This window comes from Anas platyrhynchos, chromosome 5 (genome assembly GCF_047663525.1).
Source record: "Anas platyrhynchos isolate ZD024472 breed Pekin duck chromosome 5, IASCAAS_PekinDuck_T2T, whole genome shotgun sequence".
NCBI classification, from domain to species: Eukaryota; Metazoa; Chordata; class Aves; order Anseriformes; family Anatidae; genus Anas; species Anas platyrhynchos.
Genome location: NC_092591.1, coordinates 18,447,124 through 18,666,932, shown reverse-complemented (window position 1 = coordinate 18,666,932; position 219,809 = coordinate 18,447,124). Strand labels below are relative to the sequence as shown.

Sequence of the window (219,809 nt, the reverse complement as noted above, 5' to 3'; positions counted from 1 at the left end):
TACCCTGATAATGACATTTATGAAACTGTCCCTTTTCTGAAAATGCCGTTCTAAAGCACCATAAAATCTTACAGAGAACGGAAGAGAAAGAGAGGCAGAGACAAGAGAGTAGATAGAATAGCTTTGTAAGTAGGTTTCTGATTGCTTATACTATGATTTGAAGTTGATCAGGATAAAATAAATAGACCACCATCCCACCAAAATGTTTCCCCAAATTTTAGAGAAAAAGAAAATCGTGGTTTATCAGCCCAGTCCACAAGGTCTAGATCAATTTGTACTAGAAAAAATGAGCCTAAAACTGCATTGGAACATTTGCCTGAACAAATTTGAATTTTTGCAAAGCTGTTATCCAGATACAAATCCTGCCTTTTCCTTATAATAGTTACTACATGACTCCAGGATCTGGAAAACTGCTAAATGGGAGGCTGAAGGCTGCTATGTTTGGCTTACATCTCACAATAGGCACTATAAACTTTCCTCTTTAAGCACCCAGTTCTCACAAGGAAAAAGAGAGTGTGGGTGAAACATATTTGGGAAACTAAAATATTCTCTTACACGCCACATATCACCTGCTTGTGATTTGCTCTCAACTTGCTCAGCCAAGAAAAGCACATCCTAATTGTCTCAAAGGGGCACTTGCTAGAGAAATGCCCCCTTTCCCCTAAAGCAGTGTAGGTATTAGTGGCAAGATTTGGCTGAGACATGACCTGTCTGCAGATATGACGGAGCACAAACTGATGCCTACCTGCATGGAGTGGCAGGCACCACCACTGAATCTGTGTGCAAGAACTGGTTGCATGGGCTGCATGAAGGCACATGCACGTGTTCGCATAGCGCCTTTTTTCAGTCAGTTCCTGAGTACTCACCAGCACTGTGGACAAGACCTGCCCTTAGATTGGGTGGTCCTGTGCAGGAGTTGGACTCGATGATCCTTGTGGATCTTTTCAAACTCAGAATACTCTGTGCTTCTAGACTGACCTATTCAACCCAGCATGATCCAGCTCCCAGAGTATGTGCTGGCTTCATCAGGACAACCCCAAATTACCTTTTGCAAACTGCTTCTTTAGAGTGTTTGATTTCATCAGTGTGAGTCAACATGGTCTAACATCATTATGTACTTGAGTTGTGCTGGCAGGCAGGAACAATTGTGCTTCAAATCAGCAATGGTATTAACAAGACTAACTGCTACTGGTAGGGAACAAGATGGGGACCTTGGGAAAAATTAGGCAACCTACAGGAACTTCCAAATCTGCATTTCTGTGATGATATATTTCAGGCAACTAGTTTCATACATTAATCTACAAGCTTCTATTTGAGTTCCACAGATTTGTGTTGATTTGCATTTGTGTTTTCATTGATATTTTATTGCCTAGGGAACCATTTCTGAAGCTGGGCTTATTTGTATTTAGTATTGACATAACGCCATCTCGGTAAGTGCAAATAACACTTCAATGCCCAAACAGCAAATCTTTACCTTAAAAAGCTTAAAAATAAGAAGCTAGCTCCTCTTTACTGCACTGACTTTGATGGGAGCAGATTTTGGTCTTAGATTAAAGAAAGCATAGTTCAAAACGAACAGAGGTATGGAAAGGACTGAAGCAGTTCCCAGTCACCCTTTACATTTGTATCTATCTGTTTAGCAGAAGACTTCTTGTTCCAGTTTAATATACAACATTACATAAAGCTTGGTCTTTGCCTGTTATTTATTTTTAGTGGATGATGGGAAAAGTGAGACTAGCAGACATCATGCTACCTGACAACACAAGTAAGCCCCTGAGAAAACCAAAGCTGGCAAACAAACAAACAGCCCATGTACAGCATAAACACGCATTCTTCAGGAAAATACAGGTTTCTTAAGGACAGGATTTTTAACACCCTGAACTCACAGACATAGTTTTGTTTATCGTGGATTACAGAGAATTTTGCAGAAAGTCTCTGGCATCGCCCATTAATGGCTTTGGAAGAAGCAGACTTCTACTAGAGACATCATAAAGCCAGACAGCAAAAGCTCAGATGGTTTATAATTTCACAGCAACAACAAAAATCAGATTTTGTTAATATAAATCACTGCTTTTTTATTTACTATTATTTCTAATAAGGTGTTTATTAGAAATAATGTTCCCTGTAAAAAAAAAGACAAAGAAATTCACAGACTGCCACATGGATGAAGTTACAAACCTTTTCAAAACCACTCATGCAAAATCTGCACAAGTTCAGTGATCGTTAATGGTTCAGGAGGATCCCCAAAGGAGCGTGCCAGAAGTCTCCTGCACAAGACAGAAGAGAGTGGGATTGCAGAGCTGAAAGCTGTAGGAAAACAGACAGCTGAGTCTTCCTCTATGTGTGAGGGCTGCGGCTACAGAAAATCCATGTTTCCTTTGTTCTTTCAGGTCCCAATTCCCATGTCAAGTCATGTTGTGCTCAGTGCGGGATCTGAGAGTTAAAGTCAGTAAGTCGCCATTTTGTCTGACTATTTTTAGGCTGCTGTGAAAGGTTGTAATTAAGTGCAAGGAGATTTGGATATACTTCAGACTATCTTTTGCCAAAAGTTGCAATAATGGTTGAACAGCCTTACTAGAAATAGCATCACAATTATTTTTTTTTCTAAGTAATCTAAATTCCAAAAGGTGAGAATTTTAACCACCAAAACACTTCATGGTTGAACTGAGATCCTCTCCCAAACTGCTACATAGAAGTAAAACCCAGAGATGGCCTTTGCCGGGGAGAAGCAATGTAGGACAATAAAATGTCATTTTAGTTTTCAGACATCACTGGCTGCCACCCTACACAATACACCCTTTGCACTTCCCACATTGTAATACAAATTGATGTGTATTGAGGAATTTAACAGGCAATCATACGGGAGAAAGTATTTACTCCACTAGCAGACTGGCAGCTTTCTCAGCAAGATTCACAGACACACAAATGAGGGTGAAGGGGGGCAGAATGAAAAAAAAAATTTTTTGCTTTCATGTCATCCAATGCTCTGTTCTGTATCTCACTGGGAGTTTATTCAGCATCACCCTTTGGCCCTAAAACAATCATATCCCAAACCAGAAGCGGGTGAAGACACAGCTTGGTAAAATGTCAGCCATGGACTCCTGCATGGGATGGGCAGGCAGAAACCAAAGCTGGCCACAGATGCCATCAGCTAGATGCAGACAGAACTCAGAAAATTTAGAGATGAAAAATATGCCAGGACTGCATTGTCCTTCTATCACATCACAGCAAGCAGTTCTGAATTTGGCCACCAAATATTACTTCCTCAGCAATTTTGTCCATGCTGATGTGTTTTCCATGACTTGCCCACTAACTCCTTGCTCTCACAGACAAGGCCTACAAGACAATGAGTCCAGCTTTCCCTGCAGAAATGTACTGGCTATGACTAAGCCTTATTTTTCACAGAGAGGTAACATATCTGTCTGTGCATCTATGCAGGACTTTTCCATTACAGGCAAGCATTTCTTGCGACGACAAGTCAGTTGAAGAGCAAATAAAACTGCATGTGTGATGTTGTTTTTGGCATTTGGTAACCATGGAGAATTGTTAGCACAATCTGCATGTACTGCAGGCTTTCAGGCTCAGGTGACTTGCTTTTGTGTGCCTGATCCTTAATACAAGCAAAGTGCAGTACGGTGTAACCAGGCAGTACTTTAATTCATGGGACCTGAATCACATGTCTGAGCACTTCTGAACCTTGTCTGCAATTCAAATGCATACTCGAATTGTAGCTTTTGCTCCTAACTTTCTACTAGTCTACAGTAAAGCCCCAGATCTAAACAACAGAAAGCCTCACTATATCCAAGTGTACTTTATCCACCCTGAGTCTACTGAATGAGCACAAAAGGCTTCACTGAATTTCCAAGACTTCAGAGGACTTGCTCATGTGTGGCACTGGAGGCCCTACTTCATCCCATGCCTGCCCAAAACCAGGACTGTCAGGAGGGCTTGAGGATTCCTACGTTGAACAGACCTGCTTCTCCCTGGCCTCTGCCTGCAGCCTGAGCAGGATGGGTCTGAGGCTGGCTGCAAGCTGCTGTCCATGTCATGGTGTGGCCCCAAAGCAAGGGCAGCTATGGAATCAGCAGGAACCTTCCCTGGGATGAGGCTCACTGTCCTGCCTCCAGTACACCAAAGCCAGCAGACAGCCCTGTGCCTTTAGAGATTCATTGGTGACCTAAGCAGAATGCAATTTCTGTAGGACCTTATTGAGTTAAAGTAATCCCAAATGACCTGAAATTTTTCAAACATTGTTTTTTCATCCTTAATTTTCAAATAGATAAAGGAATTAGAAAGATGATGTGATATTTCAAGTGAAGTGAATCAGCAGACAGAACATACGAAGAACTTTTCCTCTTTTGGACTAGTGATATTTGGCTTGCTCCTGCAAATGGTGCAGAGTCAATTAGATATGCAAATATGGATACTCAAAATTTGCATTTTCATTGCCATGTTTCTATTCATAGCCTTGGCAATCATATTCTGGTGACCAGTTAGATTTTGAATTGGTTCATTGTGCATGAAATCTAAGAAGCTATCACAGAAAATGGAGCATGCATTTCTGTGTATGCAGATATGGACATGCAATTCCAGAAGTCTGTGCCCATATCGTCTGTACGTTTGACTAGCTTATGGGACTCGGTATGTCTCTGCCATCTACATCCATGCTTACTTTACCTATATGCCTACAGCTTGAATTGCAAGACTATTTAAGAGTTGGAGAAGGCGCAGGGGAGGCATTGCTGGTGCAATCATGTATTTCATTTCTGGCATGCAAAATCTTCTATCTGCAATGGCAAACAGTAGCCTGCAGGCTGAGACTACCAAAACTAAGTGTTTTTCATAATTCCTATTAAATATTTTGCAGCCTTTTCTTTGAATATTTACTATGAAGTCTAGGGACATTTGTGTGTCTTATATCTATATGCGTCCAGACACCACAAATAATTTTTTAAAAATACCTACAATTTGGTTACACTTCACTTTAACCTGGAAATGCAGAGAGCTCGTGTTTAGATTTAACAAGAAAAGAGATAGCAAATGCCAAAAAAAGATAATACCTGAAAAGGAAATTAAAACAAATAATTCCAAATACTTGTTTAAAAAGTTACAAAATATGACAGCATTAATGGCACTTAAAGCTATAAGCACTTAAAAGATTACCACCATATTTTTCTCAACTTCTTTTCCTAAATTTCTTTTTTTCTCTCTCTCCTTTTTTTTTCTTTTTTTTTTTTTTTTTTAATTTGAGATTATGACTGCAGCTCTTGTCTAAACCCAAACCCAGCAAAAGGGGCATAGAGCCCTGAGATTCTATGGTTGCCCTGGCCCTCATTTGAATAATGTATATGCTCTTATTTCTATTTTTAAAAATTCAAATTCAGCTACAGAGAACAGCAGTATGCTGACATGCAAAAGCTATAAGCTTTCCTTCTGCCTTCATAGTCTTACAGCATTAAAATTGAAAGGTTTTTCAGTGGTAGAAAGTGTGAATGAGAAATTCTTTTAAAAAACAGTTGGCCCACTGTTTTATACACCTAGTCAAATATCATTAAATTAACGTTTCTCTTCTTTTAAACAACATAGCAGTAGATGTTGCATTTTCTTCATAAGCGCTTTCTTGCTGTGAGTTTACATTGAATGTTTCCTACAAGAGAATAAAATCCATTTGTTTCTTTTCTTTTTTCTTTTTTTTCTTTTTTCATTTTTTTTTTCACTGGTTAAGATAAATACCCACAGAGTTTTTTTCTTTTTTTTTTTTTTTTAATGAAAAGAGCAATCCGACCCTTAAATATGTCTCTGTTGATTTTTCAAACCAGCATCCAGCTGGTGGCTGTGTCCATTGACATTCGTTTGGAGTTTAGAAAGATAATGCATCTGGTTCAAAAATGGAAAAAAAAAAAAATCCAGCTTGGATCACGTGCCAAAACATAAACTAAGCCTTACTGAAAGTTTCTAGTTCACTCCAATAATTTCTCCTCTTTTTAATCACCAGGGGAAGGCTTAATGAATACATACTCCATTACAAAGATATACTCCTTTTTATCGCTTTCAAAGGCTCCTCTTACATAGCTGCCTTTTGTCTAATGTTATGCCATGGTCATATCACTCTGCTGGTATCGCTGTGGTTCAGCCTCTTCCTTTGCGTCTTGCCCTGGTAATCTTATACAGGCTGAAATTTCCATGTGCGTAGTTTTCTGTTGCCATTCTGCAGTGCTGTGTTCCTGACTTGTTTTGGCAGAGCAAGCTTGAGTCTTTATGGCACAGTGAAATATTCTTCGATGCTATATAATTCAGACTGAATAAGGAGTCTGTATAAGGCACGTGTCTCAATATATATATGTATATAAAACACTAACATTGTTAATTCAAGTCAAGCATCTTTTACATTTAATTTCTGTCTTCAAGTAATGCTTTGTTTTCATGTTCCCTTTCTTTGGTTTCAGTGGGGATCACTCCATTCTCCAGGTCCGAGTGCTGCTGGATGCAGTTGGTCAGGACTGCAGTGCTAGAAGAGTTCTCAGAATTACACATCTTCTCTGTCTCCTCTTCCTTTTTTTCTTCATCCAAGGAGTAGTTTCGGAAGGTCTCATAAATTTTACGCACATCCTCAGGGATGGTCTTTTTGAGGTCTTTGTTTTTCCTTTTGGTCATCTTAGCAGAAGATCCAAACTTGTTAATGATGTTGTCCTCAGACGCCCCTTGCCCGTGCTTGTTGAGCTGATCCGGCCCTTTAAGGCGCAGGTTGTTAGGCCTGTTGTTGATGCTTTCCTGAGATGAAGCCTTGAAGCGTCCCGTTTCCAAGGCCGTAAAGACAGACCGCTTCTCTGGAGACAGCATGTCTAAGGAGTGGGCTCTCTGGTCCAGGCCCAGGCGCCTACGCTCCATGCTCCGGATGGTGGCAGCCCTCTGAAGTTTGTCATGGATCTCCACGCTGAGCCGCCGCCGTGTCTCTCTGAACTCAGCTGTCACATTGGCTTTCCACTCAGCTGCATGGGCTTTTATTTCTCCAACCTTTACAACAAGAAAAATAAATTAATAAAAATAAATAAAGAAAGAACACACTCACACAAAATGAAGTGACATTCATTCCTACGAATTGTTCCCAGTAGCATAACCACCTTTTTGTCTGGCATAGATTCAGAGACCAGTCCCAGGTCCAAAGCATACATCCGGGCCAAACTTCAGCAGCAAAGTGTTTATACTCAGGAAGGGTCTAAAGATACCAACACGTGACTAGTAAATAACTTATGTGGCATATCACTGGGCTACCAGTTTCACTTCTTGCCACTCCACAGATTTTATAAGTTATGTTCCATGGCAGGAGGTCTCCATGCTAATCCCTCCACGATTAAGAACAAAATTAATGACTTAAAATATCAGCTGTAGACAGCCAGGAGTGGGCAAAATTATTTACATATATTTATACTAATATGCCTCAGAACAGCACAGCAACCAGTGTGTAGCAATACAGCAATGTATTTTTCTGTATTGCTCATGGGCAGAGCTGTTCACTCCCATTGAACATTCTGCTCAGTGCCACAAAGCAATTAATGTTGGGAATACCTATTAGGTAACTTCAAATACTCCAAAAATCTGCTGATGCATCCAGTCTAGTGTTCCTTCTCCAGGACAGCTCTAGCTGTCTTTAATGGAGGTGCCCATTGCATAACTATCCAAATAACACCCCCTCAAGCCAGCAATCAGCAAGCTGCTTCCTGAAGGAGGAGCTTTCAAAACACATCAACATTCTGTGTGGGCACCACAAGGATGTCCTTAAATGTCTCACTGTTCTGTTCTCTTTTACTCCTTTGCACCTGAGAGAACAATAACAACTAAGAATAAAGCACTGAAATGGCTGCTGAACAAATACTTCTTCTTGAGAGACACACAAGAAAAGACATGGCCAAGCAATATCTCAGTCAACACAGGCCTTTTCTAAAGCTCATTTAAAGGAGAACAGATTCAGGAGTACAATGTTTGCAGCAGCTCACCAAGGTCAATGGTTTCCTTGGGCTGCTGGGGCCAGAACTCCATTTCTGCATCCAGTGGTCCAGGTGAACAGATGTCCTCTTAGAACTGGACTATCTGTGGTAGCAGGTATCTCACATCCACCATGAGAGCTCAAATTCTCACCTCTGGGTGCTACAGCCAAGCACTGTCTTGCTACTGAGCAGCCTGATAGCTGATATTCTCCCCTTTCATTTGTGGAGCTGCACTGGGCCTCAGGTGGGTCAGCTGCCTTCATAAATGATAAACAGCTCTGCCTCTGTCAAATTTTGGTTATTCCTGCTCTTTAGTTGACCCTGCCAGGTTAGCTTTGCTAGGAATGCAGGAGGAGATTGCATTAAAAATTGAAATTATATTAACCTCCCCCACAGCAGGCTTCAGCTTCAGAGCTACAGCAATTACCTTTCATTTTCCACTCTTATTCTGAGCACTAGCAATATTGTCTTTGAACCATGGAGGGCATGTTCTGAGTGTATTTAATCATGTTTTCCCTGATGCCACCTACTCAATTTCTTCAAGTTTTAAAAACACGGGGGCCTGAATCTAAACCCTTACTCAGAACCATATTCTTTGACACAGGGAAAAGTGGGAAAACTCAGTGTTGAAGCCTGGTTTAAAGGCAGATTATTGTTTAATAAGGAACAGAGCCAACTAATGTCTTAAAAATCCATGCACTTCTCATTTTGAAGAAAGAGCACTTGAAATTTTTATGACAGTTTGAAAACTTGCTTCATAGTGAAGGCCAGTCTTGCTTATTTCATAATTGCAATCCTACTGGTGTGTTCTGTGTATTCAATAGTACTGATAGAGGTGTAACAACATAGGTTTGCTTCAGTTGCTTTTTTCCACCCTTTGTGAAAAAGGTAAAGATCAGAGCTAACAGGATAGCAAAGACAGTCAGTGGAGTAAACCATAGGCAATACTGTACATTGGTCAAGCAGAGGAGCATCCTTCATTAGACAAGCAGAAATCAGGCACTTAAAGCTCTCTTATAAAATGAAAAAACAATGAGATATTATGTCATACCTCTTCTTTTGTCTTCTTGGACAGGACTCTTAACCAGTCTCCAATCATACTCAGGACAGCAGCAAAATAGGCAAGGCCAACAAGGATCCAGAACCACACTAAGGGTTTATACCACTCCCGGTAATGGATGTCAGCATTTCCTCCTGCAATAAGCATATAATTATGCTTAGGAAGCATGAGATGCCAAAATTGATGACAAAATATCTGAAATTCTGAGAAATTCCTTGAAATATTTTTGACTCTTGCCAACACCATTGTAGTTCTAATAAAAGATGAGAGGCTTGTCAGATGGGAGGAACAGTCTGTTCTTGATTTACGATTCTTCAGAATTGCATATTGTTCTGCTGCTATATGACCTGCCAGAGCACCTGGTAAACTTTTTTCTTCAAATTGCTGGTAGTCTGAAGCAATTCTGAAGTTCCTGCTTCAATAGTACTTGCAACAGCATGAACACATTTTCAAGAAAAAAAAAATAATACAGCTAGTCTCCCTCATCCTGAACTGTTGGCAGCCTGGTAATTTGGATACTTCACAGTTCAACCCCCTCAGGTGATAGTGTTTCCAGATTCTTTGTTTTTAAATACAGGATTCAGAGACCTCTGTGTATAAGACAGAAAAATAACTTTGCCTTCCCCTCCAAATCAGAGTATCTGACAGAAAGCCAATGCTGTACAAATTCTGATAATAAGAATATACTGTCTGCTTGGATATCAGTTATAGGATGCATTCTCTGGCCAATGACTTTAGAGGAGATATGGATCAAATGAAGCAACAAATATCACAGAATGGTGACTCAGGCTGGAAGAGACCTCTGGTGGTCATCTGGTCCAATCACCCTGCTCAAGCAGGGTCACCCAGAGCAGGTTCCCCAGGCTTTTGAATATCTCCAAGGAGGGAGACTCCACAACCTCTCCAAGCAACCTGTACCAGTGCTCAGACAAGCAGGAATCTAAGATGCTTTTCATGCAAGTCTCAGGAAGATCTAGTAAAACAAATATGTGAGCATTTGGCAACTCCGGTGAAGGGCCTAAAACAAATACAGTAGCACCTAGGCTGCTACCTACCACAGAACAAGATAAACCTTTGTAAAAGAAAGCAGCTACAACCTCACTTTTGAAACTTCTAGACCTATCACAGTGCTACATGCACTGCAAGAAAGACTAAGTCCCCTGCCTGGGACATAGGAATGCATATTTCCTAATCTTGGTTGTTTGAGAGCTGGACACCAACCTGTACCTCCTTATCACAACAGAGAGCTTTTAGGATTTTCCTACATTAAATTCCCCAGATGACATGGCTCAGTGTCTCCTCCTGAGAATTTTGCAATCTGAGATATTTTATAACTCTTTAATTTTACCCAGACTGAGCATGAGTGTGCATACAGTCACTGAACATCCCCATGAAAGCTCAGACATTTGAGCACTGGCAGGAACCCAAATACTGTTTTTGATATTAATCTCTCCCCATACACTGCATGAATCACTCTCTTTTTCCAGTCTTCAAGAGTGCAAAACAATGGTAGGTGGGGACAGCTGTTGCTATGGTACAATGAGGCTGTTCTGATCACACGCATCCCTGCATAAGCTAGCTATGAAGCAGATTGTCTAGGTCTGTCTTAAGTAGAAATCAGGCGATTGACTTCTGAAAAAGTATGAAAACATTTATTTTTTTCAGCCTATCAAATATTCGGTGATTGTTTGTTTGTTTGTTTTTCCAGAATACATCCTTAATTGTATTTCCAACAGTACTACAAAAACTCTCCCAATTTGGCAGGAGTTGGGACGCATTCTAGGTGGAATAAATCAACATAGCTCCACTGATGCTGCTTTATGACATGGCATTTTCTCTTTGATGTTGAAGGGATAGAGATACAGAGAGAATAAAGTGACAGGAAATAAAAGTGACAGACAATCTTTCTCAAAACCAGCAATAAAATCAAAATCTCCTGGTGATCACTTGCCTTAAGCTCTTAATCATGAGACCATCTTTGAAGTTTTCTTATTCAGGGTCCCCATTTGATTTTTGAAAAATCTTGGCCACTAGTAGCAACCCAGCTGTGTATTACATTCTCCCAATCATGTTGAATATAGAACAACAATTTATTTTTTTAAAACTATATTATTAAAGAAAACATTACCAAAGTGCCACATGCTTAAGAAGAATATTGTTAATTATTTTTACTTCATACTGTGATACCACAAAGCCAGAATAGCAGTGAGCTTCTTACTTCACACTTAAGTGGTTAAAGTGGATTTTTTCCTCAATGTTTCACTTCTTCTATACCACTATGTCAGAAAAAAAAGGAGGATGAGAGTCTTGTCTACGAAAGACTTGTCTACAGCTCTTCAGCAAAGAAAACTTTACATATCTCTGTAGTTTCATTTGATGTTTTTAACTCATTCAAATTCCACTGATGTTATAGGAAATAACAAAACAGTAGCATAATATGGCTCTTTGTAACATAGGCATCTTAATGCCTTTAACTAGGACCACTAACAGGAATGAGGAGTAGAGGTCATGCACAAATGGGAAAAGAAATTCCACTTATTTTAACCAGCTTTTCCTTAGCAAAGCAGTAGAATGAAAAGACTGAAAAAATTCTCTCATCTCGCTAGCCAACAATCCTGATTTCTTCTTTGGTAATTCATAAGGATGGATATTTATAGCTCCAGCTAGTACTGTATTCATCACAGAGAGCAGCCTTCTAGCACTGAGATGCATACATACCCTATTAGTCTTTCCTTTCCTTTCCTTTCCTTTCCTTTCCTTTCCTTTCCTTTCCTTTCCTTTCCTTTCCTTTCCTTTCCTTTCCTTTCCTTTCCTTTCCTTTCCTTTCCTTTCCTTTCCTTTCCTTTCCTTTCCTTTCCTTTCCTTTCCTTTCCTTTCCTTTCCTTTCCTTTCCTTTCCTTTCCTTTCCTTTCCTTTCCTTTCCTTTCCTTTCCTTTCCTTTCCTTTCCTTTCCTTTCCTTTCCTTTCCTTTCCTTTCCTTTCCTTTCCTTTCCTTTCCTTTCCTTTCCTTTCCTTTCCTTTCCTTTCCTTTCCTTTCCTTTCCTTTCCTTTCCTTTCCTTTCCTTTCCTTTCCTTTCCTACAAGAGTTCTTCTTAACAGGGTAGCTGCAATGTAGAAATTGTTGCCAAGGCTGGAGAACAAGATCCAGCCTCTGAAATGCTGCAGTTTCTGCAACAGTTTTTAGCAGCCTAGTACTGCATCAAACCAGACATTTCTCCAGCCTTATAGATCAACCCTAACTTGTAAGACTTTTGTCCGTTCATCATTTTGGCTACTTGCTTCAGCAATCAGCCTCATATTGAGACCTAATGGACTAATACAAATCCTGAATTCAATAGGAAAGTCATTTGACTTGTGCATAATTCATTGCACGATAAGGGATAATCAGGACTTCCCAGACTCCTGCTATCTACCCTGCTGAAAGCTTGCACTCTGCAGATGGAAAGGTACCTGGGTATTAAATCAGCCTGGAGTCCTGCATGTTATTGCACATTAACCTCAACTGAAACACCTAGTTTAATTTAATTGGATATAATATATTGTGAAATGTCCCTTCTCCACACCAGAAAACAAATTCTAAGAGCCAAGGACCTCATGCATAGCACCTAGGCTCAATGCTGCTCACCTGCTACAAAGTCACCAAAGCCAACTGTAGTCAGAGTGACAACCACAAAGTAGATGGACTCCAAGGCTGTCCATCCTTCGATGTGTTTGAAGATAACTGCAGGAATGGTCACAAAGACAATGCAGCCAGCCAGGATGAAGAGTATGGTAGAGATCACACGGATCTTTGTTTGGCTCACCTGTTTTTTCTAGAAAATGGAAATAACAAAAGAAAAGAAAAAATGATTATCTTACTGGGACTGTATACCTTATGAGTGGCAGACAAATCATGCTGGTGTAATCTGGTATTTCTGTTCCATCCATTTGTGAGCTTATTAGGTAGAACACAACTCTCCCTCTCACTAAGTGAGAATCCTCCCTGGGAAATAGTGAACTTCTATGTCTGGTCACAGAAAAATGGTGATTCCCATTTTCCATTCACTAGACAGTTACTAACCTACAAGAAATACATCCTGGAAAACCAGTATTGAGCTTCAGAAAGGCTCGGTACACTCCAGTTTGGGTTCAATATATAAGAAAAGGTGTATGTTCACAGCGCCATACATATATGTAATATGTAGTATAGGTATATAAAGGTGTATGTTCACGCTGCCTTACATGTATGTAAGGCCATATTGCCTCACCAGCCCAAGCATCATTCAACAGGAAGACTGAGACTAAAACAAAAATAAACCTTTCCTTAAAAAAAAAAAAAAAAAAAAAAAAAAAAAGAGAAAGAGAGAGAGATTTTATTTACTAATAACCCATGTTCGGGGGTTTTCTAGACTTTCCTTTGACCCAGGATTTCCAGCTTTCATTCACAAATATGAAGGTTAAATCTTCTTTTCAGAAATTGATAGCTATACTATCAGTTCACTCCAGAAATACAGGTTTTATGTCAAATACCACATAACCTGAGATAAAATTACATATGTAAATACATGCTGAAAAGCTCTTGAACAAATAGTACATTCATTACTGGCTGCTATAAACCAAATACAAATATAAGCAGTGTAATTGCAACATTTTACACTCCTAGATCATATAAACTCTCTATTTAGTATAAACTTGGATTTTGTTTCCAGTAATACTGATACAAGCCTGGATATGCACAACTGACTGACAGATTTATTTTAGATTTCTATGCTGTACTCAGATGAACTTGCAATTCAACAGTTTCACAAGAAGCCTGGAAACTACTGGAAATGTTACTGTGCATTAATTGCAGTGACAGTGTAAATTCTGTATTTATCCTTGGAAACGAATGTGGAGGTCACTGTAAGTCACATATTACCAAATTAATTTTCCAAATCAAGCATCTTCCTTAACTCAGAAATGAGATTTCATTCCAGATTAGGACACTGCCTAGATAGGAAATAAGAGGCTTCAGAAGTGATCTTTATAATATATAGAAGGGATATTGTCTGAACTAGTTAATATCCAATAATTGTGTGAGCAGTATTGTTTCCACTAAAGCATTTCTTTTAGAGGTACAATGTCAGATTACAGATCTGTCAGATTATTAGGCACTCAGCTGGCTTTGGATGTCCTGTGCTTAGAATCCAGGTAGTAGCATAAATATATGGTATTTCAGAAAGTTTTAGTTTTGGAACTGTTTGAGATTGCCTCTACTCTTAATTTTTTATTTTCTGTATATGTGCATTGTTTTCTGTGTCTGGCTGCATGGAAATAGTTAAATAGGATTAGTAATGCAATGTTATATATAAGATTAATTAAATACAAGGCACAGAAAAAATTGTGTTGAAGTACCAAGGAGTTAAACAACCCAAGAACATACAAACAGACTTGATTTCTTATTTCCTCTTTTCCTGGGGAGTCATTTTGAGCAGTTTTCTAAAATGCAATGAATTATCCAGCTTTTTTTAGAGTTATGGATGCACATAAACACTGGTAGGATTTCAGGCTTACTGTATATGTAGAGAAAGGAAAGTAACTGATTATAAAGATGTTATGGACATGTAACTGATTATAAAGATGGAGGACAAGGATTTAATGAGGTTGTTTATTTACTTGTTTGGCCACAGTGACTTGTTCACTGCTAACTGCTTCAGTTTCCCAATACGTAAAAATGAAATGGCCGACACCTAGCTACAATGTAGGTAGGTACATGCAGTGCTGCACAGTACTGGAAATCCTTCAATAAAAAGCACTTCAGACCTGCCAAACACTACTAATAAAGCAAATTATACATATTAACCCTTCCTCTAATCCCTATATAGCAACAATAAAGCGCATTTGAACATATGTCAAGATTGTCTTGTCTCAAGATAGAAAAAAGAGTGGAAGGAATGATGTACAAATCAGTACCAAAGGTTCAGGATATCTGCTTGTTCATGAGTGATGAATGCAGCCAAAGGTGTTTTTTTGAATGTTATTTAATTTTTTTTTTTTTTTTTAGTTTTGGGGGGAAAGGGGAGGGTTTTTTTGGTTTTGTTTTAAGTAAAAATGGTAACACTGTTAAATAGAGAATCTGCAGAAGGCCTGAGTCATTGTTATTGTGCACCTCAGCCACACACACAAAAGCAGAGCAGCTGAGGATCTTTTATTTTCTTATTCTTCCACTGGTAGAAATGAATTGAGAAAGCAATGGTGAAGAAGGAATAGCATTTTTAGAGCTAATGAAAAGAGCACAAACGTAAGACTCAGAAGCAGAATTACTTGCTGGACAATAACGTGATATTCAGAGTATAGATGTGTGTTCTGGAGACATTCTGAGTATAAATGGTATAGATCCAAAAAATGCTAAAGCACAAATGTTATTATTCATGGAATATGTACATTGTAGTAACCACATATAAAAAAGGGTTGGTTTGCATGTTTCTCCTGTGTATGGAACTGACCTAGCTATTTCCCCACAAAGAACATTGTGCTGTGCTGCACGTTTACTCAAAAATAAGGAAACACAGCTTTTCCATTCCATAGATAGCTATATCAATTTAGACAAGATTAGTCTAAGCCACTGCAGTATTACACTGTACCAACTCATTATTAAAAGAAATATATATATTATATATAAAGCCACTAAAGGGTGAGAAATCAGAAGAGGTTCATACCTCAGACCTTTGAATTACTGAGTCTAAAAAATTAGGCTGGTACATTCACTAGAAGAGAAGAAAAAAAAAGTTCAAAATAAGATCAGTTCTGCTAAAGAAGCTTTTTTTTTTTTTTTTTTTTTTTCCTTCAGGGCAGTATATTTCATAGGTACAACCATCTTACACCTTTTTGATACATTTGTTGTTTTTCCAGTCTGATGCTTTAATCACCATGGTATAGAACCATTTTCCCACTTGCTTGGTGTTCTCATGAACTCACAACTGTATTGACTAAATAGTGATCCAACCTTAACATACGGGAAAAGAACAGTTTGGCTCAGTATGGCCTAAAATGTACTAAAACAGGGCACTCTACAGAAATGGCATTCCTGCTTTCTTATGGCTGACCTGAGCCCGGGTCCCTCATGTTCTCTAAGCACCGAGCTGTTAAACAAAAGATGGCAATCATCTGGCTAGGATGGATTAAACCTTCCCCACAGCAGCCCATACATTGCTGTGCTCTGCACACGTACCTAGAATAGCCCTGAAATCACATCGGTGTTTTGTTTGTTGCTGAGCAGTGCTGGCACAGCATCAAGATCCCACCCCAAACCTCCAAAGCCAGTAGGCTGCTGGTGGGCAAGAAGTGGGAAGGGGACATCACCAGGGCAGCTGACCTAAACTGAGTAAAGGGATATTCCACGCCATATGGCGTCGCACTCAGCAATAGAAGGTGGGAAAGGGAAAGAGAAAAGGGGGCTATCATTATGAAAATGTCTGTCCTCCTGAACAACAGCTACACGTATTGAGGCCCTGCTTCCCAAGGTATGGCCAAACACTGCTCATTAAGGGGAAGTAGAGAATAATTGTTTTCTATGTTTCTTTGCTCCCAAATAGCACTTCCTTATTTTTTTTTATTTTTTTTTCCCCTTTAATTAGATTACCCTTATCTCAACCCATGAGCCTTTTTCTTTCTCACCATACTTCCCCCCTCTCTCCCTTTGAGTAGGGGAAGTGAGAGAGCAGTTGTGGAGCAGGGTGAAACCACCACACACCTGCAGATCAGGGTCAAACAACATGCTTATCTTGCACAGTCTAAGTGGGGAAAAAAAATGTTCAGTCACTTAATCCTAGTTTCTTAAATCCAGTTTCTCAGCAGCATCTGCCTCAAGCACCAATACAGATAGTTACTTCCAGGTACAGGATTGCATGTCGTACACACCCAAACTTCTGAAAGGGATGTTTTCTATTTTTTTGTTGCTGTTTTATCAACCAGGTTCTCTCTACATTTATGAAACAGATGATTTGTGACCCATTCATCAACTATAAACAAACTAGCGCTTGCTTATGAGAGAATCTTCAATTTAAATCTAACTAGAGCAAATCTGAAAAAAAAATGCCTAAGAAAGAAATCTAAAAAAAGAATGAAGAGTTTTCTATGATATAACAACCTATGAGGAGTCATCTCCATTTACTGATGAAGGTGCTGATTTTAATCTTGAGGTGATTAAGTGCTAAACAGGCAGCATCACAGAATCATAGGATATCCCAAGCTGGAAGGGACCCACAAGGATCATGAGTCCAACTCCAGGCTCCACACAGGACCACCCCTAAATCAGACTGTATGTCTCAGAGCGTTGTCAAAATGCTTAACTCCAGCAGGCTCAGTGTGCAGTGCCCACTTCACTGGAAAGCCTGACCCTGTGCCCAACTGGGTGCAGAACTTTTCCCTACACCCAGCCGGACCCTCCCCTGTCCCAGCTCCATGCCATGCCCTTGGGTCTTGTCACTGTCCCCAGAGAGCAGAGCTCAGCGCCTGCCCCTCCGCTCCCCTTGTGAGGGAGCTGCAGGCTGCCGTGAGGCCTCGCCTCAGTTTCCAGTTCCCTAAGCTGCACAAACCCGGTGATCTCAGACACATTTCATAGGACTCCAGACCCTTCATTATCTTTGTTGCCCTCCTTTGGACACACCCTAATACTTCTATGTCCTTCTTACACTGTGGCACCCAAAACTGCACACAGTGCTTGAGGTGAGACCACACCAGTGGAGAGTAGCGTGGGATAATCACCGCGCAGGACATCATATTGTTCATATTAATTCAAAAAACTACTGTCAGCCTGCTTTAATGTCAAGAGGGGTGAGGACGGATATTCTCATACATAGATGCTTATTAGTTCTTCAGCATTTTTTCCATCAACAATTGTTATCTCGTCTTTTCCTTGTTTTCTTTTACATACACTGGGGTCTTACCAATCTTGGTCTTATCCAATAACTTCAGAAGTTTAGAGAAAAGAGAATTAGGTTCTTAAGTTCCCAAGCTGAGGCCGCTGAGATGACACAAATTCCTTCAAAAAGGAGTTGATTTTTTTCCAAGTAGAAGACATTAAGCATGGGATCAAAAGATACTACAGTCAGTTTTCAGACCAGACTAAATGCTAAATATATGGAACATTACACCATATTTCCAACATGTTTGTTCCAAGATTTTGTAGTGTCGCCTCTCATTTTATAGAAACTAGACCAATATACAGCATTACTCAAGCAAAAATATCGCTGGAACATTTGCTGCCTCACAGGGAGTTCATATGGTTCCTCTGTCTTCCAAAGATTTTATTTTCTGAATTCCTGACAAATATCCCCAGGACTTCAAGCAAGTTGTTTACCTTTTTGGCTAGTTGACCAGTGTCATATTTTTAGTGCTAATACACTGTGCCTTCACGGAACATGCTGTCCTCATCTCTCCACAAGGCTCTGCATTTTGGAGCACTACTCCAAAGAAAACACATTTCTTTAACATGTCTTTTGTCCTCTTTGCCTACTCCTAACTTTATGCCCTCTCCCATGATGCCAGCTATTCTTGGAACAGATTCTCTCTTCCTGTGCTCAAATTAAGCAGCTCATCTTCTAAATCACTTCCTCCAGATCAAAATATTTTAACAAAAGGGAAACGAGTCTTTGTACTCAAAGCATAAAACAGAATATCAGATATATCAACCTTATTTTTTCCTCTGCCACAAACAGAGGAATACCTAAGTATGTCCATAGTAAAAACATTTTTGGTAGGCTAGCATAGACAGCACCTATAGTTCACACTGTTTGCTTTTCAGATCAGTAAAATGTAAGCCAGCCTGGGTCCAGAGCCTGGTACAAACCTCAGTAAGGTGAGTAGCCCATCTCAGCAGGATATTCTGAAAGACTGGAACAATACTGGACTCACAGAGCTCCTCTGTGGTGAGCAGTAAGCCTTATCAACATCACTGCTGCCTATACCTGTTGTGTATTTCTCTCTAACTTGTACTAGCTCCTTCACATGACTTAATTTTGTGGCGAAGTTACTCTTGCAGTGCGTGACAACATTGGATCATAGAATCATAGAACGGTTTGTGTTGAAAGTGACCTTAAAGGTCATCCAGTTCCAACACCTTATTCGTCCATCGTTCCTCCCCCCCACATCATGGGCAGGGACACCCTACACTAGACCAGGTTGCTCAAAGTCCCATCCAACCTGGCCTTGAAAGAATACTTTTCTCTGTCAACCTGTTCTAGCACCTCACCACCCTTATAGTAAAGAATTTGTTCTAAATACCTAATCTAAATCTACCATCTTTTAGCTTAAAGACATTACTCCTTGGCCTATCACTGCACCCCCCAATAAAGAAACCCTCTCCAGATTTCTTGTAGGCCCCCTTTAAGTGCTGCAAGGCCACAATGAGTTCTCTCTGGAGCCTTCTCTTCTCCAGGCTGAACAACTCCAACTCTCTCAGCGTTTATGAAGATAGGAGAGGTGTTCCAGCCCTCTGATCACCCTCACAGCCTCAACTTAGTAATTATTTACGTTATTTGGCAATAAATTAACTTAAATTTCTCAAGTTGAGTACGTTTTGCCTGTGACAACACATGGTAAGTTATTTGTCTGTCTTTATTTTAATTCATTTTTTTCCCTCTTGTTTTGCCTGTTTTCTCTGGGGGGTGGGGAGGGTGGGGTGGGGAGCAAGGGAGCGAGCAGCTGTGCAAGCAGCCAGGGCCAACTCACCACATCAAAGAAGGCAACACCCTCTGAAAGCCTAGAAGCAGAATTCCAGTAAGATATCTGAAATATATATATGACATTTCAGACACCTCCATGTGCTAAGAACAGTGGTTTGAGCCATTCCAATAGAGACAGGCTTCCCTCACTCTGCCAAAGCAGCTCTCTTGGTGTCTCTGTGCTATTTTAATTCTTGTTTTTTACAAAGAACACTGCTATTGCTGCAAAATAAGATGCAAAATCCATCCCCTGTTTCTTAAGTGTAGTAAGTAGCATGGGGCAGATGGATATAAAAAGCTGTAAGCACTCCCATTTGTTACTAAGCTTGGTAGAGACAATCCTGAATACGTGCAGGGCACAGGGCAGGGAAAAGAAGGATTTATTTTTTACATATCTGTTTTTCTCCATAAGACCACACTTGTGCAGGGTGTTTGCCTGGACCCAGATGGAATATGCAACAAGCTTCTCACAAGGCAACAGCTTTCTCAAATGTTATTTTTATAAACTGCTAGGCATGGTTCCTACTGTAATCATAATGTGAGTACTGATACTGTGTTAAGAAAATAACAAAACACTGGTATGGAAATTTTCAAGGCTTGATATATCCCTTTTCAATCTTTAAGCACAGATAGGACTTCCTGATATGAACCAACTAATTTCATCAAGTTGCTCATTATGCTCCTGAAGAAACAAAAATAAAAATATTAAGCCCAAACTTCTGTTCTGGCTGAGCTGTATTCAGGCCAAAAAATAAAATAAAATAAAATAAAATAAAATAAAATAAAATAAAATAAAATAAAATAAAATAAAATAAAATAAAATAAAATAAAATAAAATAAAATAAAATAAAATAAAATAAAATAAAATAAAATAAAATAAAATAAAATAAAATAAATGGAAAAAGAGGGATCCACTCTCTACACTCTCTATATACTTTTCCCAGACACTGGAGCAGACAGAGTACAACAGAGACTCATGGCATAGACTTAAGCAAATTCAAAGGATGCATTCAGAGGTCAAATTTGGAATATTTTGCTCCTTTCCTCCTTCATTCCTTAAACTCTCTTCTGAGTCATACCTATATTCTCCTCTTCCAGGGAGGAAGAATGGTTAATAATGGTTGCTGTGCATCACTTCCCTTTACCTGAAAGGATTCTACCTTACCAGTCCTGGTAACCCTTCATTTTGATCATTGCTGAGTCAACACTTACGTCTTATTCATCATTTCCATTCAGAGGAAAAAATTAATGATGAAGCAAAGAAAAGTGCCACATAACAGCAAAGATACATTTATTAGTATATGCCGAGTCTAATCCAGAAATGCTCTGAGACAAACAATTACTGTAGCTAGATCAATGAGAGATCTAGTTATCTATAGCATGATGTGGCCAAATGCAAAGACTGAGCAAGAAACTGGATATTGATGTCAGAATTATCTCTTCTCTGCAGGATGAAGACGTTCAATATTTTCTTTTGCTAGCTCTGCTTGGACTTTCACTTTTTGCTGTGTCATGTTTTGGTATTATTTTCTTCCCCTCTAGTGGAACAAAACATCCAGATTCCTTCATACTGTTGAGTATTCAGAACGTTGTCCCACAACTCTCTCCCTGTCCCTCCCAGCTGCAACTGCTCCTGCTTAGAGTTCATATTCAAAGGTAAAAGGAGGATAGAGAGCACTGTTGAAAGGAAAGGGTTGGCACAGGGAGAAGAATGCATCAAATACTTTGTCCCATGGCTCAAAACATTTCCTATTGCCACAGGGACATATGCATATGCCAGAGGAATATATGGGCAAGTAAATTACATTAGAGCAGTTAATATGATTGCCTGACAGTCCTGAAAGACGAAGACAGAATACATAAAGCAACATCACACTACGTTTGCCATCTTCATCCAGCCTGTATGCTCCTTGAAGAAGCATCTCAAGTGAGAAAGTAGCACAGCCCTCATGCCTTAGATGAGTTACTATGTACAGGTACCCACACAAAATAAATCCTACCAATTGCTCTTCAAGAGCCATCACCACTCTCACATTCAGTCTTTGATACTTCCCCCAGGGTTACCCATTGGAGTTTTGGAGGATATTCTGAAGAATACTAACTAGAATGCTCTTCTATGTATATGTCAGTGTGGGATCAACAATCACTGTATTATCAGTGATTTTGAGCTTGCATTTCTATCTTTCTTTTCCTTTACTCCCTATCCTGCAGACTTATTCTTAAAAGATCTTGAGTAAGAAGAGGATTTTCCTTTAGACATAAGTCAGATTTTCAGAGATGTCGAAACCAGCATCAAAACCCTAGAACGTAGGATTTGGCACTTTTGCACTGCACTGTTAACACAGAGAAGTTTCCCCCAGCAATATGACCAAAACTTGAAGCAAACAACAAAGGGAGGATATTCACCAGTAGTGCTTAGGAAACACTTTAACTTTCAAGTCATTGTTTGAAAAGTTCACATTTATTTGGCATTAATCAGCAGCTTCTATTGCAGTATCTCATTTTTTTAAGCTTAACACAGATTATTCAAGAAACCTCAGCTGCTCAGTATACTCTTAATCATTCTTTCAGCTCCTGTTTGTCTTGCGTTTCATGAAGGCAAATTGTTTGAGACTAATGGGGTTTATTTAAAGTGCTCTTCACTGGAATTAAAAGTTATGTGACTAATACTAATTTTAGCAGGAGGCAGGCATGTGTAATTTTTACCCTTTAGAATAGTGGTTCCTAGGTATTTCAAACCATAAAGGATTATTTAACTCGCTTCCTAAAGAAGAAATCAGTGATTCAGGCTCTGTATGGAAATGCATCTCCTTGCTACTGTTTATCCTTAGGTCACTCTGAATACTGACCTGGTTTCAAACCAAATGAGAGTTGGCAAGCACGAGGCTTTGATACAGAGGAAGTAATTGTGCTAATCTTTTTTTCGCTGAAAAACAAAAACAATACAAACAAACAAGTAAAAGAAGTATACAGAGGGAACAATAGGTGGCAGAAAGATAGACATCATATTCTGCGGAAAATCTTTGATGTATGTGATAATTAGCCTGAGTACATAAAAATTATCGGTGGGGAAAAAAAAAAAATCTGAAAACTTAACTTTGACAATACTCTACCATGTTTATGCTCTTCTTTAAGGATGATAAAACATCATCCATATGTTTGGAAACCTTTCTACTCAGGCACAATAGCATCAATTGCTAAATAACTCTCTTATCTTGCACTTACGTCAGTTTTATAGCCATTAATTGCCAACTATACTTGTCTTTGGTTTATTAATGTATTCTCTGTAAACATTCAAAAATGTGCTAAAACACAAGGCTCCACAAAAAGGTAAAATAAAGAAAGGATCTTCAGTTCATTTAGGGCCACAAAGATGATACGGGGCCTGGAGCATCTTCCCTATGAAGAAAGGCTGAGAGACCTGGGTCTGTTCAGCCTGGAGAAGAAAAGACTGAGAGGGGATCTCCTCAATGTATATAAATATCTGAGTGGTGGGGGACAGAAGGATGTAGCCAACCTCTTCTCAGTGGTTTGTGGGGATAGGACAAGGGGCAATGGCTGCAAGTTAGAGCACAGGAGGTTACGCACTGACATGCGAAAGAACTTCACAGTGAGGGTGACGGAGCATTAGAACAGGCTGTCTAGGGAGGTTGTGGAGTCTCCTTCTCTGGAGATATTCAAGGCCTGTCTGGATGCCTACCTGGGCAGCCTGCTCTGAGGAACCTGGAGGGTTGGACCCGATGATCTTTCGAGGTCCCTTCCAACCCCTACAGTTCTGTGATTCAGTGATTCATTTACTACGGTAGTTGCAGTCTATCCACAACCAGAAACCAATGTAATGAAAATTGCTTCCCAAATGAAAAATGTGTTATTAAAATTTATTGTAATACAGACAAATACGCAACAGCAACAAATAAAAGCTTTGTATTAATCATGGATTCCTCATTTGTTTTTGTAGAAGATATTGTTTTAAGAGATATAAAATATTAGGGGCATTGCAATTTGGTGACAAAAGCATGTCTTCAGTAAGAAGAAATATTGAAAGTTTGAACCTCTAATCATTTTAAATAATAAAGAAAAATGAAAAAGATATGTGAAATGAAAAGATATTAAAAGGCCTCAAGTAAGCAGGCAAAGCAGTACAAGATCTCTGGAGTGCTCTGTATTCACTGATCTGTATCTCTAAAGATACATGGCTCTGTGTTTAGCACTTAGAGAAAGAAGTGTTACAGTAATACCAGTGATAACTACTTTGGGGAATAAACTTCAATGCATATTGGGTTTCAGTTTTGGTGCATTGAGCTGGGTTGAGATTCCCAGATAACACTATACTCCAGATTTAAGCTAGTTATAAAGCCTTATTTTAGAATAGTCTTTCCTCCATTTATACTATCACCTATTCAGAGAGACTGATTTGACTCAAAAATCAGAACATTTAATATATCTTCCTGAGAGATAATAAACATAATAAACAATAAATAACATGTTCTTCCTTCTTAGAGCTTCTGCCTCTCTCTCTAGAAACCCAGATATGTCCTTTCAACTACCACCAGGTTCAGCACCTCCTGGGGCTCTCCTCAGAGGTAGATTTACTTCAAGACCTTCATGATCCTCTCTTTGAAGTTACCTCAGGCTGATGTATTTTTCTCAAGCCCTATAGGCCTAGCAGACCAAAACGTAGTCAAATAGGTTTAAAAGGACTTCCAGAGATGTCAAGATCTATACCTAACTGTTCAGTTTTATATTAACCCTTAAACTGGATTAATTTTGCAAGAGGTTATTGACTTGCAGGATTAAATTAAGATGTGCTCCATGATCAGCCCCAGTAAGCTTTAGGCTCTAAACTTGGCAAAGAAATGATCTGGATAAGAACAAACCAGCAAAAGGTTTGCTTCACTTATTTTATTTTCCCTGAAGCAGATTAGCTATAAGCATCACTAACTGAATTAAATACCCAATTCGAGGAGATAAAATATCAAAAGCTGGTACTCCAAGTCTTGGATCCACAGATTTTGTCATGAATTTTTGTTTCCTAGCATACTTTATCAGCACTGTGCAGAAAAGATACACATAGCAGAGTGGGAAAGTGAACTAAAGAGTAAAAACAACATATTAAAGGTTATACCACAAGTCAATGACTGAACCTAAAATAGAATCCAGAGACAAATTTGGCTCTGGCGAATGAAGAGTCATTGAATGAAGAAGTCACAGCCTGCACCATTTCACCCATAGTATTATTGTTTGGCAATATCTCGTATTAAATGTACAGTCCTTGTATCAGGGACTACTAAAGCAGGTAATTTTCAAAAGCAAAATTAAAACTTCCTGCTATCTTTCTATACCCATAATTAAAGCACCGGTTGGAAACATAAAAGATGTGGCCTGCACGTTCTCAAGGGGAAAAGTATTTCAGAGACAGACATTGTAAATTTACCACTCCTGTCTTTCATCCTTTCATCCCCCAGTTCAACATTGTAAGAGTCAACAGTCACACTTCTGCCATTGCTGGGCATACTACAGTGAAGTGTCCAGATGGCCCTGGGTCTGGACTGCTTCACAAACTAATTAGAAGAACAACTCTTTTTAAGAAGGGCATTGAAGGAATCCAGGCAGGAAGGAGCATAAAGAGAAATACATTTGTCGAGTACAGAGAGACTAACAGTCTTCTTTATAACAAGTTACTGATGAACTAGAAGTTAATGTACCCAGAGTGTGTTCCAAACTAGAGCACTCATCTTGACAATGAAGTCCTGGATTTCAGAAGAGCTCATGCATTTTAACTGAAACAGTCATCAGACTATTTACTAAAAGAAGGCTTGAAACATGCCTCCTCAACATGTTCTATTGTTTTCTGCACAGTGAAACTCCTTTGCAAGAGAAAGGAGTGAAGAGTACATCCATAAAAGTGGTTCACAATCCACTGCAGTGTGGTGGAAGATAGACTGTTTGAATTTTCATAGGCTGAAAAAGTCATTGTGCTGAGGTCTCATTTCCCTGAGGACAGCATATAAGACATAAGTTGTTACAGACAAAAGAGTCCAAAGAGTAACTTCTCTTCCTTAAAGTTTTTGTTACCAAGTTCATATGAAACGTTATTCTTGCCAGTGAAAGGGAATTAAAATGGAAGCCTACCACGCACTCCCTACATTGCTGGACTAAACACATGGTTTGAGGTAGTCGCTTTCAGAGCACTCATTTGCTGAGGATGGCTGCAAAGTCAGTCTCAACATATGGCAAGATAAAAGAGCAAGAGCCTGTCCATCTTGTATATCAGCATCCAGCAAGGTCACCATATTATAGGAGTCCATAACAGGGACTCTTGCTTTAAAGTGGTGAAGAAACTAAAGTAGCCTCAGCCCTCATTTTATCCTATTACCTTGATGGTCGCAGGACTATGCTGAGGAAGGAGTCTCTTATGAGGAAATGGTGCTTCCTTCCTACTCTCTGCCCATCCCAAGGTAAAAACTGCAGGGAAGAGCCTAACAGCAGTGCCAGGCTAGGAGGAGCAGAAAGATTAATAAAGCAGAAATAGCTGGATAGTCAAAGTACACCTGGAATTATGAGGGAAACTTTCCTCTGTCATGTAGCAATTGGTTGTTTGCTTCTACTGCCCCATTCTTCTAGCAGTATCTTCACATCAGCTTTGCTGAATTCCTATCATCCCTAAACACTTCTTCAAACTCCTCAGCCTCACTTCTTTTTTAATTGCCACCTAGCTTCTTCCCTCTACAACTTTCCATCTCACAGCCAACCTGCCATTTGCTATCACATTTTCTCTGCCTATATATTTTCCTGTCCATTTAAAAACATCGTTTATAATTCACTGTTACCTCAGAGTCTTTGTACAGAGGCCCTGTTCTTGGCAGGCTTCTATGGTATCAAAGTAGTAATAACCAATAATAGAATGCAATTAGATCTACTGTATTTATTGTAACAATGATAAATTCTAACTAAATTATGAAAACATAGAATCTGGTGACTGATTTTTGAATTCAGACATTTTGGTTTGGGGGAAATGACCCAGGAAACTTTTAGATTTAACTCTGAACACCAGAATTTCTGCTTATACATCTTGTGCCATCTTGGAATAAGATTGCGTATGTGCACCACTAGGCTGACCTTCATGTCCCCTCCCAACAGTTCTGTCCAGATACAGAATACCAGCAGATGGCAGATTGATCATTGCTCTGGCCGTTTCCCTTGTGGAAGTTCTTGAGTGTGATAAGAACAAAATAAAATAAAAAGTAGACTTTTTCCTTACAGAAAATAACAGTAAATAGCACTATATTAAAAACAAAAAGATAAAAAGATGTTAATATCCCTGGTGGGTTTTTAGCAGCTGTAGTAAAAACACACTGATGGTGTCTAGTAAGGAAATGAAATAAAAGAGATTATGTTGATTTCCAGTATAATATCATCAGATATCAGGAAGTAGAGATGAAACTTTTCCATCATTTTTCTATTAACTTAGTCTGCTCTGAAATGCAGGTGTCAGGTTTTAGGGATCAAGTCAGAGTGCAGGCCATTCAGCATAATGTATTCATAACTATGAACAGGCTCTTACTAGCGAACATATCACCAAGTTTACAACACATGTAGCTATTAACTGTGTGCCAAATTTTGAATTCAGTGACAACAATCACAAATCCAGAGTGATTTCCCCTTTTTCCTGGGGGAAGCTGTGATCTGGATTTGAATTTCTGGCTTTGAGAACAGTACCATCTGAAAGTTTGACAAAAATGCTGAAATGCTGAAAAATGATAAGAACTACCACTGGTCTGGGGCTGCAAGACACAGAGCACAGGGTGGTTGCTGCCTCACAGGGAGCACACAGGGGCTCTGGACTACAGCATTATGCTAGTGGAGAAGTTAAGGTGGTACTTCAAGGAAATCTCTTAGATTCATTGGACCAGCAAGCTTTACTGAGACCTCACTCACCAGTCCCACATTGGTATTAGGTATAACATTACAGGTTTAATGTGAGTCAAGGGAAAGAACGGGAGGGAAGAGAGGGGAGTGAAACAAGCAAGGGTACAGATAATAGAGAAAATGGATGGGCAGAGAATCACAGAATCACAGAATTTCTAGGTTGGAAGAGACCTCAAGATCATCGAGTCCAACCTCTGGCCTAACACTAACAAGTCCTCCACTAAACCATATCACTAAGCTCTACATCTAAACGTCTTTTAAAGACCTCCAGGGATGGTGACTCAACCACTTCCCTGGGCAGCCCATTCCAATGCCTAACAACCCTTTTGGTAAAGTTTGAGACAAAATAAAAAAGAATATTTGTAAATTTTCCTCCTCTGCACAGTTACTATCCTGTGCAAAGTTTCTTTCCCTAGACATGTTTTGCATTCATTCTCAGATGAGGAATTTGTAAAAAAAATAATCCTGTCACTGTCACAGTAACAAAAGAGATCACAGCAGCCAAAAATCTCTAAAAAGAATTTGAACCTCTAAAGGAAAGAGTAGCTAGGATCTATCCAAAAAGGCAAACAAAGTTTTGGGTTTTGAAAAGATAAGAGCTTTAGAAGTTGCTAAAAGGCAGCTTTCCACCAGCTCAGTAGGACTTCTCTTATTCGTGTCCTGCTTCCAGCCCATCTTCTAACTATTTTTTCCTATTGTTCTTTCAAGGTTAAGATAATGCCTATTGCTATCTTTCAAGAAAAAATAAAATATCATTTTCATAAGACTTACAGGTGTCTTAAATCTAGAGCACACCGTTTGTCAGGAGGTAAACAGACAAGCAGGTTCTCTAAGCTGAAAACTGGAAAGACAGGTGACAGATGTATGACAATTCTTATCCAGTGAAACATGATTTGTTTACAGGGGAATTGCATTTCTGAATGAAGTAGTGTATTTTCTCAATATACAAGCTTCATTGGTGAAGCCTTGCCACCATCCATGTTCTGGCTGCTTGCTCACATCCCTGTATTCCAATCCATGCCCTACAAGCTGCGTTGCCAGACCTACTCTCAGCATCATTGCAGAAAGCCACAGCAGTGAAAGGAGTGATCAAGTCTAAGAACTGCTCACAGTGGTTTCACCTCAGAAGCCAGAAAATCCTGGAGTGCTCTCAGAAGCATGATGTGCCCACACTCAAAGTCTGCATCTGTACCAAATTGCAAGATGGGGGAAGATGTGTCTGGTTATGCTCATCTCATCTACTTACATCTAGAATCTAAATACTCATTACAGGGCTTGAATAAAGAGTATCTGAATAGCCTATATTTAACTCATGATAATGACAGGTGCTACATTCTGTAACTGTGCACTCTGCCTATGGAGTGCTTTCCTTTCTATCTTTAGATGCTTGCAGCCTCTGTGTGTACAGGTCAAGCCAAAGCAATGGAGTTTGTTCTGCTGTTTATTATAGAAACAGTCTCAGGTCATTCATAAGCAAGATAATAGTACTGCTTTTATGGTTTTATGCCACCTTGAAATGTATATTTCATTTCTGTAGTGTCTGGAAAGCTTTGCCAGCTGAAAATTGCTACAAAAATTATCAGGTTTTTAATACATTTTGAGTTTTTACTTTATTTTGTCAGATGAGAGAACTGATTCATCACTGAACCCAAACATTGAAAGACCAGTGCACATACAGTGAGTCTGGTGACCGTGTACATACCCATTTTTTGGAGAATCGTATTTGTATGTATGTGAAAACAGATTAGTGGTTAGTTTCTGCCCCCGATTACTGAAGATAGGATGTATAGGAATAATCAGTAGCTGAGCAGGTAGGGCTTTTATGGAGGACACTTTAACTTGTGCCTCTGACCCGGTTGATTTGCTTGTATGAAACAAGATAATTCCAATAGGAAAGACAGCATAAATTAGCCAGTATGTGACGTTTGGGATATCTCCTTGTAGCCCAGGCAGTGTCACTCTGCCAGTGCCTCCATTTCCCAAACAGGTACATGAAGTATTTTGCAATAAAATACTTCCAGCCCTGCTAGTCACAGAGAAGAGAAAAATTGTTTTTCTGGTTATCTACACACTGAAATAGTGGCAACATTGTTTTGATCATCAACAAGATGAGCAGTGGCATGTATCCAGCTCCGGTGCTGAAATACTCTGTCAATACTGTGGAGGTAGTGTGTATTTGATAAAAGCAGACCTCTTCCCCCCTTTATGAAGTTCAAACCATTCTTAAAATTCACACAGAATATGTGGGCTGATCACTGCAATAGCTAAATGTGGCATTCTTAGCCTCTAATTTGTGCTGCTAATTAACGTAGGTTTGGAGGGCTCCAGACAGGTCACGTCAGATGCAGCAGACGTGTGCCAGTACAACTCCTCTGAGAGAAATCCTCCCTTTGTCTGTCTGTCTAGGCAGGGGCACGCTGTCCCTTGCACTGCATGGGCTCCATGCTCACAGTTATACTATGGCATGGAGCAAGAGACCTGCTAAAGAAATGCGTTGGGTAAAAAGGCTGCTGTGCTGACACAGAAACCTTCCACTCCTTCACAGCTGCCTGTGTATCTATACTGCCCCTATTTAGCTTTAAAAAATATCCTAACCATAGTGCAAGACCAAGTTTTACTTTAAATGCCATCCATCTCTACAGATGATGACAAAGTTGCAAGGATTTCAGAAACTCTTGGCTGTCCCAACATCAGCCGTGTAGCATCTGTGTGGGTGTGTGGGATAAACTGAGGTGACTGAAGATCGGCAGAAGCAACGTGTTGAGGCAATGCACATGGAAACTTGATAAAGTACCCAGGACACATGCAGTTCCTTCCCATTTCCTTCAACAAGGGCACAAGCAGGATTGTCCCAAATCACCCATAAGGGACCCACTAGAGAGGTGAGGAACCACTTTAAAGCAAGTTATATGGGTAGCTAGTGACTTCCAACTTAGAGACTCAGCTATAGGGCCTGTGGGTGCAGACACTAGTGCTGTTTTTCATTTCTCTCAATTGCTTTTTGAACTGGGATGATTAGAACTGAGTGTGATGCTCATGGTGCAAGTGCACCATGGATTTGTGTAGTGGCAGAACTGTCTTTTCCATTTGGTTCTGAATCCCTTTGCTGACATTCGTCCCCTTTTTAACTGCAGGTAAATTTTGCAGTGTTATCTTCAAAGGGACATCCATAGTAATCCCAGGTCCCTTTTGGAGTAGTGAAATGAGATGCCATCCCTGTCTGAATATATTAGGATTTCTTTCCTCAAACTGAAGAAATATACATTATTTTGTATTTCCAACACTGGATTTCATTTATCATCTTATCATCCTTTTGCAGCTTTCATTTTAGCTATTTTGAAATATCTAGAGATGTAATTTGCACACAGTGTCACCTGCATATTCATCCTCTTGTCTGAATCACTTCAGACCATTTCTGTCAAAACAATAAGATTCCAACAAGGACTCCAGCTGAATCACTCCAATAATGCTAACATCTACTCCTAATCTCCATTTCTCCTTCAGAGACTTACTGATGTATGAGACCTCCTCTCTTACCTCATCACAGCTTGCTTTTGTTATAGGTTTTGATGAGAAAACTTCTCAAAAGCTTTCAGAAATTTAATACATTAAATCACTAGATAGTTATTGATACACAGTCAGTGACCCTTCAGCTAACTCCAAAATATTTATGAGGCACACCACCCAACATTTTCTTAGCTCTAATGTCTCCTTGGCCTACATTTATTTCTCTTAGTCTCAGATTCCAACTATTCTGCTAATTTTATGTCCTCTCTTTAAGGGTTTTTGAAGGTTGCTTTACACCCACAAATATCTTGAACTTGAGTTCCACAGAGACAAGGTAAGAAACAAGATTTGCACGTTGAACTAATGAGACACAAAAGTTACACATAGATCTAAATTTTGTTCACTGCCCAGGATTAAATCAAGAACTGTTACTCCACTTCTGGATTCTCTGATTAGATTCAAACATATTTGGTGTCTGACAATGTAAGCACAATGTAATAATTTACATTAATACTAAATTTATAATGGTTATAATTTACATTAGCTAACAATATATATATACATTGTGTATAATATATTAATGCTAATACATAATGACAGGTGTTATGTCATTATGTAATCATATAAAGTTAAACCACTGATAAAAATACTAGCTATTAAGATGCACACAAACTGTAAACTACATCAAGACTATTTCAAATAGCTGAACCCTATTACCAGGAATATTGAAGGAAATGATATATAACCCTGTACATCAAATCACTAAAGAACTGAGTGAATATATCTTAGCTAAACAAGGGGACCACAGATCCCCAAATTGCTTTGGAAGCTGACAGACTACCAAGGAAGAAAAGGAATAGTTAGAATGGTTATATAAAGCAAGCAACTGCATTAACTCAAGAAAAGGAAGGAATACTTCAAGTACCAAAAGAACTCATACTATGTGCCAAAGGACTATATTCTGTATGAAATATTAATATCAGCATTCATTTGTGAATCTTAAAATGCTTCAAACAGAGCACGTATTATTTTTCTTTGTAAACTACCATGCTGATAGTTTATTTTTTTTTTGTCCAAATCATCAAGAAAGCCAATAGTACAGCTGAGAATTAATAAAAGATTTTCTGACTCTCAGTTCGTATCATAACTAAGAGGCCTGTAGTCTGCTTCTTGCACAGAAGCAGGCTGCAAGCTTCAAAGATTCCTTTGAGGTGAAATAGGTATAATAAAAAGCTAGTTTATACCAAAATTAGTGATCTTGGATTCTCCTGTTTTCACAGGCCCAGCCTGAGCCACCTTTCAATAACCTTATTTTTCAGATCGTGAAAAGTGTTCTCCAGTCAGGCATGTGAAAGCTTACTCACCCCTAATCACCAGTCATCTTTTCCACATGTAGTCTGAGAGACACTCCTTATGGCTAGCCTGGGACACTTCACAGTAACCTAATCAAAAGGGAAATTGCTCATACTCCAGTTTAATACTCGATTATTTCCTTTAAAAAAACAGTTACAAGTCATTTGCCCTCATCTGTGGGAATGTTTTAAAAATAGGTGCCTATTAAACTAACCAGTTTGGACAGCTTTTCATCCACTCCATCCCTGGAAAGACTTACCTCCAGTTACGCTGCCTCCAAGGGAACCATCACACAGGTCACTTCTAGAAGTTCTGCTTCAAAGAGAGAATCCCTGAAGTGAACCATCGGCAAATTAGCAAAGTAGCATTTGCCAGGTCTGCGGCAGTGCTTACGAAAGAATTGCTTATGGTGATACAGATCCAAAAATAGATGGTACCAGCTTCACAAAGGGAAATTACATGAGCTCCTCAACTCTAGAAAATCAATATAGAAATCTAGTGCAGGATATTCCCATTGTACAAAGGCTGGGTAAACACCTTGAAGATAATGCCAGACATTGGTATTATGCCAGTTCTTGCAGTTGCAGATATACGCCAATGCATCTGTCCCCCTGCAGTGGAAGTAACTCACTACTCAACCACCTCTCTTCCCAAGTTCATATTTACTCCAGGTGACCCTGCTTTCCAAGTCTTTTATGGTTTAGTAATACAGTCAGAACCTGCTCTGCATCTCTGTTCCACCAGAAGTTGTACTACCTTCTTATTTTCGGTGAAGAAATGTACTTGTGGTAACCTGTGGTGTTTGTTTTTAAGACTGTTCTAAACCAGTCCTTGTAAGGAAACTAGCTTAGTAGATACCTTCCTCAGAGATAGCCTACAATCAATGAAAAATGTTGGGTCCTCAAAAAGGAAATTCAGAGCCTAATCTATAACCCCTGCATCACCACCTAGACAAGTCTATTTCTCTCCACTGACTACAAAGGCTCTTAAGCATCATCTCAGTTTGGTATGTAAATACTTCAGGGTGCCTAACATGTAAAAAGGACTGCGGATAACAGCAACAGAATTAAAAGCAAGTTATGCAATGCAAGCAAAAAAAATGACAGAGCTTACTCTGAACACTTTTTCCACCCTTGCAATACCCTTCCCGAAGATGGTTCCAAGTTGGTCTCCAATCCCAGCCAGCAAGAAGCCAAAGAGTGGAATTCCAAAGATGGCATACAAGATGCAGAAAATCTTGCCTCCAACTGTACTTGGGGCAATGTTTCCATACCCTGTAGAGAAAAAAAATTATCAGAAACTCAGAACTTATACACACCTTTTTAGAAAAACGAATGCGCTGTTCCTGCAGAGATGCCTTTGTTCCAAATCTAATTCCTACTTACCGTTTTCCCATGGCATGATGTCACTTCCCAGACAAGCTACCCACTGAGATTTCATTCTTTGTTTGTAGCCTCAGTTACCCATATTTTCTATAGATTCAGGTCCTACCTAAAGTTGTTTTTTGATTAATTAATCTAGTTTGACTTATCGTGGCACAAAAATCACTCACTGCTGGCCTGGTGCCTGCACTCTGCTGCTCCTCTGGGGCTCTGCCAATTATGTCCTGACAAGAGTGTGATTTACCTGACAACACTCATTTTCAGTGGTTAGTTCATAATTTCCTCACCCATTCTCACCCGGATTAGTGTAAAGCAAACGTGCTTGTACTGCCTCTTAAAGCCACAGGAAAGCATTTGTCAGAAAGACTGTGCAACATATACGAAGAGAGGAGAATGCACTTAAGAACAGGAATACGGGGAATACATAGTATAGTCCTGTTTAACTTCAGGCCAGAGATGGTTTGATTTGAAGGTGATCCAGAGACAACATGATTGTAATAACCAGCTCCGTAACACTGACACTGTATACATCCCTCTATCATGGGATGGAGAAAAGGCTACACTGACACCTTCCCTCCACCCACAGTGCCTTTCATGGCAGCATCTGTGATCCCAGATTTCATCTAAAAGTCCAGGAAAATACAGGCACCACCAGCCAGTGGACTGAGGTTGACCAAGTAGTCTGCTGAGTGTCTGCACAAGAACTCTAACAGGGCTCTGGTGGATAAAATAAAATTATTTTCATGCCCAGACACAATATGTAGTCTTTATGCAGCCTATAAAAATCTCATTCATTGAGAACTTAAAGCAAATATGGGCAAAGATCCAAGCTCTTTTCAATAAGTTATTTAAATAACAGATGTCAATGAATATGCCTACATAAACTATGCCTACACAGTGGCATTTATTTTAATAAGTAATTTTAAAGCTTGTCACTTGGGTCTATTGAGTAAACAAATATTTAGGGAAGGTTTCTTAAACATTTGATTCAGAAATGTTTCCTTTATCTCCACCCCCTGGTTTTATGATACCATTAAAAATACATGGTAATGTAGCTTAGCATATCGAAGAACACACAAAGGAGTACAGTCTGTATGATCATTCTTTCACCCTCATTCTGACAACAAAGTAAAGGCACAAGACTCCACTGTTTGAGCTGACCATCACAGCAAGTCTTGCAACAGCAACAGGATATTTTGTTGTATTAGCTGTGTAAAGAACTTGAAGAATTCAGTTAGATTCTCACAATTTAATGGAGGGTTATGTCAGATAATTTGTCCATACTGTCACTAGTGTGTGCATCACAGTCAAAATACAGAAAAGCACTTTATCCTATATTTAAATCAGAAGAATACTCAAAAGCAATACAAATAAAAATCAAAAATTAGCTCATGATTTCTGAATAATGAGATCTCTTGACCTTTAACCAAGACAGCACTGAAATACTGAAATCCAGCTTAAAATTATCAAACTACTATAAAATTATCAGGAGGTTAACCTTATCATCAATGTTATCAGTTTATCTTTCTTTTTTTTTTTTTTCCTTCAGACCATCTTCTGAAATCCAAGCTCCTAAATAACCTTCAGGAGAGGAACTGCTACACAGAGGACAGGACAGAAGCCGTAGCACATCTAAACTGAGCATTCAGAGATCAAGAGGCTAAGTACATTGGACACAACGTATAGGGGACACAGATGACAAGGGCCTGAATAATGAATTTACTAAAATGAGTGGCTCAAGAAAAGTAAATGGAGTTTGTCAGAACACCTTTCATGTAATAGAGACGAATGTAAAAATATTTCAAGGCCAGAAATTCTAGAATGGCAAAAAAAAAAAGTTTCTACAATTCATGGAATTCTTTCCATTAAGGTATTATTAGTATGAAAGCTAGGTAGGATTTTAAAATAGGATGTGATACTTCTGTGATTACAGTTTCACTTACAATAAGTAAGGTATAAGAAGAATTGCTTATAATAAACCAGAGCATAAGCATAATTGATTTACTTAGGAAGAAGGTTACTCCTATGGGTAAATTATAATATTAGACGTCAAATTCCCAACAAGCATATACCAGTTATTTCATCTAGTGCTAATTCTTGATCTTTTCAGTGAAAATTAAGACCATCTGCATTAGCATTAAGAAAAGGGTTATAAAACCTTAGCTACATCAGTGCTACTTGTGTTCAGTTCAGCATTGCTATTCTATCCTAATTATGGAAACAGCTTCTAATATATACCCAGAGGCTCAATGCCTCTAATACACACCAGAGGCACACCTTCTGAGAACTGAGAGAAATATAGATTTAGTACAGAAATAAAGAAATCACTTTGTTTCTTTGTGATCTTCCTCCAATTTATTTCACCATAAATCTCTCAGTGTGACCATGTATTTTAAAAGACAAACATAAACATACCTATTGTTGTGATGACCGTTCCAGCAAAGAAAAAGGCACTTCCGAGGTCCCAGTGACTGCTGTTGTTAGAAGAATTTCCTATGGGACTGACTCCCGCATTATCTGCATCAATAGCATGCTGCAAAGAAAAAACAACAAATCAGCCTTATACATGCCTTACCATATCCTATGCAAGTCAGTATAGGCTCCAAAAATAAAGTTATAGGACCACAGAAACAGCTTAGATTTACTTTTTAATACGTGCTTGGAGTAATAGTAGCATCCTCTGTATGCAACATCTGAATATATGACTGAACTAAATAGATACTAAGGTGGAAGAAAAACACAATTTGTTAGATAAATCACAAAAAGATACAAAGCAGTTGAGAAGCAGAGATCCAAAACCACAAAGAGATACATAAATACTGTTCTTGCAGCAGTAACTGCAAAAGGAAAAAAATTCCCCGTTTGAAGCAGAAAGAAGGGTGGCAAATACAAATAATGTTCATGAAGTCAACTGAAGCTAGTCAGCCAAGGATTTTAATCCCCAGATAATTAATAATTGATGAAGTTATTTATATTTTATGCTAACTAAAGTAATATATATATATATATATATAGGCCATTTAAAATGAACAAATAGGATAGCTATGAAAACATCATGTGATTAGGGATTGTGGGGTGGAGAATGGAGATGAAGGGAATAGGGGACTTTTGCCAGTATCCTATGGCTGATAAGAAGGGGTCACTCATGCCCCTTCTAGCAGTGAATTAATGTGAATTTCAAAGTCAGCTTAAACCAACATGAATCTACACCATGAAGACACAACTACACCAGCTGAAAAATACTATTTCCTTGGGCTAGTATCAGCTAATCTGCTTCGCAGTTTATTCATCGCATTGCCCCACAAACACTAGTGCCATCATAGGGAAAGGAGTTGGAGAAGAGAAGAGGCACATGAACAAGAACAGAGGCTAGGTGTATGTAAGGAGATCAGTACAGGATAGCCCTTTTCCACAGTCATGCTGCTACATGTCAGGCTAAGCTGATTGTGAAAATACAGCAGGAGCAAAATCCAAACTGGACTGGTTACATTTCATGTGGGCAGGAAGCCAGGGCTCCTCAGTGCCTATCCATACTTCTAAGAAATATGGATATAGGGAAAGGAAGTGTTTAGGACTAAACCCTTTGAAAGGTTTTCTGTATTAGTTGCTGACATACTGCAAGCGCTGTGAAAGCAAAGATCACTTATTTGTTTACCCAGAAGAGCGTAAATCAGCATAACAGACAGGTTGCCTGTTTAAATAGGCCATGACACGCTGTCAGCTACCCTGTCACCTTACTTCTGCCAAGGAATGCTGGTTGCCTTCCCCTTTGAGTGTGTGAATGTCATCGAGCTAATTACAACACTTTAAGCACATTTGAGTTTACACAGTTTAGCAAGTCTTTTAGGGCCAAGCACTAACTGTTCAAGTTAAGGAGTGTCCTATTGCCTTAGGTAGCTTTGAGCTTCTCAGGCTCCCTTCGTCGTCCAGAACAAAACAATTTTTTTCTTTAAAGCTTGACATCATTCATTTATAAATATCTAACTAAGCTAGGCACTGGCACAGGCTCCCCAGGGCAGTGGTCACAGCACTGAGCCTGCCGGGGTTCAAGAAGCTTTTGGCCAATGTCCTCAGACATACGGTCTGATTTTGGGGTGGTCCTGTGTGGAGCCAGGAGTGGAAGTCGATGATCCTTCTGGGTGACTTCCAACTTGGGATATTCTACTCCGATGCATCTGTTAAATGCGTGGTATTTTGTATATAGTGCAGGATATACTAGGAGGACAAGAAATAGGCAATAATACCAGACTAGCCCTGCAGTCACCAGCCCTTAAATATGCAATTTGGGGTCATGTGATGATTAAAGACTGCCTTACCACCACCACCACCACAAGTTCACCTACACAGATGTATCCTGCTAGATGAAGAGTCACACAAAACTCAAAGACTCTCCCACTTCATATAGACCATGACATTTTACAAGTTTCCCATCTGTGGAAATTCAGACTGGTTTTGCAGCATAACCTGAAGAGCCACCTTATCCTGGAGTAGGGGAAGAACCAATTTCCAGAGTACTAACAGCTCTGTTAGCAAGCTCTCCACATTCAAGACATTTCAAACTACTTGTTTCAGATATTTTTATAGTTTCACTATAAACTCTTCACTACAAAGAGTTTCACTCTTACTCCTTTTCTGATCCTTTCTTCCTTCTCCAGTGGAGTTGCATACACATTGCACAACATTTAAAATACTTTTTATGAATCCTTCTTTAATGAACATTTATTAATCATTGGTAACTTTTCTTATGAAATGCCTAGGGAATCTAGGGAAGGCATTGACATGAAATATCTTAAAGGGATGAAATTGTCTTTCTTGCTCCTTGAGTAATGGATGTGTTCTAAACCCAATTCACAGATATGAGTGAGGGAAATGACAAAATTTCCAAACAAAATCCAAGTGTTCAATTTTATTTAAAATAAAAAAACAAATAAATATGACTTAAAAAAAAAAAAAAAAAAAAAAACAGAGTTTAGTTCCCTATCATTGTACAGATGTGTATTTTACTCTTGGCCCCTTAGGCATCAGCACACTGCAGTCCCTCAGTCTGTAGTCCCTCAGTAACTGAAAAAGCCTGGTCTGATGAATTTACATGGGACTGAAGGCAGACCCCACAGCAAAAGCCCAGCATAGGTGGTGATACTGAGATGACCAAGTCCTATATAACTAAAGAGAGTTCAGTCCAGACTCCATCTCCATCTGGAACAATCAGTTCCACCTGTCAATTCAGGCAGTAATGTTTAAAGGATATGAGGCATGGGCCCACACTAGGCTGTCTAGTTCTTAATATACAGGACTCCAAGTCCAGTGAAGTTCATAGTGAACACTGACTTTCCTCATCAATTGTCCTGAGTTCCTCCTCTGAACAGAAGATTGAAACAGTATTTTTTGTATATGGATAAATTCAAGAATACTCTCCTCATATTAACAGAAACTGCCAGGGTTTCACTGTGTCAGTCCTTGCCCTAGCAATGCTATATGAGTGCTGGGTTCCAGCCCCCCGTGGACAGGTCTGTGCCCTGCCCTGTCACAGGCTCCTCTGAGCTGGGGCTTGATCCACAGGCTGATGTGACCGCCTGGCCTGGCCTCAACCACCCCCATCCCCTGGGAGCTGGGTGCTATTCCTGGCCACCCCCAGCCTGCTGCGCCTCTGGCTGGCAGTGGTGGGGTCCACGTCTACTGCCTCCTAGGGTGCAGGTGGCCCTCACTGTGCCACAATTCCCTCAGCCTCTTTGGCACGAGTGAATGCCAGCCTTAGCCTTCATTAAAGTATTAGATACTTTGATCAGTAATTAAGACAATTAACTCAAGAAAAAATCTAGAGTCATGCCCATAGGCAACAAGATAGCTGGGAGCTACTGCAGTTGATGAGGAGACAGGAATCATGCAGGCTGTTTCTGGCTTCTCTGGGAAGAAACACTTTTATCTGGTTCATTTGTTCATGTTTCTTTAATTTCTCCAGTACACACCAAGCATGAAGAAGACAAATCTTTTCCAAATATGAGCATAATACTATTATATTATTCTTGAGTGCTGAGCTACTCAAAAGATGCACCCCAAGTGTATCCAAGGGTAGGAACTGGGTAAGAACAGAAAAGAAAATTTGTCATCTTTTTTTTCTAGTGACATTAATTTGTCTCCACAGAGATCAGGCTAATCCAATAATGATTATATCCCTCCACAATTCTTTTCCAAGCAGATTCCTATCATGCATACAAAAGGTTGTTCCAATTGCCTTTCATGCTCAGATGTTCCTCTATTATGATTATAAAGATGCTTCTCATTACTAAGCAGCTTTTCAAGACTAATTCCTTAATAACTTTTCTTTATACTCCCTACATCTCTCAGTCATCTTTCTCACTAGACCTTATACAGTGATTAAGGGATCCTCATTATAAACTCCCACACTTTTCCACAACAGAATTGTCCAAGGACTAAGGCCAGCAAATTTTTTAAGGTATAATAAAAAGTAATAGGTTTTAAGAGTCCATCCCTTACAGCCATTTCTGCCTATACTATAAAGGTCTTTAGGTAACAATCAGCCAGATAGTGATCTACATACATTTATAAAATGATTTGATTGTCATGCATGCACTGTTCCAGAACAGTGCCAAGGATCAGTCTGAATAGCAGACCTACAGCATTCAACAAGGGACATGCACAGAGACCTAAGTTCAGAGGACTTAGCTCCCTGCAAATGCCTTAGCTAATTTCGGGAAGCAATGTAGCTACATAACAGCTACAGTGTTCTGCAGCATCCTAGGCTCAGTCTGTCTCCTATACAAGCACTACAATCTCTGGACTGAAGTCACAAACTAAGATGCCTGCACCTACTTAGACATGATGCAAGAGATCTGGATTATTTCTTTACATCACTTTAGGGTGAATGATGTATAACAAAGATTAGGGTCAGAAGGGAAGTTGGGACATAGAGAAGACAGCCTCCAGAGGCAGAGGAAGAAGGTTCAATAATTCAATAATCAGATATTTACCATTGTTTTTCTTCACAGCACAGTCTTTTCCTGTCTTCAGCAATACGCAAATCTTCCCCACAGTTATCTCAAAACACTTTTTTTTTCTGCTCCATCTAGAGCTTTCTTCTAGCACATGAAATGCATTCAAATTTTCTTCATTTTACAATGCAGCAGACATTGAAGACTGAGAAGACAAGCAGGTTTATAACTCTAGTGAACCTGCTGAGCAGCTGAAAACTGCAATATCTTCGCAGGATGTTTTCTCTCTTGCTTACCTTCAGGGGAAAAGTAGTTCAGAACACTAATCAAAAGTGCCTGCCCAAGATACAAACTCTTACTAATATAATTAGCCAGTAAAGTCTGACTCACTTATTTCCAACTCCACTTCCTTTTCAGCTTACAGACTAACTCATTAGAGTTGCTGTAGTCATTAGTGGACATGGATAATGTGACTTAGTTCCCAGGTGGGTTATTTAGAAAAAAAAAAATTAACTACAATCACTCATACTCCTAAATGAAACCCTTGAAGGAAGAAGAAAACAGGCCACCAATAAACTAAGTAACTTCTTACAGTAGCAAGTCACCCTCTCGTACATCAAGGTGAAGGGCTCATAATGAAAGTATGGCTCATTACAAAAGCTTTTACCCATACACAGTGCACAGGCTACACAGAAAAAGAATGTGAATACCCTTGTCAGGTCCATAGGAATTACTTTGCCAAAACATGTTAGTAGTCTTCCTGCATGCCTCTCCTAGTTAGAGATGACATATTATCTTACTGAGAACACATCAAACCTCCAAGTGGGCGTTATTACAAAGGCAAGGTGACTTTTTTGACCCCAGCTTGTCATAAGCATATGCCACGCCATGAGAACAAAAAAGTTTCATGGTATCATGTTAGCACCTGTAATAGTAATGTTTGTTTGTTTCTTCCAACTATATGACCAGTTACTTGAGTCTTGCTGCCTTCTGTTATTTTTCCATACGGGTACAATACAGATACAGCTAAATTCAGTTGATGCAACTGAAGTTTCATTCTCTTTTAGCATGTCCTAGATCTCCCTTCTCTCTCACTCTTCAGAAAACTCATCTTCAAAAGTACTGAGATAAAGCACCTAATTTTATCATTTGCTTATTCTGGCATTCACCATTGTACTAAATAGTAGATCACATAAGGCATTAAATAATTAATTTTTTCCACCACAACAAAGGTCTTCAGGAGCAGAAATTAGGTTTAAAAGTGCACAGTGTAAGAACTTCCACTTCAAGTGGCTTGAGACAATGTAGACTGCACTTTATAGGCAGAGAAAAAATCTGTCATTGTGTTAGCATTAGAGAGAGACCTGGACTAAGCCCAAGAGATAAATACAAATTTAAAATACCTTTGATATAGATTTGCATCTTCCTTGGCATTTACACTGCTTTTATCACCATATTACTTATTAAGTCTATGAATGAACTTCATTCAGACATTCATATGTCTGGACATAGCATTATCGTTAGGGCTATTCACATTTGTGCAATCTGTGCCAGTATTTGCAATTGGCTATTGGAGATCAGTTTAGAAAGCAAGTCTTATCCACAATGAATTTTTCACAGCTTCATCATACAGTGCCATACATCTTCCTTACAGGTTTTCCAAAGGAAAATACTTTGAAAGATTTAAATTTGGGCAAAGGGGTAAATTTTTCCTTTACTAGCCTTGCAAAGACAGTCCTTTCCTCTTCTCCTTAAAAGATTCTTCCAGTCACATCCATAATAAAGGATATAAAACAATTATAAACTCTCCTTTTTTGCAATTTTTCCTTGTTCTCCAAAGCAGAGCGCTCACTGAGCATAGTCATTCTTCTGAGTGCTATCTGTGTTCATCTAAAGGCTGTCAGGTAGTCAGATGACATTAATAACAAATAGCTCTCAGTCAGATAATGAGTACACACAGCACAGCAGCCAGGACCCATAGAGGTTGCCACATCTGTCTGAAATCACAGCTGTAAAGGCAGATGTCACATTTGGTGCAATGAAGTAATCTATTCTGCCAGCTAGGGAGATGTCACTTTTGAGATCTTTGACATGAAGGCATGAAAGCACAATGTTAACACCCTGACATTACCTTTGAAGGGTGGTTCACTCTTCTTCTGTGCAAATCAGTAACAATCAGAGTGTTCTGTACCAGCAAACCCAAATACATCCCTAGAGCCAGGTTCACCCTAGACCCACAGAAAAAATCCAAAGGAAGTTGTTCTTTATTGACAAATGAAGACAAAATCACATCACTTGGCCTTAAGACATTCACATGTTAAGCCGCTGAACACATTTAATTTACCTTTGCAAAAGATTTCCAGTTACCCAGTGTAATGCCTGAGGACATAGTGAAATCTCAAGAGATGATAAGATTTGTTCAGAATACCTGCCTTCTAAAGACACAGCATGCCTGTTTATTATTTTAATATCATCACTTCTGAGGTGAAAGAAAGAAAATATATTGTGTAAAATAAAAACTAAAAAGTGCAAACTGGTACATAGCCTAGCTTAGAGAAGAGGGGCTATTTAGAAGTCTTTGTACTGCTGTCTGTTTTCAGGAGTCTATCCTCATGTTGAAGTGCTTTGCTTGTCATACCTAATGTGCATTCTGCTTTCTGCTATAAAAAGGAAGCATATTGCATATCTTTGAATAGTGACGTTTCCATCAAGGAAATACAAACTTCTTCCTTTCCATATTAACAAACAACCTGTAATCAGCCAGCATACATCATACCTAAGGAGGTGAGGGAAATGCTGATCTCTGCAGAACTGCCATGAGAAATGCATGTGAGCCAATACCCCTGACCAGAAGAATTCACACTGCAAACCAAGCATGTTCACCTGTCTTTTGCAGACAGATGAAGGATGTGATCCAAGCCAGCCCTGATTCAAAAGCTGTATAGGCACATCAGTACAATACCACTTCCTGTTGAAGCAGGTTTGGCTCAAGTACCAGACTGAACATACACAGCTTCTGCCTCAGAACTGACCTGACTTCTGTGAACACAGAGCACAGGCAGGGAGAACCCACATTTATCTGCAAAGAAACAGAAAGATTTTGTTTTGCTTAGGAGAAGCAGAAAGGTATTATTGTCTGCACACAAGGGCAAGGGAGAGGAATCAATTAAGCAACAGGGGGTTGGCTGTGGAAGACCAACTACAATGAAACAGAATTAGTATAGGCTGAAAACTAGGAGAATGTTTTTGCCATCACAGCAATGAGATACTGGAACAGGTTTCTAACAGAAATACTATGCTTATAACACCTTTTAAAATGAAGTTCAATTCACATCTAGAAAGTGTTATATAGTATGGCTGGGTGGACAGACACAACACTCCAGGGGACAGCTCTGTGTTCTTCAAAACAGAAGCTGAAATCACAATGGAGCCCTGGTACAACACCCCAAACCAAAAACAGACTGTACTGTTGGAACCCTTGGATACAAATTCAGGTCTGAAATATGAGGCTGAAGTTCAGCTTTGGTGTTGGAAACTGTTGGAATACATTGGTTCAGTATCTCACATTTCTTATCCAATCTCCATTTTCTCCAGGCTAACTGATAGGTTTCCATATGGGAACCTAGAGGATACTATACTGGATCTCATGAGTGAGATCCATATTTTCCTTGTCTAGAGTTTTAATCAACGAAAGGTAACTTTATCTTTGGCAGACCTGTCTTGCATGATATTCTATCCTTCATTATCCCAACATATTGGGTATTTACTTCCTACAAGATTTATTTAAAACTTTTCATATTAAGCCAGATCTAAAAATCTGTAGTTCTTACTTGCAGATTGTTTTCTATTTTTAATTGTATGCATTCATAATCATTACCTAAAATTTTTAATAGAAAACCTGTAAATTAATGTTCTAGAAATTCCAAAATTCTTGGCTGAATATTTATTTCAAAAGTCTCAACTACCATTTTCTGTTGCCTCTCCTGGTTGCTGTGTTTCATCTTGGAGGAAGAATTGGACTTGATATTGTTTGGAAATGTATGGAGATAGGCAAATGTTTTGAAAATGTGTCATGTCTCACAAAAATATATTCCAGATATTAAGTTCTGATTTTCTTTGCACATGTTTTTCATTATTCTAGTGAAGACATTTAATTTCTATTTACAATATTCTGGAGACAACATTTCTGTTTCCAGGGCTTTAAAACGACTGAGAAAGGGACTGATCTTCACTGTGCCCATTATGTGTTTTTTTCCCCACTGCACTAGGCAAGGCCTGTGAACGATGTCATTTCCCACCGACTCAGCTGCTCAACAATCTCCCCAGATGTTCACCCTAATGTCCAAGAAATACTGCCATCTCCACATCCCTACCTGGATCAGTGTCTCCAGCTCTAGCTGGGTTACACAGACGTGTTCCCGAAGAAAGTCAGCCTTCTCCAGCGCGATGGTATTCTTCTGCCTGCTCTCGAAGGGCTGCTCCAGGGCACGGAAAACGAGTCCTCCAGCCACCAAGTAAACTACAACCACGACAAAAATTGCCACCACCGTTTTCCACTTCATGACCGTCTGCAGGCCCTGTGAAGGCGCTTCCATGGTAGCGACAACCGTTGCTCGGGAGGAAACAGAGAGCCGCGGGGCTGCGTAGTGCCCGTTTGGTTTGGGCTCGGGCTCACAAGCTGGCACTGGCGAGGGAACAGTCACTGAAACACAAAGCGAAAGCCTTTACTCAGAACCAAATCCCTAAGGGCATGGATTTGATCTCCATACACAATTTTCCTAAATACCATTTTCAAGTTGCATCAACCATGATATTTGCATAGATAAGACTGTTCTCACCTGAAAGGCTCCACATGCATTTTGCCCATTCATACACAAGTAACTTCATGGGGTTTTCCACCCATGGTTACCTCTAGAATGGCCAGCTGCATAAGCAAAAGCTTCAGAAAGATGCAGAAAATGATCCAACAAGAATATGAAAATTTTTCTAGTTAGGATATACGTTACACAAGGTAATGTTTGCTGGGAGACCCTGGCAAGTATTTGTGTTCCTAAATCATTCTAATAACAGTACTGATGGGCTAGGAAACAAGCCTTGATGACAGGTGATCTCTGCCTAACCTGGTACTGAGAGAAACAGAAAATGCTTTGCAAATCAAAAAGCTGTTTGACACACTAGAAAAAGCAGGCCTGTATTATGCACAAGGATCCACAAAAACACTACTTCTAAAAATCTCCTTAAAGCCTGGAAGCTTCACAAATGTTAGCATAAATCATTCTTCAGCCAAAACATACAGCCACCTGCATGTCAAAGCCACTCACATGCCAAGCATGAAGCCTTGAATTAGGTCTCTTTTAAATTTAAGAACATAGCAGGATATGCCCAAGCTGGTATGGCCTCTCAGTGCAAAACAGAGAATGGTGTACAGTGAAACAAGCACAGCAAGATGGATGGTGGAGCCACCAGCTCGGGACTTGGACACTATGTCCATGTGACCCTAGCACTATATCGGAGCTAATGAGCCCCAACCTTCAGCCACACTTATTAGCTTGACCACTGTGTCAAGCTATCAAGGCATCCAAATCAAAGCTGTCTTGCCTCCAAATAATGCAGGGGTCTCAGCATCACACTTCCATATTCTCTGTTGCTCTGTTAGCAAAGGCAGGATAAGGCCCAGTTCCCAAGCATCCACTGGTATAACGGTACCAAACACAGGCTTTAAAGATCATAGAATCATAGAATATCCTGAGTTGGAAGGGACCCTCTTAAGGATCATCAAGTCCAACTCTTGACACCGCACAGGTCTACCCAAAAGTTCAGACCATGTGACTAAGTGCACAGTCCAATCTCTTCTTAAATTCATTTTAAACCCAATCCTTGCTATAACCTTACCACAGTGCTGATGTCACTGGCCTGTAATTTATTTGAAACCATGTATTTGATTTATTTCATTTCAGACCTAAATCAGATTACAGTTAAAATATAGTCACCATAGCTGCATTCTCTGGACTTGTTCCCAGAATGTCTTTGCTGTTTTGCTCAGAAATTAAAGCAGAAGGGTTTAGAGCATCTGAGCAGATTCTATATAATTTGAACGTACAATGTGATTACACCTTGAGTTTGCAGCAAGCTACAACTCCTTCCCAGTAGAAATCATTTTATGGCACTTAATAATTTAAAGAACTCAGCTATTTACTACAGTCACATTTTCCTAGAACTGATACATCTCTTAAGAATCACATTGAGGACAGAGCTTCCAGCTGAGCTGCTAACCAATAAACTGCATAAATCTATAGTTAATTTACACGTACAGCGAATATTTCTCTTCATATGTAACTTGGAGGCTTCAGATACTAAGCGGATTAAAAAAGACCCAGGATCACAAGAAATCCTCTGTGGTTGATCCACATTCTGTGTTACCTCAGTTTCGCAACACCTAGAATCATAGAATCATTAAGGCTGGAAAAGATCTCCAAGATCATCTGGTCCAACCATCCCCCAAGCATCTGTTGCCACAGCTGCTCAGTTTGACCATCATGAGATTAATGGTTCCCAACATGTATCAGCCAGGATGGAGTGACATCAAACTTAAAAGGATACTTTCTCTTAGATCCACATATATCTCACATAAATTCTACAGATTTGAAGTTACAGTGAGAATGACAGTATTAGAAAGATCACATTTTTTTGGTAAAAGAGATCAAATATTTCATTCTAGACCTCATGAAAGGAAAGGATAATTTTAATTGCTGCAATGAGCTTCCGCAGGAAATATCAGAAAATAATTCAGAAGAAAGGTAAAATGGAGAGGTTGCGTGAAGAAGAGCAGGAAATCTCCCTTTTCTATAGACAAATACCTTCAATCTGAGTTACGACATCTCCTTATGGAACTAAGATAAATTTGAATATTCCCAGAAGTGGCTTAGCTGATGTAAATCAGTGTAACACAACTTCCACTAATTCAATGGAATTAAATCAATTTACATTAGTTAAAGCTTACTACTAGTGTGTGTTATTGTGACTTAACACAAAATGCCCAGATCTGAGGACTGACTTTGCACACTTGAGATTACATGGCAAAATAGTTTCAGGAACCAAGGCTTATGTGGTAAAATGAGGAAAGAATTCATATGACAGAAACAGCATGCTACGATTTTTTGACACAGCTACCTACCTTACCATGACTGGGATAGTCTGGTGTAGGCTGGGGGCCCCTCCAGTGTGGAGAGAGGCCTGACTTTGATATCCCACAAATACTTTGTCTTTACTCATATGAAGTCAAAAGATTTTCCTTTACTTGGGAAGTCAAGAGAGTTGAAACTGCTTTTGTGAGGTTTTTTTGTTTGTTTTGTTTTGTTTTTCTCTCTGCTAATATAAATGCTGTTTCTGATTCAAGTCATAATTCTGGCAAACTGTTAATAACAGCTTTACAGTAAAATCATGGCTTGTTTGATTCTCTCTTTAAAGGAAAATATATTGTACTTATTTAAGAAAAAGATAGGAAGTTCAGGGTAGGGAACATAAAATGTTCTTATAAATATTGTTGCATTTAAACAGCTCAACGGATTGCTGCGCTTGGCTTGCTTACCTCTAAAATAAAAGTTAACTCTTTTCAGAAGAACTGTATTAAAGCCTTTCATTTTCTGCTATTAGTAATAGCTACCCTAAGTGTATGTAGAAATATTGATCCTAAAATATGTTATCTTACATAAATTAAAACACAGGAAGACTCTATCAAAGCAGCTAGTTGAGCAACTGATGTGCAATAAAGATGGTGTTTTCACTATGCTGACACAAAGCACAACTGCAGTCAGCACCCCAGAGATGTTTCAGGATAGATTTAAAGCAGCAGTTACTACTTTAAAGGAAAACCAGTGTAGATACTCTATCTAGCAGTTATCTCACTCTCTACAACAAGAGAGTGAGGTTAGCAACTTGAGCTTATGGAAAGTCAGTTCTGAGCATCCCAAAAAGCCACAGACAGGAAAACCGCACTTAAAAGTTCAGAGTGACAGAGTACCATAAAATCACATCCTGCTAGAAATATAGTGTCATAACAAAAGGGTCAGAAATGCTTAACAGAGCTCCTCTATCTGTAATAGGTTTGGTTCACTGCTTGGAAGTAAACAAATTCATTTCCTGCATTTTGCAAGTTTCTCTAGCATTATGTGATTTGATTACCGGACAAACCAAGAGCACGAGAGAAGAGGATATGTTTATAATTAATGCAGAGCAATGTCTGTTTTACTAATCCATGTTTTTTCAGAATAAGTTGTTGTCAGACAGGCTTTTCCCAGAACAGAGTCTTTTCCACGTCCATATGTTAAAATATATCAAAGGAGACTTAATCTGCCCCATTAAAACCAATGATGAATCTCCGTGCATATGCACTCCCTACATTGGTAGACAGGTAGCCTCAAAGAACAGGTACCCTCACAGTAGCACACCACTGTTTTGACACAGGCCTTAACCCTGCAAGAGAAACTTTTGGGTTAGCTTCAAAATAAACCAACTGAAGATACCGTCATTACATGTCAAAAAAAAAAAAAAAAAAAGAGAGAGAGAGAGAGAAAAGGAGAAAAGAGAGAGAGAAAAAGGTTAGAATCTTTACAGTTGTTCGCCTCTAAGAAGACAACACTACCTGCATTTTGTATGTGTTCTGAACAGCACAACCAGGCTTCCCATTGGTAATATGAGGAGCTTAAATGACTAAGATTTCTGCTAATACTGACAAGAATTAAGGAATCAAAGCTCTCACTCACTGACCATCAAGAAAACTGTGGAAAAATAAAATTCTGTAGTGTAAAACATTGTTGCTATTAAAACAATACTCCATAAGACATTATTACAAGTTAGAAATTGCCCTTTGTTACTGCATGTACATTTCACTTTAGTCATTTCTATGTGGCTGAGAATTAAACTTTTAAGAACCTGACTGCATGAATTAGTAGATTTTCTTATTGCACAAACAGAAACATGATACCACCAGGACACGTCATGTCTAGAAAAGAAAAAAAAATATTACTCCCTAGGGTATATTCTGCATATTTTACAGAGATAAATCCTGTTCTAGCCTATTAGGAAATGACTCATTGATCAAGAAAGGTTTTTCTATTTCCTGAGCTGTCAATTTGCACAATTTATCAGAGGACAGTGCTAATCTGACGTTTTTTTCAAACCACAACCTTGGCAAGGAAATGCCACGTAAATTGCAGCTTTCTTAGCACAGTTGAGGAGAAATACTTGTAAGTAATAATCAGAAGCTGGATGGAGGAAAAGGACTCAAGATATATTTCTTTATAACTTACAGTGTGAATTTAAGAACTTTCCTCACGATATCTGAACAATTGTATTTGTGATTTATAGTAATTTCTAATGTAACCAACATTCAAATGTTGCTCATACTGATGCAAGAGAGTTTGAGGTTGGGCATTGCCAAGGAAGTCTCTAAACAATGGTTTTAAAGCTCTGGAATACATTAAATAAGGGGACTGATATTTCTAAGAAAAGGTTAGACAAACATCTGTCAGAAATAGTTAGAAGTAGCTGGCCCTGCTATGCAGAGTGAGATAGATAACCTGCTATGAGTCCACAAAAATAGTTCTAATTTAAAGGGAACATCTCCAGACAGAGAGAGTCAAAGTACAGCTGCCTCAAAAGGACATCTTCAAATAGAAACCAAGCTGCTGAGAGGATGTCCAGCTGGCTTCTGAGCATGAAAACGTACGTGTGGCTTTGCCACACTGACCAATATACATGTATATACAGGCAACTCTATCCAATATACCAAGAATATACTAGATACTGATAAAACCTGGTTGTAAAGCTTTCTCAAGTGCTTTAAACAAAACATAATTTTTTATAACATACAAACCCGCTTCTGTGGTGTTCTTGTCACAATTTGTATCTATGAAAAAATGCAAGTCAGGTTTAATGGAGTGTCTTACTTAGTGCTTTTGTTTTCTTCCATGTTCCTGTGTTGCATGAGCACACAGGAATGCATGTATACTTTTATGATAGCATAATGGAGTATTTTTGACACATCTGATGCAAATGTTGCCTTCATAGGATTCAGAACAGAATTAGATTGAGGCCATATGTACTTAGGCATTCATAAACCCAGCAGCTGGCTTTGAGTTTCCTACATGACTTGATCCAAACTGAAATGAGTAGAAAGCCTGCACGTTTCCAGCAGACCAGGAGGTGCACTCAGTGAACTAAAAGCAGACCCATAGCTCACAATACTTCTCTGCAGGCGGCTAACATTTCTGAGATGTACCACTGGACATTTCATTTCCCTTTTTAGTGGGTCCATCCAAGGGAGAAGAGAACAACATACTTTCAGCTCAAGTAAAAACATTTTTGATGTGCATCTTAAGGTTTCTTCAAACAACATTTACATAGTCAAGCAAATAAAATTTCCCATTAAGTCTTCCTTATCTTTGTCTTAAAACTAGAAGTTTAGTCAATTACAAAGGAATCTAATAATGCAGCCTGGTTTCAGAGAAAATTCATGAGCAAATCATCCTCCCAACAAATTTCATAAGATCCTACACCAGGTTATCAACATGTGTACATCCTTCCTTTAGCACTACTTAGTAAGCTAGCATTCCCTCCTGAAGTAATATAGAAATATGATATTTTGCTAAGTGTATGAAGTTGCAGAACAGAGACCTTGAGCACCAAGGCTCGGAAACGTCTGTGAGGTGCTAGCCAAGGGCAGTTCTGTTCCTGTGAATCAGTCACTAAAAATAGGAGGAGCTACCTTTTCTAAAATGGATTGTAAAGGACTGGGGGATGAAGGGACTCTGCTGGACATATTTATTGCAGTGTCTTAGCAGGAGCCTCATTTATTTCATTTGCAGTGGCCAGAGTATTCTGGCTGTTTGGGTTCTCACTCCTCTTCTGAAATGGCCACAGGCTGAAGTTAACATCAAAAACTTCCTGATGAACCTGTGTGGAGAGGCAAGAAAAAGCACAGACCACCAGTGGGTGTCATATGATCTTGTTCTCTAAGGCTCTGGCTCACCTCCAGACAGAAGTTCCTGGGGGAAAGGGGTGTCTAAGCATCAGCTTCCAATCTCACAACATCCCCACAGTCTCCCCAAAGTGATTTCAGCTACTGTCTGATTGGGTTAAGATAACAGGGCTGTGCTTGGAAGCAAGAGCAAGAATAAGAGGTGTGCTAGAGGAAGAGCTGAGGCAATCAATGTATTAAGCTATCATCCATACGCACTTCTCATGAATGTGTTGCAAACAGAAAATGCAGGAGGGTCTACGGATAATGGGAATTTGTGTGTCAGACGGGAAATGGGTGGTTGTTATATGCATGAATAGCATAAGTAATGAAATGTACAAGTTTCTGGCCATGTATAAGAAAAAAATCATTAAGCCATTACAATTTTGCATTATGAGGACAAGGCTAATCATTTCCAGGCCACCTGCTTTGCTTGCTGTTTCAGCCCCTCGTCTGCCCTCCATTTCTGTCTGTTGTGTTTTTTAACTTTTTTTTTTAAAGTAGAGAGCATCCATTCAACCAACACATGTGTAGATTTTTACACACCAGCAACTAGAAAATATGACTCTAGTTTAGAAAATCTGGCTTTTAGAGCAAAAATCCCAGTAGACAATGATCGTGTCTGCCTTTGTATCTGTGCGGCATCTTTGCATGATGTGGGCTAATTAACAGGTGACATTCCAGCTGTGATCAAGGAATGGGAGACAAAATCCTGCCTGCAGGCTACGATTACATTTGGGGCAGAACATTAGTATCCCTGTGGCTGTTGTTCTGGACTGGGGCATAGTAATAAGCACTGCTGTCTGGGGACCACTGCATCCATACGGTCACAAGAAAACTGCTCTCTGTTAACATATTTGAAGCCAGTTTGGCCCTAGTTCCTTTGCACATCCCCAAGGATCTCAACCACAAGGCCTGAGCAGTAAAAGAGTCATGTTGAGCCTGCCACACGGGGAATTTCACCCTCCTGTTTGTACAGCATTTTGCTGAATGCTGCCATTGAAGTGAGAATTACTATTACATTTTACTGCTCATGAAAGCAAAGCTTGACATATTGTTTGCTTAGAAAATGCACAGAGTGCCTCCAAGCACATAGCTTTTCACTGCGGTGGTACCCCACTGGTTAAATCTAACATTGTTTTCCCTGAAGTGGGCTCTCTAATGCAGTATTAGTGCTGCTGACTTCAGCAACATCTCAGCAGTGTGCTGCAAATGCAGTCATCAGTGGCAAGGCATTCAACTAAGTATGGAAAGAGAGACAGGTAAAGGCAGAAAGGGCAACTGACATTAAACCAGAGAGATTGAATGTGCTGTTAGAAATAAAGTAGCACTCATTGCTCCCGATTGCTCTTGTCCTGGAGTGGGGTAGGGAGAAGGCAGGAGGAGTACAATAGGTGATAAAACTATGTAAGTCATAAAGTTGGTGTTTCCTTCCTGATACAGTATAATACTACTAAAATATAGGGAAAGTTCTTATATTGAGTTCTCTCTGCTGATGGGGGGAGAGATGTCAGTAATATGTACCAGAGGGAATCATGTCTAACCACTGCTTTGCCACCCCTGGCAGCAGCTTTGGGAAAATGTTATATAAAAAGGCTTCTGCAATTTTTGTGTCATTTGTCATATAATGCCAGCCAGTGCTTGATTCTCAGTAGGTTTCCAAAAATAAAAAATAAAAAAAATCTACATAATTCTGCTATATCAGTTATAACTGAGACATGCTAATTAATAGCTGTTGGAATAGCCCAACTGCTTAATTGATTTGGAATGCAATTTTTACGAGAAACAATCACTGCTGCTTTATAATGTGGCTTGTGCTGTTCTTCTTTAGAAAACTACAGATCAGACAAAAATAAAAAAGTATTAAACAGCCAAAATTGTAACATGGTTGAAACTTAGTGTCTGAGTTAAGGTGTCTCTGTAGGAACAGCTTCCCAACAACCAAAGGAGTCCTCACAGAGTAGTGATGCTGCTGCACAGGATTTTAAGTGTCTTCTCTACTCCTGAGGAGTTTCTTTAGTGGCAGATGTGAAACTTAGTTATGCAGCAAGTCATCAAAATGAATCTATCACTAAAAGATGCTGTCACACCTATCTGACAGCAGTTTTATCTTGAAGAGGAGGTGGAGTGAGAGAGCAGCTGGGTGGGTGTCTGGCAGCCAGCCGAGGTCAGCCCACCATGACAGCTTGCACAAGTGCCAAGAGAGCGGAGGACAACATTCAGTCTGTATCACTCAGCAGTTTTCTCTCTACGTCCCCCCAGTCATGATGTGCATATGGGATATGGTGAAAAAGTCACCAGTCCATTACCATCATGCTCTAAGAATATCAATGCATAGATCAAAACTTAAACTACAGTGATGAGCAGGAGATAGTTACAGAGAGAGCAAGCGGCCTTCCAACAGCAATGCCTTTATGTCATTAACTACTGGAGCTGGGTCAATACAGAACAAAAACATTCATTTGTCTTATTGACTGGATTTGATTTTTTCACTTCTTATCACCTTTCATTCTCATTTTTCCTTCCCCCACATAGGCATTATATTTTACTCATTTTCTATACACATGTAAGGAAATGGCTGTTAGCAGCACACATTTTCACATAAAGCTAAATGTCAAATTCATTAAATATTTCATGTTGGCAGGAGTTGTGTACACTCCTAACTAATCTAGGAAAAGTAGCAATACAATGTGAGATCTCAGACAATTAAAAAAAAAAAATCACTATCTTTGCAGATATTAAATGACTAGAAAATGGGTGCTATGTAAACTTGACCAGCTGCAGTGTTTATTAGTCTGGCTGTGATTAGTTTAACAAGTGTGTAAAAGATTAAAGAATCTATTCAATTACTATTCCCCTGAGCTCTGCCATGTCCCTTTTTGTTGATTTCAACAGATTTTGTGAGGGTGTTGGAAGACTTTCTGGTATTCTATCATTTCACTTTAGCTATTCCAAACCCAGCCTTTCTAAAGAGATAGAAAAGAAGAATGTAAAAGCTAATTTAATTTTAGTCAAGAAAGTACAGTGTGAGAGAGAAGGGTCTGAATATCATTTTTATGCCTATTGTATTTCTGAAAGGTGCTCCTACTTCTAATTGTAATTTCTTTAAAGCACAGAAGAATGGCAGTTCAAGCACCCAGCTCACATGGACCTTTCAAAGCAGGGAAAAAAAAAACTCACAATGGTTGCTTAGGAAAAGAAAAAGTCTGTAGGATGAAGATCTCAGTGCCCTTAATATTTTATTTAAAAAAAAAAAAAAAAAGAAAAGAACGTCACTAAGTCAACAAATCCAATACCAAATCATTTTTGTATAGGTCCTGATTAATAATTACGACGTATTATAATTATTTATTTCATAGAGAATAAACTCCTCAAAGCAGGGGTCCTAACAACAGCAGTATTTAAAACCGGAATGCCATTGTGTTGAATCTGTTCCAAATAGTAACAAGTATTACCACATACCTCTGTCTTTCAGCTCATTCTGGAAAAATCATGATGCTAGACAACAGTCATTTTCCTTGATCTTACATGTGAGGAGTTCAGAAGTATTTCTAGCCTCCTTCTTGTGGAGTGATTCAACTTTCATTAAGATTTGCACAGAAAACAGGATTAAGCCCAGAAAAGTCAGGTAGCTTTTTAAGCATAGCACTCTGCTTCTGTTTATATGCCTATCAAGATAAAAAAGTCTACTTAAGACCTAAAAAAAAAAAAAAAAAAAAAAAAAGGAAAACATTTGTGCTTGAATTCTTTAGTTTCATGTCCTTACACTCACAGAATCACAGAATATCCCAAGTTGGAAGGGGCCCACAAGGATAATCAAGTCCAACTCCTGGCTCCACATAGGTCTACCCAAAATTCAGACCATGTGACTAAGAACACAGTCCAAATACTTCTTAAACTCTGACAGGCTTGGTGCCATGACTACATCCCTAGGGAGCCTCTTCTTTTTTTGTCTTCAACATAAACTTTCACAATCACGTATAATTAGCAACCAATGAAGTTGAAGATATGCTTTTCTTTCTTCAGAAAAGGGGACCACACTTTGAACGGCAGAGAAAGGGCTTCTGTAGTCAGCATCTTTCTCTACTCTACTTATCACCAAAATATTGAACAGTGACTAAATATCGGCATGCTTCATTGTAATTGAGTGTTAAGAGTACTGGAAAATAAACGGAAAGAATGAGTTTGCAAAGTACAGGAGGTAAACACCTCTCTATGTTTTAAGGATGGAAGAAGTATCAGTGTCTTCCTTCAACCAGTATTGATTAATCTTGTATCTTGGTTTGAACAACAGTAAATCGAACTCCACTGCATATTCAAATATCATTTTTCCATGCAAAATGATAATCAGGCATTTTTTTCAACATCCCACTTAGATTTTCATTGCAATATTCCAAAGTATCATAGAATCATAGAATGGCCTGGGTTGAAACTGACCTTAAAGATCGTAGTTTCAACCCCCCTGCTCTGGGCAGGGTTGCCAACCACTAGAGCAGACTGCCCAGAGCCACATTCAGCCTGGCCTTGAATTCCTCCAGGGATGGGGCATCCACAACCTCTCTGGGCAACCTGTTCCAGTGCCTCACCACCCTCTGAGTGAAAAACTTTCTCCTAATTTCTAAACTAAATCTCCCCTGTCCTAGTTTAAAACCATTCCCCCTTGTCCTATCACTATCAACACATGTAAACAGGCTTTCCCCTCCTATTTATATGCTCCTTTCAAGTACTGAAATGCAGCAATGAGGTCTCCCCGGATCATCTTAATCATCCCCTGGATCATCTTAATGTAAATGAAAATGCTTGGTTGAGACTAAGTGCAAAAATGTGAACTGTAGTTCACAAACAAAAATAAGACATTAACCCAACAAAAACAGTGATAAATTCTTACCTAGATCCTTTAAGAATAAGGCAACAAATAACTGATTAATCTGTTTCAATTAAGTAGGGGATTGTATACTAGGGTTGTATACTAGATGCCCATCTACAAGGATAACTAAGCATGGGAACACCTACTGAAATACCAAAATCTCCTTCACTGGGAAGTTTCTAACTTAACATTCAATCATCTGCCAAAAGTCATTTAGGTGTCTGAACGTGCCCTGCATGCCCGTAGGGACTAAGAAGAAAAGCAACCAGTGAAGGGTAAATAAGAAAAACAGCCTAATGCTGTAGGCTGTATTCATCATCCAGGACATGTAAACAAACCAGTAAAATGTTAACAATATTAAAATAAATAAATAAATAAATACATACATAAATAAATACATAAAATAAAAATAATTCATCTCAGTATTCTAGTCCTGACTCACACCAGGAAAAATGCTGTTGAAATTCTTTCTCTCCCCTTCTGTGTAAGATAGTCAAATGCATCTCAGATAAGATAGTCAAAATGCATCTTTTTTGTACCAGTCCTGCCAAAAGTCTCTAATAATCTTTCACAATTATATAAATATCTCAAAGCACTTTACAAATAATAGACAAATCCCTGTGACACTGGGGAAAACTGATACTGTATATATTCACAGTTTGTCTTATGTAAACACTGATGCAGCTTTTAGCAAATGAATTAAATGATTTAAAGATTAATTTCAGATGTTGATTAAAACAAGGTCTTTGTTTTATATGCATCAAGCAGGTACAATTATTTCTCATCCATGTATTAGCAGGTCTTCAAGTTCTTTTAGGGGACATGTTCTTTTCCACTACACATGACACGACGATGGTCTGTCTGTTACAAGATTAATAAATTAATAATAAACAAATGAAACTCCCTTCTTTTGTTGGTCATTAAAAAAAAATAATAATACAATAGCCATAAGTAAGCTGCTCTTGTTGATTATTTACAAGAACTTCCAGGTGGATTCTAAGCCAGCCTGTCTACCATCAGAACTGCAGTCAGAGCCTGCCCATGAACCTAAAATGGAATGTCCAAGACTTACTCTATTGCAAACACAGCCCTAGCGCTTCTGCGTACTGAGGCTATGCAAATTGCATGGAAATAACAGGAAGCCCAAGCATGGCTTGCACGAGTATCAGCCAGAACCTATGCACTGATATTAAAAAAAATCTCAGCAAAGTCACAGTCATGGGATGCTGGGATACCTTCCCCTCCCTCACCCCTCTCCCAGGCACTGCACTTTTCTGAGGCATAGGTGACAGCTCACTGTTCAGAAGGGTGGGTGTACAGTGCAGGGCGTGAACTCCAGGAACAGCTGAAAGCGTCTTCTGTTTTTTCTTTCTGGCTTGACTTCAGGACAACAATCCTCAGGGGGTTCCTAGCTAACACTTATTGGCATTACCGTGAAGATGCACTGCTACTGACACCATTTGTAGCACTACTTACAGAGCTGCCAAGTCCAGACGAATACGTGAGGGAGATTTGCCTTGTGCTGGAGTGAGATTGCACACTGCTGGAGAGCAGTTCGAATTTTGTTTCCCCTGCTTTGCTTTCTCTCTGTCCTGACCTCCTTTCCACCCTGCCCTCCTCCAAATCCACCCATCTGCTCTTGTCCCTCACTACTCTCCAGTCGTGCTGGCAGCGTGGGAGGCAGCATACCTGCATCTTGCTGCTCAGCTCCTCTTCTCGGCGCCCTGTACTCATCTGCACTCTCCATTGCCTCTGACACTTGAGCCCAGAGCAAGGGGCCAAGCACATGCCCACATGTGACGGGACTCATCAATGAACTCCCTGGCAAGGTACTACAGGTATTGGAAAACAGAGTAGAAGAGCATTACAGGAGATTTAGGAAGAGCGGAGGGAAGGCTGGAAGTGATTGGCAGGGGCAAGTCCCAAATAGGGAGCCCCTCCTGCTTCAAGAGCGGTGTTTGTTCCAGCACGCTCACTGGCAGCAGTGCTATCAGCAGGTTTATGAAGCTATTTATAGAGAAACTGAATACAGAGAAACCCATGAAAAATTCTCACCATCCCCTTTCTGAAATAAGATTAAAACTAATAGATCACTGCCAAAACCTCTTTCCCTAGCATTAGATCAGTATTTCTTGGGAGCTAGTTGATGCAGATCTCTGCTCTGTCAAGAGCCAAATCGGAAGCACGTGCTTTCGGCTCAAGATCTTTGGGTATAGTGATGACTTTGTGGAAACGAGTTCCTCTCAGAAGAGATGAGCACACCATTGTTTTTCCTTATTAGGCAGTATTTAGAAAATGTGCTTTCTTTTCAGGATGTCACAAGCCTCAAGTACAAACACCAAGGAAGAAGCAGCTGCTCGCTGGTTCTTGGCAGGCTTCATCTTCAGAGGAACAAGGCTGGTTGAAGCTGCTTATCCACGGTCTTCTCTTTAAAGACTAATCTTAAAAAATGACATTGAACTACGACATGCGATTGGTTGAAATGGGTCAACTGCATTTTCAGGGTGACAGAGCACTGGAACAGACTGCCCAGGGAGGTTGTGGAGTCTCTTTCTCTGGAGGCACTCCTCCGGACGCCTACCTCGGCAGCGTGCTCTAGGGAACCTGCTTTGGCTGGGGGATTAGACCCGATGATCTCTGGAGGTCCCAACCAACCCCTACAATTCTGTGCTTTTCCTCTCCAGAATTCCGGTAATACTTAGGAGGATTCAGGATGTCCCACCACAAGATTTCAAGGTTTTCTCTTTCAAAGTGCTTAGGATAATGCAGGGCCAGGGTTTTAGCTGGTGTCCTGCTGCTGGAGCAGCCAGACTGGGATCTTTCAAATATCCTGTCTCAAGGATTCACCAAAGAAATTCAGCTAATGGTCTTAAGGCCAGACCAACCAGTGAACCTAGTCTTGCAACAGTTTAACATAAGAAAGCCTGTGTGCAAAGGGAAGAACGTTCTTAGAAACCTCTGGCAAGAGAAGCAAGTGGGGGAGACAAACAACAAAACAAAGATTCAAGCTGTCCTTCCTAGGAAACTATCTAATCTGCATTTGAAATGTGATTGATGGCAGTTGTCTGCCAGGGGTACAGCATCACAGCAGCGTGAAGGAATCTCTTGATCACCTCATGGTCATGTGAAGGGGAACTTCAGTGGCAACACATATACCCTATAAACTGGAACTGTAAGATAAGATGCCAATACATCACCCAGCCAGGGCAGTACAACATTTGCTGTAGAACTCCCTTAGGTTAATGGAAAGGGAACAGACCTTAGACCTTTCGCGTATAAATGAGGCTAGAAAAATACATGCACAAAAAGAACAGTGTGAGCACCTTGAGATTTCTTGGTGCATCCTTAGGGGTGTATCAGCACATTACTGACCACACCTAAGGAGCTCACACTGATGCTCCTCTGTAAAAACAAGTAAAAATTTCTGCATTTCTGCTGGTGTTTTCCTCACTCTAGCAAATTATTTGAATTTACAGAAAAAATACTGTGAATTCATGTAAAACTTAGTAATGATCTGCTACTTCAATTAAGTGAGGTTTTCTCAATTTTTCTGGGCAACAGCAATAAAAGTGAATATTTCAGCATGTGGTAATGGTCAGAAATCTTGTAAGAAGCACATCAGTTGGGCTATTTTTTAACTCACCGGAGATACACTTTTTACATATACTGAGGATCCATTCTGTTTAGACAGTCTTAAGTTCCTGACACAGTAACAGAGTCTTAGCTGAAATGAATGAAGCCTTTACTGTGCTTTGAAAACCTATTATGGAACAGGAAAAGAATGCATATAAGCTAGCTATTACAGAATGGCTCTGTGCAGAAAAGACTTTTTGTAAGTGAGAGGAAGTTGCTGTTTGAAATGCACTTGTTCAGTATAGCCATTTTTATAGCCATTTTTCTCTATCATTCTTTATAACACACACATTTTTCTTTTCCGCTTTTGGTGTGTAAGATGCTCCAGTGAAGATGCCGCAGTCAGAATGATTTACCTGTCCCGCCTTCATGCAGGACAATTATTAGAAAGTGAGAGTCAGAGAGCTCAGGTAAGCAAAAGGAAGTAGGTCAAAGAGACACCAGACTCATTATGCTGAGCACGGCAGTAAATCACTAACAGAACAGATGAGCAGTGTCACCAGTCGGGCACACAGAGCCCCAGGTCAATGCCAGCCCCACTCTGGCTGCACAAAGCTGGCTTCAAAGTTGCTATATATTCTACACTTCAGGGTATCTTTAGGTATATTTAGGTATATTGATAAGGAGACCAGTAAAACAAATAAATTATGCAATACTTTTCTTGTCTTACACTCAATTTCTGTTCAGACAATAGCATAGAAACACAGTTGCAGTTTGAACTATGATAAAACTCCACAGCCACACAAGAATGGCATCTGCTGATATGGTGCGGCAAGTGTCTAGCATCTCATAGCACTTCACAGTGTTGCCGTACTGCACCACTGACACACAGCTACATGCATTCAGAGATCAAACTTAAAAGAGACAGCTGTGGCACCCTAGTCACCTTTGCCCACAATGAAGCTTCATCTAGGCAAAAGTATGCCTGCAAAGTGTATGGCAGGTGCATACGAACTCATTCTGCACTCGGAGCTGGTAAAAACAAATGAAATCACTACTGATAATGCCAAGCTCAGAGTAGCAACTTACAGCTTTTGGCAGAGCAGCAGTAAAGTTGACTGTGTAACTCCTTGCAACCCCAAAGCCCTGACAAATTGAGAATGAATCCACCAGGAAAGAGTGGTGTCCTCTAAACCCTACCAGTAAGGAGGTACCCAAGGCCATTTGGTCTAAAGTTCAAAACATTAGCACGACTAACTTGCCAACTTTTTCACTTGCTGTGACTGAGAATACATCCCATTAGAGTCAATATGTTCAAACTAAGTCACACCCAGGTGGTATAATTCAGTTGCCCATACATATATACAATCTAGTACCAAGTGAGAGGTCCTAGGGTATTCTACTTAGCCTTAATCTGCTGCTCCAGAAGGACAGAGGTCTCCCTTAGGTCAATAAGCATATGTAGCTGTCCTATATAAACATCTCAGCTTCCTTACTGCCACTTTAATGGAAGCCAATGCCCATTTTTAGAAAACCAAATCAACAAATAACATCCACTGGTGATGAGAAATCCAAGTCTCAAGTCTACATATCAGTATATCATTGCAACAAAGTAATGACCTCTGTTTCCTCAAGAAGGCAAATCAGTATGGTGGTTCTATCATCATAAAGAGGTGGCTCTGGTGTTGTTTTTTTGGCTGTCGTGATTGCTGCTACCCAAGGTCTCTCTGCATGACCCTTTATTGTGCAATCCAAACTCAGCAGCCTTAATCACTAAGAAATCAGTGATGGATCTGAGTTAACCTAAAGGAATGTCTTTGAGATGTGTTAACTGCTTCTTTCATCTCAGCTAGGAGTTTCCGCAGTACCATTTCTTTTATCATTCTGTCATCATTGAGTTATTCACCTTAGTAGCTAGCGATTTCCTTTTTTCTTTAAAATGAAACACTGATATTTGAAAGTCTAAAAAACCTGGGCAAGCTGTCAGTATGTATTTGCTGTTTACAAATCATGCTGGTTCTTTATATTACAGCATTGGATAAGAGAAGAATAATCCAAGCACCTTTTAACAACATACTGCATCTTAAGAATCTCAGTGGTACAAGTTTACATTGCCAAAATCCCAAATACTTATCTATTAAACTCAGTAACTTGTTTCTCTCTCCTAGGGAAGAAAAGATGAGTCAGTCCTGCTGAGATGTGAACATATGGCTGTAACAAATCTAGGTACTCATAGCCTGATGCTTTAAACACTGATGATCCTGTAGGATAGTGGTACCAAAATAACTTGCATTGCTTTATAAGATGTTTTTTAGGATAGGATATTAACTTTTGTTAACTCCTAGTAGTTAAACTGTCTGTTATTTGTACATATTTTGACAACAGATTCAGTCTTTCATTTAAAGACAGATTCTGGCTTTCAGTTTCACCTCTAAGATTTATCCAAACTGAAATTTGCACCATAAGCTCAAAATCTTCCAGTGAACTCCTATGCTTTTATTTTGGGACATCTGAATAACACATAGTAATACAGGTATGTGGGACAGTGCTTGCAACATTTGTCAACAATATCTTGCATAATAACATGGGAATATGTTATTAGCAGTTAAAGATGAAATCTGAATTCTTGGTCTCAGCATTCACAGGCCAAGGAAATATCCCCTAAACTCTGTGATTCATTAACACTTTAAAAAAAATCATATAACTCTTTTGAAATATCATTTTGTTTAAATGATCCAAACTGATGTTTGATTTTAACTGTGAAAAGCAGCCCAGAAAATATGATGGGGGAATAACAGTGGACCATGGAACAAAAAGAGTTTGGTATATGATGTGTTCCGTTCTCACCTGTTGCTTTATTCCCCTGGGTTAACTAGTTAAAGCTGCATGGCAGGTTATTTGTGAAAGTCAGTGGGTTCATCTTAGAGCACATTTTCCATTATAGTTAAAGTGTTTTTTATATACAAGCTGCATAGACAAATCAATGTCTCAGGAACTTGAATATGAGCAGCCGAGCAGCCTCTGAGAAAGACCAGGTTCCAGGATGTTTTCAATTTCTTACAGAAAACAAAAACCAGATGCACTCCAACAAAGTGGTCTCCAAAAGGTAGTATTTAGTATTTTCTTGAATGTCACTTTTTTTCCATACAAATGCTAAAACAAACAAACCAACCAACCAAACAAACAAACAAAAAACTTCTCAGAAATTATGTTGTTTAACTTTTTTTTTTTCCTATTATACTGAAATTATTACAAAAGAAAGGTTAGGCATACTGATCACACTGAACTCTATAATATTCTGTAATATTACCCCTTTCTTTTCTTGACTTCCTCATTTCCTTCTTGTTTCACCCCACACACTTACCTAATGTCTAGGGCCCTTGTTCACCCAGTGATTCCAAGTAGTCTTTTACTTTTAACTCATAGGTACAACACAATTCTAGTACATTTAAAATGAAGAACTTCATGTTGCATGCACTGAAGTGAGTAAAATTCCTAGCTCTGGGTCAAATCAAGAGAGTAAGATTTAAATTGTATCACTATATACAGTATATACACTGCTCTGTCTGAAGCTGATATAGTCTGCACTAGATAGATATGAATGTCATATGAATGCTAAAAGTTAAACCAAAAAACTACTCAATTGCAACTGATATCCTTTATCTTTGTCCCAAAATCAAACTCTAATTCTTCAGGTAACATCAGTTTTCAAGAGCTGCCCAAGAGACTTTTCAGTCCAAATGCCTATTAATGGGTTACTGCTGTACATATGTGGTAAAAACAGCATAGGTGAAACTGGCTCCTGAAATTGACTCTATCTTAACTTCTCCAACTTCTCACAACTCCACTGCTCTCCCTGCCTGAGACTCAGAGCATTATGCTGCCTTTGGTTCTTTTAATTCCCTTTTTCTCACAGTGTAGACGGTATCTTAATAACACCCTACCATTCGTCTCTCTTACCTTGACTAGAGTTGAACTTTTCCTTACTGTTACTACTATAGGAAAGTTGCTGTCCAATCTTTTACTTTGCTCCCTTTTTATTACTAATTTGACTGTTTCTACATCCTCATTTTTTCTATTTCCAGGACAACCTAGAGACAAAATTGATGAAACTAATAGTTCTCTGCTTTCATCCTCTCCTGCTAGTTTAGTCAAATCTTCCAACTACTGAGCAGGTTCAAAGTCCACAGTATTCATCTGCCTTTACCTGCAAACTCTGCATAGGCTTTAGCAAAGTACAGATTTCTTCATTCTCTTATATGCCTCCCAAACTCTTTGTTTTTTTGTTGTTTTTTTTTTTTTTTTTTTCTCCTACCTTACTGTATTTTGCACTGTTGCACTGTGCAATACCAGGAGTGTCCTCCTGTTTGTCCAATTTCTATCCTCCTCCAAATCTCTCTTTAAAATCAACTACTTAAAGGTGTTCTGCAACCCATGCTTACACTAGGCACAGTAGAGTACTGATCATCAGAGGGAACAGTAGCAAATATGATTTTGTGATGCAAATAACACATGGTCATTACCCTGCCTTCATTTGCTAGGATCAGAGCTACCTTTTTTACACATCATAGCTTTCCAAAGCAAAGTCTTCTTACACTAAACTAAAAAGAAATGACTTATCAGTGCAGAATGAAATTAAGTAGCCTAGCCCACAGCTGCACTTCATGGTATAAACCACACCTCTTTATATAACTTGAAAAGAAAGGACAGAAATGAACACCCTCATTCTACTCATCTGTGTCTTTATAATGAAGTTTGCCTTTTGCATTGGTCTCTTTGACATTAAATGACAGATAAAGCAGAAACTGCAGTAGTTTGTAACACTCTGTAGCCAGCATCAGTTTAACTTAAACTGAGTCGTCAAAGCTGAAGATTTCTTCCAATGGCAATCAAAAGATGATCCAATCCTGCCATCTGCACAAAGACATTTGAGACTTGGCTCAGTTGCCTCACACATAGGTGCCCAGTGCCTCTTGAGGTGTCTCAGGTGAGGTAAGAAATCCCATGGAAGTTGACACAAAAACCATGGAAGATTTGTGCCCCTCCAGAGTGGCAACTGGGGAGTATCAAATGGCTCTAGATACCTCTAATGGGAAATTCAATTGAGTCTTCAGCGTCTGTAAAGATGTGTAAGTATAACTAGTTTCCTCTAGTTGCAAAGTGAAGAGATAACCTTACTTCTTAAATGATGTGATCTGTGTATAAATACAGGCTGGTTTGCTCCCTCCCAGTGTCTTTAACATTTGATTGCAATGCATATATCATTCTTTTAATAGCGGATATTTGATAGCTCTAAACAAGTTAATTATATTTCTCAACAACTTTATGCGTTAGACCAGTATTAATATTCCTATTTTGCATTTAGGGGAAAAGGGAGAGAAGGGTAAGTAACTTATGGAAGGTTAAACGGTACGTCATTGGCAGGACCTGAAGAACTCCAGACTCTCAACCACAGCTTGAATTCCTCACAGACCACTAACTCCCACACAAAATGTAAGGATGATAATAAATGTATGATTTTAGGGTTCCAAACTGTAGAGAGACACTCTATACAAAACCTGTTTGTGAAAGGACACAGCAACTTATATCAAAATTTCCAAGTTCCAAAAGGTCAGCACAGATATAAACATCTACCTGGAAATTCAAACAGCTTTGGTAATCCATATTACTGCAATGATGGCAAAAAGCTGTAGGCACAAAGGATGGATCAAGATAGAACACCATTTTCTGCTTACTAAGAGTGTCACCAAGACAGACATCCTTCCCTTGGAAAGGACATAAACCATCACCCAGCAATACACTCATGCTTAGGGATAATTTCTGAGCATATTGGAAATGGTCTCATCTTCCTTCTTCTCTTCTACAAAGAAGTAGCAATTTTAGGCAGATGAATAATAGAAAAAATATCATTGCTGTAATACCCAGATGTTTCAGTCAGGATGAGGGATGTACTTTGTATTAGGTACTGCATAAAAATACATGTCCAAAGAGTTTATAAACTAATTTAAGCACAGAAAACAGTAAGAGGAGTGTTGGAAAGATGAAGGACAAGAGGAATTATAAGAACTAGAGCCTTCATATGCTGCTATAAACGCAATGTTACATTCTGAAATGTCTAGATGGGAAATTTGTGAGACATATGAAACCAGAAACATGATCTTTCACTAATTTCAGAGAGGATTGCATTGCTTGAATTGCACCAAATGGAAGAAGCAAAAAATCAGTGATACGTAGAACAAATGTTTGATGATTGTCTAAATCCAGTTTGATTCCACCAGTAATACATATGGCAGACGTTTTTTTTTTTCTTCTTAGTATGAGATCAGATATTGTGAGATGCTGTACCCCTACTCAGTGTGTCCAACTCTCCTTAAAATGCATATATTCTTCAGGTGCCTGCTTGGGATTTTAATCTTCTGTTACCCAATTCACTCACTGTGTATGAATACTGTGTAAATTCTGTTATGAGATTCTAGGACAGCTTTCACATTGGAATGTTAGGGACAATTCCTAATGACTTTTGGGATGAAGTTTGATCTGCTTATGAATGTAATTATATAGTCTGATTGTCTGGAATAGAAAAGAACTTGACTAGGGGAACCTGTACCATATATGCTTCCAGGTTTATTAAATATTTGGTTTATCTAGAAAACACACTTACTGGAACTGCAGAAATACACCTGAGATGAGGGAAGATCATAGAATCATAGAAACATGAGGTTGGAAATGACTTACAAGATCATCTAGTCCAACCATCTTCCTATCACCAATACTGCCCACTAAGCTACTAAATCAAAGATACTATACAACAGGATAAAAGCACAGTCCAGTTGCCTCCATTCCATATTCATTCCAGTCTAACAACTGAGAAATCAGTCCCCAGTTAGTTGTCTATAAGATACAATCCCTCATGTCAAGTCTATTCCTTTAAACCTACTCTTTCCACATAGTCTTTCTATGGGATATTGATCTTCCTTGATGTGAATTCAGAATACCAGGTTTAAGCCAGATGAAATCTACCAGCAGACTCTGTTCGTCTATCTAAATCTTTTAGTACAGTCATCATTATGGAGTCTGACCATTAATTCGTTTCAATGACTATTATTCTGACCTGGGTTCAAACCAGCAACATAACCAGTCCCAAGCCAGCCATATTGCCACAACAAGGGCCTTGGCCTTTAGAAATATTGATAGGGAAAAAAAATGTTTCTAGAAAATATTGCTTGGATTAATCTGATTTAAGCAAGCTTAGAGATACCACAGCTCTCGCACACATCTTCAGACTGCTAGCCTGCTTGCCAGGAACATCGGTTGATATATTTCAAGCAGCTAACTGGTAGCACAAGTTAGCACAATTCATGCTAGACAGAACTGTGGAAACTGCTTGTTCTCAGTCTGACCAGAACAGAGCATTATAATACAATGCACTCTGAAATAAGCTGGGTACTTGAGTGTGAAGGTTAACTGTTCTGCTTTTAATAGTCAGGACTCTTTGTATCCGTTCACTGCAAGATTTCTCTACCTTGATCTTTGTATCTAAGAAAACAGTAATTAAAACGTAGCATCATTCTTCACATGTACATGCAGAGAACAGGCTACATAGGTAACATTGGACTATCCTGCGCTGATTAAAGGATTGGACCTTAGACAACTTTTCCTTAGCAATTTGTTTTTGTTTTTCCATTCCACTGATTTTTATCTATTTCCTGAGTCCCTTGGAGAATTAGAAATTAACATTTTTTGCTTCCTTCCTGAGTATACATTAGCATCCTTGCTGCCTGGTTAATGAAGTCAATACACTGAAGGGAAATAACAGGTAGCATTCTGCAGCCCTTACCAGGGATTCAGCTTGGCAGAGAGGAAACCTGCTGGCTCTGAGGTCTTCAACCTGTCACAATACTAGTAGTTCTGGGCACATTAGTAGGTTGTGACCAACCACCTGTTGGATCCATATGCTTTAAAACTGATTGCCAAGCAAGGGGGCTGTATGCAGAATGCCAGCAGCACAGCTTCCTCTGTGCCTTGTCAGGGGAGAGGAGGGAAGAGCTCTTCACAGTAAAAGGCATTTTGCAATGCATAAAATGACATAAAATGAAACAACAGCAAACACAGATTCAGAAATGAACCTGGGAAGAGCAAGTTTTCACCGCAGGATAAGGAATAGACTGTCACTAAAATAACCAGATCTCTGTTAGCATTACTGCCCATGTGTTCCTTGTGAAGCTGAGGGCGGAGGATGCTGATGAGTTCATTCCAGCCTTCACCTTATTAAAGATGTAGTAAGGCTTAAACTAAAGCTTAATTGTATAAAGTGTATACTATTCAAACAGCACATCAGATCTTCTCAGCAGAAAGATGTCTGTTCTGCTGTATTCTTCTACACCAGGAGAAACTGTTTCTAACGTTTCATTTTGTAGACATGAGGGCACAGAGGATGACAGGCAAATTGACCACTAAAACCAAACCTGTGGAATAAAGATGAATAGCCAACACCCATGCTATCACTTCAGACTTCCAGCAAGCACTGCTGTACAGCGCCTGGCTGCCAGCAGTTCTGCTGCAAACCTAAGCATATGGCTTCAAGTTGCTTTGCTCCTGTACCAATGCACAGAAATATGACACACCAGTATACACATCGCCAGTAGCTTTTTTACAGTCACTTCTTCTGTAGGATGCATATAAGCCTCCTCCCATGTCAGGAAGGGAGAGCATTTCATTACAGTTTATTTTAAAACACAACTTAGATCATTTTATTGAAAACCACTGCACTGGCGTAAATCTCCTGCCACCATCACACAAACACACTGGCCAAGACAGAGTCCAAACCTAACTATAGAGTTAATCAAACTATCCACTTGGGCTGATCAATTGTTAACATAACAGTGTAAAAAGTCAAGGGGTCCCTTTGGGCTCCACTATTTAATGTTTTTTTATACTGTCCACACTATGGGTTACACTGCAGCAGCATTTTGCTCCAGTTGCTTGCCAACAAACATTTACCATCAAGGAGCTCTGAGCAAGCTGCCACATCTGTGTCCACTCCTGTACCACCCATTTAGCAGAGACAATGATCACTACAAACAACAAAGGAGCCACAGATAAAACAAACAATGCTCTGAGCCAGGGATCACAGCCATCCCAGGCAAGTTTGCCAGGGAAATACTCAAGAAAAAGGGAGGGAAGGAAAGGGTGACATCAAATATAGAACTGCAAAACTTACACCGAAAAGAGGCTTTACCCACGTACCCACCCAACCCCACATCTGAGGAGTGTTCCCCAGCACAGTGCTAAGACTGAGCAAGAAAGCCTGTGCAGTGCACATGGGAAGCAGACGAGCATCCAGCATCTCCTCCCATCTGGAGTCAAATAGCCCCCTACGAGTCACTCGACAGAAGGAGTAACAATAATAATTGTTATTATTGTAGTAACGGTAGTAAGAGAGATTCACCAACCTTGAGGATCCCAGTTCACCTGTTTTCTTGGAGTCTCGATTGGAAATTTCATCGCTTCCTTTTTGCACAGGGAGGAAAAAGAATTAAATAAATTCCCAACCTTCCTGTCTCGATGCTGCAGTCAAACAAATTAATTTCAAATTATAGGGAGCCTGCGCCGTTTGACTGAGGGGAACTGGTGGTTGCCAAGGCAAGAAATACACAAATAAATCAAAGGAGGTGGGGAAGGGCGGGGAGGGGAGGGCAGTGCTGGGGTTTGCACCGGCGAGGTGAGGAGGGGTGCGGGCACCCCGGCACAGGGAGGGGACCTGGGAGAGGGAGAGGAGCGGGATAGGGTGGGCAGGGGGTCGGGGTGCCGCTGCCTCCCGGGGATGCTGCCGGCAGCCCCCTGCAGGGGTCGGGGTGGCGGGGTCCCCGCTGCAGCCCGGCCCCTTTGCTGCGCCCACCTGAGGGGGGCACGGCGCTGGGGAGCCCAGCCCAGCCCTGGGGACACCTCCCTGAGGCAGACACCCACGAAACCCGGTCGAAGCCACCCCAAAACCGAGCCCACCTCGGCTCAGCCCCGGGCAGGGTACCCACAACCAGCCAGCGGGGCGAGCCGCAGCCGCATGGCCGGGGGAGGCTGGGCACCCCCGGCTGGGTGCAGGAGGAGGAGGAGGAGGAGGAAGGAGCCACCCTATAGCTTTGGAGGGAATTCACCGAGCCCCTCCGTGCACTGGCTTAGGGAGGGGGTGGGCAGAGGCTGCCGGTCCCTTTGTAAGAGGCGGCGGGGGATGGAGGGGGGCTCCCGGGTGGGGATGCTCCCGCTGGTACTTACGGGGTCCCCTTCCCCGGAGGAGGATGCAGGCTTGTTTGGCGGAGTTTGCAGCCGGAGCCACGCTCGGCTAGCTACTAGCAGCAGCAGCAGCACATGGCAGGAGTACGGCAGCAGCCAGAGGCTCCTCCGCAGCGCCGGGGGAGGGGAAGGGCAGGGATGCTCGCAGCCCGCTCACACCCTGATGGGGCGGCCAGGCCCCGCCAGCCCCGCACCGTGGGGGTTCCTTTCCCCCGGCCCACCCCGCACTCTGGGCACGGACAGGCGGCTGGAAGAGCGGGGAGATGCGGCCAGGCTGCGGGGAAGGGGTGGGAGGGATGGGAGGCAGGCACAGGGGGGGCTCCGGGCCCTCCCAGGCTCTCAGGGGGCTTTGGCAAAATGGAGGATGCTTGGGTGTACCTCGTGCAATGACCAGGCGCTCGCCACTTGGCCAAGCTGCATTTTTCCACCTCTCCCCCTACTCCAGGCTTAACCTCAAACCCAAAAGAAGCTGTGAACTGTCCACACCAGGAAGGTCTCTGGTTCGAGTTACAATATATGCCTCGGCTTCCCTCCCTCAGCCAGGAAAACAAAACCCCAGCCCCTCTGGGGACCTGAAGGAAGAGTGTGCAGGGTTAACCCTGTCCTGCCTCCTCTGCTTCACTGCAAAGATGAACTCATCGAGAGAAGGGGATCACTCATGGGTGATGGTTGGGGGAGAAATCTACCTATTCACATGGGTCAGAGACCCGTATCAGAATCAGTGGTGATGTCCATAGCTAGGATCTTCTGAATTTTCAGGACACAAGGCTGTAATCTAAACTTGGTGCCTAGGACACATGCTTTTTGCCCCATAATTCGTTTTACCCAGTTGACCTCTCTGTCTTGCTTTCTTATCTCTTGCTTAGATGTTAGTTTACCTTGTAAGATGGAAAAGAGAAATCTGCCTGAGTGAAAAATAAGACAGTCTGAAGCATGTGGCTCTCTTCAGGAAACTCTTATTGTGGAGGTTAGCACACTCTTTTCACTTCCACATTCAGAAGCTAAATAGATAGCACACATCCCTGTCTGTCCCCAGTCTTTGTTCAACCTTAACCAGGAAGGGAAAATCAGTATTTGTGAATCCACAACCAAATGAAGGTGTGCAAGGTCCTGTGAAGCAGTAGGTAGTTTGAAGGAACTAGATGCAGTAGTGAAAGTTTTCCTGGGGGGAGGTGCTGGAAGTCTGTTCTTTCTTAATCCAAGCACCCCTGTGGCTCTTGTTTTGTGTTGTACAGGAGGAGGCGGGAGAGGCTGCTCTAAGGGAGGACATGGTGAGAATTATAATGAGTCTGCGCTCAGTCAGACTTGAATTTGAGATGATTGCAATGATGACACCAGGAAAACAAGGTATTTCCTTTGCAAGCACACCACAATGCATTCTGAAGAGGCTTTGGGAATCCTGTTGACGTTACCTCTGCAAACTGAATGGGAAAAAAAAATGAGAATAGGCTTTGTTAATTGTGCATTATGATTGCTTGAGTCATGAGTGGGTAATATTTTCATTATTCTAGTAACCAAGAAAGACTTCAAACAAGACTTCTGAGCCCCTAGTTCTGACGAACTACTAATGTGTAGTTCTTTATAATATCTATACGTACACATACACATATATATATGCATGTATATAACTTCTCTTCAGCATTCAGAACAGTTACTATTTTACTGGTATCTTGTACATTACTGAGAAAAATTGATGTTTGGACATACCTTACTCAGTTGTCATTAGGAGCTCTGTCACCCTAACCCAAGCAATACTTTGTCTTTGTGCCATAACTACTAGAAGTTAACTGATGAGGTGGGTATTGTCCTGCAGACATTTGTCCACTGAGAACTCAACAGGCTCCTGCAAGGCCAACAACATTTAATACCTGCTAACATAAGCAGGAAATAAACCTATAGCCTGAAGGGGAAATCTTCAGGCAGTTTCATTACCAAAAACTTTTTTAAAAAAAAAAAAAAAAAAAAAAAAAAACAAACAAAAACAGATCCTGATTATTACTGTCTAAAGAAGAATTTTCATATGGCCACAAGAATCTTTTAGTATTAAACTAAAACGATATCTCATTTGTTTGACTTACAGTATCATGAAAACACCAAGTTCCTAATAATGACAAAATACCATATTCCTGTCTCTTGTATCTTCTTAATGTTCCCATATTCCCCAAAAGTATCTGTAAGCTCTACACAAACATCTGCCTGGTTCCAGCTATATGGTTTAAAAATCTTGTGGCAAACAAATTGTGATCTGTCAAGTACAGAAATACACAATGTCATATAATTGCTTTGCAATTTTTTGCCGTGTTATGATCATGGAAATCTTGTTCAACTATTTCAATACCTCAGACCTGCAGTTTTATCTATTGGGCCAATTTATTCCCAAAGTAACTCATTGAAAATCAATGGGGTTACTCCAGAGATGGATTTGGCACAATAAGCGCATCTTTCACTGACAGCACAGCTGTTGCATAGAAACGTAACTATTATCTTATGCAAATAAAAGGCCTTTCACCCCTCAGTGATGTTGAATTCTCATGATAGGGAGAACTGGTGCCTTGAAGCTATAGTGTTTCAAGCTGTTACTCTGTCAACTTTTATAAGCTAAGTGGATTCAGTAATGTTTAATATTTAAATGGAAAACCACTAGGAAAAAAAAAAAAAAAAAAACAACAACTAAATATAGTACAATCAATCTACTTTAGTACTTGCATAAAAATTTTCAGAACTTGACTTTTTATCAGTAATTTATCAAATTGGTCTGCTTAAATTCTTCTTTTTCTTTTAGGGCTCATTGTTCAGACCTTATGGCCTCAGAGTTAGCTGAGTGTCTTAGAGGAGTAGGCCTGTGACCATCACAACACAACAGACAAGAGACTTTCTATTACAAGCAATCCCACTGGCAGAAGAATAAAATGCTAAATGCTGTTTTACTGGTCATTAGTAATATGCCATGAGTGATTTAGAAGCTGTTCTGATGCAACTGAAAGAAACCCACAGCAGAACTGATGAGTAAGTAGATCTTATACCTACTTAAATCCAGTGAACGAGAACTGAAAAATGCATTTATAGTAGATAGAAATCACCTGTAACTTGTATGTTTCCTTTCTTGGATGCACTGAAGGGATAAGACATGGTTAGATTGAAGTCTATGGCAGTCTTTCTGTCATCACTTTGCAGTATGCACATTAGTGCATCTAACTATTCAGTTTCTGGTTAACTATATGGTTGTTTGAAATCTGGTATTTCTGACTGTGAAGATTATTCTTTGTTTGGTTTATTGTCTGAAGACTGTTCATATTTACACTCAGACCAAGAAAGCCAGAGAATAACCCAAGTGAAGTGCATTCCGTTCTTTAAGTTCTATTGACCCGTCCTTCCATACTATGAATTTGGACAGGATCCAGTGCAGGATTCTTTTATAGTTCTTTATTGTCTAGGAAGCCTTCTGTCTAGGAAGACCTTTAAAAGCCTTCTCTATAGGATGACCTTAAGACCTTTCTTCAGAAGGTTTTTAGAAGCTTTAGTGTAGGTAGGAATCACAAAGGTAACTAATTATCAGGACTACTACAAACTGTGCAAGGAAAACCAACCTGCTATTGTCTTCTACTTCATGCAGTTTCTTAGAAAGCGTTAAGTCTTAGCATGCAGTGCTGTGCCTTCATTCCGGAACGAACCCTTAGAACTGTACATTTACTTCTTATTGGCAGAAATGGTTTCAATGAAATCAGTGAGTCTACACGACAGTAATAGCCTTTGCCAGAATAGGATCTGTTCAGGTCTGAGCTGTTTGAGTTACCACAGCTTGTATGCAAGTTCCTTTGGCCAGTGACACTAAACAGAATACTCTATGGATCCCACCTCTCATATCCTAACACATAATTCATATTTCCAGCCTCACTGTAAGCATCTTACCCCTGAAATGCCTGAACTGGAGAGGGGGTATCTGGTTTGAAGTTTGTCATTATCTTCTTCATCCTCGGTTCTTTCCTGGTAACCATTTTTCATTAGCCAGACTCAAGGTTTCAGGCAACTGTTATATCAATCCCTTTGTATTGCCAGCAGGAACTCAAGTGGAATAGAATAAAAATGTGAGGTAGCTATCTGAAAAAGTGCACTACGTGCACATTTTTAGTATAATAATATAATGTAGCAATTTGTGCAGGAAAAGTTCTGCCATGTAGAAAAGCATTAACTCAAGCTGCATAGTACTGGGTCTCTGTCTGAACCCACTTACATCTGTTTCACATTAGTTTAATTTGACTTCAGTACAATTACTCCTGAATCATAGTCATGGGAGAATTACAATCTGGCCTTTAGTTTTTCCATGATGTCTCCAAAGAATCCTCATAAGATCAAAGTCTGATATGTGACAAAAATAGAAAGCTTGATTAATAAAAACAAGCCACCAAATTCATTTTAGAGCAGTACTGTTCTCTCTTGTCATTTTTCTTTAAGATTTCTTACTAGATAGCTACATGAAGCTTTACCTTAGCAGGTTGATAACTTTCCTCTATATTAAACAGGAAATTTGGGGTTAGCCTTCAGAGATACCTATGTTCCTTTGCCATTCATACCAGTAGCAGAGTCACAAAGGGGAGGGTGGGTGCTGAAGACCATCAAACCTGGCGGTGGCTTTCAGCACCCTGGACAGTTGAAGCTCCCCAGCAGCTCCTGGCCAAGGGATGGAGGCAAGAGGGAGCTGAGCGGCTCCCAGCTCCCTGCTGCATGAGCTGCCTGGCCCTGGGCGCTGATTTTCATGTCCCAGGTGACAGTCTGGCCTGCCAAGACAATGCAGTGCCAATGCAGAGGCAATGCAGATTTTCTAAAGCAATACAGGCACAGGGGAAGAGTTGCACACAATATCTGGACAGGGAAAGTGGGGACAATGGATGAAGGGAAGTGCATATCAGAAAAATACTAACAGGATTTGGCATAAGTAGAAAGAGAATGGAAAAATCCAAAAGCTTGTCATGTGATTGAAGGACTGGAGAATAAGTGACATGAAAATGGCAAGGAATAGTGGGTAGGACACAGACTCCTCAGCTTTAAAGGAGAATGGTGGATAAGTGAGAGGATGTGTTTAATGTGCCACTGAAATATATTAAATCACATCTGTGCACATAGGAGTCATTCAAGGGATAGTCTACAATTACACTACAATTGGAGTGGATCAAGGAAAATAAAACCAAATAACATGATTTTGCATATATGCTTGTTCCTCTAATATTTATTTGTTTAATGCCTACAGATGTAAGAAATACACTTATAAAGCTTTGTACTTAGATCTTGTGGGTATCTTGGGCAAGGCTTCATAATAGTCCTTACTGCTGTATAGCCTGACTATTTCCTCCCTAACCTGCAGGACTAGTAGAACTAATCCAGCCACTTGCATATACTTTGATCCACCTTCCAGTAGATATGACAGCAACCTTATCAACCAGTAGGGCAGGGGCCATACACACCAAAGAAGTTAATGCCGGTCAGAAGCATTGGCTTACCACTCATTTTAACAAAAATTTTCACCATTTCTTAGAATCAAGCATGCCAGTAACCACAGCTGTTCCTTTCAGTGTTTTTCAATGAAGTGCATCATCCTACCAGCCTATTAAATGTGGGGATTAACACAGCTACAGAACAGTTAAAATAGGGAGGAACAGTCTGCACAGACACCATTCACTGTGACCAGTCCTCCTACAGCTTTTGGTTGTGCCTATTTCTTTTCTACTCTGAACAGCAGGGAAAAAAAGAACCTATACTGAGCATTTAAAGAGCTGACTACAACTCTTGCATTAATTATCATCACTTTTACAGTACTCAGAAGAGCTTTACTACTTTCTAAATTAAGTAACATATTTTTCACATGGCTCATGTAGTAAGAAGCTGTTCCCAAAATATGCAAGTGATGGTATTTAGCATGGAACTGTGGAAAAGGGGATGAAATCAGGCTTTGTTTTCTGTTTCATTCCCAGAACTCTCCCCTACGTTCCCCCAACTTCGTAGCTGAGCACATGTGTCATAGCCAAGCCACACCACATAGATGTAGAACTTTTGCAGTCAGTAGTTTAGCCATTGTATGAAGGGTAACACTCTGAATTCCCCAGGGCTCTCTCTCTGCACACCACTGGCACCTTTAGTGCTGGGTCTCTTGGGGAAAAAAAGACTTTGAAATAGGATGATATTTCAAGCAAAATCAAATCAATAAGTTACTATTCTGTTGTAGGAAGAGTGGGGGCTATGTTCTGAGTGCAAATTAGAAATTATTAATATTTATTACAGAAACAGTATGCCAGGCACTGTAATAATAAAGAGAAAAAATGTTTCATGATGGAATATCTTAATATACTAGCAAGGAAAAAGATCTATTCCCACATTTCTGAAGATGCATCACCTAGCAGTAATTTGAGTTTTGAGGCATCCCCATTTGAGTGTCTACACAAATCATACACATGCACATATATATAGCCATGAATAAGAAGTACAAACAAACTCATGAGTGGAATCTAGTGAACTTGGTAAAAAAAAAAAAAGAAAGTAATGAAATGACAAGATTCATCCGAGTATATAATGTCATTATTTACAACTACCCTGATGATCATATTCGCCATTTCATTAACTCTTTAATAGTATATTGTGAGATACGATATAGTGGGATTACAACAGTTTAGATGTAACATGGCAAGAGACTGCAGTGCTATTCACACATGGCATACTCTCACCAAAGTGAGAAGCTCGCTGTGAATCAACCCATAGGCAGTGGCTTCTCACAGTTAGCAGATCTGCTACAGCCCACAGACCAACAGGTGACATGCATTTCATTTTGCTACCCATGAAAAGAAATGTGTCACCCTATATAATTACAGTAAGCTTCTGGACTATGTGTGTAGTCTGGGGATATAAAGGTATGATGAGGTTATGCAAATTGGGAATTGTACTGAGGTAACATGTCTATGCTAAAGAATAGAAAAATGCATAAACTTCCAAAACTAACAATTGCAGGTTTGCTACAAGCAGCCTCCTTTGTACATTGAGATTTTGAATGCATATATTATTTACACCTTTCATGGAGTAATTCAGGAATGCATTGCTATGGCTCTAAAGCAGGTGCAGTAACTTCTGTATGTAAAATATAGAAAAAAATCTTTGGATCTTCTTTTTAAAAGGAGACATAAACCATTACTTTTTTTTTTTTTCATCTTTACATTGTATTTGTCCCATTTAGTAGTTCTAATTTGCTTCATTGCTATACAAACAACACAATGTGGGTAAGCTCTAGCTCAGAGATTTAACATGGTTGTTGAACAGACAGATCAAAATTACTTGTACTAAAAAATGCATGTACAACTCAGATAAGCACTCTTTTTCTTTTATTGTCACAAAGAAATAGTTTCACAAGGCTGTCTATTAAAGGAAAGATCTCCCCCTCATTTAGAACACTTCTTTGAAATACTAAAGAGTATTGGGGATTGGTGACTGCTTTATTACAGCAGCTGTCAACCAAAGCTTTCAAAAGTGACAGGTGATTTTCTATCCCCTGATGCAGATACCTTAAAAAAAAAAAAAAAAAAGTTTTCAGAATGTGCTGAGTACTTATTCTGAGACAAAGATGCCCCTTTAAATCATCTCCAGTTGACCTCAAACTCAGGAATCCAAAACAATTATTCCTGATCCATACTTATAAATTACTAGAGCCCAGGTTGCCAGAGTTACTTAAGCAACCAACTCCAAGAGTCAATGGCAGTTGGGCACCTGAATATCCTGTGAATCTCATTTTATCTTGTGAATCTCATTTTAAGCACATAACACCTAATCCCTCAGTACTGTAAACATGCTAATGGAACTATGTTGGCAAGCATTTTGAGTAAAGAAAGAAGATGGAGCAAATGTAGACTCTGTCATCATCTTAATTAGTTATCTACAAAGACAGTGGTAAAAATTGACCCCATTGTAGAGTTCAAAAGTAGTGTAAAACTGTACATTTATGATGCAAGCTTTCTGAAAGCCAAGCTGGAACTCAGTGCAGCTATGATAATATAAATGTTGACAGAAATTTGATGCTACTAATATTAGATGCTGCTAAATATATAAACAGGCATGGAAGTTTGCCATTGCAGATCCCTGCTAGGTAGATCAATAACTCGCCTTTGCCAATGCCTGTACTTGATTCTTCAAGGAGAAACATAATACAGCTAATTCTGTTTTCTTTAGCATCTTCACACTGGTTATCTGAAAACACACCTCTAGCAAAAGTGAATCATGGAAACCTTTTAGAATAAACCTTATTGTGACCATTTACAGATGAAGATATTGGTATATAGAATGTTCTAGCATCTCATTTAATTTCATTAGAATCTTGAAAAGAGTGAAAAATTAAAATGAAATTTTCCAAAGCCCAAACACTTAGTCAGAAAAAGAAAGTAAATTTATGATGTAAGAACCCCAACTGGTATATTGAAAACTACTGTTAAAAACATAATATATGAATCAAGACATACACGTATACGTTACTAGATTTTGTTTGGTAAAATACACACCCCTTCCAGCAGTTCATCCCTTGCAAAATACGCTATGCATAAAACTACCTTCTCTCTCAATTACTACAAATATCAATAAATTATGCACGCTGGCTACTTGAGCTATAAATCAGAACTCTATATTATTTTCTGGCAACATAGCATCATCCTTTAATTATAATTAGTATCTTATTCTTGATTTTGTAACAGTCTAAAAAGAACAAATCATAAAAGTTCTTTAATTTTTCATATTATGTAATCACAGAAATTTATACCTGTCAATTTATCCTTGTATGTCAACTTCATTTTTCTCACTCCCATAGTTCTCTGTCTTTTCGATCTTTATTTCACCATCTTGAAGAGCTGTAGCCAAAACTGAAACACAGACATGCTCATTAAAAATCTACTACAACTTTTATTGCTTTCCCTTGCTTTTTCACACAGTAACATATTTGTTTCTCTCCTAACTGGTTAAAGACATGTATTCAACGCAAACTACAGAAAATCTGGGATCTTGTTGCCTACCCATTACTTACAGGAAACTCACTGAAGCAGTGAAATAAGTATTCAAGCACTGACAAACCCTGAAATAAAAGAAACGGTATTTGACTCCTGAACATCTTTTTTTCTGCTTCAGAGGTGTGACATCTTTATGGAAGATAGGATTTGGTTTGGCTCTGTTGCACTCTGATTTTGGGTAGGTATTTAAACAAGTTTGTCTTTTCTTAAAAAATAAAAAAAATAATAATAAATTACAAAACTACAAGCTTTAAGATGCAGCAAATATGTGCCTTCATGAAATTTTCAAAAATGAATAATATTTAAGGTTTGGCTTGAGCAATCATGTTGCTAAAGCACAGATCTATTTTTGGGCTATTTTATCCTCTACCATCACATTCATTATTCATTAATCAGGGGTTAGTAATAAAAGGCAGTCAACTTGTTTTTGTTAGCAGTTGTTTCTGATTCACACATAGCAGTAGGAGGAAATCCAGCTGTTGCAAAAAATCGGATACACAACAGTCTGACAGCCCATAGCGTCTTCAGAGCTGCAGAGGCTGCCATGGGAACTGACTCACTTTTTCTGACAAAAGTAAACTGATATAGTTATATGTTTCATTATTTTGGAGAATCAAGTTTTCAGATCAGTATCACTGCAGCAGCCACAACACAAAAACACAAAAAACATGAACTCTTTATCAGTAGAGTGATCCACACAAACTTACTGAAATCTGAAAGAAATGGCCACTGAGATCTGCAAATTAAAATTACAGAAAAATAAATAAACAAAACACTCTAGTTCTATTTTCAGCAAATGAAATGGCAATCATTTTCTTTTTACACACACCCCCAAAAAAATATGAAAGGGCTGAATTATTCTCAACCCCACTTCTGATTTTTTAAATCAAAGATTTTGCTATTGCCTCAAAATTACTGAAAGGACTATTGTTTCTTCAGACAATTCCAGAGCAACAAGGAAAACATCTCCACACTTGCTAGTCTAAAGACAACAGTCTTACACAGTCTTGTGTTCACATCCATTTTGTTTTCAGGAGGAGTGCTTTACTTTATGTGTGTCATCTTCTTTTCTCAGGTATTTTATTCCACCTTAAAAATTGCTGATGTTGTTAAGGCAAGGAACAACTAAGGCTAAATAAAACTTGCATTAAATTTTAATAAATCAAATAACTAGTGCCTTAAACTGCTACCTCCTCAATCCCTAGACTTAGAAGAGTGATTAACAATACCACACCTCCGGTAAATTCAATAGAAATTTCCTCCTTGTAACTTCTGCCAGAGTGAAAATAACCTGCTAATATTTTCCAGCTTGTGTGATTTATTCATGTTAGACTTACTGGGTACTTACTGAAGAGTGTGTTGTTCTGTGTATCAGTGCAGGTGTATCAGATCTTTACAGATGAAGGACATTGGTCCTTGTCAATGAGACAGAAAGAGCTTAGTCCACAGCAGTTTCTCCAGAAATCCTTCCAGAGTTCCAAGAAAACTGAAAGATAGAAAAGAGAATTGCATGGGGAAGAGGAATATGACCAAGCTCAAGGTGAAACCAAACAACCAGAAAACTGTTAACATAGAAAAGAGGAAAACAATCCAAGTAGTGACAGGTCTGTTAGTTTGACCTCAAAGTTATTCAGGGATATACTTTAAAGAAAACAGAAACCCAGGACATGTGGAAGTAATTAGTAAGTGAAATACAACCCAACTGCGTTTTATTAATAGTTGATCATGTCACACTACTTCAACACCTTGAAACAAATTTAATACAGTGGGCCTAATCTACCTATGTTTCAACATTATAGAGTATTATGGGAAATTGTTGCTTAAGGTGTAGAACATGAGAATGAATACAAGTACTGACAGGTTTTATTAATAGGTAAATTACAGGGATTAGAGAGAGGTTACTGGTGCTGGTCCTTGAAGACCAGCCTGGGAACATTTCTGGTATTTGCACAGTACGTTTTTTAAAAGCTAACTGTGCATATTTATAATGTATAGAATATGGGAATGACAGAAGTTGGAAAGTATTGCCAATGTTGAGAAAGAACAGATCACAATTTAGAAGGTACTCATTAGTACTGCAAACTTGTGTGGTACAAATTAGCATAAAATGTATTAGTAGCACCAACTGGAAAGGCATACATTGGAGGACAAGTAAGGATCGTTATTATGAACAGTAGATGACAAAGGAGGAAGAGATATGGGAATATTAACTGAACATGGGAAGTCTTGGAAAAGAAAATTCAGATGAATCAGATAAAGGTTTCTAGAACAGACCTTACTAGAACAGATTAGGAAAACAACATGAATTGGGGGAAGGGGAAGTCTAACTCTAGCCACTTCTCAGTGAATAGAAGAACATGAAAAATTATTTAGCATTGAGACTAATACTGGTACAAAATTAACATGCACACATAATGGATTTAAATATTTCTAGTCATCTAAGAAATTAAATATTTGAGCAAACTTTTAAATACGGCTGCAAGACTAAAAGCATAAAACTGTTCAGGCAGAGCTTGAGCAGTTTATGGAAGAGATTTATATGATGTTATTGCCTGTCATTACAGAAACCATCATAGCACATAAGACCTCTCCCTACCCTAGTCATATTTTCCTTTATTTCTATATTCTGCAACTGGTTTGCTTACTGAGAGTAATTTCAACCCCTTCTAGTCTTGTGTGGAATTGCTATACTCCATTATGATATCATTTTAACAGCCACTGATATTCACATTTAATATTAAAAGTCATCCTTTCCTAACTGGTTTCCGTGACAGTACCTTAAAAATATGTTTAATTCTATGTTTAGCACTCATCCATATCATGTAATCTGCAGTTTTGATATTTGTTACTCAAAGGATAAGTGTCATTTCTGTTTCTATTGATAAAAAAGCACAGTGCAAAAAGACTCATCCCAAATATGCAGACAAGTGGGCTAACTCTTAAGCATCTCCATATTTACTACAAACTATGAATCACTTTAAGGTGACTTAGACTGCAGCCTACTCAGGCACCCGAATCAGTGTGTACACAAGGTCACACAAGTCACTGACAGGCTGTAAACAGGCTCTGAGCATCCTGACTCTTGGGTCTGTGAAACATCCATCAAACTGAACTCCCCTTTTCTTTTTGATGCACATAACATGTTTATGGGGTGGGGACGTGTTCTTATACCAAATTCAGGTTCTGTCTCAATTGGAACATGGATGTTCCTGAAGTCTCATGATGTCAGTATCAACTCACAAATTTAGTAAATAGCAGATTTAGTAAATTTAGTAAATAGCAGATTTTTTCCTTGGAACATAAATTTTAATTGAAGGAAAGTCGTAGGCATAGACAATGTAACAGAACATACGTACTGTACTTCTTCCTAAGTTGTTTTGTTTTACTGTTAATGAAATGATTCTACAAAAAAAAAATTACTCTTAGACGATTTCATTGCAAGAGTTAAACTTCATACTGTGAGGAATGTTTTAACAATTCCAATTCGTGTCCATAAATTCGTGTCCATAAATTCATGTGCATAAAGAATAATTCTGTTTGAATCCTGTCTGCCTCTGGGCCCTGCACTGGCAGTTTAATTCTTGAACCACAGATGCAGTGTGCCCCAGTCTCCCCCTCATTCCAGTCAATTTATCACGACTTCAGAAAACACTCCTTAAATTTATGAACCTGTTTGCTTTTGTTATTCCTGACTTCTAGTTCTAACAGTTACAGCCTTTTTTCCTGTCTTCTTCGAGATTAATTTAACACTGCTATAGATGTGTCTGTGAATGGCTGGGGAAGAATGTTTTAATTACTCGTGAAGCGTCAAATAAGAAAGCTGTTTGTGTTTGATGTCTGGGAGTTTCAGAACAACTGATAACAACTAGTGACTGTTACGGGATACTATGAGGATCCTTGGTATCTGGCCAGGGGGGCCAAGAGATTAAGAGGAAGAAAAAAGAAGCTGAAGGACGGTTGGGAGACAAGACCTGTGGAGAGTGTACAGAGAGTGTTCCATAAACTTGGAATAGTGCCAAGTAAGTACAAAGGGTGAGAGGAAGACTACGAGCCTTCAGCATGAAAGACCCCTAGAGACCCCCAGAGGAGACTGATGCGCATGCTCCAGTAGGAGGAACTGGACCCCGGAAGCTAATTTTAATAATCTCTTTTTTTAGAAGTAGTAATGAATATGTATTAGTCTAGGTGCATAAAAATCAGCTGCTTGATGTAACTGGTGTGCGTCCTGGTGGAGCAGAGACTCCCGGTGCACCCAGCGCTGTTTGCTTACCTCTATTCCTTTATATTCTTTTAATAAATCCTATTTTTTTATTTAATCCTAATTTGAATCCTGAGCCATTTATAACAATTTGGGGGCTCGTCCGGGAGGGCTATAGTTCCTGAATTCTGATTTAATCTAGGAGAGGCGCCCCACCATTTGGTGGCTCCTGTTTGAGTCAGATCGGGACTAATGCCATCCTGAACCTGAATAAAGGTAAGCAAAGAATTTAATTTTTTTTTGAGCTCCCGTGTTGCCGGCTGTTTTTTGCCCGTAATTCTGCGCGCGAAGATCCGGACGAAGACGACAGGGTCGTTTGGATACCGTTCGGTTGGATTCCGGTGTCCGGAATCGAACCGGATGAAGACGACAGTCGTTTGGATACCGTCTGGTTCGATCCCAGACGAAGACAGCAGAGACGCTGGTGGATACCGTCCGATTGGAGTCTGGACGAAGACGACTGATTCGTAAGATACCGTCCGGTTGGGTAAGGGTACGGTTGCCAGTTTTTGTGTGTGTGAGTGTAACTGAGACTTCTAAAGTCAGCGTGGAGGTCTTTTTGTTTTCTCACTGGTTCTAATCTCCTGTCGGGGGGGCTAGACTGGTGAGAAGAGGGATACGTGGGTGGGTGATAGGTCCTAAACCCCCTGCAAGACACTCTCACTGGGCAGCCAAGGGCTGTGGGAATTGCCACTAGTAAAATTCCTGGATGGGTCAGATAAAATCGAAGACCAAGGACCAGAAAGGGAGCAAATTACCAAAAAGTCCATTATGAATAATGATTAGAAATTGGAACAATAGGGGCCCCAGGAAATTAAAGAGTAAATTGAAAATGATCCAGTATTATATGATAGAATGACCAAAAGAACCCTTAAGACCCCCTGTATTTTGATCCACGGAGGACGGGGTCTGTCAGGCTTTGAACATTAATACTAGAATACCCGTGGATCCAGAAAAGAGCAAGCTGAAATATTGGAATTAGAAATTAGAGAGCAATTGATTAAGAATGAATATGTGCTACATTTGTGCCTGTGCTGCACTTATACCACCAGATAACAGGAGCCTCTCAGGCCCCGAGAACCAGATTAAAAACCTCATGGTTCAGAGTTTAACCAAGGTGTCTAAGATAAGGAGGAGTGTTCACAAAGGGACAGGTTATGTATATGTATAGGAATGTTTATGTATATGTAACTCTTTACTAAAGCAATTTGTCACGTTAGGCCTGCACGACTTTGGTGGGACTACCCGCCCCGTGCTGCACGGAACTGAGTAAACATACCTACTTTACAATCCTACTGATTGTGGAGTCAGCTTTCTGAGAGTCATTTTGGTGAGCCAGGCAGGAGACACTCTGCTCGGCTGCGGGATCGGCTGCAGCGTGGACGCCCCTAGGTGCACCCTGAGTGTTTTTGCTCGGAGGGGACTCCACTCTCAGCTGCTCACCGCAGGAGCAAAGATCTCCTGAAACTGCAGACAAACGGTATGTTTTCAGCTGCTGGAGGGATACTAACTGGAGTGTTAATAATTGTATGTGTTTTTATGTATGTATTTTGTGTTGAAAGTATTTGTGTAAATGTAAGGGTTTGAAACAAAGTGTTACAAGTCACTTCACGAAGAACACAGTCAGAGACAATACTTGTTTGGTTGGTTATCATTCTAAATTATATTCCTGTGGTATGAATGAGATGTGTTGGAGGCCTCCGTGTGCGAGTGTGCTGTGTGAGTGAGACGCAGCGTTGCTGCAAAGCAAGTGCAGAGTTCCGATCCGTTGTTCCGTACTCTCCGCAAAGGGAGTGGGCAGAGACAAACGAAGTGCTTGACAGACTGAAAAGAAGTGCTGTTTTATCCAAGTTTTGAGTGGTGGTGCCTAATATATGGGCCCGGTGTATCTTGTGTATCTTGTGTATCCTATTTTTGCTCTTAAATGTTTTGACTGTGACAAGAAAAAGGCAGGAGCATGACATGACATGCTTCCTGCAACGTATGAGGCCCGCACAGGCCGAGACCTGGACTCACTGAGACCCAGACTCGCTGAGACCTGAACAGGCCGAGAGACCGGAGCGGCCCCGAGAGCCTGGAGCGGCGCTGGGAGGCCCGAGACACTACGGAGGGACTACCGCTGGACGGAGAGAGCCCTGAGAGATGCTGCAGAGCCACAGACGGCTCTGAGAGACATAGAGAAACCTGACAGAAGCTGCAAAACGCGGGGAAATTGAAGTAATTGCGGAACATCCGAGATCGAGTTGCTACGGGAGACCAGAGGCGTCAGTGGACACCGGTAGCTGACCCTCAGCGTGTGGCGAGTCCGCACGTAGCAGAGGGGCGGACATCAGGACCCTGCAGCCTGTCTGACATAACCATGGAGGCAGCGGCAACAGCGGCTGTGCTGCTTCACTCTGGCATTCTTTTTATAAAAGGTTTATCTTGCAATGCAAAAAAAGACTATTCGTCCCCAGATCGGTGTTATAACTATTACTAATGACGACTTAGCTCTATTGCAGGGCAGGAGTGCAGAGACGCAGATTACACTGCCAAATGACCACCGGCAGGCTCTTTCACAAACCTAAGGTTGCAGCTGGCACTGCCTGCAGCCGTATAGCAGACGTTACACTCTCTTTCCTAATTAGTAATCATGTGTCTCATCCATTTGTGGTGAATGGCCAGTGACAAAAAGAAAAGGGGGGAGACAAAGACAGAAACGGTACAAGGAGGATGCCACTGACACTAACAGCATGGGTAATAGGAGTAGTATAAGTGACACAGGTGACGGTGCAGGGCGCTCTGCCTGCTGCTCGCCCTCACCTGCCTGTGCACTGCTGCCGACAGTGCTAGAGCAAAATGTGAAGACTGCTCAGACGGCAGTGATGAGAGTGCTTGTGTGAAGAAGACGTGTGCTGAATCTGACTTTGTGTGCAACAGTGGTCAGTGTGTGCCAAACAGATGGCAGTGTGATGGGGATCCGGACTGTGAAGATGGGTCTGACAAGAGTGCTGAGCTGTGTCATATGAGAACATGCCGGGTAAATGAAATCAGCTGTGGTCCTCAGTCGACCCAGTGTATCCCAGTGTCGTGGAAATGTGATGGTGAAAGAGACTGTGACAGTGGAGAAGATGAAGAGAATTGTGGCAATGTGACTTGTAGTGCAGCAGAGTCCACATGCAGTAGTGGGCAATGTATTTCCAAAAGCTTTGTCTGCAATGGTCAAGGTGACTGCTCCGACCACTCGGATGAATCTTTGGAGCAGTGTGGCCGTCAGCCTGCACCTCTGGTGAAGTGTTATGTGAGTGAGGTGCAGTGCGGCTCAGGTGAAAAAGACTGTGACAGAGATCCTGATTGCAAGGATGGAAGTGATGAAATTAACTGCCCTTCTCAGACTTGCAGGCCAGACCAGTTCAGATGTGAAGATGGGAACTGTGTCCATGGGAGTAGGCAGTGCAGTGGTGTGAGAGACTGTCTGGATGGCACTGATGAAGCAAACTGTAACGATGTTATTCAGTGCTCAGGACCTGGCAAATTCAAGTGCAAAAGTGGAGAATGCATAGGTACCAATAAAGTGTGTAACCAGCAGAGAGACTGCAAGGACTGGGGTGATGAGCCCCTGAAGGAATGCAACATACATGAATGTGACTGTCCAGCTGGGTTTGAGTTTGTAGACAAGAGAAACTGTGGAGATATTGATGAATGTCAAAACCCTGGTATCTGTAGTCAAATCTGTATCAACCTGAAAGGTGGCTACAAATGTGAACGTAGCCGTGGCTATCAGGTGAATCCTGCTACAGGAACTGGGAAAGGGCCATACTGGTACAAAAACACAAATAACACCTGTGATTACAATGATGCTGCTAAGCAGGGTTTAGGGGTTTGTAGCATGGAGACAAGGGGTAACAACTACAGTGTTTGGAACAATTGTACAGCTTTGGCCTTACCTCCTGATGTGCTTCTGATTTGTGGGGATGGGGCCTGGCAAGGTATCCCTGCAAATGCTATCAGATGTCCATGTTACTTAGATAAACTCATTGTATTTGCTCCTAGCTTATTACAGTTGCGTGAGATCACCAGACATAAATGGGCATTGCTTGCATCGGATTGCAATGATAATGTTGAATTGTGTGGGGTTGCAGCTAGAGCGGCATTAGCAATTTCAGTGCCTGGAGTGGCATCTGCGGCCGCACGTAACAACTTCGAAAAATTGGTATGCTGGGCCAAGAAGCAAGCCTATGCCATGACAGAGATACTTGAGGAGATGTTACCAGATCAAAATAGTCTGCGACATGCGCTCTTACAGGATCAAGCTGCTATTGACTTTTTGCTTTTGGCTCAAGGGCATTGGTGTGAGGGACTGTACCTTGTTTTACTGACTACTGAAACAGCTGTGAGAACCGCAGAAAGGGACCCATGCATCCAGAATAAAAGGACCAGTAACTACTGAAACTTGGAGGGCTGAGTCCACTCCTGGGAAACTGAAACTCAAGCTAAGGAAGAACTAATATTCTGGCAATGAGGCTCTGCATGAATTAAGGATGCCAAATAAAGGGGACAAGCCTGAAGGGAGGAAAGGGAGAAGGCAAGACCAGGGCAGGACCCTCCTCTGCGGTGTGTATGGTCTACCGAGGGAAGCAACCCCTATGGGTATTGACTGCCGAGTGAGAGGGCCTCGACTGGACTTCTCCCACACTAAGGTCAGGTTGTCCTGAGAAAATAACATAAGAACCTTTTTTTTAACCTATATAAAATTGTGATTCGTTTTCCAGGAGCTGGATCACCCTGACAGGCTGAATGGTAACACAAGCCTGAATCAACCCTGAAGGTGTTTGCCTATTATGATCCAGATACGTGGGCAGAAGACAGATCCTGGGACTATAGGACCCCAGTATATATACTTAATAGAATAATTAGGTTATTAGCTGTAATAGAAATAGTTATAAATGATGAGAACTGCTTTGTATCAAAATAGCCTAGCTTTGGATTATTTACTAGCACAAGAAGGAGAAGTCTGTGGAAAATTTAGCTTTAGTAATTGCTGTTTAAAAATTGATAAAAAGGGTGTTTCTTCCTAGTAGCTAATAGAATGTTATGTTCTGGTTTAGGATGAGAAGAATGTTAATAATATGCTGATGTTTTAATTGTTTTTAATTGTTACAGAGCAGTGCTTACATCAAGCCAAGGACCAAGCCAAATTCAGCTTCTCACTGTCCTGCCAGCAGGCAGGCTGGGAGGAGGGCCGGACTGCTCGGGGTTAGGTTGGGCATCGGACAGCAGGTGGTGAGCAATTGCATTGTGCATCACTTGTTTCGTACACATTATTACTAGTAGTACTATTATAATCATTATTGTTATTATTATTATTGTTATTATCTTCTTGTTTTTATCTCAACTCACAGGCTTCACTTTCCCATTTCTCTCTCCCATCCCAGAGAAGGAGAGGGGGGAGGTGAGCGAGCAAACACAAACCTGAAAGGATATGGAATGGGATTTATTTTCATTTATTTTCATTTATTTTTATTTTCATGGCTGCCTAGTGGACCATGGGTTAAAAGAGTGTTATTTTTATTGTTATGTGGTGTAAAGATGTTATTGTCTATACCTTGTATGATACCTTGTCTTACATTATTAATACACCGGGTGATAAATAGTACATTGGTAATAACTTCATTTAAAAAAAAAAAAAAGAAGAGAATATGTCAATTATGATGCTTAAGAATTGGACCCTCCAAGAACAAACTGATGAAATCCAATTATTAATAACAGAAGAGACACGAATTGGGGATATTAAAAAGAAGATAAGGGATTGTGAGGAATGTTTTAACAATTCCAATTCGTGTCCATAAATTCGTGTCCATAAATTCATGTGCATAAAGAATAATTCTGTTTGAATCCTGTCTGCCTCTGGGCCCTGCACTGGCAGTTTAATTCTTGAACCACAGATGCAGTGTGCCCCAGTCTCCCCCTCATTCCAGTCAATTTATCACGACTTCAGAAAACACTCCTTAAATTTATGAACCTGTTTGCTTTTGTTATTCCTGACTTCTAGTTCTAACAGTTACAGCCTTTTTTCCTGTCTTCTTCGAGATTAATTTAACACTGCTATAGATGTGTCTGTGAATGGCTGGGGAAGAATGTTTTAATTACTCGTGAAGCGTCAAATAAGAAAGCTGTTTGTGTTTGATGTCTGGGAGTTTCAGAACAACTGATAACAACTAGTGACTGTTATGGGATACTATGAGGATCCTTGGTATCTGGCCAGGGGGGCCAAGAGATTAAGAGGAAGAAAAAAGAAGCTGAAGGACGGTTGGGAGACAAGACCTGTGGAGAGTGTACAGAGAGTGTTCCATAAACTTGGAATAGTGCCAAGTAAGTACAAAGGGTGAGAGGAAGACTACGAGCCTTCAGCATGAAAGACCCCTAGAGACCCCCAGAGGAGACTGATGCGCATGCTCCAGTAGGAGGAACTGGACCCCGGAAGCTAATTTTAATAATCTCTTTTTTTAGAAGTAGTAATGAATATGTATTAGTCTAGGTGCATAAAAATCAGCTGCTTGATGTAACTGGTGTGCGTCCTGGTGGAGCAGAGACTCCCGGTGCACCCAGCGCTGTTTGCTTACCTCTATTCCTTTATATTCTTTTAATAAATCCTATTTTTTTATTTAATCCTAATTTGAATCCTGAGCCATTTATAACAATACCCTCAATTTTGATTCTTGCCATTTCCTTGCCCATTGCTTTCTTTCACACATGGTTACAAGCGGTTAAGGTGACAGAAACTGCTATTACTTATGAAACATGGCATGCAAGATATTTTCTCAGTCTGTCATTTTCATCTTCCAGTATGCGTAAACACACAGGCAATGTCATTACAGTGCCTTTTTAATTCAAAATAAAAAAAAATAATTAATAATAATAACAAAACTCAATTGGGAATTTCAGCCTCTTACTAGTAAAATTGTATTTCACATTCACACACAAAGTCATGTAGATACTGAAAATGTAGGAGTCCACTGTGGAAAATTAGAGTACATGTGTATTGTGTTCTGTAGGCAATTGTAAAGCTACCCTTGAGAATCCCTCCTCTTGACCTTGTCAAAGCTAAAGGAACTCTCCTGAGCGCACAGGACCCCATTTGTTCAAGCACATATATGGATTCACATGCTGCTAGGTGAGTGCAAGCACACTGTAATGGCTGTGTAGAAGGTAGATGGGCCACACCAGATGCCACACTGACATTCATCTGTCTGCCGGCTGTAGGCTGCGTAAACATAGACAACCCATCTTGGCCTAAGTAGGAACACATTCATCGAGTTTAATACAGCTGTGTCATTTATATATGTCAAATTTGAGTCTTATTACTCTGTTATTGAGTGAAATATGAAAATATGTTTTCATCCTTTTTCTCTTTAATTACTATGAGTAAGCATTTCCATGCGACACAATAGGTATATCTATTAGAGAATAAAACATATCTTATGGTCTAGACAACTGGGTTATGACATTTACATATTTTTTTCCCCTTAAAATTCCAATTACACTGTTAGTTACTGTAGTCTGTATTCTTTAATACCCAATGGTTCAAATAAGGTAATGAGAAAAGAGCAGCTCTCAGGCAGTCAGTGCTAAAAAAGGACAGTTTTTCACGTACAAGCCTCCTGTCTGTAAACTTTCATGGGAACAACAGATAAACAGAAAATGACAGTGTAAGAATAAATATAAGCAGATCTTGAGTCACCCCTGCTACTGGTTTTTACATTACAGCCAAGAATAACATCTTCTACAATTTATATGTTTCTTCCCTGCCACATATAAAAAGTATTGTTGTATCACAGGGGTAGATGCATGATAAGACTCTGTATAGAACTGAAGAGAAAGAATTGATGTACAGAGTACTTCTGCACAGCAGCTTCCTGAAGGGGCTTTGGTGGTACTCACTTGTATTGCAGGGGAGACCTTTTTTTCCAAGGTGACAAGTAGTATGGTGGTTTAACACTGCTCATAGAAACCTTAATACACCCCTCTAGTTCCTCTCATCTTCTTTGTCACATTCCCTCTTAGTTTAAGCTAGCTCCCTTATTGCATTCTAAATAACAGCATATTAAAACCTGCAGTTTTTAAGACATGGACCATCTCCTCTTAATTGTTTCAGTATCTTCATTCCCAGTAGGGCCCTAGCCTTTACAGAAATCTCTGACTACTGTTGTCATACAAGCAATAACAAAACAACTAAGTGTGATGCCATGAAGAAAGGGAGTCTCCAGCCCTGTCAGAAAATGTAATTTTTGTATTTGTATTATTTTGAAAGTAGCAAAGATACTTCAAGACTACGTGATTTTATAATGATTTATAATTATTTAAATACCTCTATGGACCAAGTGACCAAAACAAATGCAGCACAACGGCAAACATGAGGACAAAAAGCATTTTATTTCTTTTCAAGACATTTCATTTTTGCACTCACACCGTGTAAGAGCTACTCCATTTGCCTGACACATGAATTTCCTAAGTAGGTAGCAAAAAAATCTGCTCAGACAGCCTGTTTAAAAGCATTCAGAAAGCACTGCTTCCTCTGATGTTTCAGGGAAACGTTTTCCTTTCTAGACAGTTGTAGAACCGATTGTGAGAGTAATGGTCTGAATGTGCCGGCTGGGGATTGCTGCAAATCAGCAGCTGCCTGCTGCGAGCAGCAGCCAGTGTTTTGGAAGGCTGACACCCTGAGGCACAGGCGGGTGACGAAGCTGCACGGATACAGGGCACTGATGCCAAAACTAAGGATCATGGATCTAAATAAAAATTCAAGGAAACCCAGGAGACTTATTTCCATCATAAAGTACACAGTGTGATGAATTTAGGGCTTTTCTACAGGAATTTGGTATGCAGATCTGTTTTGGGGATGTCTTCTGCCTACATATGTAGGCTTACTTTGATAGACAGCTGTAAGGAAAACAGAGCATGAAAGAAAATCAGTGATTTGAAACAAATAAAGATTCTCCAAAAAACTGCAGACTTCAATTCTCCAGTGTACATACAAACTATTTCTTCCAAGAAGGTCAAATCCCAGAAATGTGGAGTTCTGATGTTATGAATTACTCTCTGTCCCAAATGAGACAGTAACTGTTTGAGGTTCTGCCTGACACACACTTTTTCATAGGAAACCAGGCCTGTGTCTGTGCTAAATGTGCAAAATGAAGTAAGCATCATATGGACTGTTTTCTGTTTTTGACATCCTTTTCTCTAACAACTTTATTTCTTCCACAAAAATACACACTACTCTGACCTTAATAATGCTGTTTTGTTGCTAAATACTGTTAACTGTAAATTTACTGAACAGTAGGTGTCTGTGTCAGTTGGACTAGATGATCTTCAGAGGTCCCTTCCAACCTCAGCCATTCAGTGATTCTGTAATAGCTCTGTAAACCCATGTCAGGATAGGGACAGGTACCCATCTATGCTTGCCAGTGTGACTCACATAACTTATTCCTGCTGCTTTCATCCTCGCCCACTTCAAAACCATGTTCTGTTGTAATGCATCCTAAGGAAAAGGAAAAATGCCCTCCTGAAAAAGACAGCCAACATCATTCAATGCTGTTTCCTCTTTCCAAATTAGGAAAGGACAAATTTTACAGGTTTTGTCATGCTATTTCTTTGACAATGGTTGGCTCTCTGCAGCAATTCATTTTATTTATTTCTGAACTTATTTTGATGGATCAAAGTCCATGACTGATTCAATTTCATTTAGGGCTTATTTTTATTTAGTACATGTTGCAGGACTTAATGTGTGAACACACAGCTATATAGCTGGGTTACCTTTTAATTACACTTACAGTATGTAAGGACTGCGAGTAAGACCAGTTACAGACACATAAAGCTCTCATATGTGTTGCCATAGGAGGTCAAAAATTTCAGAGCTGGGACATTTCTAGGATGCTGCTGATTGAGAGGGAACTAGTGGGAAATGCTACATTCCCTCAGCGTTGCCTAGAAACCAGGGGAACAGTTGTGATATGTTTCTAAAAACGCTCACATTTGGGTGTTTTAATTATCTACATGGTGGAAAGTATAGGAACAATAGGAGGGACAGTGTGAGAAATACATTATTAGGCTCAGAGAGAACAGACTACTTACTGTGTGTTGGGTACGGTACACTGAGAATTCAGGAAACTGAAATTAAAAATTCAGACAGTAAAACAAAAAAATATTAAATATAAAAATATTACTATGAGCAACTCATTTGGAGAGAGAGATGGAGAGACATGTTTTCAGTAGGATGATCTCTGCAGCCAGTACAGCACATTACAACCAATGGTCAGGATACCACAGAGAGGTGACCTCTCATGCACCTAACATTCTCTGTTGTATCTATCATCAGTTATCTCAACTGGAAACTGTTTGAGGACTGTCTCTACCTCCACAATCTAATGGTTTAACTATGTAAATTATTTCAAAGAAGTCTAAGCCAGAGGCACTGAAAGACGAGAACTAAGGGAACTGATTTCCAGAAACCCTTTCCCCTAATTTTACATGCAATCTGAAATCTGCTTTGGGTAGGGTGAGAGAGAGAGCAAAAATGAAAGAGCTGTTCGACTCAGGGCCTTTTAGATTTGCAGTTTGTGCACAGAGGAGTCGACAATTCAGATACTCTACGTGATACCACTGCCCTACATCCAAAAGAGACATAAGAGAAAAAAAAAATGCTATCAAAAGATTTGGTTTTGACAAAAGGTAAGGTATTTGTGGCCTAATGGCTGACAGAAGCCGAAACACCATGAGAACAGACACCTTACGAAAAACAGTTAAGAGGGAATGGGGACCATGAGGCTTTGAAGGCATGTATTTCCTCTCCTGTCCTCTCAGATAAATTTTAAACCTACTAACTTTAGAGCTGATTTTACAGAAAGTGGTATTAGATTGTCAAAATAATCACTATAATGTGGAGCACAAGAACTAAGGCCACATCCAAAGAGTACCTCACACGGCTAGCAGGAATATCTAAAATTATCACAGACAAAGTAATGAAACCTTGAAGTGAAGCCACAGGCTGCCCAACAACTGTTAGGTATTAGCAGGAAACTTCAGCTATGCACACAACATTCAGAAGTTGGCTACTGGAAAGTTTTCTAAAATATTTGGTAGAAGGTAGTATCACACAGAAAGTATTGGGCTAGATAAACCCCAGGTTTCGTCCAGCATGAATACTTTTGCCTCCATGACTTCCTGGGAGATTTGAATAAGACAAAAAATAAGGAATAAACTGTTTTAAAATATCCTCTTCCTGTTTTTACCATGATTGTGAACTACATTAAAACTATTTTCCTGGAACATAAGAATGGGTAGCAAATCACATAAACATCTGTATTTAATCACAGAATCACAGAATTTCTAGGTTGGAAGAGACCTCAAGATCATCGAGCCCAACCTCTAACCTAACACTAACAGTCCCCACTAAACCATATCCCTAAGCTCTACATCTAAACGTCTTTTAAAGACTTCCAGGGATGGTGACTCAACCACCTCCCTGGGCAGCCTGTTCCAATGCCTCACAACCCTTTCACTAAAGAAGCTCTTCCTAACATCTAACCTAAAACTCCCCTGGCGCAACTTTAGCCCGTTCCCCCTCGTCCTGTCACCAGGCACGTGGGAGAACAGGCCAACCCCCACCTCTCTACAGCCTCCTTTAAGGTATCTGTAGAGAGCGATATGGTCGCCCCTGAGCCTCCTCTTCTCCAGGCTGAACAAGCCCAGCTTCCTCAGCCGCTCCTCGTAGGACTTGTTCTCCAGGCCCCTCACCAGCTTCGTCGCCCTTCTCTGGACCCGCTCAAGCACCTCGATGTCCTTCTTGTAGCAAGGGGCCCAAAACTGAACACAGTACTCGAGGTGCAGCCTCACCAGAGCCGAGTACAGGGGGACGATCACCTCCCTATAGAATATCTGAGATGGAAGGGCCCAGTTAATGATTGTAAGAGAACAATTAATAATTGTTTCCATATCACGAAGGGGAATGACCTACAGGTATAATGCCTGTACTGTAATTAAAATGCCTTTCCCTTCAACATCTCTTCAACAACTCACATTGAAGTGTGAACAGTTAAATGAAGCACCTTCCTACTGGCAAGAAGAAAAACCTCTTAGCAGCGTTTCTTTCATCACAGCAACTTTGTGATTCTCTTTGGATAGGACTAATTACTGAGTGACAACTTCCTAGAATTACTTGTTAATTACAAAACTAAAGAGCTAAAATATCTGTAATTCCTTCAAAATGCATTCATCAGCTAACGTGTGGACATTGGTTTTCCACATCTGAAAGAAATATATAGTTCTAATTTCGTTATTAATGAAAGATGTCACTTTCCTAAGAAACTGACACAAGTACAAAGCTTTTCTTCCTAGACCTCCTCCCTCCAGCTGGAACTAATACCTAGCCTTTTTTGTGGTGCCTGGCTGCGGAGGTGACTACACTACTCTGTCTGGTCAGGGAGCTTAACTCAAAATGAAGGATTTTCTTGCAAAAATGCTCAGGAGATTTCATGTTGGGTAAAATAGCAACCTGCTTGACAAAAAATACAAACTTATCGCTTCGTCAAAAATTAAAACAAACATAGCAGCATTGATATTTTCATCACTGGTCGGATCGAATGCTACTTTCTGAAAGTTGCTGTTTATTTTGAAATTCCGTGCACCACACTAGAAATGCTGTAGGCTCTGTATTTGCCATTCTCTCCTCTAAAATATGAGTGATTTTGAGTAGTTTGGCTTAAGTCGCTCGATGACAGAGGATATTCTTTGACTTCCAGTCAAGCTGCACACAAAACAACCCGCACACCTTTCACTGAGGTGGCAAAGCTTCCGCTAGACAGCAGCGTATTGCTCCGAGAGGCTTCTGGCGCCCGGGTACTCCCCTTTATCCAGAGCTAGGGCACTGCCATACACCCACACGGCCGGGCCGGGCCGGGCCGGGCCGGGCCGCAGCCCATGCTGGGTGAGCGCCCCTCGCCCCGGGGCCCGCCCCACGCAAGGCCGGTGCTGCGCGGCCCCCGGAGGCCGCGGGCTGGGCGCCGCGCCCCTGCCGTGGCCATGGCAACCCCCGCCCCGCCCGCCTGCCGCGGGGGCAGAGCCGCGGCCGCCGCCATCGGGCCGGGCGCTGGGCCCGGCCGCGGCCATGGGCGTCGGGATGGAGAGCGGCGGCGGCAGCAGGCGGGGCCGAGGTGCGGGGCTCGGCGGCGGGGCGGGGGTCGAGGGAAAAGGCGGCGGGCGGGGCCTGCCCGATCCGGGGTCCGGGGCCTGCCCCGGGGCTGCGGGGAGTCGGGGTTTGCCCTGCCGCCGGGGGGCTCCGCTCCGGTGGCTGCCGAGGGCGAACGAGGCTTGGCCGCCGGCCTGCAGCCGCCGTGGGCGGCTTCAGGGGGGCTCCGTGAGCCGCCCCGTTCTCGGGCGCTGTATTTCGGCACCCTGGGGAGCCAGCGTGTCCCTCCTCTGAGTTGGTGCGGGTCTGAAGCCCACACGCTGCTTCACTGCGGGTTCTGTGTGCGCGGTACCCCTGAGGTGGCTTTTGGGTGTGGGTCCGAGGGCTGTGGCCTGGTGGGGTGTTGGAACAAACGTAGCGGAGAGATAACGGCGTGGACGCTGGTAGAAAGTAATTCCTTCCCCAGACAGACCGGCTTGGCTCTTCCTGGGAATAGTGATAGAGGCATTCGCCATACGCGATACAACGGACATAAACGTGAGAATATATCTGCACAAGCCAACTCTGGCTCTTGGAAAATATCTGAAATATTTTTAGATGGGAGCTCGATGGCATGAACGATATAAAACTATGGGCGGAATTACTCAGCGCTGTGTAGTAATGTCAAAAGTATACACGGCTGCTGCATAAGGCCAGATCTAGTGAGATAACACTGCTTTCCGATTGCGTCTTTGTGGTGGCAGATCAGGTCTTGAGTTAGTGACAGATGTCGCTCTGAAAGATGTCTGATAACAGACTTTTAACACGAGGTCTAATACTACATAGAACTAGGAACTCCTGGGTGAAAACTAGGATCCATATATGTGGATATGTGCATCCATATATATAAGTGCTATTTCAGTCCCCATAGTAGATTTTTTTTACACAGTGTGAAAGCAATTTATTACAAATCTATCCTTTCTTTGACTTGGATTCATAGTCCTTCATATTCTTGTTTCTCAAAATATTTTTATGGACAATCAGAAAGGATGCTGATTGTCTATAAACCATAAAATCAGATTAAATAGGATAAAAGATCTAAATTTCATTCAGGTTGCAGCAAGCAAACAAGAAATAATATAGATTAGCTCAAAATAGGAAATAACGTTTATTGGTTTAAATGGGAATCTATTGCTTGTGTGCATAGAAAGTTACACAAAGTATTTTGCAAGTGGACAGCTTGATGTCTAGTTTCACAGCCACACATCCATACAGACAGCAGGGATTAGCACAGGCAGAGATGTTAATTCCTTACCGTGTCAACCTAGAAATATTTAGGCCTGTGCAAAATTGGCAGGAAAGCCATTGAATTGCTTACACAGTTTATGAAAGAGGTGGCATGCATCGTATTTGCGAATAACATGTGAGATAGTTGTATCCATGCAATGTCTGTCCAGAATTAGTACAGAATAGGTGGGATATCTTATTTCTTGTACTGTTGTACTTCTTGCAGAATTTCTTGCTCACACCTGGGTTTGTCATTGTAAAGAACCAAAATTTTGTACTTGTTTTATATCGAGGACTATCTAGTGAGGCTGCTAAAGAAAAACAAAAATATTATAAGTTTATCACTAAAAATAAAAAATCATTATTATTATTTACTGTACTACTTAAGATCTGCATGTTAAAAGTTCAAACAAGTTTAAGACTTTTCTCCATAAAAAATATTGAAGAATTAACCCTGTTTCCCTTACTCTCGGTATAAACCTCCAAGTTATTTACTGTAGTAATTTTAGGAGTTAGTCAATGTAGTCACAGATTTGTAGTATGACCTCAAATAATCTGAATACTGTAGTTCTAAACAAGCATTGTTTTTCTAATCCAGTCTTCTGCATCAGGCTGTTTAACTCCCACAACCAGTGATTGGCACGTACCTGAACAGCAATGAAATCATTGCTTATTGCTAATCAGTCATGCACATTTCTGTCACTTTAATGTTATGGCGCTGGGAAAGTCATCATCATTGCTGTATGGGGGCTGCTGGTATGTTTAGGCAGTTTGTGCTGGCTTCAAAGATTCCAAAACACTGTAAAAACGCTTCATATACTTACGGACACCACCATTTGATTTAGATTTTTCCTGTATTACAGAAAATCCTTGTGCTAATCTGAATGCTCTTAACACACCTGTGCCTTCTGAGCTGCAGTTTTTGGTTTGTTTTCTTTCATTTTGTTTTCCCCTCTGTATTCCTTTATTTGCTATTCCAGCAAACAAATTCTTAGTTTGGTAATGCTATTTTGATTATTCAGAAACTGAAGTTGCCTTTGAGTAGCAAAGTAGAAAAATAATATTTATTCAAAGAAGGAAGAACATTTGGAAATTAAATTTGAACCATAACCATGTATTTTAACAGAAACTGGGTAATGTTAATCACTGTCCTTAACTTTTTTCCAAACTAAAATATCTGCTCAACAAATCACTTAAATGTATCCTTAATTTGACTCTTGGTCAAACAGTCTACCAAGTGATTTTTAGTCCCATGTTGACTAATCCCACCTTCATTCAGCAAATAATTTAAATGGCACTAGAATTTAAGTACCTGATCAGTCCCATTTCATTGCAGATTTCTTGCGTGATTCAAAAGAAATATGTGCTGAAATAAACAGGATTCAAATCATTAAACCTATGTGCTGTTTGGTCCAGACTGTACTCTGCAACATCCTCTGCAGCAGTGGATCAAGGTTTCCCTGATCTGCATTCTGCATGGGGCTGGCTGTGTCCTTTCAGTTAGAAATATGAGAAGGTGGAAAATGTAATGCTGATGGAAACATGGGGAGGATTCTATGTAGGCACAAATTAAAGTAACAGAAGAGATCTTTTCAATCTGTACAATACAAACTAAATAGTATAGTGTGTGTGTGTCTTTCTTTGTGTGTATATATAGATGGTGTCTGCTGGTTGGTTTGGCACTAAGTCTTGAAACATCTTCAAAATGCAGGTTTGTGGGACTATATAATGTTGAGTTTCTTGAAGCAGTAGAAGCCACTGCAAGTTCATCAAGCAGCCCTGAGTTTTGTGTAGCTCTCCTTGCTCAGGCCTAAGAGTTCTGGGCAAAGCTGTGGCCATGAGCTGGTGCTCTGCTCACCTGAGTCATGGTGCCATGCCCACAGGGACATCTGTACAATACACAGTAGTGTATGCTCCTGGATTACTCCGTGACATCTTGCACAAGTGCAACTATCCAGTGAATTTTTCTCATTAGTAACGTTTCAAGTCAGACCCAAGCAAATTCTGGTGGGATTAACTTAATGGAATTTGCTTGTGCCTGAAGTTTTTATCACAAAATGTGCTGCTGACAGACGCAGCCATTTGTTTGTGCTTTGGGAGTAAAAATAGAGGAGTAACTTTCATCCAAAACTTCATTTATTGGTCAAATGAAGCCTATAGTTAGGGAAATTGTAACATTTTTCAAGAATTACTTCATCAAATAACTAACTCTCGATTGGCCTATTTAAGTCTACTGTACACTGCTATTTCACTAGATTTCTTAAGCTAGTCAGAGGAGTTCTTGAAACTTAAATATAACTTTGGTTGAATAGTAGTTGTATTCTGCAGAAATGAAAACATTATTAGTCATAAAGGACTGAGAGACCTAACTCTTGCATATTAAGAGCAGATGTAAGGAAGAGCTTTTGTGTAATCCAGCATAGGCACTATTTATACACTTACTATCTAATTAATGGTTTAGAAGATTATGTGTAGTGCGCATGTCAGGGAATGATTCATTGTATTACTTTTATAATATTTTGCCTCTTATGCAAACGATCCCATGCAAAATTCAAATGGAACATTTGGGACTTTCAAAATTTCCAAATCTGGCTGTTGTATCTTTTGGGGACTTCATTCATCACGTTTTGCTTCCGAAAATTTAGAAGATGATGACTATATTTTCTCCTCTGGTTGGTATTCTCTCAAATCTTAATAAATCTTAAAGTTCTGTTAAAGGCAGCTTCACGTCTAAGACTTTGTACTCTCAAAACTGATGGGAGTTTTTCTGTTACTGAAGCCAGAAATGGGTTTAAGAGGCTTCTGTTTAGCTTTCATGAACATGCACACAAAAATACAAATGTCATTATGAAGTTCTCAGTTCTGCCCCATGTAATTTTTTTTCCAACAGAATGGAACCCTATCGGTATATTCAGTAACCTGCTCAATCTCAAGCTGTGTGTGAAGTTACCTCTCGTGACTGCATAGATACTGCAGAAAAGCAGCAGAGGCTTGCCATGTTTTTAGCTGTTTTCCTGAAAAAGGAGTCTGTGGGTGGGTCCCTGCTGTCTGCCAGCCTTTTCCTCTTTCCAGTCCTGAATCTGTTAGCCAGTTTCACCCGGCTGTGAGTAAGGAGTAGGAGACACAGTGGTATGAACCGCAGTGGTGGAGCAGGGCGGGGGGGAAAAAGAGAGAGAAAAAAAAAAAAAACACAACAACACATTAGCATATATTTTTAGAGAAAGGCATTCTGTTCTGTGGCAATTCCCAGATGAGCAACTAGTCAGCCAAGGATAAGCAACTCGGTAAGTTAAACTAGGCGACCAACTGTAACATATGTAATCAGACATAAACAGAGATAAACCAGCTGACAAATTATAACATGGACAGCACTTCAACAGCCACAGCTAAGTATGTAGGGGATGATAGGGTGACGGGGAAATGACTGCAGGTAAGGAAAATAAATAAAGGAAATTGAAGGGGGTTTACAGGGGAAGATATAAGCCACACTGATAGGAAATCAGGCCTTTTTATTTTTTTTTTTTCTAAATAATATAATTCTAATAGCATATCATTATTCTAATATTAAAGAAAAATAGAAGTTACTTTCTTATTTAAATAAATTTAAATCCAGTGTGGATTTTCCTAACAAGGTTAATCTCTTAACATAGATACAGCAGTGTTTGCTCTGTATGTTTGTGTTTTATTTGTATGCACAACAATTTCCTTAGCAAAAAGAGAAAATGGATACTTTGATTTAGAAATCCTCATAGTACCAAAAAGAGAGGAACCTATTTTTCAAGTCCTAATGTCATTCCTTTAAATGTGACCTTTTCAGAAGCATTAGTTTAGACAGTTGAAGGAGGTTTTATCATTACTCCTAACATATTTAGGAGTTCACACTTCTGTTCACTCCTCTGGGCGTGTACAGTGTTACTGCTGCAGTGTACTGTAAGCGTCTACAGAGTCAGAAGTGAATTTGTAGCAGGAATCACACTGAAAAGATCTCCAGACTAGTCAGAGAAAGGGCAATAGAGCATCCTTGACTTCTGTTAAATTCCCAGCACAAACCCCTCTGATTGGAGCTCCCGAATTACCCCCTTGGACAGAGATGTCTCCCTGCTCTTGATTTAGAGCATCAAGGGTTGGGAAGGAAGAGAAAAGGAGCTGGTGATGGAAGAGGTGGCACAACCCCTTTGGAAATCAATGTAGCAGCTGGAGTACTTGCAGAGCATTTGTCTGTTAGGGTTGAATGTCTTCACTGGCCTGTGGGAGATAAATCCCTGCATGTCATAAAAACACTGCAATTTTAATCTACCGATTTTAATACCACAGAGGCACTCCTGCAGCTCCAGCTGAGAGGCCACTCTCGGCTGGGAACGCCGGGATGCTGGGGCCCTGGAAAAATCCATCTCATGAAAGGGTTGGCGGCCATGGCCTAGTGCTTGGCAAGTTCCTCTGGGACAGCAGGGGAGACCGGACTTATAAATCCACCAAGGGCTAGGGGCTGTTTGAGCCTCAGCTGAGAGCTATAAGGAGCTCTGAGGAAAATGCAGTGCTCACTGCAGCTGAGTGGAGGTTTTGTGGCTTGTAGTGCTGCATTTAGGTGCTTGAACCCCGTATCTCACCTTAAGTATCTGTATTATTTATGGTTTATATTTGAAATAACAAGGCTTGGTTACAAGGGTAGCCTGACTGAAGTTTTTCAGTATTTTTGATTTGCGGTATCTGAAGTATAAATATAGCAAGTCTAATAGTCGTGTTTAAACTCCTTCCTATGAGAGCGTTATAATGAAAGCCTGGGCTTCTCTCCAGTACAAATTAATGTTCCAAATCTGAAATGGCTTTGTAGAAACATAACTTCCATGAATTCTGCCTATCTAGTAACAATTAGGAAACAAAGTAACAGAAACCACCACTGTCCATCCTTTTTAGGACTGTAAAATTATAAATAAAGATAGAATGCATATTAAATGAAAATATAATTTGGACAATATGTATCATCAGTCTCTTTAGAATAATGTAATTATTACTTATATTAGATACCAGCTGGAAAAAAAATATTCACAAAACTGTTTTGTTGTTTTGTTTTGTTTTTTTCCCTTCACTGTATAGTACCACACTTGCAGGGAAAGCCTACAAGAAAAGCAAATAGAAGCACTAACAAGGAATTAATTAGGACTTTATAATAAGGTCCTAATAATACTAAGGAACCAAACAAAAAACAACAATTTTTTACTATTTTTTTTTCTCTCTGTACTTAGGCAAACACACAGCATAAGAACCCTGGTGTTATATTCAGTTAAACCTATGAGGAAATGTATGTTTAGATGTGTGGTATATTGAAGGCACAAGTCCATTATACTTCTCAGTTTCTCAGGAATAAATCTCAGAAAATAATTTCTTGAACTGGAAATGATCTTAAAGAGTTTCCAGTCCAGTTCTGGAAATCTATTTACGTAGATTCCCACTTTGTGACTGGAAATTTTTTTATTATTATTATTTTAAGAAGTAGAAAATGTGCGTTTCAGTCAGGAAACTATTATTGCAAAAGCTGCTGTAGTACTTACTGCAAGTACTGGGTTCAGTTCTGCTAAACCTGCTGCAGACACTTCCCACAGAACTTATTATTTTAGAAATAAATTCCCTCAAAAGCAGTAGAAGAGTTTTCACTGAAAAAAATCTCACTTGCACAAATAGGTTTGGAAGAAAAGGAGGTGAAGTAGACAAAATGCATACTGCTTTCACTCTGTTCTTGGTCCAGGTCCTCATTATAATGTTTTGCTGTTATTTTATCAGGTTTATATTTGGTTACTATGCAATTTGCTGAAAATCCCACCTTCTCCTTCAAAATTCTCTTCTTTAAGCCTTCAGTTTAGGTTTAGTTGTTGCAATTGTGCAAATAACATTGAAAACACAAATTGAATCTAAACAAATACCTGCTCAAGTCAGCAGGCAGCCTGAAAATATATCGGTGAAACATTTGAATGCTGACACCTTCTACCTCACTTGGATTGTTTCAAACAAACACTGAAATGAAGCAAGTCTCCCCCATGTACCAAGTCCTCCAGTTTCTCCTCTGCCATTAGCAACTTATATTTTCAATGAGAATATATAAAAAGGTGTTTTGAGTTTCAGACCGCAGATTTAGGGTGTATCATGTCAGTGGGATATAATGTAGAAATGATAAATTTGATGAAATATCTACATGAAACAGCCTCGGCCCTAAGAAAACAAAGGCTTACGTAGTAATCTTCACTCCTTTTTCCAATAGCACTAAGCATTATTTCAGCAAAATTGTTATCTTTGTGGCCTTTGTGGTAAGTTGAGTACCAGTTTTGTGGAAACAGGTGGCTCAAAGAGAAGGGAGCCTCCAAAGCCCACACTGATGCAAAGGTTACAGAAATATCTCAGCGGCACAAGGGACAGAGTGTGGAACAAGGCCCACAGGATACCATGCAGGGACTGCAGGAAGCCTTTTTATCAAATTCAGCTGTTTATGGAAATGTTTTAAAGTGCAAGATTTGTCTGTTCTATTTGAAGCTTTAATAAAATATACGGTTTGCCAGACGAGAGGACCCAGAATCCAACTGGATATTTTCAAAAGTTGTTCAGTGTCGGTTGTTGCCCAGTAAGGCAGGGTACTAAACTGGAAGAAAACATCTGTTGTTACTGGTGCTAATGGCTGTCAGCGTGTCCAGGTGCAGCAGGGCTGTGAGCTGTGCCTTTCAGGGACACTTTTACTCCAGGACCTGCAATAAATGGGTCAGTGCCCAGCTAGTTCTTAGTGGGTTTCAGAGATACCTTTAAAAGGACCTCTTTACCAGTGGTGACTTGTTTCCTCTGGCTTTGAGACTTCTGCAAATTGGGGATTTGGGAGTGATCTCTGCTCTTCCCAAGCATCCATAATCAAAAAACGTGGAGGAATCTGTAGAATATTTCTCCCTTCTGACCCTTTCCAAGAGCTTTTCTTGCCTATGAAGTAATGATGGAGAATGGTGGGGGAGGAGAGAATTTTTGTTTTATATGCTTTCCCCCCAAGTCTGATACAGATTAATTGTAAAGGGCAAAAAGAGCAGATGCAATAGTTCTTTCAATATGGTTTATCCATGTGCCATCTGCTGGTGATGCAAAGCAAGTGAACGTTTCAGAATTGCCTGATTTTTCTTGTAGTGCTGAAGAGAAAGACCTCCAGCTGAAGACAATACAGGCAACAGCTTACTGAGCCCCTCCGATGATCTTCAGCTGAGGGCCAAGGCATTTAGCTTACCTGGAGAGAATCAACTGTAGTTATAAGAATGTCTCTGCACTTTTTTCAGATGCCCCTGCTTACCCCTCCATGTTTATTTCATATAAAAATTAGTTGGAGTTGGTTTTATAACTGTTTATCCAATAGTATTAGGTCTCCTTCTAGAATTATGATGTAGCTCTGAAATATGGAAAATTTAGGTTACTTTGAGCAACCGTGAATGAAAACCTTCATATTCTTTGATGTCCACTATAATGTAGAGTATTGGCTTATTTCTGGTTTACACATTTATTATTTTTTATCATTAGGATAAATCTTTATATATAAAAATGTTATATTTTAACAGTTTAGTTAACATTAGTCATCCCAAAGACTTACGTTCTTTAGAAATGAGGGTGTTGTAACTTCAGACATCATGATTTTCAGGATGGTTTCCCAGCTGCACTGTGTACCATTTCAGTAGTATTATGGTAGAGAAATACAATACTTAAACAAGGAAGCAAGCCATTAGTGACAAAGGTTTGCAATCATTACAGAGGCAATCATTCTAAATCTAATAAATTCTTGATGTATGTTTGGGATTTTATTGCTTTTTTTAAAAAATAGTATTGGTTGTCCTTAAGTATGTTCAAATTACAAATGGGGATGAGAAGGAATTGTGCCACAAGGGGCATTTAAAAGGAGCCATTGTAAGGGACAGAGAAGAGCAGGAATGTTGTCCTTTGGCTTTAAAGAAAAGGTCATGAAGAAAAAACAGTTGCAGGGTAGGGCTGAAAAAACCTATGGTAGTGCTTTTCCTTTCTGATCCCCTCACTATTGCTGGTCTGGCACCCTCCCAGCTATGAGGGATGGGGGAATAATTCTTGCAGACATGGCCCCTACCATGCAAAGCCTTAGAAGCCCCTGCTGTATAAAGGCAGTTTTTTCTAAGTGCAAAGTCCTCAGGCTAATTCAAAAATGCCTTGATATTTGTTGTGCCTCGTAAGAGTGGGGATCGAGCATATTGATCCATACTTAACGTTATTTCACAACAGAGTCCCAGTAAAATACTCTGCAAATTTCCACATATGCTAAGCATTTTCACTTTGTTTATTTTCTCAAGGTACTTTTTGTTGCTTTCCAAACAAATCCTAGTCCTAGGCCTTTGAGGGAATTATATAAATAAATAAATAAAACATTATTATATAAACATACTGTAAGTAAATGTTATGTAAATAAGTCACTGTTAAAGACACCATTTATTTTGACACAGTCTCTGCTAACAGTCCGGCACCGTGTTAACCATCACGTGCAACGTGCTGTTGCCCTTAAGGTGCAGAGCTGCAGAACGTAGTAATCGCATCTGCAGGTGTAACAGTACCATAATAGTTATTATATAATGGTAGGAAATTTGGAGGGGAGACAGATGTTGGACATGCAAAAGGTAAAACGCCAGGAGAAGTGGAATTAAGGCTTTTTGAGGCACATGTGGTGTAAGCATCGGTCTGTCCTTTGGTGTTAGTTGCACTGGTCAGTTTGTAAGAGTGTGCCTTTGCCGAGCCAGCTGGAGGCTGCAGTGAAGAGATCCCCCACACTTTTTGGGTGGGTGCAAGCTGCTGCTTCATGTGAGGAAGGGCACTCGGGGCTTTGCCTCCAGCAGTGGGAGGCTGAGGGTGGCCAGCGAGCGGAGCGCCGTGGTGCCTCCCCTTCCCAGCATGTGCAGATGTGGCAGCTGCAGCCTACCAAATCAACAGAGGAGAAGTAGGAAGGGAAGGGAAAGATCATCATCATAGTAATGTATTTGTTGGAATTGCTCGTACAGTTCTACAGTTGGTTTTATGCATGTGTGGTATATTTATTCTCTTAAAGAAATCTTGCTTTGCTTGATATTTTGAGCATGGCTTTGAACACTGTAAAGGAATGCTTTGCGTGTGCTAGTATTTGAAATAATAATATACCCCCTGTTAAAATTTGTTCCAATAATGCTGTAGATTCTTAATAAAATTGGCTGTGGATTGGTAAATCAAAGGTCACATCACAGACAGTAGTTGTGAGCCTGATAGTACCACGCTTTTTTCCAGGAAGGAGATAGGGCTTTTAGCTCACATCTTTCATTTCTCAGAACAACGAGATGTTTGGGTTTAGTCAGCTTCTGCACTAGTCTGCAGTTACAACTCTGCAAACTTACAGAAGATCAAATGGCAAGTGAAATTATTCTTAAATTAACAACAATAGTTTTTTAAGATTGTGTGTTCTCACTGGTAGGATGATTTCTCAAACAAGCATAATTTATTTCTTTCGATCTATTAAACTCTTATTTTAGTATGGTTCTAACAATCATTTCCTACACACAGAATATTTTTCACGTTAGTCATTTGATGTCATGATAAAATTCCATCAGTAAACCTTTAAAATAAATTGGAGTTTAGCATAGGTACAATAATTTGACCGTGTCTCTGTGCAGTTTAATGAGCATCATAAAGTTCAGATTAATCTAGTGATCTCTTCTGCTGTTTAAGCCCCTGAACTAATAAAAGTACTACCATCATCTGTTACATTTAGATTTAGTTGCTTAACTATAAACTGTTGTGTTTTAGTAGTAGTATAACATTAAATAGCACTTTTCCTCTATGAAAAATGTACACTACAATCATTGAAGAGTTCTTTGGAGAAACATATATTTATATATGTTTATATATGTTTATATATATTTATATATGTTTAGATGTAGAGCTTAGGGATATGGTTTAGTGGGGACTGTTAGTGTTAGGTCAGAGGTTGGACTCAATGATCTTGAGGTCTCTCCCAACCTAGAAATTCTGTGAGATATATTATTATTATTATTTGCTTTATCTTGTCTTTCAAAATATGTATTTTCTCTGTTCTGTTTGACGTTTCGTTAAAGTGGATGAATACCCAGCTGTGGTTATTCCCAGATGTGGTCCAGCAAGTCCATTTAAAGGACAGTTAAGTACTAAGAGTAATGGTGAGTATCACACTTGATTTCACTAGAAAGTTGGTATGGTTCCTTCTATGTGAATTAATTGTTTTCATTATTAAAATATTTATATAATAAAAATCTTTGCGTTGTTCTATATTGGTGAAGTTTAATAGTATGCATTTAGTATGCATTACTGAAAATAGTTCTGGGGAGTGAGTTTTGCCTTGACTGTTATGCTAGCTAACAACTGTTAGCAAGGTATCTATATATATGTGGAAAGAGATGTTTTATCTATATTAGCTGGAATATGTGATTTTCTGCTTTAAGAAACCCTTGAAGTTAAAGCTATTCCTCTACAGTCAGTAGTTGAAATAGGCAAGTATATGGCTCTGTGCCTTGGTGCCACCTCCAACACTTCTTTCAGAAGAATATAGAATGGAGAAACAAGAAGTTTCCATGCTGACATTTTCATAGTCCAACTTCAGCTACGTCTGTAACTATTTTTTGAGCTAATGTAATGGTTCAGTGGGGATTAAAAATAAATAAATAAATAAAAGTAGATAAAATTATACCACGTGATAGTAGCTGAAATAAAAAGAAAAATTATTTCCATTGAGCAAAGAAGCACATGTTAATTCTAAGTTTGTGGTTTCCTTGGAGTTAGATAGTGAGATTGCACAAGGCAGAAGCTATGTATCCCAGAAACAAAACCAGATTTAAACTGGTGCCACAGGTTTGAAATCGTGCATTTTTGCACACGTGAAAATGTTTCAGAGGCACGATGTTGGAACTGGGTCTTATGAAAGCAGAGTTTTATCTTAGTACTTGTTATATTTACTGCTGGCAGGATGTTAAGAGCAAAACCATTTTCAGGTTCTTTTGGCTTTCATTTTTCTATTAGTGACTGACATCTGTATAGCTATTATTTGGACATAGTGAATTTTAGGTTTGAATTGCAGTTAATAGCTGTTTAAAATTTTAGTATTGTGCCTTTATAATGTTCAAATATTTTTTGATCTTACAGCTTTCTGTATTGATTCCACACGAAGTCTTACTAACCAGTACCTGATCAGAGATCACATGATGTTTCATTATAACAGAATCCTTTCAGCCAAAGGTAAAAATGTGCATATAGGAATGAACTTTGTACTCCTAGGTTTAGCTTTTTTTTTTTTTTTTTTTCAGAATAGGCACGTACCAAGAGGGAGTGAATTGGATTGTTAGAAGCCTGATTTTCTTCCTGTTTCATGCTTGGACCAATGTCAGCAAGGAGATACAGCTGTTACTTAAGACTTTTGTATTATTGGGTTTGAAAATTTTGTATGAAAACGTTTTGCCTCAAGTGCTACCAAAATTATGACTTTAATTTTAGGGTACTTTGTGCTGTATTGTTTTCATTCTGCTGTACAGTTGCTGTGAAATAATATGGTGAGATAAAAAACATGGAGCAAATATACAGAATTTATTTAAGGAATGATTCCAGAACATTTTCAGTTAAACTCAGACCACTGTGCCATTATTTTAATTTTCAGAAATGTTGTTTATATTTTGTTCATATTAAATTCAGTGGCATTAATGAGTTTTAAGGACTTAGAAAATTGCTTCATGTTTGCAAATGAGAAAATCACGTTACTAATCTATGTTATTGAGCACTAAAAATGCATATGAATTTTTGCACATATTTTAATGTTAGAAGGTGCATATATTTGTCAAAAGGCAAATGTGAAAACTGGAGCTTAGGACCCTGTTGAACTAGCATATGTTTGTATGTTTCTTAATTAGGATGAGATCCCAATCAATTTTTTTTTTTCAGATATAGAAATGCGTGGTTATTCCCCTCTGAAATGACAGTACCCCATTGTCAGTGCTACAGCTGAAAACAGTTATAGCTGAAGTTGGTATTTTTTGAAGGTCATATAAGAAGTAAGAATTACTGTTCAAGTTAATATCATGCACAGGCCTAACAAAAGTCTGTAGATGGCTGTGTACTGTAAACAATATTAACAGCTTATTTTCACTTTTCATGGCATAAACTTCTCTTGGGGATTTCAGTCCTAGAGGTATAAATGCTAAGGCTTGGCAGGGTGTCCTGAGTATATAAATTAAATGTTTAGAAGGTTGCAAGGTCTGGATTATGAGATAAATGATTTTTGAATGCCTCCCAAAACATTATATGCTCTCTTTCTAGTTATTTTCAGAAATAGTGTTTTGGAGGTGGTTATATTGGTTTTCCTCATCATCCCTCCCTTTCTTAAATTTGCTTTAAAAAGAAGTACATTGAGGCTTTCGATTCTGCCAAAGTCCATGCTCAGAACAAAAGTACTGTCATTTCTCTACCATGTAACATACTCAGTATGTTTGCAGTTAAATGCAGTCAGCACAAAATGTACAGAAACATTTTGTAAGGAACCTTCATTTAAATGATGATTCTTCCTTCAAATATGTATTTTGTTCAACATTGTTATCTCTAAAATTATCTGACTGTGTCAATTTCAATTTAAATACACAGTAACTTTAAATACACAGCAACTAGCATATTTTAAATTAGTGGGGGGAAAAAGTCTGTGTTCTAATTAATTCGTGTGTGTTTTGTTGTTTTATTAATGCATTTTTTTCTAGCCATGACAAATATTAAGTAAACACTCAACTGCTCACATCTATTTTTCCTTGTTTTCAGCAGCTGTAGACTGTTCAGCACCCAGAAGTAGGCTGACCAGCATCAAACGTAAGTATCTGCAATGCATTAATTCTGCAAAAGGTTCTGTAAAACTAACTTAACAAAAAAGCCAGAGGAATAGAAGAGTAACAACAAATTATGACCCTTAATCAAGCGTATGTGTGTCTGCTTGCTTCTCAGCTTTTCTTATCCTGCTTCAGCTATTTGTAAGAATCTGCAGTGAATGTAATGCTAGTGAGATGGACCTAGTCTGTCAGTGATTAATTGTGCTTAGGATCACAATTAATTTTGCTTAGAATCTTTTTCATCAACATGGTGAATGGAACAGAAAATGAGAATTTTAAGCATTATTCTCTCTGTTTTCTTGTGATATGATGTGAGCTTGAACTGTCAAGAAGAGAGCTTAACTAGTGCAAGGTTAAGACAAATTTTAGGAATGTGGACACCTGGGAAGCAGGACTGAAACTTACTGTTTCATTTCACAGAAAGCATAGCCAGTCATAAATGCACAGCCCCACAGCCTGGATTAACCTGCAGTTACTTCTCCTGGGAGTTGTCTCATTTCTTAACACTGTTTAGAGGTGTCAGTACTGTAGCTTTTCTTTATAATGGTAGCTGAAGAAAAATACTTTCACATCATTGACTTAAAGAATACTAAATGAATTATTAATCAGAGGGGATAAATAGCAGCTGTTTGTTAAAACAACAAACGTATTTCTGTTATTTGATGTCTTTAACTCAGTTACAGAAAGTTCTTTCTCTCCAATTCAATGTTCAGTTAGAACTGCTGAGATACTGGAAATACTTAAGGCATTCATTTAGATAAATCTTCTGAGTACAGAATACTTTGTGGTTAGTCTCATATCCAGTCAAACAGGAGTGATACTGTGTTGTAAAATGATTAGGGTAACTAGAGTTGATGCAGGAAATCACTCATCCATTACACAGAAAGACGTCAGCATTTTGTTACAGTTTTTTTCAGAGCTTGTGCATAATGGATTGTGAGTGAATTAAGGCAACAAGGTGCACCAGGATCAAAGATACTTTATGCAGACATGTCTTTTGCTTTCAAAAGGTATAGCACAATTAGGAACAGTATTGCAAAGATTTCTGTAGTCCGCAGATGGAGGTTTGGATTTTCAGATCACCTGTTCTACAGACGCATCTGAAAAAAAATCTTCCTTTCTGTAATTTGGCTGTACAAGATTTGCTTTGAAACAAGCATGAAAACACAAAGTTGATATAAGAAGAAAATGTACACCTACATATTTGTCTAATAAAAGCCTCCTGTAGTGTTTTTTTTTCTTTCTCCACCTGCTGGAATCTTTCCTAGAATCCCTAATGAACAATTATTTTCCCACATGTTTTCAGGTCTTTCCAAACACCAGCAAATGCCCATTCATTTTAGTTTTCTGTTTTTACAGATAAAATGCTCCTGAGCTCAGAGCTTGCGTGTTTCACACGAGAATGAGTTTCCCTGAATAATATGTTCATTTTGAAAGACATCAACACTGCATTAGCCCTCACAGATAATTGTCATGACACTAGCAGGTGTGCTCTGTAGTGAGGAAATTTTCATTTCAGATAGCAGGTCTTTGTACAATCTGTTTCTCTTTCAGTTCATCTTACTCAAACCAGTGTCTGACTATGTAACTCTGACCTAATCACAGACAGAACATTAATCTCCTATACATAGTGTGACGGAAACATTTCACCTTTGTATCTGCTTTTGCTTTTACCCATCTGTTTGATTAAATTTGTACAGTAAATCTCGCTAAATTGCTCTTTCACCTATTTTCGAGCTGGACTGGAAAAAGCTGCTGCTGTTTTTTACCTTATTAGAACATGCATATAACCAACTCAGTGCTAGTAGTCTCCTTTTTACAAATGAAAACAACTTAAAGCTAGGGGAAAAAAAAAAAAGACCCTCAATATTTCAAGTTTCCTACTGTTGTTCTATCCTAAGACTTGAGAGTGCTAATTGTTAATGAGTTGAAATTTTCTGTATTCTCCTGAAGTAGAGCTAGACCATAAAGTGAAGCTGAGAATCATAGTTCAGGGATTGGGATCCTAGTCAGTAGCACAGGATTCATTTGGAATAAATTTCTCCATCTCTTTGGTCTGAGTACCCAGTGTGGTTACAGCTTTTTATCCTTAAATTCAGCTTAGTTCTTCTAACATGTTTTGTTTGCTTGATGTTTCTCATCAACAGGAGTTGTGCAATTAGAAGGTGACAATGAATTTGCCATTTTTTATAATCTGTTTAACAAATCAATAAATACTGTATTTTCACCTGAGACTGGCTTCTAAAGACAATGTTACATCTCTACCCTAGTTTTCAGGTTTTATTTGTGAGGTGCTTTGTGTTGTCTAATAAAAATGAGAGTGGCAAGTGAAAGACAGAAAGCAACGTAATAAAGAAAACTTAAGTATACAGTATCTTTTAATCAGAATATGCATTTAGTCAGTATCTTTACTATACAATGCTGAAAAAGGTTCCCAATTACATTTTCATCTTAAGTACTCTGGATAAAATCCTATAACCACTTATTTGTCTTGTTCAAGGAGATTTTATTATTTCCTGTGAGAGGAAGAGAGTATTTTACCATCTGATTTCACTGGAGTTTAGAACTCTTACCACTTGCCGGACACAAGACTAAAAGTTGTATGGCTTCCTTGCTGGTTTTGTTAGCATTTCAAAAGAAGATCTTTCACCAGAGAGAGATGAACACAAGTTCTTAGATTTCCTCTCTATATACAACCAGTATGCATTGTAATCTCTCCTAATGTTTCAGAGGTTTAACTTCTGTCATATACCTGCTTTCATAGAATCAAAGATATGCTGGTTGTAAGGGACTTGAGGGGCTCATTTAGTCCTTATTGACCAACCTGTTCAAAATGGGACTTTGGTTAACAGGTGATCAGTCAGCCAAGTCTTCAAAACCCCCAGGGATGGAAATTCTGCAACCTTAGTAACCTGCTCCAGTTAGCAAAAAGACTTTTTTGTGATGTCCAGTCAGTTTGGACAGTCAGGTTTAGAACTGAATTTACTGGAAAGCGTTTATCCTAGGAATTCCAGTTTTAAAAAGCAATTTTTAGATGGTGGAATATAAGGTTTTCAGGTGCCATAGTTGAAATTGTTGCTTCATAATGGTCAATGCAAAACTGTCTCAACCTGAAGTACAGGATGCATTTGTACGAAATACTCAAGATTATCCCTTCCTAATAAAGATATTTGAGGATTAATGTCTTAAATGTGTGAATGTAATGGACATTTTTTCTGACCTGCTTTTTAAATGTTTTGTCACCTGACTGTGATCACTTTATAAACAGATAAGAAACTACCACACAGGCTGAAATTTGTGCGGACTTAGCAAAGGGATAATTCTGTGGGACACATGTACTTTCAACTTCTTTATTACTGTTCTCATAGCCTTCAAGGTATTTAAGGTTAAGATACTCAGACTTCCCTTGTCCAGTGTCTACCCTGCACTTACACACTCTTAGAATGCTTAGGTGCTCAGAATGAAACTGAGGATTATTTAAATTAGTTTCAAACCTAAAAATAGAGTAGTTGTAGTGTATTTTTTTCCTACTGTTCTAAGTGTTATTTACAAAGAACTATAGACTTCAATACTGCAATAATAGTTCAACGAAGTATTACATATACAAATATTAAGCTCAATGCTAGATATCATTTGTGTCAGGTAATCCACCAAAAAGTTTTATTTATTTGTCTTTTGTAAAACAGAATATGTGTAGATGACAGCTAGTAGCTCAGGCAGTAAGAACATTGAAAATGTGCTCAGGAATAAAGTAGTAAAAAGAATTTTTGGAATATTTTCAAACCAGTTTCTTTTATCTTGCTAGAGGTGGATAATACAATTTGTAAGGGCACAGGTACAACATCAGTATGACTGAATGTCAAGGAATGTCTATGGTGTTGCTGAGGTCAAGGAGTTTAGAGCTTTCTTCTTTCAGTAGTTCTGTGCTTGTCATTTCGTCGAGCGAAGCATATTGCTGCTTTTCATGTTCAAAAACCAGATTTGGAAAGGGGGTTAAATTTTGCAGTTTGAAACCCTGAGATTTATTAATAACATAGAGTTACAAAACAAAATTCCTGAAGATAGTGTTAAAAAACATACCCTAAATATGTGCTTCATGTACAGCTAAAATAGCAGGTGAGTATTTCCCTTTGGGGTTGTTGCCATGAATCAGTCATTAGTGTTTAAGAACTAAACATGATACTGTAGTTGGCATGCTCCCTGGACAACTGAATGTGTTCTGTCCTTAAAGTGGATTCAGTTTCCACTGTTCTTTTCCTGGTATCTTAGCTGGCAGCAAAGTAGGCAAGCTGCCATGCCACTGGGCTAGCAGTGAACATGTTCCTGTGTATTAGATCAGCCTGGCTGACTTAAAATAGTTGTTAAAATGTGAAACTTCTTGAAATGTGAAACTTCTATGTTCAGAATTAGTCCAAGCATGTTGATTGATACCGGTGGCCATTAGAAGTCTGTGGTTGTGGAATTTGTGCCAGAAAACTTGACAAAAGCTGTGCCAAGTAAGACAGCTGCTGCTACACATGCCTGTTTCTAACAGTACTAACTTTTCAACCCATATGTTTAGAGGTTTTTCCACAGAGCATATTGATAGTACAGCCTGAACCCAGTGATTAGTGTGCTTTGGAATGCAGGTCTCTTTGATACTGAAGGAAAAAAAAAAAAAAAAAAAAAAAAAAGAAAAGTATTCTGAGAAGGTACCCACCAGAAACCTATTTTAGCACTGACAGAACCGGAATACTTGCAGGGAGCAGGGGGTGAGAAAACAGTTCTGTCAGATCAGTAATGTTGGTTGTTGTTTCACTTTTTGGGGGGTCAGGGATTAGGTTCAAGTAGAAAGATCAAGAAATGTATATTCTTATATAATTCTGTATTAAACTTTAAATTTTCATGTGATCACATACATATTTTGCATCATCTTTATCTACTGTTTATGTTATAGAAAGTCTGCATCTATGGAAAGCTCAGTATCCTGTTACTGTTTTACAGAAAGCTTTCACTAAAATTCTCACTTTTCTGTTAAGTTTTGTCCTTATGAACACATTTCTGAAAATGAAAGTTACAAGCAACTAAAATAAGTCCTTTAAAATGAAACAATTCTAACACTTAAGTTTTCAGAGTTCATATGTGTCTTTAGGAAGGTATCTTAGCATATTTATCAAGTCTAAATTCTGAGGGGAACAGGAAAACCCACCATGTGTAAGTATTTATCAATTTATACTTTCAACTGTATTACTTTTAATTTATTTTTACAAAAGTTATTCAGTTATTTACTTTTGTTTCTTCTACCAATTTTTTTTTAATGAGTGCTAATTCATTTTAAGATGTATAGTCATTACATCAAAAATACACTTTTCTCATAGTTTGTGGTTGCAAAATGACATGACATTGTTTGGTCTGACATGGTGAGTAAGCAAACCAAAAACTTTATCCTGCTGTGCTAATATTGAACTCAGCAACCATAATGAATATAGTTAATCAAGCACACAAACAAGAGAGGCCTGCAGACTTGACTTGTAAAAGTCGATAAATAGGTAAAATATCATTTCCTTTTGTAGTTGTTTCAGTCATAAATCATCATCATTATTTTTGAAAATGTGTTCCTGATTTTTAACGGAATTTACCTGGCTTGGACACCTATCTGTTGTTAGGAGGTGAGGGGAGATGGAAGGCTTGTTGTTGTTAGACTTTTTTCTGCTATTAAAGAGGAACACAAAATAGTCATGGCATGCCAGAAAGCTAGAATAAAATTATGTTTTCCACCTATGCACTACATTAGCTTGGTACAATATGTCTAAAATGTTTTTGGGGGGCTGCACCATTGGTATTCTGAGACAAATCTATTCCCAAGCCCATGTGGAAGCAAGTTGGACCTCTCTCTAGAGTACATGAATGGAGGTTTACCTTAGCAGGCTCAGAAGTTGGCTTCAGGCTTCAGTGTTGGTGCAGCAGTTTCACAATTTCAGTGTAGTAGGCTGTGCGTAGTCTGCTGTATTATTCATACTGCTGGCAGAAATGTCTATGAGATGCCATATGAGGACCCCATATGGATCAGAGGTGGATGGATCTGGGACAATGCTGTGCTTCTAGCCTCTCCTGAAATTCCTTTGAAGGATTCACGTCTCACTGTTAGGCTTTACTTCCAATCTTTAGCAATGGCCAAATTCTGCCATTGGTAGCTTTGCCAAGCAGTATCACATTTCTTAAGTAGATCCCCTGATACAAACGTTACTTCTCTGGGTAACATTCCATTTGATACAAGCAAGGCTGGGGGTATTAAGCCCTTAATAATCTTTGCCACCTTTCCTCATCGTGATTTCTCCTTTATTTGACAAAACATTGTTACTGATCTTGGATATGAAGTACTGCAGAATCATGTCTTACAGTTACGAAAACTAAACTCTGTGTTTAAAAAATTTAAAAGCATACTTCTGAGAAATTAGAACATCATACCAATAGCAAAGTGCAATTTGAATTTGATGGGAGCTCACCCCAGCTCCTTAAATCATAGTGCACTGGAGATTTGTGCTGAGCTAGGAGCTGATAGTGAAAGCTGTTAGCTCTTATGGAAGGAAGAGCTTGCTTGCAGTAGTAATACCACCTACTGCTATGCTGTACATTTTAATTACGGTCACTTCAAGCTCAGCAGAACTGAGGTTGATGCAAATTTGCACTGGTAATCAGGGAAAATTCATAAGGGAAAATATTAACCAGAAGTGTGTTAATGTAAAAACATCTAATATAAAAACACATTAGAGAAATGCACAGTGCTGGGTAATTCTTTTTAGTTACGTTGTTCTACAAGCTGAACTCGATTTAAATCTAACATATTTCGTTGTGTGCCATGGCTTATTTACATCAATAATGAAATGGCTTGAAGGTTAAATCTGCCAAGTGTGCTGTAATGTGGCATATGATAAATTTAGAGATCAGAAATTCAGAACAAAGGACAACCACTGTCATTCTGAACCATACTGTCCTTTAGCACAGAGCTTGCAAGCTGCTTAGGAGTGTGATAGGTATGATTATTTTGTTTTCTGCCAGGTTTATGACATGGTTTTATAATTCGAAGCGTGTCTTAATAACACTGCTGCAGCCTAGTCTTAAGGAAAAAAGAATCGAGCCTGTAGAGGGAGTATTCTAACAAAGAAATGTAACAACACAATCTCCACTTCAGAAGTGTAGTGTAAACTTTGTGAAAAGGGTATTTTGCCCCCGCAAAAGTGTTACTTCTGTGAGAGACTGATCAGTGGTTTGTATTTAGCTCTCTATGGAGGATGCTACAGTTTAACCTCTTAAAATTTATGGGTTTTCTTATGCTTCCCCTCATTGCTAACAGATTTAAGAGAACAGATTTAAGAGAACAGATTCATGGAGTGGGTGGAATAAATTAGGGAATTTACTTAGTTTCACAGACTGAATATATCTGATATACAAAAATTACTGCTTTGTTTATGATGTAATACACTGTTGCTTTGCTGTAAATTTTTGTTGTGGCTTTGAGCAGAGCAGTTAATGAGATACGTTACTCTCAAAGTCTATACTAAGGCTAAAAAAGAGACATTAGATCTAGCAACTGTGGTTTTTTTATTTAGTTTACCCTTTTTAAATAGATGAAAACACTCCATTTTTCTTTTATTTGTTACAAGATACTTGCTGTCTTGAACTTTTTCCATATTTACAAATATTACACCTTTCTGGTGCCAATGTACAGTAAAATATATTTGCAGTGAAACTATTAAGTATGTAATAACAAATTTCAGTTAACAAATGACTAAATCAAAATTTGACAAGAGTGCCCTTGGCATACTGTGGTGGACTAGTAGGAAGAAAACATCAACTGAATTTGTTAACAGGTACTCAATACCTCACTGAAAGCTAAAGAAGCTTTATCTTTAGTTAATTTGAAGCAGCAGATATCTGGAACAGAGTGGAATCTTTCCAATTAAGAGATAAATCTCCTTTTCAAAACCGCATGTTTCTTCCTGAATGTTCTTCTCATTCTTTCTGTGAGAATGCCCAGAAGTAAATGCACAGCTGCAGGACAAGCGATTGTATATGGCTGCCCTGAGGATCTTCAGCTCCCATCAGTTGTAATGTTATTTGCAATTAGTGCTTCAAAGGTTCAGGCCATTTTTAGGATGCCATTTTCTGTCTGGCTGAAGCCAAACAGAAAGACTGGATTCTCCAGTCCCTGCTTGAGGAAACGATGTGTGAAGTAAGAGTAAATTAGCAGCATGCATTTTTTGTGTCTATACCCTTGTCTTTGTTGCTTGCTGACTGCCTCAGGGCTGTCCTAATTTACATCTAGTTGTCTGTTTATGTCTACATTAACTCTATTCAAGAGGGATTTCTTTATCTCTGAATCTGCTGGTTTTACAGTTCCTAGCTTTTACAGCAGATCTAGCCTGAGAGTTCCCTAAGGTGGGGACAAGGCAGGTACACTGCAAGGATTTTCTGCCATTCTGTTTTGCATGTGTCTGCTCTGCCTTGTGGTATGCATGAATGACTTTATAGCTTTTGGAACACACTTAATGGATTATCTGAGCTAAGCTCAATATGTCATTGGTGTGAGGCAAGGGCTTTACATTTCCCATGTAGGTGACAGTAGTCCCGATGGGTCATTCTGACAACCAAAAATAGCCTTAGCATCCTGGCGTGCTTAATATTACTTTCTTTCTTTACTCTTTACTTGGGCATAGGCCATATTTTGGCAGAGAAGAGTCATAGCACACAGTCCTGGAGGAGATCTGTGGAAGTTGGCTTATTTTTTGAACTTCAGTTGTAAAGACCAAGTCTGTCGATGCATGCTAAATCTCAAATTTCATCTGGTAAAGAGTGGAATAGGGACAACAGAAGTACTAATTTTTTCATTAATATTCACACTGCTTTACACTTTGCTCAGAAACTCCTGGTAAGCAATGTTGTGCAGGCTGAACAAGGAGTAAGGGGTTTGCCTCTGTATTCATAGATGAACTCACTTTCTACCAAAGCACTTGAGTATAATGACATTTGTCTTTCAGCCATGTACTCCTGCTTACAAAATAAGACACCTCTAATTCTGTATGATTTGTATTCTTGATTTCACACAGAATTTCTAGGTTGGAAGAGACCTCAAGATCATTGAGTCCAACCTCTGACCTAACACTAACAGTCCCCACTAAACCATATCCCTAAGCTCTACATCTAGACGTCTTTTAAAGACTTCCAGGGATGGTGACTCCACCACTTCCCTGGGCAGCCCATTCCAATGTCTAATAACCCTTCTGGTAAAGAAGTTCTTCCTAACATCCAACCTAAAACTCCCCTGGTGCAACTTAAGCCCATTCCCCCTCGTCCTGTCACCAGGCACGTGGGAGAACAGACCAACCCCCACCTCGCTACAGCCTCCTTCAAGGTACCTGTAGAGAGCAATAAGGTCACCCCTGAGCCTCCTTTTCTCCAGGAAAGAGCTTTGTAGAGCTCTATCACTCATTCGTTGTTTCCTTAGGTACTTATTCAGTACTCATACAGCAATTTACCTGAGCAGTAGGCAAGACTTGAATTTTTGCAGCTTCCATTCATGTCCACACACAGCCACGCTCTGTTGAACCACCATAATTATTTAATTCAAGCATATAAAACTTGTGACTTGTAGCTAATTTTTGAGTACCCTTCTGTAACTTTTTAGACAAACATAATTAGAAATAAAAATAATTTAGAATAACCACATAATAATTCAGAGTAGAAAGACAAATACTGAGTTTTAATTATTTAATGGTATGGTATATTTTTTCCTCCTTTTATAAGTCATATTTTAATTCAGTTTTGTAGAATTTAGTATATATTAACTTCAGCTAATGCCTTTCCAGGAGTAAAATCAACTTTATATTGTAAGTACTCTAATGGAATATACTGAATAATTCAGCAGCTGTAAAAGAAATTACTTTGTATTTTACATATCAATTATAAGAAGTGAAAGACAGAAAGGGATTTCCCTGAGGAATGAGAGCAGGGATTTTTCATCTGAAGGAATTGCTTCTAGTTTAAAAGAGGACTAAAATGTTCAATAAAATTAATACACGTGCTTAATTGAGTCCTAGAGATTATCATGTCTCTTGATTCTGGTAGACACAGTTGCGTGTATGCTAGAGGTTGATTAAATGTCCCCAGATTGCTGTAGTTCTCAGCTGTCTAGAAGAATGTACCACATCAATCCACAAAGTTATTTACATTTCCATGCGTTAAGTATTATAAGCTGTGTGAAGGTTGGGGTCTACCAGAGCATGATATAAATACATTTTGAAACTGAAGAGGGAACTTCTGAAGGCCTTTCTGTCTGTGTGTGTGTCTCAAACTATTCATACGCTAGAGTCTGTGAATTAGGTGAATGAGAATTGTAGTCAAGAGTTAAATGTTTCATTGTGTATAGACTTCAAAAGTATGCATGCTTATATGAAGCCTCTTTATTTCTGTTTTGGAAATTATTAACATTTTTGATCAGTCTTATTTGGATTTTTCAACTTTGTCTACTTCTTAACTTTTTTTCAATTTTTTTTCAACTTTGTCTATCTGTGGAACCTGGGTGCTCATAATATACAAAGACTTACTATGTTCTATGCAAGATACTGGATAAAGGTGACTGACAGCAAACATGGGCACAGAAAACTTATCTGTATTTCTTTTGGGCTTCTCTTTATCTGGTGGCATATATACCTGACTCATCTGTGTTACAGGGACACCATGAATGAGGTCTTACACTGCAGACCAGTGCAAAATTTTCCCTCCTGATCTGGCAGGGGCCCTTGCACAGAGTTTGCCTGCATCGTTTATGTTCTTGGCTTGAACGTGCTGTTTCACAATGGATTTCTGTACATAGGAGACTATTTTTACATGGTTTGAGCAGATTTTGCATATGAAAAATTTACTAACAATAAACATGTTGTTTCTTGCTAACGCATTGGATGAGAGTACAGTTAGAGGAGTTCTGTCCATAAGGTTTGAGAATGAACTTGTTAGTTTTCAGTCAGGGTGCCCCGTTAGCATTACTGGTCTTGGAATTTCCACACAGTACTGTATTGCTTGTGGGATCTGAGAATACCTAAAGGAAACTAAGGTACAGCTTCAGCTACCAAGATATTCTTATATTTTCTTCAAAAAAGTAGACATAATTTTTCATAATTGCCAAGTGAAGTAGAACCTATCTCTGTGGTCTCACTTCTGCTGAGTGACTGGAACCCCTGTGACATTTTCAAATCACTTAGGACAAAATAAGAGTAAGATTTCAGATTGGACCTGACAAACTTTATCTCTTTCCTAAGTTGCTGACCAGCAGAGAAGAGAGAGACTGAGAAAGAAGATAGCCAGGTGTGAAAAAGAAATGAGTGTGGGCAAAAATGCCTCACGATCCAGCTCAAGAGAGAGTGGAAGGCTGCTGTCAACCTCTTTTGGACAGGTAGATATTTTCATTTTGCTTAGTAGATTTCATAGTCTGCTTGCCTACCCTGATAACAGCTGATCACCAATGTGGCATTAGTTCTAGAGGGAGGGCTAGCATATTTCAAACAACAGAAAATAGACAATGGTCTCCCTGGCATGTGCCCAACACTGTGTCAACCTTCTGATAGAGATGGCAGGTATGAAGAGTGCCTGTGGTAAAGACAAATTCTAGTTACTCTGAAGTTCTCTCTCTCATCTCAGCTTGAATCCCCATGTTTCTCTCTCTTTGTTGAAAGTAGAAATTAGTGGTTAAGCCATCAAAATGAGTGGAGATTGTGCTTTTCTGTCTATATGTATAAGTTCACTCATTTTGACTGGCATTTCATCCAGATATATGACATATATTTCCAAATAATATATAAATAGCTTAATAAAATACAGAATCATTTTCATCGCTGTAGAGGAGCAATTCAAAACTTAAAAAAAAAAATGCTATCTTAACTTTGATTTTAATACCAAATGCTTCATATATTGTTTTAAGCATATGTAGAGCTTGAGTAAATTTCCAAGTAGATCAGAAAACTCATCAGTAGTTTTTCTCTTTTATTGCAGTAAGCAATCTGAGTATGACCTTATTGTAATGCGGGGAAATAATGCTTTGAAATTCACTTCATGGCTCATAGGGATGAAATCACAGGCATGCATTAGAAAAAGTAGAAAATGTCATATTTAAAATCCAAATTTTGTTTTTCACAATGAAACCAACTAAAGTGTGCTTAAAATCTTTAATTACTGTATAAATTCTCAGTTCTACAATGAAGGGCTGTAAGTGTGGTATTTAATATAGCATTATAAGAGATTGTCATTCTTCCTTTGTTTTAATCCCTCCCAAAACAAGGTCCTTCTAAAATAATCTCTCCAGTTCTTTTAATGATTTATAGGTGCCTTCCCATCAAAAGATGTCCTGAAAGTATAGTTTTTATCATGGCAAGAGAAATTGCAGTTTTCCTGATGTTTGTTTCCGTATGCCTCAGAGTGTACCTGTAGTTACATAAACTGTAGTTTTTGGATGTAATGCCTTTTATGCTTTTGTAAGTTTTAGTTGTTGTTGTTTTTGTTTTCACTTTACATATTCAAAGAGTAATCTTTGCCACTTGCCAAGGCGATCGGCTCCGGGGCAGACATGTTCTGCAGCGGAGCGGGGGATCGGACAGGCAGGGCTAATTTTTCTGGCACCGAGGGAACCGCCAGGACCCAACAGCCCTCACAAGGGAGGTGAACGAGGCAAGAAGGAGGTGTAGGCGAGCCAGCAGCGCCCTGCCCTCTCCCCAGCCATTCAAAAGATGCCCCTAGAGGCGAGCAGGAGTGTGACGAACAGGGCATGGCATGGCAGTTGGTGCGGCAGTTGGCGCGGCAGTTGGCGCAGGCAGGGCAGAGCGCTCCCCCCCGCCCATACAAACACCTCCTCTAACGGCGATCTACTGCTAGCTCAGCTGCAATGGTGTACACCAGGCACAGCCCTCTCCAGTAGGTCTGTACACACCCAGACCGACTGCCCACTCAAAACTGCGGCAGTTCAGGTCTCTGGGTGCAGGCAGTGCCTGAGCCTGTTGCTAGCACCTGCGGGGGGCAGAGACACTGTGTGCGTGAGGTGCGAGCAGGTGGATGACCTGGTCCGCCTCGTGGCAGAACTCAAGGAGGAGGTCGAGAGGTCGAGGGATATCAGGGAGTGTGAGTGGGAGATAGACTTGTGGAGTGACTCCCTGCGTGGCCTGAAGGGCAGGCACTGGGGTGAGACACCCCAAATGGGGGTGGACCTCCTGTCCTGTTGCTGTCGGGCAGAGGCAGGGGACCTAGGAGTTGAGGAGGAATGGAGACGGGTCCCTGCTCAACATTGCAGGCAATGCCCCCCCCCCACCCGGCCCCACCTTCCCAGGTGCCCTTACGCAACAGGTTTGAGGCCCTGGAGCTTGAGAGACCGGTGGGTGAGGAAGAGGTAGAAAGTGTACCCAGGAGGATGCCTAGGGGGAGGAAGTCGACTCCACTCCTCAGGACTGCCTCCACCAGGACAGAAAGAAGGGTGATTGTTGTGGGCGACTCCCTTCTCAGGGGAACAGAGGGACCTATTTGTCAGCCTGACCTTACCCGTAGGGAAGTCTGCTGCCTCCCTGGGGCCAGGGTCAGGGACATGGCCAGAAAGCTTCCCAACCTGGTTCACCCCTCTGACTATTATCCTCTTTTAATAGTCCAGGCGGGCAGTGACAACATTGAAGAGAGAAGCCTGAAGACCATCAAACAAGACTTTAGGGGACTGGGACGGTTAGTGGATGGAGCGGGAGTACAGCTGGTGTTTTCGTCCATCCCTACGGTGGCAGGGAGGGGTACAGAGAGGACAAGGAAAGCCCACCTTATAAACACATGGCTCAGAGGCTGGTGCCAACACAGAAATTTTGTGTTTTTTGACCATGGGGCACTTTACTCGTCACCCAGCCTGATGGCCGCAGACGGGTCCCTATCTCAAAGGGGAAAATGGATCCTGGGCCAGGAGCTGGCGGGGCTCATTGAGAGAGCTTTAAACTAGGTGAGAAGGGGGACAGGGCTGAAACAAGGCTTGTTGGAGCTGTGCCAGGGGTAACAAAGGCAAGGCTGGGAGAGAAAGCAATGGCCCAACTGAAGTGCATCTACACTAATGCACGCAGCATGGGTAACAAACAGGAAGAGCTGGAAGCCATTGTGCGGCAGGGGAACTTAGATACGAAAAATGAGGAAAAGGCGGAGGTGCTTAATGCCTTTTTTGCCTCAGTCTTTAGCGGCAAAACCAGTTGCTCTGTGGATACTCAGTACCCTGAACTGGTTGAAGGGGATGGGGAGCAGAATGTGGCCCTCACTATCCATGAGGAAGTGGTTGGTGACCTGCTACAGCACTTGGATGTACGCAAGTCGATGGAGCCAGATGGAATCCACCTGAGGATACTGAGAGAACTGGCAGAGGAGCTGGCCAAGCCCCTATCCATCATTTATCAACAGTCCTGGCTATTGGGGGAGGTCCCAGTCGACTGGCAGCTAGCAAACGTGATGCCCATGTACAAGAAGGGCTGGAGGGCAGACCCACGAAACTATAGGCCTGTCAGTTTGACCTCAGTGCCAGGGAAACTCATGGAGCAGATTATCCTGAGTGTCATCACGCGGCACTTACAGGGCAACCAGGTGATCAGGCCCAGTCAGCATGGGTTTATGAAAGGCAGGTCCTGCTTGACAAACCTGATCTCCTTGTATGACAAAGTGACACGCTTGGTGGATGAGGGAAAGGCTATGGATGTGGTCTACCTTGACTTCAGCAAGGCGTTTGACACCGTTTTCCACAGCATTCTCCTCAAGAAACTGCCTGCTTGTGGCTTGGACTGGCGCACGCTTTGTTGGGTTAAAAACTGGCTGGATAGCCGGGCCCAAAGAGTCGTGGTGAATGGAGTCAAATCCAGCTGGAGGCCGGTCACTAATGGCGTTCCCCAGGGCTCAGTGCTGGGGCCGGTCCTCTTTAATATCTTCATCGATGATCTGGATGAGGGGATCAAGTGCACCCTCAGTAAGTTCACAGATGACACCAAGTTAGGTGTGTGTGTCGATCTGCTTGAGGGTAGGAAGGCTCTGCATGAGGATCTGGATAGGCTGGACCGATGGGCTGAGATAACTGCATGAAGTTCAACAAGGCCAAGTGCTGGGTCCTGCACCTGGGGTGCAATAACCCCAAGCAGAGCTACAGGCTGGGAGATGAGTGGTTGGAAAGCTGCCAGATGGAGAAGGACCTGGGAGTGATGGTTGATAGTCGGCTGAATATGAGCCAGCAGTGTGCTCAGGTGGCCAAGAAGGCCAACGGCATCCTGGCCTGTATAAGAAGCAGTGTGGCCAGTAGGGCTAGGGAAGTGATTGTCCCCCTGTACTCGGCTCTGGTGAGGCCTCACCTTGAGTGCTGTGTTCAGTTTTGGGCCCCTCGCTACAAGAAGGACATGGAGGTGCTCGAGAGAGTCCAGAGAAGGGCGACGAAGCTGGTGAGGGGTCTGGAGAACAAGTCCTACAAGGAGCGGCTGAGGGAGTTGGGTTTGTTCAGTCTGAAGAAAAGGACGCTCAGGGGCGACCTTATCACTCTATAAGTACATTAAAGGAGGCTGTAGCGAGGTGGGGGTTGGTCTGTTCTCCCACGTGCCTGGTGACAGGACAAGGCGGAACGGGCTAAAGTTGTGCCAGGGGTGTTTTAGGTTGGATATGAGGAAGAACTTCTTTACTGAGAGGGTTGTGAGGCATTGGAATGGGCTGCCCAGGGAAGTGGTGGAGTCACCATCCTTGGAGATGACATTTAGATGTTGAACTTAGTGATATGGTTTAGTGGAGGACTTGTTAGTGTTAGGTCAGAGGTTGGACTCGATGATCTTGAGGTCTCTTCCAACCTAGAGAATCCTGTGATTCTGTGATCTTCAGTAAAGTACAATTTGGCACTTTGTTAGTCAAATAATTGATGATTATATTGCTGGTTTTACAAGATGTTTTTCACTGGAGTATAAATCAGAGCACCTGCAAGTTAATAAAATTCTACAAATTTTACGCCTTCTGGCGGAAGGGTGAGCAGTGGAAGTAATTGGAGGTAGTGGCAAAAGTAGAATGTGGTCCTGTTTTTCATAAGCATCTTATAACAGGAGGATTATAAGAATAAAAGACAAGTAGAGTTCTGCTGGCTTTGCCAATGCTAAATTTAGATGTAAGAATACTAAAGCTAAAGACATTACTTTCATAATGCATAATTTCTTGAGTAATAAGATGTTGCTCTTGTAAAATGTATATCAAGAGTAACATATACAGTAATAACCATTGTAATTCTGACAGGGTCAATGTCTGAATAGATTATAGGCTAAATATGTGCTAACCAGCTTTGATTTATGCACCTGACTTTTTATTTTCAAAAGGCTTCATTCATTAGCATTCACTTTTTATGCTATCTCATAAGTCTGGTGCTTTTATTTCATCATTCTTCATTTTTTCAACAGCTGCTTTTATTACTATTTAATGCTGCAACAGAGCACAGAAACTGTTTTCCATTGAGCTTGTGCTTTGTGCATCATAAAAACAAAAAGAACTAAAAATAATTCTGAAAGATATAATTATGTTATATATTTCTTATAATCTCTGTCATTTAGTCAACATATTTTATTATACAGTGAGCTGAGTATGAAACTATAATATCTTGAACATGACTAGCCTCCTCTTTCACTGTTTTGTGTGAGGCTTTGAATGCACAAGAACCATAAATTCTTCATGTGTAATATCTATTTATAAATATAAAGTTACTGTAATGTAAGAATCTACTATGATATGAAGTGAACCGAGAAAGCTATTTCTGTTGTGGCTACCTAGATTTCATAACAGGTTTTCATCACTAAGATGTAAGTATTCCACATTAACCTGTGTGTGAAGATGCAATAGATGCTTATTGTGCATCGTGCATGAGAAGACCTAAGTGTGAAAAGCTAAGGAGCAGCCTGATTTTCAATGGGTGCAATGGAGCAGTCTTCTGATGGGATCACTAGCAACTAAATTACTTCAGGGACAGCAGTTTCTGTCAGTGTCAACCAGAGGGGCAGGGACTGTGTAAGATGTGCAGTGGACAGCTTTACTTCTTTTTCCACGCAACATAATGATGATGATTGACACCATGTGTGAAGGTTTATCAAAATGGGGTGATGAACTACAGATATGGATGCTGAAAGGGCTGCTAACTTCAGTGTGTCTTTACTAATAGGTAATTTTAAGTGAGTATTTAGTCTTACTTAGACTGAAAAGCTTGAGGATGAATAAGCAGCACATCTGTGGGTATCCAATCATTTATCTATCACCAAATTAAGTGTACGTACTCTGTCTTAAATCAATTACTTGAAGGCATTTTCTTACAACAGAAGGGCTGTTTGATGCAGCCTGGAAAATATTGTGTCATATATGCAAAGAATACCACATACCACATAGTCTTTCTAACTATTGTAGTCATATCCCTAGACTTTATCTTTTTTATTTTTCTGTACAAAGCTGATCTGTGTTTTTAAACACTCTTCTGAGTGAAGCTTGGTGAGTGAAACTGCATAAAGCTCAATATGACTTAATTATGAAGCAAGAAAATCTGAACAGAGCTGGCCATGAGTAAAATCTCTGATTTGAGTAAGACTTGCTATTTCATATCTCCTGCTCAGGTAATCCTATTAATAGGCTTTTCTGACAGCTGAAGATTTTTTTTTTAAAGAAATCAATCTGTGCCAAAAGTCAGTTGAAAGGATCTAAGCCATTTTAAGCATAATTGTCATTGCTTTTGGAGTGCAAAGAACTGCTTCATATTTCAAGATCTGTTTCAGTCTGATTTTTGAGACATTTTGATTTCTTAAGGACAGTTATGACCTTTCTTATGCTTGCACTTATGAAATACAGATTAGGAAACACCGTTAACTGTTTCTAATCTGTTGTTAATTCTGTATGCGGTGCACACGTATGGCTATGTGAATTACCTACTCAAACACCTTGTGTTTAAAGATTTATTATACAGTTGAGATATTAAGAGTCTGAAGATGTATTATGCTTGAATTAGTTTTGTCAGAATGAGATATGTGAACAACTGAAAGAGAACAAAAGAACCTTCAGAACACCGAAGAAATCTGTTTTCATCAGGAATGCTCTGTACAGATTTCCTTGCTGGCTTCATAACAACAGTCATCTCTCATGCTGTTTTTTTTATTTAATACATTTCTTCATGCACATTCAGTAATATCCTTCTTAATAGTATCAGGATCCTTGATGAAAATAGGGATGTATCACGTTACACAACAGAATAACACACATTATTGTTGACAGTATGCAAACTGATTATATTCATTCAGGTCTTACTTGTTCACAGGTTTGTGTGAATAGTCTGTCTCATGTTTCTCAATTTTTAAGTAAATATCAAAGTATATAACAAAATGAACATGTGACATACAAAGGGTTGTGGGAGCAGCAAATGTAAAGGCCAGTTGCTTACCAAATTAGACCTTTGCTCTGTCCAAGCAGCAGAGGGCAGGAATTCAGTTGACTTACAGCAACATTAGTGGCTTTTTAATTGAGCTATGTTGAGTTGAAAGAATGAGATGTTCATTTATTACAAAATCACAGCTTCTGCATCTTGGCAGTATGGTTCATAAAGTGTCTCTGTGAGCTCGTTTTACAACGGTAGATGAAGTATTATGAAGTATATATAATGTCAAGACCTAAACTCATCAGTGGCCCCAGTGAGAGGTGTATTTGGACTTTTTACATGGAGATAGATTTAGCAAGCTTTCCTTTGTAACTTTGTTTTTTGTTTGTTTGTTTGTTTGTTTTTGTTGTTGTTGTTTGTTTGTTTGTTTTGTTAGCAGTTGATACATCAGTGTCTTTTGAGCTAAGAAAGTAAACCTTTCTTAGGAAGTAAAAGTAACTTAAAGAAAAATCTGGATTCTTGCTTTCTGTTATTTCTCTTGCCCATCACACCAGAGCCTTATGCTTTGATTTGTTTTGACTGAACTTTCACAGACTCCGTGAAAATTCAGGGTTCCTCTCAATACGAGGTTGCTGCAAGTGATATTCCATTTACCACAGAGTTGTGATAATAAATAGATAAATAAGTATTTAATTTAGTAAATCTTTTTAAGGGGGTAATTATTGCTGAAATATATCATAGGGCAATTTTTTTGTCTTTCAAAACAAATTACAGTTGGTTGAATCAACAGAATAGGAATATACATTGGAAAGTAAGAGAAGTGTCACTGTAAGTCACATAATTTGGAGTCACAAACAGCTTGTGCTAGTGCTAATGTCCAAATCTATGGTACTACCATTGGATAAATTTTTTTGAATTGTGTCAGAAGAATAGAGTGAAAAATTCAGTTAGTGTGTTACTGCATATTTGTAGGTCTGTTTTGTCTCTTTTTTCCAGGTAAAAATCTGATGCTTTTGCAGATACAGATTAGAGAAGAAAATTGACATACTAGCTTACAGTTGATTTGCCTATACCAAAAGAGACATGCAAGTAATTTTCTGAAACATCAATGACAAATTGCAAACAAACATTATCTTGCATTCCTTAAAGTCTTTTTTGAAATCAGCAAGATAGTTCCTTGTTCCTGATACTGTTTGTATATCCAAAGGCTTTACTCCCTGCCTGTTTCTGTTTGGGCGTTAAAGGTTTAGCCTAGGAAAAGGGGTTCAAAGACATCTTTCTCAGTACTCGAATGAATGCATCTCAAGGTTGACACAAATCTGGCTGTGGTTTGTGGTTCTACTAGCTAGTCAATACCTTGGCTACTGTTCTACTTATAACATGTTTGAGAAGAAAAAAAAAATAATGTCCTAGGCTTCCTCAAAAATGAGGAAGGCTTAAATTTAGAATATTGTCATTTTTACCATATCCTTTTGTTTTGTTTTAGAATCAGCTCGACTGAATCCAAGAAACAGAACATGTGGCTTTCATGAGTAGTTGGCACATTAACATCTCTTGGTTTATTTTCTTTGTTGTTGTTTGTATATTGTGAGGCACCAGTCATCATCCTGTTTGATGCTTCTACAATCTGATTTATTTTGCAGCACCGCAAACTATTTTAATCACTGAGAGTAAAAAGTACACAACAAAAACTAAGCTGTTTATAATACCTACTGAAGAGTGTGGAATTAGCTTTTGAAAATACCTATCTAGGTAGATTCTGAAACTTTCCAGTCTTATCTGTTTTCTGTAGTGTTGAGCTGCCACTGCAACTATTTTATATGCAAACAATCACACTGGTAAGCCTTATTACGCTGCTTGCTAACACAGGCATTTGTTTGGCATTGTTGCTGCATGTTATCAGTTCAGCATTTAATTGTGCTGTAGTAGTAAAATTAAGTTTGCTAATGTGAGACACCATCAAGAAAGGCTTATTTTGGCTCAGCTAACTAAAAAAAGATTGCCTCTTTGCATCAGCAGTTGTGCATATTTTGGGGTACTGGAACAGCATGGATAGATAATAACGATTTTGGAGGAAATTGTGTAGAATTGTGAAGGAAATATACAGCATGACAGCCGTGTGTTCTGTGATTTCATTTTGATGGTAAACTAATTGCATTTTTTAATATTCCTCTTAAACAGCATTTACTGCATACTGCAAAATGGATATTATTTATTTTGAGTTTTAATTTAAAATCCAAGCAGTTCTGAAAGGAGAAAAAATAGAATAGTGTAGATTCAAAGCAATAGCAGTTGCAGTTTATGAGATGATGCAACATTTACACAGTGAAAATCATTGCTCAGAACTTTTAACACATTGTTTAGAAATTGAATGGTAGAATAGAAGATCTGTGCGTATTTACAAGCTATACTATGTATTACATAGTTTAATATATATTACCAGCTTACTAGTAATATATAATTATACTACACTGTATATTATTAGGCTACAGTGTCATGAATTTTCAACAAACGTACAAGGACTTCCAAGTGTCTCTACTTTTCCTGCAGCACACCTACATCCCCCAAGTGGGAGGCTTCAGAAGTCTCACAGAGCTATTGATTACCTTGCAAAGTTCCTATTATTTGCTGAGATGGTGGAGGCATATCTACAAGTTAATTTCTGTGGTAGAAGTTGAATTTTCTTATGAAACACCTCTATTCGTATACATCTATTTAAATCTTACAGCATTTGGTGAAGCAGTTTCCCTGGAGCTATGTGAACTGAATGTAAGGAACAGTAAAATCATCGTTTTAAGAGGTCTGACTATTTAATTAGACATGAACTGATTTGATTTGGTTTTGTAGCTGTTGATTTTGAATTGGGCTGTGTCAGATGTTATTTTATTTTAGCTGTTATTTAGTCTTGTGTTATACTGCTTGCATGGTGTGGCCATGAGATTTGTCCCACTCTCCTCTGCACTGATGTGGCCTCACCTTGAGTACTGTGTGCAGCTTTGGGCATCACAATATAAGAAGTGCATAAAATTATTAGAGAACATACAAGGGCTACAAAGATGGTGAATGGTTTAGAGACATATGAGCAAGACGTATGAGGAGCAGCTGAGGTTCCTTGGTTTGCTCAGCTCAGAGCAGAGCAGGCTGAGGGGAGGCCTCATGGCGGCCTGTAGCTCCCTCACAAGGGGAGCGGAGGGGCAGGCGCTGAGCTCTGCTCTCTGGGGACAGCGACAGGACCCGAGGGAACGGCATGGAGCTGGGACAGGGGAGGGTCAGGCTGGGGGTTAGGGAAAGAGTCTGCACCCAGAGGGAGGATGGGCACTGGGGTGGGCTCCCCAGGGAAGTCATCATGGCACTGAACCTGCTGGAGTTAAGAAGCATCTGGACAACACTCTTAGGTGTATTGTTTAATGTTTTCTTGCTTTTAGGCTTCTGGTTTAATTTCCTAACTCTGCAATATGGCCATCCTTGGAGGTCATAAAATGTCATGCATAACCTTCACTGATAACATTTTCAATGCATGGTTGTATGTTAGGTAGGAAAAGTATACACAACAGCTGTATTGCTAAGATGTTTCCTAACTGTTCAGAAACATTATGAAGCACATTTACTAGCACACATACACTGCCCATGTATTTAAATTTTTAACTTGGAAATTTTTCAAAATTCTCTTCGGTTAGAAATCAAATTTCTTTCTATTGAATTGTTCCTTCTCATCTTACAAAAAAAATAAATAGTCTTCAAATGCCGGTTAGATTTAGCTATGTTTCTGTCTTAGCTTTGGCACAGTGTCATAATACAGTTCAGGAATATTGATGAATTTTTAAGCATTAAGATTTTTTTTTTTTTTCAGAAAGCAGAAAAAGGTAATATGATCTTTCCAAATAATTCTTTCTTTAACACTTCTCAATGACCTACTTAGTTTTCAAATTTTGATTTCAGGTTATTAGTTCTGTTCTTATCACTGTCATTAGCATGGTGTTACTCAATGCTTAGCCTTACTAAAATTGAAATAATTGGAAAAAATTTTACAGCCCTATCAAATATGTGAATCTTCCACCTATAGGCAAAATAAGAGAGTTACATGAGGAACAAACAGCTAGCTACAAATTTTCTTACTCTGTGTCTTAAGCCACATTACAGTAGTTTCCATGTTGGTCTAAGATGAGTCGGTGAGTGGTGCCCCTTACCAAATGTACATCTTATAAAGATAGCTGGCATTTGATAAAGTTAATAGGATTTGGAGAAAAAGGCAACAACTCCACACTTGAAGAAAATCTAGATAGTATGAACTAGTCAGCACGATAATTGTGGATAAAGTCTATTTACCTTCCTTTGCCCCAGGCAGTGCAAACAGAGCATACCCATATAAAATAATGTGCCTCAATTCAAAAATTATTAGTTCCTTGACTTTTAAAAATGTATTGTGCTTTTGGACTAAAATGATTGAACCTCCTGGTTTGATGTAGCCATTGCTATTCTATAAGAAAGCACCAATCTTTCCACATAAAGGTGTTAAGACTTGTTAGCACTGGAGCTGCTCTGAAACCAGTTGGATTTTAGAAAACTGGATTCTTTTTTTACACAGAAAATGCCTCCAAGTTGGTAGCAATAATAATTGCAAGTGCCAACATGAAAAAAGCTGGTAAGTTGCAAACCAATCAAATCATGTTTTATTTTTTCCTAGAGTCCCTTGGAAGCAGAAGACAAAGACAGTCTGTTCCCCTCTGTTCAGCATGCACGGTACCTGTCAAGAGCACTGTTACCTTATGGAGAGCATGGTTTGGTTCACTCCAGTCCAGTAAAACATACCAGAAAACACTCTCGGAATACATCTAACATGTCTAACTCAAACTCAAGTGTCAGTATGTCAAGTACACCAAGAAAACACTCTGGAGTTTCAAGCAGTTGCTCTTCTGATAGTTCTGTGAGCATCGGTCGTTCCCAGAGGCATCAGGATAGGAACCCCAAAGTATACAGTGGGGATCTTCTAGACAGGCACTCTGAATTATTTACTGGAAGCCGAAAACCTTTTACTCCACGCACGTTAATATCAGATGCTAAATCCGTCCTGTCAGGTTACAGGTATTACACTCCTGCTCGAAGGAAAAGAAAAAATCGCTGCAAGCGGCATGTGGAAGCTGAAACACAGACTGATGCGATCAGGTACAGAACTTAAGTCTTTATTTTGAAACCATGGCATTTAGCTGTTATAACTGTATCTTAATAAAAGCAACCAATTCTGTTCTCATTTACATATGTATAGAGGCAGAATAATTACTCTGAAATTATTTTAGATATATTATCTAACATATCTCTAAATTTTGTAGCTTTCCAACTACAGACGAAGCATCTGGGAGAAAAGTTATGACTGAACAGCAGAAGATGACAGTTAAGGTAATGAAATCATCTATCTATCAGTCAGGATACTTTTCCAACACCCTTCGGCATCATTTTGGGGTATATACTTCATCTCTGACATACAATTGAATTAAGTTTCATTTTCTTTATTGTCATGAGATGAATTAGTTATGTGGAGGTACGTGAGAGTTTCAGAAGAATGAGCAGAAACAGCAGGAAAAAAATATTTAGATGTGTCAGGAGAGCGTAGAACACTACAAAATTTTTGAAAGGTACCCTGTCCCTCCAGTTTTACAAGTGCACCGGCGTGCTTAATTATCTGTTAAGGACATAGAAAATTGGTACATAATTTTTCAGCAGAATAAAGTGTGTCTGTTACAACTTTTTTCTCTATTTTTACATTGGATAACGAATACATAAAGCCTTTGATGAAAGAATTGGAACCAAGGAATCCCTTCCTCTGAGTAAAGAACCAAACCAGTAAGCAAGGATATTTTCCTTGCTATTGCTTGCTTTCTGTGTTGCTTAGTATGTCTGAATTTTGTAATGAGCAATCATACCACTTCAAATTCTACCTGCTCGTAGCATTTTATATTACAGTCACAGATACGTTTGGACTTCCTTCCGGAATAAGGGCTACAAGATCAGACTCTTTGTGTCTCTGCCTTAATAAGACAATTAATTATGGATGAGATGAGAGAAAATGTTTTTATAGCTTTACTGAAAATGGAAGAGTAGCTACACCTGAATTGATCTACATCTGCAGTTGACCTCATTGAGAAACACAAATGATTATTCAGAAGGCTTCACACCAGTTCCATCAAGAACTTCTGATTTACTTTCCATACTGTTATATCTGCTTTTATTCTTTGGCCATTGTAAGTCACAGCAGTAAGTCCTGGAGCTTTACAGTAGCTTTTTCAGAGTATTATAATTTAAAATGCATGCAGTCAGCAACTTCACTTTCCATCAATTTTGTGCATGCAGCTCAAGGGATGTGATCTAGACTGCATTTTCCTGCTTTTGCATACCGTATTTTTGTTACTCTTCTTTTTTCAGAGGATTCATTTTTGCCATTTCAAGGGAGAAATCTATTACATCCCCTGACTAAAATTTTAGATGTCAATACTGATGACTCATTGCTGCCATGTGTTTCAGTTTACTGAAAGTTTCTTAGAAAAGACATAAAATTTGGAGGACTGCTTGGTCACTGATATTTATTAGGTTCATTTTAGTGGTAGAATTTGCTGTGTATTTGCATTTATAAGAAAGATGTTATTTCTGTGTTGTAGGCTGGAGATAACAAATACGATGTGGATGAGCCTGAGAGAGGAATAGCTGCTTTTCCATACTCCTTTCTAAGGTGTGTGATTTACAGAAGGAATAAATATTTGAAGCATTTCTTCTTTTTTTTTTTTTGATTGTTCTTCTTTTTTTGTTTGTTTGTTTTTATACAGCTTCTTAGGGCAGTGAGCCACTCCAATTATTTCTACGTTTCTTCTCACAGAACTTGTTTGTTGGTTTGTTTTAGATCAGTGGCCTTTCCCAACTTTAAAATTGTTTTCTTATGAAGTTCCACTGCAAAGCCAATTAAGAAAGAGAGCTCTGAAATACAGGATTTTTTTTATCATTATTATTATTTTGGTTGGGAGTGAGACTGATAAGAAGTTAATACAGGAAGATTTACGTTCATAACTAACAGCTGAGTTACCAGCACACTGCATATAGTGAGGTATCAAAATACTCTTGAACTATAGTCTTCAGACTTCAATGTAGGCAGTGGATTTTACTATTGGAGTAGGATTTAGCAGCTTTTTGTTTTTTTGGTATTTTTTTTTTTCTTCCAAGAAGTATAGTGGGGATAATGGCACAGGATGGCTCCAGAAGAGAGTCAGATGCAAAGTACTACAAAGGGTTTACATAATGTTGCTTTCTGCTATTTCTTATCCTTTGTTTTTCTGATTAGAGAGACATTGCTGTATTCTGAGCAGTCATCAGCAAGGACAAATATCGAGGCTGAGTAAGTATACTTGCACCATTCTCCTGCTAGTTTGCAACAATGAACTAGAAACCCTTCCTCAAAACCGTTGAACTTGAAAGAGCAAATAAGCACTCTGAATAAGCTGTTGTTCGCAATCTACAGTAACACTGATGTGGATATGAATTGCTATAAAATAGTTAATGAAAGATCTAGACTGTTATTATCAAGTGGCTACACTGTAAATGTTTCCAGTTCTTTTTTGGACTAAAAGCTGTCTGAAGCAGATGTTAGTAAGATAAAAAGTCAAGTTGAGGGGCATTCTAACTAAATTTCTGCTCTGAAACTTGATGACAATTTGAAGAGGTTTGAGTTGTATTCAGAAACTGCCAATGCTTTGTCCCTGTGACCTTGGGAAAGGTGTTTAATTTCTTTATGCTTTATATAGGCTTGTTCTTGCCTATCTTTAAGGATGTATTACAGGTCATCTATAGTTACATTTCTTCTTTGACTATAGAAGGGACCAAAATTACAATCTTCAGATTAGATGACAGCTTTTGCCTAATCATGTATCCCATTTTTATATTTTCTGTTTATTAAGTCTGGTTCTGTTTATTAAGAATGATTCTGTAGACCTTGTTTGGACAGATATGTCGGGATATTTAGAAAGATGCTATGAAAGAGAAACAATATTGAAATCTTTTATTTTCCTTTTTTTTTTCTGAGGGGGAGGAAAAGGGAGTGGATTGTTTTCTAAACAGAACTTAAAAGTTTTGAAGAGTGTCCCGTTCAGATTGGTTGATTTAAAAAAAAAAAAAAAAAAAAAGAAATACAATCACAGTGGTGAAAGCCACCTCTAATGAGGATTTGGAACATCAAAGAATTGTTGTTTAAAAGGACTGGAGGCTGTCAATAAGCACCTATTTTTCTGAGCTCCCACTGAGTACTAGACGTTTTAAGTTGCAGTTAGATTCTCTAGAAGCTCCTTTGGAAACCTTTTACTTAGATCACCAGGCTGCCATATTACACTTTCTTCCTCGTTTGTGTGCCTTTCTTCTTGAGTGCAAAGCAGGTTGTAAATACTTTCCAAGATTTGGCTGTTTCCTCACTGAAGCTCCCATTACTAGTTTATACCACAACAGGAAGATAACAGAAACGTGAAACACCGCAGTGATCTTTCCAGTATTGTGACATTGTACATGTTTCTGTTTAAATTATTTTTAAAAGTAAATGAAGGGCTAAGTTTGTCTGGGTAGAATGATCTTTTTGAAAAATGACTGTTGGTGCTAAGATCTATATGATGTTCTTAATAATATTGCCTATAAAGGTAATCATACGTACTGCATTGTCTGATAGGTGTCTGTATATTTAAACATTTAACATTGTTTTTTCTGTTCTTCCTCCAGAGAAGATGACCTTTTATATTTAACTTTCATTGAAGATGTAACAAATGAAATTCTTAACCTTGGACTGTTTTCTAACAGGTAGGTTATGGTTGTTTTCAAGTTTATGTCAGAAATATGTGAAACTCTGTAAGAAAGGGAAGTAGTTTTTAGTAATCATTGAGTTGCCTTTAAGAATATATAAATACCCAGTTACCCTTTGCTCTTGCTTTATTTCCTTTTCTTTTTTGCTTTGTTAAAAAAGGACTGGGAAAATTCTGTGGGTTATCTCCTTCAGTCTGCTGTGATGTACCATAAAATGCAGACTCTGTTAGAAACTAACCTGAAAGCCTATGTATAATAATGCTAAGACAAAATCATTTTACTCTGCAAGATGTAAAATAAACTCCATTACTAATCTTTCACACAATATATCCTCCATTCCCTTCTGTCCTTGTTCCTGTACCAGTATGAATCCAACCTTCAACATGGGTTGTAAGGATTACATACTGTTCCAGACAAGGGTTCACCAGTTACTAAATGATGATTTTTTTTTTAAATAATTAAACAGCAAGGTGTTATACAATTTGTGGATTTGAGTAGTAGTCACAAATTCTTTACTTAACCTGTTGGTTCTGATAAAGAAGCCTCTATCAAATTCTGAGAAATTACAAGAGCAGCCTCCCTCTGGTTTTCTTTTTACAGTAATGTCTTATCTTGAAATTATTTTTACACTTATTCCTTTTTTTTTTTTTATAAATAATTTCTAATGTAAGCTAGATTAAATTCACCTGACCTTCTAGAAATCTGTTCCTGTGACTGTGTACCTTAGTTGCCACAGGACACTTCCTCCTTGTTGAAATTTTCTCTTATCCTGTCACCATTTCGTAAGCAATGGAAGAAGGTTCTCAGGGCTGAGGACTTGTCTCTGGATTTTTTCTGAATCTGGATTTTATTCCTTCCCTTTACTTACATTTCTATCAGCCACTGTGGGTGCTTCAGCATGACAGCAGAACCTCCACTGGACTATTGGTTTCTCCCACTGTGTAGTTTCAACAGAGCAAAACTACCCAGAGCTGTGCTACCAGTTGCCCCATGGTTAGTGTCTGCTGTCCAAAGGCTCCAGGTAGCCCTCTGTGGCAGAGCATAATTGAAACAATCTTAATGGTTCCACTCAGTTAAGAAGTGAAAATCAAGAACTAGGGTCATTAGTTCATATAGACTTCTAAAATGATGCTTTCTTTCCTGTTAAGCGGTTTAATTTTTATTTGTAGAGTTCTGGAACAATTGTTTGAGTGTTATATAGAAGAAAACAAGAGCCGCTTGGATGAGGTAGGTACTGCCTCTGTAACATTCTCACTTTCCGTATGTGACTTTAGTGATGCTTACAAAGCACAAAGGAAAGCTGCTGGTACATGTATCCAGAATGCTCAGTGGGGAGCATCTTTCTCTATCAATGAGAGATTTGCAGACTCCTGATCTACCATGACCCATGAGTCAGGCACAGTCACAAAACACTGACAACAGTCAACCCCATTTAGTGCCTGTTGCTGTATAACCATTTGCAAGCAGCTTCCATCTCTTTACGTTAGAATGGAGCCCTGAGTTCTGGGCAGATGGAGAGGAGTCACCCCTTGTTCCTTCACACCCTAGAACAAGATGCGGCACCTGTTGGATGTGCTTAAAGCAGACCTCAGTTGCAGCACTGAGGAAAGCCACACGGACTGGGAAGCTGTGGACTCACTGGACCTGGAAGAGTTTAATATGGCGGAAGAGCCTGAGTTGACTAGAAAAAGTCAGAGGCAAAAGAAAGCTACAAAAAGTGAAGAATTCCTTACGACCATGGATTTATTATTAAAGGAACCAAGCACATGTGAATCACCAGTTTGCAGTGAAAACTCAAAGGAGACACAGAGTAAAGATGACTTCTCAGAAGATGTTGCTGAAATGAAGAACACTGAGGCAGAGTCTCACTCTTATGTGAAATCTGAAGACCCAGACACTTCACCTTCATGTGAGGCAACTTTAAACTTGACTTGTGACAGTGATTTGGAAGCCACCAAGGTACTTGATGATCTTGAGGAAAACTTTGCAGAGGTCCTTCAGATCTCACGTGACTACTCATAACAGTAGCCAAAATTTAGCTGTTAAATAGGAATAAAGCTAGTTTTGTAGAGAACTGCCATTTGTTAGAGTAAATTGGTTATCTTCAGTATTTCTGTTAAAACACAGATAAAGTCTCTCTAGCAGAGTATCAGTTACTAATTAATGAGCATTAGTCTCTGTACTAATGTAGACTGTAAAGGGTAAAAAGTGTCAGCTACAAAAACTTTGTATATTTTGCCTATAATTGTACAACCCATAACTAACTTTTGAGAATGTTGAGATAAGATGTATATTTTTAGAAAGCTGTAAGAGTAAGTTATGAAATATTTATTGTTTTTATTTATAACAAATAAATTAACTGATGATAGTTCTATTGCAAATGTGGTCCATTCTATAAGGATCCAAAATTTTTGCAGTTTGCAAGAATTCAATTTACCCACGTCAAAAAATGGCATACTACGTACCTGCGGGGCAGAGAGAGAACTGTTAGTCCATGCTGGAAGAAGGCAGCATTTTTCTTCTCTTAGTGCTCAGCCCATTGTTTAATGAAAATCCCACTGGAACATGAAATTCTTATACTTTTTTTTTCCTTTTACAATACCTGTAGAACATTAGAAACATGCTATTTCCTTGTATTACCTGGGATGAAATAAGGCATGAGTGTGAGTAGGCAGTGTCCCGAACAAGGATTTCTTTCCGATGCTGCTGGATGATGATTCCTTCTTCTTTCGTCACTATGAGCCAAATTGCCTTATTTCTTGTACTAACCAGCATGTAAAAAAAAAACCACTTTGCAGTATTGTTTGCTTAACCCCGTCAGATTTCCTGCCAGAAAAGGACATTTATCTCTAGCTACTGCATATGGCAGCTCTTAAGCCATTTAATATGCAGCTTGCTTGTTTGTGTTACACACAGCTCTTGAGCTACTTAATCCTCATCCCTGATTCAGCTCTTATTTCTCGAAAATGAAGACTTAACGATTGTGACACTGCAGAGAACTAAAATGCACAGTTAAATTTTGTGCATTGATGGCAACCTTGGCATAGCATTCTGCAGTGAGCTTTTGAAAAAAGATGGAGTTGGACTTTGACAGCTAGGATTATCTAGTAGAAGAGACCTATCAGGCATCTTGTACAGCAAACGGAGGAAAATTGAAATTAACACATGCATTGCACAACATTAGCTGAGAGTTCTTTGTCTAACCAGAGTGCAGTTATTACCTGGCACTCACATTACTGCAGAATGAGCTCAGTAAGTCCTGAGGAGGGGCCAGGAAATAAACTGTCTTGCTGCATTTCAGGAACTGTAAGAAGCCTTAGGAACTGGATAAAGCCTCTCCCCAAGTATGTCTTAATCGTGGTCTTAATCTGCTCTTCCAAGGAGAGACCCAAATGGTTAGAGTTCATCCACTTGTACATACAGCTGTTACCACCTGCCTCTCTTGTGACTCAAGAGGGTCTCAAAAAGACGAGTAATCTAAGTCACTGATTGCTGTGTGCAGCAGCACACCGTTAAGTAGCTCCAGTAATCATAAAACACTGATTTACGTTTGAAGCACAAACTTTTGAGGAAAAAAAAACCAACTCCTAAGAACCTTCAACAAAAGCCTATTAAACAAAAGCAACACTTCTGCCACTGGCACCAGCATTGCAGTATAGTGCATGATTTAAAAAAAGGAAAATACACTTTCCTGGCTGTCTTGGCCATGATAATAAATTACAGTTGTTGACGATGACAGCAGAGTGTGTTTTAGTTCAGCCATGTACTTGTGGCTGAGCAGATGGGCACTAGCCTTTCATCTGCCGCGCTCAGCTGGCTATCTTGTAAATCTGGCCTGCAGCTTGAGTGCCCCAGCTCCCTGAAAAGTGGGAAAAATAATGTGAGGATTTTGCATCCGTCCATCACTTGTCTCGTTGAAAATACTCGCAGCCAGAGGACTGACTAAGTATAGTGCAGGGAGGGTTTCTCCCTCATCATAAGTGACTGAAACCCTTCTGCTATCCCCAGGGCAGCTCCTGTCATCTTGCCCCACAGAACCGAAGGGGGGATGCAGGTAGGGAACTGCTGTTTGTACTGGAGAGAAAAAAAAATAACACAGGGTGACTGGCTAGGTCTGGCAGCTGTATATACAAACAACTACAGAACTAAAGAGTGCAGTTAGACATCTCCAAATATAAAGCCTCTTTGCTCCTCTGCCATGACTTCACTGGCTCCTTGGGCCCTCCATTCTTAGCATTGCTCAATAATGGAATTAATTTTTTTCCTATCACTCAGCAAACTTTGGCTTGTGGTCAACATAAGTCTGATTAAAGATTAATAAGATTTTCACATTAGAAGTCAAAATTAAAAAACAAACAACACAGCAGTGAAAGTGCTGATGACTTCAACATACAAAAAGGCGCAAATAAGGACACAGTTATTTCCTGGAGTATGAGTAACACGAATATAAAAACAGTTCCTTGACCACGTTTTCCTGTGATGAGCTGTCTGTCTGAATGCCAGTGATGTTTTATCTGGGTAGGTGGTAGGTAAAAGAGTAAATAAATTCATTAAAACTGAACTTTTACGAAGAAAGCATCTGTGTGCACCAACCATAAGGATGGACATGTCTCAGATACCATGTGGAGACCCACAAAGAGCCCCAAGGTCACACACCCGACGCCCTGGCAGCTGGCGCAGTCAGCCCAGGAAGGGACAGGGTTTGTGGTTGTACAGCCGCTCCCACCAGATAGCGGGGAAAAACATTCTAGATAAGTGTTATCAATACAGAATCAATTAGCTTATCTAGCCCATAGAGCCAGAAGTAAATCAGGCTATCCAGGGCTTAAAACTTTCTTTTTATACACATTTACTTTAGGTGGTGCTTCAAACATAAGCTGTTTAAGCAATTTGATACGCAAGCCAGACCCACATCAGTAAGATTAATCAACAATGCGAGCTTTGTTTTCTCTCTGAGATTTTGGGTTAGTTAAAAAAACAGTTGGGGGCTGGGGGAAACTTTTCTTTTTGTTGTTTTAGTCTCATCAACTTGAGTTTCCTTTCACTTGATGCTACACTCAGGTCTTGGCACAAGCCCTAGCAGAACAAGGCAGCGGCACCACCACTACAGTCTGTTAGTAGCAGTCAGTGGCTGTGATCTACTTAGTTCTGCCCAGACATATGTGGGTGATAAACACCTGCATAACATCAAAGTTTTCTTCTGATGACCAAAAGCTCACTATTATTACTCTACTCTTTCACACAATAGTCTCTTATCTGTAAAGCCCACAGTTTTGTCATCAGTGTGCTTGTTTTCAAAGGTAGGATTCTGCGTATTTACAAAGCAAAGCAGGGCTTTTGTCATCTGAAATAAAGATTGATGAAAAAAAAAAAGGTGCTTAGATGTCTTAGTGTTTTCTACAAAACAACAAAAAAAAAAACCCTGCAAGCAACACCCAAATGGAAATGAAGCTTTAGTTAAACCATCTTTAATGAAATTAGTAAGAACTACGATCAGGTAGAAGTGGATGAAATGTACGAAGTTGGAGAACTCACTAACACTGGCCACTCAAACACATTTTAGAGCTACCACAATTTTTCCTCCTCTGTATTGTTGCATTTGTCCGCTGCAGCAAAAGCATTTGAGTCCTAAACAATATAATGAATAAAGGGAACAAACACACGACTGCAACCCGGGATGTACTTCAGGAAGCATCTGGCTATGGGAAGCTGGCGTCCCCCTTTAGTTTCCGACCATCAAAGGCAGGAGTGTCTGCTGATAAGCAAGCACTGCAGTTACACGCTGGCTCTAGAGCCAAACCGTGCTTCCTGGCCCTTCCCCAGCACTTAACCTGCTCCTCCTATGGACAGGCCTGCTGTCAGGAGCTGCCACCTGGTATTGATGCAGATCACGAGGTACAGAACAGCAACCAGTGATTTAAATAACAATTTCTCACTCCAAAACAACTGTGCTAAATACTCACTGGCAGTCTAACCTTCCTGTTTTCTTTGTCAATAGTGAAACCTGCTTCATTCAGAAACAATCCACAGTTTCCATTCCAAGCAGCAAAGCAATTGATATGCAAACAGGTGAGTGGTAAATTAATCCACTGCAGCAGCAGCCCTTGCACTCTGCATGGGTCACAACCAGTCAGGGGATCCAGTTTCAAAGCTTGTAAGTGGGTCCTGGGCCAGCGGAAGCTGAACATGTCCTGGGGAGAATGCATCAGGAAGGGAAAGCAGCAGCAGCAGCTCTCACTTCCATGGCAATTCATCACTCAAGCCACAGAGGGGTTGTAGCTCATCTCCACCTCGGCCACCTGGATGCAAACCTATGAGGACTTCAGGATGTCAGGCAGCCCATGAGCAGCAACAAGATAAGTTAATTCAAGTGAAGGGAACTAAAATTAAGAATGCCATGTCCACTGGGCACAGGATTGTTCTCTGTAGAAAGCTTCCAAAGTGGCTGGGCTCTCTCTTCATGCCTCATAAAAGAACTCCTCTCTTTAACCCACCCACCTCACTAATTTTGGCAGAGAGCAAAGGGCAGGAGGTGTGTGGGACACCAAGGCGAACACACACACAAGTTTCAGTTGTTCTCATCTCATCTTTTAGCCTGTTAGACTGGCCTGCAAAAGCTGAGGGATCCTGGAGAGACAGGACACACAGCCCCGCTGGGAATGAGCACGGGTTACTTCGTGCAGTTGTTTGTGATGCAGGCTGTAGTACACACGGCCTCCCGCACGGTCCTTCCAGTCCTATTGCACTGGTGGCATGAAATTAGACCTTGAGAAGGGCAAGTAAAGGCTACATAAATGGAGCAGGGAGGCATCTGAAACTTGAGAAACTCACACACCACCTCGGCCTGGCAGGCCGCAGAGCTATGCTGCCCCATTCTCACAGGGGACAGGCAGCGTGATCTGTAGCACGAGGTGCAGAGCTCTTCGCAGTTATCCCAAGAATTCGGCGAGCCTGTAGGACTCCCCTTACAGTATCTGTGCGAGGGCTGCAGCATACCTTACATCTCGCAGCAGGCAGCAGCCAATTCCAGGAGATGAATAACAGAACTATGAGGTGACCCCCAACTCTTCCCAGCTATCTGTTTCTCTCATGAGAATGTTCGCATGCCAAACAAGAAACTAAGCAATGTGTCAAAGGCCATCAGCTCTCCTGTCAGCCTAGGAATTCCTCACAGGACCTCCAAGGAGTAGCCTCTACAACCAGAAATTCAGCTTGGAGGCATTTGGCACCCTGCATTTTCCTGATGTTTTGCACAAGCAAGACCAGAGACGACGCAGGCAGCTTAGGTTTGGGAGCTGACTATGGGGCTTCCCAAGCGCTGGACACAACCATCTCAGGCAAGAATTGTAAAAGAAAGATTGCAGAGCTCCTCAAGCTCTGATCTGCTTTCCTTTCCTCAGAAACAAATGTGGATGGTGTGTCCTCCCCTCCCAACTTCAGAATCTCCCAGCCTTGCACAAGGGCTTTCAACTCACATGTAGCCTTCTGAGGGTCCCCACTGTGACTTTCTATGGTATGCATATTCTTCACAACTCTTCAATATTTTAAGCCTGTTTTGTTCACTTCATAGCACAATCAGATCTCCCCAAAGGGTTCTTGGGCACATCCCCTTCATGTCCAGCTCCCTGTGGTCAGAGCCTTTACCCAAAGAAGCATCAGACAGGTAGGAGACCAGCCCCTGCCACAATGAAGCACCCCCAGACACCATGCTCCAGTCACAAAGCTATGGGACAGGTCAGAAGCAGACCAGGCTATCTCACAGTCAAAGTCACCTTCACAGGGATCGAGGCAATTCACCTGGTAATATTGGTGCAGTATTTCCAGTTTCCTTCAACAATGTAAATTAGCCTCAGTTCTGCTTATTTGACATTATTCTGCATGACCAGCGTCATGCAGAGGGATAAGGCTGACCTTTTGTCCTGAAAACACGCTCAAACGGAGCACCTTACTTCCAGCTTGATGGCATAAATGCACTGAAAGTGCTAAAATCACCTTGGCAGCCCTCCTAACACCAGGGCACTAAGGATAAATTTTGCTCCCAGTGCAGGGAGAGCACAGTCAGCAATGCTCCTCATCTTGGGCAGATGGCTTCTTAGCAGTGCACCAGAGCTACCCCCTCATACCTGCTGCTTGCCCTCCTATAGCTCTTCTGTTTAGGGTGGCTGTGCACCAGCTCCTTCTGTCCTTTAAAGCTGAAGAGCAACTTGGGAAGAAGGCAAATACTTCATCAACCATCTAAGTTTGTTTCTATATTTGATGAACAACTGTTTTCTTCCTCTTTCCTAATTACATTTTGATTTTGGCTGCTAATGCAGTGTTTCCCTTCTCCTTATGAAGAAGAAAACAGACATCTCATTTTGGTCAGGGCGCTGCTACTTCTCCTTTTCAAGACAGAAGTAATCCCCAAAGAAATAATACTCAAATTTGCTGATTATTGTAGCTGGCCTACCTCTTCAAGAGAGCTTTCAGGACTACTCAAATAAGGAAATAAAAATAACCTTGTATTTATAGTATGTCAGTGAAAGGACGGGTCTTCCTTAAACAGGAAAATTGAAGCAGTACAATTCCCTAAGATTTATAGTTTCAAATTAAATTGCCTCCCAAAATTCAGGGAGAGAAGTGAATATTTGGTGACTGATTGAACGTAAAGTGATGGAGACCTACAACTCCCGGCTTTCCAGAGACAACCCATATTTTTGAAATACAGGGTTAGCACCAGCTACTTACAAAGACTCAGAGATGGTCAGCTGAGAGCAAATGAAATTATTTTTATATTGTTATGGTGCAGGAAACTCAGATAAATCCTGATAAATCTGTTATAATAATATCTTAAACATTATCAAACAAAAAACAAACTGTCTTCAACCTTCCTGAAGTTTTTTGCTAAAGGTTTTGACAATGGAAAGACATTTTCAGCTTCAGTCAGTCATGAATAGCATGGTATGTAGGCAGAAAACATCAGATACACATATGCACACACTGAAGTATGCAGTTCCCTCAAATCACTGATTATCAGCATTAACCAGGCTTGACAGGGGCTTTCTTCATAGGTACTTAACACCAGTGAAAATTCTTCATCTGCCTCTGGGTATGATAATTCCAGGTCTGTTCCTGGAAGGATTTGATGTCCTTCTAAATTTACGTAAGGCACATGATTGTCATTTTAGAAATGGCTAATAATAATAATATTAATAAACTGAACTAACAATCTTAAATTAAGAAACCTCATCTGCAAGCCCTCCAAATCTTTTCTGGTTATTTCATTTATTACAGCAGATATCTAAAATCCACAGACAAAGCAAGGCAGTATTGGTTGGTATGTTGGGGATGGCTGTTTGGCTAAAACGTAGATATCTGTCTGCAGGACTGTCACACAGATCTTCAGATCACTGCTATGAGGCTGTAAAAGCAAAAGGGGTTTTGTGATAAAATAGTCCCAGGGCCACCTATTTCCTACTTACTCTTGGTTTTTCTTTGAATTAACAAGGCTACTTCAAAGCAATTGCAGTAGTGACAGAACTAGCCTTTCAATATCACAACAAGCATTTCCCTAAGCACTACGTTCCCCTGAAACCACAGCACTGCCATCATGTACATGCAAGTGCTGACCACAGAAGGTTCACCTTGCCCAAGAGCCAAGAGAAATTACAGCAACACAGGGTACCTGCTTCATTCAGAGCTGATGAACATCCATCCTTCATCCAGGTCTCACTCACTTCCAACTCTCCTGCAACAGCTTCCCCTTTGGTACCTGCGTCAGTAACATCATACTTGTGAATTGTGAACCTCTGCCAGCAGTTCCCTGGCTGCTGGAGGTAAACTGGCAACAGCTTTGTGGTGCTGTACAGCTTCTGTCTTCATGAAGAATCCAACCTTCTGGGGATGATCGTGGCAATATTGGAAGAGAGAAAACACAAATTTATATGTTGTCATTGACAACTCAGGGAAAATGAATGCGTTTAAAAAACAAACCAAAGCCATATCCTGTCACACACAAAACTTCCAGCTAGTACCTAGCACTGCTGAGTTTCACACAAACTGCACCTATCTACAGCCATGCTACATTTAAACAGCCCTAACAGCAGAATGAGAGCTACTTCAGCTCTCCTGAGTCTCACCTGGTTGAGGAACTTCTCCTATTACTCCCTGTAGTTCCTCTTGTACCAAGTCCTCGAGCTCCCACCCAAGAAACATGCCAGCTGCTTGTGCCAGACCCCAGAATTGCTATCAGCCAGCTCTGGCCACCACGAGGCTCCACTGGCAATTTTACAGTGGCTGGAAAATAACAGCTGCAGCCCAAAAGGTTAGATTAATTTTAGGGTAAATTTTGGTTTCTAAGAGACCTTTCCGTCATGTCCAAAACCAGTACAAATAATAGCTTTGATCAGAATGGCTGAGTGTTTTTACCATATGCCTAGGACCCTGAGAAGTCACACTTTCCTCTTGATTTTGAATTCATGCCAAATAAGAGCATTTTGCACATGCTGAACATTGCACAGGACATTCCCCAGGACTTGGGAATTGATCAGACAAGTACACAGATGGTTGGTAAGTTATTATCTTACCTTTAGTAAGCATGCCTGGAAGACAAAGTTTTATTAACATACTAGTAGTTCCTGAAATAGGTAAGTAGGCAGCGTATTTGAAGTTTAGCAAAGACAATGGGTATACAATTGTCCAGTGTGCAATTGCAGCGTCCAGTATACAATTCACCCATCATCTTGTGCCTTTTGTATCACCTCCCTTTTTGACTAAATACCAATAACAAAATGAAGAAAACTTCACTATTAAGTATTGTTAACAGCTCCAATGATACTTAGCATGCAGTAGATTATTTCTTTTCTCACCTACTTTTAGAATGAGTTTTTCAACTTCCGAAACATTTTTATCCTTCCTCTGCTTAAAGGTAAAATAGAAATTAATGTTTAGTACTAAAAAAGTCCCTGAAAATGCAAAAATATCTAAAACGATGATAGGGTGTCAGTCACAAAACTTTCCTGCTGTAAAGATGAGAACCATTAGTATCTGACAGTGTAAGTTTTATCTTCGTATTAAAACACAGGACAGCACTTGCAAAGCTTTGACAGAGGGATGACGTCTTTGTGCATGGAAGGTGAAGTCCCAGGCTAAGGCTGCACATAATATTAAAGTTCACTGATTTTTCTTTTAATAATGGAACAATAAAAACTCATAGTTGCTTCAAATATTTATTTTCATGGCAAAAATAGACTATTATATATTCATTTCACATATATTACATTCAGTAATACAAGCTTTTCTGTCTATGAAACACAATTTGTACATTGTTTTACAAACCAATTTCAGTTTTACAAGAATTAAAGCTGTTTTGATTATACATTTTTACAGTATTGGTGGCAAGACAGCAAAAATAGATGTGTTAACCACTAGCTTAGTACTAGAAAATAATACTTGAAAATTCATGTTGTTACTTTTAAATAAAGTTCCATTTAAATCCTTGCATATTGACTCAAACAAAAATGGAAGAAAACAGAGCCAGATCCTGTATTGCTCTGACAGCAAGGACTCAGTCCTACACAGCTGCTGAAAGGACTTCAAACACAACTTGCTTTAGGCGAAAGAAGAGATTTCAGCAATGTGCAGGAGTGTACATACTGATCTGCAAGTTCAAGTTCCTAAAATTTCCACCTAAGTCTCTCCCCAGATCATCCATAAAGAGGACACAGGGATCTGGGGTATTTCAAAGCAACTTCAGGAAGTATCTTTGCAAAGAGACAGCATGTACACCTTGTCTGCCAGAATTATTCAGGATTAGCAATGTGACAGACTGGAGGATTTTACATGTTATTTTCCTATCAAGTTTCCTATCATTTTAAAAATGAACAGTGTTTGCGAAGTCTTTAAATACTTCAAAATCCCCTATTTTTTTTTCTTAAATATTTCCATATGGAAAAACAGCATTTAAATTCCCTTTTTAAAGGTGAGGCGCCTTCTGAAACTGTGCTTGTAAAAGTAACAATTTGGTAGTATTGATTGCCACCTATCTGAAACAAAACAACATTACGGTGTCTACAGACTTGCTCTCTAACTTGCCACACGCTGGATCTGTTGTAAACTCTGTTAAATCTTTGCACTTTATTTCTGCCTTCGTTCCCCAGTTAGAGCTGAAGAATGGACTTCTAAAGAGCAAATACACTGGAGGTTATTCTTTACCACTAAATGCAGCATCATGTGGAAAACAGCAAAGAACAGAATCAAAGGTCATTTAGCAACTGTTTTTTGAAATGCTCATAGAAATTAAGATTTATTTTTTTTTTTACAGTCCTTGTAGACCTTAAGGTAACGTATGTGATGCCAGCAAAACACACCAAGTTAGCTGGTCCCCAATAGGATCTTAATAAGAAATCTTTTTTACAGAAATATTTGCAAAAGCTGTTGAAAGTTTAAGATATTTTCCCATATCCTAGCACAGTATTAGAGATTCTCTGAAGTTTTCATATCAGTGTATGGCAAACGCTGCACTGCAACATATTTGTAAGCACATGTTAAAATTCCACATTTCAAGGATCTGATTCTCAACCCAACCTTAACCTGGTGTAATTCACACCTGCAGTAAACACCTAGCTGCATTCACAAAATTACTTAAGCTTCCAAACAGTCTAACCTGCATCCATTAGAAGTTATTGGTGCAAATTTGCATGTATGCTTATTCGCCCTGCAGTTTGCACATGGAAAACCAGAGACCACAGTTCGAAAATCTGACCTTTAATGAGTAAACAGAAACTGAGCTGACAGATTGCATTGCATCCATTTGGAAAAGAATATGTTTAAAAATAACACAGCTTCTGAAAAAATATTTGGAGTTTCAAAAATCACATTTTAAAAAGCCTGTAAAAATAACACCTATGACTACATGCTCACTTACCCTACTATGCCATGAAAAACATACCATATGAATCAAACCCTTCTAGCAGTTCTGCTGTGGATACAACATGTTCCAAATCCTCCTCCAAATGCCTTCAGTCATTCCTCAGATCCATGCTCTCTGGTTCCAACATTTTGTACTTTCAAAAGAGAATTTCTTCCAAGCTATCTTAGCTACTTTTCCTTTTAATGCTCTAGTTTCATGTATGCACATTCCTGCTGCATTCTTTTGGTTAATTCTTGTAATCTGTATTTAAATTTAAAGTAGACATGTGAATATTCATGCTTTAAAGGCTCAAACTTTCACTGGCAATAAGCATTTTTTAATTCCCACAGTATCAGGAAGAACTGAGGGAATTTTGTGTCTTGCAGGACTGAGCTCTGTCTTTGCATGAGTTTTAAATATTGGGAAAAAAACCAACTACCTAAAGCATGGAATTATTAGCAATTGAACCGTTGTTCCTTTTAAATTAGTAATTTGAGCTAACTATTGCAGTATAGTAATGAGTTCACTATTTTAATTCCAGGGTTTTAGTAACGCTACTGGTATTAAAACTGAGGTCCCATTACACAGCTAACTTGTATGATAAACAACCCTGCAGTTCCCGAGTTTGGTCCAAAGGCCATCGAAATCTATGAGCCACTCAACTTTAACAGCTGCTCCAACAAGAAAAATGTACCAGCAGCCTCTGGTAGCCTTAGTTATTGGATTTAAGAAGCTATTTTTGGAGAAAACTGCTCCAAATGTCATCCACTTAAAAAAAAAAAAAAAAAAAAGATAAAAAGATGCACAAGATTACAAGACGAGCCAAAAAATACATACTTCCTCAAAATGCCAAGAATTTTTCCATTTTAACACTCATTTTACTCTTATTTATTATTAATTTACTTATATATATAAACATTCATGATAATTTAGAGCAACTTTTCATCATCCACAGAAGCTACAGGAATTCTGCCTTGCTCACCTGCTTTTAGTTACATTTATAAATCTAAACCATAGTGGCCTGCAGTTGTAGTTTTCACCATTCAGTTGTGCACAATGAGAGTAATGCTAAGGCATAAAAGTTGTGCTGCTCATGGAGACCACATTCCTACGTGCAGCAGAAAAAGGACAGCACTGTTCTGCAGGCTGCAGCAACACTATGCAGAACTCCAACATGCTGCTCCAATTCTGTCACAGGACGAGTGAGACGTGCTTCGCAGCCTACAGCAAAGCCTGCTAAGTCAGCGTCACCTTCGCAATCAACAGGGCTTTGAATTTTGTTTTTAGAGAAGAGCTGCGAGCCCAAGAATACAAAGATTCATTGGCCAAACAATCTCTCCTCATTGCAAACAAGGCAGAAATCAAATGTCAGAAGCCCTTACTACAATTCATAGCTTCTTCTCTTGACTCTTCATAGAATTTGATTCTAAAAAGCATTTTCCACCTAGCACACAAGACAGTCAACTCCGTCTCCTGGCAGTACTATAGCACCTGTATTTATCCCTGAGAACTTTGGCTTTCCTAGAGACCTACATCTTGCTCTTCATCATGTACCTCAGGAATAGCTTCACGCAACTTTTCCACTAAAAAAAGTCAAATCTCACGTGATAATTATCTGGTTTCTTACCCATCCAAACAGAAGCACGTTTGGCAAAATGGATAGGCGTATAGGGGAATTTTAAGCTTCTGACAGACAGATCCACATGCAGTTCAGGCTGTGACTAGGTTTGGGCAATGAATTTTCTTAGAAAGTCCAACACTTTACAATGTATCCAGCGCAACTAGGTGTAAAAAGCATCCCTTTCAAGGCTCAGAACAGCTAAAAACTGAATGTTCTTTTAGAAGTTATCTGAGAATCTAAACAATGCTTTTAAATTAATTTTGTTACAGGAGGTTGTGGAGTTTCATTTCTTTTGGTGTCTTCAGAAGAAAAACTGCTCATTTTTAAAGCTCACTTGGAGACATATGCTTATATATAAAAACAATCCTGCTATCTTCAGTAGGAAAATTCACACAAAGTCAAATCTATTGATGCAGAAAAGCACTGCTGATGGAAAGATCTGAAAGCTGAAGTGGAGGAGGTAGCAGTGTTATTGCTTAAAAATATCAAGACTGACTACCAGATTAGAGAGCACCTAGAGGTTGTCTCTAATTACCTCTTTAGAGGTTCACCACCTCTAAAAGAGAACTCAGTTCCTCTCAGCAAGACAAAAAAGGTAACCAAAAGAAAAGACTTACTCCCTCACCCACCTCAGAAGCCACCACAGAAGTTTGGAATTAAATTGCTTATTTTGATTGCTCTTTTTAATGCTTTATATCTGATGTAACTTCCGAATTGATAAAAAGTGTCGCTTGAAGTTGTGGCCATATATAATTTCATAGAAAGCTGCAGGTATCGTGTTATGATCACAGTTCAAACTTCAGAAATGGTACCAGCTACATTCTAGAGTGTACCTTTCCACTCACAAATATTTCTGAAGACTTAGGTGAACTGTGGTAAAAAAGAAAAGATAAAAAAAAGCAAACTGTTTTTAAACACAGGGCACAATACAAACATCTTTGTTTCTTTCACTGATACTTAACACAGATGCATCAAATTGGTTTGCTTGCAAGACTATATATAAGAATCAGTCTTCAGTAGCTGGTGTCCTCTGGAATAAGGCAGTGTTCCTTCCAGTTTTACATCTGGTAGTTAATACTTGCTAGGCACTTCATAGTTACAGAAAGAATATTTTCCCCCATCTAAAATATTCAATCTTACTGCTACTGAAAGTAGAACAATTTGGACTGTCCAAAAGACGACCAAATGCACTAGCTGAATGCTACGGTGTATTTTAAACCAGCACATTTCTATAGAACAACATATTAGCACAAAGTCATTTAACCTTGCGCTTATTTATATACAAGTAGCTTATTACAAAGGAAATTGAGGCAACCTATTTATGACTATTTTAATTATTGCTTTGAGAGGACAATCATTGTTTTGAAGAGGGGGGTGTGGTGGGGTAATTATTCATAATAGTTTCCAAACCCTTGAGGCAGGTCAGAGAAAAATAACATCATTTCACCAGTGAAAAAAATCACTATCAGTCTCATTTCATTTCGTTAAGCAGGTATCATGAGAAATAAATATTTAAACACACCTGCAGACTGGTCTGCTACAAGTTTTTTTGGAATTGTACCAGATATCTAAGAACAAATAGCTCACTTTTGTATAGGGATTTTCAACTCAGCATCTCAAAACACTTGAAAAGGCAGGTTAAAACCACACTGTCCCTGTTTTAAAAACACAGACAAATGAGTATTCAGGGATACTGTCATTAGACCAGACCCGCACTACAGTCAGGGACAATATAACTAGCAGAGGCAGGACATCTTCAGATCCACACCACAAGCACTAACTGCCAGCTGTACAGTTACCAAAATACCCACATCTCCAGTGTTACCTCAAAGAGTTCTTACATTCTGCAGGCATTCTCAAACAGCTCCTGTGAACATTCTTCATTGCAACACTGCCCACCACTAGCAAAACCTGTTCTAGCACTAACAAAATAATCTGAAGGATTCTACAGAAATTTCCAGTGCTTTAAAGGCTCTCCTGACTGGGAACATGAACATTTTGAATGGTCATCTTTGCACTGTGCAAACCAGCAATCACAGCTGCCACGCCTCCTCCATTATGTGTTACAGGATCATTCCCACTGCGCTACTATGCACCTTCTTACTCCAATTTTGGTTCTCTCACTTCATGAACTTTAAAGGCTCTTCCTAAAATAACAGGTTAGTAATGGCATATTACCATATGAAACAATACATGATTATAGTTTCTATGTTTAACTACATAAATAACAGAGCAAAAAAAGTGCTTAAAACATTTGCATCCACTTTGATTTCAGCCAGTAAAATCAAACTGTCCTCTAAATATATGAATAATACTGAATATGTACTTTCTCTCATCCATTTCCTTCCAGGACATTTGTAGATAATTATAGTATTTTTCCCCTGCTTGTTGCCTACAATTCCATAGGTAAACTTGCTTCTACTCAAATGGAAATTCTCAACAGTTAACTTGATCGTTCACCTGGAAGTTCTATTACACAGCACTCTACAACTACCTATTACCCTAGTACTTTCCGCACAATTTTTCAGTTCAAGCATTGTCAATCCTCTCCTCTGAAAACAATATGTTGTTTAAAAAGTTGGTTTAAAAAAAAATACAAAAATAACTGCCCTTAAAGCAACCACTTAAAGTATGTAAGAACTGCTAATTCTGCAAAGTAAACCAGAGGAAACCAAAAGTTCATTTTAAAAAATACAGGTGCTCTAAATATAAAACTGAAAGCAGAATGAAACTGTGTAAGACCTTGACATTCCCAAGGAGCAGGTTTCTCTCCCCATGTGCATCCACAGATTTTAGCTTTTGCACAGTTAATTACATTAAAAAAAAAAATAAAGTTAGTACAATTGTGCCATGTACTTCCATTCTGTAAGATATTTATTTTGCCCAATGTAACACCACTCTAAAAAAGTTTCCAAGTACTCCAGACCAGTACAAGTAAAATCATTCCCTAATATGGCTGCAGCTGAACATGGGAAGAATTTAGTCCAGCGAAGATCCTGCTTTGCAAGGACTGTTACATTGACTTGCATTTAACAGTCACATACCAGCCCTAAAAGGTAACTGTGTGATTCATCATACAAAGAAAAAAACAGTGAGAGCAGGTCTGCCTGGACAACTGTAATTTTCTTTCTGTAAACTCTTGCAGTGTCCCTTAGGAAGTGGGAGGGATTATATAAGTCTTGAGCTTTTGAGAAATTGAATGAGAACTCCATAGACAAAAGTGTACTGAGAAAGAGTCTGCACCATCATCATTCTCTGCTGCCTCAACATGTCCAGCACTCGTGGGATGTCCAGCATCTGGAGGAAGAGAACAAATGATTACAAGTAACCGGTAAGCAAGGAGACTCACTTGTCCTTTCTCAGCAGACGATTCAAGACAGTACCGGTGATATGGGGACTGAATCAGCTGCTCTAATTTCAGCTCTGATAATTCAGCTCATACCTACAGTATGAGTGTCATTACACTGCTGACCATGCCTACCTCAGCTTCCTCATCTGTGATATATTTGCCTATCTCATGTGCTATGTGAGTCCTCACAAATCTAATAGCTGCAAAAGTCTGTCGCACTGTTAGGATAAGGAAACAATAAATGGAACAATCAATTTGTTGAGTTTCAGGCAGCACATAATGTTACCAATTGCTTTACAACTGCTCACTTCTAGCTAAAGGCTGATAGGACTAAGTTTTATTTTATTAAACTACCACTTTGTCCTCCACTGAGACTTGTACTGCAAGTACTATTACACTAAGGAAGAAAAACATTTAATAACAAGCACAAGAGACTGACTACAAACATGTTCTTGAACATTAACTATTAAAACTAAGGCATGAAGTGGTAAAGCCAAGGCAACATCCTGAAACGTGCTCAGTAGCCCAGAGCATACCTTGTTCCACTCAGTGATTCAACATCCTAACTGAGCGTTCCAAGTGTATAAGTAGGCAACCATAGAAGATTATTAACTTCTGTTAAATTGCCAAGAGCGCTTTCAACCATAATTGTAAGGGCTCTTCCAAAGACCACGTCTTGGGAAAGCTCAGATGAACAGTCATAAAATACTTATTAGGCAGATTATTTACTCTTCCACTACCTAACATTATTGAAAACATGAGGAAAAAAAGGAGATCACCTCATTGTGTTCCAAGCAGGCAATCATGATCTCTGACAGTATGACCACTCCTGTTCGTCCTACACCTGCACTGCAATGCACCAGCACAGGAGGATTAGAGTTCTTAGGATCTGCAGTGCTGTTTGTATGGCGCCGCACTGACTGGATCTCTTCCAAGTATGCTATTGAGTTGAACAACATAAGAATGACAAATTTAGGAAATAAAAATTCCATAAGCTGTGCTATTACACTGCACAACCACTGGAAAAGTAGTAATTTAACAAATGACATCCCACAGAAAAATTATACGTTATATACATCATAAGTCATAACCCAACCAGAGCAATACAGATATACAAAAATCATCCAACTTTTCTATGGATTCCCTTGTTTCCCCACCTCCCACCAAAACCAGCTTGTGGCCATCTTGCTATTGCTGGCACATATTCAAATGTGTGACATTTAGTATAATTATGTTTTAACTTAGATGAATTTTAGTAAATTATGTATTTTGCTTTAGATTGAAATAGTTACTTAAACAAACTGGCAGGTGTACTCCTATCAGAAACACAATTCAGCTAATCTTACTGGTGTAAAGACACCTTTTGCAGTAGAGTGCTTGGCATAGCTATCAAAAGCTAATTAATGTTTAGCAGACATATTAGGTGGTATAAAAACAACAACAACAACAACAACAACAAGCTATTAAATAAAACTTACAGAGAAATCCCTTTAAATCCTCTGGACAGCCATGCTCTGGCCAGTCAGTGTACTGCAAATGCCACACTGTTCTCTCCTGTCCCGTGAGAAGATGTTTGATCTTCAAACCCGTAGTTGCATAGCAGCCTGAATCAGTACGGAATCGTGTGGTAATCTTAAATCTTCCATATGTTACAGTGTTGTGCCTTGAGCCAAGACGTGGCCAATATCTGAAGCTTTTTTCTCTCCCACTTTCCTTAAAAGCAAAACAATTCCTTTACAATAAACATGAAAACACTCATACAACAAACGTTCCTTTAACTGTATTTCCCCTCTATTAAGTACTACTGCAGTGCACTGGCTTTTCACTGAATAAACCAATTTTCCATAGGAAAGAGTTTGCAAATGTAGAGCTTTCTGCCAAGAAAAACAATACAGAGTGGCAAAGGGGTCACCAGAAAATTATCTTTAATCTATTTGTTGGAGGAAAGATCCTTTTACTCTAATGGATCAGAACAAAATCATTGCATAACTTTCAGGAATAGACCTGACTGGGTCTGTACTCACTTCCTCTGCTGTCACCATAGCTATGATGGCAATTCCTTGTTCCCAGATCATCTGCCAGAAATCCTGACATGTATTCTGCAAAGGGCCCTGTGTAGCAATGTAATCCCACTCCATGCCACCAACCGAAATCTGTAAAAAGAGATAAATTTGATTACTAATTATGTAAAACCCTTTCCCAGTTCCTACGTCAGCCATTTCAAGATGCACAAACTGAAACAAACAGAAACATTGCAGAAGTAGGACACTGTGATTTATACCTTCCTCCAATTTTTTACCTGCACCTTGCCACATCAGATCAAGAGAAACAATGTTTAAAATTATGTAAGCACATAAATAAATGTATTTTACATTATAAGCATAAATTATCTTTACTTATTTGTACATTATATTTCTTTTTTTGTGAATTCAAGGTATTCTGGCCAATTCAGGTTTAAAGCTTTCATACCCTGATAAGGCAAATGCTTCTATGCGCACCAGAACAAGTCAGTATTAGTTGATGTTTCCTCAAAATGTTATTTAATTCAGAAAGGTCAGAAGAGTTACTCCAAATTTGGAAATGAGTTGAAATATAGAAACTATGGTACTACACCAGGGAAGAATCAGATTTAAAATAAGACAATAAAACAACTGCAACAACCACTCAAGTAATAAAAACTCTAAGTTGCACTTTAGTAAGTAGATTGAAAATGAATGAACTGCCTCAAAGGTTCTTGAGGTCACCCTACAAACTTTTTTTTCTGCAAACTGTTTTTTAATAATTTAAAGAACTAAGTCTGGGGAAAAGGGTCATCCAAAAATTATGAAAAAGCGGAATTCCCTCTAGCACCATCTGTTTCCCCCTAACCATCAAAAAAAAAAAAAAACAAACAAACTTAAGCAGGGAGCCAGACTACTACCTGTTGCGGATCTAGCCGGAGAGTGCAGAAGAGGATGAAATAATTAGTATTGTCACTGCAGTTCTAAAATGTCATAATTGCAAAGGATCACAATTTATTTAAAAGTTACCTTCCTTCTTAACTATGGGAAGAATGGACATGCCTTCTGTTAGTACCAATCAGGAGAGAGATTGAAGAGATGGGAGAGAGACGATCAATAAAAAAGACCTCTCCAGTATAGAAATGAAAGCCAAAAGACCTCTCCAATAATTAATTAACCCTTTACTATTCTTCTAAGCAGCAGGGAAAAACAGGTTCCCTCTTTCCCCCTAGAAACCTCTGGAGAGGGAGGGAAGGATTCTTAGCCATCTGACAAAACCAAAATTAATATCCACGTCCATTTTTATTTACCATATAAACTGGGAAAAAAAAAAAAAAAAAAAGCTCCAACAGTCTTTCTCTCACCTTGATATGAGATGCATTGATGTAACCCGTGTTATTTTCTTTGGTTGGGACTAGTTCTACTCTGGTATCATCATAAGGAAGGACGTCCTGGAAGCGGTTTCTCTCAGCATTTTCAGGAAGCCGAGCTATTGAGCACTCACCATCTATAAGCCTTTTCTTCTGAATGCGCTCATATTCAGTAAACACCATCCCCTGCTCTAACCGTTGTTCCAGAACTTTACACTAAAAGACAGAACAAAGATAACTACATGAAGTCACATTCTGATACAAGTCTATTTTAACACAGAATTCACAAAGGACGGATATTAATAGTATAAAAAAAAAACTACTTAGTTTCTATAAAGACAACCTAGCTGGAAAATAAATATTGGATCAAACCAGGTGGTTATGCTACAGCACAAACTGCCTCAAATACTTTTGAGCAAGACATACTCATTAATCATCCTGCTCAATATAGCACATTGGATTAAATCATTTGAAAAATCTCATTTAACCATATAGTCCAAGAAAAAAAATGAAGTCACATTTATTGTTTAGATGGAGGAAGAACTCCAGAGATGTAAAACAAAATGTTTGCCTCATTCAATGAATTTATCATTCACCTCCAGTACTCCACATTTTCTTAGGCTGAAGATATTAAAAGTTGAAGACAGCAGTAAATCCTTCTTAGAACCTCCTGCTGCAGCTGAGATATAAAACAAGGATTTTTTTCTACTAGTACAATTCAATCTGTTTTATTTAATTAGCCCACCAAAAGATTTATTCTTTCAAAACCAAGTTCTTTCTAAATCATAAGACACTTCTGGAATTTCAACATCTCTTTGCCAACAATAATTAGAGGAAAAATATGTAAGATTTCAGCCAGAAAATTTCATCTATGTCACATGTCCCCAGCCTCTCTCAGCAACTGCTCTGCGGTATCAGATCAGAAAAGTATCCTGTATCAAATAACTCTGATGCCAAATGCTGCAGAGGAAGGTGTAAAATCTCCATCATATGCAATTTACACTTCAGTACATTAATTGTCCGAACTCCTTTAAATCTTTAGGCTAGGTTTCCTCATTTAAACTAATCGCAATATGAAGCTGAGCAATGAAAGAGGCATCGAAACAACTATGAAGTCTTCGTCTTCTAAAAATATCTGTAGTCTGGACTTTCTTTCATGTCACGTCTGATTTGTATTGCCTCTTCACAGCTTTAGGAATCACTCCCATTTCATGACATCTATTCTTCCTGTACATGACTGCCTGAAGCAAAGGTGTAGTGACTTCCATTCTCCTCATAACTTCAATTTACAGTTTCTGCTTTTCCCTTAGCACTTTGGGAAAAACTAGCTGAATAGTAACATGGCTGAATTAAATGAAGGTAAATCAAGGAAGAGATGATAGATACAAGCAAGAGGAAATAACTAACATAGGTACTAAATGTAGAAGAGTATTTGAATAACACAACGTTAACTTCTGTCCTCCCCTACCATCTTTAAGGAGTATATGTAGCTCAAAAAGCCGTTTCAACATAGCTGAAGTTAACAGTCAAATCTCTCTCCTATAGACCTAAGTTCAAGCCTTCAAAACCCAAGACTGAATTTCTACTATGTAATTTGAAACTAATTTTCTTGGCCTGTTCCTTAAAACTGCAGCTGGTGAGAGCGTGACCATTCCCTTCACGTTCTAATCTTGCTCCGTGACTGTCAGCAAATTGAGGTAGATGGAGGTCTGCAGCTGAGGATGCCCGACCATGCTCAGAACCAGATTCCAGAGAGACCACTGGCTGCAATATATATACAATAATCATCGCAGACCTCAGTGTCTCTAGTTGCTCCCCAGTTTGATGTGTGATGACAGCATTATTCTGAACAGCCCTTCACAGGCTGGATATTGACCATGTTTCACACTTTTCTGCACCCATTTATTGGTATATGAGGCAGGCTGAAGTATGCTTATTGACATTGGTTACCCTGACACAAGAAAATGAAGTCTTGTATTTCTCAAAGTATGATCCTGTTCTAGAACCTGATGTCCTCTCAGTGATCTGAGATCATTTAATGGATTTCAAATTTCAGCAGATCACACAAGTTCCATCTATACTTTCAGGAAGTCACCCAAGGAAAACATAAATGCAATCTGTGCAGGCTGTACCCTGGGAATGCAATATAACTGCACAATTTGTTGTAAAAACTGTATAAATAACTAGTCATTACAATCAAGTTCATGCTCACACTCATAATTTTAAGTTTAATCTGTTTTCATTCTGGGAAACAACCCAAAAATTAAAAGAGAAAACAGAAAGATTTGGCATAAAGACGTGTAAGTAGATGTTAGTTGGTCTGCTCTGTGTGCAAAGGGTGAACTCTAACTAGAATCACTGTCATCTTAAATCTTAAAGAAAAATCTGAGTTACACCCAATACTTCTAGCAATGACTTAGCAAGCAAAAGTTTGTCTGTTTTGTTTCTATTCTCACTATTTGAGTTACTCTGAATCTGAATCAGTTTGAAGTTGACATAAAGCACCATTCATATGCAATTCATTTTGAAAAATTACAAGTGTTAAAGAGAAATCAAGCATGAAAAACTTCACCATACCCTTTCATCATTTGTTGCTCTTGTTGATTCCTCCTTCCCCTCATCTGGTAGAGGCATTCTAGTCAAAGTTAGTCCATTCAGGGCAGCTAGCTTTAGAGGCCCTATTTTTTTTGCATCAGTTTTATTCTTTTTCATACCCTGCAAAAGAAAAGCTAGAACTTACAAATATTCTTAAACAACTGATGAAGTTATCAAGCAGAACCCAGATGAGTTCCATTTAGCAAAGGATACTTCTTTGACCCCTTCTGCAAACAGCTCTGACCCTTCTTTTGATAAGCACTGCAGTGAGAGATTAGGGTGGTGGGACTACATTCCTCCAAGGACACAACACAAGTCTGTCTTCATTCCACACAGGTTAATGAAACTGCATGAGAACGACAAATATTGTTCCCTACAAAGCTCACAACTGAGGGTGTGAGGCAGCTACTGTGGATAAGTAACATTCTTAGACAGAACTAGAATCACTATCCAACCAATAAATACACTAATGGTTCTTTACTGGACTACACAATTTGCAGACACTCTTCTTCCCTACGAGTGGGCATTAAAGTGAGACTACACCTTTAAGATATCTGGATATAATAGAATGTTTCACTACATTTACAACAAGTTGTACATACAAAACATGAACACAGGACTACAGGCAGATCTGAACCCTGAAGCAGACTATGAATCTAAACAACTGTAGTGACCACTCTTTATTTGAGAGAAATATAAATGGGAGATTTCTATGAAATAATAAATTCAGACAATTCTTTTAGAAAGCATAAGTGGGAAAAAAATATCATTCTTGCAGTTGCTCAGTTTGGTTGTTAAAAAAAAAAAAAGAAGAAAAACACAACACTGAATATATGGGTGAATATGCTGCCTGAACAGTGATAAATGCTTCTGAAAGCTGAATGGAGTAAGGAATACAAAGACAAAGCTAAGAGGATGAGACTGCATTTTAAAGTGAACACAAACACAACACTAAGAGTTCATTGGAAAGCAAAATGCATAAAGAGTGGTAGGAGACACTTTTTTTTTTAACCAGGTAATTCATCTCAATAGTGAATACAAAATGGCAATTTTCTATCCTGCAAGAGCACTCTTAAACATTACTGAAATAGAAAGTAATTTACTGAACAATTACAGTGAAAAAGTTTTAATATCAACTTTGTATCAAAAGATGAATATTTACATAGCTATCAGAAGGAAAAGGCAGGGTATGATTTTGGTAGACTCAGTGTCTGAAAATAAATCTTTTAGAGAAAAAAAATATAGAGTATATCTAAATGTGAATACAAGAAGCCATCACCTTTTTTTTCCCCTAGATCCACATAACACAGGAGGAAGGAGATTTAAGAAAACATAAATAAATTTTAAATGAATCAAAGCTGATGAATGTTAATTTCATAGTGTTTAGCTCCATATATATAAGAAGTCTGACACACACAAAAAATGAAAGTACAGTAACTACTTATATACATCATTTACGTTAGCATTTGAAGCATCAGCTCTGGCCTTTACTACAGCAGCACACATTGTATAGTAGGTCCACTGCAGTCCAATTTGTGCAGGAAACTATTTGACACTCTTAGGCAGGCAAAGTTAGCAACAATTAAATTTTTAAAAAGGCAAAATAATAATAAAAGTGGTCTTTCTCTATTAGGGTGTGAAATATGAGAGGGTCTGCATAAAACTAAAGAAAGTGAGTAGTAAAGACTGAGTAAAATCATACAGTCCCAAAGAAGCCTTGGGGTTCCTGCAAAGTAGGAATTATAGAAAAAGTGAAACTTGAGTTGTCCAATTTATTTCTTTTAATGTATTCATAAGGTTGTAGTAGAATAAAGGGGCATTGCAAGCAAGAAGTAACTTCAGTGAGATAAAACCAGCTTAAGGGCAAGGCAAAAGGGAAAGGATATGAAAAGAGGAAGGAATGAAGGAAAGAAAATAAGAGAATACCAGGGAAGAATTTACTGCCTAATGTGTCAGATTACACTCAGGTCAGAATAAGAGGGTAAACGAATCAAAAATGTCAACACTGAGCTACATCTGATTTTTCAGTTCTAATATTAGAAAGCTGGTAGCGGAATGGAAACAGTTGGTTTTGTTCCAGATAAGCATAGGTAGGGCAGAATTTGGGATCTAGAACCAACTTTAAAATAGCTAATTCTCCAGTTGCTAGATAGTTTAAGTGTGTCAGATTAAGGGAGGCTGCACAGTTGGATTTGTGTGGGAGGACTCTACCAAACAGAATTCAGACATGGCAGAGACGGAGAAAGAGAAAAGATAACTAAACAAAGTTAATGAGAGAAAATAGAGAAATAAAGTAGCTTTAATTCACACATTTTAAAAGCATCTCTCAGGTTGATTAAAAAACAACAACAAAAACACTTAAACAAAAACCCCACACAACTCTGGTCACAGAACAATCTGAAACAACACAAACCAAGAGAAATAATATCCACTTACACCTAGTGGGGGAAGGCCTTCCACAATATTCTTCTTCCCAGACAAAAGATCAGACACAGGTCTCTTCTTTATCGAATCCTTCCTTACTCTGTATCTCCCTGACATTGTAAGGTCAGATTCTGACATAGATGGCATAAGCAGTCCTTCCCCTCTTCTCTGTACCTGGCTTTCTACTAATAAATGAACCGGGCTCATATCTTTTATTCTCTTTTCTGTCTCTGTAATATGTAATTTAGGCTCAAGAATATGCAAAGGGCCAGCAGATGAAGCAACAGAGCTATAGGGGTAGTTGAGTACAGGATCATGAGAATAACCACCCATTATGGATGAAAGTTGGGTTCTATCTTCAGGGAGAGGAGAGAGACTAGTACTAGCTTTGTTTTCTTCTTCAAATTCTTCCTCTTCTTCACTACTGTGAATCAGCATAGTGGCATCTGAAAGGGTTTTCTTATGATCACAGCTCACACCTTCATCTTGTTCATTTTCTTTTTGTTTGGTTCTCTCCATCAGAATGTTGGGCTGTGACCCTTCCGAGATAGCTCTTGGAAGAGCCACATCTGCTGCAGATGCTGACATGGTCCTCTCTTTTATTCTTATTCCTTCAAAGCTAGGAGTCAAGCCTGCTATTTCAATACTGTTCCTTTTCTGCAACTGAGCATGGCGTGCCGATGTTAGAGGTTCACTGACTTCCTGTAGAGAATGTGCCACAGGCAGGCTGTCTTCCTGAAATGTCTGGACAGAATGATGCACTCGCCTCGTGATAAGATCCGGGTTGCTGCTGCTAATGTAGATATGTCGGGAAAGGTCCGGAGTACTATTTGCAGGTCTTGGATATGGGTATGGGGGAGGAGGTCGATAGACTTGGGTCTTCATTATATTTGGTGCTGGATAATCCTGAGCCTGGAGCTGCACATTTGTCAGCTCAGGCACACTGACTGCCCCAACAACTGGGCGCTTTTCAGCAGGATAGGGGTAGGGGGACTGACTATGGAAACTGTAGTTCAGGTTAAATGGGTAATGGTTAGACTGAGGGGAAGTGAAGTGTGCATGTTCTCTTATTTCAGGTTGACTGTAAACCAAGGCATCGGGCCGGCTGTAGGCATAAGTATTGCTGATGTTGAGATTTCTCATTGAATGACTCTGCCTATCTGTGTGTACCATTCCCCTTTTGAGCTGTCTCATCACAGTTTCATAGTCTGGCGTGGGCCGATAAGAAGGTGGTATTAGCGCGCTGTGTCTGTGTGATGGGACATAATCAGTCCTGAGGACATCGCTTCCAGTAATGCTTGGGTTAGAGGACATAGGGGATGGCTGCAAGTAATGCTGTGGATTATTCAGGGAGTTTGTGCTATGTGCACTATAGACACTACCATTGCGGATTCGACCACCGTAGTCATGAGGGGCTCTATCCAAGCTAGTCTGAGAGTGACAGTAGTATCCATTCTGATTGCTCACAAAGAGGTTATCTGAAAGTAAAGTTTAAGAACAAGCTTTATGTTCAAGACCTTGAACAACAAAGATACTCTCTATTAAGATGTAGCTAACTGAAGCTTGAGATTTTCAAAATCTCAGTTGTTCTTAACTATGTCTTGAATTGGGAAAAGAAAAAAGCAGAGTTTTTGGTGTTGTTGACACCTGAGGTATACACAACAGAATGACCTGGTATGTTCATTTAGATGATGCAAACTCCTACTGGAAAGCATTATCTCAGTTTACGAATGGCTTTTTTCAGTTTAGGATAGGAGTGTTAAGTTTAATTCTAACTTAAACAAATCTATATCAAATTGTAAACCATTCTATTTGAAAGAAAGAACGGACATTTACACCAAGGTTTGTACTAACCTAATGAGATCAGCTTAAATTGCAAGAAAACAAACACACAAACAAAAACACAAACACCCCCTCTCCTCTTCAAAACACTCTCAGGTCATAAGTAGATATAGACCTTTAGTATTTATTAGCCCAAGACCTTTAAAAAAATCAATTTAACATTTCTGCAGAAAATTTGGACACAGTTTAAACAACAACTATGTATTGTTTGCACGTTAACATATACCCACTCTGGTGGGTAAAGAAAATGTTTTAATAGTTTATGCACAATATATATTTAATAGTTCAACAATTACTTCATTGGATGTACAATTTGCCAAGCTTCATAGAAGAACAATTAAGCCATTTTTTAGATGCCTCTCATGATCTAACACCAAGTTCATCATTGCACACTTATGTTACTGAATTGCGTAACAACCAAAAATTCTTCTCTTTGTTAAAAATAACATTCAAAAGTAGCACGATATGAAGTGCGATAGCATTCACTGTGCCCAGTAATGTAATGATTCCAATGCCATATTGGAAATAATTCAGGTCCATTATGAATCTACATATCTGTACCTTTATGAATATTCATGCAACTATTTACATTGAAAATGTGCTCATTCCCTTACCAAAGAGTTATTATGAGTATTTTTTGATTTAGCTGACTTGTAGGACTGGAAGGTTCCAATCAAAACTGAGGACTCTTTGCAAAAGATCAGATTAACCTCTCTAGGGAAGCAGCCTTGTAAATTAGACATTATTTGTAACCATCAAAAAAGCAGAGAAAGCAGCCATGACTCCACACTGAAACTGCTTAGGAGTGTGCACTCCTTGATACTTCTTTTTTCCTTTTTTTTTTTTAAACATATGTTTACAGTTCTCAGCCTTTCAATTCCCAACCACTATGTAGTCTAGCAAACTCAGAGAGAAACTCAACTCACCCTACATCCTGTTTTTAAGCAGCTATTAAGATCAATATTGACAAGGATCTCAGAATGCCATACCATACCAGCTTGATACATAAACCAAAAAAACTGGTCAGTTAAATTCATGCAAGGGACCACAACCAACAGTTGCTGTATTTGCTGTCCTAACTACTTTTTCTCATATCCCACTTTTCATGTCAGCCCACACGCAGACTAGCAGCAAGCACTTCAATGAGAGTTGCCATGCTAACCTGCCTGTTGTCAGCCTGTAAATTTTGTCCAGCTCTAGCTAAATAGCTAAAACTACAAATTACAGCATTCACCCTCTAAAGTGGTGTGCTTCATGAAATTTAAATCACAAGATCTGTCTGTTTTCCACCTTGTTTAAAATTATTCAAGAATTGGAAATTTTCAAATCTGCTACAAATTACCTTGGGAGGATGCATATGGTTCAGTATAATGACCGTTGTAATGCAGCTGAGGTGGTGGAGGCATCATGTAAGCTTGAGGCTTGGGCTAAGAGAGAATTTTATTATTTAAAGAATTCATGATTTATTTTAAATATAGAATTCTTGAAATTTACATGCATGCACAGAAACAGAGTCTAAGACTTAAAACATTTCTCTAAATCTGCAAGTAAATTTCTCCTGAGAGGCCACACAAGAAATGTATTTGAAAAAAACACAAAACCAAACAACCCAAGATTAAACCCTGCCATCTGAGATATAGGAGAGTCCCTAAGAGACAGAGCAGTCACACTAAAAATAGAAGTGTTTAAAATATTTTTACTGTAATTATTTTAATTCCATTATTCAGATGTTTTATAGCAGCTTTTTCTACAAGTCAGAAACAGTTATTCACATAGTAGATACTCATCTTTTTCACTGCTCATCTTACTTCACTGAAGGAAAGTAATGTCTGTTTCATAGTCAATTTAAATCACTAAAAATGCAAATATGAAACTATTTGCTCTCCTTACCATGGACATCCTGGAAGAAGATCGCCTTCTAACAGGATTCACTGTAACGGGCTGGGTTTGCCTACAGAAGAAATATTATGGTGAGAAATCATTCTTACAACACCAAGACTTATTTCAAACCTTTGGAAGTGCTTGCAAGGTCAGTTAAAATCACTCTGCATTTCTTAGAGCTTTGTTAAACAGTCCTTCCTACAGCCTGAAAAGGGAAGAGCTTGGTGCATAAACCACCATTGCTACTAGCAGAATCCTTTATATGAAGCATACAAAGAAGGTGGCCCTGAAGCTGTGTAACAGGGCGGAAGGGGATGGGTTCCAAATTTGAATCCCATAGAAAATCTCATACTAAAAGTTCCCTGTTCTACAAGACCATACATAAAGTTGTTTACAAGTGGTCCTTAATATTTGCAACATTAGAGGAACTAAAAAGCATGACTACAGTGCAATTCTTATGCTCTAGTTTAGCTAATGTTAATAACTTTTCATAATTTTTGTAGTGCCTCCATGATGGACTGTTCAGAAACCTTAAGCTCCTTTTTCCTCACCCTGTAATGCATCCTGCAGCAAGACAGAGGTCAAAAAAATGGCAGAGAACAAATGCAGGAACTGACAGATTTCAGAAAGAAATGATTTTTCAGCTCACCCTTTGGGAAGTGAAGGACGAGAAAGGATTGGAAAGCGTGGAAGGGAAAGAATGAGGGAAGATTTCTGAGAGCCCTCCTCAGGTGGAGAGTCCAGGGAATCTCTAAAGACAAAGGTACATACAGATAAAGAAAAAAAAAAGCCTGAACTTAATACAGGTATGCATAAGACAGTTTTCAGCAGCAGGACCAGATGATAGGAAGTAACAGAACAGAGATTATCAGAAAGGGTTTTTTTGAGGACTTTTCCTATTAATAAAAACATGTTGTGGTGAAAGCGTCAAAAGTAGAGAGTCATCCTAAAAATTGACATTCAATACAGAACTCTATGGAACTGACATTCAGAATGCAACGCACAAGTCCCACACATGCACTACTTCTACCAACACTTCTCAGTCCTCTCAAAAGGTAGCCAAGCTTACAAGTTTAGAGATACAGAGGCTATTTTACTCAAAATTAATCTTCTTCTTCTAAGATGAGCTAGCATGAACCATGCTAGGGAGTCATCTGTTGTGGAAAATATTCCATTATCTTTCCAGTGGCCACAGAAAATTTTGCATCAGCACCTCTATAGATAGGTTGTTGGAGGTATATGTACAAAGAGGAGGAATGGTACATCTGGAAAACACTTTTTTCTTTTTATGTAATCTGTTCAGTGGATCTAATTCTCTATTTTTGGCTGAAGTAACTTAACTGAGGGAAATCTGTACCAGTGGAGAAGAGTAGCTCAAATTCCACCCCTTGATTTACAAGTTGGAGACCAGCCCATTTAAATTTAATTTGATGAATTGTATTAAATTTACTTTGCACTAGTGCTACTTGAGCTATACAAATTCCATGGATATCCAAAGGACCACATACCTCTCAGCTGTCAATCCAGCACATTTCAGGAGTGCTTCACATACACTTCCCGCCCTTTTAAAGGCCTTCAGAGTGTCCTTTCAGAGCAGTTCACCCAAACACAGGTTAAACCCAATCCCAGTGATTCCAACAAACATTCTAGCACTAATAGCTTCCAAGGCAACTAATGTCTGTCACTGCACTGAGATCCAGCAGCAGGGGCCAAACGTTACTACTTTTGGTAAGATTTTCAGTGTTTAATATTGTCCTCCACTATGAACCACACTAAAGCGTAAGTTTGAGAAATTGGTAACAAAAAATTTCTCAAAAACAACTAGGGAAAAAATACAAGTCATTAATTAGTATAATCTAAAAAGGACAGTACGGACATTACAGAGATTATTATACACTTCACTTCCCCATGGAAGTTTCAAGGGCACCAAGAGTTCTGCTAAGGTATTCTACTTACAGGCTGCATTTATTTAGTCTGTAAAATTTGTGTCTAGCTACGCACATCCTCCACACATATTTTGCTGTTTCCATATCTTCCTGCAAAATAAATAAATAAATAAATAAAATGTGCACATTAGGCAAAATATGTATATCCATCACTTGCCCTCATAGAAGCCACTGAAATTTTTTAGATTAAATAAGTATTATCTGATTTTGTTTAAATTAACTTCATTGAAGTCATCAGATTTTCTCTAAAATCATATGTTGCAGGCCTAAACATACACTTTAGCCTGACAATTTTATTAGATTTATGAAAGCTGAAATAAACCTTTTCTTGTAAATATCTACTATAGCACAAACACATTTTGTAGTATATACATACGGTGCCATCAGATACAACAGCTGCCTTCTTCACAAAGGCAAGTGCTAGATGAACATGATTCTGCAAAGCACATTGTGGCCCATTCCAGCATAGCTCTAAGAACATGCTCATCTTTAAATGCCACCGACCTCACATTTTAAGAAAACATGCTATACATTTTACTGGAATGGATGAAAATATTTATGAGCACGTGAACAAACCTTGTCAATGCACTCCACATAAAAGGTCAGATTTAATGCCTTCTCCTTTCTGAAGCACTTTCCCTTAGAAAGCTAACCAGAGGCTAGATTATTGCATTTGACTCATTCATATAATTCAAAGCTGCTAAAGATATACAAATAATTCATAGGACAAAAATTAGCAGTTAATTTGTGGCTTTATTTACTGATGTCTTAGTGAAAAAAAAAATCAAAACAGAAATTCACTCACAGTTTGGAATTGAATTGTCTCTTCTTTGTTTGCCAGCTCTAATGCGAAAAAGGATTTGTTGTGAGACATGTTGGCAATGTCATGCCACCTGCAGACAAAAGGGACAGACCATGACTGGCAAACCCTGATTTTCAAACCATGCAAAATGCAACTGAATTACAGAAGCTGTTTCTACAGTTTAGCTGGCACAACATTAAGTAATAGACTAACTAAAACAATGTATGAATTCAAAATACTGACACAAATTTTATCATGTAGCTCTTCTCTATTCCTTTGATATATAATATTTGAAAGGAATATGGATATTTTCCCAAGTGAATATTGTTAAGTAAACTGATGTGTACATCTTAGGACTTAAGACATTCTGCGTTCATAGTTGCTCCTTTTTGACTCAATAAGTGTTTTGCAATGGATTGCGTATTACACACTCATCTCTTAGAATTACTCCAGTTTAAAGGGATTTATCTTACAGCCAATACATGGAAAAATTTCAATGAAATTCAGTATTAATCGCACTATAAGGACTACAGGACTATGCCCAGGTTTATCAAATGGATAAGCACACATCATATCTAAGAAACATCCACGATAGTGAGGCACATACACAAAATGTTATTTATAAAATATTATAGATATATTTTAATAAAGAACAATACCAACCTAAATACAACAGGCGGCCGGCCATTTTTATGTTTCACAAAGATACCATCGAGACATGCTCCAATGAATATGTCACTTCCTTGGCTGTCCTGTAAGAAGTTGCAAAAAAATACACACAAACGGAAATAAAGTCTTTGAGAGCAAAGCTGCATGAGAATCAACTACTTCTACAATTTTTGAGGATAGGAAGCATGTCTGTTTTGTTTTGGTGGGGACGTGGAGGACAGGCTTATTGTTTGTTTATTTGCTTTTATTTTTGTCAGTAAGTAACCCTTTTTACATAGGGAAGAAAAGCAACTGAGACAAAAATCAGCACCCCATTTACCTTTGCAGGATAGGTCTCTTCACCATAGCCATCCATTCTCTCTACCTCTTGCATATATAACATTTCTGCATCAGGAGGAGTAAGGCCTCTGTGAAAATTAAAACAATGATAACATGATCAGCTAGTTCAGTCAATAATCAAAAATCATGCTTGTTTTACTCTGAATGTCACTGTTAAAGCTTCAAAAACACCCTCAAAACACCCAGGCAACCATCTAGACAAACTGTTTCCATCTGTACCAATGGCTGATGTACTTGTCTTAGCCTTTTGATCTTAAAGAAGACGTTATCTCTACCTGAAAAATTGTGTAATTCATTCTTATGTCTCTCAATGCTTTTTCAGTCATAATTCTCTCTATTCCTTCACTTTCTCTTAATGTTATGCAGACTGTTTTTCCTTTGCTAAACCTTAACTGTTTAATGTGGGTGCCAAAACATTTCAGAGATAAATGGATTTCAAATTCTCAAACCTCTGTTTTAAAATAATGCCCCTCCCCCCAAAAAAAAACAAAACAAAAAAAAAAAACAAACAAAAAATCAGTATTACTAACATAGACACAAACACTTTTCACTGATAAGTTGACAATTAGAACTTAACTTTCCTTTGTCTTGGACCACTGCATTTAGATGCCTTTTACTTAGACCATGCATTCTGGCATGGTGACTGTCTCTACACTTCTGTTGCTCAAAGTACCTGTCAACATTGTTCATCGAGAAACCTCCTTACTGGGGTCAGCAGCTTCATGTTGTAAACAAGTTTCATAAACATTATACAGGTTAAGTCGCAAAATTTACTTCTATCCCATATTTTTAATTTTCAAGTATAATCTTCTCCTTCATTTTAGCAGTTGTTTGTTCCATTCTCTTTTCACTTTCATTCAGCAAAAATTTGTATTTTAACAAAACTGTATCAGCGCAAAGCTCATTTAAAAGAGAGGTGAAATTAGTTCAACTGCCTTCTGAGATACCCAACTTACAGAGCAACCATGTTAAGAAATTAAGCAATAAAGAGTTTTAGAAATCTTACCTATATTTCTGATGTAGCAAGGCAACTTTTTGTGTCGCTTCTTCCAAAATTTTTTCTTCTTGTAGCCAACCCTTAATATAAGATAGCTTTTATAGAATGAACTACAAAATATTCTATGAAATAAAGAAACTGGAGCCATTTTAGACAGAGATACCAACCCTTTGTTCTAATTTTGGAGCTTAGATGCTGGATATTAACACAAACAATGCCAAAAAGTATAAACTGTTTTGAAGTGGTTTTACTCACTACCTCAACCTTCAAACTACCCTGTCTCTACCTCAACCTTCTTTTCAGTATAATATACAATAAAACTGAAAAGATCTTGCAACATCTTTGCTTCTGTGCAATATACTTTATCACACCTCACTACAGCCTCAGAGAAAACTTTTTCTGAATTTGACTATCTTGGAAGCAGTAAACTAGATGGATCACAGCATCTTTAATGATGTATTTATCAATCTTGTATTTTTCTTCAGTACAAAGGAGGGCTCTTCATAACACAGTGTAATTGTGTTCAGTAATGCCAAAAAGAGAATTTAAAGAAAGTACTTACAACTGGAAACAAAGCAAATCTTTGAAGAAACTCCTGAGATTCATACTGATCATAGTCTCCAAAATCAGCTAGGAAAAAAAAGTCCTGGATTCAAACATTTGTAACAAAATAATTCAATACCCAATTAATTGCAGAAGGATTTCCAAGTAGCAAATCCCCACCCTATTGAACTATGATCTGAATGTAAAGCAATGGAATACACCAAGTATCTTTAAGTAACGTTTATGAAGAGGAAAAATAAAATCACACTCCATCTTTTTACCGGAAAAAATGATGAGACTCCTTGTGGATATGAAAGGAGAAGAAATGATAAAACGAATACTGCTGCTTCAAGTTCCTTAGTTCCTTGGGTTTTTATTTGCTTGTTTTTTAAACGCATAGCAGTTGAGGTTGGAAAGGGCCTCTGGAGACTACTCTCTCCCCCTGCTCAAGTAAGTCAGCTCCAGCAGACTGTCTTAGGGCCTTCTCCAGTCAGATTTTGAATACAGAAGATGAAGACTTCACAGCTTCTCTGGGCAACCTGTTCCCATGTCTCACCACTCTTACAGCAGAAAACATTATGTTTAGATGAAATTCCCTGTAGTTCAATTTGTGCCCATTGCCTCTTATCCTGTCCCTGAGAGCCACTGAAAAGAGCCTGGCTCAATCTTCCTTACTCCCTCCTGTCTGATACTAGATTATACGCAACTGCACTTGCAGCATAGAGCTGACAAACTGTTCTCACCACTAGGTCCTGAGTGGCTGGAGCACCCTGGACACCAAAGTTCCTGCTCACCAGCCTTCAACAGCTCCCTGCACAAAGACATGTGGAAAGTGGGACATAGAAGTCTTGACTTTCCTGATTCAAAGGTATGCTCAGAAAGGATGTACTAAAGGAGTTGATTTTGTGTCACGCCAAAGGGCATTCCAAAGAATTTGTTTTGTTATGCTTCCAAGAAAAAAGAAGCCAACGTTTCAAAGAAATAAAGTAGTTTAAATCAGAAAACTTATGTACAGTCTCAAAAGAGAAACTATTCTAAGGAATAACAGTCTGCAGGGAACAATTTTTCCAAACCATATAAACATGATTTCCAAGTACACGGATCTTATTTACATTATTACAGATTCTCACCTATAATGGTATAACTATAGTGACATTTAGGAATCTAATTTTTATTGTGCATTAATGATTACTATGCAAGTTACTCGTGATTAAAGGGGAGAACTTGTGACACACTAGATCAACTAAGCACTTGAGATAAAGCAATGCTTAGAAGCAGCCTATTGTAACTATTTCAAACAGAAATCATTCCTGAAATCATTTCACTCAAAACACCAAACTGCCTCTGTTAGTTCACTAGCTAAAATTAACTGACCTACCTTGGATAAGCTACTTCAGTCATTGGAGTGCATTAATTTAGAACCTGCACTTTTTCTAAGTTGTTTTTTTCATCATGTTATCAACACATGCAGTTCTCTACACAAGACCGAAAGAGGAATGTGTAAGCGAAAAGGATAAATATTTTCCATCTGGAAAGAAGATTATATTGAAAGATTTCTGTAAACAACTTACTGAGCAGAGAGACATTTACACTGTCCAAAGATATGAAAATAATGAAGTAAGATTTTGCCAGTTGAAGACTATTAAATCCTGGCTTGGATTAAACAGATTCACTGTTATATAAACAAGGCACTAACATTATTAATCCTACTCCACTGGTAACTATATTCTCAGAGAAACATACTCACAATCTTTAACATGACACTACCAAAACACATAATTAAAACACAACACAACAACAAAAACACCACTAAGTTACATGTACTGGCAGTGACTAAGCCCTTCTCAATTTTGGCAGTTTTACAATTGCTGCTAGATATACTCCAGTCGCATCCACATCACGTCCACTGGAGTGAAGCAACATACAAACTAAACAAAAGCTGTTGCCATTAAAACCTGTTAACATGAGAGATTTGAGATTGAATAAGCAGGTTAGCAGGGAACACCAGACATGATCAGAACTCACAGACTGAGGACAGCTGATTTTTTTTTTTAAGTAGTTTATCCCCTTTGACCCTAATGAGGAAAAGTAGCCAATTTCATGGAGGTATCAGAGAAAGGGATCTTCAGGAAAGATTTGAACATAGGAATTGTTAACAGCCTTGTATACTAACTTGGAATAATCTTTGGCGTTCAGATATTTGGGACAAGAAGTGGAGATACAAGCACTACTCTACATTCAGATTTGCTTATTTATTAAAATATGTCCCTTTCTCTTGTGACAATGTCAGAATAAAGAGTCTTCAGTGACACAGGCAAAAGCTCTGCTGGTGTTAGCAGCCAGGTAGAGCCCTTGCTCCCAAAGGAATTCAGATGTTCAGGTTAACCCCAACTCCTGAAAATTCATGTCAGATACCTGGGTATACTTCTGAGGGCTGCGCAGAAATACCAGCAAGTGTTGGGCCACTGATCCCACTGTCCCCCTCCCCAGCCCATGCTTTGGGTGATGAAGTTCTAAGGAGCAAACCTTTCTTACCCTACTGAATGGAACTGCTGCTGTGTTTGTGAGGCTGCCAACTGAAAACAAAAATGTGCTTCACAGAAATGGAACATAAACTGGAAAGCAACTACCTCTTGCATTTTTATTACAGCAAGGAAACGGCTCTACAAGCAATAAACAGAAAGCATGCGATAGAAAATACATCACCATATTTCCAAAGTAACAGTAGCTAATAGGCATAATTGCCTTACTTACCTTGAACAGCTAAACCAGCCAAATGTATTGCTTGTTCTAGTGTGCAAGGAATGTTACCCTCCAAGATATCTTTCTTTAATTGCAAATAATACTGATACCTACATGAAAAAGAAAAAAAAAGAAGAAAAAAATGAAAAAGCTAACATCAGCTTCTTAATTTAAGAGACTACAGATTAGCATGCCTTCATTTCCAGTTCCTCTCTGCATTCACTAGTAACTGTGGAGGATTGTCTTACTCATCATTCAGACCCAGTATTTTATGGTCTTTATCAACTTTTCTCTTCAGTTATCTGCTGCAGTATCCAATCCTGCTCTGTCTTAAGTCAAAGAATGTCCACAATTTCTGTCTAATACCATACCCTCAAAATCATGCATTTTTGTCTTCCCTCCTTAATATTCTTACCATCTTTTCTTTACAATGTCCAGTGCACTGCTGCTGCATTTCTGCATTCCCTTCCCATAAATCAAATATGCACATCCCTTCCATCGCATTAGTTACTTCCATTTCTGCATTACAGCTCCTGGGTACTCACTTGACAGGCAACACACTTTTTTTCCTTTAATCTGACCTTATTCTGGGCCATCTCTTCAACATGCAAGCACTACTAGGTGTACCATTTGTCCACAGCCTGAACCACTATTTTCTTTAATTCTTCTGTCCCTTTCAGCCAACCATGGTGCGCCCTATCTTAGCTAATATACGTTACCCCCAAGCACCTCAAGACTCACAAATGCCAGTATAGCCACGCAGATTTGGCCAAGAAGGACATTTGTCTTCTGTAGGTCTAGTTTCAAAAGTTTCTTAACTTCCTCATATTGTATGTTACCTGTTGTGAAGTAAGGCTTTAACACTGAGAACACAGAAGCACATGCTACTCATGTGTCAAAAGACAGATCTCTTCACTAAACTGTTAAATTCTGTGACATTTTATAAATATTGTTTAGACTTTTCCTGGCTCCTACTTCAAAAAAGCACAATGCCACATGACACCAGATAATATCCTTATAAACACACAAAAATAGGTGGAACCAAACCCAGGCCTTAAAAAAAAAAGTCACAGCACATTGAGGCACTTGGGAAAAGAAATCTTCATCAGGCAAAATATAGAACATAGGCTCTTTCCATAGAACAGCTACCGAAAGCAGACATACAGACAAAGGATCTTGACACTACCTGACAAGAGGGCAAATACTATCTCTTTTGTTTGTGATGCTTCCTCTTCCTGGTACACACTGAATGTACCATTTGCTTAAAGATGCTCAATTTCATTTGTATTGAAAAGGCCTGGAAAAAATCCCCCAACACAGATTTCTCTGAAACTAATCCAGACTCTCACAATTTTAAATTGAAGCAAGTGCCATCCTCTAGGATGAGTGCAAGGCTGCCGCACAATTTCTTACAAAAACACTGCAAGATTGCTGTTAAAGCTCCAGCATAATAACCACATTCTTTGAACAAATGCCAGAAAAAAATAATAAAAGTTTTTCAGGCAATGTATGTAATCTAGTTACTGGTTTAATACTCACTTGTCTGTTAAAAATAATAATGAAATCAGAACAACTGCGGACTTTTAAGACACTAGAAATCCATGTGTAGGCCCATAGGACTATTTGGCTAGTACACATGCTCAGCTTGACACTTCCTCCGCAGTTAGCACCATTTGCGTGATGTTCTTCAGATTCATAGTACAAATGGATACATGACAGCAAAGCTAATATACATCTTTGTTGCCCAGTGAAAGTCAAAAATCATAAATTCAGGCTTAGCCAGATGTCTGCCAATACAGTTGGTAAGTACCAGAAAGTACTGAGAGCAAAATAAGGAAAAGCATAACATCTGCACGTCCTTTCCATGGGATGGACTTCCCCCAAGGCAATGTGTTGCTCTTCAAAACAAAGTAAGAGAGAGACTGATATGAAGGGACTAAAACAGTTAAAAATCTGACCATGCCAGTATTCCTATTATCAAGAACAGGTTTGAATAGATTCCTTAGATCACTGAAAAGTTCATTCTTTGCTTAGTTTATAACATGTTTTAAATATTCAAAAGGGAAATAAATATACAATTGGAACATAAATTCTACCTAAAGTAATAATTTCTGTATGTAGAAAGGCTGGGGAGGGGAAGCAGACAATTTGTACGTGAACTATACATTTTAGAATGCTACAAACAAGTTTACAGGCACGTGTAAGAAGTTTACCTGGTAATCTCCTGCTGAAGCTGAGAGACAGTAGGCACATAGAACACTACTCCAAAATACACAGTGGGCTCCAAGGCATATTTGTCCAGCTGCTTTTTCAGAGGCTTGTCCAAATCTACCCATCTGCGCTGGTTCTGCTTGTTGTAATACCACAGACTGAAATACGTAATCTGAAAGGGAGGCATTTCAGTGATGAAACAAAGTTAATATTTGCCATATTAGATAAAATACATTGCTACCTAGAAATAAAAACTTTAAAACACTAAGGCTGTAGGTCACTGAAAACTTAAGAGAACCGGCGAGACATTTAATATCAAAACCAGGTGTTACTTCCAGATAAACAATCCATGTATGCACAGGCCCATCCCTAAAATACTACCAAAACTGGTCTTTCATTTGCAAGCAGTCCCTGCCCCAGATGGGGCAGCTCACAGATGTTAGCAGTAAGCATTCATGTGGAACAGGGAAATCGAGGGAAGTGAGGAAGACAAACAGAATAAACACACAGGACCAGGGAGAGCAGAGCATGGCTTGTCTGAAGAACCAGATGCTGAAGGAGAAAAGGGCACAGGACAAGCGGTCAGTCAAAGACAAGGTCATTAAAGCACACATACGGGTATGGTTCATCCCACCGAGCAAGAAAATGAGCAGCTAAAGCAGCGATCTACCTTGCTCGAGCAGACAACTCTTGCCCACACAAAGACATGGACACAAATTGCAGCACGGGCTGGAACAGGCTGCCCGGTGCAGCTGAGGGATGTCCTTCCCCGGGATGTGAGCAGGCAACTTCCTGAGCACCACAATCTACATTTGATTAGACAACACAATCTGCTTTGAAAGGGCATTGGACCAGACTATTTAAGTGATTTTTGTTTTCTATATGCTTAAAAAAAATAAATTAAAATGATCATTACAGTCTAATTGCAGAATCAATATGAAAAGATTAAAAAAAAAAATAGAATGGAGGCTCCTGTGTAACCTTAGTTGAGATTCCTTCTGCAAGCTGTAAGACAGCTCTGGTCCCACTTGATAAAAACGCAGGCCGTAATACAAGCACTGCATTAAGTTAGAACTGTTCATAGAAGAAAAGCAGTTTTTCAGTCCAGTGAAAGATGTGTGGAGCAAAGGTAGTTTGATAGATGGGAAAACAGCTTCATGGTTAGGAAAGTTTAAAAACCTCCACAGAGCAGCAGATTCCAGTCCCATGTCGGAAAGTTCTCTGGTAAAACAGATTCCTTAAGATGTTAAAATTGTAACAGTAGTGCCACAGAAACTCCGCTCCAGAAAGGAATGCTTGTAAAAAAGGTGTATTTCTCTTTCATTACAAGACTTCTCACACTGCAGACACACACAGGAGCCAAAGTGAGGCTCCAATTCTGATGCTGTGTGACCCCCGAGTGCTAAGGGTATAATTTAAATGAAAGCAAGTGGGTCAGCGAACAAGAGGACCACCAGTAAAACCAGCTACAGCTGAACCATCCACCACGAGCTGCTGGACCTCCCTGGCTACGAAGAGCTGAAAAAAAGCAAGCCCACTTCATGGACCCAGTCAGCAGGTAACCGACTGCCAGACCCAAAACCTCGAGTGCAGCCTCTGGGTGCGAGCAGAAGCCAAGCAGACACTGAAAGGTAACGGTACCAGGACCTACAGAAACACACTGTCAAAGCTGAAAGACCTCTGTAAAAGCTACACTTCTGGAAACCAGCTACACATTTCCAAGCAACCCTCGGAGTAAGGTTCAGCTGCAGCCCTGGTGTATTTAAGCCTCAAAGAAACACCAAGTTGTAACAGAAAGGAAAAGAGAGAATGAGCACAAAGGCTGCTAACAGCACGGCTGTTTCATACTCTCCGAATTAAGATACTCCTGCTTCTACAACCTCAAGTCTAAACTGAATGTACAACTTATTTTAAAGCCATGACGATCACTTGTGCTGGTCCATTTCTGTAAAATACTGACCTCACCTACATGCAGAACTGAGTTGTTACTGGCACTGGACTAAGGAAAATGTTTCCGCATTTTAAATCACACCCTGGAATCCAGCGTATCTTTAAACAAGATTTTTCTGTCATGGTGTTTTCCCTTAAAAACTCCTCCAGTTTGGATTATCAAAAATAAATAAAATAAAAGCCAAGGTAAATACCGTGGCCCAAAACCCGTCCTATGACTTGTATGCAAACCTTTCATTTGACTTCAAGGGCAGAACTTGATCCTGTGAGTTTTCAGAGGAACTCAGGCACGCTGGAATACTTGCACTGATTAAAATAGAATCCATTTTTATTCATTGCTAAAACATTTTATTAGTAGTAGCACAGGACAACACCCAATTCTAGCAAAGAATGTAATGACACAATTCCTAAAATATGTTAAGCTGTTAAGATTAACACTATTTTGAGGTTCATTTATTTTAGCGACTTATTCATCATCCAACCCCTTTGAAGAAAGTCAAATATAAATAAAAGGGACATTTCTGCCATTGCTTTCTATCTAGCTGCCTTCTGCCACTACAGACAACGCTAAGCCTTTTTGTATAATATTTCAGGAGTTACCAAGAATGCAGAACTAAGAGAAGCCCAACATGCTGGCACAGTGGGGAAGGGCTGTGGGTGGAGGAGAGGTGCCCCCATGGGCTACGAACAGCTCTATCAGCCACGCTGCCACACAACTGCACCACTACAGGAGACCCTTCGGTCTTTCTGAAGCCTGAGGAATAGGGCTAATGAGTCTCCAGAAGAGAATAGGGTAAAATCTTACTGTTATCTCCAATGGCCAGATCACACGGTAGAGGGGAGGCAGAGCCAGGCTCTTTTCTGGGGAAGGGCTTCCAGCGAAGGGCACTGGGGTGGTGGGATGCAGCGGGCACAAGGTGTAGTGTGGGACATCCCCATCAGATCAGGGAAGAAATTTCACAATAAGATAGCCAAGCACTGCAAGAGGTAGCCCAAAGAGGCATCCAATCTCCATACTCAGAGCACTCAAACTCGCCCTGAGCCACCCAGTCCAAGCCGGCCCTTCTGTGAGCAGAGGGTGGGACAAGCAGCCCTCCTGACCCGAGCCGTTATGGGATTCTGTCAGTACAGAACCGGTGCTGAGGAAGGAACAACCTACTGAACATGTCTTGTACATAAACAACATATTTCTTTAAAATTGTGTGTTACCCTTCAGCAACACTTACAAAAAAGAGCTTTAGATCTTTGCATGCTCACGTTTCCATATCAGTATTGAGCATGCTTTGCTACTGCTCAACCATTTTATAATTTGAAATGGAATCAGTGGCAGAGCCCTTCTTCCCTGTACCAACAGCCTGGTATTAGTTAGCTATAATTAGCTGCTGTATTTCATTTATTTTCCTTAAAATGGACCGGTCGCATCCCTAATGTAATTCTGCTCCGTTTGGCTCTAATCTAAACACCATTTATACCTATCAGTTATTCTGTTCAGCACCTTGACAAAGTTTTAATAAAGAATCTCAGTGTCTATTTTGGTCACAACTTACAATATCTAGAAAAGAAATCTGAATGCCAAATGGGTATGTGAGATATCAAGTGTGGAATAATCTCACTTGAACTTAACAGCACCTGTTATCATCCCCAGATTTGATTGTGCCTCCGGCTTGCAGCAGCACAACACATCAGGAAAAGTTATATTCTCTGGGATTTTGAGACAACACTACTACTGCCATCTTTTACACAATTATTCTCTATAGATCTTCAGATTAAGAAAAAAAAATACCTTTTGTAGTTTCTTTTTCCTTCTTTACTTTGGTACAAACAAATAAAACAAGCCCTAGGACTTTCCTGAAGAGAATGCTGAAAACACCGTCTCATTGTTGAACATAAGCACTGCAGCCAGAGTTAAAAATCCCAGTTAGCCCACAGACTCCACCGTGTCTCACTTTATCGTATGCTTGGATACAAAACAGCTCCTGCCACCAGAGTATCGCAGTTTAAATGAACCGCTTTCAGAAGAGCTGGGTCAATAATCTTGTACTATGCACCATGGCCAGATGCCAAGTGCGAGCTTTACTCTATGTCCAACATTAAGACCTACAGAAAGAGACAAAAGGCCCTAAAAAATTTCCAGAAACTTTCCTCTTATCACAGCAGACAAGCCCCTCCATAAATCTTCCCAATCCTTAGTGGAGAAAATTTTGGAGCAGCCTGCACCGGCCAGCGCACAAGATCCAAGACTTCTTGGAAGCAGTGGAAAAAGACACGTGCAAGTCTTGCCACGTACCTGCCACCGAACGGAAAGTCGCACCCCTTACATACCTGCTCACTGGCCTCACTAAAAACAAAATAAAACAAAAAAAAAACAACACACAATAAACTTTTTCCCATCTTGAAGCTACTCACTTCAGGGCACTTTAGCTTATCCTATCTTTGTTGTTCTGATGGGATTTTCAACTGGAGCTGCCCATAGGGAGGATTCAGCAGGTAGCTAGGAGAACACGGGGAGAGGGAAAGTCCATCTGAAGCCTTTGCTCTGTCACACAACAAACCTCTTCTCCAGTACAGCCTGCCCCAGCCCTCGCAACGACTTGCTCCCAGCTGCTCCAAACTGCACAGGAATAGTCAGGATAAAATCACAAATGCTATTTAAACAAAGCAGCTGCCAACTACAGCTTACATCAGTAATGCAGGGATAAGAAATTAAGAAAAAAAAATCATTTTGATTTGAAAAAATCATCATTGATTTTTTAAAATCAATTCTTTGCAAGGTAATCTGACATTCTAATTTACTCAAATTAAAACACCGCAAAGATCACAGTACAATGTGTTTTGACCCCCTTCAAATATCCTGAATAAACGGATTTCCTCTGACAGGCAAGGCAGATTTTACTCATCAGTATGTTAGACAAAAATAAATTGGCTAATCTACAAGCTAAAGAGCAATACCTACCTACACCAGACATTATATCCCTTCAAGACACATTTTCATCTCTTGCAGAAACAGGTCAGCTTTCAATCAACGTAGTCCAGAAACTTAGAAATGTACTTCTTTTTTTCCTTCTTTTTTTTTTTTTTCGTTTTGTAAATCATGTTATTTTTCCCACCTCTGCCCAAGGCTGAGAAGGCTGGACTCACATACCTGCTTTTGACTCACACTTCATACAGCATTGATGTTAAAGCAAGTATCGCATTCCCGTGCACTGGATTCTGAAATCCTAATTACTTTACAAGTGGGAAAATTTCAAAGTAGTCTAAAAATACTAAACAATAAACTAACATGCCTGCTTCAGAAATAACAAAAACCTTTACTATCAAAATTAGTATAAAACTATAGTGCTAATTACAGGAATTCAGATGGGGAAAAATACAGTTAAGTGGTATACTCAAATTCTGACCTTGCTTTATTAAAAAAGCTACAAAAGTCAGGGGTAACATTTCCTAATTGCCACTAAGGCTTTAATGGAAAAAAAAATTAATTTTGTGGTGCTCAGAGTAGTAAGCTAGACTGAATGTAAATGTTATAACTTAATGCATGAATTTCTTTCCATCAGAAAAAGGAAGAACTAAAGTAATTGGACTGAAGACAAGTGCTGTTTTTTTGTTTTGTTTTGGTTTTGTTTTTTAGCAATCTGACTGCTTGTCCTTCTTGGCCCCTACATTATTATTTCAGCACACTTAAAATCAACATGTTTTAGATGGAGTCAATTTTGTTTTTCAAGGAATTTGTGTTTTTTATATTAATGAGATTACACACTGAAGGTTTGTGTTTTATCTGAATTCCTCCATGATCGTTTCTCTTTCTTTCCAACCGCTAAGCAAAAATTTCATTCCGAGAGGCAGCCACTAGCAGTTCAACGATCAGCCCTTCTTGCTTTATTTCTCTAAGCATTAGCCAAAATTTTGTCAGCCTTAGATACAAGGCATAAACGTTATTATGTCAGTGACCCCTCCGTCGCTACTTGGCCCAACTTTTATTTGCTAGTCAATATCCTTACTAATACATACACACGCAAGAGTGTTTATGGCTGCATTTGGTTTTACTTTGAAAACACTGTTTACCTAAGTAAACACACATTTAATAAACCACCACACTGAATTAAAGGTATTTTCATGTGTTTTCTCCAAACAAGAGCTGATACTTTGGACTTCAGAGCAAAGTGTTCGAGAACACTGAAGCACTGTTTCAGAACTTCCAAGTTATTCGGAGTCTGGATAACCTTGATTCAGGCTTTGCCATTCATGTCCAAAACAAACACGGGAATTTGCATAGACACTACACATACTTCACAAAGAAATTCCCTATCTTCTTTTTATATCATTAATTCTTGTACTACTCTCTACCTAATCTCTAATTAATTCTTGTACTCTCTACCACACATCTGCACTTAAATCAGGTTCTGCTTCCACGCACTAGCAGGATTTGTTCCTTTAGTCTGCTATAGAAGTGTTCTTAGAAAACAGAATTAAAAGAAGATCCAGCAAGAGACGTAAATCAGTTGTAACATCTCCTGTCAGGTATCTATAGATGCCTACCTATATTAACATTTAAAAAACATTTTTATATTTTCAAGTACCTGATTTGTATACTCATGCCCCAAACAGAACTTGAAAAGTATGTATGACACTGCATAAGTTGGTTAACAATCAGACCTCTCAGCACTTTTTCAAAACCTGCAATTCCAGAACGGTTTTCTGCAACAAATACACTGCTTTTTGTATCAATCAAATTTGGTTGTGGTCCTCTCACAGGATAAAAGACGGGCTGGGCTACAAAGGGTCAGTAACTTATGTTCCCTCACCCTCTGTCTTCTTTCCCCAGTTCCTCAGTTTGAGAGGGCTGGATTACATACCCTTTGCTGATGAGTCACATTCTGGGAATACCAGATATTCTTATTAGTTTAATGCACTCATTTCACTTTTTTGCAAAGCTTGCCATTCAGTAACAAAATTGAGAACATACTTAGACTTTCTGAACTTGGAAATCAAGAAGTATTAATTAGAAAACGGTAAGAAAAAAGTGTTATGCTAAACACAGCATAATTTGAAGGCTACTATTTAAAATAAAGTGCGATCTGTTAAAACAAGTATCTTAAAAGGTAGCACAGCACTAGGAATAAGCCATTCAATTCACCACCTAGTCAGTGACTACAGACTACACCAGAGAGAAAGAGAGTTTGGTAAATTTTACTGTTCAATGTCTAAATAGGTACAGACTCCACGCATACCTCCTGCAATAAACTGTTCCGAGGGTGCATGGGGACTGCATGTCAGAACTGCAGAGCCCATATACAGTAGTCTGAAACTGATGCCTTGATTTTCTTAACTGAGTTAAATCTCGGTGCTGAACAGTCATATTCTCTTGTTTACCACTTTCAAGTGACATGTTAAAAGGTGCGTAGTGCATTAACAATACAGAGCATTTTATACAAAGCACTTTGTATTTCACAGCATCGATAATACTGCTTTTGAAGTTAGAAGCAAATCCTAAGCAATTTTTTCTTCCTGAAAACTTCGTACTAAGCAAGTGGTCAGAAATGCTCCTGGTATCTGGTTGGCAAATCCGACTAAAGGCAAAACAACATTTCTTGAATGCAAGCTATGGAAAGTAATTTATATCCCTACTTTCCATTCCCTTTTATTGCAACACATTTTCCTGCCAAAATAATCCATGCAAGAATGCATGACCAAAAGAATCTGCTCAGAGTTCAGTAGTGTAGTGTCAACTCCCTTAGTCTGATATATGACCCTTAATTGAGAGAACTGCCAGCTTTTTTTTTTTTTTTTTTTAAATCAGATTTTAGGAGTAGCTCCAGAGAAAGAGATAATGAAGAACTGTTGAAAAAAGCATGCATCTCCAATGCTTTGTAAATAGTTCAGTAAAAGCTGGCAGTCATTGTTCAGGAAGACAAAGCCTTCGCATTTTGCAAACCAAATATAGTCAAGGTCTTTACCTTCTGTTGACTTAACCAGCGACATCCAAAAATCGATAGATAAAATTGACATACTCCATTCAAACACAACTACTGAATTCTAGATACATGATACCTGATGCATTCTAAGTAAATGCTAAGGCTATGAGAGTAGTTAGATTTTCCCTTTTCTAGAGAGAACAAGAAAACAGAAGTGAAGTCACGCTGCCCTACAGAACTTTTCCTCAATAATTGTACAATTAAAGAATATTTGGACAATCTAGAAGAAAGCATACTGGAACTGAGAACATACCCAGTAAACAAACAGAGATGAATGGATTCACACCTTTTTCATTTATTTATTATTCTCCAAACAGGAAAAAAAATATCTGAAAACAACTGACTGTATAGAGCATTTCCTACAGAGGAATTTTACAGTAACACATGCTGTGTAGAGTAATAAATGCTTGCAGAATAATCACCGAATGTGTGGGAGAAGAGTAAATTTCAGTTGCAAAAGCATCATTCAAAATACCTAGCAAGAAATTGGATGGGGGGAAGCTGTTATACAGATACATACAGATACAGATAGTGCAGTCCACGTTTCTCCATGGGACAGACATCAGTAAGTTACTATATGCTTGCTCACAGACATGGCCCGCAAACAAGTTTGTGGTAGGTACGTGAACAAACAACACAAGTTGTTTGTCACTGGTACACATTTCACACTTGTGCTTCAGGTTCTATTCACAGTACTAATCTGTCAGAAATATACGCACACAAATAGCAGTCTCTTTCATATCCTAATCTAAAAGTTGTCTCAAGTCTCTCAGTAATTCTTAGCCATGCTCCTTCGGCAGAAATTAGGTGCTGATATTTTATTTTTTTAAATGACATTTTCAGCATTGTCAGGTTGAAAAACAGCCACCACTGTGGCTTTGTTTATCTTTCTAAACTGTTCACTGCTACTTCTCACATGCCGTTCCTTTGGGACCTACTCTAGCTCTGTAACGTAAGTTTTGCAACTGTTCTGGACCAATCCATGTCCCTCTCAAGACAAGCATGTGAAGAAACAAGGGGTACAAGAAATAGCTGTTCCAGTAAACAAACTGATTGCCCCAAACTGTAAGGATTCACCACACAGGACATCTAACACCAGAGACAAAAGTATACATTAATTTGGCAGTTTTCTTACCTCCCGCAATTCAAGCCTCTGAGCCACTGCTTCGAGACTTTCCTGGCCTGTGCTTTCCACAGATAGCGTGAACTCCACAAATTCATTGTTGAGCAGCTGGATCCGAGCCACCAAGCAACTCTTGCTGGATACTGTATAACGTCGAGTTCGTTTCAATTTTAACCCGAAAGGTAGAGGCATCTTCTTTTTCCACACCGATGGTTAGAGACAAAAAGCTACCACCACCACGGACTTGTAAGAGGAAAAGTAGCAATCTCCTCTCAAAAAGTAAGGAGCTGTAAAGTCTCCAAAAATCAACCAGCAGCAGCAGTATCCATTAAAGACAAGCAAGTTTTCCACCACAGTAAAAGTAGAGGGGGCATCCACTGAAATCCTAGTAAGGAGCAAAGGAAAAAGAAAACATACGTGAATCAGAAAAAGAAATTGACTGAAAGTGGAATGGAAACAAGAGAAAATAACACGCGTATATGTTTTTTAAATCTAAATAGTCAGTCTACTTCTCCAAAATGCAGAGCTGTTATGTATTCAAATAATCAAACAAGCACCAGAGTTTCTGGTTTTTCCACAGACAGCAGCTGTCTTTGGCAAGTTTTGTTTTGTTTTGAACTTGCAAGTAAATAATGAGTGTCGATTAAGTGCAGATTAAATACCTTAAAATAGGAAGTATTTTTAAGTGGAATTGATATTTAAATGAAAGACCTCTAGAAAGTCCAAGTTGCCAAAGGTACTAGTAATGTTGAAGAAAAAAAACAGCAGCCCAGCATTATTTTCTGAGGAGCATGCAACCTCAGCCCCTACCTGTTGGATTACGCACAAAACCAAGCCCCCAGAAATGATTACAGGAAAAAAAAAAAAAAAAAAAAAAAAAAAAGAGAGAGAGAGAGAAGAAAGGCAGGAAGAGAGGTATTAAACCTCACACCTTAGCCATTTCCTACCAGACAATTAAAATCCAATTCCTCTAATTTTCCCTGAATTACAGCTAGTTGAACCATTATTGCTTATGCTAAACTGCTGTGCCACGTCTGAGGTTACGGTTTGCCTCACCAGCAGAGTACGCCAACTCTGAAAACAATTTATTTTCTAGTTTTTCCCTAAACAAACAAACAGGCAACGCACTCCTGCCAAGGGGAAAGGTTCCCCACCTCTTGCAAACACCCTCGCACCTGCTCTCCTGTCAGCTCCGCGCTGTGCACAGACCTCGCCTTTCCCCTCTCCCAAACGTTTCCTGCCTGTTTGCACCCCCGCCTAAGAAACACGTCGCTCTTACAGGGCTACACACCACGTGCACAAGAAAAACACGGGCTAAAAGCAGCTTTTTCCTCAGAAGTAGGTACGGTCAGGGCGGCTGCCACCACACCGCGCCAAGGCGCTCCAGCCAGGCGGGGGGAGCCACGGCCGCCTTTGGGGGGGGGGGGAGAGGGGAAAAAGCTCCGACAACGACGAGCCCCGGGGCTCGGGGCGATGGCCCCCTCGGGAAGATGGCCCACCCAGCCCCAGCCACCGGCACCCAGCGGTTTTCAGCCCCGGCAGCCTCGCCCGGTGCCGGGCTGGGGCCGGGGCCGGGCTGAGGGCGCCCCCGCCGCGCATTGCCACGGCTCCGTGGCGTGAGGGCCGTCTCTGGTGGCAGCGCCGCCTCGGAGATAAAAGCCGTCGTAATGGGAAAAAATACGCAAAACAAAACGCTCTTTTCCAGGCTGGTATGTTCGTAACGCATTTTGAAAGGCATAGTTTGATTTCTGAGGACTTTTCCTCAGGTAAGAATAGCGTGCATATGTCCAGTTGTTTGGGGTGGGAGGTTCACTAATCTTCCTAGAGCACCTGGTTTTAAACTCATAGGTATAAACAACTAGATAGCCCCACAACGTTTGCATATTTATGTGCATACCTAGAAATGTAATGGTGTTCAACATGACCGCAGACTCTCTGCGTTAAAACTTTCTTTCCAGACCCCATCCTCCCTTCTTTCAAGCACCACGGCCAAGAGGAAGGCGCTGGCGGCTGGAGGAGGAGGCAGCATGGCATTTGTCCTCTGTGACACCTTTGCAGCTCTACTTCAGAGGATGACCAGAAGCAGACTTCATGACCATGCTTCTAACAATCTGGAGGCAGTTTACCACTGCACACAGTCCCCAACCTCAACAGATACCATCTAAAATGTTAATTACAACTGATTGAATAATAATAATAACAAATAAAAAAAACACCGCCTGATTTATTTTGGGGTGAGGCTAAAGAACAAGTAACAACTGACAGCAACAAGTTTCTCTGAAAAAATTAGGGATATGCAAGTCTCCTCGCTTGATTACTTGCTCTGCACGTTGATCCTCCAAATCCAGCCCCCGAGAGCAGCACGCAGGGAATGCTCCACAGACAGAAGCTTTTAGTTTCCTGCCCACTGCCAGCAGAATCTCGCACAGGGTTTATTCCTGGCAGTGAAACTTTTGGCTGACTGACCTTAGCTCACTTCCCCAGGGCCCATTTTCCAATACATTCTGTGCACAATTACACACATTTTCTTTGGTGCTACAGCGATGTGAGAAATCAACTTACTCATCTTTTTGAAGGCTGCAATCACAAGTGCAGTGGTGTTTTAACCTCAATTTTACGTACTGTACATAAAAGACTTTGAAACTGTTATATCCCTACCAGGCCCTTAGAAAAGTACCCTAAAACCACGGAAAAAATATCAGGAAGCAGCAGTGACCTGACAGGTGAAATTCACAAGCCACCTAAACACTGACTTTAGGTAATCTGAGACTTCCAGTTATTTCTCTGGGCACACAGGTAGCAATGCAAGCATAGGAAGAAAGTTTAGATCAGAATTTTCAGAACATGCCAAGCGTGCTCAGCAATGCTAGGTGCTCTCATACTTGCATTCTGTAATATTTTAAGTTAGGATACATCTGCATTGTTATAAAGCTACTTTAGCAAACAGGAACTACAATCTGCCAGAAGTTGCAAGCCCAGTTGATTCTCTCTAAAATAACAAGCCTTTATTTATCAAGCCTGGAATTTTCATGCAACAAGTAAAAATGTCTTTAATGGCCAAACTCTGTACATTTATATTTCAACACAAACAGAGTAGTTTAAAAAACGTTATATTAGAAATTCAGCAACATGCTCATGACTGAAGCAGAATTAGTGAGCACTGTGGTATCTTTCCCCTTTTCCTACATCTCCCACTTCCCATTTTCCCCTCAGTAATTGGCATTTTACTCTACGATAATTTTCACACAGCCTCACAGCCTGCATGAATGACAGCATGTGAAATAAAACTGCAACATATGATGGTAAAATAGTGTTCCTATTATTTCAGTCACTCAAAATACATATATTTAGTTCAGAGATATTTGAGGAGACAAAAAAAAATAAATCAGAATACTCCACCCTCCCCTTGTTTTACCAGTTAATCTTTGACATGACTTTTGGACTAGAAGAGCAGCAATAAGTGCGGCAGATCTCAAACTTCCCCTGCCTTCAGAAGCGCAGAGCTCTACAGCCTTCACTTTCCCAAAAGAAAACACTTGAAACCCCTCAATCTTACAGTACACAGCACAGAAGATCACCCGGTATGTTTTACTGTGCCTGCTGTTTTCCCATTACCTTTTGCTGCGATCCAAAGACACCGAGTCTCCTTTCACATACGTGTAGCTGAAGAAAAAACACAGCGCTCTGAGACTTTTTCTTGCGGAGCCATCTCATCTGTATTCCTTGGGGACTGACTTACTGTGTTCCTCTCGTACAAAACAGCTGCTATCTCGGCTAACCCACCTTCTTCTCAGATCACTCATAGTGAAAACATTCTTCACTTCCTGTCTCAAAAAACTTGCTCTGGATATCATTCCACTGGGTAAAGAGCTGGGGGTGGAAGAAAATATTGCAACAAAATAAACCTGTGCCAGCCAGCTCCTCCGACAGCCTCTTTCATGCGATGCTGTGCTGCGGGAGCACAAAATCGCGTTCTCTGGAATATTTTCAAATCGCCTCTCTCTGTGTGCCTGTGTGTGTGTGCATTTAATTTCTTTTCCTGGAGGCGTTCCCCTCGCTCTATCCATGCGGAAGGATACGCTGAAAGAATTAAAGCGAAGGCCCGTATGCTTGCAGCCCATTACCTCAGAGAGTTGGAATGCCTGGCAGGGAGAATGTCAGCAATGAACAGCTGCTTCGCTGGCTACAGGGGCATTACAGAAATAGGGGTTACAACAAATAGCAGGCAATCCTTGCTTTTTTAATCATATGATCATTTATTTTAAGCCTTTCCAATTAAGGCAAATCTCTTCCAAAAAAAAATAATAATCCATTGGTCTTTTGTTGTTGTTGTTGTTTGTTTGTGTTTTGTTCTATGGTGGTTTTTGTTTTTGTTTTTGTTTTACACAGCTTGGAAATATTTTCAGGTTTTAATCCACATGTGCCATACTAAATGACCTATGCACATACGTTTATGTCTGCAGCTAAAAACAGAAGTCCTTGCAAAGTTTCAGCTGTTTGCAATATACACAGCAAGAATATGCAGACTAAAAGGCTAATCTCTGAGCTCTTGCTCAGACACAAAAACTCCCAAAGGCGCCAGTAGAAATTATTAATAATAACTGCCTTATCAAGCACTAAGTGCATATTAATTCAGTAATATTTATAGTGTTTAACAAATGGAATCATCATGTAGGGGGCTGGACCCTAGTCCTACAAATCTATGTGGACCTGACAAAAAAAATTAGCAATTGTATGCTATCTAGAATTTTAAGCTTCTCCACTTTGTGTGAGCCAGGCAGAAGTATATACAATCTTGAAACAGGTGAGGGATGAAGGAAAAAGATAAAGTGAGTATGTGAATGCTGATTCACGACTGTAAAACTTAGAAAGTATTTTGGTAATGTAAAGCGAACAAACATGCTACTCTCTGAGCAAGTCTAACTTGCAGATCTACTATGCAAACTATGTTACTACTATGTTACTTAGCAGGACACTAATCTGAGCTGAAATATGTAGGCAATTTTGTACTATGATGAATTCTTCCGAGTTATTTCTCTTACATACAGCAGTTTTCTCTTAGAGATGACTCTGACCAGGGAAATAGTTCTTTTTCCTTCCTTACACAAACCATAGTTACAATGAACAGTCCAAGCCAAAAGAACTCATTCAGAGGAATCTTATATTGAGTAAAAGAAACTAACTTTGAGCTAAACTAAATGGATACCCTTTTCTAGAGTTATCCACTACAGACCAGAAGTGTAGCTATTTACCTGAGAAAACTGGCCAGTACAATGCATAATAAATTCAAGCCATGAAAATTCAAGGTAACAGAGGCGTCTCCTATTTCTAAACAATTCACACTGGAAACAATGTCTCAATGCTCTTATCTGTTCCATTTCCTATTCTAAATCTTGATCACACCCATTTCCTGCCTGTTTCTCTGCCTGGAAGTTACATTTATTAGAGTTTTCTAACTTGGCTTAGTTACTTCTTGCTGTATTTTCTCTTTTGCATTTACGTTGAAGACACACCGTCTTAAAGACAGGTAGGATATTGCCAATATGTTCCTCTAGAGCTTACATTTTCTACTTTTGAAGCTCATCAAAAGTTTATTCCTGAGCTCCATTTTTAAATTCTGCTTGCTATAACCCCAATTTGTATCCTAACTTTGTGTTTTTCCGTACTTTCTCCATTTTGCCCTTTCTGTCTCATGTTTTGCCCCATCAGCTCTCCATTACCTGCTTTGCTCCACCTTTGGAGACAAATGTGTCCACAAAAACACGATGATCTTTTATAGACACACATCAATGAGACAGAGCCTGATTGTCTCAGGGCACTATACTTCTGCTTCACCCCTTCAATCCCTCATCAACTTTCATGACGTGCATGGCTAGAAACACCCACATTCTTTGCTGTACTCATTCCTTTGCTCTCTTGTGGAACCTACAGGAGAAAGATACATAATGTCCTACAGATGAGTATTGCAGCCCTTGTTCTAAAAGGAGACGGAAAAGTTTCTGCCTATTGGATTGAATAACACCTGCCCATAGTGGAACAGGGATAATCCTAGTTTGATCTTATTGACATCTTCCCTTTTGGACAGTTCTGATTTTTTTCCATTCTGGTTTGAAGCCGTGATTGCAGTTGAGCATATCAGTCAACAGGGTGAAGGTTGATGCAAATATTCACCTTGGTCTGATTCTGGGAACTTTGCCCTAACTAAAAAGAAAGAAACTTGGAAGCGAGCCCAATAGGAAGCAGCATCAGCTACTCTCCAGGCAGAAAAGTGGTGTGCATGTATATTTTCCTCAGCCTAGTGGAGAATTATCCATTTGTGATAAAAATACAAGATAGTCCAGAAATGGTTCCCAGGAGCTAAACTATTCCCAAGGGCTATTCCCAGGATGCTAAAACAATGAAGAATTCATGTAGAAAAATAATATTTATTTACTCACTGGACATGCAAAACAGTGACTTCATGAACTGAAAAGACAGAATACATCTGACTCTACATGTGATTCTTAAAGCTATTCTCCAAACAAATTCACTTTATTTATCACTTCTATGTTTTGGCTCTGTGAAACTTTCCTGTTTTTCATCATTTATTATTTGTAAAAAAGTGGAGAGCTTGGTCTTAATACATCATTACATGCTTCTTGAAGATAAAAAGAAATGAGGTGGAACTAATAGAAGGTTCTAGAAAAATAAGCATACAACAGGTCTACTACGTGCTTGAAGCCTGAAATTTCATGCTTGCAAGGTTTATTTTTACATATAAGGCACTGTAAAATGTTCTACCAAATAACTAATAAAAGTGGATGGTTTTCCTACACATTATACAGTGCTGAACTTAAAGTAGTGAGCTTCTGTTATTAGTCAGAAAAGATGATTTTTTGGAACATATTTTTGTGAATTTATAAATCTATTAATTAGTTGATGAATAGATATAATTCATATTTATGTCATTCAGTAATTTTCCATTCCAATAATAAAGTAACGCAACATATTTGAAATCTTAACAAAGCAAAATGTATCTGTTAAAGATTAAAATGGAATGTTATAATTAAGCTATTCTGTTACTTGTTGTATCTCACTGTAGTACCAGTATGTTTTAAGTATGGTCAAGCAAACAGCTTAGATCATTAGCATTAATTAGTATAGGCTGTCCCTGTATTATGCTTGGTTTGTATTGGGAGCAGCGATGCAGAAAGAGATTAATACAGTTGTTGCCACTGGGTAAAATAAGCTCCAAGCATTGGTACTGTTTTAAAAGATCCTGTATATGTGCATGCTGGGCTTTCTGTAATGGTGCTGCCCACTAAATCTGCACTCCTGGATGAAGTGACGCTGCAACAGTGGTGCAGGAGATAAAGGATGTGACTTGAACATGACTTCTTTCCTATTTACTGTGACCTGCTTTGCCGGCTTTCCTCTCCTCCCTCAGCAAGTGATCCCTCATGTAAAGACTAGGGGATGATGAAGCCTCTGTGTTTAAGGCAGAAACTTTACTTTTGTCAGTGAAGCTGTGAAGAATGTGCATTATTTTAAGGCTTCTTATATGATCACGTTGCATTACATACACACTCATTGATCATTAGAATCACAGAATTGCTAAGGTTGGAAAAGACCTCCAAGATCACCCTGTCCAACCATCACCCTACTACCAATGTCACCCACTAACCCATGTGCCTGAGAACCACGTCCAACCTTTCCTTGAACACCCCCAGGGACGGTGACTCCACCACCTCCCTGGGCAGCCCGTCCCAGTGCCTGACTGCTCTTTCTGACAGAAATGTCTCCTCATTCCCAACCTGAACCTCCCCTGGTGCAACTTGAGGCCATTCCCTCTAGTCCTATCACTAGTTATCTGCGAAAAGGGGCCAACCCCCAGCTCCCCACACCTTCCTTTCAGGTAGCTGTAGAGAGCAACGAGGTCTCCCCTAAGCCTCTTCTCCAGACCAAACACCCCCAGCTCCCTCAGCCGCTCCCCACAGGACTTGTGCTCCAGGCCCTTCGCCAGCTTCGTAGCCCTGCTCTGGACACACTCCAGGGCCTCCTGTGGTGAGGGCCCAGAGCTGACCCCACTACACTACAAAGCAGGAGGGGGGCGCAGGGCTCCCCCGGGCAGTGGCAGAGGAAGGCGACGAGGACAGGCGGGAGGCGAGCGGGGCCCCTCCCGCCCGCGGCTCGGCGCAGCCCGGGGCTCGCCGCCCTCTCGGGGCCGGGCCGTGCGGTGCGAGGGGAGGCGGCGCGGAGGCCGGGCCGCGTCCCGCCAGGGGGCGCCGCAGGCGGAGGCCGGGCGCTGTGCGGCGCTGCCGGGGCCTGGGCGGGAGGCGAGCGGGGAGGCCGCGGCCATGGAGATCGGCACCGAGATCAGCCGCAAGATCCGGGTGAGAGGCGCCGCGGCGAGGGGCCGGGATCCCCCCGGCGGGGCGAGCGCGGACGGGGTAACGGGGGGCTGCGGGAGGCAGGCGGGAGGGTGGCCGCTGCCGCTCTGCCTGCAGCTCCCCCTGCCCCTGCCCGCTGGGAGGCTCGGGCCGCAATGCCCCGGGGCAGGGGCTGCCAGCCGCTGCCTCCGGGCGCTCACACGCCGCAGCCCCCGGCAGGGTGCCGGTGCCGAGCCGGGGATGACCTTTTCCGAACCCTCCGGGGCTGTTCTCATCTATTACTGGCGTAATTCGTCGGCCTCTGCGCGCCCCGTGAGACCAGGTGGTCCCTGCTGAGGGAGGGGGGCCGGGGGCGGTGTGGGGGTGGAATTGGGGCGGGGGGCGGGGGGCGAGGCTGCCGCGGGCCTCAGCGCCCCGCTGCCGGCAGCTGCCGCGACCTGCGGGCGGGAACCGGGCCTCGGCCAGGGCAAAGCCTTCGGTGGGCAGCGACGAAAACTTCATCGAGAGAGCGTCGCGCTGGTTTGCGGTTCCAGGCACTTTGTTGTTCCGTCCCTCACATGCTGTTTCGTTGCCTTTTAGGGGGCTATAAAAGGAAAGTTGCAGGAGCTGGGGGCTTATGTTGGTAAGTTTTACTTCGTGGTCAACCCGTGTTTGTTGTTGTTCAACAGGAAACCAGGAGCGGGTTAATGCGATTCGCTGGATCAGCGAATTTACCCATAATTAATTGTGTTACTGCATACAGAAACCCCAAGCGTGAGGTCAATTACCTGAAGTGCTGGACTAATGGGAAAAAAAAAAAAAGACTTCACAAAATGTGTGGTCTTACGGATAAGAGGACACCGTATGTGGACATTGGTGAATGAAGAGCTAAAAGGAAATTAGCTAACAGTCTCTCCCCCTTCAGTGAGATACAGATGCAAGGGATTTGAAAGAAACAAACAAACAAGGATGTGTCTTTGTGAATATTTAAGGGAACTTCTATGAGGTGCAAGAAGAAACATTACATGAAGTAAAATGCTTGCATATGACAGCGGTTATCTGTGGCCACTCTGAGATGGAGTTGGTCTTTCTTAGTTGTCTTTTCAACAGCATTTTGGATTTCAAGTATTTGTCAGAATTAGGAGAAAGGATATTACAGTGAGACAGTCAGGTTGACTGTTTTAGGAGTTGGAAGGGCCATGTCAGAAGCAGTATGTAGCACAACTCTATGAAACATAAGAACTTGACTGTTAAGGAGAAAACCAAGAGCTACCTTACGCTAATGTTGATGAAATAACATGTTATGAAATCATAGAGATAGGATCAAGGTTTTGTTTTGAATGTGAAGGGACGTGTATGGGCAGTGTGGATTGCCTTGAGTTGATTTTTTGAGCTCAGCAGTGTCCGAGGAACCATGTTTAGATTTTTTTTCATTATGAGGTCTTCTTTGTCACCATCTCAAGTTGTTTTTTTTTCAGTTACCAATTTTTTAATAATAATTTCAGGTTTCATTTGATTCTTTGTCTTCTTTTTCTTGCATTTTTGAAAAAAAATCTTCCTTATATCTCATATGAAGATGCAAGTAGAACACTAGTGATCTCTGATTCCAATTATGGATAATTATTCCTTCTCTGGTTTTCTATTTTTTTTTTACCTGTTTCTTGTTTTCAGAAGACAGTTCCCAAGATCATCATCCAATGTCTGCCTTGTCTTCTCAGTCAGCTTCTAAACTTCTTCAAATAGCTGTATTCTTTATCGACAAGTCTGGCCTCCCTTGGCCTCTTTTTTGTTTTTAATCCACTGTTTCCTAATTTCTGTTGTCTTTCAGCTTTCTTTTCTTGATTGGAGGATTAGAGACAGCTTTCCAAATAATGCTTTTCAAGAATCCTCTATTTGTTCTTGTAGGAAACTGGTAAAAATCTTTTCTTCCTCATTCCAACTCATGTGAGCAAGAACCATGCTTTTGTTTCTGTAACTGCTCATACTTTTTTTTCAGAAAGTCTTCTAGACAAAGACATGCTGGAAATTGTTGTCTAGAACTTACAAAAGAAAAATACACATTTGTTAAAGTAAAGGTAGTTAAATACTCATCAACTCTAAAACTGATCAGAAGGCTGTGGTTTTACATACAATTTAAGTTAACACAAGCCAACACAATTACAGAGAGCAGTAGTCATGTTCTTTCTGCCCTTCTTCTGTTGTCCTGTTGCAAGTAATTGTGCTAACTCATGTTTTGATCTATACTTAAAATTACTTTATATATTGAACCACCTGAGGAGCAGGTCAAGTTTAAAAGTAGCTTGGCCAAAAAATAAAATTAATTTTAATATCAGTGAGTTCCTTGATCTGGATGCACATCCAGCTTGTGCAACTTGTAGCATACATTAAAAAATAAAATAAAATAAAGTTATAGTTCAGGCTAGAAGTGTATTATGCTGGAACACCTGAGTAGTGACAGTGGAGTGCAGGTGTGTATGAATGTTGCTTCTGTGCTGTAGGAGATACAGAATACATGAGATATAGAGTAAATGCAATTCCTTTGATTTATATTTTGATTTAAGATTTTTAATTTTTAGGTCTTTATAACGTGTGCAGATTTAACTTGATTAATTGTGTACAAGTATATTAGGGCTTTAGTGCAAGTTCACTATTTGAAGTGGATTTCCAACTGTTCTGACATTCTGTTCTTAGGTTCATGCCATGGAGCGGTATTGCAGAGCATGAGGTGTTTGATTAAATAAATTAAAATATGCGCTCAAAAAGCATATCTAATGCCCTCAAGCAACAATTGTCTGTTCAGTCTTTCAGAATAGACCAGAGCTAGGGTAAATAAGAAGCCAAATACCAACATCCCCAAACCTTTATTGCGTTAGACTCCCAACACTTTCCTACCAATTCTGGTTGGTAGGGGAACCCTGTTTCCATCAGTTGAAATAGATTTCACGTGGTGTGTGAAACTGCATACAGGGGGAAGATAGAGAATCAGACTTTCAGAGTTGCTGTGTTGTGTTTTGTTATTTTTAATGACCTGATATTCAGCGTTTTTTGTAGATGGAAAATCTGGAAGTTGCTATGGTTTTGATTTGTTCAAAGCACAGATCAGAAAGGAGTATTTATTAGTTTGGTCTTTCATAAGGGTAAGGTGCTGTGTTTGGCAATATTTGAAGTAGTGAAAATCGTAGATGCTTGTTAGTGTTCCAGTAAAAGGATTCGAGCAACAGAGTGGCTTTCTTTTATCTTGTCCTTTTTGTTTTATTTACTTACTTTTTAAATGCTTTGATCTTATTTTCAGCTTCTGCTCTACTGAAGTTGATGATCTTTTATTTTTCACTTGTGACTGAAAGTCCTATTAAACCTTCAGGTGAAGTGGAAGCCTTGTTAATTTCCTGATCTAACAATCTGCCTACAGAGGCCTTGTAGGAAAACTGGAAAAAAAGCTCTGATAACTTGTTTAAGGATCTATTTAATCTGTTATGCTTTCTTATACTTCATAACATATTTCTCTTTCTATTAGATGAAGAACTCCCTGATTACATTATGGTTATGGTGGCCAATAAGAAGAGCCAGGAGCAGATGACAGAGGACCTTTCTCTTTTCCTTGGAAACAATACTGTCAGGTTTACTGTATGGTATGTTTGTAAGCTGCTTGTCACACTTCTTATCAGTAATTGGGACTCTTTTCTATAATTGAGCTGTGAGAAAATAAACAGTTAGTTATCCTCCCATTGTGCAATTTACATTAATAAAACCTTTTTACTTTAATAAATAATTTTTATTTAGAGAATTTTTTTTAAGAGTTGGACTTGATGATCCTTAAGGGTCCCTTCCAACTCAGGATATTCTATGATTCTATGATTTTTATTCTGTCAGTTGTTTGGCTATTGCAGTGATTATTAAGTGTCACAGGAGGCTGGAGGGCTTATATTCTTTATTCGCTCATAAGCTCGGTCACATTTTTGAAGTTTGTTCAGGTAAGTGAGGGCCAAATGTTGACTGAAAAAAAAATAATCCTACAAAGCCCGCTCTGAGCGTGGGAGCTCTGTATTCTGCAGTAAGTTCTTTAAAGGTAGTTCTTTAAAAAACAGCTTACTTGCTTTTATGCTAATAGTGCTTCAGATTGCTGTAGTACAGAGGAATCAGAGGACAGATGAGCAGTGACTCTAATTCTGTATACCGTCTTTGACAAGGCTTAGCACCAAATGTTTAGGTATTCCCACCTCTCAGGCTATTTATTTATCGCCATCACCCAGCTATACAAAACAAAAGTAGAACCCCAGAATTGTTGTGAAGAGGACAAATGAGCAACAGATGAACTTTTTTTTCCCCCCTAAACTCCTGACAGTTGTGTATTAATTCTAATGCACGAGAACTTTAGCCAGTACAGTATTTCTCATGCATTTTCTACTACTTTAACCTCCAGGTTTCAAAGTAGCCAGACAGACTCTTCAAACAGATGTCGCTCCAGAGATTTTATTTAGGCTTTCAGAGCTGTGTATTTTTTCAAGTTAATCTCATTTTTGAGTCTTTAATCTAATATACTTGCAAGGAACATTACTTTGATTTGTACAGATGAGAGAAGTATTGCATTTTTCTTGCTTTTTCTGATTGCTTTCTTCATATTTTTCATACTGAGTAATTACATTCATTTCCAGTATGTCTGTGTGATTAGTCAGGTTCTCCTTTATTTGTTTAGGAGCTTTTATGCAATTAAATAGCAAAGAGGAAACATTGTAGAAGTTGGGTATGTTATTAAGCCGTAAACATTGACAAAGAGTAAAAATTAGTTCCGGTTATAACAATTAACAGTATTAATTATTTAAACCAGTGTATTTCTAGGTGACATGGGCATAATTTAAGTTTGCTTTCAAAGTTTTCATTTTTTTTTTTGGCATTTGTCAAAAATACAGGAAAGGTGAGTGCAATTAACAATGTACCCCCTTTTTTTTCAATTTAAAGTTACAGTGTATATACCTGCTTTTTTTCCCTTTTTTGACCTACCTAGATAACATTTTTGGCATTTACTGTGGCAGTAAGTCATGCAGTTGTAGGAATGTTGGGAATCAGTTAGACAAATTAACAGACTGATGAGTTTAACTTTACTACTAGGATTTTCTCTGAATCTCTGCATGCGAAGAAATAACACGATAATATGTAGCAGAACACAGTTATGGCTTTGTAGATTAAACTAGATTAATATATTAATAGTAGATTAATAATGACATAAAATGAATTTTGACAGAAGAGAGAAATCAATTTTTTTTTTTTGTATTTGGAAATGGATATCAACTATATGTAGATGTTAAAAAAACCTTCCACTGGTTTTGATGATTGCTGTTTAAATTACCCATGTAATGAGTCTTGTCATTCAGTTCAGTATCTACATTTGTTACTAAATACAAGTTCTATTTCAGAATACTTTCTCAGATAATGAAGTAGGTATTGGTTAAAAGAAAGAAAGGAGAACAAGATAAATGTATGCAGTAAGATATATAAGGACTGGTGGAGAAAAAAGTTACATAGTGGTATAGCTGGGAGCTTTCTATGGTTTTGTTTGGTTTTGTTTATTCATTTGGTTTGTTTTTTCTTTTAAAAGCAAGACAGAAGTATTACATTCTTAAGCGCTGAGTCCCTGGCTAAGTTAAATACTCAACAAGGTCTTCCTTCCTTGGTAGCTCTCTGTAGCTGGTAATTCTGGGTCATCTAGCAAAAGTTTCACAGCAGCTCTGTGGCAGAGCTGGCATTCCTGCTGGTTGGCCAGCACTTCATACTCTGAACCAAGTGTCAGGTCAGATATCCATAGATCAGCGTGAAAGCTGATACACCATGGTCACATCAGCAGAGTTCAGCTGACAACATTTTTAACAGGCTTCTAATGAAAAGCCTTCCATATATTGCTATGCAGTTTTACTTTTCCCAGTTTTCAATATGATTTTGTTCCTTGACACCTTTCTAATACTCAGCCTAAATTATGGAGATGCCCAGGATCAGATTTGAACTCTAGGATATGCACTTAAATGTATGTGTTTGTTTTTTTTTTCTCTCTGTAATGAGTGTATTTTTAAAGGACTATTTTGTAGCCTTTTAATTTTCTATGTTGCTTCAGCGTGGTGCCTTTTTCACAGGCAAACAGCAAATTTGGTACCTCGCTGAAAAGTATTGTTCAGCAATATGTCTCAAAGAATATTGTTGATATAAACAAAGCATGTTGGAAGAATCCTAAGTAAATTAAGTACTTTAAATTGTGTATTTTTTAGGTTTCTATTTAGAGTTATCTTTAGCTTTGCTGTGTAATTGAAGTTTCATATATGAAGTAAAATTCTAGCCTATACTCTACGATTCTAACTTAGTTTGAGTCAGTCCTTTTGAAGACATTTAATTCACATTGTTGATTGTAGTGGAACAGTAGAAAGTACTGGCTTTAATTTGGTAAATGAACAAAGTACCAAAAGTAACTGATGTGATGAATACCTTAACTGCATCTATGAAGTTCACTCACTCATTGAAGCTCTTCCTTAAACCCAACATTATCAGTTAATGGCAAGTGAAGCCGTGGATAAATGAGATGCTTATTATAGGGTGGGGAAAGGTTGTTTCTGAAAGATTATCATTCTGAATTAAAGTTCTTCTGTTTCTCCTTTTTTCTTTTGCTTCCTTCTCTGCCTGCTGTCTATTTCAGGCTCCATGGTGTTTTGGATAAGCTGCGGTCTGTGACTACTGGTAAGTAAGAAAATGAATTTTGAGTGGAACCAGGTTTATCTTTTAATGTAGTGTTGCACGTCTAGTTAGTTTCCACTAAGATCTTAGCTGACTGTTTTGTTAGTTTTAAATCTCAGTGGTATTTTTGGGTCCTGACTTTTTAGAAGATGGGTTTTTATTTTTGTTTTGAGACAAAGAATTTATTTCCAAGTCCAAAATTTAATCCTGAGCATTTTTTCCTGATGTTTTGAACTGAAAACTCCTTAGATTGTTCTGTTTACATCTGGGCAATGTCCTGTTTGTTACCTTTACCTTGATACATTTATTGCAAAATCCCTATTGCTGTGCTTGGATATAAAATGAAAGGTACCTGTTTTTGCAGAACCAACAAGCGTAAAATCTTCAGAATCTAACATCTTTGAGAGCAACCTTCCTTCCAGCAAAAGTAGTTCATGTGCGAGTGATGAGAGGAGGCGTGAGGATGCCTTGCCACCTCTTGCGGTTTCCAGCACACGGACAGAAAGAAATGACTCCAGAGTTTCCACCAGTTCACAGGAACAAAGAAATGCTGCTTCACGGTAAAGCCACTGATTGGTTCTTGACACAGGTTAAGACTTTAGGAGTTGCATGACTGTGATAGTCATTGTGAAGCATTCCTATAATTTGTTAAATAAAAACCTTAAATCAGGAACTCAGTTCTATTTCTTTAAGTAACAGATGTGCTTAGATTAATTAACCAAACTAAAAATAGGGATCAGTGTGTTAGATATGCATGAGAAATAATACCTTCATGATTCTTCCCATCTGGCTTTGTTTAAAAAGCCAGAATTTTCTAGAGCTTTACTTGCAGAGGTATTATTTGGCAATTTCTTATTTTAACAGGCAGTCTTCTGAAGATGGTTCTGCATCCCGCTTAATGTCTACAGTCAAGCCTTTGAGGGAACTGTCACCTTCTGAAGCTGTAATTGACATTAAACCTGAACCAGATGATCTAATTGATGAAGACCTAAACTTTGTGCAGGAGAATCCTTTGTCCCGGAAAAAACCTACTGTAACTGTAACTTACGGTTCTTCTCGTCCTACTGCTGAAATCTACCGGCCACCAGGCAGCAGGAGTGCAGATGGCAGTGCGCACGTGCACAGATTGTCCCAGCAGGGCACCTTGCAGGGGAGCCGGCAGTTAGACACGCAAAGCTGCAGGTCCTTGGAAACGGTCCAGCTGTGCAATCCAGAAGCATTTGGCAGCTTAGCAGAGAGCTACAGGCCCACCTCCAAACTTAGTGCTGATAAAGTAGGCAGTGAGGTTAGTATGATCTAAACTGTTGCTGTATTTCACGCTTGCTAGGAGCCTAAATTTCTGTGTACACTCTTCCCATAAAGTCTTCACCTCAGAGAAATCAGAGGATTTCTGTTACTGGTATGAGGAGGTTTGGGATTTCATTCTCTAGGTCCAGTGTTAAGTAGAGATTGCATAGCTTAGTGTCATTGCTTCACTGATTGCTGTACAGCTGAGTTAATTAGCTTGTACATCTTCATGCCATATTGGGCTGGACTAATGAGCTGGCGCGTTGTTACGATGCGTGTGACGAATCAGAAGGAATCATTTTGATCTCTGGATCATTGAAGTAAATCTGTATTTTTTGGGGTGCTGTTTATTTGTAACTATGCTAGGTACATCTTAGTCTCTAACAGCCAGATGTATTGCTTTTTAGTATTGTTTTACAACTTAGAGCCATGGCATTTAAGCACTTTTTGGGGCGGGTTTTGCACAACCATAAACTAAAAGCTGATTGCTGCCTTACTCACTTGAGAAGCCAGACTGACCCAGGCAGAATGACAGTCCCAGATGATGGTTTTAAGACTACCCATATGAAACAGCTAAGAGCCCTTCTGTAAGTGGAATGAAGATTGTTACGGCTGCTAATTTTGTGATGAAGCAGAAATTTGACTTACATTATATTCCAGCTGCATCTGTGTTTCTACTGTGTGTATTGTTCTCTGCTGCTGCTTACATAGCTCTTTAAAAAAGAACAGTGTTTTTTATTCAGAAACGTAGAATGCAGAGATGTGTGCAGATGTCCTTACTTTTTAAGCTGTGGAAGTGAGAATGAGAATACAGTGACTTATTTAAGGCTGTACATACATTCTCCACAAACGAGAGTCACATCTCCCCTTGACAATGTTAGAAAAAGGTCTGTGACAATTTTCTTCAGTTACTATTTCATTAATAATATCCTGAAGAGGGCTCTTTCAGAAGTGTTTCGTGGAACTGTGGAACTTTGATGTACTCTGCTGACTCCTCAGACGAGTGCTTGTGGTTTGGGAAGTTTTTTTAAAAAAGGTCTTTTATTTTATTTTAATTGCATGTATCTTATGTGTTAGTGTAGTCCAGGTCTATTCCTTAGGATGTTTTTTCCTCTTTGGAGGATACATGATCAGTTAAAGGATACCATCTGCATACCTATCAGCCAGGTGTCTCATTGTGCTCCTGTGTAGATCAGTGCTGAGTGATGGTTCTTTTAGGAAGCGTTGTTAGGTGTTTGCTCCAATGCTTTTGCATGGGCTAGCATTCAAATTTGTCACTATTACATGCTTTGTAGTGGTGGTGAGTGACTCTCAGAAAAGGGAACTTGCACTTCCTGAGCTGGACCATGCTGGCTCCTCCGCAAGGCAGCTACCATCCTTTGGAATGTGTCAGCTTGCTAGAAGTTAATCTTTATACCAATCTAAGAATTAGAGCTACTACAGAGGAGAAAGTCATTCTCAGTTATTTCATTTTTCTCCATAAAACTTTTAATAGTTGCATCTTTAAGGCTGTTGTGAGTTGCATTGGAAAACCCTCCTCTTTCTTTAGATGTTTGATAAATTGTCTTTAGTCTTTCTTCTCCTTCTCTAAGTGTTGCTTTACTTTCACATTTTACTGTCACATTTTTAATGAGATTTCAGTGTAAGTGTAGCTGATTTTCACGCTCTAAGTGCTGTCACTTGTTTCTGCACATTATCTATTAGTCTTAGATTCATGCAATTTGAATGGAAGTTCTCCATCTTCTGGTTGTAAGTAGAATAGCAAAGTTTTCTTTGCTGTCTTACTAATGTTTTATGCTAAATGAAGTATTTTGGCTGTTCTGTTTGTTGTAGGAAGAAAGCTCCAGGAAGAGAAGGTTGCCTGTTGTAAGCTCAGTAGTCAAAGTGAAAAAATTCTGTAATGATGGTGAGGAGGAGGAGGAGGAAGAAGAATATGGGTCACGAACAGGAAGCATCTCTAGCAGTGTGTCTGTACCTGCAAAGCCAGAAAGAAGGTACTTAAGATTTCAGGGATTCTATGCTGTTTCCAGAAAAAAATAGTGAACAAAATCTTTGAAAGAGAAAGTTGATGAAAACTGTCTGTGGTTTTGAAAATTGACAGAAAAAAATCAGTAAGCCATCGTTATATTTCATACTGTCTCACGCCTCTGTGGGTGAGATGTCTCATTATACTACCTTTTTTCCACTAACTTTAAAACCTGTTTTTATTGTTCTGCATAAACTGTGAAATGTGAGTGTGAAATTTTACGCTATTTGGGAAAAGTTTACTGTTAAAAGAATGTTAATGTTAGCTAGTTTCAGACCAGGTATTTAACATGGTATCATAATTTTCCTAGGAGTTTTGGTTATTTTCTTTTACTTCAGGAATAGTTTTCAAACCAAATAGCTCTGATCAGACAAATCTGATTCTCTTGTACACCAAGCCTTTTGACATGGTTCCAGTCTCTGTTACTTTAAAACAAAAAAAACAAGCAAGTGGGATTTGTGAATACGTTTCAGTGAAATTTCCTTCTTTATGTTACTCTATTCTTTAAGATTATTTTATCTTTTCCAAAAAAAATAAGTTTTTTTTTTCTTTTTGCTTCTTTTTCCCCCTTTCCAATTCTGTCTGAATGTCAGGTGTCAGTCAAGGTCCATTAGTGGTGTTTATCTGACAACAGTAAGAGGAAAAATGTTTAAGCTAGGAAAGAGTTGGTTCTACTGATCTGCAAGGCTAGCTTGTAGAAGATTTGTTTGAAGCTGGTACACTTTATTGAATTTATCTTCAACACCACAGCATGTCTGTTTGATTTGAACTTACTATTGTCAGTATTCAAAAAGAAACAGAAAGCCTTTTTTTACAGTTAACATGTTTTTGATAGTTAGTTTTCCTCCAGATCCTGCTGTACAACATGGCTGTGTAATTAATTAGTGCCAACACAGACTTGGTAACAGGAATGTGGGGGGCAGAGGCAGAAGTTGTGCCTTTCAGATGTTGCACGTTTATACAGCAGCTTACAGGTGAGATAAAATCAGGCCTCTGGACTTCCATTTTTGAGAGCATTTTGTATATCCCTGTCCATTCAGAGAATAGATTAACAAGTTGAAAACAAACATCCAAAAAGTGAAGTTTTAAATGCTGATTTCTGTCTGTATTATGTGTAACTTGTTAACGTGTTGAAATATTTGTGTTTAGCACGGATACAGTTGCTGTTGCAATTACAGTTACTTTTTTTCATCTCCCTTAGACCTTCACTTCCACCATCCAAACAAGCCAATAAGAACTTAATACTGAAAGCAATCTCTGAAGCACAGGAATCGGTTACAAAAACAACTAATTATTCCACAGGTAATTAGCATCGTTTTTGTTTGTGCTGAGCTTTAATACTTCCAAGCTCCGTTTTATGAATCCAAGCTAAACATAGCACTTAAAGATCAAACACAATGTTAAATAGTGCATGTCAGTGATACACGTAAAGCATTTTCTGTGTCCTGTGTACATTGCAGTAATGTTCAGTGATGAATTATGAAAGCATGAACAAGGGAGGAAAGAGATTTTTAAAATACATTAATCAAGATAATGAATCTGTAACGTGCAGAGAGACAAATAGGAAGCACCAGAAGTTTTCTAAAATGTGAATAGATGGTGAGGAGAAAGTGCTCAGTGTTAGCCATGTTGTTGGAGCTAATTGTTTGCTGTTGTTTCTCTTTCTTCCTGAGAGGGGAGGAGAAAAAAGCCAAACAGCAAAAAATCAAAATACACTGGGTATAGGTAATTAAAGTAACTACTGAGTGATATGTCAGCCTGTATCCTCTTCAAGCCAGGAGGTTGCAGTTTTAGTTCAGTGGTTTTAGATACAGAGTTGCACTTGGTACAGCAACTGAGCAGTTAGCTGCCTGTGTGATGGCATTCAGCTTCCTTAGCTAGGAAGGACTTAAAATGAAGAAGGGCAAATCTAGGTGATAACCTCGTGTGCTGTCATTTCATGGGATGTTAATAAATCCAGTGCTGTCAGCATGAAGCATTGCGTGTTGGCAGCAAAGGAGCATTCACTGAACTACCCAAACCATGACTTTGTGCTGTCTGAAGCAAGTCTGAGTGCTGTCCAAAATCTCTGGCCTGCTCTCTCTCAAAACCTACAAACTAACTGTAAGAAACATTTATCTTCCTTCCATGTTAACAAATTGACAAAATGCCATTGTGAACTTGTTGCTTGTTTTATTGTAGTTACTTGTATTTTCAAGGTTGTGTGAGTACTGGTATGTTGTTTTAGAGATATGAGATATGTGATAGAGTTATCGATGTTCAAAAGTTCTTGAATTGGAAGAGATGTCAGTGCATGTTACACACTGGATATAGTGAGCTGGTTTTAAATCAGAGTAAATTGTATAGATTGGTAGTAAAGATTGTTGCCAAACGTAGAACTGAAGAAAAATTAACAAAGGGGTGTTCTAATGAATGTGATTTAATGCTGAGATATTTCATATCTGTTTATTTTGAATGGAATGTAGAAATTAACTAATTTGCAATCTGTGGGGAAAACAAAGCAGTAAGATCATAAATGATAAACCCAGTACTGAGCAATACCTTAATTATACGTGTCAGAGGTTATGATATGATATTCAGCCAAGAAAAGAATATGCTTAGCTTTTTACAACCAGTTCTAACAATCTTGGCAGAAGCCAGGCAAAGATGCCAACCTGTCATCCTGTCATACCCCCAAATTCCATGCTACTGTCATCAGGTTTTATATTCTGTTTGCAAGCAACTTAGCACAGGGTTTCTGGGACTGTGAGAAGTACATCTTGATAATCCAAGATTGCTCATATGGAAGAAGGTGGAATAAAAAGTGGTTTCAGTACCAGAAGAAAGTTTTTAGCAAAATAGTCGTGTGTAGTGATGAATGAATAGGTGAGGTCACTAATCCCCCTCATGCTGCATCTCAGCTTTTGGTAGCAGATTCAGTTTTGTCTCACAACTAGGCATTCAACTACATGAGCTACAGCTCACTGAGTGTTCTGTGCACATCCATGCATGTGCTTTCACGGTGAGGATCTTACAGGTAGCTAAAGACCTTTTTTGTCTAAACGGATGCTTGAGGTTTTTTTTTTTTTTGTAACTTAGAGTGATTTTATCATCATAGGTAAAAATAGTACTGTTGGGTGATTGGGTTATATATAAATGATTTACCTTTATTTAAAGTTCCACAGAAACAAACTGTTCCAGTTGCACCAAGAGCTCGAATTAGCCCAGAAGAATCTCAGTTAGAAGTAATCCATGTGCAGAGCAGGATCCCCACTCTGAGTTCTCAGCTTCAAGTAGAAGAGCCAAAGGAGCAGACAGCGGAAGGCATACAAGGTCATCTGATAATATTCTTTAAAAGTTTATACCAGCAAATGTCACTTTACAGCAGGCTGAGAAGAGAAAAGAAATGCTTTTAATTTTTAAGTCAGCATCAAGAGTTGTGTGTGGAAATGGCCTGAAAACCAGTAAACTTTCTGAAGTGTGGCTGCAGGGTGTATCTATATGCATGGATAACCTCAGATGAATTACTCAGTGAGCGAATTCTAGCATATTGCTGAAGAATAATTTTGTAATAAGTGAATTTATCTATTTATATTGGGGTGACTTATCTTTTCTCAGTCCTTTGTGCTTTTTCCTTGATACGTTGTAGGAGTAATGCTGTCATAAAGCTTGTGGGAGACAGTTAAGATACTGTATGTTTGGAACAATTTGTAGCATTTGAAGTATCAAAAGATTCTTTCCGAAGTGGTGTTATCGTACAATTAGTTTGTTTTACTCTGTTGTGTTGGTATTAGAGCACTGTAGTTGCTGTTACAGGATGGCTGATATCAGGGTAACTGTGTGAACAGTAAGCTATATTTTACTTCTGTTATGAAACTCCTGTAAGAAAAATGGCATAATATATGAAAGTAGTCAAAGTATCTTTTCAGCATGAAAGAAACTTCTGTGTGGGTGTTAACAAGGAATTGCAGAAGTAAAGTGGTAGGAAAAGGCTTCTGTAAGGAGTTAGTTTACTCTTACTGAGTATTTAGATTGTTGAGCAAAGTTTGGTTTAAGAGCTTTGTTGTATCAACTCACATAAACATTCCTTATTGAAACAAAAGGACCTATTTTTTTAGTCTCTTATTTTTTGTATGGATGTATGTGGAATCTTTCTGCCAACATAAAATATTTGGAATTGTATCTGTAAAATACGTAAGAAGCTTTCTCAGTTTTTGAATTAACATATAGAAAATATTTAGCATAAATACTTTGGCTCTTTTCCAACTGAAATGGAAATGGAAGCTTACTTAAGAAACTTAGAGAAAGCAAAATATTTTTCTCAAACCATCAGTCAAATGTAGGATGTTCCCGTTATGATTTGTTTCTCCTCTTATGAGAAGACCATAAAGTAGTCCCTTGTAGTTAGCTGCTTTCCTGTGTGTGTTCTCTGAATGGTCAGCACCTTCACAAAGGAGGAGGAAAGAACTTGGCCTTTGTAAGTTCCATATCCACAGACCAAGTTTGCATGGAGTCATAATAGTGGGAAAGAGTCGTTCGGTATTGGGATTTTTGCCATGCCATCTGTCTGGAGAAAACTTGTTATTTCTGAAACACAATGGAGAGGGGTTCTTAACTATGAGAATGGTGGACTTTTTCTGGGAGTTGTAAACGTGTTTTGATCTTTCTTAATCAGAAGAACTAGGGGAGCATGTGTTTCAGTTCTATAGTTTCATTTATAGTGTTATTCATTAATCTAGAGTTTCATTTTGACATGTAGTAAAATATGTTCCTAATTTCTGTTTATTTTAGGAGCTGAACAAAAGGAACTCTCTTCTCGGCTCCAGGTTGATCCTGTGATTGAGGATACCTTGCAAGTAACTCCAGGTTAAAGCTTGTGATCTTTTTATTCCTAAAGAAAAATAGCTCATTCTCAGATTGAATGCCAATGGTCTGGAAATGCTAAAATGAAATTTTGTTTTCAGTTAATTTACTGTTTTCAGTATTTTCCCAGTCTCTGTGTTTAAGGAAAATGTGTTACATCAGTATGTGTTCAAAGCCTGGGAGGTGTTTTGTGCATGGGTCTTTAGTGCTGTTTCAGCACTGCATTGTTACAGGCCAGTACAAAGTTTCCTGATCAGGCCTAATATGGGCTATGGTTCCTGCTTTTGTAGAATAAGCAAGGAAGTAAAAATGTTTCCTGGAAGTTGCTGCTAAGAATTTTAAACAAAAGAGAATTAGCTCATTGGCATGTAAACCTTTAATTTACATACTTTGATTTTTAATTATGCCCAAAGGTAGAGTACAATTACATGATCATTGTTATCTGTCTTATTTTCTATGTAATTTTTCTCCCATTTCAGACTACTATGATGCAGAATCTATGGTCCATACAGATACTAGGTCATTTATCCTGAAGAAGCCCAAATTATCTGAGGAAATACTGCCACAGAATCAGCAACTAGGAAAGAGGGCTACCGAGGCGATACGAGTACTCTCAGGGCGTCTAATACAGACACGGTAAAACATTTTAATTTTTTTTAGGACTCTTACTAGTCAGAATGTTTGCTTGAGATTTAGTGGAATAATTAATCCATTCCTGTGATTTATAGGTTAGGTCAAGATCTGGGTAATCATGGAAAATGGATCAACAGTGAATAGTGGGGTGAGGGGAAGCAGGGGCAAAGCCCCAAAAATGCTTTTAAATTGAAAAGAATTCCCATGGCCAGCTGTACTGTGAGCTTGTCTTTGGTTTTCAAGAAAACAGAAGAAAGAACTGAATAGGCTTTTGCTTCTGTGTTTTTATCATAGTTGCTCAGATTTTTGAAATCTGAAGTATGTAGTTGTTTTGCATAAATAGCCTTTAGTTTACATCTGTTCCACCTTGAGATTACCTTTCTTCATGAAGCCCCTTTCTGGGGGGAAGACAGCACATTCTCTGCATAGCTCAGTACCATAAGCAAAGAAACAAGTAGTATGGGGACAGGTGTTTTAAGGCATGTTACAATTTCAGCCAAGAGAAGTTTAAAGTTCTCTTCAGTTGCAAAGGATGTGTTGTGGATGTCTTTTCATTTACTCTAAAGAATGAACAGTGCATACTTTTCTAATTCATTAAAGGACCTGGTATTCCTGCTTCCAAGTAGTTTTATCTGTGTTTGTGTGCACCTTACCTGTTAAGTGAAAATCACCCAGAGCAACACGAGGTACATCACTGTGGACTGCTGTGCTCTCTCACTGTGTTAGATAAACTTAAGCTTCGTTCCTGTGGTTGGCTTTAAACAGCCTGTGTTAACTAAAAATGAAAACAATGATGAACAAACCAAAAGGATAACTAACAGTTGGCAGCTGGGACTTTGTGCTACAAGACAGAAGTGAATTTTTGCTTCTGAACAGAACTGTTTCTGACTGTTTAACTTCAGACTCCTGGCTAGTCATGCTGTTAGTGTTGCTTTTCTCTCTTTTTAGAGGCATTATAGACTGTAGTTGCTTTTAGCCTGATTTCATGGATAAGCAAGGTTTATAGTTACCAAATATGTAGAATCATCCCATTCAGGAAATCACTTGGGTGAAATGTATGGGACAGTGGAAGAGTGGAGAAAACATGTGTGTATCTCCTGTTTTGTTTTTTTTTTGTTTTACTCTTTATCGCCTTTGACTGCTGTCAGATACAGGGTGTAACAGGCTAGATTGATCTTTTGATCAGGCTGAGCATTAAAGTTCTTAGTGTCAGTATTTCAAGACTCTTTTCACCCAAAAAACTTCTATGCCCATTGTTTCTGTGTTTTTGAGGAGACACCTGGTTTTTGTGTTAAAAAGTTCATGATTGCAGGAACGTTTTTACCCTCACTTTTTTGGTCTCGAAAGTGTAAATTCCGGAAAAGGCTAATCACTTTCCTTTATTCAAGTGTGTCAGTAAATGAGCTTTTTGATCAAGCCGTTAAGCAGAATGCAACAAACAGAAATGTTGCAATGCCAAAGTCTGTGTTGTGTGCCACTGTATTCTGTGTTACTTCCCAGTGCTTCAGAGACACCAGAAGGCAAACTTTTAATCCAAGTCTTTTATTGTTAGTCTTAAAAGAAAGTTTCGTTACTGTGTTACTCTCTAGCTTGTACTGGTAGTTGTTAGTACAACTCACTTTTTGGCTAAGGAGGCTTGAATAAAAATCTGTTTCTTTGTTTGATAGAGACCAGCTTGCACAGCCAGAGAAACCTGCTAGTCCCAAGTTCATCGTGACGCTGGATGGTGTGCCCAGTCCACCAGGATACCTTTCAGATCAAGAAGAGGAAGATATGTGCATAACTGAAGGATTAAAGCCAGTTACCCAAAATATTTGTGCAGGCAAAGGATTAAAAGGCCTTCGAGCACAGCAGATGCAGATTGTAACCAGGCAGCTAGAGAGCTCTGATGGTAATTACTGGTTCCAGCAGGATATGGTACTAATGTGGTGGTTTGATTGTGGGTAGAACTCCTGGGCATTATCATTCATGAAAAATCAAAGTGATGGTATTTATTTTTTGTATGAGAACATCCTTTAGGCAAGTGGTTGTAGTTCAGTGGCCTCACATCATTAGAGGCCTTTGTCCTTGATAAAGGAGAGCATTCCTGCATATAGGTAACACACTGGTCAGTACTGGTAATTTTTGTTTTCCTTTAAAAATGTAGTTTTCCTTCACTGGCAGAAATCTGCACTTCTGGGTAGCCCAGTATCATTTGTCCCCATGCCGATGGACAGATTTTATGTTTTGCTGTGCCTTGAACTTTAACAGATATGTCAGTTGGTATTAACCTTAATGCTTCTGTCTGGATTCATGATACCAAGAGCTGCCTTTCAAGTGTAAGGTGTTGGCAGAGTTCAGTTGCTGGAATCTCTAAAAGTAGAACTGAAGCAGTACATGATTTTATCTGAATGCTGTTTATTTGGGATATCTTTTGAATACCGTGGGAAATCATTGGCTGAAGCATGTATTCCAGTTGCTTAGAACTCTGTTTTGAAACCGTGATGAAAAATATAGAGGATATTGTTTTACTGTACACCTGTTGTATACTTGCCTTAAGGTTATGCTTGGATTCAGGTTTTTAGTTTTCTTATGAAGACCTTTATTTTCCACAGTAACACTGCATCCAACATTTCTGAATTAAATTAAGAGTAATTGATATTCTGTAGAGAACTCTACAGCTGGATCCAGGTATCTTCGAATCTGTAACACAATTATGGGAGACCTGTGGGGGAGATTAAGTACTGTAGGAGTTTTAAGTTCGTGTCCCTTCCATTCCACTGGCTTGAAGAAAGGAAGCAGGGCTCTGTTAACACATGGCTCAGCAGAACAGCGTAACTGAAGTTCAGCTGAAGAATGTTTTTCTTAGTCTTGTCTTACTGAGACCTGGTCTCTTTGACTCGTACCTCTGTTTGGATTTGTGAGTAAATTGAATTAAGACTTATCAACAATTGAGCTAAAGGGGGAGAGCAGGAAATATTTTTAATTCTAATTATGCTACACTATGTAAGTCAAAATGTATGTGCAACCACAAAGGTCTCAGATTGACCATTTTATTCTTTCTTTTGTAGTGGAAATGGAACAATTGAACATGCTGCAAAAACAGGAGAAGGTGCTTGAGCGCTGCAAGTACTGGCCTGCTTGTAAAAATGGAGACGAGTGTGTGTACCATCACCCCACGCTACCTTGCAAGTGAGTAGCACAAAGCTCATCCACTTGACGTTGTGTTATTCTTTTTACTTCAGTGCTCCAAATGTCCCTTCTGTGTTAGTAAACATTCCAAGGCAGTGTGAATGTGTTACAGTAGTGACAGCAACCAGGTAATGGGCACTCTTCTGCTAGACCTCACAATGCTTTTCAGTGTGTTAGGGTACCATTATTTGGTGATGCAGTAATTTTCAGTTTGAAAGCAAAGGTTAACTTGGGAATGTGCACTGTGCATTGGACTTCTCTTGCACAAGCTGCAACAGCCTAGAAGAATAATTTTTGTTTTGAGATAAGCGTTACCAGCTTGGGTGGCTTCATTTACTCAAAAATTAGAATTTTCCTTTAAAATCCAACATACCTAAATTTATTAACATTTTCTCTTCATGAATGAGCCCTATTACTCTGGGATTCTGTGCCTTCTTCTCTCTGCATGCAAATGTCTGAATTCACAGTGCCTTTGCTGCTCTACCCTACACAGTAAGTCTTAGCTCGCAACAGGCAGCTTGCCACCAAACTCCACAGAGTGTGAAGTAGTTCACTTATTTACTGCACGTAAGAAGTTTATACAGGGGAAGTGAATGCAGGTCAGGTAGTGTATGTCACATGTCCACATATTACTGTGGAAGTAACCAACATGCACATGCAAGCCCTGCTGTAGTTTTCAACGTTGTGCGATGTTCTGGCCTTCGCGTGCAACAGCTGCTTGATTTTCCTCTGAGTATGAGCTGATGTCTGAATTTCTTTTCCCTCAGAGTTTTTCCTAACTGCAAGTTTGCTGATAAATGCTTGTTCATCCATCCGAATTGTAAATACGATGCAAAGTGCACCAAGCCAGACTGCCCTTACACTCACGCCAGTCGAAGGAACCCCCTCCCGCCTCCCAAACCAGGTGAGACAAACCACCTCTTGTTTGCCTGAGCCTTGCTGAACGTGCTGACGGGAGAATAGCGTGCTGGAAGCAGGAACTGACATCAGTGAAAAAAATATTTTTTTGCTTGATATCACTTAATTTTCTTGGAAGTATTAATGTTAGATGAATCCGGTGTTACAGCAAAACCTGTGTTTGCATTCAGAAACCCCCCTGAATGCTGTTAGGCAAGAGTCTGTATGGAATCTTACCCTCTGTCCAAAGCACAAGTAGTCCCTTTTGATGGAGGGGCTAGCCAGCGTTGCAGTTCTGTTCAAATTTCTTTCTCAGACTGGATTCATGTGTTACCAAGAGCTTATGACACAAAGTGGAAGTTTCTGCCTTTGAACTATATGAACATTTTTTTTCTTTAATCACACTCTAGGAGTTAACTTTATGTAATGATGAGATGACTTTCAGAGAGTGAGGTTGCCCAGTGAATGCAATTGCTGTGCTTGAAATGTTGGTTGGTATTCCTGAACTCTTGAGCAGTGCCAAGGCAGAGGGCCTCTACACCACTGAAGCTGTGATCTTTTGGAAGTGGTGTAGCCCTGACTCACAGTATGGCACGGTTTTGTTACGGGGCCAGAAGGCAGAGGACAATGTGCTTATCTCCTGTGTCAGTTCCAGCAGCTCCTGTGTATTCCTGGAAAGTGCGCTGCCTGCACTTTTCACTCCTATTAGCTTAAACTAGCAGGCTTCCGGCTGGCTAAATTCAACACAGGAATTCTTCTGCCTACCAGAATCACCACATAATTTGTTGGAAGCTTTGCCCATGACCACGGCACCTCTGTTGTGCAATGGTGAAGAGCCGAGGCTAACAATTACCTGATATCCCTGTTGTACCACAGGATGAGATCCACTTAGTATGCTGTGACAGAGGCTCCCCATGTTTTTTGCGGAGCTTTGTTATATTATAAAATGTGATTTCTTGTGAAATGGTTGAGATACTTAATTTTTTTGTGGAATCGTATTAAAAAAAAAACACAACAGTTTATTCTGATTCAGGTACTGTTCTTTTCTTTTCTGTTAGTACCGCTACCCACACAGTCTCCATCCTCCAGTAGTCCGCTGTGCAAGTTCTTTCCTGCCTGTAAAAAAATGGAATGCCCATTTTACCACCCAAAAGTAAGAATTCTCTCTTATGTCTTTCCTTCTTTTCTATGAAAATACTTGAAATATGCTACTTTGAGTCAGGAAATATCATTAGCATGACTTCTTGCTTTTACTTTTCACATTTTAACTCAGGTAATTTTATACAGGACAATTGTGCCTGCACATATTTTTTTATACCAGTAAGTTTAGTGCTTTTATTTATTTTTTTTAATCTCTAACGGTGCTGAATTGCGACTGGGTGCCCAGGGCTCTGTTCACGGATATTAGCCAGATAGCTTTTCCACAGCATTATCTGAAAGAGAGAGGAGCGCCCATGTGCATGGGTCAATTGACACTGCTTTGTAAACTCCTAAAGCAAGGCAGTTTCACCTGTCATTTCAGCTGGGGGTATGGAGCATTTAACTCACAGTTAATATCGGTGAAAAAGGATTTCCTCCTGGCACTGGGTTGAACTGATAGCAGTAGCCTACAAAGCTATTGATTCAATTATCAGAGAGATCATACAGTAAAACAAATTTTCATGTAACTTTTGAGGTTAGCTTGTTTGGGAGTGCAGAAGGCAACTTTGAGTAACCTCTTCTAAAATGCTTTCATTTTTAGCATTGTAGGTTTAATACCCAGTGCACAAGGCCAGACTGCACTTTCTACCATCCAACTATTACTGTACCTCCACGCCATGCCTTGAAATGGACTCGAACCCAAACCAGGTAAGTGGTGTTGTTTTTTTTTATTCTTCTTAGTTAAGTCTAGGGGCTCCAGCCTTACAGATACTTATGTCACAAATGTAATCTTAGAGAAGTCAAGTGTGGGTGATCAATAGCCAAGACTGTGTGAAGGAAGATACCTGTTACAGCCCTTTCGTTTAAGAGAGCTTTGTACTGTCTGTTTTTAGTATCTCAAACATTTTCAAACATTTCTTAATGTTATGCAGTGCTGGAAAACAAGCGCCCTGAAGTTAGGATTGGGCAGAGGTACTAGAATCCTGACCTAGACATGTCATGCTTACCACCACAAGTTTTAGTGGAATAAAGCTGAAAATCCAACACCAATTATTCTGTACTATGGTTTTATCTTCTGTCCAACCTGTCTTTACCACAAAATGTTCTGAGGCTTCTCTGCAGTGTTTGTGAACAGGGCAGTTCTCTGTTCAGGCCAGGAGGTTTTCTTCCTGTCATCTATCCACAATTTCATAAATAAGCATCAAAATTCCCAAATCTGCGGTCATCAGCCTATCTTAAAGATACTCAGACTGCCTGAGTCTCTTATTCCACCTAATCTCATTTGAAAAGGTCTTAATTGCCACAGGGGTAACAGTTCTCAAATCACCTTTACGGAATTGGAGGGTGGTTACTTACGGGAATTGTTTCTCTCTTTCCCCTCAGTGAATGATGAGGATACAACTGGGGACTGAACTTTGCTTCCTTCGGCCGGTAGCAGAAAAGACAATTAACTGCCAGGGGCACAGGATGTAAGAAAAATTCATGCATTTTGAACTTTTAATATACATTGTTTTCATAAAACAAAGTTGATTGCATACTTGAAATGTCTCTAATTTTCCAAGTTTGTAAGTTTGAGCAGTTTTACATTTTTTTTACACTGTAAGATGTCTGTGTAAGAATAGATTTACTTTAAATTCCATTAAAAACTTTCAAAGCACAGCCTGTGTTCTATTTGAGTAATGTTTCTCATTTAAGATTAGGTGTGTTGAAATTGTTAGGAAGTTTATTCCTGTATTCAGGTCATACTATAATTTTTTTTTCTTATTTTTTAATCAGCTGTTTGGTATGATGTATGAAACTGTCCTGGCAAACATTGAACTCCTTAGCTGTCTTTTCCTTGTGAATGAGTAATGGGGTATCATTTCCATGTAATGGTCATCATACCTCTGCTACTTTCTTAAACAGGGGCAAGCAAGGGCACAAAAATGTTTCATAAGTGAGAACAATGAAACAGTGATGGTGTGCTCAGTTCAGAAACCCTAGGAAATTAAATAACACTTTACTTGAAAGTAAATGGTTTCAGGTATCTTCATTTATAATTGGAAGACAAAGTCTCTCTCCGAATCTGTTTCTGAACTTTTTTTTTTCTTTCCAACACTTCTTCCTACTGGACACACTTTGTAAACAACTCATATGAAGAAGCTTCTGTGAAAATTCCCAGTGGGTTACCATATGTATATTAACGACTATTTGTAATAATGGAAAATGTTGAGCGGTAAGATGAACGCACTTTTTTATTAAATGTTTTCTATCTTTTGGGGAACTACATTTTCACAAAAATATACAAAAGAATTTATTTTTACAAATATTTACATTATATATCAGGAAACAATAAGAGCTACATATTTTTAAATTAAATATGACAAATATAGTCTTGAATTCTGAAACTTAATGCTCCAGGAAAGCATTTTTAAAATTGTTTGTGAAATAAAGTACTCAAGGCTTATATTCAAATTTAAAAAAATCTTAATGCAAAAATCTGACATTTAATTTTATATATATATATATATATAATATATATATACCTTAAATAAACATACAACATTGTTACAGGGGATAGATGTTCATGGTGGAAACCAAAATGGAGTACACTTAAAACCATGATCCTTATTACAGTAATACATGACCATACCTTTGGACTAGTTCAAAATATATATATTTTTTTTTGGTTAAAGCAAAAGGGACTCTCTGACACACTCCATAATGAAACACAACAAATCTAAACAGACAACTGGATTTTAAGCTTAAAGTACTACAGTAAAATATTTTCCTAAGGTGACCTGATGGGAGTAGAGTAGCAGAGGACAGGCTCTTGCTTCATAAGGAATAATGCTGAAATATTTTTTTTTCTTGTGTTGTTTTCTGTAGAATTTTCCAACGCCTTCATTAGCTGCCCTTGCAGAAATAGCTGCCACCATGAAGCTATTTTTCTTTTTCAGTGTGAGATGAGAAGACAATTTGTAAGGGCAGCAATGAACTACTGCTACCTCCATTGCTGAATTTCAACAGCTTTGATGTCTTACAACCTATTGTACAATGTTTAGCATAAGGCAAGCTGCTGACTTTTCTCTGAAA

General features: G+C 39.3%; 4 protein-coding genes and 3 long non-coding RNA genes across 20 annotated transcripts; 4 read left to right on the top strand and 3 right to left on the bottom strand.

The window, feature by feature from the left end:
- Positions 1-1,685: 1,685 nt before the first annotated feature.
- On the bottom strand, positions 1,686-81,241 carry KCNK10 (potassium two pore domain channel subfamily K member 10). 5 transcript variants are annotated; one of them, XM_038180400.2, is made up of 9 exons: positions 80,967-81,241; positions 80,326-80,354; positions 79,375-79,474; positions 45,222-45,550; positions 36,314-36,431; positions 33,630-33,790; positions 12,671-12,857; positions 9,037-9,179; positions 1,686-7,014 (listed from the first exon to the last, which is right to left on the bottom strand). In XM_038180400.2, the coding sequence occupies exons 3-9, from the start codon at positions 79,418-79,420 to the stop codon at positions 6,391-6,393; spliced, it is 1,608 nt and encodes a 535-aa protein (XP_038036328.1). In that variant the 5' UTR covers positions 79,421-79,474; positions 80,326-80,354; positions 80,967-81,241; the 3' UTR covers positions 1,686-6,390. The 5 variants fall into 5 exon arrangements, with proteins under 5 accessions (XP_038036328.1, XP_038036329.1, XP_027314438.1 ...); XM_038180401.2 differs by lacking the exon at positions 80,326-80,354; XM_027458637.3 differs by lacking the exons at positions 79,375-79,474; positions 80,326-80,354; positions 80,967-81,241 and adding exons at positions 69,758-69,815; positions 70,575-70,862.
- On the top strand, positions 69,835-73,733 carry LOC106018922 (uncharacterized). Its single transcript, XR_001193348.5, has 4 exons — positions 69,835-70,026; positions 71,459-71,559; positions 71,828-71,939; positions 73,375-73,733. It is a non-coding gene; the product is annotated as an uncharacterized lncRNA (long non-coding RNA).
- An 11,026-nt stretch (positions 81,242-92,267) lies between the features above and the next one.
- Positions 92,268-96,811, bottom strand: LOC140002586 (uncharacterized). The gene is made up of 3 exons (XR_011809540.1): positions 96,682-96,811; positions 93,331-93,417; positions 92,268-92,795 (listed from the first exon to the last, which is right to left on the bottom strand). It is a non-coding gene; the product is annotated as an uncharacterized lncRNA (long non-coding RNA).
- Positions 96,812-96,926: 115 nt separating this feature from the next.
- On the top strand, positions 96,927-140,779 carry SPATA7 (spermatogenesis associated 7). Of its 6 annotated transcripts, XM_072038380.1 has the most exons (14): positions 96,927-97,063; positions 108,417-108,497; positions 109,477-109,569; positions 110,266-110,375; positions 111,130-111,177; positions 122,489-122,622; positions 131,381-131,426; positions 134,273-134,751; positions 134,916-134,982; positions 136,239-136,309; positions 136,913-136,966; positions 138,331-138,408; positions 139,581-139,638; positions 139,960-140,779. In XM_072038380.1, exons 6-14 carry the CDS (start codon positions 122,564-122,566, stop codon positions 140,431-140,433), a joined length of 1,386 nt encoding a protein of 461 aa, XP_071894481.1. In that variant the 5' UTR covers positions 96,927-97,063; positions 108,417-108,497; positions 109,477-109,569; positions 110,266-110,375; positions 111,130-111,177; positions 122,489-122,563; the 3' UTR covers positions 140,434-140,779. The 6 variants fall into 6 exon arrangements, with proteins under 6 accessions (XP_071894481.1, XP_071894480.1, XP_071894479.1 ...); XM_072038379.1 differs by lacking the exon at positions 110,266-110,375 and having other exon boundaries at positions 111,133-111,177; XM_072038378.1 differs by lacking the exon at positions 110,266-110,375.
- An 8,825-nt stretch (positions 140,780-149,604) lies between these two features.
- On the bottom strand, positions 149,605-191,773 carry PTPN21 (protein tyrosine phosphatase non-receptor type 21). Of its 4 annotated transcripts, none has more exons than XM_038180559.2 (20): positions 191,292-191,773; positions 187,689-188,061; positions 178,634-178,803; positions 176,433-176,530; positions 173,698-173,765; positions 173,145-173,215; positions 172,119-172,206; positions 171,794-171,882; positions 171,134-171,221; positions 170,339-170,418; positions 169,032-169,133; positions 168,392-168,452; positions 167,844-167,928; positions 164,672-166,137; positions 162,218-162,355; positions 159,635-159,856; positions 158,295-158,423; positions 157,749-157,983; positions 157,050-157,210; positions 149,605-156,218 (listed from the first exon to the last, which is right to left on the bottom strand). In XM_038180559.2, the coding sequence occupies exons 2-20, from the start codon at positions 187,866-187,868 to the stop codon at positions 156,090-156,092; spliced, it is 3,660 nt and encodes a 1,219-aa protein (XP_038036487.1). In that variant the 5' UTR covers positions 187,869-188,061; positions 191,292-191,773; the 3' UTR covers positions 149,605-156,089. The 4 variants fall into 4 exon arrangements, with proteins under 4 accessions (XP_038036487.1, XP_038036488.1, XP_071894475.1 ...); XM_038180560.2 differs by lacking the exon at positions 191,292-191,773 and adding an exon at positions 188,852-188,976; XM_072038374.1 differs by lacking the exon at positions 191,292-191,773 and adding an exon at positions 188,831-188,872.
- LOC119717208 (uncharacterized) lies at positions 189,127-189,950 on the top strand. Its single transcript, XR_005266369.2, has 2 exons — positions 189,127-189,442; positions 189,635-189,950. It is a non-coding gene; the product is annotated as an uncharacterized lncRNA (long non-coding RNA).
- A 4,120-nt stretch (positions 191,774-195,893) lies between the features above and the next one.
- ZC3H14 (zinc finger CCCH-type containing 14) lies at positions 195,894-218,393 on the top strand. 2 transcript variants are annotated; one of them, XM_038179395.2, is made up of 17 exons: positions 195,894-196,048; positions 196,625-196,667; positions 199,539-199,653; positions 202,701-202,741; positions 203,103-203,298; positions 203,603-204,023; positions 205,859-206,019; positions 207,253-207,353; positions 209,208-209,363; positions 210,822-210,896; positions 211,373-211,529; positions 213,194-213,417; positions 214,577-214,697; positions 215,465-215,601; positions 216,653-216,747; positions 217,336-217,442; positions 218,118-218,393. In XM_038179395.2, the coding sequence occupies exons 1-17, from the start codon at positions 196,013-196,015 to the stop codon at positions 218,122-218,124; spliced, it is 2,193 nt and encodes a 730-aa protein (XP_038035323.2). In that variant the 5' UTR covers positions 195,894-196,012; the 3' UTR covers positions 218,125-218,393. The 2 variants fall into 2 exon arrangements, with proteins under 2 accessions (XP_038035323.2, XP_071894476.1); XM_072038375.1 differs by lacking the exon at positions 195,894-196,048 and adding an exon at positions 196,097-196,367.
- Positions 218,394-219,809: the final 1,416 nt, after the last annotated feature.

Excerpts from the sequence above, each read along its gene's own strand:
- KCNK10 (XM_027458637.3), bottom strand. The coding sequence starts at position 69,809 with ATGAAATTTCCAATCGAGACTCCAAGAAAACAGGTGAACTGGGATCCT. Across the intron at positions 9,180-12,670 it reads CTTTGGTGACTTTGTAGCAG|GAGGAAATGCTGACATCCAT; the intron begins GTGAGCAGCATT and ends TGCTTATTGCAG. Across the intron at positions 7,015-9,036 it reads CCAAGAAGACAAAAGAAGAG|GTTGGAGAAATAAAAGCCCA; the intron begins GTATGACATAAT and ends CTTGTTGTAAAG.
- PTPN21 (XM_038180559.2), bottom strand. The coding sequence starts at position 187,868 with ATGCCTCTACCTTTCGGGTTAAAATTGAAACGAACTCGACGTTATACA. Across the intron at positions 171,883-172,118 it reads AAGAGACCTATCCTGCAAAG|GACAGCCAAGGAAGTGACAT; the intron begins GTAAATGGGGTG and ends AACTTCTTACAG. Across the intron at positions 171,222-171,793 it reads CGGCCGCCTGTTGTATTTAG|GTGGCATGACATTGCCAACA; the intron begins GTTGGTATTGTT and ends TTTTGTCTGCAG.
- ZC3H14 (XM_038179395.2), top strand. The coding sequence starts at position 196,013 with ATGGAGATCGGCACCGAGATCAGCCGCAAGATCCGG. Across the intron at positions 196,668-199,538 it reads GGAGCTGGGGGCTTATGTTG|ATGAAGAACTCCCTGATTAC; the intron begins GTAAGTTTTACT and ends TCTTTCTATTAG. Across the intron at positions 209,364-210,821 it reads GACAGCGGAAGGCATACAAG|GAGCTGAACAAAAGGAACTC; the intron begins GTCATCTGATAA and ends TGTTTATTTTAG.
- SPATA7 (XM_072038376.1), top strand. The coding sequence starts at position 97,018 with ATGGGCGTCGGGATGGAGAGCGGCGGCGGCAGCAGGCGGGGCCGAG. Across the intron at positions 109,570-111,129 it reads CAGAATCCTTTCAGCCAAAG|CAGCTGTAGACTGTTCAGCA; the intron begins GTAAAAATGTGC and ends CCTTGTTTTCAG. Across the intron at positions 134,752-134,915 it reads ACACAGACTGATGCGATCAG|CTTTCCAACTACAGACGAAG; the intron begins GTACAGAACTTA and ends TAAATTTTGTAG.